The 243,793-nt window shown below is 37.4% G+C and overlaps 2 protein-coding genes across 4 annotated transcripts; one reads left to right on the plus strand and one right to left on the minus strand.

Annotated features, from left to right (window-relative positions):
• The first annotated feature begins 37,221 nt into the window (after positions 1-37,221).
• On the plus strand, positions 37,222-208,746 carry NECAB1 (N-terminal EF-hand calcium binding protein 1). 3 transcript variants are annotated; one of them, XM_014853407.3, is made up of 13 exons: positions 37,222-37,768; positions 45,018-45,042; positions 73,576-73,684; positions 109,679-109,704; positions 123,279-123,376; positions 174,165-174,301; positions 179,542-179,663; positions 182,409-182,485; positions 187,033-187,086; positions 195,352-195,464; positions 202,025-202,102; positions 203,455-203,546; positions 207,591-208,746. In XM_014853407.3, the coding sequence occupies exons 1-13, from the start codon at positions 37,355-37,357 to the stop codon at positions 207,617-207,619; spliced, it is 1,374 nt and encodes a 457-aa protein (XP_014708893.2). In that variant the 5' UTR covers positions 37,222-37,354; the 3' UTR covers positions 207,620-208,746. The 3 variants fall into 3 exon arrangements, with proteins under 3 accessions (XP_014708893.2, XP_044600032.2, XP_070337430.1); XM_044744097.2 differs by lacking the exon at positions 203,455-203,546; XM_070481329.1 differs by lacking the exons at positions 202,025-202,102; positions 203,455-203,546.
• A 537-nt stretch (positions 208,747-209,283) lies between these two features.
• On the minus strand, positions 209,284-243,231 carry C12H8orf88 (chromosome 12 C8orf88 homolog). The gene is made up of 6 exons (XM_014853408.3): positions 243,073-243,231; positions 236,759-236,857; positions 235,068-235,141; positions 227,803-227,878; positions 213,377-213,483; positions 209,284-211,265 (listed from the first exon to the last, which is right to left on the minus strand). The coding sequence occupies exons 2-6, from the start codon at positions 236,829-236,831 to the stop codon at positions 211,242-211,244; spliced, it is 354 nt and encodes a 117-aa protein (XP_014708894.1). The 5' UTR covers positions 236,832-236,857; positions 243,073-243,231; the 3' UTR covers positions 209,284-211,241.
• Between the last annotated feature and the right edge of the window lie 562 nt (positions 243,232-243,793).

Genomic DNA, 243,793 nt, shown 5'->3' on the forward strand with positions numbered 1-243,793 from the left:
TTTAACTGTACTGAGCATCTGTCTTTGGCAATGCCTTGCTGTTTCTACTCACTGATCATATGAAGTTTTAAAATATTAGTGTCATTCCCCACAATAGTTATTTCTTTTAAAAAATCCTATAATGATAATATTGTGGTTTTATCAAGAAAAATATGCTACATACCTAAAAGATTCAGAAAATTAGTACAGCTATCATCACTGTCATTTCAGTAGTTTAAAATGTTCACCTCATTCAGATCAATCAATATTGCTTTACCTCTTTATTCTTTGATGTCTTTTTTTTATTGAGGTCGTAATAGTTTATAACATTATAAAATTTCAGTTGTACATTATCATTTGTCAGTCACCCATATATATGTGCCCCTTTACCCCTTATGCCCAGCCCCCAAGCCCCTTCCCCTCTGGTAACCATTAATCAGTTCTCTTTGTCCATGTGTTTGATTATTTTCCACATATGAGTGAAATCAAACAGTGTTTGTCTTTCTCTGTCTGGCTTATTGCGCTTAACAAAATACCCTCAGAGTCCATCCAAGTTGTTGCAAATGGGACGATTTTTGTGTTTTATTTAACAGCTGAGCAGTATTCCATTGAATATATATACCACATATTTATCCATTCATCAGTTCTTGGGCACTCAGGTTGCTTCCATGTCTTGGCTATTGTGAATAATGCTGCAGTGAACATTGAGGTGCATAGGTCTCTTTGAATTGTTGATTTCAAGTTCTTTGGATAAATACCCAGTAGTGGGATAGCTGGGTCATATGATATTTCTATTTTTAAATTTTTGAGAAATCTCCATACTGTTTTCCATAGTGGCTGCACCAGTTTGCATTCTCATCAGCAGTGCATGAGGGTTCCCTCTTCTCCACATCCTCTCCAACATTTGTCTTTTTTTGTCTTGGTGATTATAGCCATTCTAACAGGTATAGGTGATATCTCATTGTAGTTTTGATTTACATTTCCCTAATGATTAGTCATGTTGAACACCTTTTCATGTGCCTGTTGGCCATCTGTATATCTTCTTTGGGAAAATGTTCATATCTTCTGCCAATTTTTTGATTGGGTTGTTTGTTTTTTTGCTGTTGAGTTGTATGAGTTCTTTGTATATTTTGGAGATTAACCCCTTGTCGGATATATGATTTGCAAATATTTTCTCCCAATTGTTGAGTTGTCTTTTAATTTGTTCCTGTTTCCTTTGCCTTGCAGAAGATTTTCAGTCTGATGTAGTCCCATTTGTTGATTTTTTCTTTTGTTTCCCTTGCCTGCGTAGATATGGTATTTGAAAAGATGCTGCTAAGACTGATGTCAAAGAGTGAGCTGCCTATATTTTCTCCTAGGAATTGTATGGCTTCATGTTTTACGTTTAATTCTTTAATCCATTTTGAGTTAATTTTTGTGGCTGGTGCAAGAGAATGGTCTACTTTCATTCTTTTTCATGTGGCTGTCCAGTTTTCCCAACACCATTTATTGAAGTGACTTTCCTTTCTCCATTGTATGTTCTTGGCTCCTTTGTCAAAGATTAGCTGTCCATAGATGCGTGGTTCTATTTCTGGGCTTTCAATTCTGTTCTGTTGATCTGCATGACTGTGTTTGTATCAGTACCATGCTGTTTTGATTACTATAGCTTTGTTCTATATTGTGAAGTCCAGGATTGTGATGCCTCCAGCTTTGTTCTTTTTTCTCAGGATTTCTGCACCTCTTCAGGGTCTTTTGTTGCCCCATATGAATTTTAGGATTCTTTATTCTATTTCCATGAAGAATGTCATTGGGATTCTGATTAGGATTGCATTGAATCTGTAGATTGCTCTAGGTAATATAGACATTTTAACTATGTTTATTCTTCCAATCCATGTGCATTAAATGTCTTTCCATTTCTTTATGTCATCATTGATTTCTTTCAATAATGTCTTATACTTTTCATTGCATAGATCTTTCAACTATTTACTTAAGTTTACTCCTTTTATTTTATTCTTTTTGTTATGATTGTAAATGGGATTGTATTCTTGAGTTCTCTTTCTGTTAGTTCTTTATTAAAGTATAGAAATTCAAATGATTTTTGTAAGCTGATTTTGCACCCTGCAACTTTTCTGTAGTTGTTGATTATTTCTAATAGTTTTCTGATGGATTCTTCAGAATTTTCTATGTATAAAATCATTTTGGCTGCAAACAGCAAGTTTCACTTCTTCCTTGCCAATTTGGTTACTGTTTATTTTCTTTCCTTGCCTAATTGCTGTGGCCAAAACCTCTAGTACTATGTTGAATAAAAGTGGTGACAGTGGTCACACTTTTCTTGTTCCCATTCTTAGAGAGATGGCATTCCATTTACCCTGTTAAGTATGATGTTGGCTGTGGATTTGTCATATATGGCCTTTATTATGTTGAGGTAGTTTCCTTCTATACCCATTTTATTGAGACTATTTATCATATATGGATGTTGGATCTTGTCGAATGCTTTCTCTGCATCTATTGAGATGATCATGTGATTCTTCTTCCTCATTTTGTTAATGTGGTGTATCACATTGATTGATTTGTGGATATTAACAAATCCCTGTGCCCCTGGTATAAATCCCACTCGATCATGGTGTATGATCCTTTTAATGTATTGCTGTATTTGGTTTGCCAATATTTTGCTGAGGACTTTTGTACCTATGTTTATCAGTGATATTGGCCTGTAGTTTTCCTTCTTTGTGTTGTCTTCATCTGGCTTTGGGATCAGGGTGATGTTACCCTTGTAGAATGAGTTAGGAAGTGTTCTGTCTTATTCAATTTTTTGGAATAGTTTGAGAAGGATTAGTATTAAATCTTCGTTGAATGTGTGGTAGAATTCTCCAGAGAAGCCATCTGGTCCTGGACTTCTACTTTTTGAGATGTTTTTGATTACCGTTTCAATCTCTTTACTTGTGATTGGTCTATTCAGATTCTCTATTTCTTCATGATTCAATTTGGGGAGGTTGTATGAGTCTAAGAATTTATCTCTTTCTTGTAGGTTGTCCAATTTGTTTGCATATAGTTTTTCATAGTATTCTTTTTATTTCTGTGGTACCCATTGTAATTTCTCCTCTTTCATTTCTAATTTTATTTATTTGAGACTTCTCTCTTTTTTTCTTAGTGAGTCTGGCTAAAGGTTTGTCAATTTTGTTTATCTTCACAAAGAACAGCTCTTGGTTTCATTGATCCTTTCTACTGTGTTTTTTGTTGTTGTTTCAATTTCATTTATTTCTGCTCTAATTTTTTCATTTATCTCCTTCTGCTGACTTTGGGTTTTGTTTGTTCTTCTTTTGCTGTTTCTGTTGGGTGTAGTTTAAGATTGCTTATTTGAGATTTTTCTTTTTTGTTAACATGGGCCTGTATTACTATAAATTTCTCTCTTAGGACTACTTTTGCTGCATCCCTTATGAGTTGGCATGGTGTATTTTCATTTTCATTTGTCTCCAGATATTTTTTGATGTCTCCTTTAATTTCTTCATTGATCCAATAGTTGTTCAGTAGTATGTTGTTTAGTCTCCACATATTTGTCACTTTGCCAGCTTTTTTCTTGTGGTTGATTTCTAGTTTCATAGCATTATGGTTGGAAAAGATGCTTGATATGATTTCAATATTCTTTGATTTATTGAGGTTTGCCTTGTTTCCAAAATATGGTCTATCTTTGAGAATCTTCCATGTGCACTTGAGAAGAATGTGTATTCTGCTGTTTTTGGATGGAATGTTCTATATATATCTACTAAGTCCATCTGGCCTAGTTTTTCATTTAATTTCACTGTTTCTTTTCTGACTTTCTGTTGGGGTGATCTATCCATTGATGTAAGTGGGTTGTTGATGTCCCCTACTTTTATTGTGTTACTGTTCATTTCTCCTTTAGGTCTGTTAATGGCTGCTTTATATACTCTGGTGCTCTTGTGTAAGGTGCATATATTTATAAGTGTTATGTCTTCTTGGTGGAATGTCCCATTTATCATTATGTGCTGCCCCTCTTTGTCTCTCATTGCTTTCTTCATCTTGAAGTCTACTTTGTCTGATATAAGTATGGCAGCACCTGCTTTATTGCCTTTAGCTTGGCGTATCATCTTCCAACCCTTCACTCTGAGCCTGTGTTTGTCTTTAGAGCTAAGATATTTTTCCTGGAGGCAGCATATTGTTGGGTCTTGTTTTTTAATCCATCCAGCCACTCTGTGTCTTTTGATTGGAGAATTCAATACATTTACATTTAGAGGGCTTACTGTCATTTTATCACTTGTTTTAGAGTTGTTCAGTATTTCCTTTGTTTCTCGTCCCGTGTATTTCTGACTGCCAATTCAGTTTGGGGGTCCTCTGTGATGGTTTTCTCAGTTTTTTCTTTATTTATCATTTATGTCTCTGTTCTGATTTTTTGCTAAGTGGTTACCATGAGGTTTGTATGAACGATCTTGTAGATGAGATAGTCTATTTGCTGATAGACTCTTATTTCCTTTGTCTAAGCAATTTCCATCCTTTTCCTCTTCCCTGTCTAAGTTATTGTTGTCACAACTTATTCCTTTTAGTGTTATGAGTTTGTGATTAAAATGAAGTGGTTATAGTTATTTTTGAGTTTTTCCTTCTCTTTATCTTTAATGTTAGAACTAAGTATTTGCTAACCTGTTGTGATAGAGAGCTGAAATTTTCTGATTTTGTCTCTCTTTGTCTCCCCACTCAAGGCTTTGTAAACCCTTTCTTTTTTTTTCCAGTATGAGGGCCTTCTTGATCATTTCTTGTAGGGGTGGTCTTGTGGTGATGAGCTCCCTCAGCTTTTGTTTATCTGGGAAAGTTTTTATTTTTCCATCATATCTGAAGGATATTTTTGCTGGATAGAGTACTCTTGGCTGAAAGTTTTTGTCTTTCAGAATTTCAAATATATCATTTCTGTCTCTCCTTGCCTATAACATTTATTCTGAGAAATCCACTGAAAGCCTGAGAGGAGTTCCTTCTTCTTTATTTTCTTCTGCCTTACTTCCCCTAATATTTTTTCTTTGTCCTTGACTTTTGCCAGTTTTACTAATATATGCATTGAAGAAGGTCTTTTTACATTGATGTAATTAGGAATTCTATTACTTCATTTACATGTAATTCCACACTCACCCCAGGTTTGGGAAGTTCTCAGCTGTTATTTCTTTGAACAAGCTCTGTGCTCCCTTTTTCCCCTCTTCTCCCTCTGAAATACCTATAATCTTTGTGTTGCATTTCCTAATTGAGTTGGGTATTTCTCAGATAATTTCTTCATTTCCTCTTAGTCTTAGTTCTCCTCCATCTGAAGCATTTCTATATTTCTGTCCTCTAAATGACTAATTCTGTCCTCTATGATATCAGCTCCATTATTTAAGGACTCCAGATCTTTCTTTATCTCATTCGTTGTATTTTTCATCTCCAACATTTCTGATTGAGATTTTTGTTTTTATAGTTTCAATCTCTTTTGTGGAGAATTTCCTCTGTTCATTAATTTTACTCCTTATTTCATTGAACTGTCATTCCGAGTTTTCTTATAACTCATTCAGTTGCTTTATGATAACTATTTTGAATTCTCTCATTTAGATTGTACATTTCTGTGATGTCAGGATTGATTTCTGGATACTTTTCATTTTCCTTCTAATCTGAAGTATGACTACATCACCTTATGCTATTAGGTGGGGTGAACTTGTGCCATCATATAGTGGTAGTATCTGGTCACTGATTCCGCCTGCCATCACTGGGGGCAAGGACATTAGCTGTGTATTCTGAGCCAGCCTCAATCCCTGACAGCTGTGCCTGTCTGTTGGAAGCTGTGCCAACAGTGCTCATCTGCATTTGCCTGCTGGCTGCCTCTGCCTTACACACATAGGCACACAGGCATTCTGGTGGAGGGTCCCTGCTCTGGCCAACCAGCTGAGTTTATGTGCAATGTGGGAGGGGGAGGGAGGCACTTTCTTTCACACATGCAATCCTAGGTGGTCTCACTCTACACTCACCATGTGCCCTCCTGGGCTGCTCGATTTGGTGAAGATGCCCCTGAGATTGCTTAGCCTCCTCAGCATGGAGTGTTCCCATGTGCTGGGAGGGAATTATGAGAGTGAAGATGTTCCTGCAGAGGGTTGACCTTTCCCCCTCTCCTCTCAGAGTTGCATTCTGGCCACCATGCAAAGTCCCATGCATGGCATCCATTTGAGAGGGAGAAGAGATCCCTTTACCTCCTTCCGCTGTCTACCAGGGGGGTCCAGTACCTCCACCTCCAGACATATGGCTGTGTGGCTCTCTCAGACATCTATTGTATTGTGTGAATGCCCTCTGTTGGTTTATGAGTGTCCCTGTTGTTGTATCTTAGGGGGGAGATACTATGGGAAGAGTTCACTGTGTCATGATGCTGATATCACTCTCCTCTTTGATATCTTTTTAATAGAAAGTAAACTGTTACATGAAAGGAATAAAAATTGAAAGTGGAGATCTTGGCCTTGCTATAAGAGACAAACAAATCAAAGAACTAGGTGAGTGTAAAACTCTTTAGCTTCATTTCTTCTTTATCTACTTTTCTCTATGGAGTCCTTCAAAACTTCTGCCAAAATGGGCTCTCTGTCTTCATGACTAGTACTGTCCTTGATGCTTGCCCTGGGATTTCTTATAGTACTGCAATGGTGCTCCAGTTCACTGAGCAGGTTGCTGGATTATTCAGCCAACCTGGCATTGGAGCCTGGAAAGTATTTGTGTGTATGTCTCCCACTTCTGTCTAACTTCTAGGTTTGTCTGTATACAATAAGATTGATATGGTAAGTACAGAAGGTCCACCCTCTTGCCTATCTTTGAGTTATATTGGAGTTTCATTGAATTGGAGTTGAAATCAAAGAACTAAATGGATTAGGAAAAGTTTAAAAATCAGCAGAAGGAAACTTAGATCATCATTCTGTATGACATCTTTGAGCTCAATCAGAGGAAGAGACTTTCAAGTTATCAACATAGCAAATACAAGTGGAAAAAAATAATTATAATCTGGTATAATAATGATATCATTCAAGTAGAAAAAATATTAAAAAGTTATTCATTGAATTATGAAACAGATTTATATTTGTCTTTGCAAATAGGAATTTTAAACTCTTAGTTCCTCAGGAACTAACACTATGTAGATTGAGTAATTTGGTGTCTCTAATATTTCTTTGGGTGCTATAATTTTAAACACATGGAAGGAATCTCAGCAGTGCATATAAATATCTAAAAAACAACAGGGGAAATGTTAGGGAAAGAGTTGGAGGTTTTCAGGGTTATGTTTTTAAGTACAATACAGAGTTAATTTTTTATATCCTCAGTCATCTAATGATGGAATCAGAATAAAATTTTCAATCAGAAGGGGAAGAAATATTTACACATTCATGTGAATATATGCAATAAATAATATATGCTATATACAATATATTCGTATTTCTGGATTTATGTACTGATGTTTATATATTATATATACATTTTATATTTTTGGAGCTAAGAAATAATGAATTTTTAAAATTACTGTCATTTATTTTTTGAAGATGTATTCACATAGTTCTGTATTCAACAATTAGAAAAATTGAAAAGATCTCCCTTCATCTGGTCCCTCAGACACCATGTCCTGTCCTCAGATGTTATCAGCTGCTTGTTTATGTTTACAGAGCTATTCTGTGTGTGTTCTAGTAGATATACAAACTTAAATATTTTCCTTTTTTACACAATGGTAGCATACTACATGCAATATTCTGTATCTTTGGTGGTTTTTAAACTTATTAATATGTTTATTTATATTCATTTCATTGGATAAAGAGCTTCCATATTATTATTATTATTATTACTGCTGAGGAAGATTAGCATTGAACTAACATCTGTTGCCAATCTTCCTCTTTTTTTTGCTTGAGAAAGTTTAGCCCTGAGCTAACATCTCTGCCAAAGTTCCTCTACTTTATATGTGGGTCACTGCCACAGCATGGCTGAGGAGTACTGTAGATCCACACCCAGGATCTGAACACATGAACCTGGGCCTCTGAAGTGGAGTGTGCTGAACTTAATCACTGGGCAATGGGGCTGGTCCCAAGAGCTTCCTTATTATTTTTTATGACTGCATGTGGGTGAACCTTAATTTAGCTACTCCCTCATTCAGCTTCTGCCAATGTGGCCATGAGGGAATGTGGACCTAAAGGAGTCAAATTTTCAATTCTCTAAGAGAAACCAATGGTTAAAATTTTTATCCTAAATCTTCCACATTTTAAATGCAGGAATTAATTTTAAAATTTTTTCTAAAAAACTATGGAAGCCATATAAGGTCCATCTGCAAGTTAAAACTGACCAATGGGCCACTGTCCACTTTTGAAAAAACTTTGGTGTCACTAAATTTGAACAGTCAATGGTTGAAGAAGCATATGTGTTACAGCCACTATATATGAATATGGTCACAATACCCTATTGTTCTTCTTTCATAAAAATACTTTAAAATTTGTGATTTTGTCACTGAACCTAAATATTTTATTTTAATATAAAAGAAGTTACAAAACTGGGCCAGCAAGGAGGAGAAAAATAGAGTGTTGACTCTTTCTCTAAGATGATGCCTTTGCAGCATATGTAATAAAAGCTTTTTCTTATTTTTCTAATTAATTTTAATTTTATATGTTAGCTTTATTTTTATGAAAGTTGTACACATACATATTTTAAAAGATAAAATATTTCCATGAGACTCAGAATTTGAAAAAGACTTTTCCTATCCCAGCCTTACAAATACTCAGTTCTTATTCCTAGGAGGAGGTAACGATTTTCAGTTCCATTAGCTACTTTTTTCCTATTTTCTTTCATTTCTTTATTTAAAAAAAGCTTATACCAATATTTCTTGATTTTTCTAAATTGTAGATACTACCTATTGACTCCCTATTTTGAAAGATTATAAGTTAGCTAGACATACACTTCTTTCTCCCCATTTTCCCAATTTCTCAATCATAATTTTGGGTGAGATCACCATTTGGTGATTACCATATCATCACTGAACTATGTAGTATACTATGGTTATGTATCCTTTCTTACAGCTTTTTGTTTTCTCAGGGATCATTATCATCCTTTTTTTAAGTTGCTTACTTTCTGTGTATCTGACACTACTTTGTCCCCCAACTCTCCACTTCTCAAAGCAGTCAAACCTACAGTCATCTATGAAGTTTCTTCTTCCTTCTTCTCTGCCTCTCTTTCTTGCTCTGTCTCTGTCTTAGACATCCTCTCTGGAGCCCTCACTTCTGCGCTTGATGAACTGTTCTCCCGAATGCTTGTTTTCCGGCTGGTTGTACAGTTGCTTCATCATGGGCACTTTCTTTCCCTTCAACGGGAGAATTCCCTTCCCTTCAGCTTGGGAGTCTCCTTATGTATTTGGCTTCTCTGGACCCTTTATGTCTTGGAAACAATGTCTTTCTCTTTCTTTGTTTACTATCATGTTGTGGTGCAGCACAGTATTCAGTGGCTTTCCAAGGAAGAGTGCATGGAAGATAAAGTTTTTGATACCTTATTATACTACTTAAGGTTCTCCAGAAAAACAGAACCAATAGGAAGTATGTAGAGAGAAAGAGATTTATTTTAAGGAATTGGCTCACTTGATTATAGAGGCTGGCAAGTCCAAGACCTATAGGATGGGCTAGCACTCCAAGATCTATAGGGTGGAGACCCAGAGAAGAGCTGATGCTGCAGTTCAAGTCCAAAGTCCATCAGACTAGAGACCCAGGAAGGAGCTGATTTGCAGTTCCAGTCTCAAGGCCTGCCGTGTGCTGCAGAATTCCCTCCTGCTTAAGGCAGCCTGGTCTTTTATTCTATTCAAAACTTCAGCTGGTTGGACGAGGCTCACCAACAAGGCAATTTGCTTTACTCAAAGTACACTGGTTTTTTTTTTTTTTTAAAGATTTTATTTTTTCCTTTTTCTCCCCAAAGCCCCCCGGCACATAGTTGTGTATTCTTCGTTGTGGGTTCCTCTAGTTGTGGCATGTGGGACGCTGCCTCAGCGTGGTCTGACGAGCAGTGCCATGTCGGCGCCCAGGATTCGAACCGACGAAACACTGGGGTGCCTGCAGCGGAGCGCGCAAACTTAACCACTCGGCCACGGGGCCAGCCCCCAAAGTACACTGTTTTAATGTTAATCTAATCCAAAAACACCCTCACAAAAATATACAGAATAATTTTGGCCATTATCTTGCTACAGTGACTCAGCCAAGGTGACATATAAAATTAACCATCACACATACTAAATTTGTTTTTTATTCTACCTGTACCCTCATTGGTAACTAAGCATGCAATTCCAGGTTGCAAATTATATTCCCTCAGAATTTTGGAGACACTGCCATATTGCCTTTTGGCTTCCAATGTTCTTCTCAAGAAGTCTGATGTTGTTTTGATTCCTAAATTTTCTTTTAATTTAACGTTTGTAAGCTTTTAAGGTCTTCTCTTTATCCTACTGTTCTCTTTATTCTCCTTATTTCACCATACCAGGCCTTGGTCTGGGCCTACCTTCACTAGCTGTGCTGGGCGTCAACCAGCTCATTCAAATCTTGAAATATAAGTTCCTCATTTCTGAGCAATTTTCTTGAAATTTTTTTTTTTTTAAAGATTGGCACCTGAGCTAACAACTGTTGCCAATCTTCTTTTTTTTCCTGATTTCTTTCTCCCCAAATCCCCGCTGTACATAGTTGTATATTTTAGTTGTGGGTCCTTCTGGTTGTAGCATGTGGGACGCTGTCTCAGTGTGGCCTGATGAGCGGTGCCATGTCTGCACCCAGTATCTGAATCAGCGAAACCTTGGGCTGCCCAAGCAGAGCGCGCAAACTTAACCACACAGCCACGGGGCTGCCCCTTGCAATTTTTTTCTTCCTTCAATTCTCTCCATTCTGTTTCTCTGGAATTCTTATTGTTTGGAAGTTGGATTTCTTGTACTAATCCTCTATTGTTCTTACTTTTTTCTTCTATAATCCATTTATTTTATTACTAGTTTCTGGAAAGTTTCTCATCCAATTTTCTATCAAACATTTTTTTCTGCATCATAGTTTTAATATCTAGGATTTCTAAATTGTTTCTAAAGTAATACTCCTTTTTTATTGCATACTGTTGCATGGATTCAATATTGTATCTCTCTAAAGATTTTAGTTATAGGGGTTTTTTAAAGTTTTTTTGTTTGTTTCCTAAATTATTACTGTTTTCTGAAAGTTTCTTTTTCCTTTTTTACCTTGTTTATTTTGACATTTCATGCCCAAGTCTTTCCTGAAGCATCTGCCGACCCTCAGCTACTATTCATATTTAGGAGTGAGGCACTATGAAGCTGATGGGATGTTTCTGGGGGTGGGGGTGCTTGTTGAGTAGTTGGCTTCTCTGAAGAGTGACTGGCTGGGCTATTTTGGGAGAACACTTCCTTTATCATCCACAGAACTTTCTCTTTGGCCTAGGGGAAGAATCCTCCAATCTCCTGTTCGGGAGATATAAACTGGAAAGATGGCATTCTAGGACTCAAATGGAGGAAAAGAGAGAAGAGTTTTACAATTCAGAATAGAGACTTTCATTTAATCTTCTAATTTATAATACGGTACCACCCATATCTATGTCTTGTCTTCGTGAGTCCAGAACCTCCTTGGTTCAACCCTTTCATAGAGAATAAAGCTATCAACTTCTACTAAGTTGGAGGAGGGTGATGTCTTTACCCCACAGTCACCCTGCTGCATAGGGTAGGAAAGGAGGTCTGGGAATCCAATTGTTTCTTAATTACACTTTCAACTATTTCTCTAGTCTCAGTTGTATCCACATTATCCCCTTTTCAGAGTTACCAGTGGCTTACTTTCTCAAGCCTTTCTGCAGTTATGTCCTTGAGTCAGCTTGCATCCTGGCTTCCCCCAACACGAGGTTGGGTTTCAACTTTCTTTGGACAGCTAAATCAGTTATCGCTCTCTATTTCCTTTCTCAAACTTTCTTTCTGCTGTTGTTTCCTCTGTGAGTAACCTTTTTGCTGATGGATGTATCTCTTCCTCCCCTTTGGAAATCCTTTCATCATAATTTGAGTGATGTTTTTGGAAGGCGGTATAGTAAACATCAGTGTTTAGCAAGCCATTTTTTGGGGAAGTTCAGTCACTTTTTGGATAGTCTTACCATCTCTTTAGGTTCTGTTAAGCAGTGAAAAAAAAACTCCACATTTGGGGAAGAACCTAAGAATGCCAAGGCCAGAGCTAGGATAGACTGGCTTGCTTATGCTTAAGAGGACTGGCACTTTTAGCCAAGCCTCTGGTTGAGGATGTACGAGTTAAAAGGCAGAATTTGAGCATAATCAGCAGAAAAGCAATTGAACTGCCATGGTTGGGAAAGAGGAGGAAAGACAGACTCAACCTTGCCCAGTACTCTTATCCAATAGCCAAGAAAACTGACTTAATCAGTGGGACATGGCAGGAGGGCCTGTGGGCTATGGCAGTGTTCATAGACATCAAAGTAAATATGTTTCAGAGAAATCCCTCAAGTTAGAACAGGATTTCAGCCAATGACTAGCTGAACTGTGGAACAGAATTCAGCTCTTGAGAGAAGGTTTGGCAATGGCTGGGAAGGTGTTCAAGATACACAAACATAGGTAAAGTGGCTGAGTAAGTCTTAGACTATAAATCTAAAGACAGAGGTTGCAGCGAGATCTCTAGCCATGCTTGAACTTGCTTAACCAGCCCTCTTCGAGTTCTGTGCTATGGGCGCTAAGAAGATTCTAGCCACATTTACTGTGTGATTTATGATTTTATCCCCATTTCTGGGTAATATGAAATGGTATAACCCTTAAGGATTTGTGAAAACAAGAAACAATGGTGAAAACTTTGTTTGTTTGTTTTCCCAAATGCAAAAGAACCTATTTCATCATAACGAACATTAAGTTTGGGGCCCTGTTGCTGCTGGCTGCTGACCCTGCTCTGGAAACTCCATTGCTCTGAGAGAGACGGAGGCAAAGCCTCTGTCCTTTGACCCAGCCACCCAGAACAGTGCTGCAGAATCTGGGGTGGGGTCCAGTCAAAAGAAATGTGAATCTTAGTTGGCTTAATTATTTACAGTCCAGTACAGTTAGTTTCAACTGAGTATGCTGCTCAGTCTAGCTTGTTCGATCCTAAACTGACATTCAAATATAGAAAAAAAGAGTGTGCTCATATAATACTTACTTTTTAAAGCATATACAAAAAACATACTAGAAGCAAATATACCAAGATATTATTGGGAATAATTCTAGTGGGTGGAATTATTATATTATTTTTTATAATTTTTATACTTATTAAATTTCAGGTAGAAAAAAATTCCTTGTTTTTTAAAAGAAAAATTCTCTGTTTAAACCATAAAAACAGAGGGAAATAAGACATTTGCAGTATCATAGCCACCAGGAAGACATAAGATGAACCAGACACAGAAACTCTTTCCTCTTGTCTTCTTTCTTTTTACCACCTTTTCCTTTATGCTTTGCATTTTTTAAATTTATTTTTCTTATTGTGGTAACATTGGTTTATAACAATATATAAATTTCAGGTGTACATTATTTTATATTTTGAATTCTGTGTAGATTACATCATGTTCACCACACAAAGACTAATCACAATCCATCACCATACACATGTGCCTAATCATCCCTTTCGCCCTCCTTCCTCCTACCTTCCCCTCTGGTAACCACTAATTCAATCTCTGTTGCTATGTGTTTGTTTGCCATTTTTATCTTCTACTTCTGAGACAGATCATATGGTATTTGACTTTCTCCCTGACTTATTTCATTTAGCATAATGCCCTCAAGGTCCATCTGTGTGGCCACAAATGGCTAGATTTCATCATTTCTTATGGCTGAGTAGTATTCCCTTGTGTATATATATCACATCTTTATCCATTCATCTCTTGATGGGCACTTAGGTTCCCTCCAAGTCTTGGCTATTGTGAATAATGCTGCAATGAACATAGGGGTGCACATATCTTTATGCATTTGTGTTTTAAAGTTCTTTGGATAAATACTCAGCAATGGAATAGCTGGATTGTATGGTAGTTCTATTCTTAATTTTCTGAGGAATCTCCATACTGTTTTACGTAGTGGTTGCACCAGTTTGCACTCCCACCAGCAGTGTACGAGGGTTCCCCTCTCTCCACATCCTCTCCAACACTTATTGTTGGGAAAACTAGACAGCTACATGCAAAAGAATGAAAGTAGACATTATCTGACACCGTACACAAAAATCAACTTAAAATGGATTAAAGACTTAGATATAAGATCTGAAACCATTAAACTTCTAGAAGAAAACATAAGCAGTACAGTCTTTGACATCGGTCTTAGCAGCATCTTTTCAAATACCATGTCTGACTGGGCAAGGGAAACAATAGAAAAAATAACCTAATGGGACTACATCAAACTAAAAAACTTCTGCACAACAAAGGAAAACCTCAAAAAAAATGAAAAGAGAACTTAACAATTGAGAAAAGATATTTGCAAACCATATATCAGATAAGGGGTTAACATCCAAAATATATAAAGAACTTATACACTGATGCTATTCATTCTCAAGTAGTTGAATTATATTTAGACCAGAAGATGGCAGAAGAGCTATAGCAATGGAAAGTTACACACAACAAACTGTGGACTTCCATAGAGGATTGCATTAGAAACCAGTATATATGTTATATAATTCTCTTTTTTTTCCTGATAAAAGGAAACATGCTTTTCTCTGTGAAAATTTCTCCTTCCTTTTAAATTACATAATGACTGCAGGAAAACATATAACACAAACACAGACACACAAAACTTAAAACCACTCAAATCTCACAATCCAGAGACAACAATCACCAGCACATTAAACAACTGAGGGGCCAGAGTGCACACTTAGAAGTCTAAGTTTTATGCCTGGGGGTCCAGGTTCTATGCTTAGGGCTAGGTCTCCTATGGAGACCAGATATTATGCTTAGAAATGCAGGATTCACATCTGGAAGACCTAAATCAATCCTAAAAGTATAGGTTTCATGCATTAACTGCTGGTTTCCTGCATGTATAGCCAGGTTCCTTGCTTGGAAATTGATATTCCACATGTGGAGTGACAGAGCCCATGGTTGTAGGGCCAGATTCCAGTCTCAAAGATTGAGATTCCATACATGGAGTGCCATTTTCCAGGTCTGGGAGACCAGGCTCCATGTTTTAGAGTGACAAAATGTAGGTTAGTTTAAGAGATTTGGGGCTGATCAAGGAAAAAGATGACCACAAGAGGCAGTAACACACAAGTTTATTGCGCAGTAGTTGGACAGGGTTGCATGAGATGGGAAGTCCATCACAGCATGAGTCCATCCAGAGGCTCATGGTAAGTGAACCACTATCCAGAAGATGAAGAGGGGCAAGGCAACTCCCAGGGGAGAGGGAGAGTGAAACGGGAACTTATGTGTCTAGGTAATGTCACTCAGCAGCATGGAGGGGTGTTTCTGGGTTAGAGAGCTCCAAAGGTCAGCAGCGGTTTAGGGTCTTATAACCACAAGACTCTATCTTATCAATGGCCAGCATACTGAGTGTAGTTTCACAAGGCATGCAACGCAGGCAGGCTCTAAATCACTAAAGTTCCTCTTGTTTGGGCTATTTTAAAACAATTGAATACTTAAAAATTCAATTGAGATGCCAGTGGGCTTTTGAACTGACAGTTCTTAGCCTTCAGGAAAAAAGTAAAAAACTTAGGGAGCAATACACAGAGGCCCTCTTTGGCTTATTTACATAATTCACCATCTATAAGTGAATTCCAGGTACTTATGTCTAGATTGTCAAGTATCACACTTGTAAGACCATGTTACATTTTTGAAGAAGATTCTGGACATAAAGTGCCAGTTTCCTTGGTGGTAATGCCAGGATCCATGTCTTGTAGAGCCTACTAAGACTGAAATGCTCAGTATCATATGTAGAATGCCAGGTTCCACTCTTGTAAGGACATGTTACATGCTTGGAGATTGAACTTCCACACATAGTGTGCCATGTTCCATGTGTGTGGAATCATGTAGCATGTATGGAATTTGAAACTTTGCACCAAAAGTGCCAAGTTCCATGCTTGTAGGGCTTCATACTTGGAGACTGAGATTCCACACATGGAGTGCCATGTTCCCCGCCTGAAGCCACAGTTCTATAAAGGGAGGGCTAAGTTCAATGCCTGGGGAGCTATCTTTCCATAATCATAAATCCAGGTATTACTAGTAGATGGTCAGTTCCAAACACGGAGATCAATTTTATGTCTAGAGTTAAAGATCAAGACTGAAAGACCTTGTTTCCTGCTAAGAAGTCCAGATTCAGTATTTCAGTCTCAGATGAGCATATTCCATAGTTCATGGACTGGATATCATCCTTTTAGATAGAGATTCCATACATGGAATGCCAGTTTTCATGTTTGTAGTGCCAAGTTTCGTGCTTGGAAATTGAGATTACGTATGTGTAGTGCAAAGTTCCATGACAAGGTGACAAGGTTTCTTATATTGGATAATCAACATCTATTCCATACCTAGACTTCCAGGTTCCATACCTACAGGACCAAATTCTATGCCTTGAGAAGCAGGATTCACATTTTAAACTGGTTTGTATGTAAGTATAGAAAGACAAATTCCATACTTAGAGGTATGAGTTCCATGATTGAAGGGCCACATTCTAGGCCTGGGGTAGTTAGAGGGCTAGTTTTATGCTTAGAGAGCTAGTTTCCACTCCTGGAGATCCAAGTCTATGCCTGCAAGTTTGGGTCTCATGTGAAAAACCAGATTTTTTGCCTGGAAAGACAGAATTCACACCAAAAAGTCTTAAATCAATGTCTGAAAGATTAGATTCCGTAATTGGTTGGTCAGATTCCATTCCTCTAGGCTCATATTCTACACAGAGAGTTCAAAGTTCCTTATTTGTTGAGTCAAATTCTATGTTTAGGGTCAGATTCCATGCCTTGAGTGTGAGGTTCTATACCTGATGGCCAGGGTTCACAACAGGATGACAATGCTTCATGCTGGGAAGGCTAGGTTATGTGCCTGGAAGTCCAGGCCTCATGCCTGATGTGGAAGTTCCATACATGTACCATAGTTCCATGGTGCAAAGATAGGTTACATGGCTTCAGTGGCTTCAGGGCCTCTTTCCATATCTGGAAGGCCAGATTTCGTACGTGGAGGGACAGAATTCATGTCTGGAGGGGCTGAGCCCACGTGAAGAGGGCATGAAACTTTCCACATGTAGAGAGTTCTTTTCCACATTGGAAGGTCACATTCAATGCTTGGGGCCAGGTTTCACACTTGGGGTGTGAAAGGGGGAAGACCTCATTCCATGCCTATAAAGCCAGACTCCATTCCTCAAGAACCAGGTTCCTATGAGTGGGAGACCTTTACCAGGCCTAAAGGACCAAGCCTGAATAACCTAGTTTCATAGCTGGAAGCCTGGAGTCCATGTGCCAAAAGCAGGTAGCCCAGCCCTCCTGTGCGCTACCTGGGAAAGATGATTTACCTTCAAATTTGTTATCCAGATGGCCATTCTAATTGCCAAATTGAGACTGGTTGTGACATAAGTGACCCAAGAATAAGCGGAAAAATTATGAGGCTTTGCCAGGAGTTTTTATGCAGTGGCACAGTAAAAAAAGAAAAGAAAATGCTTCTACTGAATAAATTTATTTGAAGAGAATGATGGGAGACACACATCAAGTATTTTAGTTACGCACTTAAACCTGACTGGTTAATGTAGTAGTTATGCCAACAATTACTGAGTACTAATTAAGTCTATACCTGCATTGCTAAGTTTACACCTGAATTGTATCGTTTAGTTCCATGGAATAGGTCCTATTATTTGACAGATAAATAAAACTGTGGCACAAAATTTTACTGATTTTCCCAAAGTCTCCTAGCTGGTTTATAGCAGAGGAAGAATTTAAACTCTGCTACATTTTATGTGTTTTAAATGATAATAGGCTATGTTTTCAGTCTTGAATGAGCCCCAAACAAGAAGTAGTTAGTGCTAATTCCCTGGCTGCACAACCAGACTCAGCTATCTCTGTATTATGATGCACAAAACCTACATTTTGAACTGCAAGATAATCCTACATACTGTAAGAATGAAATGGTGTATCAACTCCAATAACTCTTCGTTTTGGCAATAAAAAAACAAGTTCCATTCAATTTCAAAAGAATGAATTTATAGCATCCACACAGTGTGATATTCTTAATTAGTTCTTATACAGCATTTTCATCCCTGAAGTATGTTATGGAATTAACTAATTAATCTTCACCGTATCCTTTAGAGAGAGATAACCGTACTCTGTTTGCAAAGATCCTCTGTCATGAGACTAAATGTTTTATGAATATTATATGTAGTGATAAGGAGGCTCCAGGCACTTCAGATACACACAAGCTGACACTGAGGATATTAGGATTCATTCATTCACTAAGCAAAAGTTTATTTAGTGTTATTGTTAGAAATCTATAATGGTGGGGCTGACGTCCACAGGACATAGGACATTGTCTGCCTGGTTGAATACAGTGGAGATTATGAGGGTGGGATGTTCTCTTTAGAAAAAAGATAACAAATCCCTCTTGACCTCTTTGCCCCAGATATAGCATTGGTCTCAGAAGGGCAGTTCGCCCAAGTGCAGAGACTTCTTCCTTCTGTTTACATTTTCCAACCTGCAGAGTTTATTTCTGGCTTGGCTACAGAACATGGATTGCCTTGAACTTAATAGTGCAGCCCCCAGTGTTTGCATTCCATCGCTCATCATTGTTAGTGACACTTCCCACTGCCACATCAACCCTTTCATTTCAGCCTTGTTCTATTCTCTAGCACTACTCTCAATTACAGTCTTAAAATAATTAAGCATTCCTAGTCCAGAAATCTGAGGTTCAGTATTCAATCACCTGTTTGTCTAGCACTGAATGTTAGTCTAGCAACACTTTTGAAAACTAGGCTTGTGTCTTGTCTTAGGTAAGACTCCCTAGAAACAGAATCTGAAAGGGGACACTTGTGCAAATGATTTATAGAGGCAATGCTTTCAGGGGAAACTAGTCAAGGAGTGAGAAAATAAGGATATCACAAGAGTTGCAACTATGGTTTAAGGATAAGTCTGGTCTCAGTCTGATCTCCTGACCACAGGGGTGCGATTCTCATTCCACAGGTTGAGTGGGACTAGGCTAGTATCTGCCCACATAAATCAGTCATTGGATATGAGCCACCCTCAAAGGGGGACCAGGTCTATAACTGGGACATCTCTAGGAGTGGTTGCCCTCATCAGCTTTGCAAAAAACATTTGTCGTAGTCAACACGTACAGTACCTGGGGGATAGGTACATTGGTCTTGCAAAGGAGATCTTGGCAGAGCACTACCAACATCTATTAGAGCCCACCTCACACCACTCAGATCCACTTACTTCTTGCATTAAGTTTTCTTGATGTACTCACAACTTCTTCAGGCTTCTATTTAATCACAAATTCTGCATAAACCTACAAGAAGAGGCTTAGTGAGACAAACTTATAGACCTACTACTGCCGTTGGTCCAGAAGAAGCAACCAAAACTCATTGTCACCCTCTTTACTACTAATTTTTATTTCTCTCATCCTCAGCTCATACTTCTGATGGTCTAGGTGGCTTGCCTGGTGTCTGACCTAGACCCACATTCCCAAGGATTCTGAGCCCTTGATTACCATGGTCATAGTTGTTGTATTTTCCTCTTTCAGTTAAAATCAGGTGTGGGAGTATACCTAGAGATGCTCAGTGGAGAACACATGTGCCAAGCATATTTCTCCTTGCCTTTCATATAATACCAGTCCCATCTCCTCATGACAGTTAGTATGCTATCTCATTTCTTTGTCTGCTGGTCTACTGGAACATTGGTCCCAAAGTAAACAGGTGGTAGCCATAGCTTTTTGTTTAGTGAGACTTTTACTGTGTCCTTTGGTGGAAGTATTCCCTTCCCAGGAATGAGGATCTCTATTCCCACAAAGCCTCAAGTTATAGAGGTGGGAAACACAAATTCCCCACTTCTTGGGGAATGATAGTGACTGGGGTCATTTCCACTTCTGCACCTTACTTCCCAGACCCCTGTGTTCCATCTATTAGGGACACAATACCATGTAATGGATGTTGATATAGGGCATATACTGCATCCTGAAGAAGAGTGTCCCACAAATTGCAGTTATATTGTATTTGTAAGCTGGGATGTTGCAGGAGAAATGGATCACATCATCATGTGCCCACTGCTGCGTCCCCTTTGCTGTAAAGTGAGTCTTTTGGTCCAAAGTAATGTTATATAAGATCCCATAAAGAAAAACCCAATAGTTTGGTTATGGTACTAATTGAGACACTGTGGGAAGGAAAAGTAAACTTCTACTGCTACCTCAGGTAAATCGCTGTCCTTTTCAGAGTAGATGGTGTTCACGCAATCAATTTGTTACCAACTGTCTGGTTGGTCTCCTTAAAGGATGAAACCACATAGGATGATCAGTATTGTTCTTTCTTATTGGGAGGTCAGATATTCAGCAGTGGTATTAGCTTGATCAGCCCTGGTAAGAGGGTGCCTATACTTTTTAACCCATGTATAGCCTCCACTTTTGCAACCATGACTATTTCGTTGAGGAGCCCATTGCATAAGCACAGGAGTGGACAAGGGCAGAAACCAGCCAATAGGCAAGTAATCCTATCCACTTGGTTGTGCAGTGCTTCTGCACTGGATGCTTTCTAGTGGGCTTTAATGTAGAATATAAAGATATTTACGCTTTTTGCCCAGTCCCTTAGGTACATTCACATACCTCTTTCCTAAGCCTCCTTGTTCCCAGTCTTCTCATCTTGCTTCTTCCAGGCCTCTGACCAATCAGCCATGCCACTCATCACTGCCTGTGATTCTATGTACATTCTTTTTTTTTTTAAAGATTGGTACCTAAGCTCACATCTGTGCCAATCTTCTCCTTTTTTTTCTTTTTCTCCCCAAAGCCCCCAGTACATAGTTTTATATTCTAGTTGTGAGTCCCTCTGGTTGTGCTATGTGGAATGCCACCTCAGCATGGCTTGATGAGCAGTGCCATGTGGGTGCCCAGGATGTGAACTGGTGAAACCTTGGGCCCCCAAAGCAGAGCATACAAACTTGACCACTGGGCCACGGGGCCGGCCCCTCTATGTGCATTTTTAATTCAGGCCCTTTTTCTTTCCACACAAATAGAAGATGTGGTAGGTCTTTTGCATAAAAGCTCTGTCCTTTGGGAGGATCTCACCTCACCACTGTTTTTCAGAGTCATTCCCAAAATAGGATACAGGTCATCATCAGTCCATTCTCAACCTGCAGAACCTACTCAGCTAAACCATCTGTGAACCAAACCTGGGTTTTTTCTTCCTGCATCATCTGATCTTAGGGACCTCCATGAGGCCATAGTATGAGCTGAGAAAGAGGTGTTGGTATAATAGTATGGGGTGGATGAATGTGAATTACCTGTTCTTGTAGATTACTCTTGCCTTCTGGACATGATTAGGTGTAATCCCAGATATTCCACCTCCACCTGATGATGGATTTTTGCTGATTGTATGACATAGTGAGTCTGACAGAACTCAGGTCACGATAGTTAGTTCTGTCTGTATGGTCATTTAATGCCCCATAATCAGAAGCTTAATATCTACTAAGGCCCCTGAGGTATGCCAAGAGAACTTGATATATAGTTCTCTGCTGCAGATAACATGGCCTCCTCCAGAACACTTGGTGTCTGTGCTATTATTCTCCTTTTAGACCTTGCTAGAAACTCCACATGGATAGCTATAGTACCGTGGAATCTGCTGAGTCATATGGCGGAGTTGCTTGTACAACAGCCTAGACCTGCTACAAAATCCTTTCTTGCTCTGAACCCCACTCAAAACTGATAGCTTTCCATATAACCTGATGAATGAATTGAAGCAGCATTTTCTGAAAGCAATATATGCTGTTCCCAAAACCTAAAGAGGCCTATTTACTGTTGAGCTTCTTTCTTCGTGGTAGGAAGGACAAGGTAAGATAATTAGTCCTTTAACATGAAGGAGATGATTGACATACCCCATACCATTGACTTCTAAAAGTTTTTCCAATGTAACAGGCTTCTGAAATATTTTAGGATTTAGCTTTCACCCTTTAGAGCACATGTGTCTTACCAGGGCATCTAGAGTACTTTCCAATTCCGGTACATTAGGATCAAATAAAGTGATGTCAGCAATATAATGGACCATCATTATGTTCTGTGGGATATCCAAATGATCCAAGTTCCCTTGAACAATATGGTAACAGATATCAGAAGAGTTAACTAGCATGGAGCAAAACCATGTATATCTACATGTGCATTCCACTCACACCACATATGAGTGTGAACAGTTTTTGCTTCTTCTTGATAGCTGGAGAAGGATACATTTTCCAGAGCAATAGCCACATATCACATACTAGAAGCTATAATGATCTCTTCGATTAGTGACAGCATTTGGCGCAGATGGCTGTTTGGTTAAATTTTCAGTGTCCACTGTTATTCACCATAATCTATTCAGTTCTTGCAGTGGACAGCCTGATGAATTAAATGGGGATGTGATGGAGTCCACCACTCTTGTTTCCCTTAAGGGTTTGAAAGTGTTGCTAATCCCTGCCACACTCAAGGTGTGTTATTGGTTTTGATTTATTATTTTGACTTGAAAAGGGAAGCTTCAGGGCATTCTGCTTGGCCTTTCCTGCTCCAGTAGCTCTTCTTCCACAAGTCAAGGAACTACTGTGAAAATTCTGCCAACAACTGAAATGTTGTTTCTTATTTTACCTTTGGGAATTGGGAAAATGACCACTGGGTGAGTCTGTGGATCCAGTGGATCAACTGTGTAATATACAGAATATAGTCCTCTACTTATTGCCTGACTCCATTCATGGCTGCTGTAATATGGGGAAGGGCTCATGATGGCACTTAGAGTCTCCAAGTGTCAGTGTCAGTGTCAATCAGACTGTATCCAGCAACTTTCAAAAGTTACAGGCATCCCCACTGTGCAATTACCCAGTAAATATCTGTGGTCTCTTTGGGGAAGGACTGGGGAATTGCAACTTGCTGTGGTATAGCAGGGTTCTTTATTCAAGGAGACCCAGCAGCCTCTCTTTTAACTGATGGGTTCTGAGAATTGGCTCAAGTCTGAAAGCTGGGCAGGGGATCATGCTTTTCCATTGGACAGTTTATGTGTGTGTGTGTGTGTGTGTGTGTGTGTGTGTGTGTATTCTGTGGCTTATCCATACATCTTGCCTCTTAGAACACCATGTTTTTGTAAGCCATCTCCATAGATTCTTGAAGGCGCCCCAGCCACCATTCTGACCTTGCTCCCCACAACACTACTTACACCCGTCTTGTTTCTGATGGTTACATGCTATTGCCTGACTTCTGCTATTCTGAATCCATTTTCTCATTGCTACTTAGGAGGCTAGCTCTGTAACGGTATCTCCTACTATCAACTTACAGAGGACAGCCATCACTGAACATGTCAGTGATGATGGTGTCTCCCTCACCAGAGCATTCCTTATTGCCTTCATAAATATAGTATTCTTTGGGCTTTCCTAAGGAAGTCAGCTGATGGATCTTCCAGTCTTACATAATAAATCCACTTTAGCATGTCCACGTCTCTCAATCTTTTGATACTTGCTCCTACTGCATAAGTGCATTCTTAACTAGTCCTTCTTATCACCTCCTTAAAGAGCAGGACCTCAGATTACTCATTAGGTCTCAGTATGGCAGACCTCTGGAATATGGAAAGAGAGAGGGAGTATCCCAATTTCTCTGGACAGGTTACTGCATCTGGAACTCAGTGAGGAAATGCAGTTGCAGTACTAGATTCAGGATAAGCCCTCTGGCACATGCCCATGATGCACTACCCAGGTCCCCTTTACCAGGCTGGTATACCAATTCCCTAGCTGCTTCAAGTGTTGGCTGCTGACAACTCCAATCTGCCTCCTTTCCCAGAGGATTACCCCTGGCTGATGGGAAGCGCCTTACTACCACTCTCTACCCCTGGGCACACAGATCTAAGGACTGCCTGCTGAGGAAGATTTAATGTTCCAACCTCAGCAGGGCCTGACTGGGGAGGTCACACAAGTATCAGCTAGAACAATGGGAGTATACCTGAAGGTAATTCCAAGGGTCCTGGGCTGGGACCCTGTGAGCCAAAGCCTGGATAAGGGAGAATTTGACAACCTGACAGACTCTGCCAATAGTCAGAAATTTATGCCCTGGCAAAGGTCTCTAGAGCTGATTCTAACATGCTGTTACAATGATGTTTAGGAGCTTGGACAAAGCAATGGTCCACATTAAATCAAGCAGAGAGGGAAGAACCACTGTGTTCCAGAGTCAGCTCTCTGGACTCAAGCCTTCTGCGAGCTATAAGGACTGTGGGATGATGTAACTTTCTGAGGTTCAGTTTCCTTACGAACAAATTGGGGATAGTGATACTATCTACCTCATAGTGTGTGAATGCTAAATGAGCTATGAGATGTACATTTGCTTCGAATAGGGCCCAGCATAGTAACCTCTTTAGCAATATAAATTATTATTGTTTTCATCACCACTGAAAGAGTTCTTTGATGTATGTGGGGTGCTTGGGTGTCTGAATCCTGTCTCTTCCTAGATTCCCCACTGCTTTACTCAACTTGCATGTTGGAAACCAATGTTCTCCCACCTCAACCTTTCTTCTTACTGGTTCCCTCTGATACCGTGGCACTTGTCATATTTCCTGGTTACTTGTCATACTTCCTGGCTACTAGGATCTGCCTGCTGGCCTCCACTCCCAGTGGGCAGGTCTAGTTCTAGACTCCAGCCCTCTCGTCTGCCTCTCACTTCTACTCAGTCTGCATTGGTAGAAAGAGGACCTGCCTCTGGGGGGAATGCAATGGAGTTTACTATGCTCTCTGTGCTTTGGAACTAATGGCATTATGAAGCCAGAGACAGCCTGAGATTGTAAGAATCTTCAAAACCACTATGTCATTTCATTTATTCAACTTCAGTGCTTTAGAATATATTTTTTTGCATCACTGTCTCATTGTGCAACTGAATGTCATTTTCAAGCAGGATTTGTTCCTGTCACATGAAACAATACATTTGTACATTTGAAACTGCAAATCAAGTTACTTATGCTTTATGCAAACAAATTAATTTTTTCTTTGGGATATTAACAATATGTAATATTATGAATTCTATTGAGATGTTGAAGAATTTTAAGAACAACAATAAGTTTCAAAATGGGTTCCTCATCTGATCAGGTAACCAAGAAGAGGTAACACATGAGCTGGGACTTAAAGGATGACTTCAGATTTCACAGGAAGAGATATGAGATGGAGTAAAGCAGATAATGGATATGCTGGAGAAGGGATGGCTTGAGCCAATGTGTGGAAAGGGAAAGGACATGGTTAGTGGGAGGAATAGCTACCATCCAGTCTGAAACATAGTCAAAATAAACGGCTATAAAGATAGCATGGAGACACATCTGTAGAAGTCCTTGAATAGTGGCCTCAGAGTTAAACCTTCATTAAATGAATTCACATATGATAATTATATGATAGATGATGTTATGGATTATTGATATACCTACCAAACCTCTTGAGGTTAGAGTCACAGTGGACCTACCAGAATGAAAATTCTTCTGTTCTTATTTATAATGAATGCCACAGTGTAATTATTTAAACATCTCTCAATGTGAACTGCTTAAAAACTATAAATAACTGTACAATATTTCTAATTATAAAATAACATACAATCATTATACTTTTAAAATATAATAAAATACTAAGAAAAAAACTAAAAAGTCACTTGAAATATTATCATCCAGCTAAAATAGCCACTAATATTTTACATTTTAGTAATCTTTCCTCCCAATGTCTCTAGACTTACACACACACACACACACACATACACTTAGTCACATTCTCTTTACATAAATGCATACATTATATCACAGGTTAAATATTGCTTTTTGCCTGATTTGATGCAATTTTGAATACATCAAAACTTACTGAACCATTTATCTATTTATGAGCATTAGGGTTGTATAAAAATGTGGGGTCCATAAACCATGTCATGTTGAATATACAATGTACATCTATATTGATCCAATTTATATTCTTCCCCAAATGTTCCTGACCCCACCTGCCTGCCAGGCCCTCAGCTACTTTCTCAATGGAGCTCAATGGAGAACAGTGGCTACCTTTGCACCTACGCCATCTCCTAGCCTTGGTGGGCTGTCTCAGTCTCCCCCAAAGATGAGAGCCATGTGAAGAGAGCTTCAGCAGGGCAGTTGCAGCCCAAGCGAGATTCAAATGGACTTGTGGAGGTTCTGACTCTTACCACCACTTCCCAACTCAGAGGGAGCAAAGTGCTGGGGCGCTGTATGGGACGGAGTGGATCTGGCTTCCCTAGGCTGTCTGGATGAACCAACTAGCACAGCCTGGAAGCATAGGAGTACTTAATACTGGGTGGGGGGAAGGGACAATGAGGCAGACTGACCAAAGAAAGGCAGATGGAAAAGAGATGACAGACGAATTTTCCTTCCTCCTTTCTTCACCCCAGGGGAGTTCCCGGGTACAGTGGATCTACACAGCCAGACCAGAGAAATCTGGCATGGGCCAGCGACTAACTGTATTTTCTTGTGAAACTGTGGCCACCTCATTAAGCACGATGTTTTTGTTCTCCTTCCTTTCCTGCCTGACTTCCCTCTTCCATCACTTTTGCTGCCCTAGGATTTTACCTTCCAATAAAGCTAGACCATGTAAACTTTGCCTCAGGTTCTCTTTTCTAGGGCTTCTGGACATCTTCTTTGTGATGTTGTCTATGTATCTCCTTAGAGAGAAGTGCCTAGAAGTAAAACCACAGGGCCAAAGAGCATAAACATTTTAACTGTAATACAAGTTGCCAAACTATCTTCCACAGAGGTTGAATTAGTTTATCCCCCTCTCATAAACTGAACACTAATTTCTTTTTGAGGCAGAAAATGATGAACTGTAAAATGAATTATTTTTGTTCACCTTTAATCTTTTTTGTATTTTGCTAAAATTAATACTAAATTCCTACTAATTCTGAAAGCAAGTTTCAATAGCTCACTGCAATTCACCCTGAGGAAAAGTACCTAATGGTATATTGTAATGTTTTATTTGTTAACCAGTTATCCTCATGCATTGTTCCCATGAAAGAAACGAATATATAACTCATCCAATTTAAATATTCCTTTTTTTAAATGGAGTACCAAATTTGCTGAGTTTTAACTTTTAAGAGAACAAATTGAACATGGCAATTTATCACGTAACAGAGTTTTATTCAACAATGCTTGCAAAGGCACTACTATGAAGCAGGTGCTTAATACATAGTGGGAAAAAAAGTAAGGTACACCAGCCTCTGTCTTTTTTGAGTTTGCAGTCCACAGGCACAACAACAGACGGTTTTCATAGTTTGAGTGTTTTGATAGAACAAGTATGAAGTCATGAAAAGGCTGCCTAAGGTTTCCCAGGGGGAGTAAGCTTTAAACTGCAGCCAAAGAATGAATAGTTGGGGAGGCAAAACCATGGAGGTCAGCGACTGCAGGAAGCATGTGTGTGTGCATGCACACAAGTACTTATTCACGTGTGTGCACGTGTTACTGCCTACAAACATAGGTTCCATACCCGCTACACAAGGCCAAATAAAAATTGGAATGCCAGGCTTATGGCAAGGAAAGGGTTTTTATTTCGGATGATAGGAGCCAGGAGACGAGAGTAAGCCCTCAAATTTCTCTTGTTTCATCTCATCTCCCAGAAAGAGGGGAGGCGAGGGGTTTTAAAGGCTTGTGAGGAATGTGGCTGCTTGTAGATGGTGGGGGGAGTCAGTGACCTTGCTTCTTGGAGCTTTCCCACCAGTCTGCATTCGGCCTTGGGGCGCTGTTTGCAGGGAGGAGGAGGAGATGATAAGGAACCCAGGTGGGCAACCTTGGCCATTTGTGTCCATGGCAGATAGTGGATTCTGGAGCCAGGCAGTAAACAGGGGAAAGAGTGTTTTGGTTTTAACCCCATATATACTGGGTTTAATGTAGAGGAACTGATATCAGAGCCGGCATCACATGTAAATGTAAGTATATGTGCATGTGTGTGTGTGTTCACGTGCATATATGAGTGTGTGTCTGGAAGATGGGCTCATGCAGAGAAACGAAACTAGATTTTTCAGGGTATTGAGAGCAACACAAAGGACACAAAGATTCCTTTGGACTGAATCCCAAGGTTAATGGTATTTGTGAACAAGGACAAAAGTGGGATTACATGTTTTTAGGATCATTGCTCTGGCTGTGGCTTGGAGCATTAATAGGTGAAGGAAATACAAGAGGTGGGAGTTCCAGGAAGAGGCTCTAGCTTCAAGGGTGAGGTGCTCCAGTGGTGAGTTGGGGCAGAAATGCAGACAAATGGAGGACTATGGATTCCAGAACTATTTGTGTGTCAGAATTCACAAGACCTGATGAATGACTGGGTTTGTGGGGTGTGAAGGGAATCAAGGATGATTCCCACTCTTCTTAAAAAGATTCAAATTTTCCATTAAAGCTTCTCCTGTTCTTTTGCTCATATTCCCAAGGAGCTATGAAGAGATTTATGTAACTGCTTGTTACATAAATTAGTGACGATAAACTTTTATTGAGCAATTATTTTGAGCCAGGCATGGAATATTTCATTTAATCCTCGCAACCCTCCATGAGGTAAGTGCTATTGTCATTCCCACTTTCAGATGAAGAAACTGAGGCACAAATAAGTTAATGATTTGTCTAAGGTCACTCAGGTCAAAATGGAAGAGCCTGTGCATGCCCTGCCTTCCTCTGTCCCCCACCTCATTCATTCAATATCTCACATTATTATGATAACTGCTGTTAGAAAAAAGGAAGAGAACCCAGTAAAGTTAGGAAATTCTTTTAAGCCTAAAGCAATTTTGCCCATTGGAAGATGGGCAGTTCATTCAAAAGAATTTTAAAAGCCCAATTTCTTAGAAATTAGGTGTCAATTAAGGCCAGTAGGGTAGAACTTCACAACTACTTATCAGTTTGGGGGGGTTTTTCTCCTTTTTGAAATATGACTGACATTGCCAATTTTTAAGGTGTTATCCCTTTATACCAAAACCTCCCTCTTCCATTTTTTTCTAACAGACAAATTTGAAGCCGGGAAGAGAATTGGAAGGAGGAAGTCATTGCTGCTGTTAAGCTCTGATAATTTTCTCAAGTGTAATTCAGTCTGTAAATTGCTTTAGTAAGTTAGACTCTTTTGAAAACTTTCCCTAAGATGTAAATAAAATGTTGTATTTTATGTGGTACCTAATAGGATTGTATGTACTTACTTCAAGGATGTACTACAATCCAAAACGACTGGTCTTCTTCACAAAAAATATTCCAAGAAGTTTATGTTGGGGGTTCTGAAACATCTACTAGAAGAAGAGCTGTATGAATAGAACATGGTTTCCAAGTCTTCTGCGGAGAAAAGTAGCTTAATAAATCTAATTAAAAGTCACTTTCGAAAAATTGTTTGAAATAACCTTGGCTCACCCACAAACTAAGTAACATATTTCAGCTTTTTGGGGTTCTATTTTGGAGAAAGTGTTAAGTAGTCAGTCTGTTTTTACATATTTTTCTAATTAGAGGCTAATTTGCACTTTTTAAGGGAAATGCCAAATTCATTATAGAAGTCGCTTTTCATGTATAAAGGAGCAGCCAAGAGGAGGAAATGCTAAACCGGGTGAGACGGGGCACACTGCACCCTGCACATGGTTGCAGCCACATAGAGAAGGTATTACTAGGACAGCGCTTGCCAGGGTGAAGAGGGGGCACATTCACAGCGTTCACGTTATTTCTTTACACCTCTTTGAGGTTAGTAAAGTGCACAGTGTTGCACATAATGATAGCCCTACTGTGTGCTGGTTACTGACTTATTCAAACAGTATCATTGAGAGCTTCCTCTGCATCAAGAGCAGCCCTAAGTGCTGGGGACTCAGTGATGAACAAAACATTCCGAGTCTGCCGGCAAAGTGCTCACAGCCTGATTTATGTTCATTCTTATTAACCCCAAAAAATCTTACAAAGTAGCTGTTAAGATTCAGACAGGTTAAGTGACTTGCTCCTGATTCCACAGCTGGAAAGTGACAAAGCTGGGTTTGGCTCCCGAGTCCCACACCTACTGCACTCCCTCATGGGCTCTTCAGGGTTTAGCGACATGTCCGTAGCAGTTCATTGTGAGATCCCTAAACGTTCACACTTGTACGAAGAGGTCAAGTTAAAAAGGAATGAAGCCTGTTTCCAGGGCCTGGATAAGACCCTTGAGGTATCTACACAGAGGTGTCATGTCCCCTCTCCTACTTCCCTACAAGCCTGAATTTTTAAAAAATATAGGTGCTTATTAAAATTATAATAGCTATTTCCTATATTTCCTGATTGTGAAATGGTGGGTAAATTTATCGGCACTTAACCTTTCTCTTTTTGGGGTTGAGGGTGCCCCTGTATGTTTCCCTAAGCAACTCTTAGTCTGCCCCTGGTCATCCAGCACCAGCTCCCACGGCCCAGCACCAAGCCTCAGCAGCCTAGGCTTACAACTCTTCCTCCAGATCTTGAGGCTTCTCTGCTTTGTCTCTGCCTCTTTTTATGATCAATTCGTGTAATTGGATATTATGACAAGGAAGCAGCTAACATCCTTCATCTCTTACTCTGATTCTATATTAAGTATAAGATTTATTTAATCTTTCCTTCTTTTGTTCATTCATTTCACATTTATTGAGTGCCTACCATGTGTCAAGCAATTTACCAGACACAGATATGGATGAAAAACGCAGTTCTTACTCTCCAGCATCTCAGAATTTAGACAGACAGGCACGGATAAGAGACATGAAAGGAGTATGTAGAGAGTGCTATGGAAACCAGGAGGCTCTTCTGAGAGGAAAAGATGTCTGAGCTGGTTCGTAAAATCCACTAAGTCATGGGCAGAATGATTAAGGAAGACCACGTACTCTAGGCAGAGAATGTCAAGGGCAACAGCCCAGGTGCGTGGAAGAGCAACGTGTACCCAGGGATCTGCAAGTAATGATAAGGAGCCACATTTCTGTGCCATTATTTTTGTGCAAGCTACCATGCTAAATCTTTTTCATGCATTATTTAACTGAATCCTCATATAAACTCTGTGCAGTAGGTAGCATTTCTATTTCTATTTGAGAGTTGAGAAAGATAGGGGCTAAGTCACATGTATTATCCAAAAGTATTATCCAAAGATAATAAGAAGCTAGGCTGGGATTTGAGCCCAGGCCTTTTGGACATCAAAATTTGTCTGCTTAACCACTCCAGCAATTTTGTGTGGCCAGAATGTTGAGGCTGGGGAGGAGGCAGGGGGAGAATGGCAAGAGATGCCAGCAGCAAAGGTGATTTTTACCCTGAAGGCTCCAGTGAGCCTCTGAAGGATTTTAAGCAACTCTAGGCTATGCTTAGATGTGCATTTGAGAAGGCTCCCTCTGTGCAAAGTGTGAAGCATAGATTAGAGGGAGGACAGATTGGAGGCATGGAAACCAGGCAAGTGGCTGGAGCATTTCTCCAGGTGAGAGATGACAGTTTTCTGGTCTCGTATAGCGGCAATGAAGATGGAGGGGAGAGGGTGAATTCCAAAATAACCCTTCCAACTGATTGGATAGAGGTGAGGATAAGATAGAAGCAGGGTGAGGGGCAGTGAGGGAAGGAGTCTAAGGTTATTCCCAGCTTTCTCTTCTGGATGAATTGATGAAGGGTAATATTCTTCAACAAGATATGGAAGATAGGCTAATTAGGAGAAAATGGTAAATTCATTTTTAGACACAATCAATTCAAAATGCCTAAGAAAAATCCACAGGGAGATGTGCATCAGCCAGGTTGAAATATGAATCTATAGGCGAGGGGAGGGATGAAGTCTGCTGGTTACGTAGTCATCAGCCCATAGATTAGTGGAAACCACAGGATCGAACAATACCAACATGTGGAGGAGAGAAAGAGAGAGTGGGAAAGAGGGGAAAAGGTGAACCAGGGACATAATTTAGAAAACGTTAACATTTAGAAGGCTAGGAGAATTAGAAGATCCCTTGAAGAAAACTAAATAAAAGAAGTGGAACATGATCAGAAAGCTGGGATAAGAGTTTCAAGGAGGGAGGAATCAGTGGTGTCCAGGGCTATGGATACCAATCTCAGTAATAGTGACCACCACTGCTTACCAGACTCCTATGTGCCAGACACCATACCATGTGCTTTATGTGAATGTCTGGTCCTTACAACATGGTTGCAAAGCAGTGGTGCTGGTGGGGATAACAATGACTATCTTTGTTCAGCACAATCTCTCTGCCTAGTATTGCTAAGTCCTTTGTACACGATTCCTCATTCCTGCTTTTACAAATGAGAAATCTTGCCCATGAGAAAGATGACACAGGGCACACTGACTGTAGCAATGCATAGGGTTGATGGAGGATACTGGGTGCTTTGGGGGGAGGTTTGTTTGCTTTCTCAAGATGGAAGAGCTCTAAGTTGAATAAACCAGTAGACAGGAGTTTTATTTTACCCACACAGTGGCATAACAGAAAAATTTTATCCCCAAGGTAAAATAGCTCATACGACAATAGCCATTAATGGTTAATCATTTTGGCCCATAGCCCTTACTACTCCTGAGTCCTAGTTTTGCCATCTACAGTTACACAAATGGTCATGCAGAATAAGCACTAATGGGGAGCTGTGCCCACCTCTGTCTTCTCTCAGCACTCACTGCAAACCTCTGGTGTTACTCTTGTCTCACTGCATTAGAATTATCTATTAAAATAGTGTCTTCTTAAGTTGCGTATGTTCTGCAAGAGCAAGGACTTGCCTTTTTCATCATTTCCCAGCCATACCTGACAGTTGCCTGCCATGAAGCACTCAACAAATGTCTGAATAGAATCATTTTTTTTCTAACCAAATTTTTTCTCAATGACTTAACAAATGGCTCTCTTTGATAGGTCTAATTTAGATTGAATTCATCAGTCAGAGTTCAAGCATCAAAAACTAACCAGGACTAATTTTTCAGAGTTTCTTAACTAACTTTTCCATAGTATAGCCACAATGGAAAACAACATGGAAGTTCCTCAAAAAAATTAAAAATAGAACTACTATATGATCCAGCCACCCCACTTCCGGGTATGTATCCAAAAGAAATGAAAACAGGATCTCAAAGAGATATCTGCACTCCCATGTTCACTGCAGCTTCATTCACAACAGCCAAGATATGGAAACAACCTCAGTGTCCATCAACAGATGAGTGGATAAAGAAGATGTCATGTATATATACAGTGGAATATTATTCAGCCACGAGAAAGGAGGAAATCCTGTTATTTGCAACAACATGGATGGAACTTGAGGGCATCAGGCTAAGTGAAATAAGCCAGACAGAGAAAGATAAATACTGCATGGTATCACTTATTTGTGGAATCTAAAAAAAAAAAAAAAATCAAACTCAGAAACAGAGAGTAGAAAAGTGGTTGCCAGAGGCAGGGGCTGGGCAGGTAGCGAGGGAAATAGGGAGAGGTTGGTAAAAGGGTACAAACTTTCAGCTCTAAGATGAATAAGGTCTGAGCATCTAATGTAAAATATGGTGACTATCATTGATAAAACTGTGTTGTGTAATTGAAACTTGCTCAGAGAGTAGAACTTAAATGTTCTTACAAAAAAAAATTCAAAAACTAACTGATTAAGGTAAAACATAAAAGAAGTTTTAAAAGGATGCCAAGTCTCTCAGGAAGTCAATAGGAAGGCTAGAGATCAAATTTGGAGGACAAGGCTGCCAAAATCACAGCCATGGTTCCCTTGTCATCTTGGTTAAGTAGTCTCAGGGGCTCTGCTGGCATTGCTGCCACTTGACACTATGCTGCTTTTGCCCACTACTGTTAATAAACTTCCCTTAATGTCTCTTGATCCAGATTTAAAGTCCCAAATGAAGCACCCTGTTGCCTGAGCCTAGTCTCAGTCTCAGCTCTAGTAGCCAGGGGACAGGAAAAGGGACCACCTTCCCTCTTCAGAAGAGGTGGCTCCTGCCTGTGATCAGATCTACACTATAGGACAGCTCCCTAGATGAGGAGGAGGGTTTCATCTCAGGCTGCCACAGCAACGAATATGTCCACTAAACTCACTGAAAGGATTCTGAATCATTGCTACAAAGGATAGCCTTCCATAGAATTTTTAAAATATTAATAAGATAGCTTCCTTGCTGGCTGAAGTGGTTTAAATAACAGTTCTTCCATGAAGCAGAGATGGATTGAAATATAATATATCCCCTCTCAGCTATCTCCTGAAATGCTAGAAATACCTTCGTGTCAAAGTCTTGTCAGAAGAAGCCTGAGAGCTGGAATCTAGAATTACATTCCTTTTTCCCCCCTGGATTTGCTACAAAAAAGTTAGTAAGAAGATGCATTTCCTCTCTCTAGCTGTCTCCTGTTTTTGACTGATACTACATACAGCAGTGGAGCATCTGTGTTTCAGGAAATGGACGTGTGAAAACAGTTTTCAAAAATGTGCACTGTCTACATAAAAAGAAAACCAAAAATATGTTTGGTTATCACTTTGTAGAGCCTATTGAATTTGGCTGTGAATGGGAATCTAATTGCCATCCATTCCTACTGGATCCTTCTGCAAACATTACATTTCCATTAAGTAGAGAAGTCAGCTATAGCATCAGGGTGTTGATGCTGAAATTGTAAAAGAAGAAAATTGACTAGTTGGTTGTTTAATAATTTATATTTCTTCTTGACAGACCATTAGAGGAAACAAGCAAAGCTACAGGTACAGAAAATATCATTTGTGTCAGCAAAGGTATAAAGGGCATATTTACTGAAGTGTTACAAATGGCTCCCTGGTTTTGAATGATGACTACTGGATTATGCTCCTATTCTTCCTTTAGAATCAGAGAATGTCTCCTTCATCACCTGCTCTTGTTATCATGGGATTGGCATAAAAGTATTGCCACTTGTAGGGCTGAATTTAAGAACTAAGGGACCCACAGCTTGGGTCAGAGATGCCAGACTTAAACTGCGCTTGGTGCAGAAAAATCTGTTCAATCTTCCATCCAATGGTAGTAAGAAATAATATTGTATTTTTGTGAACTTGGTAACTTAATGGTTATGGTCAGTACCCATCCTCCTTCTCATTCTGATTTTTTTTCTTCAGTGATTGGATGACCAGTATCCATTTGATGAGTTGGCCAGTCTGTTTTTTAATAATTTTGTATTCTTTTTTGATGAGCAGTTGTCAAAGGGAAGGGGCTATTCCAGCAGTTCATATGATGAGATTTGCAATTGAGAATGTAAAAGCACACAGATGCCAGATTCATATTGCTCAAGCACAGCTCCATTCAGTATCTTCCCTGACTAAGTCTAATGTCTCTAACTCCCTGCCTGAGTCCAGAGTTCTACCCCTGGACTCTAAGTGTCTTTGCCATGTAGCTTCTGCCTACCTTCTGGCATTTTATTCTGCTATTTTCCCCTATGTACAGTATAGATCAGTTCAGTGGTTCTTGATCCTGGCTGTACATCATAATCACCTAGGAAGCTTTTTCTAAAAACACTGCTGCCTAGGGCTCACTATGTGCTAATTGAATATGAATCTGGAGGGGGAAGCACAGGCATCAGTTTGGTTTTTCTGTTTTTTTGGGGTTTTTTTAAAGCTTATTTTGGTTACCTATTATTATAAAACAAACCACACCAAGACTTATTTGTATAAAACTGTGACCATTTTATTATGTGTTATTGTGCTTAATTCTGTGGGTCAAGAATTCAAACAAGGCACAGCATTGATGGTGTGTCTCTGCTCTATGAAGTCTGAAATCTGGGCTGAGACAACACAAATGGCTGGGCTTGTCTCAAGCTAGGTGCTGGAATCATCTGGAGGTTTCTTTATTCACTTTTCTACCAGTTAGGCTGGGATGACTCAAAGGCTAAGTTCAGCTGGTATCGTCAGCCAGAGTGTCTACACGTGCTTCCCATATAGCTTGGGCTTCCTCAAAACATGGAGGCTCAAGGTAGTCAGATTTCCCACAGGAAGCCCAGGGCTCCAGAGGCAAATATTCCATTGGAAAAGGCAGAATTGTGGGGCTGTTTACACACGTAGCCTCAGAAGGTCCATAGCATCACTTCTGCTGCATTTTATTCATCAAAGCAATCACAATCTTTCAGATTCAAGAGGAGGAGACCCACCCCTCCATGGGAAGAGTGTCCATGAATTTGTGGCCACATTTTACGGTTGGCATACACACCTGGTAATTCCAATGTACAGCCAGAGTTGAGAACAACTGGATCCAGCAAGGCTGGGACTTGGGCGAGGTGAATGAGACACCTAGGGTGCAAAATTTAGGAAGGCAGTCACTCTCAGGATCATGCAAGTGCAGGGTAGTTGTGTGTAAGGCACCTCCCTGGCCTGGCTCTAGTCTAGGCCCTGGTACAGAGCAGCTATATATGAATCATGCATGGGAGAGGTACATAGATGCCCAAGTCGCATACTTTGATATTCTGATTCAGTAAGCCGGGGGTGGGGACTAGGAGCTGCCCCATCAATTCTCACAGGCAGAGTCTCGTTTGGACAAGATACTTTTCTTACTGACTCATCTTGCTCCCAGATAGTTCAACTTTGTAACCCCCACAGCAACAGGCATGTGCCTTGCATATTTTTAGAGACTCAGTAAACAGTGGGTATCTCTCCTGATGAAAGGTGAGATTACCATTTTTGCAGCCCTCGCAGAAGTTCTCAAATACTGAAGAGTTACCCTAGTTTAAATTTTTAAGCACAGATAGGGACTGCATCCTTTATTGTCACTTCAACTTTGGAAAACTTCTTGCTTGAATGTTATCTGACAATCTTTTCCCCATAGCTAAGCTTTTTTTGACGCTTACTCTGCAAAGTCCACAACACTACCTTTGTCGATGGTACTATCACATATATGCATCAAAAGTCTTTGAGGCAAGCATCCTCATTGTGGCCATTTTACTGACGAGGAAAACTAAGGCTTAAAGATTTAGTAACTTGCTAGATCACAAGATAAAGTGACCGAGGCAGGTTTCCAACTCCGGCCTCGAAGATTCCAAAATTCAGTGGTTTAACCCCTATCCTAATCCAACTCTTCGTTGATTAGCAGTATCTACTAATTAACCCACCTTTGGAGAGGCTGGAGAGTGTACACAGCTCCGCTTGGACAAAAGCAAAGTTGGCAAAACCTCTTTGAATCCTTCTAACTCACAGGGTGTCCACCCTGGGGTGCGCTCGGGGGCGTCCTTACTTCATGCTTTGCCTGTTCTGGACAGACGCCCTTCCATCTGTTCTCCTTTTCTGTCTGGGCTACCTCCTCCCTCGCGGCATGTGAAGCTGTTGTGAGGTGGGCAGAGGCCCCAGGGGTATATCTGGCCAAGGCCAACGGCAATGCTGGGGTCAGAGTCTGCTCCCCGGCAAGGGGGCCGGCGCACTGCTAAACGCAGGGGTGAGCCAGCTCCAGGAGCCGTGAGCCAGGGGAAGGGGGAGGCGCGACTTCCAGCGCGTGGCAGCGCGGAGGCCGGAGACCAGGAGGGGAGAGCGAGCCGCAGAGAGACGCAAGCGAGGCGCGCGGGGGAGCGCACACCCGCTCCGGAGCCCGAGCTTGGTGGCGGCGGGCGGCGAGGCAGCAGTGCGGCCACGCCCTTGCCCGAGCCTTGCGTCCTCCCAGTCCCGCTCCTCCCTCCGGCGTCAGGTCTCCCGAGGATGGAGGATTCGCGGGAGACGTCTCCGTCCTCCAACAACTCCTCGGAAGAGCTCAGCTCTGCCCTGCAGCTGTCCAAAGGCATGTCTATCTTCCTCGACGTAAGTACAGCGGGAAGGAGTTAGGTTGGTGGTCCCCAGTGTCTCTCCTCATCCCCGGGAGGAAGGGGGTCAGTCCAGGTGCTGATCAGCCTGAGTTCTGCCCCAGAACACCGGCGAGAACCACCTCCTACCTTGCTCCCTTCTCCCCCTGGAAAACTACCGAGGCAAAGGCCAGAGAAATGACCGCCGCTCAACTTATAAAAAGGGCTGTCACAGACCTGCGGCTTGGGAGCTTGGGGCTTAACAACCCTTAAAGAATTCCGAAAGTTAAATTTCCCATCAGTCTGGGTTTCGATAGGGACTAGATTTGTAAATACAGCAGGATCCATTCGAGTGAATATGGCGTTTTAAAGGGAGCTAAGGGAGTGGGGGAGCATTGCCCCAACTCATCCTTAATGTGTTCTGTTGGCGGCCCGCAGTCTCGCTGATGCTCGAAGGCGATCAGGGGAAGCAACAGAGATTTCCATGCCCCGCCATTCTCACCCAGCCCTCTCGGAAAACAATTGCTCCGAAAACACACTTGTTTTTCTTTTTACAGCCGTGGCCATGAAAGATGTCTTTCAAGATGATTCTTTTTTCACTGCCACCTCCCATTTTCCCGTTTTTCGTCCCTGTTACTCTCCCTCTCTATACCTCTCCAAATTGTGATTACCGTGATTATCTTCATCAATTCTAGCTTTTGACTGCTTTTCCTTTGGTCCTCCCCCTTGCTTGGGTATTGATTCCTTTCCTCCATTTCTCTGATATGATGATCATTCTTTCTCATTCTTTCTTTTCCTTTCTCTGGTATTTTTCTGCCCTCGTGCTGTGGTTTCTCTCTTTATAGCAGTTTTATTTATTATTTGTTTCTCAATTTTGCTTTACTCTCCCTTCCTGCTGTTTTTGTATTCTCTATATTTCTCACCCTGTTGCACATCTCTTTTTTTCTGCCTTTAGGATTTGTGATTTCCCTGTCCCTCAGTCGACTGCTGGGCACCTGGTTCTCTCAGCCCCTCGGTTGTCACATTCCTGCTGTCTCCCAAGGTAGTTTCCGGCTCAGTGGGAACAAGTCTGGCTGCTTCTTGTTTAGGCATGATAGAAAATGGGGCAAGGGCATGGAGGAGTGCTGTGTCCTCTTTCCTCTACCCTTCTCTGAGTTATCATTTCTTATTAAAATCCAAGTGAGGGGGCCAGAGGCCAAATACATTTATTTATGGAGAGATGAAAATATGAGGAAATCAAATTATTAGTATCATAATGGTGAGGCAGAGATAAGAAGATAAGGGAGAGGGGGCAAAGAGCCCTCCCAAGTTTATTTTGAATGGATTAACTGGAAGTTTTTGATTGGGAGAGAAAACTCTATGAATAATTAAACCTGGTCTAAGGCAAAAGATACAGACAAGGTTTAATTGCGTCTCCTGGCAGCCTTCTCTCCTCATCACCATGCAGTTCCAATTGGGTATCCAGGCATTCTGGATCTGCCATTTTATTCCCACCAAAACATCTGTGGGCTTCCCATTCCTTCACTTGATAAGATTATTAAGTATCTTATTCTTCATGAGCACTCATCTCTCCTCGGCTTGGGTCAATCAGATATGTTATTGGTGCTACTGGTTTAAGTGACTGATACTATTCCTTTTAAATCCTGCCATTCAGGGCCGATAAGCCCTTGAGGAACTGAGCTGAGAGAGGGAGGAGGCACCACAGCATGCCTGGGAAGGAAGTCCTCAGGGATAGAGAGAGTCAGGGTCCCTGAAAATCATGTCTGTTATGAAGTTGATGATTAAGCTGCCATGAAATTGATTCAAAGAGGGCAAGAGGGCCCTGCATTCATTCTGACCTGATCTTCACTCTATCTGCAAAGACATCAAGTGCTTCCCTGTGACTTTTTAAATGCAGTTAACAAATCCTGGTGATACTATGGAGATGAGTGGATTGAAGCTACATAAATGGAGCATCATCTTCCCTGACTCATATACCAACTTGGCGCACATATTCAAACTGCTATTTAAAAAGAAGAAAAAAAGGAAATTAAAATGTCATTTATTATTGTATATGCATGATTGTTCACAAGGTCTGTAAATAAACAGCATCAGGTCCTTGTCCTGAAGGAACTCGTAGTCTATGTATGGGACAGCCTGTCTTCTTATATCTATTTCTAGAATTTAAAAAGAAAAATATAAAACTGATGAGAGGTGTTGACATGCTTGTTTGCCAGTAAAATGTTAGAGTCTCCAAAAAAAACTGCCACTGAATTTTATCTCGAATGGAAAAGATTTTGTTTATACTTCTCTTCAAGATATTTTGTGAAAAATCTAGCACTCTGGAGAAATATGTGACATGAAAAAAGGATTTATTACTTAGGGATTTGAATTATGCATTTCTGGATAATATTGCTTTTAGCAAAAATAAAATATGAAATATAAATACATAATTTTATTAGTTTTAATATATGCTAGTAGTACTGCTAAGAAAGATTGCTTTTTGAATTCTATTCAGATTATAAGTAGATATTCTCTATTCCAAGGAGGAACAGAAATGAAACCAATTAGATGCTTCTGCATCACATAGACTAATTTCCAAATTTGAGGAAAACTTTGATTTATGTTCCAATGCCATAGGAATAATCAATACTGTAAGAAATGATTTAAACTACTTTTGAGGATACTGTTAATGACAGGACTAGACATGTCCAGCTGGTTAGAAACTGGCCATAGATCAGAAAACTAGAGATTTACCACAACTGTTGACTTTTGCTTCATTTTCCTTACCTCCAAATCAGCAATAATATGCTACTTAATTCTAAAGTTGTTGTTGTGAGTATGAAATAAGAGTTCATAGGGTGGAAAACTGAGGAACAAAGGAAAATGTGTGGTATAAATTTGAACTATTATTGTTATGTCAGTGTTCCATGTTGAATGCATAAATAACAGCAGCCAAACCCACAAACTAATACAAAGATTATTTCTTTATAAATCTAATATATATGCTTTTCTTTCTGAAAAAATGACAAGTAAGCATCAGTTCATCATGAATACTCTTGCATACTCAGTGGGGGACTTAGAAAACCCAGTGCTGTGATCAAGGCTTGCCTGCCCACTGAGGCTGGTGCAGTGTCTTTGCATGGGGCACCCCCACCAGCCACAGGAGAGGGGCTGAACTGGTTGCAGAGGGCAGCAACATGGAAGGACCAAGAGGATGATGATTATTTTCCTTTTTACACCAGTATACTGTCTTTTCCCTGGTTGCTGCATTCCAGATTATAGAGAATAGACTCTAATTTAGAATACTAGTCTATATAGCATGTAGGCCCTCTCTTGAGTAGTTACATTAATCAACTCTACTACTGTGTAAAGAGATAAAAGCAAACCTTAAATTCATCCTCAAAAACAAGATAAATCCCAAATGAAGTTAGTTGCAAATTTACCCACTCGATGCCACTGTCTTCTTCCAAACAGTTTTCCTTTGATTTTCAAATGGAAAGGAAGTGATGAGGCAGATTTGGGGCCCGGAAAGTCGCCAGGGGAGAGAGGTGACTTTACTGTTTGTCTTCCCTTCCTTCCCCCAACCAAGCATGTATGCCCATGGATACCCTGAACAAAAGGCACAGTGCATGGATGGTCAAGGGACTTTGTGGGAATGAGTAATAGTTTCTCCTTGCAAAGATACTTCATTCCGAAGCCCTGTACATACTCATCTGCATGAGAGGTGACATAGACAGGGGACTGACAGAGCAGAAACAGTTTCCCAGGTACAGTAGTTCTGTGACTGAACTCTGTTACAGCCACCTCCTATCTTGCCTGGTGCACAGTTGATTATTTGAATGAGATTAATCAACATGGACAGTTGATTATTTGAGATTGTCCAGTTGGGAGAATGACAGTTAGCCCCATTATTGTCTGCCCTAGTTGGCAAGGCAAATGCCACTCTACTAGTTTCAGGAAGCAACAGAAATAAGGAAAACTTAGTTTTACTGTTATCATACATTAAAAATTGTTTTCCTACACAAGGCCTACACGAGGCAAAATTTAGAAGATGAAAGTGTATGTGCTGATTACCTTTTTTCCATCCATCTTTCAGTGCCTGCTTCCCTGCGTCCTACCTTGTGATGATTTAGTAGCCTGGTAGCAAAACTACCTGCTAGATGTCCAGGCCCACACACTATGACTCACCTACAAGATCTTCTCTTATGTCTGGTACTCCATATTCTGGATGAACCCCAACTCCCTGCCCTATATCCCAGTTTCTCAGGAGTCCATTAAGTGACTGGCTAGCTCGTCTCATTACCTAATTTTAACTGGATACATTGGGAGGAGGCACTTAGAGAATATTAGTTCAGTCAATGGTGATTATGTCAATATTTTATACTTCCAAGGTAACATTTGCATTTTAACACCTGTCTTCAATAACTTAAAGTGAAAAGTGAAGAATTTCACTCAAGGCCATTAAAGAATATCTTTTGGAGTAAAGGAGGCTATTTGATAATCCTTAAATTGTTGCAAAAACATAGCGTCACCTGCACTTAAGCTTTAAATCTGACCATAATGTTTAAATCCATTTACTCTCTATCTTGTGACAGCAACCAGTAAGATTAGCTGATCCAGATTACTATGGTAGCATAACATAATGAACTCAGTTCTCATCTGCAGTACATTTTTTATTAGTCTGTGGTCTCAGAGGCAAAATTTGCAGCAGAGACTGTTCTGTTTGTATTTAATTACAAAGAACTGTCTTAATAACAAAACCAACTGTCTTAATTTCATCTCTAAGAGGCTGGATGCTATTTAAGATAGATATTTATGAAATGAATTGACAGAAGTCCTGGTGTGTGGTTATTCCTATTCTAGTCACTTTGAACTCATAAGGACATGGTAGAGCTTGAAATGGAATCTTAGAGAATATCAAAGGTAGGAAACAGGCTGTGTTTCATGTCTCCCTGACTCTCAGCTGGGGCTTCATAGTTTCAGAGGAGAAGAAGAAGCTGGTTATGATGGAGATGGGTCCCCAGAATTTCCACTAGAAATTACCTCTATGGAGTAGAAAGAATTTGTGCCATTCTGCTCTAAGCACAGAAGCTCTTACTATTGAAAGCAGTCCTCTTGCAATAATGAAAGAAATTCAGTCTTAAAAAGGGACCAACTTCTTATGCATTCAAGTCAGAGTGATACATAACTGTTGGAAATTTTTCAGGGGTAAGATTTTTGGTAGGAATATTAGTATTTTGTAATAAAACACATTGTAATAATGATTAGATTTATCCATACCTCATTTCCATAAAGTAAACAGAAGGAAAGGAGAAAGGAGGGTAATGTTTCTATGGTAGAAAGTAGTAAAACAGACAACTTTGCAAATTAATAACTATGCTCATGTTTCGAGCTGGCTACCAAGAAGTGACAACCTAAGTATAAGAGTAGCTCTGGTTGCTTAACCATAGCTACATATTGCTCAGGAAAAATGATCCTTAAGTGCCCTTTTTGCATGATTAAAGGTTGTCTTTGCAATATGATAAAGGGACATTTCTTTGGTACTGTATATAACATAGCTGTGTATTATATTATCCAGGTTTTTTTTCTACGAGTATACAGCATCAGGACTAATTTGATTCTTCCTAACAGAAAAAATAACCCAAACTATCTTAAGATTAAAAAAAAAATAACAATTTATTGGCTCAATGAAAAGCAGAGATCGTCCTGTCAGGGTGGCTTCATCAGGGGCTCAGAGAGTATCATCAGGATCCAGTTTCTCCAAGTCTCTGGACACTGCTTTCTTGAGTGTTGGTTATTTCTAGGTTAGTTCTTGTATTAGTTTTGTAGGTCTGCCACAGTAAAGTGCTACGCAAAAGGTGGTTTAAACAACAAAATTTATTCTCTCATTTCTGGAGGCTAGAAGTGTGAAATCAAGGTGTAGGTAGGACCGTTTGCTCCCTCTGAAGTTCTAGGGGAGAATCTGTTCCATGCCTTTCTCCCAGCTTCTGGTGGTGGCCATCAGCCTTTTGCATTCCTTGGCTTGCAGCTGCATCACTCGAATATGTGCTTCCATCAATCAGATGGCCTTCTTCTCTGTTTCCCTGCATCTCTGAATCTTTCTTTCTTTGTAAAGTCCTTGGATTTAGGGCCCACTACCATCCAGTAAGATCTTATCTTAATTTGATTCCAACAGCGAAGATCCTATTTCCTAACAAGGTTGCCTTCACAGTTATGGGGAGTTAGAACTTCAACATTTGGTTTGGGGTGACACAGTTCATCCCATGATGCATATGATAACAAAAAGGCTGACAGCAGCTCCTTAAATGTATCTTCCCAAGTTCAAACCCAGCCGAAGACAAAGTGTGTCTCTCTTGACAACTCAAGAAAAACCATGGCCTACCATTCACTGGCCTTACTGTGCTCATGCCTGAGTAGTCACTTTGGCCTTAGGGATGTGACATCCTGTTTGCCAGGCCTGAGTGCTCTACCCAACCCTGGAGCATATGGGCCGAGAGTAGAGGAAAGTCTGGCTTCTCAGAAGAAAATTGGAAATCATTACCAAAGATACTGGATGGCCAAGCAGTTCATATCCATCAAAGACAATTTAAAATGTGTCCAAGATAATATAATTAATGTATAGAAGTAAGATAATATAGACATGTAAGCTTCTATTTATCCACAATTTATTTTGTTTCTTTCTATTCCCAGTTTTCTTGAGATATGATTGACTTACACTAAATCGTACATATTTAAAGTGAAAATTGATGAGTTTTACGTATATATATGTATATACACCTATTGAGCCATTATCATAATCAAGATAATAAGTACATCTACCACCTCAGAGCAGTTTCCTCATGTCCTCTCATGATCCAGCCCTCCCTGGCCTGCTCATTCCTCTGCCACCCTTAATTTGCTTTCTGTCACTGTAGATTAGTTTGCATTTTCTAGAATTTTGTATAAATGGAAACATACAGTAGGTATTCTTTTGTGTCTAGGTTTTTTTACTCAGCATAACTGCTTTGTGATCCATCCCAGTTACTATAGGTGTCAAGAGCTCCTTCCTGTTTATTGCTCAGTAGTGTTCATTATGTAGATATACCATGGCTAGTTTGTCCATTCACTAGTTTATAGACATTTGGGTTATTTTCAGTTTTTGACTATTATAAAGAAAGACCTCAATTGTGGAAACATTTATTTAAAATTGGAATTTCTTTTATTTAATAATGAATTATGTGTGAATACAACATTCACTGCAATATTTAGAAAAAATGGTGATAAAATTTTTCCTTTTTCTTTTCCAGATACTGAGGAGAGCAGACAAAAATGGTAAGACCAAAAATCTATAGTTTCTATTTATTAATCTCTTACCTTTTAGATTATCTCATAAAGAATAATATGGAAGCAAGAGGAGAACCGAAGAAATTGACACTTAAAATGTCAGTTTGTTGTACTAGTTGGAGTTTTAGGCAATTTCATGCCTCTAGATATTCATGAGAAGTTGACAGAGATATTTACATTTGACAGGAAGATAGAATTTACTCCTTTGAAGTTATACTTGGGCTCTGGCTTTTCCCTTTTATGCTTTAAATTAATTTTAAAGCACTAACAGCTGCTATTTGTTGAGTTTCTACTGTATGCCAGGCATTTGGCCAAGCACTTTGCACTCATTTTGTCTTAGAGTGAAAAAGGTATAGATCTGAGACTTGAACCCAGGTCTATGTGACACCAAAGTCTAGACTTTCCACACTGAACTTCATAGTGGCCTTGGGGGCTCCTGCTGTACTCTTAAGATGGCTACCTGGAAGCATGGATTGCCAGACTTATCTCCACTCCTTGGCTCTTGACCATAGCTCTCCCATTTGAAGTGTATGCGCTGGAAGTGATAATCTATAGAGACAGAAAAGTGGGAGAAACTAGAAGGAAAAATTACTCCATCAAAGGAAATACTGTTTAAGTGATGCCTGCACAAAGTCCAATTATAAGCTGTGATAAGCAACATCTTTTTACTCCTTTTTTCCCCTACAAATTTTGTTCCATAGAATACCAAATCAGGGCTTACTGAGTTTATTTTTCTGCTATACTATAAGTACATAATAGAGCTATATTCTTGACAAGAGCTTCTTGACCAGTTTAGGATACAAAGAGTACTTTCTTATCTATGGGGGGAGATTACAGGCAGAGTCCAGATCTGACAGTTGTAGTCTAGTTAGCCACCAGGCAGCCAGGCCAAGAAAAGTTTGACTGGCACTGTACACCTTTCCACAAACAGAAAATATATTAACCCAGGGAGCAATAAAATAGTGTCGCAAATCTTGATAATATATAACTAAGCCTGTCCATCAAAATGTTTTCTAAAATTATGTTGTTATCAATTCAAAGGGCCTTTTTTTTCACTTGGACCACTTGATTAATTTTAAGACAGATGGAATGATGCTATTACCTTTTCTCCTCATACCACGCATTGCCCTTATGCCTGATATCCAGCTCCAGTGATGCCAAAAGCACAATTGAATCATCCGTCTATCTCCATGCTACCTGCCTCGAATTTCAGCAGCCGTTTACAGCTCAGGAAGGCATTATCTCCCTCTCTTCTCAAGTTCCTAGGCTCCACCTTCCTTTGCTTGGACTCCAAGGCTCCTGTTGAGGGTCGCTATTAGCTTTGTATCTGTCACTCTTCTTTCCAAAAAACTTGCTTCTTTGGTGGCTCACTATCATAATCCATAGTTATAATAAAAAGCACCTGAAAAAACAGTTCACATGATTTGATGGATTTTATGACAACTTCATACATTATGCTATTTAGAGTGGTCACTTACACTGGCAGCCCCATGTGGTCCTGTTCAGTCCCATATTTCCTCACCTGCCTCCGCGCCTTATATGATACCTCTCTCCTCCTTGCTCCCTGTCCTAACACCTGAGCCTTATGTGCTGTCAAAGTCACCTGCCCTTCTGCTCTTATTCCCACAGTCTTCACCAGGCCCTCTGCAGTGCTTGTGATTTCCCGTCTGCCGCATCTCTGTGCTATTGTCCCCGCTTTGATCTCCACCTGCTCTAACATTTCCATGCCTAGCCAGCTTGAGAACTCTCATGTATTACTTGCATGCCTGCTCGAAAGGCACCTCATCTAGGAAGCTTTCCCCAGGTCCCCCTGGCAGGGCCCCACCCTCCCTGTGCTCTCCATACTTTGGCATCTACTGATTATTGCCCTCATGGTGAGGATGGCAGTTGTTTGTGGGGATTCTACTTCTCCAAGCCAAACATGCCTCTCTAGGGCAAGGAACTTGTCTTAAGAGTAGCCCTGGGCCCAGCCAGGAGTAGGTGCTCAGGGGTGTTCATTTAATGAGTTAATAATGATTAAGAACATTCCACTCTGTTATTACTCTTCTCCCTCATTCCCAGTGTAATGTGAGGGGAGGGCAGATTCAGGCCACTTTGGGTTTAAATCACAGTGGTGCCACCTAGCTTGGTGGCTTTGGGTAGGTAACAAACTGCACTCTCAGCTTTCTCATCTATAAAATGGAGATAACAACATCTACCTATGTCATGGGGTTATTATGAATAATAAATGAGATAATATAAGTAAAGTCCCCAGGCAGTGCCTGGAACATAGTAAGAATTTGCACCTGCTCATTTTCTTCTATTATTATGATTAATATTATCACTATTACTACTGAAAGCTTGAACTGTTTTTGTGTTGTGGTGCCTTGACTATTGGAGACACTTGGTGACGTTCTAGTCATTTCTATTTCAGTGGAGTTCAGTGGGAAAAAAATGACTATTACAGGTGCAAAATGGAAAAAGGGAGAAAGGATAGTGGATAATATAATGTAAATGAGAACATACCAACATTAAAAAACATCTTTCTGTACCATGTGTTCATCACATTCTGTATTTGCAAGTAAACAGCTGCTACATGTATTTGATCTCTGGGTAGCAGACCCCGTATGCTAGAAACCCTTGAGGACTGCACAGTGGGTGATGGAATAACAAGGAATAAGAGGTGATAAGCAGTGTGATAGCTAGCCTGCCAGAGTGCACATTTGGCTTTTGGAATTTATCTGACGTGAAAGAAAAGCTACTGGAAAAATGGGAAAAAATACATGATTAATGATTAGTTATAATAATGGTGTCTTAGAGAGATTTTTTGTTTTGGTTGTTTTTAAATCATTGGCTGGGATTTTAGACATAAAGGTAGACCTCAGAATAGGATTGCTTAGGAGAGATGTGAGTGCTTTGATATAAAGAACCCAGAATTAAACCTAGAAATGCAAAACTCCTGAGAAAGCTTACATATATGTGGGTGAATGAAAATGGAAATGATACATTGGTATTTGTAAAATTTGCAAAAAGATATTTTTAACCTTAGAAAAAGTCACAATGAAAAGGGTCATAGTAGTGAATAACACCATCTGATTGCTGTTGTTGATATGCACTTGCTAAAGATCCATGGCCATTCTCCATCTGCCCTTCTCGGTCAGCAAATAGGTAGGCTGTGTGGGTGGCACTTTTGGTCCCGATTTAATGCCTGATCTCATTAAGAGATGGTTATGGTTCTCCTCAGTGGCTTTTAGTCCCCTCCAGCAGCCTGTACATTGTGAACCTGTGAGGGCTGAGACCGGGCCTGTGTCACAGAGCACCAGGCCCACAGCGGGGAGCAAAATGCCTGTCATAACATAGGTGCTCAATAAATATTTGTGAATCTCTTTGTAAGACGTGCATAACCAACAATTTGACCTTGAAAACTGAAGATGAAACACAGTTATATATATCAGTTCATCAAACCAACATTGCTATTATTTACCTGTTGTTTATTAATTAATAGTATTAGTAAAATTTATTGAGGACATATTGTGGGCGAGACCCTACTCTAGGTATATACATTGTCCTTAGTCATTTTGAAAAGTATACAAAATAGATGGTTTAGAGCCATGGGAAGAACACAGGCTTTAGTTTTATGATGTTGAGTAAGTTACTCAACTTCCCCTGCCTCAGTTTCCTCATCTGTGAAAGAAGAATAATACTTCTCCCATTAAGTTGTCTTAAGAATTAAATGAGATTACGCCTCAAAAACAATTAGTCTTGATCTCGCACATGGTAGTTGCTAAATGTTTTAGCTATTTTTATTATTTCCCCATTTTTTAGATGAAGCAAATGAAGCTCAGAGAGGTTAAATAATTTCTCTGGGTTACGTTGTATGCTAACAGCAGAACCAGGATTCTTGAACCCAGGTCTGTCTGAGTCCAGATTTGGTGATCTTTCACTATATTATGTATCACATGTATTTCAGTCTACACATGCATAAGTATAATTATAATCATAACCTGAATTTGCAAAGATCTTGAATATGATGTTCTGATTCCCCAATGCACAGTAGTTTTATTGATTTAATGCAGTAAATGCTTCCTTGGTGATCTAAAATAGTTAACACTCTTTCAATTACTAATTCAAGAAAATAATGTTGGCTCGAAAAACCCTAGTCTAAGAACAGTTGATGTTGTATTTGTGTATTTGGGATATTTTGAAGACTTCAGGGTATCATTGTATAGCCAATGTTAATAGATTAAGTGAGAATTGGTAAGAACCTTTCAATTTGTTTGCCCAAAGTTTGGTTTATTCAATCAGCATGTAAAAATGTGAGCTCAGGTAGAAGGGTGAAACAAAGGTTTGGTAAGTGGGAGTATTTTCCCTGAAGATGAGGAACTTCCAGAGTACCATCCAGAGGTCTGTGATTCTGTGTTTCTTTTTTTTGTGTGTGAGGAGGATTAGCCCTAAGCTAACATCTGCCGCCAATCCTCCTCTTTTTGCTAAGTAAGCCTGTCCATGAGCTAACATCTGTGCCCATCTTCCTCTACTTTATATGAGGGACGCCTGCCACAGCATGGCTTGTCAAGCAGTGTGTAGGTCTGCACCCAAGATCTGAACCAGCAAACCCCGGGCTGCCGAAGTGGAACCTGTGAACTTACCCACTGCACCACTGGGCTGGGCCCCCTCTATGTTCCTATGTCTTGGTAACAAGGCTGTCCTTTGATGTGAGCTGCTTAGTCAGGCATCACTGGCCCTCCACTGGGCTCCACAGCCCTCTGATGGTCTAATCAGGGGTCCTAGCCCCCCCAAAATATGTAAAGACTAAGGGTTGGCCCTTGAAATCAGGATTATAATTCTGATTTTTATTTCGTAATTCCTCACTACTTTCTCAAACTGAGGAAAATTAGCGAAGCTGAGAATCAGATAACTGATTACAGAGCAGTCGGGATCAGAGACCGCGTAAAACTCATGTTTGCTCTCAGGCATATGCATACTTGCGAAGGCTTCAACAACACACCTCCCAGTTTGAAAGTCAAAGCAAAGTGTAGTAAGAGTGATTCATTTTGGGGGCTGGCCGCGTGGATGAGTGGTTAAGTTCGTGTGCTTTGCTTCGGCGGCCCAGAGTTTCATTGGTTGGGATCCTGGGCGCGGACGTGGCACCGCTCATCAGGCCGTGCTGAGGAGGTGTCCCACATGCCACAACTAGAAAGACCCACAACTAAATAAAATATACAAGTATATACTGGGGGATTTGGGAGAAAAAGCAGAAAAAAGATAGTCAATGTCGTTAGCACAGGTGCCAGTCTTAAAAAAAAAAAAAAAAAAAAAAAGAGTGATTCATTTAAAAAAAGTCTCACGCCCTAACAACGACCCTATTAGAAGCAGTGGCTCATCAAGCAGTGCAAAATGTGGGAGTGCATGAGTGCGAGTTCTGACTGTAATGATTTTTTTTTAACAAAATAAGGGAAAATAAACTTTCTATTTCCATAGTACTTTTTCTCCCTTAAAATCTAGAGCAGTTTCAAGCTCATAAATGTGTTGTTTTTCTGTCAAAAGCAGAAAACTGTGAAAATTCTTATCTTTACAAAGCTGAGCTTATCTGCTGTAACAGAAACAGACAGAAAATTTAGCTTCAAATTACTAAGCTATGGGCAGCCAAAGGCTAGAAGTAAGACCTTGCTCTGATCCCAGGTCCTCAAGCGTACAAAGCAAAGTATCTACCCTAACACAGGGCTTCTACCGTAAGCGGTTTCTGTAATCCATATCTACGGGTTGGCAGCCCAGCATTCCTTTCCTTTTCTGTTCCTGCAATGTAATCATCTCCTCTACTCCATCTAGATCCAGAAGGTGTGTAGAATTGATGGTTAAGTGTATGACTTTGCAGTCAGATTATCTGAGTTTGAATCCCTGTTCCACTTAACTCTGTGATCTTGGCAAGTTACTTAACTTTCTCATCTATAAAATGAAGGTAAAGACAGAGCCTCTCTCACAGACTTGTTGAAAAATTAAATGAGATAATATATACAAATTTCTTGGAAAGGTGCCTGACCCTTAAGAAGTTCTTAATAGGTGTCATCTATTTTCATTTTCTGTCCTAATTCTTGTTCTTATCTGGTGTGACTGTCAATCACAGTGTCTGGCCCACCCTCCAACTGGTGCTCGTTATTCACTTGGCGGTGCCCAGAGGTCTGTCCAGGATGACCTTGCTAAGGCCTCTGAGCTGCCCTGGGGCTTGTCCTACCTTTGCCCTGGTCATTCAGTGTTTTCTATTGTTTGCAAACCAATTGTCCTAATATAATTTCTCGTGTGTGCTTGGTTGTAATATTGGGATCACTTTCAGTTATGAGAGCTTATGAATATCAGTTGATCTGTTAGTGAGTGATGTTTCTATCCTTTTCCTTAATATTCTAAATCACACCTAAATTGTTAAAAATATAATTGCCTGTACATTACCAAGACTTGTATGGCCATGAGAAAATTGATTCAGACTTCAAAAGAAAATAGTGCTACAATAATAACAGTAAACAGCCTTAGCAAAGGATTACTATATACCAGAAGCTATGCTAGGCATAATTTATTTATTCTCCATAATAATTTTACAAGGAAGTAAATATCATTGTCTCAATTTCATCAATGACTGATTTCAGATATAGGTAAACTTGTTCAAGGACACTGAGTGAGTAAATAGGTTTTATATCCAGATTCCCCTCTAACCCAAATGTCCTAGGGCTTAGCCCAGGATGCTTCTTGTACTGTGCCTCATCTCTGTAGTAGGCTTATGCTGTTGAAATCTAGAAATTTCAATTCTTTCACATGAATAATGCTAAGAAATTCAATGTAATTTAAAAACAAGTGACAAAAATAATGGCATTGTTTTGGCTATGATCCTGTTTGAGGGTAGAACGGTATAATGGAGATTTAGAACCAAAAAGGACAACTCTTAATCTTGTCTCTACCATTTGTTTGTTTGCTCATTCATTTATTCATTTCCTTAGTATTTTATTAGTGCCCTTTACATGCCAGACATTATGCTAGGTGGTAAGAATGCAAAGATAAAAAAATACATAAACTTTAGTATACCTTTACTAGGGTGTGATCTTGGACAAATTAATTAACCTCTCTGAATTTGTTTCCTCTTTTCTAAAGAATAACAAGACTAAATTAGCAGGGCTGTTGTGAGGAGTAAGCAAGGTAAACATATGTGAAGCCCGAGAATTTCATTTAGTATATTGTGAATATGCAACAATTATCAGTTCCCTTTTGCCTTCATTAATTTTGTATAGGTCCTACAAGATATGATTTCTTCACTTTGTGAATTAGTTATAGAAGGCTGACTGAAAACTGTGAGCCCTTAAATGGCTTTCTGTTACTAGAACAAATAATATATTTGTGTAATGAAAGTAACTCTCTTAGAGTTTTGCAAATAGATCCGGAGAACTTAGTCAACTCTTAGGGACCTGAGGTGGGGAATAAGTATTGGACAACATTGTCTTCTGAGAATTTAGCATCCTATTGGTAAATGAGTCATAAACACAGAGAAAATGGAATAATAATGTAATCAACAATGCCAGAGGTATCACTAAGCCAAATGAATGGCAAATAGACTGATGTGTAAGAGTTCAGAGGAGGAAGAGGTCTCTGGGCTCCAGGCAGCCTGGGTAAGCTTATGGATTAATTGTCCTGAACTGAATCTCTAAAGATGAGTGAAAATTGAGATAGCTGGGGAAAAAAATGATGGTTATCAGTCAAGACCAATTCAGTTTAAAGTGACAAAAATCCAATTCAGATTAGTTTAGGTAAAATTGGGAGTTTGTTGGCTCTTGTAATTGAAATACCCAAGAAATGCTATAGTTTCAGGCAGAGTTGTATCTAGGTGTTCAGGAATCACTTTCTCTTTGCCTGCTTCCCTCCCTCTCTCTCCATCTCAGTTTTGGTTTCCTCTGGTTGGTTTTACTTTCAGGTAGGCTGTCTCACCAGGAGTGACAAGATAGCTCCTGGAATGTGCATCCTACCAGTGCAACAAGTCAGAATAAAGAGAGAGCATCTCTTTCACAATAGTTTTAGCAAAAATTTCAAGATATTCTCTGATCAATCAACTAGAGTCACATGCCCATCTTTGAAGTAATAAGTGAGAGATGGAATGAACAGATTTTGCAGGTTTTCAGGTACATACACACCCCTAGAGTGGGGCTGGGGTACATAAAGCCCACGCAAAACGCTTGGAGTGAGAGAGAGGACCAGTGATCTCTCAAGGGAAAATCAACGTATTTTTACCAAAATAAGAGAAATTAGATGTTGACCAGGCAAAAATAACAGATATTCCTCTTTTGGAAGGTAAACTAGCTGGGAAAGCAGTGGTTATCCATTTGGAATGAAGGTATGAAGGAGGGGAAGGAAAGCATTTCAACTGTATATTGTATTCCTTTTTCTGTATCTAACACCAGTATTAAAAAATTTAATTTTTCATTTTGTGGTAAAATTTGCCTAGAAATGGAATATTCTTTATGTTGCTAATTTTGGATCCACATTCTCTACAAATGACTACATGTTCCTCCAACAAATGTTTCATCTGTCATTCTATGAAAGGCTAAGTAAATCGGGTATTTTTTGTTGCCTTTTTCTCAGTCTCACCTAAAATGTTATTGTTAATCTCTATAGAAGTGATGTTAAACAGATATTTCTTTTTCATTAAATTACAAGCACATCCTTACTAGCCATGAAAAACTAATACACACTCATTCCCTCAATATGAAGAAATTTTTTTCACCTTCCCAATACAATTCCAAGTAACAAAAATATTTTGATATAAGAAATAAGCTTTCCTGATAGAGTATCTAAATATTTGGGGTCAAGTCAGTGAGGAGCCAACCATCTGACTGAATTATTCAGTTTTCTACCTAATTTCTGGGCACTTGGTAAATTTTAAATGAATGGCAGTTTTAATGACCAGCTTCCAAAAATGTGTTCCAAGAGATGTGCTTTCAGGGACCACATCTGAATTATTTAACCTTGTTGTATTTCAGTTTTATTCTGCTCCTAGAAAGAAAAGTAAGAATACTATCTACTTCAAGAAATCATTGTGATGAGTATAGTCAATAAAATTTAGAGTAAAAATGTTTTGCAAGATAACAGGTCAACATATTTTTACTTGTATGAGCTCTGGTACATAAAACATATTTCATTCTCCCAAAGAGTCTATAGAAAACATGAGAGCCAGGATAGATTACCTGGGGTTAAGAAAATGAATCTATTGAGTTGATTATTGAGTTAAACATGGTAGATTCAAGATCTAATATGAATAAAGGTAACTGATTTTACCATGTTGATAACATGGTGAGTCAGTTTTTGATATATTAAAGTTTCTAATTTAATTCTATATAATTTTCATATTCAGTTATAAATATTTTAAATAAAGTTTTTATTTTAGGACAGTTTTATATTTACAAAAAAACTGTGAAACTAATATAGAGAATTCCTATATATCTGACATCCAATTTCCCTTATTATTAACATTTTACGTTAATGTGGTACATTTGTTATAATTAATGAGCCAGTATTGATACATTATTAACTAAAGCCCATGCTTTATTAGATTTCCTTAGTTTTTACCTAATATCCTTTCTCTGTTACAGGATCCCATCTGGGGTACTACATTACGCTTAGTAATCATATCTTCTTAGACTTTTCTTGGTTGAGACAGTTTCTCAGACTTTCCTTGTTTTCGATAATCTTGACAGTTTTAAGGAGTATTGATCTTGTATTTTATACAGTGTCCCTTGATTGGGATTTGTCTGATGGTTTTCTGATGATTAGACTGGGGTTATGTGTTTTGAGGAGGAAAATCAAGGGGTAAAATGCCATCGCGTTATATCAAATGTGTATGCTATCAACATGATTTATGACTATTGACGACCTTGATCACCTGCTGAGGTAGTGTTTGTCAGGTTTTTTCACTATAAAGTTTACTCTTTCCTCCCCTTTCCATAACTGGACTCTTTGGAAGGAAGTTACTGTGGGCAGCCCACACCTAAGAAGTGGGGAGTTATGCTCCACCTCCTTGAAGACTGAGTATCTGCATGGATTATTTAGAATTCTTCTGCGTGGGAGATTTGTCTATTCTCTGGTTTAAATATTTATTTATTCAACATTTATTTATAACACTGTGGACACATGGATATTTATTATATAGTTGGGATTATGATCCAATGCTACCCACTTTGGTCTTTGAGATCTCTCTCAGTTGACTCCTGTGTGACTTTGACATACCCTCATAACTATGAGAGTTTTTTAGCACTTCCTTACCTTCTAGCACTATCAGATGCTTCAGGCTCATCTTTGATAATTCCTGTCCTAGTCTTAGAATCAGCCACTTCTTCAAGAAGCTCTGATATTTTAAATTGGAGAACTGTATTAGAAACTAAGATCTGGTGCTAGATGTTCTCGTTGTTACTGGGATGTCACTGTTGTTTCTAAGATCTCTCAGCTGATGGAGCAAGTAAATATACATGTGTGTACTAACCCATGTGTACGCTCGTTTCTACATATACCCTTATATATCTATATTAAGCTAAACATGAGTTCATACTGATGTCTCAGATTCTAAACCATTACCACATGGATTATTCCTAGCCTCTTCCCTATGCTTATAAGTGACCTCTCACTACAACAGTGACAAACCTGGCCTTCCCAGTCAGCCATTCATTTACATAACTGCTCAATTCCAATATACATGTCTAGTACTCAGAATGTTTGATGAACCCCATGGGAAACTTCATCAACTATAGTATAGTACTTATGTACAGCTTATTTTACCTTTATCTTGTAGATTCCACTCATTTCCAAAGTTACTTAGGTCAGCGCTGTTTTCCCTCACTCCCTTCAGTGAGGTTGTTTAACGCATTTCTAACAGTTAAGTCATTTAGTCTCATTCTGCATTCCATCCTGGGATTTCCTGAACTCCTAAATGAGTTTTTAAGAATTTGCATATGATAAAGTTTGTTCTTTGTGCTGTAAAGTTCTATGGGTTTTGACAAATGCATATATCCATCACACTGTGTCGTACAAAGTAGTTTCCTCACCCTAAAAAATCCATTGTTCTTGTCCTTTTCACTTCTCCCTTCTTACCCTGAACTCCTGGTAACTACTGATCTTTTTCCTGTCTTTATAAGTTTGTCTTTTCCAAATGTCGTAAAATTGGAATCATACAATAGGTAGCCTTTTCAGACTGGCTTCTTTCAGTTAGCAATATACATTTAAGATTCATCCATGTCTTTCCATGGCTTGATAGCTCATTTTTTTGAACATTGAATAATATTCTGTTGTGTGGATGTACCAAAATTATCTTATCCATGTGCCTAATGAAAGATATTTTGGTTATTTCCAATTTTTGGTGATTATGAATAAAGCTGTTATAAACATTCACATGCAGTTCTTTGTATGGACATGAGTTCTCGACCAGTTGGGTAAATACCTAGGAGCATGACTGCTACATAAGATAATGCCAAAATGTCTTCCAAAGTGGCAGTACCATTTTACTTTCCCACTAGCAATGAATGAATGTTCTTTTTGCCCCACATCCTAGCCAGGAATTGGTATTGCCAGGTGTATTTTGGAGGGTGGTGGAGAGTTAGCCATTGTAATGGATGTGTAGTAGTATCTCATTACTATTTAAATTATTAATTCTCTATGACAAACAACATTGCAAGTATTTTCAAATGCTTATTTGCCATCTGTATATCTTCTTTAGTGTAGTATCTATTCAGATTTTTGCCCACTTTTTTCATTGGCTTTTTGCTTTCTTATTGTTGAGTTTTAAGAGTTCTTTGTATATTATGGACATAAGTCCTTATTCAGATGTATGTTTTGTGGATGTTTTTCCCAGTCTGTGGCTTATCTGTCATTCTCTTAATAGTATGTTTTTTTCATAGAGCAAAATTTTTTAATTTCAATAAAGCCCGGCTATCAATATTTTTCTTTCATGGATTGTACTTTTGGTGTTGTATATAAAATCTCATCACCCAACCCAAGGTAACCTAGATTTTCTCTTATTTTGCATTTTACATTTAGGTCTATGATCCATTATAAGTTAATTTTTATTATCTCAAAGGTGCAAGGTCTATGTCTAGTTTCCTTTTTTTGCATATGGACAGCCAATTGTTCCTGCACCAGTTTTTGAAAAGACTATCCTTTCTCTATTTAATTGCCTTTGCTTCTTTGTGAAAGATCAGTTGACTGTATTAGTGTGGGTATATTTCTGAGTTCTTTATTCCATTTCATTGGTTCCTGCATCTGTTCTTTTGCCAATACAACACTGGCTTGATTGCTGTAGCTTTAGAGTAAGTCTTGAAATTGGGCAGTATAAGTCCTCAAACTTTGTTTTTCCTCCTCAGTACTGTGTTTGTTATTCTAAGTCTTTTGTCTTTCTATATAAACTTTAGAATGTTTGTCAATACTACAGAAGAGCTTGCTGGCATTTTGATTGAGATTGCATTGATAAAATGACAAAGATGGGAAGAATTGACATTTTAGCAAAATTGAGTCTTCCAATCCATGACGTGGACTATCTTTTCATTTATTTATTTAGATCTTATTTAATTTCTTTCATTGGAGTTTTGTACTTTTCTATATTTAGATCCATTCTTTTTTGGTACTATTGTAAATGCTATTGTTTTAAATTTCAAATCCCAATTGATTGTTGTTGATATATAGTAAAGCAATTGACTTTTGTATATTAATCCTGTACCCTGTGACTTTGCTATATTTGCTTTTTAGTTCCAGAGGTTTTTGTTAGTTTGCTTGGGGTTTTTTTTTGGCTGATTATTTGATATTTTCCACAAAGACAATTATGCCATCTGTGAAAGAATTCAGTTTTGTTTCTACCTTCTCGGTCTGTGTACCTTTTATTCCTGTTACTTGTCATATTGCAATAGCTAAGACTTCTAGTATATTGTTAAATAGGAGTGATAAGAAAGGACATCTCCTAAGATCACTTCCTGATTCTCATAGGAAAGCATCTACTTTCCCATCATTTAATATGATTTTAACTGTAGATTTTTGGAGATGTTCCTTATCAAATTGAGGAAATTCCCTCCTATTCCTAGTTTGCTGGGAGTTTTTTATTATTAATGGGTGTTTGGTTTCATAAAATGCTTTTTCTTCATCAGTTGATATGATTATAGGATTTTTTTCATCTTTAGCATGTTGATGTTGTTGATTGATTTTTGAATAGTGGCCCAGCTTTGCATAAGTGAACCAAATCCTACTTGATCTTGGTGTATAATCTTTTTAAATATTGGTGGAGTCGATTTGCTAATATTCTGTTGGAAATTTTTGGATCTATGTTCCTGAGCAATATTGGCTTAGATTTTTCCTTTCCTGTAATATCTTGATCTAGTTGGGATATTAGGATAATGCTGGATTTATAAAATGAGTTAGTAATGTTATTTCTCCTTCTATTTTCTGGAAGATTGTGGAAAATTGGTGTCATTTATTACCTAAATGTTTGATAGAATTCACCAGTGAGTCTGTCTGAGTCTGGTGCTTTATTTTTCGTGAAGCTATTAATTATTAGTTCCATTGCTTTTGTAGATATAGACCTATTAAAATAAACTGTTTCTCTCTACGTGAGTTTTGGCAGTTTGTGTCTTTCAGTGAATTGTTCCATTTCAGATAAGTTATCAAATTTATGGGCATAGAGTTGTTCATAGTACTACTTTATTATCCTTTCGGTATCCATAGGAACAACAGTGTTATCTCCGCTTGCATTTCTGATATTGATAATGTATGTCTTGTCTCTCTCTCTCTCTCTTTTTTTGTTTTTAGCTTAGCCTGTTGAGAGCTTTGTTTCTTTTATTGATCTTTTCAAGGAATCAGCTTTTAGTTCTGCTGATTTTCTCTATTGTTTTTCTTGTTTCAATTTTGTTGATTTGTGAACTAATTTTTATTATTTATTTTCTCCTGCTTGCTTAAGGTTCAAATTACTCTTCTCACTCTACTTGCCTAAGGTACAAGCTTAGATATTGACTTTAGGTCTTTTTTCTTTTATAATATATGCATTTAATGGTATAAATTTCCCTCTATGCACTGTTCTCACTACGTTCTATAAATTTTGATATGTTGTATTGCCATATTCATTTAGTTCAAAATATTTTTTTCAATTTTTCTTGACACTTCTTTTTTGATACATGTGTTAGTTAGAAAGGTTATGCTTAATTTCCAAATATTTGGGGATTTTCCTGCTATCTTTCTGTTATTGATCTCTAGTTTATTTCCATTGTGGTCTGAGAACATGCTTTGTATAACTTTTATACTTTAAATGTGTTAAGGTATGTTTTATGGTGCACACCTTAAAGATAAGTGGCATATCTTGGTGAATGTTCCATGTGAACTTGAGGAGACACATTACGCTTTTGTTGGAAAGAGTATTCTATAAATTACTATAGAGGAAGTAATTGATAGTGGTGTTGATGTCAACTATATCCTTACTGATTTTCTACATGTTTAATCTATCAGTTACTAAAAGAGGAGAGTTGAAGTCTCCAACTATAATCGTGGATTTGTCTGTTTTTCTTTTTATTTCTATCAATATTTGCCTCGTGTATTTTGACGTTCTGTTGTTAGGTACATACATGCTTAGAATTGTTGTCCTCTGGGAGAATTGACCCCTTTGTAATTAGGTCATACCCCTCTGGGGTTTTTTTAAGATTTTTCTTAATTTTTCCTTTTTCTCCCCAAAGCCCCCCAGTACATAGTTGTGTATTTTTAGTTGTGGGCCCTTCTAGTTGTGGCATGTGGGATGCTGCCTCAGCATGGCCCAGTAGCACTGCCATGTCTGCACCCAGGATCCGAACCAGCGAAACCCTGGGCCCGCGAAGCAGAGCGCGCAAACTCAACCACTTGGCCAAGAGGCCGGCCCCAGGTCATACTCCTCTTTATCATTGATAATTTTCTTTGTTTTGAAGTCTACTTTGTCTGAAATTAAAATAGCTACTTCAGGTTTCTTTTGATTAGCATTACTATGGTATATCTTTCTCTATTCCTTTATCTTTAGCCTAAATGAGTCTTTGTATTTAATGTGGGTTTCCTGTAGACAGTATATACTTGGCTCTTCATTTTTTACCCTCTCTGACAAACTCTGTCTTTTAATTGGTGTATTTAGACTATTCATATTTAAAGTAATTATTGGTATTGTTGGATTAATATCTACTATGTTAGTAGTTACTTTCTATCAGTTGCTCTTGTTTTTTGTTTCATTTTCTGCCTTATTTTGTTTTAAACAGTATTTTATATAAATCTATTTTATCTCCTCTCTTAGCAAATCAATTATGTTTCTTTTTAAAAATTTTAGTGGTCGCTGCATACATTTTTCACTAATCTAAGTTTGTTGTTTTTTACTAATCTAAATCTATGTTCAAATAACACTATACCACTTTGTGGGTAATATAAGTACATTATAACAGAATATTTCCAATGCTTCCTTCCATTCCTTATGAAATTGAGATAATTTATTTCACTTATCCATATGTTATAACTACCAGTATGTTGTTAGTATTATTACTTCGTACAGTTATCTCTTAGATCAATTCAGCATAAGAAAAATAAAATATTTTATTTTACTTTTATTTATTCCTTCTCTGACACTCTATTTTCTTTATGTGGATCTGAGTTTCTGACCTATATCACTTTCCTTCTCCCTAAAGAACTTCTTTTAACATTTCTCACAGGGCAGTTCTGCTGGCAATGAATTCCTTCAATTTTGTTTAGCTGAGAAGGTCTTTGTTTCATGTTCACTTTTGAAGAATAATTTCAGTGGATATGAAATTCTACATTGTGGTACTTTTCTTTCAGCACTTTAAATATTTCACCCCACACTCTTCTTGCTTGCATGATTTCTGATGAGAAGGCCACTGTAATTGTAATTCTTATCCTTGGTGTTAGATAGGTTAGATTTTGTTTTCTCTACCTCTTTCTAAATTTCCTCTTTGTCTTTGATATTCTGCAGTTTGAATATGATATGCCTAGGTATAGGATTGCTTTGAGGGGAAGTGGAAGAGGGAATTTATTCTGTTTGGTGTTCTCTGAGCTTCTTGGATCTGTGGTTTGGTTTCTGTCATTAACTTTGGAAAGTTCTTGGCCATTATTATTTCAAATATTTCTTCCACTCTGTACTCGCTTTCCTCTTCTGGTATTCCAATTGTATGTATGTAGCATCTTTTGAAATTTCTCAGAGTTCTTAGATGTTCTGTTCTTTTCTTTTTTTTTTTTTTGCTATGCCTTTCAGTTTGTGAAGTTTCTATTCACCTACCTTTAGCTCACTGATTCTTTCCTCGGCTGTATAAAGTCCACTGATAGCCCATCAAAGGCATTCATTTCTTTCACAATGTTTTTGATTTCTAGCATTTTCTTTTGATTCTTTCTTAGAATTTCCATCTGTCAGCTTTCATTACCCATCTCTTCTTGCATATTGTCTACTTTTTCTATTAGAGCCCTTAATATATTAATCATAGTTATTTAAAATTTCTTGTTTGATAATTCCAATATCTGTGTCATATCAGAGTCTGGTTCTGATGCTTGCTCTGTCTCTTCAAACTGCTTTTTCTTGCATTTTAGGATGCCTTGTAATTTGTTTGTGAAAGCCAAATATGATGTATCAGGTAATAGGAACTGAGATACATAGGCCTGTAGTGTGAGGATTTATATTAGTCTGGCTAGGAGTTGGGCTGTGTTTAATGTTTGCTCTTGCAGTAGGTGCCAGAGGCTTCAAATTCCTCTTGTGTCTTTTTGTCTCCTGTGTTGACTTTGGGCTTCCCTAAGTACTCTTCCTCAGAGAGAGTCTGAGTCTTGCAATTCTTTCAGCTGTAATGCACTGTTATTATATGAGAGCTATGTTGGTGTGATGGTAAGGAAATGGAGGAGCAGATGTATTTTGTAATCTTATGATTAAATGTCAGTCTTTTAGTGGGCCTATGTCCCTGGGCTGGGACCTTCACAAGTGTGTTTTAAATCCTCCCACCCTCAGTTGAGACAGGAAGGCCAGAGGGGACTACAGTGGGAGAAATGCCCTTCCCCCTGGTAGGATAGGGCTCTGATAAAATCTTTGCCCCTGGAGAGTAGACCTTTGTCATGGAAAACGCTTGGGTACATCCCATGATTACTCTTCCTGCTCCCCTCCCAGTGTTACAAGGTGATCTTTCTTGTCTTCTCACTGTGAGAACCTGGTGGGGTTCCTAGGGGTAAAACCCATGAAAGAATCTAGGTTCCTTAAAAACTAAAGACTCCAAGAATTTTTTCCTCTCATAGTAGTCTGCTCTCAGCCTTTGGTTTAATCTATTAAATTTGACAAAATATTATTTTTTTGAATTTACAATTTAAGAACTTCATTTTAGAAACAAGTTTGCTTTTTTTTAATTTCTGCCTCTAAAATTTGCATACACATGCAAAGTATATGCTACCCTTTGTGTATTAAATTCAGTAATGCTTTCCAAGTGTTCATTTTCGAACTCAGAGAGTCTGAGGCTTCCAACTGTTTAAAAGCTTCTAGCAAGTAGCTTCTTAGAACCATCTTTATAATAATTATTTTAAACACATGAGTACAAGTGTCACACAATGTGTGTCACTGTTATTATTGAAGAGACCCGTGCTTTGGTGTTTTAATCTTGATAAATTACAATATTTAAAGTGTTCAAAAATGTTAAAGTAATACATGAAAGAAAAGCCAGTGTTTGGAAAGGATAATCCTTTTAAATGCTCACAAAAACTAGATTAAAATGGTGATAGGAGGAGGAGAAACACTGAGATCAGAGCTCCAGTTGTTCATATATTTGTGGAAATGAAACTTGAAGGAGAAATCGAATATTTAAAGAGTCTTTTTTTTTTTTAAAGAGGCACCAATTTTAGGATGTGCTAAACCTGATTACCCCAAAAATAAATTAAAATTTCTATTTTTAAACAAACATATTAAATACCTACTTTCTATATGTACTCAATAAGTACTTTTCAAGGAAGGGTAGAAAATGGGAATTAAAAACACATAAACGGTCACTTAGCAAGACTGAACTAGTAAATCCATCCCAAAATTGTACCTATTGTTGTTAAACTCTTACTATGTGCTAGGTACTGCGCTAAGCGTTTTCTATATAGCCTCTTACTTATTCCTTGCAAGAATCAAGCATTTATAAAATCTCAAACTTAAAGACTTTATTTGGCATTTCCAAAGTCTGTTCTGGGCCCTTTCCTTTCTCACTGTAAGCATTCTCCTTGGGAGAACCAACTCACTCACTCCTAGGACCAATTACTATGTGTTGATAACTCTTAAGCATACATCTCAACCTTCCTCTCTCTCTATCCATCTCTCTCTCTGTCTCTCCCTCTCCCTCTCCTTTCTTCTTATCTTCCCTCCTCCCCCACCCATCCTCTCCTTTTCTAGAACCATATAAGCCCTCTGCCCACTAGATGCTTCTACTTATTCCACAGGTACATCTAATTTCAGCATGTCCAAAAGAGTTCTTTACTTCACCCCATGCTTTTTGCCCTGTATTCTCTCTTACAATGAATGATGATATCATTCATCTGATTGAGCAATCCTGGAAAGTGGGTATGATCCTTGACTTATTGCTTCCTCTCACCTGTCACCTCGAACTGGTCACCAGTTCCTGTTGATTCTATTTCCTAAACAGATTACAAATTTGTCCACTTCTCTGTGTTTTTCCTGTCAACATCAAAATTTATGCCACCCTTAATTCTTGCCAGAATTATTGCAATATCTTCTTAATGGGTCTTCTCTTCTAGTGGCATACCTCGCCAATTCATTTTACTCACTGCAGCCACAGTAACCTTTCCAATATAATGGTGGCTTCTGAGTGCTCTTGGAGTAAATTCAAAATTCTTTACCATGATTTTTATGGTTTTTCATGAAATTGATTCTCTGTATCTAACTCTCTGGCATCTCCTACTTCCTTCCCAATATATATTCTTTCTTTTTTCCAGCTTTATTAAGATATAGTACAATTTAAAATTGTTTATATTTAAGGTATACAACTTGATGATTTGATGTACATAAACATTGTGAAATATTCACCACAATCAAGCTACTTAACATATCCATCGCCTCACAAGGTTACCATGTTTTTATTCTGGTGAGTGTGGTGAGAACACTTAAGATCTACCTTCTTAGCAAATTTCAAGTATGCAATATAGTCATGCATCACTTAACAATGGAGATATGTTCTAAGAAATGAGTTCTTAGGTGATTTCGTCGTCGGTCGTTGTGCAATCATTATAGAGTGTACTTATACAAACCTAGATGGTATAGCGTACTATACACCTAAGCTATATGGTACTAATCTTATAGGACCACCATCATGTTTACCATCTGTTGTTGACCAAAACATCATTATGTGGTGCATGACTGTACAATATTGTTAACAATAGTCACATCGTTATACATTAGATCTGCAGAACTTATTCATTTTGGCATAACTGAAACTTTGTACCTCTTGATCAACATCTCTTCATTCCCCCTTCTCCCCAGCCCCTAGTAACCACCATTCTACTCCAGCATATACTCTTTGACTGAGTGTGTTGATATTTTTTTCTTTTCCAACCCATATTCTTTCTTGCCTCTTAACTTTGTAGTTGGCATTCCCTCTGCCTGGAACACTCTTTGTCTTTACACATCTTCCCCCATTAATTTCTATTTTTCATTTGTGTCTCAACTGAAATATCACTTCTTCTAAGAAGCCTTCCATATGCCTTTACATCTGGAATAGTTTTCTTTTCTACGTGCTGCCACATCACCTTATGTCTCCCAGAATTGTCCTTATATTGTATTTGGCTGTTTATTTGCTATATCCGTCATCATAATTATAAGAGCCATAAGGGCTTGTCTACCTATATTCTTAGCACAAAACAGTGTTTCAGCTTATAGTAGGATCTTGATGAAAGGGTGGATGAAAGTGCAATACTAGTAAATGTCAAACCCGTGTTTAATACTCAGGATTTTCTTTATTCTAAGATTATGCTCTAAGCAACTGCACTCTGCTGCCTCCATCTCAAAAAAATTAATGGAATTTGGAGTTTAAGCCCAGAGTAATTAAAAAATAAAGCAGAAAGGGGCCAGCTATGCTCAGGACAAACTCAGGCAAAGCATGTAATTCTAATAGAAAAAGCTGAAAAACCCGTGCTCCTGGTGGTAAAAGTAAAGATTTATTATCATAAGACATTAGACCTCACAAGATTTGGCTATTATGTGAGCAAGTATAAATCAAGGTTTAACTGTGTTGTTCCATTTCAAAAGAAAAGATCAGCAGGAAGGTTGAAGTTGAAATAAAATATTTTAATAAAAATTTTATGATTGCTTCATTAATGTGGAACCACACTAGAAAGGGATATTTTTTCTCCCTTTTCTTTAAAAAAAAGTTACACTTTTGTTTAACATTAAGACACTAATCTAGAAATATTCAAAAGTAACTCTTTGCAATTGACTGTTTAAAAATGTAGCAGTCTAAATTGAAAATCTCCAGTTCTGCATCTGGTAAAAATAGGCTTTCAAAACACACTTTCCATGCCTCAAGTCAGAACTGTAATTCAATGCTTCCTTTTTCTTTTTGTGTTTTTTTCCAATAAGAATTCAAGAAAAGGCTTTAAGCCTTCATAGCCTCCATAGAATCACAAAGCACTTGTTATTCGATGGTTTTATTTGATAGTATGTATATTATTACTTGAACTCACTTATGGTAATTCTAAAGCAGATTTACAGAGGCCTACACTGTCCATAGGGTGCACAGGCAGCCTCAGTTCTTTAATAGCCTGCTTCAGCGTACCAAGGAAAATATATTCTTCCATTAATATGTACATATTACGTTTGTTGCAGATCACTGTGGTAGAGTTGAAAATAGTAGGTTGATTTCTGTTTTTGTTTTTAAGTGAATGAAAGTTCTTTTCCTTTATCTCTTTGCCCTATATCTAGATTTGGTTTGTGTCCAGTTCCCCAACCTGGCAATATATTTTTCATCAAAGTAAGGAGATGCACAGTAGAGATGCAATTCAAAGTCTAGTCTGGGATATACATCAGGTTACATGGGGCTAAAGTTTAAAGTAGTCATTTGAGACATGACTCTAAAATAACCCATCCAAAAACAGAAACACAAAAAATAGACAATTGATGAGCCTAATGGATTAAACTTCATTTTGTAATGGTTGTTATGATGTTTGAATGGCTGAACTAGGCTGAGCTAGTCTGGCCCAAGGGCCCCTGGGGGTGGGGAACTCATTCTGTGCTTGATCAAGGTAGGGATTTTTTTTTTAAATTGAAGTTATGATAGTTTACAATCTTGTGAAATTTCAGTTGTACATTATTATTTGTCAGTCATATTATAGGTGTACCACTTCACCCTTTGTGCCCACCCCACATCCCCCTTTCCCCTGGTAACCACTAATCTGTTCTCTTTGTCCATATGTTTGTTTATCTTCCAAATATGAGGGGAATCATGCAGAATTTCTCTTTCTTTGTGAATGGGATGGTTTTATCCTTTTTTGTGGCTAAATAGTATTCCATTGTATGTATATATATGTATATATGTGTATATATATATATATATATATATACAATATCTTATTTATCTAATCATCAGTCAGTGGGCACTTAGGTTGCTTCCACATCTTGGCTATTATGAATAATGCTGCAATGAACATAGGGGTACATGGGTCTCTTTGAATTGCTGATTTCATGTTCTTTGGATAGATACCCAGTAATGGGATGGCTGGGTCATTTGGTATTTCTATTTTTAATTTTTTGAGAAGTCTCCATAATATTTTCCATAGTGGCTGCACCAGTTTGCATTCCCACTAGCAGTGTGTGAAGGTTCATTTTTCTCCACAACCTTTCCAACATTTGTTATTTTTTGTTTTACTTATTTTAGCCATTCTAACAGATGTAAGGTGATATCTTAGTGTAATTTTGATTTGCATTTCCCTGATGATCAGTGATGATGAGCATCTTTTCCTGTGCCTGTTGGCTGTCCGTATATCTTCTTTGGAGAAATGTCTGTTCATCTCCCCTGCCCATTTTTTGATTGGGTTGCTTGATTTTTTGTTGTTGAGTTGTGTGAGTTCTCTCTATATTATGGAGATTAACCTTTTGTCGGATATATGCTTTGCAAATATTTTTTCCCAATTGGTGGGTTGTGTTTTTGTTTCAATCCTGTTTTCCCTTGCCTTGTAGAAGCTCTTTACTCTGATGAAGTCCCATTTGTTTATTCTTTCTGTTGTTTCCCTTGTCTGAGAAGACATGGTGTCTGAAAAGATCCTTTTAAGACTGATGTCAAAGAGTGTACTGCCTATATTTTCTTCTAGAAGTCTTATGGTTTCAGGTCTTATGTTTAAGTCTTTTATCCATTTAGAGTTTATTTTTGTGAGTGGTGTAAAAGAATGGTTGATTTTCATTCTTTTACATGTGTCTGTCCAGTTTTCCCAACACAATTTGTTAAAGAGAGTTTCTTTTCTGCATTATATGTTCTCAGCTCTTTTGCCAAAGATTAGCTGTCTGTAGATGTGTGGTTTTGTTTCTGGGCTTTCAATTCTGTTCCATTGATCTGTGTGCCTGTTTTTATACCAGTACCATTGCTGTTTTGATTACAATAACTTTGTAGTATGTTTTGAAGTCAGGGATTGTGATGCCTCCAGCTTTGTTCGTTTTGCTCAGGATTGCTTTAACGATTCAGGGTCTTTTGTTGACCCATATGAATTATAGGGATCTTTGTTCTATTTCTGTGAAGAATTTCATTGGAATTATGATTGGGATTGCCTTGAATCTGTAGTATGGCCATTTTAACTATGTTTATTCTTCCAATCCATGTGCATGGAATGTCTTTCCATCTCTTTATGTCATCATCAGTTTCTTTCAGGAAAGTCTTGTAGTTTTCATTGTATAGATCCTTCACTTCCTTGGTTAAATTTATTGCAAGATATTTTATTCTTTTTGTTGCGATTGTGAATGGGATTGTGTTCTCGAGTTCACTTTCTGTTAGTTCGTTATTAGAGTATAGAAATGCTACTGATTTACGTAAGTTGATTTTGTACCCTGAAACTTGGCTGTAATTGTTGATTACTTCTAGTATATTTCCAATGGATTTCTTAGGGTTTTCTATATATAAAATCATGTCATCTGCAAAGAGTGTGAGTTTCACTTCATCACCTATTTGGATTCTTTTTATTTTTTTTTCCTGCCTAATTGCTGTGGCTAAAACCTCCAGTACTATGTTGAATAAGAGTGGTGAAAAAAAAAAGTGGTGGGATTGGGTATCCTTGTCTTCTTGCTGTTCTCAGAGGGTTGGCTTTCACTCTTTCCCTACTGAGTATGATGTTGGCTGTGGGTTTGTCATATATTGCCTTTATTATGTTGAGGTGCTTTCCTTCTATACCCATTTTATTGAGTGTTTTTATCATAAATGGATGTTGGATCTTGTTGAATCCTTTCTCTGCATCTATTGAGATGATCATGTGGTTTTTGTTCCTCGTTTTGGTAATGTGGTGTATCACATGGATTGATTTGCGGATGTTGAACCATCCCTATGTCCCTGATATAAATCCCACTTGATCATGGTGTATGATCTTTTTAACATATTACTGTATTTTGTTTGCCAATATTTTGTTGAGGATTTTTGCATCTATGTTTATCAATGATATTGGCCTGTAGTTTTCCTTCTTTGTGTTGTCCTTGTCTGGTTTTGGGACCAGGGTGATGTTGGCCTCGTAGAATGTGAAGTACCCCATCTTCCTCAATTTTCTGGAATAGTTTGAGAAGGATAGGTATTAAATCTTCTTTGAATGTTTGGTAGAATTCTCTAGAGAAGCCGTCTGGTCCTGGACTTTTATTTTGGGGGAGGTTTTTGATTACTGTTTCAATCCCTTCACTTGTGATTGGTCTATTCAGAGTCTCTATTTCTTCTTGATTCAGTTTTGGGAGGTTGTAACAGTCTAAGAATTTATCCATTTCTTCTAGGTGGTCCAATTTGTTGACATATAGTTTTTCATAGTATTCTCTTGTAATCTTTTGTATTTCTGTGGTATCCATTGTGATTTCTCCTCGTTCATTTCTGATTTTATTTATTTGAGTCTTCTCTGTTTTTTCTTAGTGAGTTGGGCTAAGGGTTTGTCAATTTTATTTATTTTCTTGAAGAACCAGCTCTTTGTTTCATTGATCCTTTCTACTGTCTTTTTTATTTCAATTTCACTTATTTCTGCTCTGATTTTTATTATTTCCCTCCTTCTACTGATTTTGGGCTTTATTTGTTCATCTTTTTCTAATTCTGTTAGGTGTAATTTGAGATTGCTTATCTGAGACTTTTCTTGTTTATTGAGGTGAGCCTGTATTCTAATGAATTTCCCTCTTAGGACTGCTTTTGCTGCATACCAAATGAGTTGGTATGGTGTATTTTCATTTTCATTTGTCTCCAGATAATATTTGATTTCTCCTTTGATTTCTTCAATGATCCATTTGTCATTCAGTAGCATATTGTTTAATCTCCACATCTTTGCCCATTTCCCAGCTTTATTCTTGTAAGTGATTTCTAGTTTCATAGCATTATGGTCAGAAAAGATGCTTGATACTATTTCAATCCTCTTAAACTTATTGAGGCTTGCTTTGTTTCCCAACATATGGTCTATCCTTGAGAATGTTCCATGTGCACTTCAGAAGAATGCGTAACCTGCTGTTTTTAGATGGAGTGTTCTATATGTATTTATTAAGTCAATCTTGCCTAGTTTTTCATTTAATTCTACAATTTCCTTATTGACTTTCTGTCTGAATGATCTATCCACTGGTGCTAGTGGGGTGTTGAGGTCCCCTAATATTATTGTATTGTTGTTGATATCTCCTTTTAGTTTTGTCAATAGTTGCTTTATGTACTTTGATGCTCCTTTGTTGGGTGCATATATATTTATAAGTGTTGTGTGTTCTTGGTGGAGTGTCCCTTTTATCATTATATACTGCCCCTCTTTGTCTCTCTTTACCTGTTTTGCCTTGAAGTCTACATTGTCTGATATAAGTATGGTGACACCTGCTTTCTTATGTTTGCTATTAGCTTGGAGTATCATCTTCCATTAGTTCACCCTGAGTCTGTGTTTGTCTTTGGGGCTGAGATGTGTTTCCTGGAGGCAGCATATTGTTAAGTCTTGTTTTTTAATCCATCCTGCCACTCTGTGTCTTTTGATTGGAGAATTCAATCCATTTACAATTAGAATGAGTATTGAAATGCGGGGGCCTAATGCTGCCATTTTATCACTTGTTTTCTGGTTCTCCTGCATTCCTTTCTTTCTCATCCCATCTATTTCAGACTACCAATTCAGTTAGGTAGTTTTCTATGTTGGTTTTCTTAGTTTTCTCCTTATTTGTAATTTGTGTCTCTGTTCTAGATATTTGTTTAGTAGTTACCATGTGGTTTGTATAAAACATCTCATACATGAGATAGTCCATTTTCTGATAGCCTCTTATTTCCTTAGATTAAGCTGGATCCATCTCTTTCCTCTTCCCCTTCTAAGTTGTTATTGTAACATCTTTTTTTCTTCTTGTGTTGTGAGTTTGTGGTTAAAATGACAAGATTATATTTATTCTTGGTGTTTCCCTTCCCTTTATCTTTAATGTTATACTTACACATTTACTAACCTGTTCTGATGGAGACCTGCAACTTTCTGATTTTGTCTTTCTACTTATCTCCTTACTCAGGGGTTTTGTAACTTCCCCCCCTTTTTTTTTCATGTATGAGGATCTTCCTGAACGTTTCTTACATTGGGGGTCTTGTGGCGATGAACTCCCTTAACTTTTGTTTATCTGGGAAAGTTTTCATTTCTCCATCATATTTGAAGGATATTTTTGCTGGATAGAGTATTCTTGGCTGAAAGTTTTTGTCTTTCAGAATTCTGAATATATCATTCCACGCTCTCTGAGCCTGTGAGGTTTCTGCTGAGAAATCTGCTCATAGCCTGATAGGGCTTCCTTTGTAGGTTATTTTCTTCTGCCTTGCTGCCTTTAATATTTTATCTTTGTTATTGACTTTTGCCATCTTCACTACTGTATGCCTTGGGGTTGGTCTTTTTACATTGATAAAATTTGGAGATCTATTCACTTCTGTCACATGGATTTCCAGCTCCTTCCCAGGTTTTGGAAGTTCTCAGCTATTGTTTCTTTGGACAAGCTTTCTGCTCCATTCTCTTTCTCTTCTCCCTCTAGGATACCTATAATCCTTATGTTGCCTTTCCTAATTGAGTCAGATATTTCTCAGAGAGTTTCTTTATTTCTTTTTAGTCTTAGATCTCTCTCCTCCTCTATCTGAAGCATTTCTATATTCCTCTCCTCCAGACTGCTAATTCTGTCCTCCATATTATCAGCCCTGCTATTTAGGGAGTCCATATGTTTCTTAATCTCCTCCTCTGTGTTTTTCATCTCCAACATTTCTGATTGGTTGTTCTTTATAGTATTGAGCTCTTTTGTGACATAGCATTTGAACTCGTTAAGTTGTCTATCTGTATTTTCTTTTAACTCATTGAGTTTTTTAATGATAGCTATTTTGAATTCTTTGTCATTTAGGTTATAGATTTCTGTGTCTTTGGGATTGTTTTCTGGGTACTTTTCGTTTTCCTTCTGTTCTGGAGATTTAATATATTTTTTCATACTGCTTAATGATGTGTATTTGTGCATCTGCATAGAGACAGAGTTTGGTTACTGCTTCCACTTGCTGGCACTGGGCGGGAGGGGGCAGGAGCTGTGTAATCTATGCCCACGAGAATCCCTGTCAGCTGTTTCTGGCTGAGGCTAGGCCACTCCTTGGGATTGCAGTGGCCCTGTGTGGTCTCCTGTAGACTTTGGGAACACTCACACACAGGGATTTCAGGTTGCTGCTGCCTGCTCCCACAGACCCACCTAGATCCACTCCCTCCTTAGGGACTGCAGCAGTGTTATGGGCTTTTATAGCAGCCAGGAGCTGGTTCACCCAGACTTACAGCTCTACCACTGTTTGGTCCTGCTTTATTTCACTTGCCTCCTCTGGGCTGCAGCAGAGCCATGGGCCAGAGAGGTATTTTTAAGACCTCTAAGTCTATGTCTGGCCAGTTAACTGTTGGTGAGAATTAATTGGAAAGTTAGTTTTAATATACCTATTAAGTTAAAAAGCGAAATGAAACACAAATTTAAAACTCTCAGGGGTCTTTATATCTATATTTTGCAAACAAAGATTTTTGAAATGTTACGGCCTTTAAATCCCTATCTGAAAAATTAAGTAATTCAGTGACTAGGCCTATTTTGTGCTTTATAATAATACCTCTCAAGCATTAGTGTAAGGAGGAATCACACAGGTTGTTAAAAATCCTGATTTCTTGTCTACCGACCCCTCCATGCCACTGTGAGATTCTGATTCTCTGGCCCAAGAATCTGAATTTTAACAGTTCTCCAGGTGGTATATGGGCCATCTTTTGAGGGAAAAAATTGCTCTAAATGAACCTTGAAGATCCAGTCACATTAAATTACTTTCTACTCAAAGACAAATTTTACTTTGTTCAGTACAGTAGGACCACACTTAGGAGTTTTGTGACACTGGGCAACTTTCTCCTTAGACCTCAATTGCGTCTTTGTAAATGGAGAGAATAATTTCACCCCTTGCAGTCATTTGGCCTCTTACGTGAGGTAACTGACGAGGCAGCTCCTTGCAAGGAGAGAAGGTGCTTTCCTCTCACTTCATGTCTATTCCCTCCCTTAGATTCTCTGCTGCTGTGTCTTGTACAAATCTTTTACTTTCATCTATTATTAATGTGTTTCTTCCATCTCTACATATCTAGAATTTACCTGTTGTTCAAAGTCAGGTACAAAAGTCACTAAAACTCTTCATGTCCCCTAATGAAAGGATCTTTTATTACCCCAATTCTCATACATTCCATATTGTGTCTGTCATTGCACTTACTGTGTTTTACTGTGTAACATACTTATACGTATGTCTGCACATCTTATGTCTTTTATTAGACTCCCTCATTGTCTTTCACTTATGTATCTCACAATAAGTGAAATGTATTTGGCTTAGCAAGTGTTTATTTAATGAGTAAGTAGATGAACACAGCTTGTTGGACTGTAATAATTCTGATATTCACACATTAGCAACTATTCAATCAATATACACTTAGTAAACATACACTATTTATTCTGCAATATGCTGGATCCTGTATATGCAGGCAAAACATCTAAATAATTGTCTCTGTCTTGGTCTTTTATTTGGTATGGCCAGTTAAATTGCTTGTCAAATGTTTGCCATATGAATAAATGAACCAAAAAATACTCCAAACCACGTAGACATAGTTCATCAGGGTGTATACATCTACAGTATGTACTATAAACGTACATTAAATTATTTTTCTTTTTAAACCCTTGAATTATTCTTTATTTTTGAATACATGTGTGTGCATGCACAAATAAACCTGCACAAACGTTTGAGCAAGGTTTTAAAAATTAAAAGATAAAACAATGTACAAAGTTGAAATGATGTGCTTCTCTTCTGTTTGTTCTTACCATTTCAGATGACGGAAAATTATCCTTTGAAGAATTCAAAGCATATTTTGCAGATGGTGTTCTGAGCAGGGAAGAATTACATGAGCTCTTCCATACCATCGATACGCATAATACCAAGTGAGAAACTTTTTATCACTGGATTCTGTAAATGAGGTAGAGAGCATGAACAAGTACACACCAATACAGAGAGGGAGGAAAGCTACAGGGCTCATTTTGTAATGCTCATCTATGTTTAATTCTGAGATACCTCCTCTCTAATAATTGAAATGCTCTGAAAAATTGGATATTGAATTGGAAAATAATGCTCTTCTACAGAGACTTCTCCTGAAGTAATTTTAGAGTGTGCAAAATGTAAAACAAAAGCATAGTTTATAAATCTAATTTGTCGTTAAGAAGAAAGTAGAATTTTACCTTGTTTCTTAGGTTTCATCTCAGTTTGCTTCATTTAAAAATTGTCCTAAGGCCATTCTTATATTAGTTTAGTGAAATGGGAAATTACAGCAATTATCTGGACAATTCAGATGTGTTGAACTCCAAAATCACTGTGACCTCAGAGATGCAGGTAATGCAGGACGCAGAATTTTCTCTGAATAATCAATGTATACATTTATCTATCTACTTTATTTTACTTATATGGATCCCTCCTTTGCATTAGTATAGCATTTATAAAGTTTCTATTAATGTTCTCATTACATTTAAAAGTATAAAATAGTGAGGAATTTAGGATATAGAACAACAGAAATGTGCTGCTTGATTTGAGTAATTGAACCAAAACACATTATTTGTGATGGTTGTGATTACAAAATTCTAATGTCGAAATGCACCATTTCAACCATGCCTTGAGACCCATCAGCAAGTCTTCTGCTTGAACAGTCACTGTCTTCCTTTAGGCAAAGTGTTGAGATGGTTCCAGGCAGTAAGCTAGCATGCCAAGAAAATGCTCTGGTGCTATATCTGTGCACAGACATTTGCTTGCAGCAGACTGATACAAAAAATTAAAGATTAAATTCACTTTACTCAAGCAACTGAATATTTTTAAAACAACCAGTTTATAAATTTCTTGATTTCTGTTGGGGTTTCAAATTCCCTATGAAATGGCTTAACGTTTTTGTTGTCAGAAACAGTATCAGCAGATAACTGTATCAGCAATTCCATTCTGTCCAACAAATCTAAGAATATCAAGTTCCCAGTAGGCATTGGTGGTGGAACATGTAACCAGCCTGTAGTTTAGTGGAGCAATAGACTCATTAACTGGTCTTTCAAAATAATATCATAAATGCTGTGATTGAGGTTTTTTGGGGCATTTTAGGATGACAAAGGGGAAAATTTTAGCCCTATTAGGTAGGCTCAGGGAATATTCCTAAGATTAGGTAGCCAGGAACTGAGTCTTTATGGGAGAGTAGAAATTGGTTAGGTAAAGAAAGAGTAGGGGAATATTCCAATCAGAGGGGAAAGCATAAGAAAAGACCCAGAAGCATAAAGTGAATGGGAGCGACAGATATTTTCTTATTACCAAATGACAATTGTAAGGCTGAGTGTAGGAATAGAAGAATCTGGAGAGGAAAGAATGGGCCAGACAAGAAGGAATTTGCATTATGAGACTGCAAAAGTCTTCAACTTAACTTATAGGCCAGGGAAAGCCACGGAATAAGTTACGCCAGGTAGCAACATCTTTGTGGGTCATCGTGGCTGTACTCAAGGATAGGCTTAAGGGGGTAAAGGTGGAGGAAGACTACAGATGTTAGCTGAATCCTTAATTACTGCTAGGGAATAATGTTTATGCATGGAAGAAAGAAAGCCATGTTGTACCATTCTGAGAAATGATACTTGAGTGAAACAAAGAGCAGAGGCTCCCTTTGTGGCTCAGATGTTGGAAGTTGAGATGCTGATATTCCACCATGTATGTTGATTATTCTTTCCTCTTCACATTTGTTATTAAAGTTTTAACAATATCCAGGTTTGGAACGATTATTGATTGTCATAGTTCCAGAATTAGGTGTCATGGAGGTTTTTCAATACATATTTACTTATATTAATGAAAAGCAAAGTTTTCAGTAAACCTTATTGGCCTGATTTTGCTACTTTATTTATATATTTATTAGTTGGAATTACTTGGAAAAGCATTAAGATTACATTAAGTGCTAAAGAAGTATATATAATGGTTTATACAGTGAGTTTAAAGGAATAATTATTACTACTAGTTACTCTCATATATACATAAGTAACAGCAAGAGGTGTTTACTGATCATAATGGTATTCAACTTAATTTGGAGCTAAAGTACATTAGATATTGACTTCTGAATTATATCCATGAAATTCCTTTTAAAAAGACCCCGGATGCCAGTGTTGGGCTTTGATCTTTTAAGGAGATTAATTCAAACATTGGCGCCAAAATTTCAGAGCTGTACTTCAAGCAAGTGATAACTTTTATCTTTGCACTATCCAACTTTTAATTATTTTAGTGATTGTACTGTATGTGCTATATATCTTTCCCTTTCACATGCCTTCAAAGGAAATATGTTCTCATATGGTCAACATCCACAACCACTCTAATTTGATCAAGGGTACAGCATGGCCTGAAGGAGCCAGTTCATACATAGATTGGACCAAGTCAGTCAGACTCATTGTCTCAAGTTTATGGGGAACTGTGAGAGTCAGAAACCACGAATGTTTGCTGCTGAGGCCCCTAGGACTGCCTGGCTCCTGCTCTTCCTGGTATCTGGAGGTTTAGCTTTTATTTTGGAGTCCATTAAATCATGATCTACTTAATACACTACCTTTGCTTAAGCTTATTGAGCAGGATTCTCTTCAATGCAAAAGTGTGTTCTAAGACAGTATTACCTTACCTCATCCCTGCCATGTGTGGAAATCCGGGTATCTTTGCTATAAACATTATATTTTGCCATGTTTGAAAAGTGACATAAAAACTGAAAATATTTGGAAAGAAAGAAGGAAAATACTGCGAGCGTATCTTGCTAATTAAATTTTTCCCTTTTGTCTATTAAAGAATATTCTTAAAATATTTTGCTATCATGAGAAGTAAATATTATTTAGGAACATAATTATAGCTGTGCCTATATTATAACATAATTAAGGCATTTTAAATATCAAAATTAAGTAAACTATTCCTTGTAAAGTGACATCAAAAAAACCTTCAAGTAAACCTACAGATTTTCAGAAATCATGTTTTTATAGGTAGATTTTTAAATGAACAAACTATAAACATGGAACTGTGCATGCCTAAAAAAATGTTTTGACAAATAAAAAATATATATTGCCACTTCCACACGTATTTAGGTAGCAGTCTTAATTTCCAAATCCAACTCTTCTGTTTGTTTTTTCTATCATTTCATTTATTCATTTCTTTGCTCTTTCAATTAAAAAAATCAATATATTCATTTGAGAAATTATGTTAACAGCGTTTCACTGCACTGTTTAGTAAGCCCTGGAGCCACTTAGATCTTTTCGATCAAATTTTCTCTGATGGATGCAAGTAAACTATAACAAACAAACAGAAGAACAAACTCCAAACGCAAAAACAAACCCAAATACATGCAACCTCATAAGAACTCACACATTTGAGACTGTGCAAGGATTTCTGGATATGAATATTACCAAGGTTGGAAGTATTTAAGCTCTGAACCATGGAGAACATTTTTAGTGTATTTCAAAACTGAACATCAACCACATGTCTCTATATATTGTCTAGGGAGTTGTGGTCATCCTTCTGGCCTGGCTGGGTACATGCTTAAGCCCCAACCTCAGTATAACCTCATTCTAATGAGAAGTCCGTGAATCATCTTAATTGTTTGATTAGAATTTCAAGATAATGAATGCTTTGCTGGGAATTACATTCCTAATCTATATGGCCTGAAGATTTCATTCAGAACAGAGACTTTAGGAATGAAAAGAACACTGAACGAAATAGAAGAAATTTGGAGGCATCAGAAGTCCAACTTTCCATCACCTTTTTTTAAAAAAATATTTTTTAAATTGATAGTTCTTTTCCATTATCTTAGGATAATTGGAAAACTTTCATGAGTTTTCTTCTCATATAGAATAATTGATTGAGTGTGGAACAAAAGACGAGCTTGTTTCTGTGGATGATACCCGAGATATGTGGAAAAGAAGGTCAAAATGTACTTTTTCTTCATGTGGTCCTGCCAGCTCTTTGTATCTTTAGGGACTGCCATAAACTTACGCAGACTTAGTGAGTAATGTCTGATGTTTTTCCCTTAGTCTTTCTCCATAATCTCCCACCTAACTTAGATACTCTGGGCAGTTCTCCCATACTGCATTATCCTTATTTCTTGAGAATTTAAAAACTAGAAAAAACTATGTACATGCCTAAGAAAAACACTACCTGATTGTACCTTATACAGGTGTACTGTTTTGCCACATTTTTAGAGACTGAAAACAGAAGTCTTAAATCTTACTAGGACTCAATTCTAATCTATAACCAGGTCTCCAGTTATTGATTCCATTTGGCCTTTAGAACTAACCTGTGGCTATTGAATTTCCTTATTATTCATTCATTTTTTAGATGTGCCTTTCACTTCAATAATTTCTGAAACCCATTTACTTTCTTTGAGCATTTTTAGCTCATGAAGATATGGAGATTTCCTGAGAGTTACTTTTAAAATTCTTTTCTTTCCTGTGAAGGCATTTGATTAGCCCCACCACCATTTTCTCCTGAGTCATGCCACGCCGCAATTTGCTGTGTTGATTGGGGCTGAGGATTCCTCCCTGGAGGAAGAGCAGGGAATCAACAAAGTCTACTTTATAATTAAGAAGATTAGCGTAGTTTGGGGGACTCATAGATAATTTTAAGGAGAGTTTTTTAAGTGACATGGAAATGATTTCTCCTTAGTTTTAATTTCTGGGAAAAAAAATAGTTCAAATTTTCTCTAACAAAGGTGGTAGAAGAGCCAAATTTTGTGTCAAGGCAGTATATATATAATTTCTTAAAACATTTAATTTCTAAAAGAAATACTTAATTTTTAATTGAACAGGGAAATACATTTATTGAATGACTATGTGCCAGGCATGCACTTGCATCATTTTATTTAATTGTTATAAAAGCCAAATGAAAACGTATTATGCTTCACCGCCTACAGTTAAGGAATCTGATACAGAAAGTTAAGTAACTTGCCCAAGCTTACACAGCTAGTGTGAATAAGGGCTGGGATTATCTCAGGGCTACCTGAAAATAAAACTCGAACTCTTTCTATTGTCATTTCACCTCAGTAAATTTTCATATTTTTAGCTATTTCTTTTGTATATCAGCAATCAAAGTATTCCAAAGCTAGTTTTTAAAATCACTTTCTGGTGTTTTACTCTTCATGAAAAGGTGGCTAATTCTCTTTAGCAGTAGAATATATTTGGTTGTACAGTATAGAGGTAATTGCTTTACTTGCTGCCTTTCTCTCTTCTCTTTTGTATCTATTATGTAGAATTTTTACAGTGTGGGAGTTGCTACAAAATAGAAATGGTGTTCTTTTTCTCTGTGGACATTGTTTCCATTCTTTGCACATTTCCCTTCCCTCCATCCTATCTTTATATCTAGAATTCATCTTCTACTTTTGGACTTAGACTCCTTACCGCCCCCGGTTCCATCACTTTTCATTTGCCTTATTTTCTCCATTGTTCTTCAGATCACTCACAGAGTTTTACTGTTTCCTTTATTCATTTGTATTAAAGGCCTTTCTTTCAGACTTTCTCAGGTATTTTATGTTTTTAATCTAATCTAAAGAATTATTCTCTGGTTGTCATATCTTCTTCCCAATAAAGAACCTTTATTTCTCTTTTACTCTTTTTTTTTTTAAAGATTTTTTTTTCCTTTTTCTCCCCAAAGCCCCCCGGTACATAGTTGTATATCTTAGCTGTGGGTCCTTCTAGTTGTGGCATGGGGGGCGCCGCCTCAGCGTGGCCTGATGAGCGGTGCCATGTCGGCGCCCAGGTTTGGAACCCACGAAACACTGGGCAGCCGCAGTGGAGCGCACGAGCTTAACTACTTGGCCACAGGTCCAGCCCCTATTTCTCTTTTACTCTTAATTAAACTCTCTCTTCCCAGCAGTCATGAGACACTTGATAACGGTGAAGCAAAACTGATTACTACTTAAAGCAAAAATTGAGGAAGCTAGGTGAATTATTTATTCATTTAAATGCTATGTTCTTTATTACCTCACCAATATCCACCAAGTGGATGAAATCAAATCAGCAAAATGCTAACCCCAATCTTTTTAAAGTACATGATGCTCACTTCTTGGACAATTTCCTCTCTCTTATCTCCCTTGTCTAATGCACCAACAAATTCTGTCCTTTCTTCCCCCAATTTATTTATCCCATGACTCTATCTCATTCTCTTTTTCATTACCACCACTACCTAAGTACCAGCTTTCTGTCTTTTACAACTACATTATTTTCAGAAATGGTCAGCATGATGAAACAGTTACAATTATTTTTCTCTATGTCACCTCAAGATTTCGGAATTCTTGAAATAAATGTAGATTACAAATAACTTGAAAGTCATTGCGTACTTTTGAAATGACTGTTTTTCAAAAGCAATTTCTTTAGGGAAATATTTTCCCTCCACAATAAAAATGGTATAAATAACATATGCTTATTGTAAAAATAATTCAAACAATATAGGAATTACAAGAAAATGCATAAAAACACCTGAAGTTCCACCACCTTAGATAACTACTAGTCACATTTGGTTAACATACTTCTAATGTGTGCATTCTTTTTTAATCACAGAGAACTATTTTCTTTTGGTTTTCTTCTCCTCTCCCACCATCCACCTTTATTCCGTTTCCCATAACCAATCTTTACCAGCACCTAAAGTATAGTCTTCTGTATCTTTTTTCCATGCTTATATAATCATATACACTTCCATGTGTCTCATGAAATCCTTCTCTGAACTTCCTTATTAGGTTAAATTTCTCATTTTGTATTCTCATTGAAATATGTGTCTCTTCTCCACAGCACTTATATCAGCTACAATTTTTTACTTGTTTTGTGTTTATTTGATGAATGTTCACCTCTCCTGGTCTAAACTCTATGAAGGCCCACGTCATGACTGTTTGTTTTCCATTGATTCCCAGGACCCAGCACAGTGTATAGCACATACTGTGAGCTCAGTGAGAAGGGATAGATCCCTTCTTCCCCGTACCTCACACTATGCACTTGCCTGAATAGCCCTACCCCTCCTCTCAGCATAGTAAAGTTTTCCAGGCATCAAGGTCCACTTGACTCCATAAAAAGTAATGCTGCAATGTGGAAAGAACTCAGGAACTGGTCAAGGTTGTATTTCAATTCCTCCACTATCTAGCAATGAGCACTGTGGGTGGTCATTGTTCTTTATGGAACTTTTTTAATTTCATTGGCTATAAAATGGAGCCAACATAAAAACCCACTTTCCAAAGTTTAGCAATAATATATAAACACCTGCCACAAAATAATAATAATGATGATTATTATTAAGGTGTATTCACTAACCTGTCCTTTTTTCCTGATCTTCTTTCCCTAAATTTCTATAATTACAGTTTATGCTTTCATAAGGTACTACTTAATTATGTAGTATCATCTGTTATTTTTCCTAATTGTTTCATTAGCATGTTAATCTTGTCTCCAAATCTGATAAACTCCTTTGAAGCAAGGACATTGTTCTCCACTACTTCCAGCAATTGCTGGAATACATTCAATAGGTACTTGCTTAGTTGACTGATTGTTATAGGCATGGGACATATTGATTAAGTATAAGAATGGCATGCAAATGTACACTTTTAGAATTTGGACCCTGGCTGACTGACCATAGAAAAAGTAATGCCACTGATGGATCCTGTCAAATAAAAAAGGAAAACTGACTCTTTTTGTTGGGAACAGAGTAAATGATAAATCTGGCTTTGGACTCTTAATTAAACAAACTTTTTAAAGGTTATTTCTGTTCTAAAATAGTTATCTACTCGCGTGAATTAAGAGTCATGAAATGTAACGTTAAGATGTAAATAGGGATTATTTTTTAATTTTAACAGACTCAAAATATGTTCAAATTAGGAATTCCACTTTGTCCCAATATATTTCATGAATCTGCATTTATATGTAAAAAAAAAAGTTTCCAATGCTTAAAAAGAAGCTCCTACTGCATAGAATATTATATTCCGTTTTCTGATCGTAAAAGGTTTCTTAGTGGGGAAAAAAATAGACTAAATAGCAAGAAGTTTTAGCAGTTGATTCAAACCATAATAGGAAGAAAGCTGAGCATGGGGATTAGTTGAACATTATTGTTCTTGACTCATTCACTAATGGTTTCAACGGTTTAATTTTATTTTTAAGTTTTTCTGGGAATCTTTTTAATCAACTTTAGATTAAAAACAATGATTCAGAATAATTAGAAATCTACCTGTGAAGGGTAGGGTTTTGATCGTGGGCATAAATAATTTTCCCTCCATCTTTCCATTTTCACTGCCATTGAAACTAATAAATATAGACTTTAAATTAATAGATTTAGACTTGAGACTGACACGAGTTTCTTTCTTTCTTCTTTTTGAATTGTGAATAGTTTCCAAGTGAAAATTTAGGTTGTGAAACTTGACAACTGTTATTCCAGTTGAGATTGCAGCTTCCAAGAAATTAGTCATTTATTACCTCCTTATTCATTTATTTATTCATCAAGTGTTTATTAACTATCTACAATGGATACCATGTGCCATGTATTATGCATGAATGAATAAATATTACTTCATATTTCTGGGACATATTGCTGACATATTAATGGATAGAAATTGTTTTCCAAATATCTTATTGGAAGGCTGATTTTTTGCAAAAGTGGTGTCAATGGCTCCTACTTAAGATGATTGGGAAACATGATAAGGAAATCTTGTCTATTAATATTTCCATTTCTATGCCTGTCTTTAACCCAGGATCTTTAAAATAGTTAATTCTTGGTGACAAAAATTCAATTTAACGTGTTTATGTAAATGTTTGAACAACTTATCTTTTAACAAAAATTAGATTGTCTGAAAGTTATTAGTAGGAGACTAAATTTTTATAAATAGTTTCAAAAACCCAGAGACTCCTGGGTTATGTGTTAATGGAGATCACCTGTCTCACTTTGGCCAAAGTTCAGTTCTTTAAGGAAATAATGTAGACAAGGGAAATGAAATCCCATTACTTGAGAAATAATTGATTGGAACCCCTCGTGTGGACTCATCAAGAATTGAATAGAGAGAATTACCATTTGACCTTTATTTCAAAAGTGTAAGTGAAAATAATAGAATTGTGTGTACACTCTCTGGGCCCCTGTCTCTGGTTTTTTTGGTCTCTCTCAGTCTTTTCCTCTCACTCTCTTGCTCTGATCCATCTTCAGACTTGATGTTGAAAACTTGTGTCTGTACTAGACTGACTTAAATTAGAATGGATTGTTAGAAGTCTCCAGTCTTTGAATCTTTGTTTTGCTATTTATTCTAATTCTCTTTGCATTTCTACTGTATTTTGAAATCTCAATCCCAGATTTGGCCTTTATCTTTTACATTTCAAACTTTCTTTATTGTCCATGGAGCTAATTGTGCCTATGTCTTGGCTGGTTCATGAAAACCCAAAGGGATTTTGTCTTTAATATAGAGTATATTCAGAGTGACATATTCCAATGAAAAGATCATGGTATGTTTTCTATTTACTTTTGTTTAATGTATGAAAAAATTATTATCCTCACTGTATTTGATTAGAACTATTCTCTAGAGTGAAGAAAATAACCTAGATTTCAAATCCCATGACAGAAATCCCCCTTTCATGGTCATAGACTATACAGGAAATTTCTGTCTTTAATTTATTATTTAAAGTCTTTGGCACAAAGTTTCTTAACCTGGGTAACATGAATCCTTAGAGATTAACATATAATGTTACAGATATTGCATATTTTTATTTTGGGGAAAGGGAGGAAGGATGGTTGATATATCATATCAGATGTTCAATGTTCTGTACTAAAACAGCAGAGCCACTACATGAGACTCACCTTTTCTCTTAACTTCTAAATCAAGTAAGTCACCAGCCCTTTATGAATAATTTTATATCAACCACATATATGTATATGGCAAAAAAGAGTTTAAATATTGTCAGAGGCTACCACAAAAACCCATTGAAGTTTCTTGGGAATTTCAGGGAGAGTTTCCTGGAGATTAGGGAGAGAAGGAGGCTATTAAGGTTGAACTCTGAAGTCACCCTGTGCCCAAGATTCTGTCTTGCCCATACAAACTGAGTTTGCCATTCTTTCAACAAAAAGTTACTGAGTGTTTTCTATGTGCAAGATATTGTCCTAAGTACTGAGGATATTGTGGTGAATAAAGGATTTATAGTTTAGTAGAGAAAGCAGAAAAGTAATAACTTGATTAATTATACAGGGAAATACAACTTCTTTGGGGTTGGGGTGGGGACTAACCTGGTCTAAGGGTCAATCAAGACCTCTGAGAAGAAGAGACTTTCAAGCTGAGTCATGAGATATGATCAAGAAGAGGTGTGGATATGGGTAGAGACGGAGATGAGAGAAGTTTGCAGCCAAGGAAAATAGCATATGTGGAAGTCATTAGGTGAGAGAGAGTGTGGCATTATTGGAGGAACTAAAAGACATTCATCATGCCTGTAGCATCAAGTTCAAGAGGGTGATAGTGAAAGGGACTAGAGAGGCAAACAGGGGCCCAATTGTGAAAGGCCTCATGAACCAGTTGGGCTCTTGGATTTCTACCCTCAGGTCAGTGCAGAGAATTGAGGGTCTTAAACATGGAAGTGACTGGTTTAGGTTTATGTTTTAGAAAGATAGATCTCCCCAAAATGAAGAGAATTGATGGGAGGTGACAAGTCTTGAGACAGAAAGACCAGTCAAGAGGCTGCTGCAGCTCTCCTTGAAAAAATGTTCATCTGACCATTATTTTGAAAGTCTGTACCTTTAGTCTTTCTGAGTTGGCTTAAATCTTTCTGGTCTGGAAAGATTTTAGGTGACAATTACTCTGATGCTGCAGAGTAATAGTTCTGGTTAACGTTTATTGATCATTCACTATGTGCCAGATCCTGTTTTAAGCACTTTCATTCATTGACTTATTTAATCTTTGCAACAAACCTATGTTTGAGCCCATTTTGCACATGAGGAGACTGAAACACAGAGAGATGGAGTAATTTTCCCAAGTCATTCAGAGAATAAGGGATAAAGCTGGGAAGTCTGGCTCTTTATCACTACGCTGTACAGCTTCCTGTTAAATTGATTCTTGTACACTGCCTTGGAGCCTGGTAGAACAGTAATCTTTGTTTTGTTTCTGACAGCCCTGGCCAAGTAAACTTTTCATTGCTTTACTATCTTTAAATATTAAGTGAAGCTAATAATATTTTCTGACAGGAAATTGTGAAAATTCATGAAACAAATGTTAAGAAACAGTTTAGTCTACCAGCCAAGGAAGGTGGTACCTAAATATGTGAAAGTTTGTTTCACTTGGATTAGTAATAATTGTCGGTGTGGAACCACATGAAGCACAAATTCGTTATTTGTTGCTGCCTCCTGTGTTTGGAACAGGGGAAATATGATGGTGACCAAGAAGCTTTACCATTTGTTTATTCTCTGCACACTGTCCTAACTCTTCTTTGGGAGATATTGCTGGTATTTGTGGCTAGAGGCACTGCTATCCTCAATCAATAGAAATCTAATCTTTTTTTGAGGAAGATGAGCCCTGAGCTAACATCTGCTGCCAATCCTCCTCTTTTTGCTGAGGAAGACTGGCCCTGAGCTAACATCTGCACCCATCTTCCTCTACTTTATATGTGGGACACCTGCCACAGCATGGCTTGATAAGCGGTGCGTAGGTCCACATCCAGGATCTGACCCAGTGAACCCCAGGCTGCCGAAGAAGAGCACACAAACTTAACTGCTATGCCACTGGGCCAGTCCAGTAGAAATCTTATATTTCAAAAGGTGTTACCACAGAAGAAAAAAATGGTAGTAATGAGCCTGTCAGTTTAGTGACCCAAATAGTTGAATAAGTTTGATTGGAAAATGTGTGTAGAGATTACCTATCTTGGGCAGAGAGCCCTTTAAGATTAATATCTCTCTTTCTTTAGAGCCCTTGAAGTGTAAACTCCAGTTGACGGGAATTGTTTTTTTCCTAATCACGTCTTAAGGATGCAATAGTAGCTTGGCAAATGGGTTTTCTTCGAAAAAGAAATTAGCACAGTGTAGAGATAGATGGGGGTCAAAAGGACCTTGACTTTAGTAATGAAAGGAGAATACTGGAAGTACTTAAGCTTCTGAGTATCATCTAAGAAAGGGAGTTAAGATCTGTCATATATGCTGGGGACTCCGCCTCCCTCTCTCTCCTCTTAATGTTTAGTTTCTCAACAATGAAAATGGCCTGGGGACTTGTTTTCAAAGACAGCATGGGAAGGGGGGAACTGAGTAGATTGGGTTTCCTGTCTTGAGAGACAAGAACCTTCCTGATGGATATTGGGGTGATGGAAACTGTGAGAATTAAAGAAAAGTCTTCTGAATCCTGGGAGGAATTACCAGAGGAAAAGGGCCTACAGCGGTAGCTCAGGCCTGAGAAGTAGTTTGGGACACTGAATAATCAGGAGCTCATGCAGTTCTCTAAAAGGGAGAGACTGGGGTATTCCATAAGGTGGGCCACAAGGAGCCTCCTAAAAGGTCCACCCACTTCCGAACTAAAAGGTCAACTTTTGTCCTTAGGCTTGAAGTTACATCCAGTGCAAGTCTAGATGCCTATCAAATAAATGTGATGTTACTTCTTTGTGAGTTTTTTCATTGTTTCTCATCCCTTAAAGACAAGTGCTGGGTAGAAGGGAGGATTAGTTAAGCATTGTAGAAGCTGTCTGCAGAGGAAAATCGTCACTGGGCTCTCAAGGGCCTCGCTGTGTGGGTGGGCTTCTTGGTTGCTGTACCCTGTTTGTTTTATGTAGGCTGGAACAGCTTGTCTGCTAAAGCTCTTTGCTCATCAAATGAGTCCTGGGCTGTCTAGCCCTGCACGGTGCATGATTAGAGCTTTTTAACCATACTCGGAGGCCTTTGCAATGTAGGACCTTTTCTATAACGCCAGAGTGCTGAGACAGTTCTGCCATTTAAATGGCCAGAGGATTTTTCTTTTGTTGTCTTTCTTGATGGATCTGAGAAGATTAATACACATGTTTTTTATGGTGCGTGCTGTAAGAGTTTTACTAAAGTTGCTAAGGACTTTCAGGGCAGTGTAAATGGTATATGACTCTAAGTGCTAGAAAAGTTGCCTTAGAGATGAGGATAGATGGAAACATGTAAAGTTTACTCCACTGTTTTGTGCCTCTTCCAGAATCATTCCTTTGGTTGAATGGGTGGATAATTACTGGTCTTCTTTTTCCCTTCATATCCAAGAGGATTATAGGTAAACACGTCCCTTAGCAAAAGAAGTAGGGAAGAATCGTTTTATGTTTCCTCCCTCTGTTCTTTTTCTTTAATTTCTAAAGCAGCTATAATTTGAAGGTTCATGAATAGAAAATCTTTAATACTTTCTTATCGTGTAGCAGAGAAGTGAATTTGATGACTTTTCATTGGCTTCATTGTCTGTTGTTAGAGAAAACTGTTACATGCTTACCAACCAGAACAATGAGACATAACTAGGTGAGAAGACCCTATGGATAATTTTGACACTGAACTCTGGGATTCATTTCATTTTGCTTAAACATATTTATCAAGCACTAGCTATGGGCTAGAAACTATACAAAGGCAAAATCTAGCATAATTTTTGGACAGATGTATTTCCTTCTGAGCTGGATGTTTCTGTTCACATTTTTAGATCACTGACAAGGTATGCTAAGAAAAAGAAAAACGTTGCTTCTGCAGGGAACTTCTGGTCTAACGCCTTCATTTTACGTTTGAGGAAACTGAGTTCAAAGAAGATAATTATGACTGACTGAGCCTGGACTGGAACCCATGCTTCCTCAACCCATTTCTCCCTCTTTTTTCTATTCTGTACTGCCTCCTTGCTTATAGGTATAAGCAGACCATGAAACTCAGGTGGATGGGAAATCAGAAGTGTAACTTTTTCTTTCTATAACTTAATTTCTATTTTGAGTGTCCATTCTGCTGGGTGGTGGAAATTTAAATTTCAGTCAATTTAGAGTCATTATCCTCCATTCTTGGGGATTGTGCATAAGTCTAAGGCCTTACCTAGTGCAAAATCTTGAGAGAGGTAGGATATCTGTTCCTGTGTTCAGCTCTCCATGATGCATCTCCAGTAGTGTCTTCCTTTCCACCTGACCTTTGGTCATTAGTTCAGGCACGTCCCTTGCATTTTCCCTTTTTCTCAACACCCAACCCTTTTCAGGTCTGCCAGCTCCCTGTGCCATGTCTCTGCAGCTCTCAGGTCCTGAGGGTCCCCATAGTGTTCCCAAACCGGTCTCTATGTAGGTAATTCTGTGAAGCTGTCTCAGACATACTGTGCAGATGTATCTGCTGCTCTCATGCCAATCGAGGAGAACACAGTCTTTCTATCTGGAGATGGGTCACAAGACCTTCCTATTGTCAGATCTCAAACTTTTCTAGGGTTCTACCACCAAAAAGCCACCTCTACTACCATTTCCACCTTACAGTCTTGGCCTTGAGGGGAAGACGGGATAAACAACCTTCTAATTGGAAGATAACACCTGAATCTCAGCCCTCTTCACTTTCCTTTTCTCTCTTTTCCTATTTTGCTCTAAGGAATTTCTATCTAGGCTTAGCTCTTACTGAGCTATACTCTTCTAAATATTTTATCTTATCTGGGTCTAGACTTTTGAATTTTCGAAGTCAAGAATCTGACCCCTGGTGTTAGTCAAGGTTCTCCAGAGAAGCAGAACTATTAGGATATGTATATAGACGAAGAAATTTCTTTTGAGGACTTGGCTCATGCAGTTATGGAGGCCAGTTTAGTCCAAAATCTGCAGAGTGGGGCAGCAGGCTAGAGACCCAGGAAGAGCTGATGTTGCAGTTGAAATCCAAAGGCCATCTGCTAGAGAATTCTCTCTTGCTTGAGGGAGGTTCGTCTTTTTTCCATTCAGACCTTCAATTGATTGGATAAGGCCCAGCCACATTATGGAGGGCAATCTATTTTACTCATAGATCACTGATTCAAATGCTCCCCTCATCCAAAAACACTCACAGATAGATCCAGAATAATGTTTGACTACATATCTGGGTACCATGGCCCAGCCAAGTTGACACATAAAATTAACTATCATACCCCTCTCTTCTCTGTGGTCTGCCTTGTCATTGCTTCTCTAAGACCATAACCTAGTCAGTAGAAGGAAATAACGGCAGGTGCTGTGGGGGTAGAAGCAGATTGAGAGACTTTGGTCCATATTTTTAAAGTAACTACCATGCATATTATAGTACTTATAGATTTATTTCGGCTGTTATTAATTAGAACTTTTCAATATGCTACTTCATAAGTACATTTGCATCTTTGCAAGTGTTTATCTTTGGTCTTCCAGAAAAATAAAAGTTTCTTGAAAGCACGCATTGGTTCATCTGCCATTGATTACAAATACAAATATTTTTTACAAATAGTCAATTAATAAATCCCATTAATTGAAAAAAAATTTGTTTCTAACCTCAAATATGTGGTTTAACATATGGACTAACATATGGCACTATATGTTTAAGTGAGAACTATGTAATTTTCAAATAATGCTTGTCACTAAGAAAACATGATGTATAACTGCTTTCACTTAACTTGATGTATTTTTGTATTTTCTTGAGAGATGAATTTTATTATCTTTATGCAAAATCAAAGGACTCTAGTCTAGTAAAAATTCTAAGCAAAATTTTCCAAAATGAGCAATGGTTTTTGCTGCAAACAGCAGAGTGGTTTTTCTTCTTTGACTGTCATCCTTGTTCTTAATTTTTAAAGTAGATTTTCTCTGAGTGATTTTTGAAAGCCAGAAAAGTAATGCTTACATCTTCCTTTGAATTGCTGGGAGGCCACAGGGTTTTCTAGAATGAAGTACCACCTGGTACATCCTAAATTCTGTGAAGCAGAAATCAAGCTGGGCTAAGTGAACAAAAAGTGGCGTATCCTTAATTGCCACAAAATAATGCCTAATTACTTTCATGCCATCTTTAATGAAATACTGAACATAGAAGATGGTGTTTAATTTTAATGTGACTTACATAAAGTAACCTTTCAGAACTGGAATGACTCCACTCATTTTGCAACCTGCATTTTAATAGGTATCCTTTGGGTATGCATGCTATCAATATGGCTGACCACATTTTGGTCACTGATATCTAATGCTTTCCTAAGCTTGTTATTATAATAAAATAGCTTTTGGGTTAACATTAAAATTGCAGGAGGAATTATTTTACTCTGTGCTCTTGATACCTCAAAAAGAAAGAAAATAGACATTTTATTGTCATCAAAATGGAAACTGCAGTTATTACATCATAATAGATTTAATCTGTGAACTTGCTTGATCTCTAGATGCAACTATGATAGTTCTAGAAACTTCAAAAAAACTACCTCAATAAATGTTTTAGAGTGTTCTTATTGTAAGAGACTAGCTAGGACTGGTCTTTGGCGTTTTATAGCAAAAGATTTAGTTTTAAGTACCTTCAATAATGAGAATGGATTAATTAAAAAATCAGATATTTTTTCATTTTATGCTATTTTCTATTCATTTATTCTATGATTATTTATTGAGTGCTTACTATATGCCAAACTGTCTAGACTAGAATCGACCTATAGTTTAAAAGAACAGACTAATTTAGATTGCTATTTCTAGCATTTGTTATTTTTATGGCAGAAGATTAAAAGATTTTATTTAAAAATTTTCCAGTATTATTTATTTTTTAATAAAACTATTAACAAAATATCGTAGTTGATTATTGTATGTAGTTATAATTTCCATTTTTGTAATAAAATTATTTGCTTTTGTACTTGAACTCTCCAAAGCAGAAAGAGAATAATTCCATATAACCTGTCAAGCAGAGTAGTAGCCAATTAACTCCAAATCATTTAAATTTCCTCTTCTAGTTGTCAGAAAGGAATGGAGAGAGGAAGATCAGAAATGGAGATGTGCAAAGAGAAATTAGAGGCATAAAAGAAAAGTAAATAAAGTGGGGAAGGAAAAGAGAATTACATGTTTGATTTTAAGGTCCATTTTCTCGAATGCAAAAATAACTCAATGTGATTTATGAAGTTGCCCTGGAAGAGAAAAAATTATCTTCTCTGATAGGAATGCCCCTTGATATTCACTTCAATAACTCAAAAATGGCTGTTCGCACAAACCAGCACATTTCCCCAAAGCATGTTGTGTATAGAATCAGTGAAATTAATGGAAAATGGAAAGAAGATTTAGGCTTGAAGAGATCTGGAGCAATGTCAGAGAGGCCTGGGGAACCAGGGTTCTAGAACAGATAGTGCACCCTGGAGAGAAGGGAAAGATGAATTATGTAAAGATTATTTGTCGTCAGTACGGACAGCTGATAAATATGTAACACGTGATACAGAAACACTGTAAAAATTACAAAGTCTGCTTTATGGAACAGCACAGAGGAAAGATCACTAAACTAGGAAACAGGAGATCTAGAGTTTTGGTACTTTGTCTATATCTTATTACTGGAGTTCAAGTCTATTTCCATTGAAATTATTAAATTCCCATTTGGTTTTTAATTGTGTTTATTTCTTAACTTCCCAGTTCACAGGATCCAGTGTCACCTTCAGTAAAATGAGTTAAAATGAATTAGTATACTTTTGTTGTTGTTATTAGTTTTGTTGCAGGGGGAGGGAGGGCTTTTGCAGAAATGCATCAGTAAGTCTCTCTCTGATAGCCTACATGCTTACTCATTGTGGGGAAATACCTGATTTCACCTTATGTGCATGTCTGTCAGGAAGAGTGCAAGCTACTATCTGCCAAATTCCTACTTTGTGCAAAGCACTGTTCTAAACATTTTAAGCTGTTACCCCCTTTTAATTACCACTATCTATCAAGGTCCTAAAAAATCAGTAATTTACCCAAGCTCACATAGCTTGCAATGATAGATCAGGGAATCAAACCAGAACTTTGTGGCTTCACAGTTTGAATTTTCTCATCATAACATGTTTTCTTGCCCATCTCTAATTTGGCTGCACCCATTTTAAATAGAAGAAACTAAGGTTTGAGAATGATTGAGCAATGTACCTAAGCCATGCTCTTTTATTTATAGCAAGTCACTGGTATTTCTTAGAGTATTTGTTTTTTAGCTGTTTAGGGGAGGGGATACAAGATTAAAATTCATACTCAATTTTGTCTTTTCAATTTCATTTTTATTGAAAGACAGGAAACTAGTTTTATTCACCCAATTAAAACAACACTTACAATTTTTTCTAATGATAAGCATATATTTAATATATCATTTCATTGCCTGTCAAATTTGCAATAATTCTGAAATAAAGATAGTACTATTTGAAGCTGAGAAAAACATAGTTATACATGGGTTATTAACACACAAAAATGTTCCCAGAGAAATCATCTCCCCTGAAGCCAGACTCCCACAGCAAAATGCTTACACGAGGAACCTTAGAGAGTGCTATGAAGGCAGGACTCTGCATGTGCTCTATGATTGCACCTGGTAAAGTACATTTGGTGGTACCCTCAAGTCAAGGATGCTGACTCAGAGAGACCGTATCACTATGTATATTATACCTGTCCAAGCTTCTTTCACTTATTATTCCTGTTGGGGTTTTCTCTGCTGTTTCTACTGCCACACCCAGAAACAGCATCATCTGACCTATCCAAGCTGTAGCAGAATACATGGAGAAAACTCCTTAGCAATAATGGCTAACAGGAAGTCACTAATAATTACATGGAGGTCACCTGTGTCATTTCTAAGCCTTGGTTGTGATGTGTATAATTTATTATCTGTGCACATGTATGTTTGTTATTTAAAGTAACAGTAAGAGCTAATATTTATTGAGTGCTTACTCGTTGCCTGACACTGTCAAATGTTTCAAGATTTATCTCCTTTAATCCTCAGAACAACTGTAAGGCTAAATTTACCGTTATCTTCACTTTACAATTAAGGAAACTGAGCCTCAGAGCAGTTAAGGAACTTGGCTAAGATTGTGCAGCTAGAAAGTGTGAAAGTTTGCTTCAAATCCAATCAGTCTGAATCGGGAGGGTTCAGTTAGCCACCCGCCAGTGGTTCTCAACTTTGCCTGCATATTAGAATCACCTGGGAGTCTTCTAAAGAATCCCTAGGCCAAGACTGTACCTAAGACCAATTAAGGAAGACCTCGGGGGCAGGGGCTTGGCATCAGTATTTTTTGAGCTTTCTAGGTGATTCTAATGGACATCCAAGGTTGAGAATCCCTGCACAATGACCCACTACTATTCTTGGTGCATCCTTAACTCCTGGGAGGCACTACTATTTAAGAGGTATTCATAGAACACTGAAAATGATATCAGTAAGTTAAGAAATTGATTACCCATGTGCTCAAGAATTTACCAATCTAGGAGGGAGATGACACAAGTATTACATTTTTCAACTAAATAGCAATAATAGGCAGTGCCAAATTGGATGGAGAGAAGTAGAACCTAGTATTTTAAGGATAGGTTTAGGAGGGTCTCAAAATACCAAATTATTGTGTATATATTATATATATATGTTATATATAATATTACTATATATGATATATATTACAATTATATGGTAATGCTATAATATATATTAGTGTATATATATTATATATATATAAGTAGTTTCTGGGTGGATAAATGGATAGAGATGATTTGTAGTTTAATCAAATTCTCAATAGGATCAGTGATGCAGAAAAGGTTAAGAATCATAGCTGAGGGTTTAGAGGAGTGAAAGTTGAAGATGGGCTGGAGTGGTCCAAAACAGCATTGTGAAGAAGATGGAACACACAGGGCATTGAAGGGGCTCAATGTGACAATATGAGAGGAAAGAAGGAGGGAGTCTTTCCAGATCCAGGGAAGGGAAGGAGCAAAGTTATGGAGGTAGGAATATGTCTGCTCTGCAAGTGTAGTGTGAGATATATTTCACCTTAGGGATCTTTGTAAGAATTTTTTTTTAACACCAGGAATGATTTTTTTTTCTTCCTTTCAGGTCTCACATTAATTAATAGATTCCTTTTATAAGACTGTGAGTGAAAGGTTCAGAACTCTAAGAAGATGCCATCCAGATGTCAGTCCGAAGGGGCTCCTACAAATCCCTTTATTTTCTATTCAAGCTAACATTCAGTAAACATCAGATATTACCCCCATTTGGCTCCTCAGATTTCTGGGATGACAAAGTCTCTGTCGGAGCTATTTCCGTGTCCAAGGAGAATTGAAGACACTCCCCACAATGTCCCCTTCTCTGATCTTAGGTGGGCCAGTCAAGGGGAGGTTCATCCACGGGCAAGCTGTGTGAACAGGAACTTTTCTCCTTCGAGGTAACCCAATGTGACTGGCAGTCATGACATACAATTCTACCTTTCCCTTCCTCATTTGAGCTTCTGGCAAAGAAGCAAGCATGCAAAATTTTCCTGACGTAGGGTGAGATATAAAGACTAAAGAGCATCTCATGCGTTTATTCTCTTTCCTTTTTCATTCGTATAAGTCATCACTTAGAAAGAGAATGGGCTAGGCCTTGCTATATTATCCTTTCTAATAAAAGGTAATCAATTCCATATGTTTAAGGGTAAAGGAAATGCTCTCACATGGAGATGACTAGGAACACCCCCACGCTTTTGGTCTACTGAAGCATAATTATCTAAGTGTTCCTTGGAATGAGAGCTACCACTTTGGGGGATACTAATTATGTATCAGGCACTGGGGTACAGGCATTACATATATTAGGTTATTCAGTGTTCACAAACAATCCTTTGAGAAATGTGTATAGTCATGTATTGCTTAGCAATGGGAATATGTTCTGAGAAATGTGTCATTAGGCAATTTTGTCGTTGTGCAAATGTTATAGTGTACACTTACGCAAACCTAGGTGGTATAGCCTACTACACACCTAGCCTATATGGCGCTAATCTTATGGGATTACCATTGTTTATGCTGTCTGTCATTGACCAAAACATTGTTATGCGACACGTGATTGTAATTATTATTAGCCAAAATTTACGTATGAGGGAATTGTAGCTTAGAAATGTCAGTAATTTTCCCAAAGTTGCACATCTAGTAAGTGGTGGAGCTGGGCACACATTCAGGTCTTCTGATTCTCAGCCACTCTAGGATATCACCTCACAGAATGACCTCACAGAATGCTTCCAGATTGGAAGCATGAGACTAGTACATTGAGAAAGGGAGGCCATCTGATAGCAATGAATCGGAAAGGGAGTTGCCTGGGCTTAGGAGGAGTAGAAAGAAGCAAACACAATGATGTGGTACTTCTTTCCATATAAATTACCTCTCTTAGTTTGGAGGTAGCCTGTCTTAACAGTTATACTCATTGGGTAGGGACTCTATAAATAAATTATGGTACATTCATTAGGTAGAAAATTATATAGCTATAAGAAAGAATGAGACTATATATGTGAATAAAGAAAGATGTCTGAGATATGTTGTCAAGTAATTCAAGCAAGATATAGAATAGCCTGCACATTATGCTACTTTCGGATTAAAAAAGAAAAGTACGAACTTGCTAGTAAATATAAGAATATCCTTGGAAAGACACACTTGAAAATGGAAATAATAGATGTCCCTATTAGAAGTGAACTGTGTGGCTAGTGGTGGGATGGTGAGGTGGGAGCAAACAGACTTTTCACTGCAGGTGCTGTTTTACCTTTTGAATGTGATACCATATGCATACATTATTATCTGCTCACAACAAACAGGTATGTTGTCTTTATGATGATGGCAACAGTGGTGTTTGAAATAAGCTTGCAAAATTTAGTTTTAGAAATCTTAGTCATTTTAGGAGACATTTTATGAGGCAAACCAGTGAGGCGGCTCGTGTATTGGTCCTAAAGGGGGATATTCAGGCAATTGAAGGAATATATTACTCAGCACATGTATGCAGACTTTTGTATCTGTTTGTTTGAATGTATATGGTTTTCTTTTGAGACTAATTTTTTAAATATGGGATCACTATCCAGCCATATTTTTGAGTGGCTAAATTAATAAGTGGATTGGAAGGGAGTCTATTGGATATTGGAGGTATAAAATGTATGCAAAATCCAAAATGTTTTTACAAAGTATTTTCCTTACTTCTCCTCCCCCAACTCACATGCCAAATTCAGAACATCAGACACTTGCTAATCTTGCATGAGAAAGTTGGAATCGATACCATGTATCTTTATTCCTTGCAATAACCTCCCTCCTCTTTTACTTATAATCAACATTTTGTATTTTTTTAACTTAATATGTTAGTACTTAACCTATGCTCTTTTCAATAACATAAATGTATGTAAACCCAGGAGAATTGATTTTCTTTTCATGTCCATATCAAGCACTTGAATAGATTTTGGTGGAAACACAATACTGATTTTAAGGGGGGAGGAAAAAAACGAAACCTTCATTTTTTTTTTTTGTAGATTTTTTATTTTTTTCCTTTTTCTCCCCAAAGCCCCCCAGTACATAGTTGTATATTCTTCGTTGTAGGTCCTTCTAGTTGTGGCATGTGGGACGCTGCCTCAGCGTGGTTTTATGAGCAGTGCCATGTCCGCGCCCAGGATTCGAACCAACGAAACACTGGGCCGCCTGCAGCGGAGCGCGCGAAATTAACCATTCGGCCACGGGGCCAGCCCCGAAACATTCATTTTTTACTCCTAACGCCACCTTCCTCCACTTGTATTGAATAATTTTCTGGAATGTTTCTACTTGCCTTTCTCATACTGTCCCCCTGATGACAAAGATTGAATTCTCAAAGGCAGAGTGATGTTTGAAATAAGCCCACAAGATTGAATTTTAAAAATATTAGTAGAAAGAAAGATCAAGAATTTTCTGAGGCATCCTAGATTCAGAATTATGCATAACAATTTCCCATTGCATAAAAAGAAAGGTATAAACATGCTTCAAACCCATTTTTCCTACTTTTCAAAGTAACCTTTTAATTTCTCTGAGTTCTTTTCAGTTTTTGAAACAATTTAGACATTCCTAGTCATATCAGACTTTCTTAAATTGGGACAATTTTCTGATGCTTTTTGTATGTTTACAAAAATGTGTGTGTGTTTTCTGATGCTTAATTCTTATACATCCATTTTGTGGAAGCCCCTTATTAGTGAAACCATTTTATATGTTGCCAAGACAGACCACTTTATAAAGAAATTTCATTAAGTAGTATATAAGGAAATGGAGAGTATTAATATATTTAATACTTTCTTGACATTATTTGAAAAGTCTTTAAGACTTAGAATCATAGTTGAAATTTGGCTTTTCTAAAAATCCAGTTATTTTAAGAGATAAGACAATAGAGACTTAAGTTATTTGTGGCAGAATCAGAAGTAGAACCCAGTTTTCATTCCATATTGTTCTTATGTTGCTGATACAAAATATGTTTCTTAGAAATAAATTCTGAAAGTTCAAACAGAAGCATTAAAAACAGTCTACATCATAGCAGCTATGTGTGTTGGCACTCCTCAAAGTGTAGGCCACAGATTGATGCTGGCCCACAAACTGTTGCTTGTCCACACTGAGATAAGAAGAGAACTTGACAGTGTTTAGAAACTTTTATAGCAATTTGACATTGGTAGGCATCCAAGCACGTGATCTAGTAATTCATTTTTATGTTTTTTTAGAAAACTATCATTCTGGCAGAAACTGGAAATTTAGAAATCTCATCCTTCCCCACAGAGAGTTTGAGAAGCACTGCTCTGGAAAATGTTTATGAGGCTCCTGAAAGAGTTCCAAGTGGAGAAGGAGCTAGATAAGAAACCACTCTCAGGTGGAGAGAGGGAGGGAAGAGGAGGGAGGGGAGAGGAGTGCTTAAAACCACTCAGCAATAGACATAGCTGAGCAGAGTAGAGCGAAAGACCCAGATTTTATGTCCTGTGTGAAGGGAAGACTAATTTGTCCCTTGGTAGAAAAGAAGTGCTCTCAGTGGTTATGAACTCTCAGCATTTTTTCAGCCATGTGTGTGACAGAAACCCAACTCAAACTAGCTTTTAAGCAAAGAAAAAAACAAAGAGAGAGAATTTGCTGAGTCACCTAACTGGAGACTCTTGGTGTAAAGCTTGTCACAGGGATTCTAGGAACTGGGGCCATCATTCTTATTTATCCATTCATGCTGTCCCACTCCTCACTCTACCCCCCTCACCCTCTCTCCCGTGGTGTCTCTCTCTCGGGATTGTCCCACTCTTTTCTACCAAAGATGGGATTCTGCCATGTGGTGGGAGAGGGGGAGTGGCTGTAGACAGAGCAAGGCTTATATCATCTTATCTTAGCACTCCAGAGGTAAGAGAGAGCCCTTCTCTTAGAGACTATATAAAACCCCAAGGAAGCACTCTGAATAGCCCCACTGATGCAGTGTGCACAATTTGGGGCAATTCATCACAGCCAAGGGGAGGGGAGAGTACTTTCATGCACATGCCTGTGGCCCCATGGATTAGTTGAGGTAGGATGGAAATGGGGTACTGTGATCAACAGCCCTACCAGAAACCCACAGTTGTGGGCAAGTTCCCCCAAAGATAGAGGGATGATGCAGAACAAGCAAGAGATGTCCACTGCATTATAGAAACTAACCTTTTCATGTTGAAACTAAGAGGTATGAGAAGAAGCAGGAGGTGGAAGAGATAAGAATGAAAACAATCAGAAAAAACTAATAGAAGAGCCCCCCAGCAGATAGATACTTGAAGCTCTGATGGGGGGTGGGGGCAGGTATTGAGCAACAGTGAAAAGCGATGAGACAAAATGGAAAAGGGAAGTGGAGGGGTGGAGAGTCGTATATTTTATTGTCCTCTCAGGACATCAGCCGTGGGACAGCTTTTTAGTTCTGGAAGACAGTAGATGTCAGTCAGCCAATTAGAGCTCAAAATCCTCTAACAGTTAAGAGTATAATGTTAAGCCATAGCAACTGCTTGTCAGTTATTTTATGCTTCAGCAGTTCTCCAGTACAGTATGATGAAAACAGTGTCTGGCAATTTTTTATTGTTTTCCCAGCCCTCTCTCCAGTATTATTTTATTGATACAACTCTAAAGTCAGAGTGGTTTTTTTTCTAAATATGAAATACCATTATGGGGGCCGGCTCCGTGGCTGAGTGGTTAAGTTTGCAAGCTCCGCTGCGGCGGCCCAGGCTTCGGATCCTGGGCGCGGACATGGCATCGCTCGTCAGGCCACGTTGAGGCGGCGTCTCGCATCCCACAACTAGAAGGACCTGCAACTAAGATATACAACTATGTACCGAGGGGGCTTTGGGAAATAAAGCAGAAAAAGAAAAAAAGATTGGCAACAGTTGTTAGCCCAGGTGCCAGTCCTTAAAACAAAAAAAAGGAAGACTGGTAACAGTTGTTAGCCCAGGTGCCAATCTTTAAAAAAAAAAAAAAAAAGAAATACCATTACGAAAGAATCTCTGTAAAAGATAGATCCATTGTACTGGCCCAATGCACAATTTTTATATCTGACATAAGATTCAAGAGTGAGAAGACAGAACTAGAGCTAAAAGGAGTAAGTGTTAGTATCAATGACTGGTAATTGAAGCTCTACAGACAGTAAGCTCTGAGGGAAACAAGGCAGAGGGACCTTAACATGGCTCAGGTAGGTGTTGTTCGTGGCTTAAGAGAGCAAGATCACATATGCTATTTTCATTTGGAGACTGACCTTTTGTATAAGCAGTTTCTGTCCCCTACTGAATGAAACTTGGAGCTCTGAAGAGCCAAACAGGGAAGTAGGTAGCAGAGGATATTTTGTGTATAATTATTGAGCTTGTGCTATTAACGTGGAATATATAGAATTATAATAAATTTAAGCTACCACTTAGGGTGCAGCAGGCATTCTTTGCAGATTACGTTTCATTTCTGAGAAATATTTTATTGAGAGATGGTATTAGAGGTAGAGTGTTGAGAGATAGAGGCTGTTTCCTAAAATCACGTTGGCAACTTTTTAAAGATATTCCTGAGCCACATCTTAAATTTCTGAAGTATAATCTCTAAGGGTTGTACCTAGAAATCTGCATTTTTAAAAATTCCCCAGTTGGTTCAGATGCTCAGCCAGATTTAGAAACCACTAAACTAGAAAACAGACATGGGTGTGAACCAATTAGATTTCTGCATTTTTGTTTTTAATTTTAGGCTTGGACAAAGAAATATGCCTCCCCCTCTTCAAGACTACACCTGTACTTCGGATCCCTTCTTCCTGTCTCTGCTTGGTGTCTCTCCCTGTTACTTCCTATTTCCTCTAAGCCTCTTGGTTCCCACCCATAAATATAACTTTCTCCCTTCATTTGAGCTCATCTATGAGGTCCTTAGTCCTGTGTCTCCTTAGTCCTGCCTTATCTCTTGCTTTCATGCCATCTCTCTCCAAAGAGTCATGATTATGTTCTCCCTGCATTTCCTAGACTCTCAGTTTTAGGGAAGGACTGAAACTATTGTTTTAGAAGTTGCCAGAGCCGCTAAATAAATGTGAATTGCAGTGGTTCTTCTTCATTCCTCGTTGTGTCTTTTCTTCAGTACAGTGAACTCTTGGACCTCTCTTCTCCTTGACTTCTGAGACAGTGGGCTCACCTGGTTATCTTCTGCCCATCCTATTAATGCTCTTTCCCAGTCCTTCTTCCTTCACTGCAGTCTTTTTTTTTTTTTAATCACCATAGCTTATTTCTTTCCAATCTTATTGAGATATAATTGACATATAGCATTGTATTAGTCCAAGGGGTACAACATATATTGTGAAATGATCACCACAATAAGTTTAGTTAACATCGCTTACCTCACATAATTACCAACTTTTTTCCTTGTGATGAGAACTTTTAAGATATACTCTCTTAGCAACTTTCAGATACACAATACAGCATTGTTAACTCTGGTCACCATGCTGTACATTGCATTCCCAGAACTTGTCCTTTTTTTTTTGCTGAGGAAGATTTTCCCTGGGCTAACATCTGCTGCCAATCTTCCTCATTTTTTTCTTTTTGTCTGTGAGCTGCTACCACAGCATGGCCACTGACAGACGAGTTGTGTTGGTCCGTTCCTGAAAACCAAACCCAGGACACCAAACACTAGGCCATTGGGGCTGGCCCACCAGAACTTATTTATCTTTTAACTGAAAGTTTGTACCTTTTGACCAACTTCACCTATTTCCCACACTCCCTACCCCTATGTCTGACAACCAACACTCTGTTCTCTGTATCTATGAGTTCAACTTTTAGATCCCACATATGAGTGAGATCATACAGTATTTGTCTTTCTCTGTCTGACTTATTTCATCCAGCATATTGCCCTCAAGGTTTATTTATGTTGTCATAAATGGCAAGATTTCATTATTTTTTATGGCCAAATAATATTCCATTTTATATATACCACATTTTTTTTTCCATTCGTCCATCGATGGACACTTAGCTTGTTTCTGTATTTTGATAATTGTAAAGAATGGCAACAACTAACATGGTGTAAATATCTTTTTTTCATTTTTAAAAATTGGCACTTGAGCTAACATCTGTTGCCAATCTTCTTCTTTTAAATTTTTTTCTTCTTCTTCCCAAAGCCCCCCAGTATATAGTTGTATATTCTAGTTGTAGGTCCTTCTACTTCTGCTGTGTGGGACACCGCCTCAGCATGGCCTGATGAGCAGTGCTAGGTCTGCACCCCGGATCCAAACTGGCAAAACCCTAGGCCACCAAAGCAGACCACACGAACCTAACCAGTCGTCCATGGGGCCAGCCCTGCAAATATCTTTTTGAGTTAGTGTTTTTGTTTTCTTCAGACAAATACCCAGAAGTGAAATTACTGGGTCATATGGTAGTTCTAGTACTAGTTTTTTGAGGAACCACCATGCTGTTTTCCATAGTGACTGCACCAATTTACATTCCCATCAACAGTGCACAGGGTTCCCTTTTCTCCATATCCTTGCCAACACTTGGTATTTTTTATCTTTTTGATAGTAGCCATTCTAACAGATATGAGGCGATATCTCATTGTTGTTTTGATTTGCATTTCCCTAATGATTAGTGATATTGAGCACCTTTTCACACACCCTTGGTCTTCTTTTGAAAATATTTATTGAGGTCTTCTGCCTATTTTTCAACTGGATTGTTTGGTTTTGGGCTGTTGAGTTGTATGAGTCCTTCATATATTTTGGATACTAACCTCTTATCAGATAGATGGTTTGCAAATATTTTCTCCCATTCAGGAGGTTGCCTTTTCATTTTGTTGGTGGTTTCCTTTGCTATTCAGAAGCTTTTTAGTTTGTAGTCTAGTTTTTTATTTTTGCTTTTGTTGACTTTTTGGTGTCAAATCCAAAAAATCGTTGCCAAAACCAATGTCAAGGAGCTTACCCTCTATGTTTTATTCTAGGAGTTTTATGGTTTCGGGTCTTAAGTTTAAATCTTTAATCCACTTTGAGCTGATTTTTGTGTATGGTGTGAAATAGGGGCCCAGTTTTATTCTTTTACATGTGGCTGTCCAGTTTTCCCAGCACCATTTATTGAAGAGACTGTCCTTTCTCCACTGTATATTCTTGGCTACTTTGACGTAAATTAATTGACCGTATATTGTGAGTTTATTTCTAGGCTCTCTCTTGATCTACATGTCTGTATTTATGCCAGTACCATACTGTTTTGACTTTATAGCTTTGTAATACAATTTGAAATCGGGGGGTGTAATGCCTCCATGTTTGTTCTTCTTTCTCAGGAGTGTTTTGGCTATTCAGAGCCTTTTGTGGTTCCATAGAAATTTTAGGATTGTTTTTTCTATTTCTGAAAAATGCCATTGAAATTTTGATAGAGATTGCGTTAAACCTGTAGATTGCTTTGAGTAGTATGGACACTTTAACAACAATAATACTTCCAATCCATGAGACAGAATATCTTTCCATTTATTTGTATCTTTTTAAATTTCTTTCATCAGTGTCTTATAGATTTTAGTATAGAGATATTTCACCTCCTTGGATAATATATATTCCCAGGTATTTTGTTCTTTTTGATACATGGTAAATGGGATTTCTTTCTCACTGCGGTTGTAAATGATGGCAGTCTCTAAGATTCAATTCAAAAAGTGTCAGTCAGTTCCCTGCCTTATGTCAGTGACTCTCTTCAATGTTTGTTATACAGTAAGTGGAATAAAGTGCCTGCCCTTGTGTAACTTAGAGTTCAATGGAGGAAGAGAAAATTGGAGAAATCATTATCCTTACCTTTGGTAGGTGTGATGACATGGTTCTTTGGCTTAAGAGTCCAAATGAAGGTTCTTCCATGGCTTCTATGGTTCTTACTTTATATATTTTATACACTATGCAGTTGAACTATTCCTGTCATTTTTGGGTATCCCCGTGTGCTGGTGACTCCAAATATCTATTATCAAGTCCAAGATTCCTATTGTAGTGGTTAAGAGCAGTCTTAAGTCAGACATACCTGGGTTTGAATCCTGGCTCTGCTGCTCATTAAATGTGTGACCTCAGACAAGTTGCTTAACCTAGCCTAAGGCCTAGTCCCCTTCTTGTACAATGGGGGTCATGATATGTAAATCATAGGGTTGTAGGAAGTAAGTGAAATACAGTAGGTAAAGTTCTCAACACTGTACCTGGCGTATGCCAAGTACTCCTTGCATGTTGCTGCTATTTAACTATGAATACTTATTTTTTTAATTTTTAAAAATTTTCCCCATATTTGACTCTCTAGGGCACCATAAGCTTTCATTTTGGAATTCCCAAACTTCAGTTTATCTGGTGCAACTTACTAAGTCCCAAGTTTTGAACTAGCTGTTCATTCACTAAGTGATCAAGGGATACTGAAATGACACAGAAACAAAAAGCTGGTGTTATTTTGTGTGTATAACTGTTTTGAACCTCACTTAACATATAGTGACATGCACATATTAACTTCCTAGGGCTGCTGTGACAAAGTGTCACAAACTGGGTAGCTTAAAACAATAGGAATTTATTCTCCTAGTTCTGGAAGCTAGAAGTCCAACATCAAGGTCTTGGCAGGGCTGTGGTCCTTCTGAAGTCTCCAGGGGGGCATCCTTCCTTGCTTCTTCCAGCTTCTGGTGGTTACCAGCAATCCTTGGGGCTCCTTGGTTTATGGCAGCATAACTGTAGTCTCTGCCTGCATCTTCAATGGCCTTCTTCTCTCTGTGACTGTGTCTCTGAATCCAAGTCTCCCTTTCCTTATAAAGATGTCAGTAACTGGATTAGGGTCAATCCTAACCTAGTGTGACCTCTTCTTAACTTGATTACGTCTGCAAGGATCCTATTAAATAATACGATCATATTCACGGGTATTGCCTTTAGGACTGGAGCAAATCTTGGGGGACGCAAATCAACGATGCACATAGAAAATGTTTAATAGGTCTTTCATAAGTAAATGATTACCTTTTAGCTTGAGAAAAACAGGATGATGTGTTTTCCAATTCCATTTTGTCTCTCACGTGAGACGTTGTGTTTATATGTGAAAATAGTCTGACCTTAGTTGGCCCCGCTATTAGCGAGGTTCAGGCTCTTGCTTGTGGGACCTCCTGTAAGCTCCTCCTATAGAGGACACCAGCTGTAGCGTCTGTGATGATCACTATACACTCTATAGTCCACACTTCAAACCAAATGCTTGCCAAATGCTGCCTGATACAAGACTCTATAGCCCTCACCTCTATATACTTGGGACCATTTAGTCTGTGGTTACAGGCCCTAACCCACTCTGTGTTCTAGGAACAATTATGGCCTTCAGCAGAAAGGATTTACAGAGCTCTTATCAGTGTTCATTCAGTGTGCTGGGCCTCAACATCATGTCACACTATGTTGATAATCTGGCCTTACTCATTGTCTTGCTTCTGGCAACTGACTGTTTTGATTCTAAGAATGAATCTAAAAAGAAAAACTGGTAACTCTGTGAGGTGATAGATGTGTTAATTAACTTGATTGTAGTAATCATTTCACAATATATCCGTATTAAATCATCACGTTGTATGTCTTTTAAAAAATCACATTGTACAACTTAAATATATATAATTCTTATTTGTTGATCATACCTCAATATTGGAAAAAGTTTTTTTTAAATGTAAAGGAAAAAAGACCATCTCCATTTCTATTCTGGTTTTGATTTTCTTGGCTCATCGCACAGTCCAAGTCCCTATTCAATTACCCATGTAGTATTCCTGTTCTTCTACCAGCAGGGACCTGTATTCACGCTAGACCCTAGTGTTCAGCTGTCGGCTCAGGACTCTGGTGACTAAAATCACCTGCCCCTGCCTGCTGAGATAACTGGATACAATTTGTTCCTGAAATCCTTTTGGCCATTGTTATGTCACTACAGTCCTCTAGCTTGAATTCTCCCATCTCAGCTTGGTTTATATCAGCAGCATTTGATCTATCACAGGGCCACATCCAATTCTAGGTCACAGTCTTTCCCACAATCTGCCTTATCCCTCTGCAGTTTACCAGACCCTTGTATGACCAATTGCAAATACAGTTCATGGAGTTAAATACTGTTCCAACATATTTGCAGGATCAAGTACTTTATCATTCTTTTAATCTCCCAGTACTGCTTCTGTTGATTTTCTTTAGTGCTATTTTGTTTAGTGTGTCAGAACTAGCTTAACACGTTTGCACTGATGATAATGGAAAGATATTCTGCTCAGATTATCCTTAGTGAATTGGGAGATCATAATATTTCTTTGTAAAGCCAAGAATGCAATGATGGCTAAGCATATTTGTTACTTAGCCAGTCTGCTAGTCTGGCAGTAAGCCAACATGAGTATCACTACACTTCCATCAGAGAGTAAGCATGTTGCTCATTGAGTCACAGTCTCCTTGCCTCAAATACTGTCTAGAAGTAAATATCTTTGTAAGCCAAAATTAACTCCTTTGGGTTATTAAGGAGGTTAGCAGTGTTTAGTGAACTGTTTTGCCAACTGAAAAAGAAAATCATTTTGCACTGGTAATGTTTAGACTGGTCAGTGATGAACAGGAAGCTCAGTAACATGTGAGCTAGGACTCAGAATTTAAAGATTCCTGCTAAGATCCACGGTGTATGGAAACTTTAATTTTGAAGATGAGGAAGCTAAAAAGTCTTGAATAGAATCAAGAGAAGCAAAGGAAGAGTTTAGAATGGTGGTTTTTCAGTAATATAGTCACCATCCTTTGTTCTTATTTATAAGTTGAAAACAGTAAAGGTAGCTAAATCTGTAGAAAAATACTTTAAAGAGATAGCTAATATTCAGGTGAATATTATTTCACCTGAATTTAAAATTGTTTTGAGGTATAACCCGAGAACTGAGAGCTGGCATATAAAAAGGTGAATTAGAAAGATTCTGAATTTCCAAGTAGAAATCAGTCTGTGTCCCAAATATTTTCTCTTTTCCTGAACAGTAAACATACTTCTTAGGATAGTAGTTTAGTTCATCAGAACTTAGAGTGCCCAACACAGAAGAGTCAAAACAACTTTAACTGCCCCTAAGAGTTGTAAATGAATGGTGTTTAACTGTGTATGGTGTGTCATTGTTCTACTAGGAATGTCAGAATGGTGCTTTTTGCACAATTGAGTGGTGGGTCCAAACTGACATATCTAATGCAAATTGTACCGAGTAGACTCGTAATAAGTTAAATAATATGAACAGAATAACTATGAACCTTTTTATGCTTAACATCTCTTACTTTTCCTGATTTCTTCTGGTTTTAATCCCAGAATTTATTTTTCCCATTATGAATGAAACCTTCTAATGATGAAAGAAAACAAAGATTTGGAAAATTATATACCCACCCAAAGTCCTAGCATCCAGAAACAATGTGGCGCACTCTTGACATTGTTGCTCACTTTCTCTCAAGCCCTTAATGTACACATTTTTTATCATTCTATATATACTATTTAAAGCTGGTTTAATATTTTTACACAACTGTTAAACATAAGCATTTTCCAAGCTATTGATAACTCTTCAGATACATTTTAATGATTGTATAATGATACACAATTTACTTATTCATCTCATGAACATTTAGTTTGTTTCCATTTTTTTCCACATTTGTCAATCAGGTTGCAACGAACGTCCTTGTTCTTTACCTCTCCTTGGTGTCTAGCTGAGAACCCATTCTGGTTCTGTTTCAATGAGAAGATGTTCACGTTGTAACTAGTATTCATTCTTTCCATTTAGATTTTTAAAAAAATATATGGCATAGCTAAAAGATTATAGGGATTCTTGCTATAAACATGAAAAGAAACAGGAAAATATCACATGTTATCAGATATACTTGAGGTTTGTCTATGGCTTAATATTCCTTTAAAATCCCATGTTATCACAGGATGAAAATATATCTCAGTAAGAAATCAATTCCACTAGAATTCACCCACGTAAGCCTGCTGTGAAAAGAACTGGTGTTACTACCTACCACAAGCAACATAGCACAGAAGCAGCTCAATAAGGGAGCGTTGAGGTGACAACGCTGTAGCACTTTACAAAAGTGGTCTTTTATTAAGGAACAGGTAGAGCTAATGTCATGCACATTACTCTCAATACTATGTTTTCTGATATATTCCATGTAATTTAATTTTCAGTATTGGATTGGGGCTGTTTTTTCCTTTTAAATTAAAAATAAATCTCATTATGAACCTGCGAACCATTCTGAGGAAAAGAAATACAAAAATAAAGTGAACTTTAATGTTTTCAAGTCTGAAGTTCTGTGAAAACACAAAGGTTGGGAAATGACATGTCTTAATGACCAAACTGTTGGAAATGATACTACTAAATATTTCTACGCTATCTAATTCTGAATCCAAAAACTTTCCAAGTTTTGTGGTTTTACCTCAAAATCCTTCACATCTATCTATTCATCTTTTTCCCCTCTTCCCATCCCTGCCTATCATTCCTAGAACTCCTGATTCTTCTTGATCAAGCCCCCATTAACTAATGCTTTTTAGCTTGAAATCCTGATATAACTATAGATTTATTTATAAATAATTATATGTATGCACCATTGTATTAATATTTATACATTACAAAATTGCACAAAAAAGTGAAAAAAATGTAAGCTTAATAATAAATACAAATAAAATTTCAAGTATTTCTTCTTGCCCCCAGTGGATGGTCTTGCACATCCCTTGAGTTGTATGCCCCGTTCTGGGAACAACTGGCTCAGACTGTAGTAATAACTTCCAAACTGATCTCTTGGACTCCTTTTCACCCTCTTTCTGTCTAATCTTAACCCATCCGTCAGTGACCTTCTTAAAGTGTAAATCTGATCATGTCACTTGTCTTCTTTAAATTCTTCTGTGATTCCAAATTGACAGAAAGATAAAGTAGAAACTTCTTAAATTATCACATGAGGCTTTTCATTGTTTAATTCCTTTCTTGATTAATGACTTATGTTGCAGCCAAAGAACTACTCAGTTTTCTGAATTGTTTAGAAATTTCATGACTTACTCCTCACATTCTTAATTTTTATTGCGAGTAGTGTTTCTTCTAACTGGAATGTTCGTCCTTTGTCTGCCATTTCTACTCATATTTAACCTTTGAGATTTAGCCCCCTAAATTTTATCCTCTATGATGTAGTCCCTAATACCTTTTGCCAGTTAACCACTTCCCCCGTATCAGCTATTTTATTGCTTCTAGTTATTTATTTACTGTAGGAGTCTACCTCTAAACTGAGATACTAGACACAAGTGATCTGTGATAGTCATCTCAGTTTCTGTTGCAGCCTGATGTATCTATGGCAGTTAGAACAGTGCCTGGCACACAGCAATGATGTTTGTGGGATGAATGAATGAACAGAAATTCACACCAAAACTACTGCAGAAAACTTTACATATTGTGTCTGATGGCAAATACTACTTTACAAAAAGATTTACTTAAGTATGGAGATATTATTTATCCAAGATCAAATATTCAATGTCTTCAGATAAAATCCTGAGTTTAAAATTACATAACAAAACTAGTGATGGAGCTGGTAAAAAGACCCAATGTTTGGATGTTTACACCAGTGTCTCTCTTGTCCAACAACCCTGACTGATACTTAAAGGAGAACTGGATTGTGAAGTTTATTTACATTGAGCTTTGACATGTTACAGGTGTATAAAGTCAAAGAGTTTCAGTTAATTGATGTTTGAAGTTGATTTTTAGTAGTCTTCATCATCTTTAAGAGGTTTACTTCAATTCCAATTTCATTTAAACTTTTAAAAACCAGGAATGGCTGTTGAATTTTATTAAATTTCCATTTAGTTTTGTTACTATGATGGTTTTTCTCCTTGTAGTTATGATTAATAGATTATATTGATTTATTGCTTGATTTTGGACCATTTTTACATTCCTGTACCATATCTTCCTCGGTCAAGGCATTATTCTTATGGTAATGTATTACATCTGCTAACATTTCATCTGGAGGTTTTGCATTTATCTTCATAAGAGTAATGAGTGGCTATAGTATACATGTAAATATTGAGCCACATAACTCTTTGTTATGTGCTAGAAACCATTTGAAATAAGCATTGAATCAAACTTACCTCAAAGATTGATTTAGATTTGGAGGTTTTAGCAGTTCTACCATATCAGGAATCATGATAGCTAACATTTATTAAAGTGCTTACTTTTTGGTAGTTAGTCCTTTAGCTGCTTTATGTGTATTAACTCATTTAAATACTGTGGCATCCCTATGAAACAGAAATTATTATTATCCTCATCTTGGGGCTGAGAAATTGAGACACAGAGACATGAAGTACCCAGGGTACTTAGGGTCACATAGATGGTAAATGGTAGAGTCAGGATTTGAACTCAGACATTCTGCCTCTGGAGCCTACATTCTTCACCATCATGCAATATTCCCCCAGCATGATACTGGGGGACACACAAATCCCAGGGATTATTTGTTCAAAGACAGAATCTGACATAATCATTGTTAATAACTTAATGACTATTTAAACAATGTAGAATTTATAAGAGAAATACCATAACTACACATCATCTGTTAACATAATATAGATTGGTGGAATAACTGTATTTAACTATTTAAAAACTTAAATATTACCAAAGTAATACTTTTTCTTTTTATCTTTTCAGCAATCTTGACACAGAAGAACTCTGTGGTAAGTTTCTTTAAGACCAGTTAAATTCGTTACTTACTTTAGAATGAAAAAGAACACTGTCTTATATATTTCCACATACCCTGAATTAATGTCATAGATTAGGAGTTCTGAAATAAAATAAAAGATAATCAAGATCTCAAGGGATTACTTTATCAGTGAGTTTTACTCAAGTGTATATTTCACTGTGGAAAGAGTTGGGCCTCATTAATTTGTTAATGGAAAGAGAATTGTTATTGAAATGGGTACGCAGTTTCAGGAAAGCAAATTCTTCACCAGTTTAAATATATTTTTAAATTGATGTTTAATAAAACTTCATTATTCTCTTCAAATATATTGTGCAAATCCTTTTGTTACTGTTTTGCAAAGCTGACCACTTGACGTTTAGAAACAACTTTGTCCCATACCTGCCCTAAACTATTCTGGAATTTTAAATGTCACTTGCAAAACAAGTGATTCAATGGAGAGAGAGAAATCTTTATAAATTCCTAATTTAATGACCTCTTCATTTATTTTCTTTATCTTTGTGGTTGAAGACAAAAGTCACAGGCTAGAAAGGTAGAAAGGCAAATATTTTTGAGATTTATTCTTTGTAATGAAAAAGTTATAGAGCATTGTAAGACTATTCAATTTGAAACAGCCGTATTTCTCTGAAAACTGGAAAGTTTCAAGTTGTATCTTTTAAGATAAATGTATAAGGTAACACCTTTGTCCAAGTTTGATCTTATTGTCTAGGCTACTTAAAATAAATTTGATGGTTAGAGGTGAGTTTCTTTGAAACTCCTAATTGAAGCAACAAGCACTTCCTGAATATCTTATAAATCTTACAAATGTGAAGTTTACCAAAACCGTCAAAAGGGTGATTTTACAATAGTCAAGAGTGATCATCTTACGTTTCATCAAAATGGTAGTGCAACACCAAGAGATGTCATGCCAGGACAAAATATCAGAATACAGGATTTTAAGACAGTAACTCTAAACAAAACAAATATGATAATCACCAACCATAAACTTTCAAATTTTCCAGTGATCATAAAAAGCTGTTTCCTCTCCCCGCATAGTGTCTATCTCATATTCAGTGAGAAGAATCCAACTGAAAAGCAAGATACATTTATACAGAAATAAAGTTTTTTGGTACCAAATCAGGTCATGCTTTTGTTAGTTATGAAACGCTAGCAGCGAAAAACAGGAAACATCCTGACATGCTTTCATGTGCAATCAGACCATGACCCATCCACATGGGTATTAAACTGTGCCAAGTAGGCCAAAGGGCCCACGTGGACCAAAGGCCACCAGGCTTTAGGATGATTAGCAGTCACTATAAAGGTCAGGTTGTGGTCCATTCTCCTGTGCAGACAGTCCCTGCCAGAGGAGAGATGAAATAGAGAACTGGGAAGACTATATTGATAATTTCATGAGCATGGGAGCACATTTGCCTTAAATGTGTGGAGGTGTTGGGGCAAAGTAATCATTTCCTCACATCATTCAGATAATTTTTTTTGTTTTCTAGTTAACATTGCCTGGATAGACAAGGCTCATGAAAAAGCAAACTGTTATAAGAACTTTTAAGATAACGTTTAGTGGTTCTTCTTTATTTGCTGTGTTACTTACCTATTGACATTAAGGAGTATTACATGATCCTCTATCTTTGTACGATAGTATGTTATCTCCACAAAAAATGTTTTTAGTTTGTCTTCTATAATAGTAGAACTAGATTAGGAACCTACTCTGCATTTATTGAAAAAGCTTTGGCTATAATTTTTTCCCATAGTGTTAGTTGGGGAACTAGAATATGAGTTTTTTTGGGGGGGGGGTTTGATGGTTAGCATTTTTTAGAAATAAAGTTTTTTTAATTGAGGTATGTACATTTTTTTGAGGTAACAGTGGTTTATAACATTATATAAGTTTTCAGGTGTTTATCATTATATTTCGACTTCTGTATACACTACATCGTGTTCACCACCGAAAGTCTAGTTGCCATCCATCACCATACAATGTGCCCCTTTACCCCTTTTGCCCGCCCTAAACCCCTCTTCCCCTCTGGTAACCACCAATCTGTTCTTTACCTATTTGTTTGTCTGTTTGTTGTTGTTTTATCTTCCACTGTATGAGTGAAATCATACAGTATTTCTCTATCTCCGTATGATTTATTTTGCTTAGTGTAATACCATCAGGGTCCATCCATGTTGTTGCAAATGGCAAGACTTCATCTTTTTTATGGCTGGGTAGTATTCCATTGTATAGATGCACTACATCTTCTTTATCCATTTATCTGTCAATGGGCTCTTAGGTTGTTTCCGAATCTTGACTATTATAAATAATGCTACAAGGAACATAGGAGTGTATATAAATTTTAAAATTAGTGTTTTTGTGTTCTTTGGATAAATAGCCAGAAATGGAATAGCTGGGTCATATGATAGTTCTATCTTAAATTTTTTGAGTACCCTCCATACTGTTTTCCATAGTGGCTGCATCAATTTACTTTCCCACCAGCAATGTATGAGGGTTCCCTATTCTCAACATCCTCTCTAACTTGTTATTTCTTGTCTTTTTAAGAGGAGCCATTCTGACGGGTGACGATACCTCATTCTGACGTGAGGTGATATCTCATTGTGGTTTTCATTTGCATTTCCCTAAAAATGCATCTTTTCACATATCTGTTGGCCATCTGTGTATCTTCTCTGGAAACATGTCTGTTCAGCTCCTCCATTTTTTAATCGGGCTGTTTTTCTTGTTGAGTTGTATGAGTCCTTTATATATTTTGGATATTAACCCCTTATTGAATATATGAATTGTAAATGTCTTCTCACAGTCAGTAGGTTGTCTTTTCATTTTGTTGATGGTTTCTTTTCCCATGAAGGAGCTTTTTAGTTTGATATAGTCCCATTTGTTTATTTTTTTCTTTTGTTTCCCTTCTCTGAGGAGACATATTCAAAAAGATACTGCTAAGGCTGATGTCAAAGAGCATACTGCCAATGTTTTCCTCTAGGAGTTTTATGGTTTCACATCTTACATTTAAGTCTTTAATCTATTTTTAGTTAATTTTTGTGTATGGTATAAGGTAATAGTCTACCTTCTTTCTTTCACATGTGGCTCTTCAGTTTTCCTAACACCCTTTATTGAAGAGACTTTCCCCATTGTACGTTCTTGCCTCCATTGTCAAAAATTAGCTGTCATAAATGTGTTGATTTATTTCTGGGCTCTCAGTTCTGTTCCAGTGATCTCTGTGTGTTTTTTCTGCATGCACCAAACTGTTTTGATTACTATAGGTTTGTAGTATATTTTGAGATCAGGGTGTGTGATACTTCCAGCTTTGTTCTTTTTTCTCAGGATTCCTTTGTCTATTTGGGGTCTTTTCTTGTTCCATATAGATTTTAGGATTCTTTGTTCTCTTTCCATGAGAAGCGTTCTTGGGATTTTGATGGGGGTTGCATTGAATCTGTAGATTGCTTTAGTTAACATGGACATTTTAACTATGTTTATTCTTCCAGTCCATGGGCATGGAATATCTTTCCATTTCTTTGTGTCATCTTCAGTTTCTTTCAATAATGTCTTATAGTTTTCAGTGTACAAGTCTTTCACCTCCCTGGTTAAATTTATTCCTAGGCATTTCTTTTCTTTTTATTGTGATTGTAAATGGGATTGTATTGATTTCTCTTTCTGCTAGTTCATTGTTAGTGTATAGAAATGCAACTCGTTTTTGTAGGTTGATTTTGTACCCTGCAACTTTACTGTATTTGTTAATTATTTCTAATAGTTTTTTGGTGGTTTATTTAGAGTTTTCTATATATAAAATCATATCATCTGCAAATAGTGAAAGTTTTACTTCTTTTCCAATTTGGATACCTTTTATTTGTTTTTCTTGCATAATTGCTCTGACTAGGACTTCCAATACTATGTTGAATAAAAGTGGTGAAAATGGGCATCCTTGTCTTGTTCCTGTTCTTAGAGGAATAGCTTTGTTTTTCACCACTGAGTATGATGTTAGCTGTGGGTTTGTCGTATGTGTCCTTTATTATGTTGAGGCACTTTCCTTCTGTAACCATTTTATATAGAGTTTTTATCATAAATGGATGTTGAATCTTGTCAAATGCTTTCTTTGCATCTATTGAGAAGATCATGTGACTTTTAGTCCTCATTTTGTTAATGTGGTGTATCACATTGATTGATCTGCAGATGTTGAACATCCCTGCATCCCAGAAATAAATCACACTTCATCGTGGTGTATGAGCCTTTTAGTGTATTGTTGTATTTGATTTGCTAATATTTTGTTGAGGATTTTTGCATCTATGTTCATCAGTGATATTGGCCTGTAATTTTTCTTTTTATCTGTCACTGTATGATTTCAGGATCAGGGTAATGTTAACCTCATAAAATGAGCTAGGAAGCATCCCCATGTCTTCAGTTTTTTTGAAGAATTTGAGAAGGATAGGTATTAAATCTTTGAATGTTTGCTAAAATTCACAGAGAAGGTTTACAGTCCTGAACTTTTATTTTTTGGGAGGTTTTTGATTACTATTTCAATCTTTTTATTGTGATTGGTCTATTCAGATTCTCTATTTCCTATTGATTGAGTTTTGGGAGTTTATACAATTCTAAGAATTTATCAATTTCTTCTAGGTTCTCCGATTTGTTGGTATATACTTTTTCATAGTTTTCTCTTATAATCCTTTATTTCTGTGGTCTCCTTTGTAATTGCTCCTCTTTTCATTTCTGATTTTACTTATTTGAGCCTCCTCTTATTTTCTTAGTGAGTCCAGCTAAGGGTTTGTCAATTTTGTTTATCTTTTCAAAAAACCGGGTCTTAGTTTCATTGATCCTTTCTGTTGTCTTTTTAGTCTCTATTTCTAATTTGCACTCTGATTTTTATTTCCCTCCTCTGACTGATTTTTGGCTTCATTTGTTCTTTTCTAGTTATTTTAGGTGTGGTGTTAGATTGAGATTTTTCTTGTTTTTTGAGCTAGGCCTCAAAAAAATGTTTCCCTCTTAGTACCACTTTTGCTGCATCTCATAACTTTTGGTATGTTGTGTTTTCATTTTCATTTGTCTCCAGGTACTTTTTTAATTTCTCCTTTGATTTATTCATTGATCCAATAGTTGTTCAGTAGTATATTGTTTAGTCTCCACATATTTGTGACTTTTCCAGCTTTCTTCTTGTAGTTGATTTCTGGTTTCATACCGTTGTGGTCAGAAAAGATGCTTGATATGATTTAAATCTTCTTAAGTTGATTGAGACTTGTTTTCATTCCCAACATGTGGTCTATCTTTGAGAATGTTCCATGTGCATTTGAGAAGAATATGTATTTGGGTGGAATGTTCTATATATATCTATTAGGTCCATCTGGTATAATGTTTCATTTAAGGCCAATGTTTCTGTTGACCTTCTGTCTGGATCAATCTATCCGTTGATGTAAGTGGAGTATTAAAGTCCTCTACTATTATGGTGTTGCTGTCAATTTCTCCCTTTAGGTCAGTTAATAATTGCTTTATTTACTTTGTTGTTCCTATGTCAGGTACATATATATTAATAAATGTTATGCCTTTTTGGTGGAATGTCCCTTTTATCATTACATAATGACTATCTTTGTCTCTTGTTGTCTTTTTTGGCTTGAAGTCTATTTTGTCTGACATAAATATTGCTACACCTGTTTTCTTTTGTTTGCCATTTGCTTTGAGTATCGTCTTCCATCCCTTCACCTTGAGCCTATGTTTGTCTTTAGAGCTGAGATGTATTTCCTGGAGGCAGCATATTGCTGGGTCTTGTTTCTTAATCCATCTAGCCACTCGGTGTCTTTTGATGGATAAATTCAGTCCATTTGCGTTTATAGTGATTATTGATATATGAGAGCTTAATACTGCAATTTTATCTTATGTTTTCTGGTTGTTCTATATTTCCATTGTTTCTTTTTCCTTGTGTTTTCTATCTGCCATTTGCGTTTGGTTTACTGTGATGTGTTTCTCAGTTTCCTCTTTATGTTTTGTGTCTCTGCTGTGAATTTTTGTTTTGTGGTTACCATGAGGTTTGTATAAAAGGTCTCATAGATAAGATAGTCCTTTTTCTGCTGATAGCATCTTATCTTCATATTCCTTTGCAAATTCCATCCTTTTCCTCTTCCCTTTTCATGTTTTTGTTGTTACAAATTATCCATTTTTTTCTTGTGAGTTTGCGATCAAGTTAAAGTGGTTATAGTATTTTTAATGCTTCTTTTCCCTTTAACCTTTATGTTATAATAGAATGTTCGCTAACCTATTCGAATATAGCATTGCAATTTTCTGATTCTGTCTATTTATCATCTTGCTCAAAGCTTTATATACTTTTGCTTTTTTGTTTCAGGTAGGAGAGCTCCTGTCAACATTTCTTTAAGGCAGGTTCTAATGGCAATGAACTACGTCAGCTTTTTTTTGTCTGGGAAAGCCTTTATTTCTCCTTCATATCTGAAGGATAACTTTGCTAGATAGAGTATTCTTGCTTGACACTTTTTATCTTTCAATGTTTTGAATATATCCTTCCACTCTCTCCTGGCCTCTAGATTTTCTGCCGAGACATCTGCTCATAGCCTAATGGAGGTTTTCTTCTAGGTTATTGTGGGATTCTTTTCTCCTTGGCAGCCTTTAATATTTGTTCTTTGTCATTGACTTTGTACAGTTTTATTATCATGTATCTTGAAGAAGGCCTTTTTGCATTGAGGTAACTGGCTGTTTTATTAGCTTCATGGATTTGTATATCCATTCTTTCCACCAACTTGGGAAGGCCTCATCTATTATTTCTATAAATAAGCTCTCTGCCCCCTTCTCTCTTTCTCCTCCCTGCCCCTTTCTGGAATACCCATTATCAAAATGTTGCCCTTTCTAAAGTAGTCAGATAATTCTTGTAGAATTTCTGCATTTTTTTAAAAAAACAACAAACCTTAATTCTCTCTCCTCTTCTACCTGCATCATTTGTCAGTTTCTATCTTCAAGCTCACTAATTCTCTCTTCCATATAATCTGCTCTATTTCCAGTGCTTTCTAATGCATTATTCATCTCATTTATTGAGTTCTTTAGCTCCAGAAAGTTTGTTTGGTTCTTTAGAGTTTCAATCTCTTTGGTAATGTATTCCTTCTGTTCATTGATTTTATTCCTGAGCTCACTGAACTTTATTTCTGAGTTTTCTTGTGGCTCATTGAGTTTCCTTATGACAGCTGTTTTTGAATTCTTTATCAATTAAATCACATCTCCCATGACTTTATTTGGTTTCTGGAGAATTATTGTTTTCCTTTTTGTGATGCTGTGTTACCATGGCTTTTTGTGGTGCTTGGTGAGTTATTCCTTGTCTGGTGCATTTGTTGTAGCCAGCGCTTTTCTTATTTAGGTATAGCTTTGTTTTTATTCCAACTATTCAACCAATTGGAAGTTAGAGGCCCTCTTTGTTTTTCAGTAGGTAGTGCTATAGTGCTAATTTTTGGTTTCTCTTACCTGAGCTACCTCTGGCTATATTTGAAAATCTGCACATTCCACTCCCCATTGCCTCTGTTTGGGGTGTCACTGGTACTGTTGTCATCATTACCTGCACCTCTGGGGATCACTGATGCCTTGCTGTTGCTGGTATTGCTGTGGTCACTGGCTTTGCTGCTGAGGGTACAGCAATGGCTGATGCCTCTCCTGCATCCCAGATCACCTGGGTCAGAAGCTCTGCCTCTGTCAGTGGGACAGGGGGAGTGGGGAAACTTGGTTCACAGGGCACCACCTCTGCTGTTGTTTGATACTTTGTGGTTGCAGGTGCCTCTGCAATTGAGATTTTGGAGTTCTGTGTGCACCTTGGCTGCTGCTACCAGGTTTTGAGCCACAGCCAGGGGCCTGGAATCAGAGGCTTCCACCTATGCTGCTGCTTCACTCTCCGTGGCCACCGGTGCAGCCACAACTGGCTGACTGGCCAGAGTTGCATGTACACCTCTGCTACCACCTACTGGATTCTCTGCGGCTGGGGATGAGTGGCACAGGTGCCATGGCCAGGGGTCCAGGGTCCTGGGCCATTGCCTCTGCTGTTCCCCTCTTTTGCCTCCTCTCTATGCGCTAATCCACTCACCTCCATATGTACCAATATGTGGATCTCTTTGGCATCCTGTGTGTTGGACAAAGTAGCTTTTGTTGGGTTATGGTTTTTACTCACTGTAGATTGAAAGAGAGAGACAAAGGGATCCTCTCACACCACCATGGTGATGACATCCAGTATTTGGGGTTTTAATTCAACAAAATTACTCTATATTTTTAAACCAAGTGATTGTATTCCCAATCATGTGTTATAATCCTTCCCCTCTGTTCAAGAATATGCATTTTAGTTTCCAGAGTATAGTTTCATTTCTCATTATTTTGTGAACATAAAGTAAATATTTAAGTTGGATTCTAATCAAAACCAAATGCTTCAGTGCTAGTAAGTGAAATATGTCAACTCACACCCCACACAAATTTCCTCTTGTGCGTGGGAGGGGCAGCACTTGATTGGCATGGAAAACAGATTTCCATGCTCTTTTGCAGAGCTAATTAAAACGTCCAGGTATCTAAAACTTCCATTCTGCTGGTTTTACTTATTTTGTTAATTTACTAAATTATGGACCCTAGAACTCACAATCTATTAGAAATGAAGTATTTATTTTTTAAATGTATTTTTAATTTTAGTTAAATATTACTTTCTTGATTTTTTAAAATTTAACAATATTGAATTAGGTATATAAAACAAAATGTCAAAGTCTCTCACTCTTTTTTCTATGATGCTGATCTCCACTGCTAACTACTTGGAACGTATCCTTCCAGACAATTTTATGCATATATTGACATTGATATATACACATAAATATTTTTTCAACAGTGAGATCATACTATATGATCAATGCAACTGCATACTGTTCTACTTCATTTTATTTAAAAAGGCTCCACAGTGCCCCATTTATGTTAATTTTTTCTATCAAGTTCCTTTAATGGATTTTCAGGTTGTTTCCAACTTTCCTCTGGGACAATCATCATTGAAGTAAATGCTGTCATTTGTACTATCTTCACTCTCCTGTCCGAGTAGTTCTTTATAGCAGATTCCTAGAAGTGTAATTACTTAGTAAGAAGTTCTTCCAATGTGCACACCCACCAGTAGTGTATAGGCATGCCATGATTATTCACTCTTCACATAATTGTGAAGGCCTTTCTAAATAGCATCTTTAGGTCTTTATCTTTCCTATTAGTCAATACATAACTCAATTTTGTTTAGGTAATTATACTTGAACTTAACACTGAGTCTTTGATTTTCTGTTTGTGCCATCTTCTAGCTGTGATCTAAAATCTGCCAGGAGCAAAATTATTACTTTCCTGATCCTAACGAGTTTACAAATGTTTTTATAACCTCACTCATTTTTACTGAACTCTTTTACAAATGTTGAACTTAGTAGCTAAGTATTTTGAGATATGTATAGAGGAGTGAAGAATAATGGCAATGAAAGTTCACATAGCTAGAGTGCTTGATCTCAAAGCTTCACAAGCAAGGTTGGATATATTCAATAATCTAACTTCTCATCTAGTTAGTTGTTACCTACCAAATATTAAACTATTTTAAAAGTTAGATAAAGTCTATACATAAGATGTATAAAAACTGAGGGTTTAGGAAACTCCCATTAAAAAACCTATAAGCTTCATATTAAAGGTTCCTTTAAGTAGTTGTGCCCAGAGCACCCTTAGTCAGATTGCAGAGGAGCACCAGTTTGCATTGCCAGAGCCTGGGTACTGCTGAGGGTCCTGTGCCTGCCAAGTCTGGGTACTAGAAAGTCAGAAGTCTCTACTCCTCTTCCAGGCTGTTAGAGCCATGGCTACCTGGCACATTTATAAAATCAACAAAAAGGAGTTGTATACAGTTTGAGTGAAACTGGTTTGCAACCCTTCAAAGTAACCCATATTCTTTTCTCTCTCTCTTTTTGTTTTTTGGTGAGGAAGATTGGCTCTGAGCCAACATCTGTTCCAATCTTTCTCTATTTTTTGTGTGTGGGATGCCACAACAGCATGGCTTGATGAGTGATGTGTAGGTTCACGCTTGGGATCCAAACCCATGAACCCCAGGACACTGAAGTGGGCCACGTGACCTTAACCACTATAGCGCTGGGCTGGCCCCAAAGTAATCCATATTTTGAAATAACCAACTGACTTCCCTATTCAAAGCACAGGTTCTCTTTCTCTCTCTCTCTCTCTCCCCCCTCAGTTATTTTCTTTCCTATCTACTTTACTGCTTGAGAAGCTATAGCAAGGCGTATACTGTGGGATCCATCTAAACTCATGAGAATGCTTTGTGAAACCAGTTTCCAGTTTGGCCTTTGTGACAACTGTGAGTCCTCTGGTTCTGACTTGGAAATCTCAGGCCAGTCCTGAAAACTCAGCAACTTGGGGGAATGAGATGCAGAATAGAAAAAACTCTGTAATTTGGCCATGAAGCACCATCAATTAAATACAGTAGCAAAGGGAGAAACAAACTTTTATTAGTAAGCATTTTTTAAAAGATGTTGCATTGAAAATCCACAAGGAGATAATTTGCTTTCTGACAGATAACTTGTTTAATACATCTGTTTATACATCATGCTCTACTCTTTCATTATAAGCAGTGTTCAGACTCTTCTTACTTCTCAAAGATTCTACACTTAAACTGATCAGGATTGGTTCCCACACATTTCCATATGTGCAATACAGCTCTATTTCACTCTTGCCCATGGAACCCACATGCAGGATTCAATAAAAGCAGGTCTTTTCTCCAGGACCTTCTAGTTTACCAAAGAATGGGTTTTAGAGAACAAATATTTGTTCTGAATCTTTCTTTCTCTCTAATGCTATAACTTAGGGACAAACACATTTGCCCAGCTCACAGTGACACCCTGGTTCAAATAAGGAACATGAGCCACAATAACAGGAATAAAATATTAGTCTAAGCTCAGCCACTTCCAAAGCCATCACTGACCCTCCTTTCCTGCATTGGGGTATGAAGATAATATTGCTGGCGTTTCAGGCTCCTGCCAACTTCTACCTTATAACTTGGTATCACTGGTCCGTGGTCCTTGTTCTGTGACGAAATCACTCCTGGCAATTGATGCTATCCTTATCTCTCCTGATGATGTGCCACCAACATTCCCCAAACCTTCCACAGTGTATCCAGGATAATCTTCTTAATAGAAAAATTTGAGGATGTCACTCTCCTTTTCAGAATTGTTCCATGGCTTCCCATTGCCCATATTGGTTCTTGTGTTTAATCTGCATCATAATCTCCTAGCCAGCCTGTTTTAGAAAGTAAAATAAGATTATTCCTGGTCTTCAACCCAAAGATTCTGATTTAGTAGATGAGACCTTATTAATAATTTTCATTTCTAAAAGATATTCTAGAGCAGTGCTTCTCAAACTTAGTTGTGCCTACAAATTGTGCCCCTAATCACCTGGGGTCTTATTAAAATGCAGATTCTGACTCAGTAGTTCTGAGGTGGGCTTAAGATGTGGTATTCTGACAAGATCCCAGGTGATGCTGATACTGCTGGTCCACAGACCACAGTTTGAGCAGTGAGGATCCCGAGAATTCTCTTGAGAATCTGATGCAGACGGTCAAAAACATTGACCTAGACTTGAGGGTAAAATTTAGAGCACCTAGCAAGGAATATTTCCAACACATCTAACTTCCTCTTTCATCACTGATTTTTCAGCATCCTGCTTCCTTGCTGCCTTTTCTCCTTAAATATCTCCCACTTCTGTCCTTTATCTCTTAGCAATGCCGCACGACACAGACTCCTGCATACATGACAAGACATCACCTGCTTCCGTGCTTTGTTCACCCTCCCTCTGATTATCCAGCAGGTTCAATTAAAGATAACTTTTATTCTCTCCAGGGGCCTTCACTGATTAAACCAATATCTTTTCTATGAATGAAATATTTATTTTCAAAAGATAGTTTTCCTTTTTGTTTAATTTTTATAGCTCTGCTTTTGTAGCACCAAATTCTTTTGTTTTAACTTTATATATTTCTGCCTGCTTGCATTTAAATCCCCATTACAATCTTCCTTGAGTCTTTGTATATATTTAAAAAAATGTGCTAACAATTTCACCATTTGCATTTTTCTTTACACTTTTTGCTGTTTCAACTTAGTGTGGACTCTATTCTGATAATGGTTATGTTTCCAATTTAAGAATAGTCTATAGCCACATTACCTGCTTGCTGATTCACGAAGAGTTTTATCCACAGGGACTTCATTTATTACAAATGATTGCTTGGACTAGGTCAGACATCTTTGTCAACACTATCAGAAAGTCAACTTCCTAACCAGGAATTAAAATGCTACTTTGCAACATTTCTCCTTTCTTATCTTCTGAATAATCCCTTCCTAAAAGAACCTTTATATGCAATGATTTGCACCACACTGTTTTTTTTTTAAGGAATACATAATCAGTAATGCATTTTCTTTTTTGTCAAAAACATGTCATGCGTACACAGACTATATTTTGACAACCATAATTTAAAATTGATTTATCGCTTACCTGTGTTGTTTTCCTTCTTCTCAGAAGAAGTCTGCACATTTACTAATAAATTAGCCAATGATATTTTCGATTTGTTATTAATCTCAGTGTCAACAAATAATTTCATCTGCAGTATTAAGTTAATCAAGGAAGTTTCCCTCAAACATGCTGAAATTTATCCCAGTGATGTCAAATGGCTTATATGTGATTATATTTACCATTCAATTTAATTCCATAAATACTTAAGGCACATTAAAGAGAGTCAATAATAAACTACAGTTCATCCAAAGATGAGTTCACAGGAAAGGTGAGGACTATTGATTTTCTAGTAACCGAAAGTTCTTGGTCTCTTCAATATATGTCTTTCTATGAATTTTTGTTGAACTAGATCTGTCATTTCAGAAATATCTTGATTTCTGTAAGTAAAAATACGAGTTCTCATTTATCTCTCTCTTATATTTCATCTTACCACCTTGGGATCAGTTCATATTCCATACTCTTAAATTTAATTGTAACATCCAATGTATTACTTATTCCTGCCAACTGAAAAATGTGTTAAACTTGCCTTTTTCTCTGCCCAAATTGTTGAAAAACATTAAATCATGACAGGAATAGTTACATAGAAGGTGCCATAGAAGACCTCCCTTGTGTACTGTAGCGTTACTAATTCTTAACTTTGAAGAGAGCTTATCTTCCTGAAATGTCTCCCTGAAGAAACAATAAAATATAACTTGTCTTTTTCTAAAATTACTATCCTGGTAAGAGCTATAATGATATGCTATTGAGAACAATTTTTTATTGAAATAGTCTTGTCCATAGATGCAGATTCATTTTTTTCTTTTATTGTAGGAAAGAACATTTCCTTAAGAATAATGGTAAACATCCAGGTTTTATTTCTTTTTTTTAATGAAATGAATATATTGGCATCTTAGTCTCTTTGAAAACCTTCCATTTTTCATTGATAGCTTACACTTTGTTTTACTCATTTATGGAGTAAACCAGCAGTTGATTTTTTTTTTTGCTTTGTTTTATGATTACTTAAATGCAAACGAATTTATTTCAATATTTTCACTTTTCAGAATATTTTTCTCAGCACTTGGGTGAGTATGAGAATGTGCTCGCGGCACTTGAAGACCTAAATCTTTCCATCCTGAAGGCAATGGGCAAAACAAAAAAAGTAAGGAAATGTTGATGTTTATTTTCTGTAAAAATCTCTTTTTTGAAAAAATTTTTCTTGAAAGTCATACATCTTTCTAATGTATCATAAAAGTATCCATTTGTTTTTATCACTGATAATTTATTTTTCTTGATATTAAGTGAGCTATTCTATTCATTCACAACATAATTACAAAATGCTTACTAGGTGCCAGATACTGTGCTTCATGATGAGAATACAAAGAGCTGTTCAAGCAGCTCTTATTTTGGTGGGGAGATAATGGTGTAAACAAGCAATTGCAATGTAGCATGGCAGGGAGAAGCACAGGATCAAACAGCTAATTCATACTGGAGGAAATGGCACTTGAGCAATTAGAGATAAAGAAAATAGTTATAACCAGGCAAAAGACACCTAGGCACATGGAGCAGCATGTGCAAAAGCCCTGTGTCAGGAGGATGCAGGGCATTGATGGAAATAAAGGTGGTCAATAAGACTAAAGTCCAGAAAACCCAAGAGTGGCATGGTGTGAGATGAGACTGGTGTGATAGGGAGGGGCTATACCTTTCACAATGTTGTTGGCATACCTAAGAATCTAGGCCTATATCTTAAATGCAAATAAAACAGCCACTATTTTAAGCAGAGATGTGAAAGCACATGCAGTCTTTTGAAAAGACCCTACAAGAATTAGCTTAGGATTAGAGTGGGGAATGTGGGGCAATAGAATCAGGAAGGGGAATCAAATTGGAGGTTGGTGTCAAGATGGTGGTGGAACCAGACTCTGAACTCACCTCCTCCCATAGACACAACAAATTTACGACTACTCTTGGAACAATTACCCCTGAAAGAGAATTGAAAACTGGATAAAAAGAACCTCTGCAACAAGGGACAGTCCTGATTGAGGTGGAAGAGGCAGAAATTCCTTTCTAGAGAGAAAAAAAGCCACCTTCTAGCCACAGTGCTTCAAGGCTGGCTGGGAGCCATCTTAAGATATGCAGCCTTCCCTGGAGGAGTGGGGAACCTGAATGGGGATGTATTACCACTATAAGCATCTTTTGGACTCAGCACAAGCAAGATGAATGTCATAATATCTGGCTTTGATGGTTATTAGAAATGATGGGGAATACCCCCAGAAAAGCTATCAGACATGAGGGGAAAAAAGCCAACTCTTAAAGGGCCCACGCAGAAATTCACATGTTTCAGAAAGCAACCCAAAATCACCAGAAAGAAATGTACACATTCCTTTGGTGAAAAGAGACTCACCTGATATGTTCTGGGTGCATCTTGGTGAGAGATGAGACCTCTCTAGGGATTGAAACATTGGCAGCAGCCATTATTATGACCTAGTACAGGTATGCTGACACAGACACTGGCAGATGCCATTGCAGTTCTTCCCCTGGCCTGCAACAGGAATGTACCATTAGACCTTGCAGCCAACTGTGTTGGGGCTCGCCAAGCCCGATAAAGTGACTGAAGGGTCCAAGGCAGCCACAAGCAGCTGAGCACTACAACCAGCTAGTAAGGGGGACAGCCTAGCCTCCCTGGGCACCTGTAGCAAGAGCAACTCTGCCACAACAGAAGGACATACATAACCAAACAGGGGTCATTCCTGGAAGATTTGGAGCTGGTGATGAGAGGGAAGCACACTGCTGGGCCTTATAAGGCATCTGTTACATAAGGCCACCTCTCCAAGATCAGGAGACACAGCTGACTCACCTAATACATAGAAATAAGCACAGAGAAAGAAGCAAAATGAGGAGGCAAAAGAATACATTCCAAGTAAGGGAACAGGACAAAAACCCCAGAAAGAGAGCTAAATGAAACAGAAATAAACAATCTACCTGACAAAGAGTCATAAGGATGCTCACTGATGTTGGGAGAAGAATGGATGAACTCAGTGAGAACACCAACAAAGAACTGGAAAATATAAAAAAGAACCAATCGGAAATGAAGAATACAATACTGGAAATGAAAAATTCACTAGAGGGACTCAATAGCAGAGTAGGTGATACAGAAGAACGGATCAGCAAGCTGGAGGATAGATGAAAGACTAGAGGAAATCACCCAAGCTGAACAGATAAAAAAGAATTGAAAAGAATGAGAACAGTCTAAGGGACGTCTGGGACAACATCAAGTGCACTAACATTCCCATATGATAGGTGTCCTGGAAGGAGAGAGACAAAGGGACAGAGAATCTATTTGAAGAAATAATAGAAGAAAAGTTTCCTAACCTAAAGAAGGAAATAGAAATCCAGGGAAAGGAAGCATAAACAGCATCAAACAAGATAAACCCAAAGAGGTCCGCACCAAGACACATTGTAATTTAATTGTCAAGAATTAAAGATAAAGAGAGAATTCTAAAAGTCACAAGAGAAAGGCAAAAGTGACATACGAAGGAAACCCCATAAAGCTATCAGCTGACTTCTGAGCAGAAACCTTACAGGTTAGAAAGGCATGGCATGATGTATTTAAAGTACTGAAAAGAGAAAACCTTAGTCAAGAATACTCTACTCAGCAAGGTTATCATTCAGAATGGAGGAGGGATAAATAGTTTCCCAGAGAAGCAAAAATTAAAGATGTTTAACACCAAGAAACCAGTCTTAGAAGAAATGCTAAAGGGATTTATTTAAGTAAGAAAGAGAAGACCACAAATAGGAATAAGAAAATTCTAAAAAAAAAAAGGCAATAAAATCACTGGTAAAGGCAAAAATACAGTAAATGTGGCAAATCAAGCACCTATGAAAATAATATGAAGGTCAAATGACAAAACAGGCAAAATTACCTATTTCTATGACAAGAGGGTAACGTATACACACATACAGACACGCAAAGAGGTTAGATATGGTATCAGAGACATAAACTGTGGGAGGAGGGGAGTAAGAGAATAGAGCTTTTAGAAGAGGTTGAACTAAAGAGCCTATCAACTTAATATAGATTGCTATATATGTAGGTTATTATAAATGAACCGCATCATAATCACAAACCAGAAACCTGTAATCAATACACAAAAAATTAAGAGAAAGAAACACAAACATAATACTAAAGATAGCCACCAAACCACAAGGGAAGAGAGCAAGAGAAGAAGGGAACTAAGAATAAGTACTAAAACACCCAGAAAAAAAGTAACAAAATGGCAATAAGTACTTACTTATCAATAGCTACTTTAAATGTCAGTGAACTAAATGCTTCAATCAAAAGGCATAGGGTGGCCAATTGGATAAAAATAAAACAGACCCATATATAAGCTGCATACAAGAGACACACTTCAGATCTCAACACACTCGCAAACTGAAAGTGAAAGGATGGAAAAAGATAATTCATGTAAATGGAAAAAGAAAAGAAAGCTGGGTAGCAGTACTTATGTCAGACAAAATAGACTTTAAAACAAAAACAGTAGCAAGACACAAAGAAGGGCACTACATAATTTTAAACGGAACAATTCAACAAGAGGATATAACACTTGTAAATATCTATGCACCCAAAATAGAAGCACCTAAATATATAAAGCAATTATTAACAGACATAAAAGGGGAAATAGACAGTAACCCAATAATAGTGGAAGACTTTAACATTCCACTTAAGCCAATGGATAGATCCTCCATACAGAAGATCAATAAAGAAACATTGGCCTTAAATGACCCATTAGACCAATGCACTTAGTAGATATATAAAGACCGTTCCATCCAAAAACCATGGGATACACATTCTTTTCAAATGCACATGGGACATTCTCCAGGATTGTTCACATATTAGGCCATAAAAAAGTCTAAATAAATTTAAGAAGATCGAAATAATGCCAAGCATCTTTTCTGACTACAAAGGTCTGAAACTGGAAATCAACTACAGGAAGAAAATCAGAAAAGCCACAAATATGTGGAGATTAAACAAAATGCTACTGAACAACAATTGGGTCAATGAGAAATCAAAATAGAAATAAAAAAATACCTCGAGACAGGTAAAAATGAAAATACAACATACAAAAATCTATGGGATACAGCAAAAGAGATTCTAAGAGGAAAGTTTATAGCAATACAGGCTTACCTCAACAAACAAGAAAATGTCTAATAAACAACTAACTGTGCACTTAAAGGAAGTGGAAAGAGAAGAAAAAAGAAAGCCTAAAATCAGTAGAAGGAAGGAAATAATAAAAATCAGAGCAGAAATAAATGCAATAGAGACTAAAAAAAAATAGAAAAAAATCAATGAAACCAAGAGCCAGTTCTTTGAAAAGATAAACAAAATTGATGAACCGTTATCTAGACACACCAAGAAAAAAGGAAGGAAAGCTCAAATAAATAAAATCAGAAAAGAAAGAGGAGAAATTACAATGGTCACCTCAGAAGTACAAACAATTATAAGAGAATACTCTGAAAAGCTATACACCAACAAATTGGATCATCTCTCAGAGACAGATAAATTGTTAGTATTGTACAACTTTCCAAAACTGAATCAAGAAGAAATACAGAATTTGAATAGACCAATCACCAGTAAGGAGATCGAAACAGCAATCAAAAACCTCCCCAAAAATAAAAGTCCAGCACCAGATGGCTTCCCTGGTGAATTCCACCAAACATTCAAAGAAGACTTAATACCTATCCTTCTCAAACTTTTCCAAGAAATGGAAGAGGAGGGGAAACTTCCTAACTCATTCTACAAAGCCAACATTACACTGATACCAAAACCAAACAAGGACAACACAAAAAAAGAAAAATACAGGCCCAGATCCTTGATGACCATCCATGCAAAAATCCTCAACAAAGTGCTAGCAAATCGAATACAACAATACATTAAAAAGACTGTACACCATGATCAAGTGGAATTTATTCCAGGGATGCAGGGATGGTTCAACACCTGCAAATCAATCAATGTGATACACCATATTAACAAAATGAAGAATAAAAATCATATGATCATCTCAAAAGATGCAGAGAAAGCATTTGAGAAGATACAGCATCTATTTACGATAAAAACTCTAAATAAAATGGTTATGGAAGGAAAGTGCCTCAACGTAATAAAGGCTATAAATGACAAACCCACAGCTAATATCATTCTCAGTGGAGGAAAACTGAACAGGAACTAGACAGGGATGCCCACTGTCACCACTCTTATTTAACCTAGTATTGAAAGTCCTAGCCAGAGCAATCAGGCAAGATAAAGAAATAGAAGGGATCCAAATTGGAAAAGAAGAAGTGAAATTGTCACTATTTGCAGATGACATAATTTTATATATAGAAAACCCTAAACAATCCACCAAAAAACTTTTAGAAATAATAAATGAGTATGGTAAAGTTTCAGGTTACAAAATCAAAATACAAAAATCAGTTGTGTTTCTATACACTAACAACGAAGTAGCAGAAAGAGACATTAAGAATACAAACCCGTTTACAATTGCACAAAAAAGAATAAAATGCCTAGGAATAAACTTATCCAAAGAAGTGAAAGATCTGTACACTGAAAACTATAAAACATTGTTGAAAGAAATTGAAGCAGATGCAAAAGAATTGAAAGATTCCGTGCTCTTGGATTGGAAGAATTAACATAGTTAAAATGTCCATACTTCCTAAAGCAATCTGCAGATTCAATGCAATCCCTAACAAAGTTCCAACAACATTTTTCACAGAAATAGAACAAAGAATCCTAAAATTTATATTGAACAAGAAAAGACCTCAAATAGCCCAACCAGTCCTGAGGAGAAAGAAACAAAGCTGGAGGTATCACGCGCCCTGATTTCAAAATGTACTACAAAGTTATAGTAACATAATCAGCATGGTACTGGCACAAAAACAGATGCACAGATCAGTGGAACAGAATCGAAAGTGCATAAATAAACCCACACATCTCCAGACAAGTAATTTTTAATAAGGGAGCCAAGAACATACAATGGAGAAAGGAAAGTCTCTTCAGTAAATGGTGGTGGCAAAACTGGACAGCCACATACAAAAAAATGAGACTAGACCACTATCTCACGCCATACACAAAAATTAACTCAAAATGGATTAAAGACTTGAATGTAAGACCTGGAACCATTAAACTTCTAGAAGAAAACATAAGCAGTACTCACTTCGACATTGGTCTTAGCAACATATTTTGAAGTACCCTGTGTGACCAGGCAAGGAAAACAATAGAAAAAATAAACAAGTGGGACTAAATCAAACCAAAAAGCTTCTGCACAGCAAAGGGGACCATCAGCAAAACCAAAAGACAACCTAACAATTGGGAGAAGATATTTGCAAGCTATATATCCGATAAGGGGTTAATATCTAAAATATATAAAGAACTCTTACATCTCAACAAAAAAACCCTAACAACCCTATTAAAAATGGGTAAAACATCTGAACAGACATTTCTCTACAGAAAATATGCAGATGGCCAATGTGCACATGAAAAGATGTTTAACATCATTAACTATCAGGGAAATGCAAATCAAAAGTACAATGAGATATCACCTCACTCCCACCAGGAAGGCTATAATTAACAGGACAGGAAGCAACAAGTGTTGGAGAGGATGTAGAGACAAGGGAGTTCTCATACACTGCTCGTGGGAGTACAGACTGGTGCAGCCACTATGGAAAACAGTATGGAGATTCCTCAAAAAATTAAGAATAGAGCTATCATACGAGCCAGCTATTCCACTGCTGGGTATGTATCCAATGAACATGAAAACACGAATGCATAAAGATAGACACACCCCTGTATTCATTGAAGCATTATTCACAATAGCCTAGACTTGGAAGCAACCTAAATGCCCATCAAGGAATGAATAGATAAACAAGACATTGTATTTATACCCAATGGAATACTACTCAGCCATAAGAAATGAAGAAATCTGGCCATTTGTGACAGCATGGATGGAACTTGAGGGTATTATGCTAAGCAAAATAAGTCAGAGGGAGAAAGTCAAATACCGTATGATCTCAGTCATAAATAGAAGAAATAATAACAAACACATAGAGACAGAGATTGGATGGGTGGTTACTAGAGGGGAAGTGGAGAGGGAGGAGGGTGAAAGGGGTGATTAGACAAATGTGTGTGGTGATGGGTTGTAATTCGTCTTTGGGCAGTAAACATGATGTAATGTACACAGTAGTCAAAATATTATGATGTACACCTGAAATTTATATAATGTTATCAACCAATGTTACTGCAATATAAAAAACCTTAAAAATTAAAAAGAAGAAAGAAAGGATCAGTAAGATGAGTGAGGAGGCTAGTTCACTAATCCAGGTGAGAGATGTTGGTAGTTTGGAGGTATTGACAGAAGATACAGAGAAAAGTAAATGGATTGCACAAACATTTGAGATTGTATCACTAGAACTTGGAAAAAGATTGAATATGGGGGATGGGAGAAAAGATTGTCCAGGATGAACCCTAGTTTTTGGCTTGTTTACCTGGGTAGTGGCCCTACCTAGACAGAGAATGCTGAAAGAGGACCAGATTTGAGCAGGTAAGATCATAATTTCTTTTTTAGGCATATTGAATCTAAGCTGCCCTTATGACATCTAAAGAAAGTCAAATAAGCCATTGGGTGCATAGATCTCGATCTGAAGATCTGAAGATCTGAAGTCTAGACTGGAGATTAAAATTTGTGAATTGTCAGCACTTGGGCAAAGAATTTTAATGACATCATCTGGAGAGAGAATATAAAGTAATAAGCAGAGGAGACCTAGCACTGAGTAGAAACTTCAACTTTTGATGGTGAGTGAAAGAGAATGAACCAGCAAGAAAGTCTGAGGAGTGGACAGAACCATGGGAGAAAAGCCAGGAAGGTGTAGTGTCCAGAAGTTGAATAAGAGAGTATTTCATGATGCAAGTAGAAAATAATATGGACTGCTATAGAGAGGTCAAGAAAGATGATAATTAAATTTTCCATTGTCAATAAGTAAAAAAAAGACATTTTAGCATATGTCAACACAAATAATCCATTACCAAGCCATAAAGCAAAATTTGGGAGAGTTTATTATGAGCCAACCCTGAGGACCATATAGCCTGGGAGAATCCTTTCATAAAGCAAGGGAACTCTCCAAAGTGGGGTGTACAGAGTGGTTGTATACTGTCAAAAAGCATGAATCACATATGATAGGAATGTCCCTTTTACAATAGTCAGAAGATTGCTTCGCCAGCACAGCAATTCAGTAAACATAGCAGGTTGGTGGTCAGAAGGTGGGTGGCCATAAGGTGAGAGCAACAGGTCAGCAATTAATCCTTGGTTAGGGAGAGATGCTTATCCTTAAAAAATTGCTGATGTGGGGGAAGTTACATCCTTATCTTTAAGGGCATTGTTCTTGTCTTTGGCACATATTGAAATATTTAAAGCAGCTATACAATGCATGCTCAACAGGCCCCATCAGGCCCTTTTGGAAAAACAAGGTCAGGCCAGATTAGTTTTAACCCAAATAGCTTCCTCATCTACTCCAATATACCCTAGTGGTTGTCATTTCTTTAGCACATATAAGGTACATAACCAGAAATAAAAAATTTTTAAAGCATATATGGAATTTCTGGATAAAGACAGCAGATTTATACATACAAGGAATTCTGCTTGCTCCTGAAGCCCCATCCAAAAGACTGAAATAAGATTTTTTTAATGGGGAAGTTTATAGCAACAAAATTTGGAAACCCAAAAGCACAGGGACAACAATCAGGTAGCTGACAGCAGACCTCAGGTATTTGACTGCTTGGCCTGTAGAGGGAAAAGCAGAAAGCCACCAGCTTCATTTGTAGAAAGGCTCAGGAATTGGTGGCACTAGTTGCTACTGGAAGAGGAGGAGGATGGTAGGGCTAAAACAGGGTGCCCTGTTGGAAATCTGAGAAGGGAGCAGTTAGATCTCCAGATCTCCTGCCTTTCTCTACCCAGCGAAGCAATTGCCTCTTTATCAACCCAGGAAGAAAAAACAGACTTGTTCTCTGAAAAGGTAAAAGAGAGCATCTCTGCCCGGAGGTGGTATCATCCACAGTTGAGGGATTCAGTAAAGGTTTACATATTAAATGAAAAGACCTCCAACAAACTTCCCTAACTTAACTCTGAGTGTTGGCAACCAGGTTTACATTCTGCAGACAGAAAGAGGTCAGCCCTGAGAAATGGAACCAACACAAGAGAAAGACCTAAAGATTCTCTAACAGTAGAGCTCGCTCAGATGTCCCTCTCCTCCTCTGACATCCGAATCAGCTTGTTTGTGGCCCATCCCTAAATAAGCACAGTCAGCCAGATGTCACTGAACTTCATACAGGAAAGGCAGAGACCAAAACAGACAAACAAACAAAAAGAGGAGGAAGTGGGAGGGAGGGAGGGAGGATGGACAGATGGAAGGAACAAAAGAACTAATGTAGGGGACTAGATGGAAAGACGAAAACTTCAAAATAGTATCCTTAACCTCTTCAGAGAGATAAGAGAAGCTATTGCATCCATGAAGCAAGAATGTGATGACAAACAGAACAAGAAGGAGCTCTTGAAAATTTAAACAACAGAAATAAAGACTTAACAGAATTCTGGAAAATGAAGTTTAGAAAGTCTCCCCAAAAGTAAAGCAAAAAAGAAAGCATAATAAAATTGGAGAGTCAGCCTAGGATATCTTATATCCAAATAACAAATTCCAGAAAGAGATAACAGAAAAAAATGAAATCTGAATACATTTTCTCTTAACCTCTTCAGGAGTATTTGGAAACTGCATAAAATTTCATCCCGTGGGAGCTTCTCTCCAGAAATGGTAATTTTTAGAATGTCTGTTTGGTGTGGCTGACTTCTCTCCTCATTCCTTAGGTCTCCTTTTAAATAACGTATCCTCAGAAAGGTCTTCTCTGACCACCATATCTAAAAGAGGTTATCTCTATTAGGGTATCTCCTGTTCCTCGCTGGCAATTATCAGAAGGAGTAACTATGTATTTATTTGTTTTTGTTATCTGTAAGGAGGGAAAAGGGCAGTGTCTTTTTCAAATACCCAGAACCTAGCATAGGACCTGACAAAATGCATGCAATAAAAATGAATTGATTGATTAAATAAATTGATTAAATGGATATTCATACAGCTCCAAATGCTAAATACTTTTGCTTCTGAAAGAAAAATTGCTCCTAAGTCCCTTTAAGAAGCTTTCAGATTTCCTTTAATAGGAAGGAAAAAGAAGTGTATAATCTTCTTGTCTCACAAATTGCATTAAAATCATGTTGTTTTCCTTGACTTAATACAATAGGCTTTGTGGGATTGAAATCAAGGTGTCAACAAAAATAATCCATAACCAATCTATAAATGAAAATTTGGGAGAGTTTATTCTGAGCTAAAATGTTAGGACCATGGCCTGGGGCCTTTCTTCCTGAAGGAAGAAAGGGCACCAAAGAAGTTGTGTGTACAGAGTGGTTATATACCCCCAAAGAGGATGTTTCACATATGATTGAAATGTCCTTTTACAATAGTCGAGAGACTGCTTTGTCGGCACAGTGATTGATGGACACAGCAGGTAGGTCTGCTGTCTCAGTGGACACAGCAGGGTGGCAGGTCTGTTGTCTCGAGCTGGGTGGTCACAGGTGAGCTGGGTGGTCAAAGCGGAGCACAGCCATCAGTTCCTAGCCTGAGGAAAGATGCTTATCCCTAAGGAAATGCCAATGTGGCAGAAGTTGGATTTTTATCTTAAGGCCATTTGTTCTTGCCATAGTAAATGTTTAAAGCAGATATATAATGCGTGATCAACAGCCACGGTCAGGCCCTTTTGGAAAAAACAAAGTCAGGCTGAATTAGGTTTAGACCAAATGGCTTCCTCATATACTCCAATATATCCTATTGCTTGCCATTTCTATTTGTCAAAGGTCAATCAGTTATTTTGGTCTCTTAGGTACAAAATCTTTTTCTTGGCACTGACCCTTAAAAATACATTTGATCCATATAATCATACTGCTTAATCAAGGAGAAGATCTTTGGTTTAAGAAAAAGAAATGGTGAGAAATAGAAAAATTTCTTTGTGTGTTAGCTCAAAGGTGAGTGAAATGTAGAAGTTTCATTTTTCAAGCCACTGTTGAGCTGACATCTTCTCCAAACTGTCTGGCACAATGAACCCTTCTAAGTGAGAAATCCAGCATTTCTTTTTGAGAATCTCCCTATATTTTTACCCAGAGAGAAAGTCCTGTCTCAGTAGGAAGGGCTAACTGTTCTAGGCTTTTGTGAAAAACAAAATGCAAGCCATTTGTAGTCTGTCTTAACTGGCAGTACCTCTGCCTGCTGTTTCAGAGAATGGATAAAATGGGTTCTAACTGCTTAACTTACATGCCAGGAGGTGACTCAGAACAAATACAGTGTTTCATTATTTTCTGTTCTTCCTGTCTCAACCCCAGCCTTTTGAGAGATCCTCAAGGGTTACCTGGAGTTTTTCACTTTGCTTATTTTTCAGAACAAACACCATAGGTCAAATTCCAAATGATCATTTGAAAGCCCTGAAGGTAGTGAAAACCAGAATTCCCTGACTTTGGAATTTCACAAAAACATTGGGTTTGTCAATTTGTTTTCTTCTTTCCACAGTGGGGTGATAAGGTAACTGACATCATCAGTATATGATATGCTTGTTATCTCAAAACAAATGTGGAATTCCAATGCTCGAGCTAAAATTCATCTCATGTATGTTATATAAACACGAATGGGATTTCCTTAAGCCTTATTGGTAAGACTTAAAAGGAGACTGTTGTGAGCTAAAGTGAAGAATGGTGTTCTTAAAATACTTACTTAGTGTGATGGCCACCTTGCTGAGGGAAGCTGGGAAAATGTCCAAAATTAAAATGGGTATATATTTACAATTTTCTCTTGAAAGTTATTTTTCAAATAAGCACATCCTACAATACATCTTCAATGATTTTAAGAAAAAAATCGATGAGTCCTAGCACTACTGGGCCATTGTCTCTCCCTTGCTTCTTAAATCTGTCTTTGGGATCCATGTTGTTTGTCTCCCTGGCATCTGTAGACTCCTTCATTTCAACCTTCCCATCTCTCCTCTATCCCTATTTCTTTATATTTAGCATCTGGGCCTCACAGGGCTCCATATTCCTTTCACTAGTTAAAAATGACAATCATTTTATTTATAAGTCTTACTATAATGAAGAAGAGGAAATAGCAGTAGATCTCAGAATTCCTGTCTGGGGAAAACACTTATTAATTAATACAATTTTATGCTGGATTTATCATTAAAAATTTCCTTTGTTTCAGGCAAAGTATAGGAGCTGAACTAATACCACATGCAAAACAGTGAAACACCCTCTTAGGCTCATGGAACATAGGCACGCACATTCTTCATTATAGTTTCTTTACAATCTTTTTAAGTATTCATTAAAAATAAAATGAAAAAATTATTCTTGGACTTTAGAAAAACCATAAGAAAATGCTTTCCAAAAAGCTTATTTTGACATCGCATTTGTTTCTTGAAATGATCTGTCTTTTATGTGAGTGTGTTTAGGGAGGAGGAAGTATACATTATTTCATTTATTCTTCAGAACATCCTAGTGAGGAAGTTAGGCAAATGAGAACATACTCATTTTAAAAATGTGGAAACTGGGTCACAAAGCAGTTGATTTATCAATATCATAAAGTTAGTGAGGTTTATGTGCTTTCATATCGGACATATTACACATACGCAATTCTAAGTTGTATCATGACACACAATTTCTGGTGTTAGATACATTTGGTCTTTGAAACAAACAAACTCTTCAGAGTTCAGCTGTGGATCAGCAAAGGGCTGGAGACTTCCAGCTTCTCTGGTAAGGATGTTTTCAATTTTGTTTTAGGCAAATGAACAAATAGGTGTCCAGAGGTTAGTCTAATATGTGAAAAACATATGAAAGAAATTATAGATGGAAGCAAATGACCAAATGCTGAAAGAATAATTAAATACTGAAATCAAAAGGTGAATGGTGAACAAGCAAAGTTCTAGGCAAGGAAGTTCATATATTTTTAAATACATAGTCTACTGTCATCAGAGAAATAGGTGGAACTTTAATTAAAGAACAAGGGAAGTTACATGCCATTTCAAACAAGGGAGAGTTAGCTTTTTACTTACTAGGAGAGTGAAATATACCCCAAAGAAAAGCTAATATACTTGAGAGCAATAAGCAAAAATATTGGTGGCTTTCTGAGCTCTGGGTAGATTTATAAAGGATCTAAAAGATCCAAAAAGAAGTCCAACTGACTTTTTTTTTCAAATAGCTAATTAACCATTCCAAGTCTATTTCTTGAGCAATCCATTCTTTATTCACTCATAGCATTTATCACTTGAAATGCTACATTCACTGTTTCCTAAATACTTATACTCAGATTTGTGTCCCACCTCACTATCCTGTCCCACTGACACAACTCTACCTTCTAGTATCGTCGATAGACTGTTTTAATTTTTGAGTACTTGGGTACATTTGAAAATGTGAAAGTGCAAATCTACTCTGATTGTTCTTCTTTTCCAAAGAGTTTTTTTCTTCTGTTTTGCCATTTTTACATAAGTTTCATAACTGCTTTTTTACCAAGTTTAAGAAAAAATTCCCTTGGAATTTTTATTGGATTTGCATTAAATTTATAAGGTAATTTTGAGAGAATTATCATCTTGGTAATATTGTGTCTTTCCATACAGGTGCATACATATTTCTGCATTTATTCAAGCTTCCTTTTATATCTCATTAAATTTTTTATACTTCATATAGTTTCAAAACATTTCTGGTTAAATCAATTTGTAAATATTGTATATATTTGCTGCTTTTGTAGATGCTCTGCCTCCCATATTCCTGACTTAGTATTGCTGGTATGTTGGAAAATGATTTTTTTTGGGTGTATTTTGGTAAGTAGGTTAGCTATATCTTGAGTAGCTGCTCTGTCTGTGATGTGCCATTTATTTTCCTTTGCTGATATTACAGACTTGAACACTGAGATCCATTGGCACTTTCTAGAAGAACCAATCCATTTCATCTGTCTTCAGGAAAAATTAACCAGTCTCTACATAGTCTTTAGCTTTCTAACTCGCCTTCTCCCATTTTTCTGATCTGAACTTTGAAGCTATGCTTTATGCCTATTGTTACATAAGTTTTCAAATTCTACTTCAGTGCCACAAGGCCATAATAAATTGTGACTCTAAACTTCACAATCTTATATACTAGAGGATCAAGAGTTTTTCACAATACCAAATATAACTTTAAAAAGTTTGTCACAAAATACTGCAAATACAAACTTGTGAAACATTAACAAATTCTTTATATATTTTTATTAGAAGAGGAAAACACAGAAATAAGACAGTGAACAAATAATGTATTTAATTGCCAATACATTGATATAAGTTGTGGATAAACTTGATATTCAAAAAAGAATTAGATCAGTGTTAACTGAGTAGTCAGATAAGACTTCAGGGAGGAGATAAGACTTAAATGAGCCTCAAAGAATGGGCAGGATTTTAATAGAGAAAGAAGATAGAAGAGCCTGTAGGTAATGGCCCTTCTTTGACCTTGTAAGTAGGCAGTTTTGGGGGTTGGTTCTGCCAGAGCCCCTCATTCAATGTCCAGAAGAGGCTATGGTTTATTGATGGACAGGGTCAGGTCATGCTGACTATAGTTTGCCACATTTGACCTTATTTATTGTTTCTGGAATAAACAGCAAGCAGTGATCTTGCAAGTAGTTGTGCATGAGTTGAGAGGACTTAAAAAAAAAAAAATCCCAAACTCAAATTCCCAGAGTTGTGACAGTTAGAGACTCCAGGTAAACTTCTGGGGTACCTCAAAGCCACAGGGATCCCTACTAATGATCTCTTTATATTTTCAGACAGTCCTACCAGTCCGCCCAACCCTGTTCCCTCTTCCACCACCCCAACCAGAAATAAGATATGGAGAGATGTTATTTTATTGGGTCACGTACCTGTTGGTTTTGAAAAGCTGTTTATTTCCTTTGTGGGGATCCTTTTGAAATTTGTCTTCTGTAAATCTCTGACTGGAACATTTATGTTCTTAATAGAAATTAGGAGTTAATTTTCTGCCTAATGAAGTGACAAGTACAAAGTACATTACTGTATTTAAACAGAAAAGCTGATTTATTTTGCCCAAGGATATGGTTCTGAACTACGATTGCCTTGGTGAAGTTATAGCCCTATTTCTGAGGAACTGATCTTTGAAATGTTCGAAACTAGATAAGGGAAAGAGAAGTTAATGCAAACATTTCTAGGGGAATACACAGCAAAGCATGTGATTCCTTCTGTCATGAATCAAATTTGATATAACTCCTTTCTTTTGCCCGAAGTGGAAAAGTACTGAAGAGGGAGAGATTAAAACGTTGGCCTGTGTTGTATTTCTCAGATCTGACAGGCATCAATGATCATCATGTTGAAGTTGTTCCTTCTCTTTCTGGTTTGTCATTGCAAGCAAAAAATACTAAATATCACTTGAGGATTTTTTAGTTTTGACAAAGTCTTTATTTGAATAGTATATTCAAAAGCAGTGTGTGGTGCATTACACCTGTGCTTCCTGTGTGGCTACAGGACAAGAGAGCTCATGGCCAATGGTGTTGTGTGATGTCTGCTTTAGAAGGATTGATTCAGTGATCTGACAGTTGTATCCCAGCTTACGGTTTATAGCTCTAACAGCCCTACAGGGTTGTAGCATTGTCTGGGATCTCTGGTATGGTTCAAAGTGACACACACCTGAAGTTTCTTTGGACTTGGACAAAATTCAGTTTGAATTTCTGTTATGAATCATATTCACTTTTTGACTACCAGTTGCCCTGCAAGGGGCCTGACTTCTGACAGTATGAGAAGGAGATTGTTTTCATTAATTGTACACATGGGTGTTCAAGTACTGGCTATGTGTTGTTAATCTGTGAGATTGACTGTCTACCCAGGCAACCTGTTAGCTTTTCTTTTTGAGCCAAAATAATAATAATAATAATGTAATAATATAGCGGGCATTTATTAATTACCACACCAAAGACTGTGCTAAACACTTTTATTTTAGTATCTTATTTAATCCTAATATTTTATCAGATAGGTTATAGTTCTGCTTTGTTTCCGTAAGTGGATAAAGAAACTGAGGCAAAAAAAAAGTTAATTAACTTACTCAAGGTCACACAGCTAAGTTGTGGACAGCAGTCTCAACCTGATGCCCTGTGAATTTCTTTCTAGCCCTTCTTGGCTCGGTTTCTAGTCAATTTCTTGAAAAGATGACAAGAATCATGGTTGGTTGGAGAGAAAAGAAAGATATTTTAGGACTTATTAGTTGTAACAGTTATCTACTGCTGTGTAACAAAGCCCCCCCCCCCCAATTAGTTATTTCATGCAGTTTCTGAGGGTCAGGAATCCAGGAGTTGCCTAACTGGGTGATTCTGAATCAGAGATGAACGTGAGGTTACAGTCTAGTTTTGAGTTGGGTTTGCAGCCATCTGAAGGGGCTGGAGGAATTGCTAATAAGAGCTGTTGGCACATCCAGAAGGAATGGAGAGAGTCATTCATGTAGCTTCAGTTCCTCATCATGTGGGCCTCTCCATAAGGCTGTTCGTGTGACATGGCAGCTGGCTTTCTCCAGAGCAAGTCCTCATAAAGAGGGAGAGACAGAGACAGGCAAAGAGAGATAGAGAGGAACTAAGATGAGTGAGAGACTAAGATGATAATATAATCTTGGTAGTAACATCCTATCACTTCTACCACATTCTATTCATTAGAAGCAAGTCAGTAAGTCCAGCCCACACTCAAGGGAAGGAGAATTAAACTTCACTTCTTCAAGGGAAAAGTATCAAAGAATATGTGTACAATCTTTAAAACCATAATAATCAACTTTTAACTGTGTGTGTGTGTGTGTGTGTGTGTGTGTGTGTGTGTGTGTGTTAAGATGGAGTGGGAGAAGGAAATCTTCATCTGGTCTTTTCTCTATTAATATCTGCCTCCATGACAAGAAACCAAACTGATTTTTAGTGACATGCATGTCCATTCCTTGTCTTAGTTGAAGATTACTAATGCCGAAAGATAGTATCAGTTATATTTTTAGAACTGTGCCTCAAGCCACTATACAAATGTATGTTAATAAAATAGACATCAATAGAGCCAAAACATGTATAACAATATAAAAAATACATTTTTCTGTGTTTGAGTTAATATTAAAGATGACTATTCTAAAACAATATTTTAAAAACGTACTTCAAAAGTACCAGCTTTCAAAGAGGGGTCCAGAGTTTTAATGACTGAAAATCCATGTCTCTTAGGAATGACTCAATTCAGTCACTGATTCAGCAGAAACGTTGTGCTAGGAAATGGAAAGGAAACTAAGTTGCAACACAGTTTCTCAGAGGCTACTATAAAGGAGAATGGGTAATGCAGGACTATCTGCAACGCAAAAGCTTTGAATAGATTTGATAGGAATCATTAAAACTACACAGAAGAATAGAAACTAGGAAAGCATCTCTGTGTCCAATTTATCTGGAAGGTTATCAAGGAATAAATGAGATTTAAGCTGAGCTTCAAAGGATGAAAAGAAGGTCTTCAGGCAGAGATTACTGGGATATAGTGGGAATGGAAGTCACTTTCAGGAAAAGAACTAACATAAGCAAATGTGTGAGAAGCACAACGCATTTTCATGGAAATTCAGAGAATACAGTGTATTTGATGCATAACGCAAGTTTGGATGCTAGTAGGTGTTCAAGCTGAAAGGCAAATGGGCTGGGAAATTTGGAGTTTAAACATTAAGCAGCAGAGGGACATTGAAATTTAATAGGGAACAGAGTCGGTCACATGAGGGTCAATTAAGTGAGCTCTTACTTCTCTCATATACTTAATTTGGTTTCCTGACTGTCACCTCTAAAATGAGGATAATGTTTGCTCCAGTCATAATAGTAATCTTTATTCTTTGAAATAAAAGTTATTGTGTGTATTATGCCATTTTGTGCATACATATGTGTATGTGAATCTAGAATTCCAATTTTTATGAATTCTGGAAAGTTTTTCACTGTTTTCAACAAGGATTATTTATTCCACATAGAAAAAAATATAATGGAACTATGAATTTTTCTCATTTTTAAAAATGTCATTTTTGATCTGATTCTTTTTTGGTTGTTAACAGTCAAAATTAAGAGACACAAAGTCAAGGTTGGCAGCACTGTGTTTTCCTAGTCGAGTATATTTTTACATGATCCAAAAGTAGTGGATAAAGGCTGAGATTCCAATGACAAAACTGCAGTTATGCAAAATGTCCGGAAAATATTTGTGTAAGGATTTTTCTTTGTTTTCTCAGGAACATCAAAATTTGTAAGTTATCACACTTTCTTCCTCACATGGTCATGCAATTTTTCTATATTACTCCAAAAATCAGTATTTCAATGAAATGAAATTGGGGTAGGTGAGGGGTTATCTCTATTGTGGGAGAGAAATGCACCTTGAGTTACCTTATGATTCAGTCAAATATGAGCAAAAATAACTGATTATAGAAAACATTTGTTAGCATCATGATTTCTGTTTTAAAAAAACATTAGATCACTAAATATCACACCTACCAAATTTTCTTTGTAATATATACAATATTTACAACAATAAAGAAACATTTTAAATGAAAAAGAAATCACCCATATGACTATCACATTTGTGTCCCCTTCAGATCTTTATCGCCTTCCTGTCTTCCTTTTATCCCCTGTGGTCAAATCAATCACCTAGTCCTGTGATTTCATCTCTTTAGTATTGGCTCATGTCCATCCTCTTCTCTTTCAACCCACCGTCTGGGCCACGTGTGGCAGGATTGCCATGACTGTCTTTGAGATTCTTTGCCAGAGACACCAAATTCATTGTTTGGCTTCCAGTGTTGTCTGTAGATCATGCTGTACCCTACAGGATGAGAAATCTTTCCAAAGAATAGAACTTTCCCTCATCTGCATAAGACCCTGCAATGGCTCCCCATTGCCCTCAGGAAAAACTCCAGACTCTGCCCAGGGCACGCAAGACCCAGCAAAGCTGGGCCCTCCTTGCCCATCTGGTACCCCCACCTATCTCTCTAGTCCCACCTCTTGCCAGTCCTAGGTGATTTTTGCCCCAGCTGTACTCAGTTATTTACAATTCCCTGAATGCCCCATGGTTTCTATCCCATCTAGACCTTGCCATATAGTGGTCCTTCTGAGTGGATGAATTCTTTTGCCCGCCCCAGGTTCTTTCTCAGGGCTCCAGTTATCCACTTGCTTTTCATCTGGCTGGCCCTCTAGTATTCCTGGTGATGCTACAGGACTCAGCTTAAATATCACTTTCCCTGGAAAGCCTTCCTTGACACTCCAAGGGGAGTTGGATGCTCTCAAAGCACCTCACGCATATTACCATGATCACTATCACTTTTTACCTGTCTGTCACCCAGCTGTCTTGAGATGTCTTATGGTGCTAGGGCTAGTTAAGGCATTCAGTAAAATATTTTGAACATATATTAGCTCACACGAAAGGTGAGGACATGCTGCAGATTACTGCTGATCATGAATCAGCTGGAGGGAATAGGGGCTTGGTGACTGCAGTCCAATTCTGGACAGGTTGGAGAGCCAAAGTGACCTCCATTCCAAGGAACTAAGGGAAAAGCGAGGAGGGAGCAGATTCAGGGAGTTTCCACCAAAGCCTTTTTCTAAAATTTGGAATGATTACTTGGCCAGGGCAGCAGCATATTCTTTCTGAATTTATCAACTCACGGAGTGAGAACTGCCGGTCTCCAGCCTGCCTGGGTTCCACTGGTGCCAGAGACAGTCAGGGCCCCTAGTGAGGGGCCAGATGCATTTTGTGGCCAGCTAGGGAGGGCTGGAAAAAGTAAAATGGGATTAGCAGTTTTAATCACAGTGTTGATACAATTTTGTATTTTGTAAGGATGCTGTTTTTTTTTTTTTTTTTTAAAACTATACGTCAGCAATCAAGTTTTCTCACTGCTGGATTTCTTTCCTTAATTCATTATTGAACTTGCCTTTAAAATGGTTTTATCTATGACATATCTTCAGTTCATGATCTTCTGACATTTCAAGAGCTGTAACCAAGATTATAATGTGGCAGAACATGGTAGGCACAGATGTGTAATATTTTTAGAGTTTCTTAGAAACAGAAGCCTGATTTGCATATGATCTAAAGAGCGAGGGGGAAAAAGACATACAGCACGAATATCATATAAAGTGGATTTATAAATATTTAGTTATATGTTCTTAACAGTTCCAAACACTTTTTTCCCCACATAAATATTTTTTTTTTTTTAAGATTTTATTTTTTTCCTTTTTCTCCCCAAGGCCCCCTGGTACATAGTTGTATATTCTTTGTTGTGGGTCCTTTTATTTGTGGCATGTGGGACGCTGCCTCAGCGTGGTTTGATGAGCAGTGCCATGTCCGCGCCCAGGATTCTAACCAACGAAACACCGGGCCGCCTGCAGTGGAGCGCACGAACTTAACCACTCGGCCACGGGGCCAGCCCCTCCCCACATAAATATTTTTAACAACGATGATGATAGAGGCTGATTCTCTCTTAGTGTACAAAAAATACATGATACTAGAAAAGAGAGAAACCTACTTTTGTTCCCTTGTCAATTCTGCTTTTGAGTTCTGCATAGGTCACTCCTATGCAATAATAAATGGAAAACTATCCTCCCTCAAACTCTGCAAATCGTGATATATGCATAGACGTCTTTGGAAAGAATGATTTCAGAATCAAGTAAAACTTGATTTGAATCCCAGTTACGCTACGTGCTAGCATACACCCAAGTAAACCTTTGTGCCGTCATTTCTTCATTTGTCAGATGTGAATAACTATACTTCCTTCCCAGGGATGTTGGGAGGATGAAATGAGATAATGAATGTAGGGTGTCTAGCACTGTGTCTGGCTCATAATGGGGAATCAAGAGACACTAGTTACCTTTTACTTCCAGGGTCATTACCAAGTTTCATCCTTTGTTATTAGAAAAACATACTAAGCATGTGGTTTGGAGCTTTATGTAGATATAAAGGATTATTTCTTAGAAAAACAGCAAAAACATTTTGTTTCTACAAGGTAAGGAATTCAACAGAGCAGCTGACTAATTTAATAAATTTGGAATATGGATCCTCCAAAGAAATTTAACTTTAAATCAGAAGTTTAGCATCCTGATTTAAAAAAGAAAAAAGGATAATAAATGTGAGTGCTTCAAGAAACTTTCCTTCATTGTGAGCTTACACATTTCACCTGACCTATGAAAACCAAATCAAGAGTTGAAATGAATGGGCTTGTTTCTGGAAGCACTTCAGTCTGGTGAATGCATAGAGATGCATGCATATCCCTGAGGGACCCACCACACTGCTCCTCAAGGGCAGAGACACACATGACTGTGTGGAGGTACAATGACTGTCAATAAAAAAATGATCAAAACCCCACAGAGATTAATTCATAGCAACATAGGAGCCCAGCTGAAAAGGAAGCACAGCTCCTAGTCAGCCATTTCCTCATTAATATGATCAAAACAGATCATCGGCGACAGAGCATACACTCCTATGACCCTCCTTGGAAGCACAAAGGGGGAATGTGGAACTTGCCTACTCGGAGTTATAAATAGCTCCAGGAGCAGAATCCAATGCCTCTGAATCCTAGAGAGAAAACAGAAAACATAGTCTCAGTGCTGAGGCAACACAGACTTCTTTTGAAATCAATAAGCAAACAAGCAAAAGGTGTGGTGTGGAGAGGGTAAGGGTGCTTTCTCAATCCAATTTAATAAACACACAAGGAGCACCTACCATGTTCAAGGCGTTGCCAGGTGTTAAGCACTGAGAGGAATATAACAGAGAAGAAAAATTATCCCCTATCTACCAATGAAGTGAGAGCATAAAACATTTTTATTAATGACTGCTCTGCCATCTTGATCATTGTGGTGCAGGGTTTTTTCACCTGATAGAAAAAATGATTGACAATTTGATAAAGGGAAACAGAGGAGGAAATTATGTGAACCCCCTTTCGTATCCCACAATGTTTAATGCAAAATAGATCTTCAGCCTCTTTGCCAGGAAGGGCCTACTGTGAGGAATGGGCCTGTGGCCATAGGAAAAGGGCAGTAGATGGAAGGGGCTGATCTCTTCCTTTAATTCTTACTCTCCACTCCTTTTTATGTTTTCTCGTGAAATAAGAGATCCAAGTAAAGCTCAATAAGCTGATCATCAGAAAGAGAATAATTCCTCCAAGTTACTCATTTTAGACAAAGTGTTCTGTATTTTATGCAGCCTAAGAGACATTTTGTAAATGAGTCTTAAAGAATTAGCAGGTAGAAAGCAGCAATAAAAGTCCCCTATTCAATTTCAAGCTAAATTCTTGGCAACTCTTTCTCTTCTGTTCCCACAATAATCGTGGGGATTGTTTGACGAGGAGTTAGGATGCAAATTCACTATAGGTCCACCACTCCTTTCCAAAATCTGAAAAGTTCTGAAAACTGAACGCTTTGGTTTTGTTGTTGTTTGGCAATCTTAACACCAAAATCTATTTGGTAGCAAAGTCTTTTTTAATATTCAGGATTGTGCTGCAAAAATATCAATATGGTCATTACAAGGTGCTGCCCCAGACGCTGCTGGGGGTATGATATGATATATGGTATATGCTGGGTATTGCCTTTCTGGATTTTGAAAAATTCTGAATTTTGAAACACATCTGACACCAGTACTTTCAATAAAAGATTGGGTTAAGATGGCTATATACTTGTATTTGGTATGGTAATAGATCTTCTAATTATTCTTTTGTACATCAGATTGTATGCCTCAGCAATGCTGAAATGCAATGCTATATTATATTAAAACAACAACAACTACTACCAATTCTTTGTGAATCTCATTGCGTTTCAAAGAGCAGCAGAACACATCAGGCATAAACAAGTGAAAATTGACCCTAGCACTCTGGAGAAAGTATGGATAGACTTATTAACCTTTCAAAAATGACACTCATGAGACCGAACTAATTATGTTTGTGGCAAGTCTACTGGCATGTAATGAATTAGGAATGCTTTCACTTGTAGGCTTAATTTACTAAGAGGAATCACGAGCTGCCTTCTGAAAGTCAGTGCTGACACATGATTTACATGGCTTTGAGCATAATCAGTTGGTTTAAAGAATAATTCCTTTTTACATTTACTATTGCTACAGGATGGGTTTAATAGTTTCTTTTCAAACTCTTTATCCTCTCTAATGTTCTATAAGAGTTTTCCTAGTTATAACCTATATCTTTTTAGGAGGTAAAGAGTGTGACCTCAAAATTGTCTTACATCTGGAAATTCTCTTTAATTAAACTACAGTTAAGAAAAGCCCATAATCCCACACCTAACTATGGAGTTGCATTTTAAGCAGATGGAAAAGCAGTTAGCCACCCCTGGGAGTTCTCTGTCTGAATCAGTTGAATTAGGAAGGAAGTCAAGGTCTCACCCCAAGGCTCACCTCTCTCCCTTCTTCCACCCACTTGGGGCCCCAAATCCAAGTTAAAAATACAGTCTTGTCTTTAGACCCAGAGTATGACCATTTATGGATTGATACCAATATGCCCCCACTTGACTAAAGTCAGACATATTAACTGTTTATGTAAAACCTGTAAAACCACAGAGCCCTGAAAAATGACCAAATTCAATATTTGGGGCCGCCTAAGGCTGAACGTCCACGGAAGGTCTAAAACTTCAGCAGAAGCGGCAGTTCCTAGGGAGTTCTTCTCAGCCTTGTCAAAATGACTGAGCACAGATTACTGTTTGGACCATGCTCCCTTCAGACCCCTGACCTCTTTTCTTGCCTGGTTCTTTGCATCTTCCGTGACTCATGTCTCATACCCACCTGACCTTTTCACACACAATCCAATGGAACTCTTGTTAATAAGCATAGCTACTATTGATTGATCATTTAATATGTACCAGCTGCTGAGCATATATTATCTCAACTAATCTTTTAGCCCAACTGCACCAAGACTCTCTCACAGTAAAGCACCTGGCAAATGGTAGGTACTCAATCTAGTTTCTTCACCACTCCTAATAGTTCACTTGTCTTATCCCAACTGAGATTCCTTTATCTACAACAACAAATATTGTTGTTCATAGTAGTCTATTATGATCCTTTTTATTTCTGTGGCACTAGTTGTAGTGTCTCTTCGTTCATTTCTGGTTTTATTCATTTGAATCTTCTCTCCTTTTTTCTTAGTCTACCTAAGAGTTGGTCAGTTTCGTTTATTTTTCTCAAAAAAACAATTCTTAGTTTCATTGATTTTTTTCTATTTCTCTTATTTCTAATCTAGTTTTTATTTTCTTCCTTCTGCTAACATTAGGTGTAGTTTATTCTTTTTTTTCTCACTCCTTGAGTATAAAGTAAGGCTATTTACTTGATACCTTTCTTCTTTTTTAATGTAGGTGTTTATAGCAATAAAATTCCCTCTTGTACTGTTTTTGTTGCATCTCATATGTTTTGGTATGTTGTGTTTTCATTTTCATTATGATGTTTATTGATTTCTCTTTGGATTTCTTCTTTGATGCATTGGTTGTTCAGGAGTGTCTTAGGTTCCACATATTTGTGAATTTTCCAATTTTTCTCCTATTATTGATTTTTAGTTTCATACCATTGTGGTCAGAAAAGATACTTGATATGATTTCAGGATTCTTAAATTTGTTAAGACTTGTTTTGTGGCCTAACGTGATCTATCTTAGAGAGTGATCTGTGTGCACTTGAGAAGAATGTGTACTCTGCTGCTATGGGGTGGAATGTTCTGTATGTGTCTGTCAGGTACATTTGGTCTATATTGTTGATCAAGGCTTCTGTTTCCTTATTGATCTTCTGTATGGATGTTCTATCCATGTATTGTATTTCTATTTATTTCTCCCTTCAGTTCTGTCAATGTTTGATTCAAATATTTAGGTGCTTTGATGTTGCATGTATATGTATTTATAACTGTTATTTCTTCCTGATGAATTGACCCTTTTATCAATTTATAATACCCTTCATTGTCTCTTGTGACAGTTTTTGACTTAAAGCCTATTTGGTCTGATATAAGTCTAGCTACCCCAGCTTTCTTTGGTTACCATTTGCTTGGAACACCTTTTTTTCATCTTTTCACTTTCAGCCTATGTGTGTCCTTAAAGCTGAAGTGAATTTCTTATAGACAGGATATACATAGGTCTTTTTTTTTTTTCCATTCAGCCACTCTGTCTTTTGATTGGGGAGTTTAATCCTTTTACATTTAAGGTAATTATTGATAGGGAAAGATTTACTGTTGCTGTTTTATGAGTTATTTCCTGTTAGTCTTGTAGTTCCTTTGTCTGTCTTTCCTCTCTAGCTGTCTTCCTTTATATTTTGTTGATTTTTTGTGTTAATATGCTTTGATTTCTTTCTCTTTTCCTTTTGCATAACTTGTATAGGTACTATTTGTGGTTACCTTAGGGATCATATAAAATGTCTTATAACAGTCAATTTTAAATTGGCAACTTAAGTTCAATCACATACAAAAAGTCTACACTTTAACTTCTCCCCTTCCCCATACATTGTTATTGTTGTCACAGTTTACATTGTAGATCTTTTAACTTAATTTTTATAGTTCTTCTGTATTACTTTGTCTTGTAATTTTTATACTACAATTAAAAAATGATTTATCCACTACCATTACGGCAATACAGTGCTCTGTATCTGTTTACATATTTACCTTTAGCAATGAGTTTTATACTTTCTTAGGCTGTCATGTTGCTGTTTAGTGTCCTTTCATTTCAATTTGGAGAGCTCCTTTTAGCACTTCTTCTAAGGCAGGTCTAGTGATGAACTCCTTCAACTTTTGTTTGTCTGGAAGTCTTTATCCCTCCTTTAGAAACAAAGGAGAGTTTTGCTGAGTGTAGTGTTCTTGGTTTTCAGGGTTTTTCTTTCAGCACTTCGGATATATCATCCTACTTTTTTCTGGCCTGCAAGGTTTCTGCTGAAAAATCTGCTCAGAGTCTTATGGGGATTCCCTTGTATGTGACAAGTTGCTTTTCTCTTACTGTGTTCAAAACTTTCTCCTTGTATTAGACTTTTGACAGTTTAATTATAATGCATTTTGGTATGGATTTCATTGGGTTTATATTATTTAATGTCTTTTGGGTTTCTGGGATCTGGAGGTCCATTTCCTTTCCCAGATTTGGGAAATTTTTGGCCATTATTTCTTTAAATAAGCTTTCTGGTCCTTTCTCTCTTTCTTCTCCTACTAGGACTCCCATAAGGTGTATATTTGTCCACTTTCATTTTTCCATTTGTCCCATAAGCTTTGTTTATTCTTTTTCATTCTTTTTTACTTTTTGCTCCTCTGACTGAATTATTTCCAATGACTTATCTTATATTTCACTGATCCTTTCTTCTGATTCATAGAGTCTAATGTTGAACTTCTCTAGTGAAATTTTCACTTTACTTATGGTATTTTTCAGCTTCTTGATTTTCATTTGGTACTTTTTAATATTTTCTGTCTCTTTGTTGAAATTCTCCCTTTTTAATCCATTGTTCTGTTGACTTCAGAGAACATCTTTATGACAATGATTTAGAATTCCATGTTATGTAAATCATATAACTCCATTTCTTTTATTTTATTGAGGTATAATTGACACATAACATTATATGGTACAGGTGTATAACATAATGATTCAATACTTGTATAGCAAAATGATCACCACAATAAGTCTAGTTAACATCCATCATCAGACATAGTTACAGATTTTTTTCTTGTAATGAGAATTTTTTTTCAGTCCTCACTCTCAGTAGTGAGGTGGCCTTGGAGAGCATTTTCTTTTCTTTTCTTTTTTTTTGTTAATTTTATTTATTTATTTATTTATTTATTTTCTGCTTTATCTTCCCAAACCCCCCTGTACATAGTTGTATATCTTAGTTGCAGGTCCTTCTAGTTGTGGGATGCGGGACGCTGCGTCAACGTAGCCTGAGGAGTGGTGCCATGTCCACGCCCAGTATCTGAACCCTGGGCCGCCACAGCGGAGCATGCAAACTTAACCACTCGGCCACGGAGCTGGCCCCTATTTATTTATTTTTTTAATTGCAGTAACATTGGATTATAACATTATATAGCTTTTGGATGTACATCATAATATATTTTGAATTCTGTGTAGATTACATCATGTTCACCACCCAAAAACTAATTATACTCCATCCCTTCACATGTGAGCCTAATCACCCCTTTTTCCCTTCCCCTCTTCACCCATGGTAACCACCAATCCATTCTCCATTGCTATGTGTTTGTTTATCATTGTTTTTATCTTCTACTTATGTGTAAGATCATACAGTATTTGACTTTCTCCCTCTGACTTATTTCACTCATCATAATATCCTCAAGGTACATCCATGTTGTCACAAATGGCCGGATTTCATCATTTCTTAGGTCTGAGTAGTATTCCATTGTGTACAAATACCACATCTTCCTTATCCATTTGTCCCTTGTTGGGCACCTAGGTTGCTTCCAAGTCTTGGCTATTGTGTATAATGCTGCAATGAACATAGGGGTGCAAGTATCTTTATGCCTTTGTGTTATCAGCTTCTTTGGATGAATACCCAGCAGTAGGATAGCTGGATCATATGGTAGATCTATTCTTAATATTCTGAGGATACTCCATACTGCTTTCCATAGTGGTTGCACCAGTTTGCACTCCCACCAGCAGTGTACAAGGGTTTCCATCTCTCTACACCCTCTCCAACATTTTCTGCTGCTTGTCTTGTTAATTATAGCCATTCTGACCAGAGTGAGGTGATACCTCCTTGTAGCTTTGATTTGCATTTCCCTGATAGCTAATGCTGTTGAGCATCTTTTCATGTACCTGTTGGCCATCTGTATATCTTCTTTGGAGAAATCTCTATTCAGATCTTTTGCCCATTTTTTAATTGGGTTGTTGGTTTATTTATTGTTGAGCTGTATGAGTTCTTTGTATATTTTGGATATCCCCTTATCTGATGTATGGTGGGCAAATATCTTCTCCCAATTTTTAGACTGTCTCTTCGTTTTGTTGACGGTTTCCTTTGTTGTGCAGAACCTTTTTAGTTTGATGTAGTCCCATTTGTTTATTTTTTCTTTTGTTTCCCTTGCCCAGTCAGACATGGTACTTGAAAATATGCTGCTAAGACCAATGTCAAAGAGCGTACTGCCTATGTTTCCTTCTAGAAGTTTCATGGTTTCGGGTCTTGCATTCAAGTCTTTAATCAATTTTGAGTTGATTTTTGTGCATGGTGTAAGGGAATGGTCTACTTTCATTCTTTTGCATGTGGCTGTCCAGTTTTCCCAACACCCTATATTGAAGAGACTCTCTTTTCTCCATTGTATGCTCTTGGCTCCCTTGTCAAATATTAGCTGTCCATTAAATGTGTGGGTTTATTTCTGGGCTCTCGATTCTGTTCCATTGATCTGTGTGTCTGTTTTTGTGCCAGTACCATGCTGTTTTCGTTACTGTGGCTTTGTAGTATATTTTGAAATCAGGGCGTGTGATACCTCCAGCTTTGTTCTTTTTTCTCAGGAATCCATTGGCTATTTGGGGTCTTTTGTAATTTTAGGATTCTTTGTTCTATTTCTGTGAAAAAATGTCGTTGGAACTTTGATAGGGATTGCGTTGAATCTATAGATTGCTTTAGGAAGTATGGACATTTTAACAATGTTGATTCTTCCAATCCAAGAACACGGAATATCTTTCCATTTCTTTGTGTCTTCTTCAATTTCTTTCAACAATGTTTTATAATTTTCTGTGTACAGATCTTTCACCTCTTTGGTTAAGTTTATTCCTAGGCATTTTATTCTTTTTGTTGCAATTTTAAATGGGATTGTATTCTTAATTTCTCTTTCTGCTACTTCATTGTTAGTGTATAGAAATGCAACTGATTTTTGTATGTTGATTTTGTATCTCGTGACTTGACTGTATTCCTTTATTATTTCTAAAAGTGTTTTAGTGGACTCTTTAGGGTTTTCTACATATAAAATCATGTCATCTGCAAAGAATGACAGTTTCACTTCTTCTTTTCCAATGTGGATCCATTTTATTTCTCTTTCTTGCCTGATTGCTCTGGCTAGGACTTCCAATACTATGTTAAATAAGAGTGGTGACAGTGGGCATCCTTGTCTGGTTCCTGATCTTAGAGGGATAGCTTTCAGTTTTTCTCCATTGAGAATGGTATTTGCTGTGGGTTTTCATATATGGCCTTTATTATGTTAAGGTATTTTCCTTCTATACCCATTTTATTTAGAGTTTTTATCATAAATGGATGCTGTAGCTTGTCAAATGCTTTCTCTGCATCTATTGAAATGATCATGTGATTTTTATTCTTCACTTTGTTAATGTGGTGTATCACATTGATAGATTTGCGGATGTTGAACCATCCCTGCATCCCAGGAATGAAACCCACTTGATCATGATGTATGATCTTTTTAATGTATTGTATTCTATTTGCTAGTATTTTGTTGATGATATTTGCATCGATGTTCATCAGTGAAATTGGCCTGTAATTTTTTGTGTGTGTGTTGTCCTTGTCTGGTTTTGGTATCAGGATAATGTTGGCTTCATGGAATGAGTTAGGAAGCCTCCTCTTCCTCTTCAATTTTTTGGGAGAGTTTAAGAAGGATAGGTATTAAGTCTTCTTTGAATGTTCGGTAGAATTCACCAGGGAATCCATCTGGTCCTGGACTTTTATTTTTGGGGAGGTTTTTGATTGCTGTTTCAAGCTCCTTACTGGTGATCTGTCTATTCAAGTTTTCTACTTCTTTGCAGTCCAGTTTTGGAAGGTTGTGTGATTCTAAGAATTTATCCCTTTCTTCTAGATTATCCGATTTGTTGGTATATAGCTTTTTGTAGTATTCTCTTATTATCTTTTGTATTTCTGAGGTGTCTGTTGTAATCTCTCCTCTTTCATTTCTGATTTTATTTATTTGAGCCTTCTCTTTGTTTCTTGGTGATGCTAGCTAACAATTTGTCAATTTTGTTTCTCTTTTCAGAGAACCAGTTCTTGGTTTCATTAATGTGTTCTATTTTTTTTAGTCTCTATTTCATTTATTTCTGCTCTGATTTTTATTCTGTTGATTTGGGGCTTTGTTTGTTGTTATTTTTCCAGTAGCTTTAGATGCGCTTTTAGATTCTCTACTGTGGATTTTTCTTCTTTGTTGTGGTAGGCCTGAATTGCTATAAACTTCCCTCTTAGAACCACTTTTGCTATATCCCATGATTTTGGCATGTCATATTTTCATCCTCGTTTGTCTCCATGAAGTTTTTGATTTCTCCTTTGATTTCTCCATTGACCCAGTAGCATTGTGTTTAATCTTCACATTTTTGTGGCTTTTCTGATTTTCTTCCTGGAGTTGATTTCTAGTTTCACACCTTTGTGGTCAGAAAAGATGCATGGTATTATTACAATCTTCTTAAATTTATTGAGACTTGTTTTGTGGCCTAATATGTGATCAGCCCTGGAGAATGTTCCATGTGCATTTGTAAAGAATGTGTATTCTGTGGTTTTTGGATCGAATGTTCTGTATATATCTACTAAGTCCATCTGTTCTAATGCATCTTTTACGGCCAGTGTTTCCTTATTGATCTTCTGTTTGGATGATCTATCCATTGGCGTAAGTGGAGTGTTAAAGTCCCCTACTATTATTGTGTTACTGTCTATTTTTCCTTTTATGTCTGTTAATAATTGCTTTATATATTTAGGGCTCCTATGTTGGGTGCATAGATATTTACAAGTGTTATATATTCTTGTTGGATTGTTCCCTTTATCATTATATACTGCCCTTCTTTGTCTCTTGTTACAGTTTTTGTTTTAAAGTCTATTTTGTCTGATATAAGTATTGCTACCCCCACTTTCTTTTCTTTGCCATTTGCATGGAATATCTTTTTCCATCCTTTCACTTTCAGTTTGTGCGTTTCTTTAGGTCTGAAGTGTGTCTCTTGTATGCAGCATATACATGGGTCTTGTTTTTTTAACCAATTGGCCACCGTATGGCATTTCCTTGGAGCATGTAGTCCATTGACATTGAAAGTAGCTATTGATAAATATGTATTTATTGCCATTTTGTTACTTTTTTTTCCTGGGTGTTTTAGTAGTTCTTCTCTGTTCCTTTCCTTTTGTCTTGCTCTCTTCCCTTGTGGTTTGATGGCTATCTTTAGTAATATGTTTGATTTCTTTTGTCTTACTTTTTCGCTTGTTTATTATAGGTTTCTGATTTGTGATTACCATGAGGATCCTATTTAATATTCTATGTATATAACAGTCTATATCGAGTTGATGGACTCTTTAGCTTGACCTCTTTCTAAAAGCTGTACTTTTTCACTCCTCTCCTCCCACATTTTATGTTTTTCAGATCATATATAGTCTCGTTTAGTGTGTGTCCATCCATTACCCTATTATCATTGAAATAGGTGATTTGATTGCATTTGTCTTTTAACCTTCCTATTATCTTCTCAGGTAGTTAATCTGCTAGCTTTACTATATTTTTACTTTTACAAGTGATTTTATTGCCTGTTTTTTGTTGTTGTTTTGTTGTTTTGATAGTAATTTTTTTTTTCAGTCTGTATTTGTGGTCTTTGCTTTCCCACTTAAATAAGTCCCTTCAGCATTTCTTGTAGAACTGGTTTCTTGGTGATAAACTCCTTTAATTTTTGCTTGTGTGGGAAGCTCTTTATCTCTACTTCCAATCTGAATGACAACCTTGATGAATAGAGTATTCTTGGCTGTAGGTTTTTTCCTTTTAGCACTTTAAATACATCGTGCCATCCTCTTCTCGCCTGTAGGGTCTTAGCTGAGAAGTCTGCTGATAGCCTGATGGGCTTCCCTTTATATGTCACTTGTGGCCTTTCCCTTACTGCTTTTAGGATTCTCTCTTTATCTTTAATTTTGGACATTTTAATTATAATGTGTCTTGGTGTGGACCTCTTTGGGCTTATCTTGTTTGGAGCTCTCTGTGCCTCCTGAACTTGGATATCTGTCTCCTTCCTCAGATTAGGAAAATTTTCATCTATTATTTCTACAAATAAATTTTCTGCCCCTTTGTCTCTCTCTTCTCCTTCTGGGACACCTATAATCTGAATGTTAGCACACTTGATATTGTCCCAGAGTTCCCTTAGACTGTTCTCCTTCTGTCTAATTTGATTTCCTCTAGTCTTTGGTCTAGCTTACTGATCTGTTCTTCTGCTTCCTCTACTCTGCTATTGAGTCTCTCTAGTGAATTTCTCATTTCCAGTATTGTATTCTTCATTTCTGATTGTTTTTTTTTATATCTTCCAGTTCTTTGCTGCTGTGCTCACTTTGTTCATCCAGTCTTCTCCCAATATCTGTGAGCATCCTCATGATATTTTGTTTGCATTCTTTGTTGAGTAGGTCGCTTGTTTCTGTTTCATTTAGTCCTTTTTCTGGGGGTTTGTCCTGTTCCCTTGCTTGGAAAGTATTCCTTGGTCTCATTATGCCTCTTTCTCTGTGCTTATTTCTATGTATTAGGTGAGTTGGCTATGTCTCCTGATCTCGGAGAAGTGGCCTTATATATGTGATGCCTTATGAGGCCCAGCAGTGTGCTTCGCTCTTGTCAACAGTCCAAAAGATGCGAGAATGACCCCTTTGTGGGCTACTTGTGTCTTTCTGCTGTGACAGGGTTGCTCCCACTGCAAGTATCCAGGGAGTCTAGTCTTTCCTTCCCTAGCCAGCTGTTTATAAATCTTGGTTGGGGAGCCTCAGCACCATTGGCTACAAAGTCTATCAGCACACTGCTGTTGCAGTTTTCCTCTTACTTGGGTTGGTATCCAGTGTAGCTGGTTGCTAGGCTCAGGGGCTTACAGTTGCTATAGGCCTCAGGCCTACAAGGCTGTTGTCAGTTCTCTTAGGAGTACAGCTGAGTGGGGCTGGCCCTAGGCAAAGGGAGCACTAAATTGTTTCAAGCTTTGGAAGGTGGGGCTGATCCTTTTTATGGCTGTTTGTGAAGCAATGGTCTTCTGCTGCTGATAAGCCTCACCCCCCCCACAGGACCACACACACCATCAACATAGTCCTGGTCCATGCACACTTCTCAACCCCATGGAGTGTACCCCGATGCCGCACTGCAGAGGCCCCCACCTCTCCACCCATGACCCCCAGAGTTCACCTTGTCCTCATTCAAGCCCTGCCCCACAGAGGGAGACACCCTTGCCTGCCTGTAGAGGATCAAGTCACCCAGTCAATGCAGGCTGAAAAGCAGCCTGAGGGCTTGCAGTTAGGTGGGGCCTTGCCCTAGGGTGGCTTGCCTGCCCTGGCTGAACTGGATTAAATCTGTACTCTAGTGCACATGGCAGGCCCCTGGGCTAGCAAGCCAAGGGATGAACCTCAATGGCACCCACCAAGGTCTGAGTCAGCACGCCTGGATCAGTTCAGAACAATAACTCACACCAATGTCTCAGTCTCCAGAGAGGTCCCTCCTCTCACCAAGAGGCCCCCAGAACCCACCTGGTGAGTCTCCTTTCACCAAAGGACTATTAGCTTTCTCTCTTGTGATTTTAGGTTGCTGCAATGAATGTTTGTGTGTGGGCCCTTTAAGACCCAGGTCTTTTCAGCTTTTGGCTGATAGCTTTTCCGGGGGTATCCTCGCTGCAGTTAATAGCCAGCAAAGCCAGACAGTAAGACCCCCGTCTCACTTGGGCTGAATCTGAAGGATGCTTATAGCAGTATTGGCCCCTGCTCCAGACCTCACTACTCCAGGGAGGGCTGCACACCTTAGGGTGGCTCCTGCCTGGTGGGCTGAGAAGCTCTGCTGCTCCCAAAGGTGGCGTTTTTCCTCTCCAGCAGGAATTTCTGCCTCTTCCACCTTAGTCAGGAGTGTCCCTTGTTGTGGGGGTTCTTTTTATCCAGTTTTCAGTTTTCTTTCCAGGGTAATTTTTCCAAAAATAGTTGTAACCTGGTTGTGTTCATGGGAGGAGATGAGTTCAGAGTCTGCCTACACTGCCATCTTGACGAGATCTGTAATGAGATCTTTTAAGATTTACTCTCTAAGCAACTCTCTAAGCAACTTTATATATAAAGAAAGTGTATATATACTGTATATAATACGGTATTATTAACTATAGTTACCATGCTGTACATTCCATCCCTAGAACTAATTTTATAACTGGAAGTTTGTACTTTTTGACCCCCTTCACCATTTTGCCCACCCCTTCAACCTGTGGCAACCACCAATCTGTTATCTGTATCTGTGAGTTCAGTTTGTTTTGGTTTTTTTTTTTTTAGTTTCCATATATAAGTGAGGTCATACAGTATTTGCCTCTGTCTGACTTATTTCACTTAGCATAATTCCCTCAAGGTCCATACATGTCACAAATGACAGGATTTCCTTATTTTTTATGACTGTGCTGGGGTCAGGGACTCTGGTGAGAAGGTGTCTTGACCTCCCTGATGGCTTTGGTGAGTCTGGTTTTGCAATCGCCTTGGGTGCAGGAGCCTCTCAACCTGCTTCTGGATTTCTTGCAAAGGGAATTTGTCCATGAATTGTTGATGAATCAGTGTGTTTGTCTAGGGAAGCCCTAGACTCTCCTTCCCCCTACAAACTCCACCATCTACTCCACCATCTTTTGTGTGTGTGTGTGTGTGTGTGTGAGGAAGATTGGCCCTGAGCTAATATCCATTGCCAATCTTTCTCTTTTTGCTTGAGGAAGATTGTCATGAGCTAACATCTTCCTCTAGTTTATGTGGGATGCCACCATAGTGTGGCTTGACAAGTGGTGCTAGGTCTGTGCCTGGGATCTGAACCTGCAAAGCGTGCTGCTGAAGTGGACCATGCAAACTTAATCACTACACCACTGGGCCAGCCCCCTACTCCACCATCTTGCTGATGTTACTCTCCTATTTATTTTCCCAAGAACAAGAAACTGGAGTCTCTGATTTCAAAGCCCATCCTCTTTCTAGGAAACCACAGTGCCTATTTATTGAAATTTCCCAGCTTCTTCTGCTATACAACATATGACAAGTGAGACATATGTAGAAAATAAATGAATCATGTTGTGCTTACAAATGTAAAGGGGCTCTCTCTGAATGTGTTTATAATACACACAACACACAAAAACACATTATATATGTATAATATATATATATAAAACTATATACAATGTTTATATACATGCATACATTATAGTCTCTATTCTAGGAATGGTTAAGCTTATACATAGTCAAACATAAATTGACAGCCAAATATACTTTTATCAGTAAAAAAAGTTTCAAATAATGCTCATTATTCAAAAACACAGGGCAATGAAGACTCTCAAATATGTTCATTGGATTTTAAATTAAAGTACAACCTGTTGGCAGGCAAGTTTAGTGAAATGTATCTAACACTTTCAACTGTATATACCGCTCCACCTACCTAGTAATTCCACTTCTAGAAATTTGCCTAAGAAAATAATTTAGAATGTACACAAGTAATGTTCATCATATAGCTATGCAATAATAAGCAAAATTAGAAATCCTCTAAATGTCCAACAATATGGGATTGGATGAATAAATTATGAACACATTATAATATACCATTCAGCTATTAAAAATTATATTTCAAATGAATACTTATAGAAATAGAAAGATGCATGTATTTTTAACTGCAAATAGCTGCTTAAAAAATAAACAGAATTGTGGAAAATAATACATTATGGGTATTTTAATAACTTTATTGAGGTATAATTTAATACCATAAAATGAATCAATTGTAAGTGTGCAATTAAATAATTTTTAGTAAATGCGTAGAGTTGTACAACCACCACAATCTAGTTTTAGAATAATCATATTTTTAAATATTTTATGTTGTTCATCTGTATTTTCTAATCTGTAATGAACAAATTGTTACTTTAAAAGTAAAAGTAATTTATCTTTTTAATTTAAAATATTAATATAGCTGTGTCTACAGGAAACATGTCTATCTTTTCAGCCACTTTTGTCTGTAATTGTATGTTTTTTATGACAAGAGTAAGCAAGTTTGTTTTGTTTTGTTTTGTTTTTTTAAAGATTTTATTTTTCCTTTTTCTCCCAAAACCCCCCAGTACATAGTTGTGTATTTTTAGTTGTGAGTCCTTCTAGTTGTGGCATGTGGGGTGCTACCTCAGCATGGCTTGATGAGTGGTGTCATGTCCACACCCAGGATTCAAACTGGTGAAACCCTGGACCACCAAACAGAGCACGTGACCTTAACCACTCAGCCACAGGGCCAGCCCCAAGAGTCAGCAAGTTTTTTAAGTAGTGTCTAAAAACAGAGATGGTTTTGTTTAATTTTTTCCTATAGATCAATTATTTCTTAAGAACAAAAAAGTCAAAATTTTCCCATTAGCTGTATGACCTTAGGCGGGTTACTTAATCTCTTACATGAAGTTTGTCAGATTCAAATAAAGTATCTATAGAATATAATTAGCAATTTCTGTTTATGGTAGTTTTGGGAGAATAAATTCTTCTTGCTGAAACAAACTAAAAATGATGGACACAATATATTTTTTAAATTTCTGAAAGTATTAATTACCTGGCAAGAAATTAAAGACTCCTCATAAGCTAAAATCTAAGTGAAAGAGGGAACTCAAAGAAATAAGCAGTGCAAGGAAGCTGACTTAAATCCAATGACCTTAAATTTTAGTTTTCAAGCCTTTCAGAACACCAAGGGAAAGAAAGAAAAATTAGCCACTTGCACCATGTCTTCAAGGTAAGGATTCCAATAAGGGATCTACTGCATAAACTTGAAACCCAAAGGGCTTCACTCTTCACAGCAAGGAAAGTTACCCCTAATGATCCTGAGCACCAAATAAACAAAAGATAAAAAAGAATCTTTCTTGAGAATTGTAACTACAATTTGATCCTCATGTAAATTTGCAAGCCAAATTTAAACTTTCTAGGTGGTGGGGATAGCCTCAAGCCAAGAATTTATTCCAAGATGGTGGTGCCCTCAGAAACTGGACAAAAGCAAAATCAAATCTTTGCTTAATTTAGATGTTAAATAACTTCCACAGATTGATCTTGCAAGTAATATGAACTGATAGTAAAAAAAAAAAAAAACTCAAAATGCACAAAGACTTCATACACTGAAATTATCAGAGAATAAATGTTAATATATTTTTATAAATATCTAGTGGAATTAAAAATATGAGAAGTGAGCAGGAGTATATGTAAGAAGACCAACAAACTTGAGAAAGAACTAAAAATAATTGCTAAGAATGAAAAAAAATTGAATTAAAATTTCAGGAGACTAATTCAACAGTAGATTAGATACTACAGAAAAGAGAATAACTGAACTGAAAGACAGAACTGAAGATATTACACAGAATGTGGCTGAGAGAGACAGACCTAGAAAATAGAGAAGAGATTAAGAGACATTAGGGACAGAGTTAGAAGTCACAACATACCTCTAGTCAGAGTTCTAGGAGAAATTAATAAGAGAGTTTAGCATGAAAAGCAATAAATATAAAAATAAGTTATGTATCTATAAACCAACAATAGTCAGAAAGTGTATAGAAACCTAACTTGTGATAGATCTAGCAAAAATGTATAGAAGAAAAGTGAAGACTTAAGGGTTTTATTATGTAAGAAAATAGTTTAATAACTTTGGAGTGGAGAAGGATTTTTTAAATACCATATGAAATATCTCTTTATAATATGGTATGACTGAGAATATTCACTTCATTATGTTTAGGAATATCTATACATCAAAAGACAGCACTTAGAATTTGAAGATAGAAACCCCAAGCCAGGAGAACATATTTTCCAAACTCAACTATCAAAGGATTGATATCAAGAGCATTTAAAAAAAATCCTATAAATCAATAAGGAGAAATCAGAATACATAATAGAAAAAATGGCAAAATATAGGACCAGGAACTTTAAAAGGGAGCAGGGGAATGTCAAAGATAACCTGTGAAAAATTACTGTTTGCTGAGAGTTGTGAGGTGTAGTATCAGACAATTGTGATTTCTACTCATCTTTATCCAAGTTAGTGGAGGACTTCAAGGAACCCATGCAGAATATTTGTTACTTGTACCCTGGAGTTTAAGAGACATTGGGAATGATTCTCCACTTGTTTGTGGTGAACTCTAAAGGCGAGAGACTATGATCAGAACTGTCCCTGCCTGATAGCAGATACAAGAGCACAGCTGTGTGGTTAACAGCCACATGCCAGATGGAATTAGAACAAGGATTTATTCATGTTTCAGCTGTGCCTTCCTCAAGAATGGTGAGAAACAATAAAATATGTAGATTAGTAGTTATATTATTTAAGAAGTTTTACTATATTACATCTGGGTACTGATTGATTTTTTAATTTATGCTGCTTGACAACTGCTGATTCCTGAATCTGAGGTGTCATGCTTTTGTTCACTGTTGCAACATTCTCAGCTATTGCCTCTCCTTCTGTTCTTTCTTCGCCTCTTGGGACTCTGTTTATATAAGTTAGACCCTCTCAATTTCTCCCCTGTCTCTTAACTTCTATTTCATATTGTTTATCTCTGTGCTTCAATTTGGATAGTTACTTCATATTTATATTCTAGTTCCCTAATTCTCTCTTCATCTGTATCTAATCTGCTATTTAACCTATCCATCGAGTGTTTAATTCATTTTTTAAAGAATTTTTGCTTCTTTTGAAATATGCTTGTTTTTTGTTATAGTCTTTCATTTCTTATGTTTCAATTACCTTTTTTATTTCTTTGAACATTGAAGCATGTTTCTGCTGACTCTTTTTCATGATTCTTTTTTTCTTTCTTTGTGCAATATGGATACATGGATAGATAGAATTTTTTTTACTGTGAATTCACACTTAGATGATTAAATCTCAGGGTATTCTGAGAAATCTGGTTTGATGATGTCGATGAAAATAATTCATAACCAATCTATAAATGAAAATTTGGGAGAGTTTATTCTGAGCTAAAATGTGAGGACCATGGCCCGGGGCCTTTCTTCCCAAAGGAAGAAAGGGCACCAAAGAAGTGAGGTATACAGAGTGGTTATATACCCCCAAAGAGGATGCTTTACATATGATTGAAATGTCCCTCCCACAATAGTCACAAGATTGCCCTGTTGGCACAGTGCTTGATGGACACAGCAGGTAGTGGGTCTGCTATCTCGGTGGGCACAACAGGAAGCAAGTCTATTGTCTCGAGCTGGGTGGTCACAGGTGAGCGCAGCAATCAGTTCCTAGCCTAAGGAAAGATGCTTAATCTTTAAGGAAATGCCAGCGTTGGGTGGGGGAGGGAAGTTGCACCTTTATCTCAAGGGCCTTTGTTCTTGCCATAGGGAATGTCTAAAACAGATATACAATGCATGCTCAACGGCCACAGTCAGGCCCTTTTGGAAAGACAAGGTGAGGCCGAATTAGGTTTACACCAAATGGCTTCCTCATATACTCCAATATATCCTATTGCTTGCCATTTCTATTTGTCAATGATGTACTCTATAAACAGAGAATATGTTTTTGTTTGTGACAGGTGCCCCAGGATACTACTAATACAGAACTACTTTGAGTTAATCTCTCATTTTAAGACTCCCCTGGATCATGCAGGTAGAGGAATTGAACTTCAGACTCTAATGTGAACTAAGCTTTGGTTATAAATTTTCAGCAGTTTTTTGTACCCATAGCTAAGACAAAGACAATTTATTTGTTATATTCCTTTGTTCATGGGTAGTAGTCCTCAGTATGTTCCAACTCCAACTCCCCACCTTGACTCCTCTGTCCCCAAAAGTTGTTAAAATATGAACCTCAAAGTTTCTAGCTAAAGAAAATTCCTCCAGGACAGCAAGAATTTCAATGCTAGATTACTAGTCTGTTTCCTGTTCATTTTGTACACTCTTGGTTTTCTCTTACTTTCTTAGAAGCTCTGCTGTGCCTTTATAATAATATTTGCTGTACTTTATCTACCATTTTTGTATGTTTTGTAGAAGGCAGAATTTTTAAGGATATTTACCCGATCTTATTGCCCAAAGTGGAGCTCCCAGGAAATTTGTTTAATGTAAATATTACCTTCCAATTTATAACTTTGAAGATATTTAGAACTTATTTTAAGTAGACTGTACAATCATCTAGAAGACTTTTTTAAAAAGGAGAATACAGGTAGCGAATACAGGTAGCTTTTTATAAGCCACTTTTAACACATGTATATATTTCCTCATATATTTTTAAACAACAGGAAAGGTGGGGGGATTACTTCTTGTAATCTACCCTGCGGTGGATGGGTGGATGTGAGCAAGCAAGCTATGTTATTTTATCAATGCTAATACCATAGAATCCCTTCCACCTGGAGCACTTGACTTATTCCTCAGGATGCTCATGAAGATTTAAGCTAGCTTCTAAGCCTATCTTTGTTAGTGCCACTGAGTCAATTCTGACTCCTAGTGATCCTGTATACAGCAAAGCAGAGCCCTGCTTGGTCTTTTTTGCACCAAAGTCTCACCTTCCAATGTTGTATCAGATGCTGCTGCTATTTCTAAGGTTTTCATGGCCATTTTTTTCAGAAGTGGGTGGCCACCCTGCTGGTATTTGATATCCTGATGGCATAACTTTCAGCATCACGGCAACTTGCAGCTGCCACAGTATGACAACTGACAGATAAGGGGTGAGGTTCCCTGAGCAGTAAATGAACCTTGGCTGATGCAATGTGTGCACCAAATCTTAACCACTAGACCACCAGGGCTGCTCATCTAGATATCCCTAAAACAAAGTCAGGTAGTTTCCCCCATAAACATCTTTGCTGCAAGCATTTTTGCTGCAAACATTTTTGAGGCATAATTAACTGGCCATAAGGCAGTTTTCCCATAAAAGATAACTGGTTATCATTTTGGTTTCATTTCTTTTCCATTGTCAAAGTTCTCACAGTACTCCCATTTTTATATTATTTAAACCTTAGCCCTCATGATGATCTATACAGTGATGAGTAGTCATAGTTGTCTTAAAATAGTGGATGATAACAACTACATATATCAACCTGGTAGAAAATATGGTGATAAAACTTACTGGAAGTGTGAAATAAGAGAGTGGAAAGCCAGATTGCATACAGCACTGGAAAATGATAACATACCAGTTTGCAAATCCTTCCGTGAGCACAGTCATCTTTTCCACCTGTCAAAACCAAAAGTTTAACCAAGTGATGGCAAATATATTAAAAAGGCAGCTACTAAAGTCATCTTAATGTTGTCACTAATTTTAGTGTCCCTCTTTCATTTTTTGTTATTTTTCCTTTACTGCTAAATTGCCTTACCGCCAATTAGTTATATGGCAAAAATGCTTATGGCAAATGTGCTGTGGCAAAGATGTTTACAACTAAATTTCCTAGAACTCCCTAAAACAATCCAGGAGACCTTGACAGAAATCCAATTTTAAGACAGACAAGCCAAGGCTGTGATTTCAGGTGATAGCCAGTATCTTCTTACGTTGACCACTTATTTTCTTGAGCATGTGGGAAAAATGGTGAGTGCTGGCTCTCAGTATAATGTTCTGGACTTTCAAATGGGGGAGACATAACGGTCTGAAATTACAGGTGCAAAGAAATCATTTATACCCCTTGTTATCAGCCATTGCCATATTGAAATGTGACAATGCACCACATTTCATCAATTTCTAAGATGCATGTTTGTTCACTTTTTAAAATCTATGAAATTGGGATGAATCTTGCACTTGATGGTGTATAAAATTGAGTTGAAAGTATTTTTATTTCCTAGTGGTGTACAAAATACCAAAATAATGATGCCTCATATTTAATTTGAAATATAATATTTTTGTTTTTTAAAGTCCCACTGGAAAAAAAATTGCCTATTTATTATTCTGAAAAAGTTATTTATTCCCAGGGATTTGTTCCTGAATAAAAAGTTATGGAATAATTTGGTATTCCATTCATAAATGGGCCACAAAGGCAAATCCAAAAATGTGTCAGTTCTTACATATTACCTACTATTTCCATACATTATGCTGTTTGGAAATGCTCAAAATACTTTAATACCCAATTACTCCTTCAGTTATAGAGTTTGTTTAGATCAAAGACAAGGATAATTTGTCTTTGAAAGCAGAAAGATCATATATGACACTTGGAAGATATATTTGTCTCTGACAAATTCGGTAACTTAGGCATGCTAACTCAACATATTATAAGAGTGTGGTTAAAATAGAACTATCCATCTGACACATATACTATTTAGGAGGAGTCACATTACATGTGAATATTATCCTTGAGGTATTACATGTGCTAAAAAATGGATATTCAAGAAAAAGTACATGAGCAATAAAGTAGAAAGCAGTGTATTTATGGGGAAGAAATTTTGGTGATATTTATTATCAGCACCAACAAATACAAATTGAGTCCAATTTCTGTATAAATATAGCTCCTCTCTCTTCACACTGAAAAACTTAACATTTGGTTCTGTGTTACTCTCCAGAAAAATGCAGGCTAGCAATTGAGATAGTATATGAAAGGTGATAAAAATTACTAATTTGGAAGTGTTTGCAGATTTTCTTGTCCTACTGCCTGCCAAAGTGTACTGTATTTACAGCCCATATCTTTCTACTCCCATGACCTCTCAAACATATGAAGATAGTATATCTCTACCAGGCTGATACCTATCATATCTTAACCTTTGCATGGTAAAATAACATGAAAGGAAGGAAAGCCACACAAATCAAATGTGGAATGATTATGGGCAAACACTCTTTAAACCACTACCCAGATCAAGAAACTAAACCTGCCAGCCACCCCAGACCTTCCCTGTGCCTGTCCCAATATCATCTCCTCTCTCCCTTGAAAACAATGACCAAACTGACCCCTCTAGTAATCACTTCTTTGCATTTTATTAAGTTTTCATCACACAAACGTACATCCCTAGAAACTGTAGTTTAGTTGTGCCCATTTTTATGTCTGTTACATTACTTTTAATTTACAAGTTACCCTGCAATCTTTTAGAGAGGAGCTCATGCACTAGACTTTGCTGATTGCCTTCTCATGATACAGTTCAGCATGGTCTTCTTACCTCGGTTTTTACTGCAAATTTTCGGCTGAATCCAGGGTCTCATTTGGCAAGACTATACCTGGTAGTGTGTTATCTCATCAGGAAGCACATACTATCTGGTTTTCTCTCTTTTTTGATCTTGGCAGACTTTGATACTCAATGCCTAAATCAGGGATCAGAAAACTCCAGGCATGGGCCAAATTCTGCCAACTATATGTTTTTTTATGGTCTATGAACACAGCCAGACTCCTTCATTTAAGAATTATCTATGGCTGCTTTCATGCTGCAGTGGCAGGACATGTGGCCTCTTGGTTCACAAAGTCTAAAATATTTACTATGGAGGCCTCTACAAAAAAGTCTGCCAGTATCTGGCCTATATCATCAGTCTTTATATTAAACACTCTGTAGTCATTTTGGCTGCCTGAAGCTCATTCTCTGCTAGATTCCTCAGGAAGAGTTCATGGGAACAATGTAACCTGAGTTTTTGCATGTTGACAGTTTTTCTGTGCCCTTTATACTTAGATATCAATTTTTCCTGATACAAAATCCTTTGCTCTATTTTCTTATTTTAAATATTTTAAATATATTCCTCTACTTTCTTCTGGTATAAAAGTGTTGGTTTTAGAAAGTCTCATGATAATCTAGTTTTTTTAACCTTGTAAGTCATTTGCTTTTTATATCTAAGTGCACAAAGAATTTTTGCTTTATCTTTTGAAGTCTACTAATTTTATTAAAATATGTCTTGATGCATTTTTTCTGAGCTGATATTCTTAGATATGTGGTATACTTTCAATATCTAATTTCAAATCTTTTTCTTTCAGAAGAGCATACTTGAATAATAGATTCCAGTATTTGTTCTGTTCCTTTGTTGATTTCTACACTTATTCCTTAAGAAATATGTTATAAGTATGTTGGATCATCTTTCCGATCTACAATACTTGTCACTTCCTCTTAAATCCTTTTTGTTTCTTTTCCTTATTTTCTTTTGATTTTTAAAGATTACCTCCTTCTCATTTCCATATATTAAAGTATTGCCTGCTATGTTTATTTGTTCTTGTGTTCCTTTTAATTTATACTTCATTTCTGAGTTAATATTTTTCTTCTTTTTCCAATTCATTTCTGGATTCTATCCCCTTGTTTCTGAGTTAAACTAACTCTGATTCATGTTTTATTTCTTCAGTTTTTTTCTTAATGTCTTTCAACTCAGTTTTAAATACTTGGTTATACTTTTGATATGTTTTGTGGGCTTGTCCTCATGTTGTGCTTTCACTGTCTACAGGACTGTCCTTCTTCTTATTTTCATTTTTCTTATAACAACATTATATAGAATTTGACCTTAATAATTTTCTATTGCTCACTTTAAAAAATACTGATTTTCTTGAATTTTTCAACAAAAGCTGCGTTCAAGATAGTTTTTCTAACTTCAAAGAGCTTCCTCTTAGGTAGTTGTCTTGTAGTATTGGAAAATCTAGTGCCTTTCCTTCTTAGATTCCCTGACTTTGTTCCGCTCCCCTACTTTTATCTGAATCTTATTTTCTTTATCTCTGTGACTCTGTCCTGCCCAGTTTTGATTTGACTCCAAGCAGTTTGTCTTCAGTGTGGGGCCCTCCTAGCATACTACCTTGGCTAATTGATTTCAAGAAGTCACAGTGGCTACATAGTTCCAGCCCCTTTAGGCTTTACTAGGATTTTTATGCTTACCCTCTTTTGGATAAAACTCCTCTCAGTTTTAAATGATGTTCTCAAGTTATCCAATTGTGCTTTCTAGTGGATATTTGTTGGCTATTTTGGAGTCTTCTTATCCTAGTTCTGTCGCGTATCTCATTGCTTCCATTTGTTTCTTCCTGTACATCCAGTGATACCATGCAGTGCAGATCTTGTGGCTTTTGGTGATTTTGTCTTTACCTGCTTGTAATTTGAGATTCATAATAATGCCTTGAAATTTAGTTTTGTTGTATTTGTTGTCTATGGAGTTTGTTGTTTGTTTTAATCTATTTACTCTATCTGTCTTTATGTGAGGAGTCCAGGAATTTCAAAAACTATGCCACCGATATGGCCATTTTTCTGAAATTCTCCTTTTATTATTTTTCTAGTTTCTACATTTCTGTGATACAGAGTAACAGAAGAGTCTAGATGAGTAGAATCAGACTCAGGGAGGCGTGAGAAGAAGAGAAGAAATCTTAGCCAATATACCTATAAAGATCTGAGAGAGAAAAGAGGAAAGGAGAATAAATTCAGATTTGAGACTGAGAAAGAATTTCGAAGAGATTCTAGAAAATGAAATGCTCTGGAAGAGGATATGGCTGACAGAATTCAGAGGAGATAAAGGGGAATGCAAAAAGTGTTTAGATCTATAAATTGGATCCCATGTGCTATCCTTGATGAGAAGTCAGGAATAGAAATACTTTATTTTGGGATTGAACTCTACATTTTTAACTTGACACTCCTCAAAAACTGAATTCCATGGGTCACCACTTCAATATGGTAACAAATATGTGTGTAAAAGTTATACATTTTTGAACAAGCAAGGTAGCAGATGTGCTATAGAAAATATATGTAGAAAGAAGTCTGAAAAATTAATATTTGTGGAGAGCCTGCCACATACCAAGCACCAACCATATATTTATTCTAGCAATAATTCTGATTGGGCTATTATCATAACATTCAAATCTAGGTCTTGTGAATTTTGAACCAATGATCTGTCTATTACACTTTGCAATATCCTTCCTTCAATGGATTGATAGCAATGATGAACATTTATCAAAAACTATAAGCTAGACACCATACTGTGTGCTTTACATGCTGTTTCATTTAGTCTTCATGATAAGCTTATGAGATTAATACTATTTTTGTCCATAATTAAGAAAATAGGAACTTAGGCTGAATACTTTCCCAAGTTCACACTGTTATTGAGTGGGATAGTCACTACTTAGAACTTAAGTGTAACCACTTTCAAACACAGATTCTTAACCACCACTCTGTTTTAGATGTAGATAAGTGTAATCCGAGTCTTCATCCCTTAGCTATTATTCTCCAAATTTGGGCTGACTCCATATATGTACCCATCTTCATACTCATATGTATTTTCCTGAAATTTTACTTGTTTAACGAGGATTACTTCCCAGTAGAATAGGATTATTCTTTGGATAAAGACATTCAAGAATCTTTACTTAAGATTTAAATCTCTAAGATTGATTTATTTAAGATTTAAGGGCCCAGCCCCGTGGCCGGGTGGTTAAGTTTGCACGCTCTGCTTCGGCGGCCCAGGGTTTCACTGGTTCCAGTCCTGGGCACGGACATGGCACCGCTCATCAGGCCATGTTAAGGTGGCGTCCCACATGCCACAACTAGAAGGACCTACAACTAAGAAAAAAAAAATCCACAACTATGTACCGGGGGGCTTCGGGGAGAAAAAGGACAAGTAAAATGTTAAAAAAATTTAAAATGTTTTAAAAAAGATTTAAATCTTTAAATGCATTTTAAACTCCAGGATGACCCTTTACAGTGGAGTTTGTCAGTGTAAAGGTCTTAAATAATATAACTCATCTCTAAAATAATTTCTCATTTCAAGCTACCAAATATTTAGTTAAGATAGGGCATAGAAATTATTTAAATTTATTGGTTTTTAATAACATTTTATTCTAAAATTAGAACCTTGTTTCCTCTTTAACTAACCTGAAAATCTACAAGTCCCTTAATCTTTGGGAATCTGCACTTTGAAAATATTTTAACCTCTTGTTTTGCTGTCTAAGATTGCCGAAGACCTATCTGGAATTAACCTCAGTCCATTTTTAAGATTCTTAATTAAGGATCAGTTCTTTATTTTTTTTAAGGCTTAAACTTGATATACTGTTCTCCCAGTTTAAAAAAAAAAGTGTCATTTAAAATGAAAGCCTAAGAACATTTAATAAAATAGGACATAGATAATATAGTGTAAGCCAGTTAGTACAAAAACATAACAGTTTTAGAGAGAGTAGAAAAAGAGAAAAAGACAATTGTACCTTTGTAAAAGTGCATACTTTCCTCTTACAGAAGCCGCACAGATGTCTCACACAGGAACAGAGAGCTGCAGGGGCTTAGATCAAAAGGCAGGCAGAACAGTACCCCCTGCTAAGTGTGATTGTATCTGATCTCATCAACAAGAAGACAATGAGACTGGATGTCACTGACTTGATTAATTTTCAAATAGGGCAAATACAAACAGGGAAGACTGATGCGCTAATTTTCCTAATCAACTCAGGTGATCCATAGTGGGTTAATAGCTAAGATCTCTACTCTTCCATCACCCAGATGGGCAAGGGCTCACTTTCGGAGAAAGGATCTGACAATTAAGATGCACAGGCAGTTCCCTAAGAAACCTGATTTTCAAAGCACTATGATTCTAATGGTAGAGTTTTTACTTGAATGAATCCTAGCTGTATTCAAGCTCCACACAAAGGAAATATGTGGATTGAAATGTTTACATTCTGGCCTTCCAAAGGCATAAATGGAAATATTAATGCTACTTGGTTAACAATTTCCAGTTAATGATTAATTTAACTGCCAATTATCAGTGACTTGAATGAACATTTTTGGGATCTGAGAAACATACTATTAGCCTTCATTTGCCCATATTCTTTCTAATAGACAAGAAGGACTAAATATGTTGGGAAAAAGAGGCAGAATCTGGATATCAGGTACATTTTTTTTTAAACTGCTTTATTAGACCAATAGAAGTTCTTTCTGCCACTCTGTCAAATTCTGGGTTTTGCTCAAAGGAACATGTGCCTTAAACCAACATAGTACCAATCTTCTGGGAGTTGAGTATGCAAAGATCCATTTTTATACCTTCACAACCAACACATTTGTTGAGAATAAAAAGGGTTAGGCTTTGACATTTTCCAGCTTGTTATCTATTTAATTTTCCATCTGCTTTTTTTGCCACTGCCTTCCAAAGGAACATCTGCTGCATATCTGAGAGAAGGAAAGAGAGATTGGATCTATGCCGCCTGGGTCTACAGTCCTAAACTTTGGGATCCAGGATAAGGGAAGGGAAGAAGACTAACAAATGTTCTAGAAAATGAAATAACAAACCATCGGTTAAGAACAAAGCTGTATTTCCCTTTATTGCAGAGCCCACATGACCGGGCAAGCTGGACAGCTGTCTACTACCAGCAAGGGCTAGATGCAAGGAGAGGCAGCTAGGGACTGGCAAAAGGCAAGAACAGTTCCCAGAGCTCAGACACGCCCTCTGGTGCCTGAATCTCCAGGTGGTTCTCTGTTGCTCATGTACTCTTTAAGCATTTATGATGCAGCTGCTATGAGCCAGGCTTTGTTCTGGGCATTCTAGAGGCAGAGATGATTAAGACATAGTCTCTACCTTTGAAGAGCTGGCCTAGGATGGGGGAGATAAACAAGTAAACAACAGATTACAATATAAAATGATAAATTCTATCTCCTAGGTGGGGAAAAGGTGTTACAGGAACACGTGAAAGGGAAAGGAAGCATGCCTAATCCTGTGAAGAGAAGTGGTAGTTCAAGGAGAGGAAAGGCTGCACGTAGATGATGCCATGAGCTGAGAAGGGTAAATAGGAATGTGAGAAAACAAGCTCTTTCCTTTCCTTTCATCAAAGGGCAGCACATAACAGCAAATCTTCATAACTGACTCAAGAAACTTAATCCCCTAGAGCCTTAAACGTACCCACCACCCCTGTCAATCTCAAGGCATCAACATTTCTGTCAAAAGTACCAGCTGAGTTGTGCCATCTCTTCATGTTACCTAGAGAGTTACTACTGAGGGTAAGACGCTCTCATCAGAGTAAGAAGTGAGTATCAGCATAATAATAATTTCTTAATTTGCTATGATAGTACAATGATGGAGTAGCCAGTTGTCTGATTTTAACTAAAGTATCTAACGTCACCAAAATCTTTATGTGTAAGACCACAATAGCAAATTCAATAAATTCTTAGTTAGGAGTTTATCTGCAAATAACTGAAGATTTCATGAGTATCTAATCTGGGCACCATGAGGCATACAGAAGTACAAGGCATGACCTTTGTGTCTAAGAAGCTAAAACCTAATCGCAGTGACCAGTGTTTACACTAGAGAACGCAAAAAAAAAAAAAACCCTTTTCTATAGTTCTGACATGACAAATGTTTAGCATTTAAATGGGAGAAGAATAAGGCCAATGTGATGCTGCATTGCTCAGTAAATGTATGCTTCCTTTACTTTTCCATGCTGTCTACAAATAGGTGTAAACTGTTATAATTTCCTTTAGATCAGTTGCAGTGTATACTGAGATGCATGATCTCTGACTACAATTACATCTTCTCATCATTTTAATAAATTTTATTTTAAAAATATGCTTTAGCAAAATGGAATAACTATGGGGAACAGACCAAACACACCTCTTTTTCTATCATTACATTTTCTTTTCATCTTGAAAGCTTTACTCAGTTTTAGAAAACATACTGAGAAACAATTTTTGAAGCTTTTATAGCCACTAATTAGCAAGCAATTTGATCAAATTAAATATTTTTGTATATATTTTAGACTTTCAGTTAATTCACCAAAAATCCTTATCATCATTATGAGCATGTAATGTTTTGTTTTATGGTTAGTTTGTTAGGTGGATTTTAAGGACATTAAAATTTTTAATTTTTGAATGAGATGATGAGAAAATTTCCTGTGTTGTTCACCTGCAAAGAATGGTCTTAAAAAGAATCAGATGATTGAAACCTTTTATTATTTCAAATTAGGAAAGAAATGAGGTTTCTATGACATTAGGTTGTCCTACTAAAAGGAGAAAAACTTCGAAGTAATTTATATTAGGAGTCCACAAGTCCAGTATTTCCTAATTCAGAGTTGATAGAAGCACAGAACATTTTTGAGTTGGAATGTATGCAAGAGTTGCTTAGTCTGATTTCTAAGCGACAAAGCAGAGACCCAGAAAGGTTAAATAATGAAATCTTGTTTGTTCCCCAGCACATCGTGTCTCTGGTATTATCTTGTCACCATCACTCCTTCAGTTTTGTATTTTCAACCATGAAAAAATCATTTTGTTTAGGGATGGAGCCAAATAAATCATTTCTTTGGCTGAACTTGTATCTACTGAGCTCACACAAGACTCTAGAAAATCAGGTTTAGTTGGCTGGTTCCATGACCTGAAAGAGTGGTTCTGGCAATATCTCATTCCATGCCAACCTGGTTTTCTTTTTTCTTGGTTCTCCTTGAGACTTTAGAGGACAAGAGCAGCAGAGAACACCATCCACAACCCACCTGTCTACCTATAAAAAGCTTGGCAAGTGTAGCTGTTAACTTTGTGATGATCTCCATGTAGGCCTAGGGCTGTGTGAATGAATGATGCTTTTCTAGCTGAGGTGTGGTACTAAAAGTTAGATGCAAATGAGCATCAGGTAGAGTTCCTGAGGAAGGGACATAAGCAGATTTAGTAAACTGTTTAAATATTCCAAGCCTAACATTTTCTAAATTTTGACATAACATCATGTAATTTCTTTTGGCTTCAGCATAACACAGATTAGGCATAATAAAGACATCAAGAGGGAATTAAGCCAGTTACTGAAACATGACTGCCTTTAGCTGGTAATGGAGAAAATACATGATGGTGTGGTCATCCTTTAAATGAAACACAGAACAAACCCTGAGTTAGTCACATTCCTTTTTTCCAGATATTTTTTCCCTTTCTCTACAGATGTCTATTCCATAATTTTACTTTTTGTCCTTTTTTCTAATCTTGAGGCAGATGTAATGGGAGATGAGATATTCCAGGTGTTTCTGTAGCTCTTTTATTCAACTTCTGTTGGGTGGATAGAGCTCTGCCCCAGTCTCAAGGGCCCAACATGTCTTCTCTCCTCTTTGTCTCTCCTTCTTGAGGATTAATCTGAGATTGATGGGTACATGGGGAAAAATCTATTCCTGGCTATTTTTCCCTAACATATTTCTAATTGCATTTGTTTTGTCATCCTCAGGACTACCAAGAGGCCTCCAATTTGGAACAATTTGTAACTCGATTTTTATTGAAGGAGACTTTGAATCAGCTACAATCTCTCCAGAATTCTCTGGAATGTGCTATGGAAACTACTGAGGAGCAAACCCGTCAAGAAAGGCAAGTTAAATGTTTTCATATGATATGTCTTTAATGACTCTCTGTTTATGGAAGACCATTTGAGAAGCATCATACTTAAACTAAAGGAAACTAAAAATGAGAATGAATAGATTTAAACAGAATGGCAGGGACCTTCACTGTGTACTTGCCTTATATTTGCCTCTAAAAAAGACCATTCTACTTTTTCTTTTACTGTCCATTGCTTATTCAATAAACTTCAGTTGATAATTTCGTAGATGGAGAAGACTTTAAAAGACGCTGTGATAATGTAAGATGTACTTTATATAGACCCAATCCTTGAGGAGGCTAAAGTGTATTACATAAATAAGACATGAACACTAAAACTATAGTGCAAGGTACAAAGTGACAAATATCATAGAGCAGGGGAAATAAATTGCCAAGGGATTTCAGAAGAGTAAAAGATTAAATATGGATAGACAGATGAAAGACAATTTCATGGAATGTCCTGATAACATTCGAGTTCATCTTGCTAACGAGTATAATTTGAAAATGTGGAAATGAAGGGAAAGAAACTTACAGGCTAAGTGAACCTGCATAGAGTAGGGGACTTGAGAATTCAATAAGCCTAATTATTTAAGGAAACAGAGAAAAGTGAATGATGGGAAAAAATTTCAAAATTCAGTACCACCAATTGATATCACTGAGAAGATAAGCAATATTAAAATAAAGGCACTTATGCTAAAGAGAAACCTGAATTAGAAATATGTGAAGCAGACATCAAAATAATCCCAAACGACAGTTGGTACTTTCTTGAGTTGTCATTGTTTATACCTTGCAAGCTAGAGAAGAGCTTGGCAAAACTCTTGCTTAATCCAACATATTTTTGCATGTGCTAACTTTGAATCTATAGATATGACTTTTGCATTTTAAATTAGGGAGAACCACACAGTAACTTTTTGAACATGCTGATTATAGACTACTCTGTAGGGCCAATTTTTCTAAACAAATTAATGGATACATAATTATTAGGACATCTCAGAAAGACAGTGGAATTTTCAAGTATGTGTTTACAATGTCAAAATGAAATGAGTGCTACCAAATTCTAACAAAAAAGCCTATAATCTCAGATCTAATGAACTTGTGCAGCCAATGGGTGTACACCCTTCAATGGGTACGTGGGGCATTTTCACATTATAAACTTCCTATTTTCACTGTATTGGGTGATTCCATATCAGATGGGAAGGTGTAACAATTAGCTTTAGAAAAGCAACAACCCAGCTCCTCAGATTTAAGCAGAGGATAACAGAATGTCTTGAAGCACAGTGAAATTGATTGCATGTTCCTAATGAGAAAACAAGGCCTATTCTGTTGTTTCTTTTGTTTAGATTTTCTTAACATAAAATGGATTCTCCCTTTTTTGATTCAATCTTTTACCACCTGAGAAGAGGCTTGAAAAGGTGCTCTGCTTCCTTTCTTCATCTACACTTTGGGTTTTGTCTATAGTCACCTCCTGGAAACTTGCATTCTACATTCACCACCATATAATGAATATATAATGAACCACCATCATTTGTGGCAGACCACAGGCTAGCCTTGAACTCTTATGACTGCTGCCGACAGCTGCACAGCGCTGTGCTTAATAAGAAGGAGCGTGATAATACAGAGTTTAAGGAAATTAGAAGACACTATAGGACAAATGAATCTTTTATTTCTAGGTTTCTAGCTCAAAAATAGCTTGGAAGAGCAGGAACTATTACAGTCTGATGTCAGTTTGGGGAGTGCTATCATATAGTATTTGACTAAGGCACCCAGGGATGCCCAGATCCCACCGCAAATCCATGATACTCCTCCTGGGGATGGTTCTAGAAAAAATACACAAAAAAGCAAATAGAAAACAAGGTTCCACTATAGGTTTGTGCCCATAATATCCAATGTGCAGTCTCTGGTGATTCTGACTGAAGCATGTGAATTAGGCCCGAGCCTACAGGGACTGGGTTTCCTCTCCCAAGGCTCTGTCTTCCTGTCAGTGGACCAGCAGAAGACAAAGTGAGGAGAGCCCTGGGGCATCACCAGTGGAGAAAAGAGAGTGAGAGGGAAAATGGCTGTCCCTTTCCCATGATATCAAACATGAGACCAGTAAAGAAGCCTCATGAGAAGACAAAACTTGAACTTGAACTTCAGGGGGGATTTAATGACAGAATATAATGAAAGTTATATTCTCCCTGAAAGGATGGGTCTCCTCACCCACCCCATATTAGCCATATTTTCTCATCTGGCTAACTCCTCCTAGTTTGTTTGGTCAGTGTTTGGAAGCTTTTTCTCTGGGAAGCCTTCACTGCTCTCAAAACAGGATTTTATACCTCCCACTCCATTACTGTGTACTCCCTTGGGACCCTCTACTTATATCTACTTACAGTCTCAGCTCCTTTCTTGTTTATTTCCCCCATTAGACTTTGATTTTCTAGATGGCAGGGACTTTGCCTTGTTCCCCTCTTCCTGGCACAATCAACTGTTAAATATATTAAACTGATAAATGAAAGGGAAGTCCGGGTAAAGGGAACCCTATAAAGGAGCAGTGAATGAGGGCCTGGGACAGTGAGAAGACCAACCTATGGGGCATCTGGGGTTAAGAAAGGTCTTAAAGGGGCTGGCCCCGTGGCCGAGTGGTTAAGTTCACGCTCTCCGCTGCAGGCGGCCCAGTGTTTCGTTGGTTAGAATCCTGGGCGCGGACATGGCACTGCTCATCAGACCACGCTGAGGCAGCGTCCCACATGCCACAACTAGAAGGACCCAGAACGAAGAATACACAACTATGTACCGGGAGGCTTTGGGGAGAAAAAGGAAAAAAATAAAATGTTTAAAAAAAACCCTTTAAAAAAAAAAAAAGAAAGGTCTTAAAATCTAGGTAGCTGCATTTATACTTAGTACTATCAGAGATTGTCATTGATGGTTGTAAATAGACGAGAAATATAATGAAAATGATGTTTAAAGGAAATTACTCTCACAATGGTGTGTAGAAAAGATTTGGAGAAGAGAACAAGCTCAGAGAGGAGAGGTCAAATCAGTGTATCAAAAAATTCATCAGTTTATTATATCATAAAGATTTCAAGATGCCCTGCACAGTTAAGAGTTGCAGCCCGCAGATATCTTTAAAAATCCCAGGGTTGTAATAATCTTCCTCTTCAGTATCAATATTACTTTGGGGGTTAATATTTTTAAAGCCTAAGGATACAAAGACTCCTTGTAATATAGCAAATTTTGAGAAGCCATCTGTTCTAGCTTTTTCCCCAAGAAGGAATCACAAAGTATCATTCATCCTGCAGTAATGAGTTAGACGTGCCGTGTTGGGCAAAATGTCTGTGTCTACTCATGTGAAAATGGAAATTTCAGAGAGAAGGGATGCTTACAGCTGGAATGCCACAGAGGTGAGATTTTCAGATGGCATTCTAGAATACTCTTTGTATCTGTCCTGGCAAACTGGTGAAAGGGGAGCTACGTTAATTCCATGTCTTTCGAAAGTACCTAATAGCCAATGACAAGAATAATCATTACATTATACAGAAGTTTCCTTTTAGAGGACCCCTGTCCTCTTACATAAACCTCTCTTCTTCAAAAAATAGATTTCTGGGAACATGTTTAATTACATGTGAATTTCTTGTTTTTATAACGGAATCTTCAAGTTTGCTCTATTTTCCAAAGTTCTTTGTCCAGAGAGATGACCGAGTCCTTCTGGGACTTGGAAGTTATTTTTCTCCTTTTGCTGGTTGTTATAGAAGTAAGGAAAGACTTTAATTTCACCTACAGGTGACTATAAAAGTTCAGGCAGTTTTCATTCTCTTAGCTTGAACGTAGAGAAGGACTACTCTAATCACCTACTCCTAGGACCACCAAAGGTGCCATAAAATTGATATTTCTTTTTATGCCATAGGAAGGTCTGTAGGGAGATGTAGTTAAAGATTAGAGAGTAAACATATATGATTTCTTTTGCTCCCTCTCTAAACGCTTCAAAAAATGGCATTAAAAATGCCTAGACAAAAAGGAGTCATAAACCCACAAAGATAAAAAAAAGGATAGAAGAAGAGACGGAGGGGCAGAAACTTAGAATATGGAGAGAAGGTGAATCTAGTGGTAACTGATCTGGAAGATCTGAGAAAGCTGAAATGTGAGCAGGCAGTGTAAGAAGCCAAGATGCAATGCAATTGGTATCACAAAAACCTTAGAAAGCCTCAAGAATTGGCATCACCATGTGCAACTGATAGTGGGGTGATGGTAGCACTGACATATTATTGAAAGCTCCACCCAGTGCTATATAGTGACTGCCCCTCCCCAATCCTTGAAGAAGCCTAGAGGTGTGCTCTCTGGAGAAAGTGACAAGATATACACTGGCACAACTGGGGGTCAGGGGCATGACACTAAAAAATGAGGCATTAAGTGAAAGTCTCCACTCTGAATAGTGAGATTTGAAACCCCCTCAGCATGCCCTGCTCCCAGAGCACTGACAGCCAGGCTCCTACCCTCCAGTTGGGGGATGTTTTTCTGAGGGATCTCATTAGTCCAAGAGTACCAAGAGTCTGTGTCCCCCAGTGAATAGGCCTAGCCAGGCCACTCTACAATGGAGGCTGCCAGCGTGGGGGCAATCCCCATCAAATACACACAGATTCCAGTCATCTTTGTAGTTCCTTCTTCTGAAATAGGCAGGGGCAACCAAGAGAACAAATCAAACACAAGAAAAGAACCTTAAAAGAAACAGAAATAATCCAGAGACCAGAAGAAAACTTCCAAAAGAAATAATCAATATCCGCAGAAAACTAAGAGAAGGTGAATTAAGGACAGAATGGGTTTTTTTAAGAAAAAGAATATTCAAAGCACAAAAGAGCTTTTGGAAATTATGATTGCGGAAATGAAAGCTTCCAGGGAAGATTTGGAGATAAAAATGTGACTACATTTCCACAAAGATATGAAAAACAAGAAATAAAAATAAGAAAACTAAAGGGTAAGGCCAGGAGGTCCAGTGTTTGAAAAGTAGAAATTCCAGAAAGAGAGTAAAGTAGAGAATTTACCAGAGAAATCAATTCTCAGTTCAGGTTGATAGAAGAGACCAAGAGCCCACTGGAATAAATAATAAAAGTCTGACCCAAGGCATGTTGGCAAGCAGTACCTCTCATAAGTTTTCATTTCATGACTAGAAAATCTTTATGATCAATGTTTGAAGATCTGTTCTATGAGGCAAGAGACTGAAGCCTTGACACTGAGATTAAAAGCTGTCTCTGTTGTTCAAGGCAAGGGCTAGCCAAGCCAGAAGTCCTGTCGATTCAGTGGCCTGGAAAACGGTCAAGTCGCCGAGTCCAGAGACACAACAGCTTCTCCCCTAACAGCCCTCAGTTTACTGTCAGCGCTCCAGGTAAGGCAGCTTTGTCATTTTTCTTTTTCAAAGTCAGCTCAGTTTGTATTTTCACATTGACTTATTAAAAAAAAAAACACACACACACAAAAGGCAGCTAAAAGAACAATAGTAATGGAATACTTTTCTTATACCAAATGAGTTTGTCTGAAACCAAAGTGGCAAAGAGTCTAAAGTATTAAGAACTGGAGTGATGATCCTCACCATCAGTTCTATCAGAATCCTAGCAGTTGTGCCTGGGCAGTACACAGAGAGGTGGTGGGTAGGGAAGAAGGTGGCTCAGTCACTTAATACATGAAAGACCTGAGACCTACAGAAATCCCCATCACCTTCAAGCAGAGATCCCCTTTAGTCTGTACCCTAATATGCATTAGATCCTAAGCCTGTGTAAGCATACTCTAAATTCATTTTAGGAAGAGGATCCTTGTCTCCTTTCATGATAGGATTAAAGTCACAGCTGGTGTTTTTGAAGTGCATAATGTAATATAAGATTTGTTGAACTAAAATCTTAATAATTGTTAGGTTATTACATTTTAACCATGTCATTTATAATAATTACTTTAAAGTCAATTTGAAATATGCAAACTCACATTGTTAAATATCAGAGTAATTTTTATAAAGCATGCATATATATGCATATGTATAGGTGTATATGGACACATGTATGTATATACACACATAACACTTCAACATGTCATTTTAACACAAATGAATCTTTAAATATCTAACATTTCAGAAAAATCAAAGTACTAACTATAGCCTATATTTACACAGACTGTACTTGAACCATTTCAAAATGCTTTCTTGAACATTGTCTTATTTTATCCTAACATCTTATAATGTAGATATTGGTATCTCCATTTCTCCAGAAAGTGAAGCAATTTGTCCAAGGTCATATGAACTACTGGTCCCTTTTTACTGTGGAATGAACAACCCCAATCTCAGTGATTATGAGTGCAAATATTTGGGTTTTTCTCTCTCATGGGTCTATTCCTTGATTTTGATTTGGGTGCTTTCAGCTGGACATGGTTCCAGGCAGTAGGTTGGGTTCAGCTCTGTTCCTCTCGCACCTTCCTGGGATCACTGACTAGTTGGAGCAATTTCTTCTCCTGGTGAGTGTCAGAAGTACAAGCAGCCAGGACAAGTCACACAGCTCATTTAAAACCACTGTGTGCATCGTATCTACTAACTCCCCATTGGCCAAGTGAGTCACGTGCCAAACCCAGTAAGAATGGGGAGGACATGTACTCCACCCATTGTGATAGTAGATACTGCAAAGTCATGGGCAAGGCTGTGTATGTATAATTCTATAATAGGAAGAAAGTAAAGAATTGGGAACAGTAATACAATCTACCATATGTGACTAGAAAATGACAATACTAGGATCCTGAGCCAAAGCACAGATTGTTCTTTTCACTTTAGCAATTTAGAAAACAGTGTTAAGCCCAAAATGTCCTTCTAAGGGACTGTGCTGTGACAGCCATCTTAAATTTGTCTAGGAACAACCCAGGATGCAAATGTTTTAAATAATTTGTGAATTAAAAAATAAACATAAACTTTGTTTATGCATTTATAGTATTTTCTATTATAAAGCACCCTTATTCTGATTTTCTTTAGCCACTTCTTTGTGACAATGCTACTGCTTATTTTTGCATCATTATTTATTTGGGTGGGCTTTGAGAGGTGATCCACCCAAGAAGGCTAATAAATCGTAAATTCTAATATAAAGTACTACCCTTTTAAAACTTAGGTCTTATCTTCCTAATGTTCAAAGCTAAAACAGACTTTATAGTTTTAAATTCAATCACATCTTCCTATCAAGAAATATTAAATAATATTGCTTCAGCAAATGCCCGTGAAAACATTTTGAGCATGCACTGAGGATATAGGATGCCAGGATGTTCGTGCAGAGGCTCAGACCACAACTCTTACTTTTGCACCTTTGCATAATAATATTAACAACAGCAACTATAATAGCAGCAGAACTTGTATAATGTTTAATCTGTGCTAGATACAGATATATATGTGCCTATGTGTGTATACACCTGCATACATATACTACATACATATACGCATACACAATGTATGTATATTTACATACATGTATATTCTAACTTAATCCTCACAATGACTATGAGGCTGGTGATATTATTATTCCCATCTTAAAAATAAGAAAACTGAGGCCAGAGGAGTCAAGTAATTTGACCAAGATCAGCAGGCTCCAGAGTCTGCACTCGTAACCACTATGCCATGACCATAATGTCCACATATACACAGGTTAGTCTCTATGAAAGGGGACACCAGCTACCTTGTCCTTATACTTCTTTTTGATTGTAACAATTTATCCCTTGTTTTGGTCAGGACTATGATTTCCCTGGCTCCTGCCACTGCCCCAAAAGTGAGTTTAGAATTATTGATTGATGCTTTCCTTTTTTCAAAAGAAAAATCAACCACCTCATGGGGTGGTAAAAATGGCTCAGCAGGATGTGTTCTTTTGAATGTCAAAGGCCAGTAAAGGCAACAACATATAAAAAAAAGACTGTGAAAATGAACCCACTGAGGTGCGTAGATCTATGAAAATCAACAACTTAGAAAGCACTCGGGTGAATATATTTTTTAAAAAGTGTGTTGACTAGTCAATGACATGGCCTTCTTCCTTCAGGGTAAAAGGAAAGCTCTGAGATACCAAAGCATTCTTGCTCTGTCTAGGGTTTAACATATTGTTCTCATGATTTTCCCCTCAAGGCTTATTAGAAGAAGATAATCAGTGGATGACCCAGATAAACAGACTCCAGAAACTAATTGATCGACTGGAAAAGAAGGTGACTGCTTTATTTTCTTGCTTCTCCCTCTCACTTTTCAGTAGATTCTCACCCATTATTTTTCATTGCCACAATATCCATGGCTGCAACATGAATACAATAACAGCCAGGATCCCAGCGATGCTATGAATGGCTGCTTGGTAGTTATTTGAGTTTTTTGTTAAATATAGAAGCTCATGTTAATTCTCATTCTTCCCACCCCTACCCCTAGTTATATTTAAAATAGGATGTAGGGTTGAAAGTTCAATAAATCTACTGTATTGCCTCTTAGCTTATCAGTGATGTAGGTAGCAGTCCACTTGAATGATGCAAGTGGCAGCTATTAGGGATGACCCAGTTGATATCTGGGAATGTTTTAAAATGATTCAGGGAAATGGCTGTGTGATATACTAAACGATGAGATTACATAGTCAACCTCTGGAAATTAGCATATTAACTGATGATTTTGGGCATTAAAACTACCCAGTTAGCAAGCAAGTTAGGATGTGATATAGGGTTCTTCAGAACAGTATTTTATGTCTCCGATTATTATATTTTTATAGTCTAATTCAATTAGTACCAAATAGTCCTGATACTCCCTTTAAACGGCTTTGATGGAAGATGCAGCCTTTGTTAATGATTAAGAATATGAGTTTTCTGTGCATGCCAAGCACCAAAGAAGGAAGGTTTATGTTTGAGGCAGAGTTTGAAGAACCCAAAGTCCCCTTATAAAAATAAGCTATATTCCAAAAACAATGAATTAACAGATTTTTTTTAAGTATGTAGGAGCACAGAACCAGGTTCCTAGTTAATGTCAGTAAATACTTGCTGACTGACTGAGACATGCCACAGAGTGGAGCAGATGCTAAAATCTACAGATGTTCACCTGAGGGAATGATTACTGTCAGCTTGGGTGCTTGGGAAGATACCTTGTGTGGCAAGAAGGGCTTAAATTGGCCCTTAAAATTGATGACAATTATGAATTTTGATTGCAAGTGACAGAAATCATCTCTTTAACCAAAAAGAGAATTTTCTGGAAGGATATGGGAGTGTTCTCATAATCAACAGAGAGTCTAGAGACCTAGATTTAGGAAAAGTCAGAAGACAAAATAACTCGAGAGATCTAGGTAAGCAAGAAACACTCAACAGTCTCTCAGGTTACCTCCACTGGAATAAATGAGTTCCAACCATTTCCAGTTAGATGATATTCTGCTCAAGATTCCACTTCCCAGGAGAGAGAATCTGGTTGGTCTTGTTAGGGTCACATGCTGACCTCTTGGATAAGGGAGGTGATAACACCTTGATTAACAGTCCCCAGAGCACCGTATTGAAAGGAGAAGAGATAATTCACTGAAAGGAAAATGTATTGTCATTAAAATTGGAATAAATTCTGGTCAGCTAACAAACTAACAAACAAATATTTCCTATGGAGAAGTAAAATTTTAGTAAACAGCAACTAGAGAGGGCATTCAGGGAAGATGATGGCATGAGAAAAAGTTAAATAGGCCAGCCAGGTTAGAGTCTTTCATTTAGGGAAGTGGTGACAAGTAAGACTGTATGGGTGAATAGGGAGTTGTATTATGGATGGCCTTAAATAACAGACTTGGTAAAAATAATGGTAATAGAGATTTGGACTTGGTCTTGGAGACAACAGGATGCATTTATTATTTTTCAGCAGGTAAGTGACATAACCAAAAGATCCTTTAGATAGACAAGTAGACAGAAAAAATACAAGAGGGATTCAAACAAGAAAATTCAGAGTCACAACCGCCAGAGCCAGCTCAAACAATGGCATTAAAGAGCAGGTTGTAGACCTGAGCCCACTGGGATCGGGTATGGCAAAAGATGGGCCTGGACTAAGTGACTGAAAAGAAAATGGCAGATTTGAAGGCCTTGAAGTGAAATGAACAGGACCATTGAGTGGGCATGGTGAGTAAAGGACAGGGGAATCTGAAATAGGAGTCTGAGGATTTGAGCCTGAGTGTCTGGGAGACAATTATACTATTAACAGAAAAGGGAGGGACAAAGGAGAGAGAATTGGTGACATGAGAAGGTGGACTGTCTTATTAGGTGTGTTAATTTCAAGGATACAATAGAACATCTAGGCAGAAATACCCAGTCAGATGTCAGTAGGCGAGAAGTCAGGCCAACAGATTAAGGTTTTAACAGCCGTCTCTACGAAGGTAAACCTCAAGTTTTGAGGAGGGGTAAGGTCTCTGAAAAAGAAGATTCTATACAAGGAACTAGCCTTGGAGAGTTCCAGTCCCTCTGCTACCACATCATCATTTGTTAAATTTACATTGACCATTTACTGGGGCAAATAACCTAAACAAAGAGCTTGCTGCAAACCAACTTTCCTCCTTTCTAATTTTATTAATTAATATGTGAGCTGAGACTAAAAGAATTCATAGGAAAAATACTGCTCTGAAAATTAATTTTTCAATGTTGTAAGGTCTGGAAATCTAGGACCCTATTTGAAAACAAAACCTTGTTAAAACATAAGGATTCAGTTGTTAAACAAATTTCAATTCATTAAAAGAACATAAGTACCTATTTTTAAAAATGGTTTTGAAGTTCTTGGAAAACCTGTCTTTATTTAGTGTCTTAGATTTACATAGTTATTTTTAAAGGAATAGCTCAAACTTAGGTTATACCTTTTTTCCAACTTTAAATCAAAGTATTGGCACGCCCTTCTTTCCTAGACTTTTTTCTCCTTTTGTTCCTATGAAAGGGTTTCATTTTGAGGATGGTTTCTGAGAGGTTCAGTGCGCTGATCTTCAGCATGGGGCTCCAGCTGTGTGGGGCTCAGCATGATCTGTCTTAATGAATGGAGAAGCAGTGCAAGTTTAGTTCTCTTCTATGATTTATTCTGTATGGTGCTGAATTAGATTTTTAGAGAAAAACTACCCAATCACCCAACGGTAGCTAAGTGCGTGTCTTTTCACTGCTGACCATCTTGTCTCCCGCAGTTGTTAGCACCACTTTTGATCTCCCCATTAAAAGGAAGTATACCTGTGGTGGAACACATATTATTTTTTCTCTCCACTAAGTACTTATGATAAATCTTTCCTGCATTGTAAACCAAGCCCAGTAGCATTCATGTAGGGGAAAAAATAACATTTGAGATTTCTACAAGTTTCTTTGGGCATTCCTTCTTTCTATTTCAGCCTCCGTGAGTATTTATGGGGATCAATTGAGGTTATGTCTCATGTGTTGCTTGAACTCCACAGGAAACACTTTTATTGTGTAACAAAACCACCACCACAAAACCTCTTCAGTCTTCATCAAGTCCTGAGAGTATCATCAGATCACAGGACATCCTCATTTGAAGGGGTGTAATTAAGGATGTTGCACTCATCCAACTTGTTTTTCATTTTTCTAAGTTAGATCAAAGAAGGTAGAACTGACAAGCATACTTGAGTTGGTGTTAGGGAAAGGGCAGTCAAGGAGATCACTGCTGTTATGGTTTCTGTCTATAGGATACTTTTTAAGATTCAGTTCACATCTATGTACATCATATTAAGTTTACCTTCACAGAAGAGCTCTGATTTAGATGGGGCATCCATTCATTCAGCTATTCAGTTATTAAACTAACATTCACGGGGTGGTGGGGGTGGGTGTGGAAGGGAGGATACTTAGGCAATCTGGGAGGGTTGCTCTAAGAAGGTGATATTTGAGTTGAAATGTGAAAGACAAGAAGGAGCCAGCTAGACAAAGACCTAGGGATAGAGAATTTAAGGCAGAGGAAACAGTAAAAGTGAACCCCAGAGAAGTTAAATAACTTACTAAAAGTTCACCGCAAGAGAAGAGCATAGCTAGAGCTACATACCTCTGTTATTAACAGGCTTATGTTATTTCAGCCAATCTGGATTTCTACAACTTTCAATTTACTTCTACAAATTTCAATTACTGTGCATAATCCTTACTTAGCAGGTATGCTAGGATATACTCTGCATGAAGTCCTCAGATCACGTGTGTGGTTTCACTGGGACATTAGCATTATCCGTTGATCATTGCAGACAATTCTAGGGTCATTTTAGTAGTCCTTCATTTTTAGTGAATATCAATAGTGTTTTCATTTGCGTTTTAATTCACTTTTTAATAAAGCAATATTAGCACTAGAGTGTAAATGTATTATAGCAGTAGCACTAATGAATATCATGATCTCCCAAGAAATACGGCAATACTCACAGCAAAAGAAATCAGCCTGGTCATCCTAACTTTTTCTTTCCACTGCCCTATCCTTTCCTTCTCTGCTTTAATGAATCTTCTCTACACTTTCTTCTCTTTTAATAGCATCAGTGAAGTAAACTTAAAGTAATAACAAATTGGAACATATCTGAAATGGCTCCTTACAATTGATACAATGGGTAAACGTCTTTAGCGGAATAGCTCAATTGAAAAAATCAGACTTATTTCATCTCCTTTCAGATAATGAGGTTCTTTTGGTTCACTATTAGCCATAATATTGAACTTAATATTGAATAAAGTGCTACCATTTAAATATATGGTGTTTCTTTTAATTAACTAATTTCTGGTTTTCTCCTCATTTTTTCCTCTAATTGAAGGATCTCAAACTTGAACCTCTGGAAGAAGAAGTTGTTGAAGGAAATACTAAATCTGTAAGTATTTTTTCTAGATCAAAATGTTAAGAAACAGGTACTTTGAAACATGATTTAATTTCTTCAAAATTAGTTACTATCTTACTGAAAATTTCAAAAAGTAATAGTGGGCATATTTCATTTTGTATGCCAAGTAGTATCTTCTAAATTGTGATTTGTGGAAACCTAATGCCTACTTCACAGAGCTTTTGTGAAAACATTTGGCATGTAATATGTGCAAAATGAAAATTTTATAAATCAAAGCGTTCTGGAATAACTGAATGAATATGAATGGCAGAGAAGGGCAACATCCAAATTTGTATCATAGACACATTTTATAAACCCTGCTAGGCTGAGTGCTACACCTGAGCTGAAACTTGGTCCTATTCATTATTATATTTTCAGCATTTAGCCCAGGGCCAAGCACATTGTAGATGCTCAGAAATCATTTAAAGAAAAAATTGATATTTAGAGTAAAGGGAACATTTATGCATATAGGGAAAAGTGTCCATCCAGAGTGATGGCAATTTACGGACATTGAAAGAAAATGGACAAAGTGATCCTAATAGGTACATTAAATACAACAAAAAGAAGTTACTGAATAAATTAACTAATTGAAAAGCAACACATACAATGCTTTGTTATTTTACTTTATTTTGAGGCAGATATAGCACATTCTGTTTTGGGAAATTGGATGTTTGCATTTACATTTAGTGGAAATTTGGATTTTAAAATCTTTGGTAACCACAGAAGATCACTTAATACCTTAAATGTATTATATAGTGTATAGCTCTTGTAGAATCAGTCACATTTACACAAAACAAAGATAGGAAATACCTTTCATCTCTGGACTGTGCACTTACTCCACCAGCACTGCCTACATGATAGAAGGTGAGACTCACCTGTGTGTCAGCTCCTGTCCATCTGCCCAAATGCATAGCACAAAGGCAGTCTTCAGAGAGGAGGCTTTGGGGGTTTCTCAGAAAAGTTTAATAATGGCTGTTATGATTATAATCCTATTGATATGGACACGTTCCCCAGATATAAACTGTATTTTCACTACGTGTTCAGTGCTTTTAATCCTCCAAAGACAGGGATGAGGTCTGTTAATTCATCAGGCACCCAGAATTTTAAAGTAGTAAATTGTGGTGGGAAACCGAAAGGAGAGAGGGTTGTTGAGCACACATGCCAGAAATAGCAGGTTTGTGCAGTCCCATAGGCATGAGATTTTGACCTTGAGATCTTGCATCTGTATTGTCTCTCAGGTTTGCATTTAGGGAAAACTAGACTGCAGTCAAGAAAAATGAACGTAACTTTTCTAATGTTGGGAGAGACAACTGTCTATTCAAAATAATCTTCTAATGTGAAACTATTCTCTCTCTCTAGCTATGAGAGGAAAAATTGTCTAAGGATTGTTTATGAAAGATGACAGGCTGTTCCATTCTCTGGTTCCTGAGAGAAGAGAGAGGCCAATGTCATTTTTAAAAGAGCCTATCAAGCCACATAGCATTGCTAATCCAATAGTGCATAGAAGTACTTAAAAAAAAAAAAGGACTAGGCAAGATGGTTCAGTAGCTAGTATTATCTAAAAGCAGGAAAAGGATATTCCTTAAGTATTTTCAACCATGTGTAAAGGTAAATAATTATGCTCTTTGGGAATACACATATCATGATAGTCTAAACTGGGTAGTTTTTTCAGAAATACCAGTAAGATACTTGTTATTAAAAGTTGTATTCTTTCATTAGTGGTAGTACATGCATTACTGTCAATTCCTGTAAAACCTCTATATTCAGAATGACCAAAACAATTGTTTACTGTTATTTCACAGCTAGCACTCATAATTGTATCTTACTGTGTGTTCAGTGATTTATCCCAGTGACCAAAACCAGTTTTAGAATTCATTGACTAGAGAGGTATTTTTCCTTTTCCATTAGTGAATGCGTGAGAACTTTGAAAAATAAATTCCACATCAGAAAGCAAAGAATAAATTTTTATCATGTACTTTGCTTTTTAAAAGTTGATCTTTACTGAGCCTTTGCTGTGTGCCCAGTGTTGTGCCAAACACACACATACATAATTCATTTACACTCACATTAGCCTCAGGAAGTGGTGCTTTTATTAGCCCCATCTTACAGATAAAGAAATGAAGGTGTAGAAAGGTTGAAACACCACCACTAAACACACACTTCTCCCCACACTGTCACACTCCAGCTCTGGTATTTGCTGCACTTCTGAGTACTAAAGTAGAGTTGCTCTCGGCTAGCGAGGTTGTGAGCTAACAGAGGACGCCATCTCATGAGATTTCCTACCATGAGAGCAGAGCAGATTATCAGGTAGGCTTATTTAAGTACGCAGCAAAAGTCCTGAACCCTAGCAGCAGCCATATCTAGTTTTTTTTGGGATAGGAGCCATTACATAACAATGAGTTTAGGATATGATTTCTTTTTTTAAGTCCATTTTTTTCTTCTGCCCAGAGTAAGAGAAGTAATGTTTATTGAGTATCTATCATGGGCAAGATCTGTACATACACTGTTCCACTTAATCCTCCCACTATTCCAATTTTATGTATCAGAAGACTTAAGATGATAAAGATTATGTAACTTGCTCAAGACTACATGGCTAGTAAAAGTGAAGCCAATTCTTTTAAATCAACACTTCTTGCTCTTAAAGGAGAAAGAAGAAAGGAAAGAGGACAAGATGATGGAGATAGATAAAAGAGTAACAATTTTGCAGTGCTCTAGAGTTTTCAGGACCACCTCACATCCTTTTCTGGAATGGACAGTGTATAAATAAAATTTATTAAAGGAATTTTAAGAATAGTCAGTGGTTAAAAGCAAAAGCATCTTGTTTGTTCCACAAATAACTTGATCACCAACTATGTGCCAGGCCTTGAGGGAGATAAGGTTGTGACTATCATAGGCTAGAAGATGGACCAGAAGGAAATATAGACAATTAAATAAGGATCAACAATAAAATGTGATGAGGATTACTATAGGAAAGTATAAATTTTCACAGCAAGGGAATACAACCTAATTTAGGAGGCCAGAAAATGCTTCCAGAACAATACAATATTTAAAATGAAATCAAAAAGAATAAGTAGGAGTTTTAAAAAATATTTATGTGTCTTTTACAATATTGAGTTCTAACATTGCACTAAAAGAACACTAAGGTGCTATACAGGAATATTAAAATGTTCCAAATGATTTATAACAAGCATGCCATAAAGACAGCAACCTCAGGAATTCACAGTTTTATTCTTGCTATAATGAAATAGGAAAGAAATGTACATTAGGGATAAACCTAGATCTAAAGTCCAAGACTATGACTTTATGACTCATTGAAAATTTGTGGATAATTTATTATCTTCTAGCTGTCAAGTACTAAGCATTGAGTATGAATCATTGAAAAGTTAATATGATTTTTGAAAGGAATCACTCCAACCAGACCACACCTCCTGGATCTGTCCAAGTGTATTGATCCACCCGAATCCTTTCTGCCTGGTGTCATTGTTTGCCTCGTGTGGCGCTTCTTCTCAAATGACTGTTGGAAAAAGATGATGATTTTCCAGATATTTTCTACATTCAAAAGGAGCTTTTAAAAAGTCAATATAATTTTAAACAAACTTTGTTCACATTCTGGTGCTTCTCAAAAACTAACTTTTCTGGAGCACATTATTGTATACACTGGAAAAGTTATCATACAGTAGTTTACAAATATAATATCTTTTTCTGCCTTTCTACTCATATCAAACCTGTGAATAATGTTTTGTGAAGTAAATCAACTCTTGCCATACAATCTTATATGTTTTACAGGCTATTGTCAACAAAAACGTCAGGGACTATCAAAACACAGTCTTGCTTTGCAATAGCTGTTAAGAGATTCAATGAGAGCACACAAGAAAGGCTGTGATATTAATGAAGACATGCTTGGGACACAACTGTAAATGGAGCAAATAGAGCCAGACAACATGAAACAAATTAGTTTTTAAATTAGCATTTAAAACATTTCTGTCTCCAGTGATTAAAACTGAAAGTTTTTGAAGTAAAAAAGATCCAAAGAATCAAAGGCAGATGTTGCTATAACCTAATGTCACTGGCAAATACTCTTCTGTAAACTTGGATTAACCCTTCATACTTAGCACTTATCAGCCCAAGAAATCCCAAATATTCTGCTATAAATGATAAAGGCTATACTACCCCTTTCACAGCAAAGAAACAAAAGTGTACACTATTATATTCCACCATGAAAGAATGCTCTGGGTTGGCTATTCCCACCATGGAATCTCAGATTTCAGTAAGAATCACAGGCTATATATTTGACACAAGAGACATATAAAAATATCATGAAGATATTAGGACTCTTTGCCCACCTCTCCCATACCCCACATCCCACAACTTGACCTCACCAGCATAGAAAATTTAAGAATTTTCTTTGGATCTCAGAGAGTTGACCTTAAATTAACCAAGATTTTTAAAGCTCCACTTGTTACAATAGTCAAAAATGTGGGCAAGTTATCTGGGCCTCGTAAATTGATTTCTTTGTGTAAATATCTGAGGAAAGGAGAAAAGAGACATGTCTTATTTGGGTTGCAAAGTAAATTTAATTTTTCCAGATCCTATTGACATCCATTTGTATAAGTGAATGAATCAATTAGCTATTGCTATATAACAAACTACCCAAAATCGAGTGGTTTCAACCACAATTCTGCAGGTAGGCAATTTAGGGTGGGATCAACTGGGCGGTTCTTACAGTCCCAACTGGCTTCTGTTAGGCATCTGTGGTCAGCTGCATGCCAGCTTTGCTGATCTTGGCTCGTATGAATCCATTGACTCAGCTCTGTTCTATGCGGTCTTTAATCCTCCAGCACAGGGGTTGGCAAACTATAGCCTACTGCCTGTTTTTATATATAAAGTTTTATTAGAACACAGCCACACCCATTTACTAATTGTCTATGGCTGCTCTCACATTAAAACAGATTTGAGTAGTTGTGACAGGAACTATATGGCTTGCAAAGCCTAAAATATTTACCATATTTTTATTTACATAAAAAGTTTGCTGACCTCTGTTTTCACAGGGCTTGTTCACATGACAATCTCAGGGATCCAAGAGAAAGAGTGGAAACTCACAGGCCTCTTGGGACTTAAACTTGCATCAGGCACACTGTCACTTCTGCCACATTCTGTTGGCCAAAGCAAGTTAGAAGGCCAGCCCAGATCCAAGGGAATGGAAATAAAATCCATGTCTTGATGGAAGAAACTGAAAAGTCACATTTCAAAGGGTATAGTGAAGGGTTGTGATCATATTTGCAGTCTACCCCACAGGATCACATAAGCATTGCCTTCAGACTAAAAGAATTATGGTGGAATAAGTGGATATATTTACATATCACCTGAGTCATTGTTAATCACAGATACCTGATCAAGAAGTCCCTGCAGATTTCTGTCAAAAAGACATGTCTAGAATTATTTTAACTTTATAGTAATAATAATTACTTTACATAATAATAATAATTTTAACTTTAATAATAATAACTCTAACTCTTAGTTATTGACATTAAAACCAGTTCCTGGGAGAGTCATACAGGAGGGTGGTGTTTTCATTACACGACCTTAGCAGATAATTACAGACTTGTATCTACTGATTCTTGATCCCTGATACTGAAGGGAAATAAAGCTCAATTAAAATTACTGAACTCATTAAGGTTACGGGAAGAAATAGACCCAAAATGTAGAATGGGCTATGGGAAGAAATAGACCCAAAATGTAGAATGATTTCAACATAATAAAAATGTGTTCCTTGCCCAGCAAACCATCTACACAACGATTCAGGAACACGGGCTTCTCTCACCTGTGGCTCTGCCATTCCTAAGGCAGTTCTTCATCCTACTGACAGAAAATGGAAAGAGAATGTGGAGGAGGTTCACATCCCTCTTGAAAGTCTTTTTCAAAAGCAGTACACAGCACTTCTACTCATGTTCTGTTGGTGAGAACTCATTAGTTGGCTACATCTAACTGCAAGGGACGATGGAATATGCAGTTTAGCTGTGTACCTAGAAAGAAGAAAGAAATAGATTTTCCTGAACAGCTTGGAATCTCTGCCACAGTCTACCTTCTGGTCATCAAATATTTATTTGCATCCTTCTCTTCATATATATAGAATGCACTCACAGACCCCTTCACAAGGGAGACCACCCAAAGTCTCCTCCAGTTACTCCTTCTAGCTCTAAATCCAGGATCCCTGAATGATATGCAGTCTTCTCTGTAAGGCCAGAATGTAGTCCCTTGAGGTCTGACACACTTATGAATAAAAAGGAGGTAAGTTATCTCTATCCTCCCCCCCACCTACACAGATAAAATATTACAATGATAAAACTGGGCCAGGATAAATGCCATAAAAACTACCATTCAGAAAAGGGATGAATAGGAAACACAGCATTCGCTGGTTCATTGCAACGATGAATTCATGCTGGGAAGCTATTTGTCAATGAAGGAAGTTTCGTGATTAGCCATGGGATCTCCATTTTGGGAGGAATTCTGTTGTCCATTGTTCTTTTGAGAGTTTCTTCTGGGTGCGTTATCCTCCATGACCACATCTGAAACAGCCTGTTGGAGAATATTACCCTCTTGCGTGTTATGCAGTATTCACAGCCTGCTTCCTGCTTGTGTGAGTTTGGGGTCCCAAACATTATTTTAAGATTTAAATAGTCAAAGGATTTTAAGACTGAAATCAAGATTTATTTGGCAATATAGTCCTGTCAAAAATGTAGTAGAATTCTGATCAATTTACATATAGTCGGTTTCATGTGCTAATAGTCATACCTAAAATTACTCCTTAGACATAGTTTTCAGGCCTTGTTTATTTCTTTAAAACTCTGTGAAGATAAGAATTCTATCTTGATCCATTACTGTATACCCAGAATCCAGCACTTAGTATTTACTTGTAGGAACACAAAGTAGGGACATTTGTTGAACATATAAAATTCCTAACATAATACCTATAATATAATTGACATTCAACAATTGGTAGCTATTAACATGAAGTGAGAAACTCATTGGAATAGGAGACAGCAAACCAGAGACTTAATTGTAGTTCTACCACTACATAGCTGGGTAATGTTGCACAAGTCATTTTCCTCATTTTCCAAATCGTCCTCACGTTGTTGTTTTGCACTTTTATAATTCACGCCTCAATCCTTACTTGTTTTGCACTTTTATGCTTCACTGCCAACCCTTGATGAGGAAAGAACGAATCTTGAGATCAAAATACCATGAGAAGCCCATAGGCAGATGTTTAGGAAAGTCTTCAGACCATGGGTGCTGTAACAGTAGTAGGATTTGTTACAAGAAGCAGTTGGCATTCAACCCAGTGTGGTTCATTAAACACAGGTTCCATCTAATGCTGTGAGATTTTGAGTGGGGCCTATTGTGGGTAGTTATTACATTTGAGAACCCTGTGATGGTTAATGTACCTTTGGAAATGCATCAATGGACACATTTTTTTTGAAATTTGTTTGTTTTTAATGATATTCACAATATGTCTGTCACAGAATATCCAAGGAGAAGCTGGAGCTGTGTACTGTGCACAATAGGACTTCTCTTTAAAATTTGGTGACTCTAGGCCAGTGATCCCAAACCTGGCTGCACATTAGAGTCACTTGGGAAATTTTTTATAAATAAAGTGCCTGGACCCCACTCCCAGAGATTCTGATATAAATGCAATCTTAAAACCTCCCCAGGAGCCAGCCCCATGGCCTAGTGGTTAAGTTCGTGCGCTCCGCTTCAGCGGCCCAGGGTTTCACCTGTTTGGATCCTGGGTGCAGACTTGGCACTGCTCCTCAGGCCACGCTGAGGCGGCATCCCACATGCCACAACTAGAAGGACCCACAACTAAAATATACAACTATGTACTGGGGGACTTGAGGAGAAAAAGCAGAAAAAAAATTGGCAACAGTTGTTAGCTCAGGTGCCAATCTCTTAAAAAAAAAAAAGAACGTTAAAAAATAAAATCAAATGAAAAATAAATAAAACCTTCCCAGTGATTCTAATGGAGAACCACTGCTTTTAAAAGGGAAATGTCATCGTGAAGGACGCTTTCTTCTGTGTTACTAGAGGCAAGAAAAATATCCTGCCTCTACTACTGCTTTTGTACAATGTTATTACTTAGACTAGTCATGGCTTTCCTGGTCATATTTTTAGAGGAGAATTGTTTGCTTTGTGAGGAAGGACGGGATGGACAGCAGGGGGTTGGCAGTAACACTCCTCCCTTCCTCATCCTTGCCTCCACAGCACATCATGCTTGTGCAGCGTCAGATGTCTGTGATAGAAGAGGACTTGGAAGAATTCCAGCTTTCTCTGAAACACTATGTAGAGAGTGCTTCCTCCCAAAGTGGATGCTTGCGGTAAGTACTCCTGCACATGCACCTTAGAGAAAGGTAGATCGGGAAGACAGCCATTTTAGACTCCTCACATAAAGTTTTGCTGACCATTCCCATCTGGGAGATGCATTTTGTAGAGATTAATGGGATGTTTTCTCTCTCTCTTTTATTTTGTGAGGAAGATTCACCCTGAGCTAACATCTATTGTCAATCCTCCTCTTTTTTAGCTTGAGGAAGATTAGCCCTGAGCTAACATCTGTGCCGGTCTTCCTCCACTTTATATGTGGGATGCCTCCACAGCATGGCTGATGAGTGGAGTAAGTCCACACCCCAGATCCCAACCCACAAACCTGGGCTGCAGAAGCAGAATGTGTGGAACTTTAACCACTCAACCACAGGTGGCCCCAGGGTGTTTTCTCTTTTATTCTTGGGTTCTGTGCAGATTTGATCATTAGGGGCACCAAGGGAAATTAATTGGAGAGAACAATTTGAATGAGAAGAGGAATTTCAAATAGACTGAAATTCCCCCTTTTCCATCCAGGCAGACCCACACTCAGATTTAAAATCATCTCTGGTAGATGAGGCCCCAACTCCAGTGCATCTAGTTCTGATTGCTCCCTTGGCAGCATGCCCTACGGCCGAATAATCATTTCAACCATTATAAAATTGTGCCATCTCTGAAGTCTTGATTGCAGACCTTGGTCATTTAAAAAAAAATTCTTTCATGACTTCAGCTCAGACTTCTATTGTATCTCTTATACTAAAATATACTAACTATTCATTTTCAGTTTCTCCACTCTAAGTGGTCCAATAAACAGCTACAAGAATAATTTTCCAGAAACAACTATCATAGAATTTCCTTAATCAGAAGCCTGTAGTAACTTTGTGATGAGCATCTTATCAAATGCTAGATGTTTATCCTGACCCTACGATTATCCTACCAACAGACCCCAGGGATCCACAGCACTGCTGCCACTTGTTCCACCTCACTGAGTACCATGCCTCAGCAGTGCCCAGCTGACTTTTTCTTTCCAGCATAATCTGTGCCTTAGACCTGGCCACTCTCCTTCCCAGGAATGTGCACCCAGCTGCAGGTCTCTGCCAGTCCATGCTCTACCTCAAGTCCAAAGCCGAGCCTCAAACTCGTATGCTTCGGGAAAACTGCCACAACCAAATCTACCCCTACCTTGGGAGTTATTTAAACTGCATTTCATAATGCTCTTCAAATGTTGCTTTGGGAAAGCTTTGGACATGTGTGTGTGCACGCACGCGCACGTAGCACACATAGAAACACATACTTCATGTCTCTGAGTGCTTTGGTATTCCAGTAATTAGTTAGTTACATTTTATTCATATTTCAGCAGAATACTTCCCCAGCTAAAAAGTCTGGCTCTGGAATGAAACATGGGATTGTTATACTAGCTTTGTTTGGGGGAAAGACCCTAATGGCTCTAAGCCTCAGTTTCCTCATCAAGAACCTCATGAAATGGTTGTGAGAATTAACTGAGTGCTCAGCACACTGCCTCCCACTCACTGAGGCCCAGTAAACATGAGCTGGGGTTACTGGTGCATTTACTATTGCTTCCTGGTTGTCTGGCGGCTGATGTTGTCTCTAGAGTATGACAGGACTTGCTCAGTGCCATTGATGTCAAACAGCTCCCGGTCTTCCCTAAGTGTAGTGCCTTTGTAACAGGGACACAGGGGATTTTGTGCTTCCTTTCTTGTTGTTGTTGTTCTACTTCACAACAGGCTCAAAAGGGCAAAAATCAAAATCCCATTTTAGTCCTTTTAAATCAATGCCTTAAGAGAAATTTGTTGAAGTGAGAGTAAATGTAGTTTTAAAAAGCCTATTCATTTAAAAATAAAACTGAATATTTAGAAAACACAAAAAGAATTTCTCTCTCTATATCATCTACAGTGTAAACTACAGAAAGCAGAGCTCAGTAAACTTTTTTTAATTGCAGAATAATAGACATACAATATCCTATCAGTTTCAGATGTACATCAGAGAATCTCCAAACATGGATGGAAAATATGTGGAACACACATTATGCCTGTGTGCCTGTATAAATCCAGTTGTACCAGTGAATCGAATTCAACTTTCTATCTGTATCACTTGATGAACAATCCAGATAGGTCACTCATGCCATCAGTCATGCTCCAGTGCACCCGGCACGATTGCCTAGTGCTGAGCTGATGAAATAAAGCTGTGTGAATTATCCGAGTTTTGCAGTTTCTTCTTCTCCCATAATGTTTGGCTCAGCCTCACCTTGGTTAGATAGGAAATGCTGCCATGACATAAAGTAGAAATTAAGGATTTCCTAAATTAGGCATTTGTATCCATTTTTTTATTTAATCTTCAGTGCAATCTTCAGTGGTGTGTATTACATCCAGTTTAGGAGGAAATACACTTGGATGGGTTAAACAACTTGCTTAAGTTTGTCTGACTCCAAAACCCATGTTTAATCTTTCTTACCAAAATTTTGTCATCCTTGAATTAGAGTTTCCTGGGCTTTTCTGTGGTTAACCAGGAGTAGAATGGACCAGATCCCTCCTGTTTCAATTACAAGGTCTTATTTTCCTAAATTTAGGCCACTGAGTTAGAGAGGCCTTTGCTCTCTAGGTATTTGCATAGGGACTCGGAGGTTTGGGGGCTGACAGAGGCTTTGTCAGAGTAGTCAATCAATTGAGTTTTAAAATGAGTTAGTGAAAAACTCAAGCAGATCAATTCTGTGACACATATATAACACACATGCACACATGCACACACACACGTGCATGCCCGCACACATATTGTTTGATGCTCTTTTTGCTATTTTGTAATTATGAAGCCTCATTAATCCCTGTGTTTGGCGTGGAAAGGTACCAAGTGAATATATGTGGTGTACACAGTGTGTTCTCAAAACCATGCTAATACCAGAGAAGGTGAGAATAGTTTCTGCTTTGAAGGATCTTAGAATCCAGTTGGGAAAATTCATGAGCAATTAAAGCCATATTCATAGCCTAAAATTTCACAGCCGCTAAGGAGAATAAAATGATTTCTAAGTTACTCTCAGCTATGAAATTTTAGAATTTGTGTGTGTTCTGAACTCAATGTCATGGGCCTAGGGAACATGAATGTGGCACTGGATTATAAGAATCGACCTGAGACTTGTACCATGGCCAAAGGAACATCCTTAAGAACTAATGATACCTATGGCACATTGAACCATGAATCATTTAGCAGCATTTTTATATAGATGAAATAAATTAGTGGCTGGAGCTTGGTGTGGAGAAATGTGGAGACTGTCTCTCCTGGTGTGCCTTTTCTCCAGTGGTTAGGCTCTATGACAAGGTAGGGCATGTGGGGAAAGGAGGAAGCCAAGAGGAAAGGAGACTTTTGTCCATGATGAACCAGTTGCCTTAGGTAAGATCTTTAACCCCAACTGTTCTTCAGCCACATCCTTTTCCCCTAGAAGCCATTTGACATTTTCTAATTGCTGGAAATATTCAAGGTCTCTGGGAGCTCAAGGCTGAAGTTTTTAGTGACTGCATGCAGCGACAGCTTAGCCAAAGAACTCTTGCTTCAGCCAGTGAGTGTTAAGTGTTATGGGAAGTGTGAACACATTGAGGAAGAAGACTGAAGGTATTTAGGTTAGTAGAGTCACATAGGAACAGCTCAGAGGTGTGCCACATGATTCTGTTTGTAAATAATTGAAAGCTAATCATTCAAGCCCTAAGCCTTTTTAACTGAAATATTGCTGACAGAAATATGTCTAGAAATTACTTCATAATTAACTTTTCTACAGTATCATCATTGCATATTTATCATTATCTGTATTGTACAGTCTCAAATAGAAATGTCCTTAAATGTCATTGCTATGTATTGTTTGGTTTTGCCCTTAACTGAAAGCATCCACTCTGTAGAACAATTCTGGTTAGCATTTTCACCCATGTCCTTTGAGACAAAATCTGCACTGGTCTCTTTCAGTTCTGCCATCTGGCTTTTTACCAGCTAACCTACAGTCAGGAAGACTATACCAACAAGCCGTCCTCTCATGTCTGAGCCTAAGGATGCAAACATTACCCAGAAGCCCTTGCTTCCAAGCATATTTCCCTTGGCATCTCATTGGCCCAACTCAAGTCTCATGGTTATTCCTGACTTCAGGGGAGGTTAGGAAACAAGTATCTAGCAGAAAGAAGTGAGGTTGTGAGCACTGACTGGTACATTGAATATACTGCAAACTAAGTGCTGGCAGGGTTCTGTTAGAAAGAGGGGAGTAACAGTTGGGGAGGCAACAGACAGAGTCTGCCACATGACGCGCAGAGTGACTGTGCAGGTAAGATGACTTAATCCATGGGAGATGCATAGGTCAGGCCCTGGAACAGAGCAACACAGTTAACAATCATCACCATTGTTATTAATGCATATAGTAATATAACTATGATTATCATCATTATTGGCTTGCTGATTCTCATTGTTTTCAGATATGTCTGTTTTTCCCTCACTTTCTTTTCCCTCCTGTGCCTTTTACTTCTGTCATGCTTCTCAGTTTTTGACACCATAAGGCTTAGCTTTCATAACTACTCACCCAGTGAAAATGCTTTCTTTTTAGCTATTGAGCTAATTAAACACACACACACAATATGCCAAGTACTGGGCTAAGCATTCTATGTGCAACACCTTATTTAATCCTCATAGTACTGTTGTCACCATTTTACAGATAAGGAAAATGAGGTTAAGTACTGGGCCCAAGGTGACAAATCTAGTAAGTGGTAGATGAAGGTAAGCCTGTTAGGCCATACTTCAAAGCACTATCTTATCACACTGTGATATCTTCTTCAATCCTTCAAAAGCTTAAGAATTATGCTAAAATTTTGTGATTTTCTTATGGTCTTATGGGTAGTCTGGAAAATGGAAGGTTCAGGTAGCAGGATAAGTGGGTATTTAATGTGATAAGTAGTACAAATGAATTAGTTTGTAGAAGGCAGTTCATGAAGAACCTAAAATGCTAGCCTGAGTATTTTAAACTTTATCCTAAAAAAAAGAGTCAGGGATTGAAATTTGTCCATTACATTATCAGGTTATGTTTGAAGATTACAGACCCTTTGAGACTATGATGGAAGCTATGGATTCTCTTCCTAGAAAAAAATAAATACACACTTTAATTTGCAGCTCATTTCTGGATTTCAAGGAAGCCCCCGCAAAAGCCTATCCATGAACTCCTGGGATCAGAAAATCTCCAATTTCACTTTCTATTCAATTCCCTTTGATTCTATTATAAACTTTTTCCCCAGAAAATCTGAAATTGAGCTAACAGTGTTTGCTGCATCATACTTAATGAAACAAGCTAGATAAACAACTTTATGAAAAATACTAAACTATTTACAGGCAAAGAGCTAAAGGAAAAAACTATTAAAATTTCTGTGTGTAGTTACTACCACCTGCTGGTCATGCTTAGGTAAATCATAAATCCACATTTGGCTTGGCTATTATACTGGTACATGTTATTCTCTATTAAATCAATATCTTTTGTTTTTCTAACCTCTTATTTTGATTTCTAATCTCAATATATTGTGAAACAGGCTGAATAAGCTGGACTTGTGGAATTAACTTTTTAAAGGCATCTTTATATTTGTGTTCCATTCTCCTAACTTAAGTTTATGAATCTGTCCCCTACTCCTTTCTTTCTACCTTAATTTGGATCTTCATCACTCATCTAAGTGATTTCGCCACCTTTCTAGCTTTTATTCTTGCATTGTACTGTTCTCCATAGGATACTTCACACCACCATCAGAAAGATCTTTCAAAACCATGACACTGTTCCTGCTTTAAATCTTTCAGTGGTTCTTCATTGTTCTTCATTGCTACAGGATTAAATCCAGCCTTCACCTCAACTTGTCTTTTCAACCACCACCCATTTCAACCCTCCAAAACATACCATATAGGCTTTAGCCATTCTCAGGCTAATCAAAGGGCCTGAAGAAACAAATTTGTGTTCCCTAAATTGGAAAAGCTATTAAAAAAATTATGGCCAGAATGCAGACTCTCAAACTTGATCTGGACAGAAAGTTGAGAGGGGTGTGTGTGTGTGTAAAAGAGAAAGGAGAGGACCACTGGGAAAACTAGGAGTCAGCTGTATAGCAGGAGTGAGGTCCAGGTGACTAAGATGGCTTACAGCAGGACCCCAAATAAAAGCTGTCAATCCAGGGAATAGGGATAAGGCCAAGAGTTTGGGAAGAGCTATGGAGGTTGACAGGATCAATCCAAAGAGCTACACTTGAGGGCAAGGACGGTGGCACACAAATTTTTCTGAACCATAGCACAGCAGATACTCAATAAATCTTTCTGAATGAATAAATGAAATATTACAAAAGTTATATTTGTGATGTCTATAATATCCTGAGACAGTCTTCATGATGCAAAACAGAAACCTAAAAAATTGTGTCAGACAGACATATTGAAGTAATCAATTCTTGACAAAACTTTCAATTTTCATGCAGGCATAAGACTGTTTCATACCATCTATAGAGATTATTAGAAAAATTAGTTTGCTTCTTGTCTTTAATTTCCTGTAGCTAATTATGCATTTTATACATTTCAGTATTTCTATACAGAAGCTTACAAATGAATCTCGCTACATGATTTATGAGTTCTGGGAGAACAGTAGTGTGTGGAATAGGTAAGTTATCAGCAGGCCTTTTTTTTTTTTTTGGTTATTTTGCCAGGGAGGTGGCAATATTACATGAAGTAATTTTAGGACTTGGAGGAAAAGCCCCATTCCCTTTACCTCACCTTAAAACCTGTCCCATTTGCTCATTTTCCTAAATCCCACAATTTTAGGAATTTATTTCATGGATTAGAAACCACTTTTCTCTTGAAGCACAAATACTTTTGGTAATGATCCCACCGTAAATATTACCATTTTACTGATACTTTTTGGTAAGAAGATTTAGACATGGGTCATGAGTGTCTAAGGTGGGGCGGTGGGAGGAACAAAGGACATAGAAAAGCAGGGATGAGAAAAAAATTTACTTCCTAATTTTTCATAAGCTCTGCAGTTATTACTTTATTTTACAATAAAACTATATATAATGGTTAAGATCAGCACAGTTCAACAACTTTTCTAAATGTCTTTAAACAGTGCAAATAAAAGGGAAATTCAAGACACTGGAAAAAATTAAAAACAAGTCAACTTCTCTTGGTAATCATTTTATAATGTATATCAAATCATGATGTTGTACACTTTGAATATATATAACTATATTTGTCAATTTTCCTCGATAGAGTTAAAAAACTAACTTCTTTGAAGTTTAATAAGTAACAAATATATAATTAGAAAAATAGGATGAATGAAATTTTTGCTAATCTGTGATTATATAAATAGTTGTAGTTGGTTTCAAATGGCACAGAGAATATAGCTCTCCAATAAGCCCATATTTAGGGTGTTAAATATGGTAATGGAAGTAACAGAATACCTGGAAATATAGTTGATATGTACTTCACCTAAAAGTTTTATTTTTGTGGCTATTTTAAGGTACTTTGTGCTATAATGCATAATGACACCAATAGAATTTCAGGCACGATGGAGCTTTAAAGGCAACTTATTCAACTCTGTGCTTCCAGGCCTACACTTGAAGACAGATGACTTTTTCTTCCTTGTTACTCTGTAGGGATGGAAATTCTATAGTCTCTCTTCTTAGCTATCCTGTTTCTTAAACATACCAACAGCCAAGATAGTCTCCCTTCTGTTTAAACTTCTTGCCACAATTAAAGCTTATCTCCTTTTGTTTTATCTTCTAAAGAGAATTAATGTTCTCCTGTTTCTAAAAATATTTTTTTAATATTTCTGATAATTGTTAAATTCCTCGAGTCTTTTTAAGACTAAATAACCATAAAAAGAAGTCTGTATTCAGGCACTTAATCCAAATCATCCAAACCCTTGCCATCTTGACTGAATTTGAACTCTGCTGTACTCTACTTAGCAAGATTGTAATAAAAATGCACAGCTTTAACTTATAATTATTTATACAGCCACCTTCAGACGAGTTATAGCAAGACATTTCAAAGAAGTAACGTGGATTTCTTGGAAACTCCAGAACTCACATCCACTATGCTAGTTCCTGGTAATTATCCTGGGTTCACAATGCTTCTATGTGCTTTTGTATTGTCTTTCACTTTTTAAAAGTTAGTATGTACTTCCCCCCCACACTTTATCAATGGTGCTCTATTATTTCTTTATAGATCTTAAAATTTGAGAGTGGGTGGAGGAAATAAGATCTATATATTCTATCATCTTTAGTCTTTAGTTGACCCGTATTCCTGGTTATATTAAACCTAATGTTAGTCATTTGCTGGTCACCTTCAAAATTGTAACAAATTCGAAGTACAAGTCAAATCATGATATTTCAAAAAATTATTCAAATACTTTACCACATTATAATTCAGTGTATTGAATAAAATTTGAGATGTGACCCATAGACTGGAGATTAGATTTATGTTAGAAATAATTTTATTATAATAGCTGCTAAATTATTATTTGTAATTGGGGGAAAGGAGAATGGAAAGAGAAATTTGAAATGAAATTGTCTAAGAAGTCTGGCCTAGCCAAAGCTTATTTAAGATAATTGAGAATGAAAATTCATTTGTTCATCTACCCACCAATTACCAATTAAACATGTGTTTATGAGTGTTAATATGTGCTAGGCACTGTGGTTACTGGGGTGCTTAGCCTGTCTACTAGCACTGATTGAGCTCCAATTTTGAACAAGCATTGTGTTGGGAGCTAGAAACGGTACAAAGTAAAAATGCAGTTCCTACCCATAAAATGCTCTCTGTCCAGTAGGAAAGACAGATGTTTGCAGGAAAAAAAGCAAGCTCAGGGGATAACATAGTAGTTATTAGAATCATAATGTGCTATCTGGATTTAGAGAAGCGATTGCTTCTTTGTTTTTAATGAGGAGATGATCCTTGAGCTGGACCTTAAGAGACGAGATTTGGACAATAAAGATGGAGAAGGGTACTTCCGTAGAAGTACATCGTTGACACAAACAAATGCAAGAAATGCTAAATGCACTTGACCAATTGGTGCAAAGGGTCTGACTAAAGCATAAGGCTTGTATATAGTACATGTGGAGAGAGGAGAGAGTATGAAATGAGGTTGAAAATGTCATAATGAAGAGTTTGAACTTTCTTGCAGTAATATGGAATCATTAAAGATTTTTGAAAGGGATAGTGAATGCTCTAAATAGTAGTATCTGTGTTGGGAGGGAGAAAGGTGGATGTCAGGGAGAGGAGAGAGATTGGTCAGGCAGGGCAATAATCTAGGCTAGGAAAAAAAAAGTCATCTGAACCAGGAGCTGCCCAGAGAGTTCCCTGCAAAAGCAGTTTTCAGGAGTTAACCACAGCAAAATGAGGGCTGAAGCCTAGGATTGTTGAGAAAGTGTATAGGTAAGAACAAAATATCTAACAGAAGCCTGGGAAAACGCCTTTATTTAAAAGCTTCAGAGAGAAAAGCCTCTTTGTTAAAGAGACTGAGGAGAAGCAATCAGAGGTAGGAGAATCATAGTAGTAGAGTATCAAGGAAACCAAGAGGAGTAAAAATGCAAGGAACTGTACTCCTCTGGGACCTATGTAGTAGAGCATGACTAAAGAGAATGGGACTGAAAATTGGATTTGACAAGAAGGTCAGTGTCCAAGGGAACAGTTTTAATAAAGTGCCAGGAATTTAAAATTGGGGTAGATTTTGATGGATTGGGGAAAAATGTAAAGTGAAAAAGTAAATTCTGAAATTGAACCTAGGTGACAAGATGGGAGAGATCAGGTGTGACTGCTTTCAATTGGCTGACTCTTAAGAGTTTCAGCCTGAGCTCTAGTTATGTATTTACTTAGATCTTAAGGACAGGTTTGTCTGGCCTAAAAATGGTAGACTTGTAAAATTTCTCTCACTCTATATCTCAGACTTAAATCCTTAAATAAGAAAGCCATGAATATGGTTGAAATTTCTTGTGATTCACAGTTTGACTCATGCAGTTTAAATTAGGATGCACTATAGCTTCAGGAAAATTGCAGGTAAGTGTGGTAGCACAGGTTGTTAAGGAAGAGACTTCAATGACTGCCTTGAATTTACCCAAAAAAGTTTTAGCTCAACTATTATACCAGACTTGAACAGTCTGTTATAAATGGGAAGAAAAGAACTAGAACATAACTTCTGTAAATATGACGGCTGCAGGCTTCGGGCATAGAATACAGGAAAGGGAGATCCACATCTTATTTATCTTCACATCCCCTACACTAATGCAGTATTAGTATAGTGTATGGCACAAGGAAACAAATATTTCCTAAATGAAGGAATGAATAAGGACTTTGATGTCATCATAAACACCAGTGGTATTCAGTCATGACAATTTCCCAAGAAGTCCTGACACTTGTAGATTTTGTGTCCGCCATCATAGTGATTTTCAACTGTCCTTATCTTGAAACTGATTCAACAATGTAGAAGCAAAGGAGGAAGCTTGTTCTTTTACTGGTGTTTTGAATTTTTCCAGGACAGAAAACACTTAACAAGAATACAATAGAAAGAGTACAGAAAGGGAGGCTAATGAGTTAATAGGAAAAATTACCATAGCAAGACTAGGTCATTTATAGTAACTTGATTGATTTTTCTGGCCCAACTTTACTTCATCTTGGATTAACTTTCTATGCAATATTAGTGTCACTGTTACATGCATTATATTATTCTTTCAGAGAATTTCATAATTTAGAGAGAAAAACTGAGCATAAATAAAACTGGATCAATTCTTGTTCTCCGAGCTCTAATTCAATACAATTTCATACCTTTTAATTGCTACCTTATTTTACATTAATCTTCATATCACATCTAATTTCAACAATAACTACTGGAATTTGACAGAACACAAAGGAAAGTTAGGCTTGATTTCTAACACAATTTTTTAAACCTACCTCAAATAAGATTTTAACATCTATTGGGGCATCCTACTCTATTTTAAAGTTAAAGTTTCATAATTGCAACAGCAGACACACCTCCCTAAACAAGAAGCTGAATTAGCTTATAAATATTACTTACAGTTTTAATGGTCATATGACTTCTAATATTTTTAATAACTAGTTTTGTGCATTTTGTGTGTTATACAATTATAAAGGCTAAAAATAACAAAAACGTTTTAGCTGCACATATTTAGACCTAAAATTAAAATCTGAAAGGAAAAAGCTATTATATTTAGAAACAGGATGAGTAGGTTTGTATTTCTAATTTAGCTCACAAATTATGATTTCTAATGAGATTGCCTTTTTGAAGATTCCTAAGTGGTTCACCTAAGACACATCTTAAGAAATAAAGCAATTAAGCCAGTCTGCACCCAGATATGAAACTACAAACCAAAATACATTCCTGTGAAATCTCAAATGTAAAAATCATTCAGATGAGGCATACTGGAATATGGCAGCCTAAGCCCATTACCCATCATAAACCACCCAGACAAAAAGAGTATGAGAATTCAGTCTGTGGAGCAGAATATCCCTTGGCGAAGGGGAAAGGCCGATCTATGGTTATGGGAAAAGAAGATACACAAGAAAGTAAGATCCTATTGATAGTGTATTATTTAAACAGCTTTGAAAACAAATTTTAATCCTTTCCATTTGTCTGTGTGTCACAGCATTCCACCAATGTTACTTCTTTGCCATAGTTTCTCTTTGAGTTATTTATATTCACTGGGGAAAATAATTTCCAATTTTATAGTATGTACTAAAAAAAATATTATTGAAAACAGATCCACTTGCTTATACCCAATCTTTCTGAAATCAGTATGTAATGTTATGTTTCCAAACTACTGCCAGTACGGAGGTAGATTAAAACACTACATGATTTATCTTCAGGGCATTTATAATCGTATTGCCAAAACAAGGTTTATTCATGTATAACAAAATTCCTACTTAGACTATGACCAGGTACCAGAAGAGATGGTACAAATAACAACGGCATAGGAAGCGTTCAATATTGGCTCAAATAGTCAGGAGATAGTGACTAGAAAGATAAGTAATTCTGCAGATTAAAGATGGGGGAACAGTCTCTTTAAGAATGATTCGCAACTTGAACTTAACTAGCCTGAAAGTTACTTTTGTTATTTAAAAGATTGTTTCTCTCTTTTCAGCTTCATGGTGGATCCTGAACAACAACTAGATGTTCCTAGACATTTTTCTTGGGTTCCAAGTGCAAAACAAGTATTATCTAAAATGTGAATTAAAAAGTTCTCTATAGTTATTCATCTGCTCTATACTTTTAATATATTTACTCTAAGATGTGTATTCTTCTAAAATGTCTTCTGTAACTTTACCTTTCATGTGAATTTTAGCTCAATTTTCAAAGTTCACTATTATTCTCAATATTTGCTGTTTTGCTACATTGTAACCTAAAACCCTTTAGTCATAAAATCCTAATATGTGAAAACAGTGTACACGTAAAGAAGCAAAATTGTGAAAAAGAAATTGTTATGATAAGGAAAAATTTAACGTGGGAACTTTTAGATTATTCATAGGACAGCTTTTGTAGATGTGTCATAAACTATAAAGGTTAAAGCAATGTTTTTCTGATTTTTACCTAACTGATTTTCTATGAGTTTATTCTTCAATAATGCCTACTCCATTTCCAACTTGTGATCCTATGACTATTTACTTTACATTACTTAAAAAGTTAATACATGATCCAATATGACTGGTGTCCTTATATGCAGAGAGAGAAACAGCAGGGATACACATACACGAAGAAAAAGCCACGTGAGGACACAGTAAGAAAGTGGTCAAGTGTAAGCCAAGGAGAGAGGTCTCAGGAAAAATCAACCCTGATAGCACCTTGACCTTGGACTTCTAGTCTCTAGAGCTGTGAGAAAATAAATTCCTATTGTTTAAGCTAAAAAACAATACATGAACCTAAAACAACCTTGGATGTAACCTATAGAATCTCTATCCGTCAGGTTATAAACTGGTTTTTCACAGTGAACAATTCTGTGATAGGTAGGGTACGATTTAGTAAGGTAGCACCATTATATCATTTATTAGCATTATAATTCCCTGTATGTAAGTTAAACAAATCAGGGAGAGAGAGAGTTTTACTTTGAGAAAATTTGGTTCAAATTTTATGGCATATCATCCAGAGAGGATAGAGGTGATCCAGAGGGTTAACTTTTCTTATGAAAAAGACACTTGCATTTAAATAACAATTTCAAAATACTTTGAAAACAAAATTTTAACCTGAGTGAACAAAGAATAAATATATAACAAGCATAAAACTTTAGGGAAGTAATAAAATAGTAGGGAAGTACTGGACAGAAAACATCCATCTTCCAGTTTCACCACTAGAATGACTACAATCCTAGTTTCGCCAGAACTAAAACTATGTACCTTATATACTCTGCTGTACACGCTCATAAATCTTTTTAATAAAATCTACTCTGATGATAAACACTGTTAATGAAAATACAATGCATATACAATTTGTTACCATATTATTCTCTAGTCCAAATTCCTTTGAAACCACGTTTTCCAGGAAAAATGTGAAGTAAATTTCTCCTGTCTTTTTACTGTTTGAAAACTCAGAAGAAAGGAAAGCTTGAACTAAAATTTTATTTTTTAAATATAAAATCTGACCTAAAATATTTTCTAGAACTAATTTATGGAATATTAACTTTTATCAATACTTTCATATAAGCTCCAGCCCCATTCAAACTAAATAAAATTATTTTTTTCATAGCTTCTACTAGACATAGATAGTAAATTTTGACACATATATACACACACACATCTGTGTCTCTGGTGATTTCTAAAGATGACAAACACTATGAAACAACACCTGGCTCAACTCTTTTAATTTGTATATAAAGCAAAGAACAACATTAATGGAGATATACAATGATTATTCAAACAAGCTATACATATGTACAAAGGCAAATAGATAATAAAATAGTCTTTGTCGTCTCATTCTGATTATATACTGTAAGAAAGGATCAAAAGACTTTGAAACCTAGGGGACTTTTGACATACAAACTCTTCTTGAAAATGGTTATAAATAATTTTGAAAGTAAAAATTATAGCCAATCAAAACTGTTCTGGCCAGTCCATTTCAAGTATCAGATTCAGAAATTACATCAAGTCTTTCAGGTACTGGGCAATTTCCAAAGCAGCATGGTGGTATGACTTTGAAAGGTTCTGCCCTCAGTAAGAGTGCTAAGTGGAAGGGCTCTTTAGGTTCCCAATTGGAATAGGTTCTATCATTTTTTTAAACCAGAATCAAAAGACCTTGAGGATAGGAATTATATGGCAATTCTGACCCCAGCTTTAAAACGTTTTTTTTATTGAGATGACCCTAGATCTAAAATTATACATATATTTTTGTGTATGTGTGTGGGAATGTGTATATTCACAAACATACATAGACTGCAACTTATAATGTAAAGGGAAAATAGGGCAAAAAATAAATGAAAAAATTGGGCCCTAAGTATAAATATCTCATTTGAAAGTAACCATTAAATTTATGGTTAATGAAGTTTTCTTTTCTGTTTAAAAAACAATCTATTTTTCCTGAGAACAAAGTAATGAAGAGTAGAGTACTAAAAGACCAAGCTGGGAAACCTACCATAGACTAAAGCTTCAATCTGGGTAATAAGCCCAAAGACCAGTGAGGGAAAATGTGCTAGCTTTAGGAGTTCAGAATTTAGCTTAAGATAAACTTCCTCTCAAATGATGGTCTTGAATGCCTTGCCAACAGACCCAGAGATCTGAGAGAATCTGAGAGAACAGAAGTAGAGAGAGTTTACGCTTACCTTTTATATCAGCAATTTTTTTTGACACTGTGCTGGAAGAATTTTTTTTTTTTATAACAGTAACATCCAGAGCGACAAAGTGCAGGAGATTTATTGTATAAAATTTCTAGGAGCTAAAAGTTTAAACCCAAAAATTCTTCATCCATCCATGTTCTTGTTATAAGAAATTATAGAATTGAAACTTAATGCACCTCAATTATTTGCAAATGCCTAAATTCTTCCTCTTTTGGAAATAAAAATACCAGTTTTACTTTGCAGTTGTTCAACTTCTACAGTTCACGTGGTCTGATTAGTAACACACGTAGCAGCTATTTTTCACCTTCAGTTTCATTCACTACTATTGTTTCCAAATTGTCAATCTCTGCTAGTAATAATGAATCTTAGACAATGTTATTATCAAAAAACTAGAGATCAATCATGTATTTGAAAAGAAATGCCTATTAAAATATTCTCCCTTCTGTCATTGAGAACTATGCATTGAACATCCTGAATTGTTCTAAGCCTCTGAAAAGATTATAAAGATCCTTTCAAGTGCTAATGAAATCAGTGGGAAACAGAACAAAAGCAACTTTAGAAGCAACAAGAAATTATGTACCATATATACATCGTAGCAAATACTTTATATTTGAAAATCTTTACAGCTTACATTTCCATTCCATTATTACAAGTGATGAAAAACAAAAAATTGCAAGTAGCATGCAAATTTTAAATACACAGTCTTCCCACTTCACTAACCAAATTCTTACTTTCCAGTGTTACTTCCCAATTTATGCAGGAAACTGCCTGCAAAGTTGAAACTGATTATAAAATTCTTTGTAGTTTAAAATATCTCTCATTTTAGGAGAAACCAAATACCCATCAAAATTAAAAATAAATTGAATTGTCACAGTTCGTTACAGTTATTGTTACTAGATCCACTTCATTTGTAGGTGTCCAAAATATAAAACGAATAATTCTTTATCTTCAAATTCATCTGTTCTTAAAATGCTACTTAAAATTTTGGTTGTTTTCCTGTAATACAGAAAAAAGTTAATATATCAATTAGATTGAATAAATAGTTTTTACTAATTAGTTTATCAAACTGAATATTGTGACACTAAGTGTTTACAAATCTAAATGCATGTTACTATAGAAACTATTAAAGTAACTGAAATGTGTCAAATAAAAGTTTTTCCATGTTTAATAAAACATAGGTAATTCATTTTTAAATATATTAGATAATATTCCAAGCCTGTTCTGTTTTGTGGTACCTAGTTTTTAAAAAATGTTAATGCATAAATCAAAAGTAAACTGAATTCTAATTTATAAAGTTTGTTCAAAATAATGTGTATGTTGAACTTTTATTTACAAAATAAAATGTTATTAGAAATGGAAAGTCTGCAAATGAAAAAATGACTATATTTATATAGCATTGAAGTTTAGATTATTCTTACAGACCAAGGATCATATGCCCCTAAGCTCCCTGAACTAGTGGAAAAATTCAAACATCAAGGACGTTTTTCTTCATTAAATATTCCTGTGTGCAAGGTATTATGAAAAAAACTTAAATTCCTGCTTTCATTTTAAAAAGAATAATTGGCTGAATGACTGCAACTTGCTCTTAGTGCCATCAACTCCTAGCAACCCAGTGCACAGCAGCAGAACCCTGCCCAGTCTTTTTGCGCCTTCCTCTCACCTTGTAGCACTATATCAGACAATGCTCTGCTGCTATTTGTGGGGTTTTCATGGCCAATTTTTTCTGAAATGAGTGGCCAGGTCCTTCTACCTAGTCTATCTTAGTCTGGAAGTGCCACTGAAACATGTCCACCATGGGTGACCCTGTTGGTATTTGAAATACCAGTGGCACAGCTTTCAGCATCACATAGCTGCCACAATATGACAACCAAGAGACAGACAAGTGGTGTGGTTCCCTGACGGGAAATGAATCCATGCCATGGTGGTGAAATCACCAAATCTTAACCACTAGACCACCTGGGCTGGCTATCTCTAAGTTAGGTAGTTTAAATTGAGAAACACTGATATAAACTATAAAGAAAAAAAAAAAAGGCTATGAATTACAAAAGGTTAGAAATCCCAAAAATGAAGAACACAGGTGGTAGTCTATATCTCATATTTGAGCCATTCTCAGCATACTTATATTCTGAGCTCATCTCAATAGAATCCTAGTTGCTTTTACCTATATAAAATAGTGTTTATGAAAACTCTAAATAAAAGAAAGTCAAATTCCAGTCAGAATGGAAGTAAAGACCATATAAGATGGAAATCGATATTTACTGAGTGAATAAAGAGAAGTATGTACCAAACTAAGCATTTTCATACATTATTTCATTTAATCCTAGCAACTGGAGATTATCATCCTTATCTGCCGTGGCAAAACTGAGGCTCAAGAAGGTTAAGTGACTTGTGTAAGTTTGATTGGTATACCAGTACACAGAGTAGAGCTGCAACTTGAACCTAAGCCTGATGCCAAAACTCTGTCCTTTCTAATCAATGACCTAAAAGATACATGTATGTTTTAATTTACTGTATTTATTTTGGTGGAGTTTGATGAGGTGACACAGAAATATAAAGGGCTAAGGACAGCAAAGAAAAGCTGAAGAAGAATAAGGGGGATGACTTGCTTTACTGTAAAAAGACTAACTGAACAAAAGAGAGCCCAGAAACAGACCACATATATATTGCCACAAAAGAGGCAGAAGACTATCCTTTCAATATATATTGCTAGGATGACTGGATATCCATGTGGGAAAAAATAAAACTTGATCCCTACCCTCACATCATACAGTAAAATCAATTCCAAGTGGATTATAAAACTTAATTAAAAAACAAACAGAACTTTTAAAAGATAATATGGAATGCTCTTTCATGACCTTTCAATAGAAAAATATTTCTCAAATAAAATACAATATTCCATTCTGTTTCTTGACCAGAGTGGTAAAACAGTAACTGGTAATATTATACATTTAGATTTATGTACTTCTCTGAATTATATTTCACAATGAGAAAGATGAAAAATCTAGAAAGATAATCAACTGAAAATATTAAAGACATTTTAGAATCAAATGAAAATATTAAAGGCATATTTTGGAATTAAAATAATACAAAATTAGAAAACTACTTACTGGTTTTTGAAGTACAATGGGATGATCAGGCAGAAAGTCTGGTTTTTTTCTGCAGATGGAAACACTTGAGAGCTTCAAAAGGAAATCTCTGCTGTATTTAATTCTCTCTGTAGATATTAAACATCAAATGTAATGTTATAAACCATAGAACTCTCCCAGATCACTTTTTGGCTCATTTCTTTCTGCATGTCCCTTAACTGTCCATTATTTTATAAAATGATGAGTAGTTTCTATGCAAAAGAAAAGGGAGAAAAAAGCTTTGAAAAACATCTACTGCCTCCAATCTCCTTTTTACATAGAAAGGAAGCCAAGTAACTAAGGAAAAATGGAAGAAGAGAACCATTTCAGAAAAGTGGTGACACTTGCCTTCTTACGTCTGTTTATTCATGTCTAGTAAAGTGATCTTGGATTATAAATTATACCAGCAGTGACACCTATTGGGCAATTCAGATCCTGCCAAAATAGAACCCTAATAAGCCTATCTAATCTTTATATTAACTTACTAAAAATGTAATACAATCAAATAAATTCAATTCCAGAAACATTTATTGTACCTGTACTATGTATCAGGGACTGTGCTAGGTCATGATGAACAAGATCCAAGATAGGGTCCCTATCTTCAAGAGGAACAATAATTCAAATATCTGCAGATTTCTCATCAGAAACTATCACCAAGATAGATCATCTGCTAGGCCAAAAACAGTGGAATAATGTTTTTAAAGTGCTAACAGAAAATAACTGGCCACCTAAAATTACATATTGTGAAATAATAGAAAAAATATATACTGGTCTCTGTCCCTAGTTCCTGGCATAGAGCTCCTAAAACTCTTGTAATTTCCTAAGTGATAAGAGCACTAGGAGCATCTTCTGTTCTAATATTTGGTCTTTGATCCTGGTTCCTGACACAGAGCTCCTAAATCCCTTGGAATTTCCTGGGTGATAAAAATATCTTTTTTTCTAATGAGGTGACTCTTGGTGGGCTCCCGGATGGGGGCTAGTAACCAGAAAGACAAAGTAATAATTAGAAGCTTGGAACTTTCTGCCCCACTCCCACATCCTCCAGGAAGGGGAGAAGGGCTGCAGATCAAGTTAATGATCAATCATGCCTATGTGATAAAGCCCCCATAAAAATCCCAAAAGTACAGGGTTTGGAGAGCTTCTGAGTTGGTGAATACATCCAGGTACCAGGAAGGTAATGAACCCCAACTCCACAGCGAATGAAGCTCCTGCACTTGGGACCCCTCCAGATGGTCCCCTATATATCTCTTCATTTGGTTGTACATCTGTATCCTTTATCATATCCTTTATTTTATAATAAACTGGTAAACATAAGTAAGTCTTTCCTTAAGTTCTCTGAGCTATTCTAACAAATGATCAAATCCAAAGAGGGGGTGGTGGGAACCTCTGATTTGTAGCGAAGTTGGACAGAAGTTGTGGGTAATCTGGGGACCTACTACTTGCGACTGTCATCTGAAGTGGAATGTAGTCTTGTGGGACTGAGCCCTTAACCTTCAGCATCTGTACTAACTCCAGTTAGTGTCAGAATTGGATTGAATTATAGGACACCTAGCTGGTGTTGCAAAGAATTGCTTGATATGTGGAAACATCACACATCTAGTGTAAGAAGTGAATGTTGTGAATACAGTAGGTATTGAGAGTAGAGGAAAAACACAGGAGGAGTCTAGTTTTCTCCCTAACACATACCCAGTGAAAAAATCCTTCAGGAATGCATGTGAAGTAAAAATTTTCAGAAGAAAGAAAACTAAAAGAATTTGTCACCAGCAGAAGTGATCTACAAGAAATGCTAAAGGAAGTTCCTCAGGTTGAAGGGAAATGATACTAGACAGAAACTTTAATCTTCCGAAATAAAGGAAGAATAAAAGAAATGGTAAACAATTGGATAAATATAACAGACTCCTTGTTTCCCATCTAAGTTTTACAAAAATGTGTATGACTGTTGAAAGCAAAACTTCTGATACTGTCCGGTGGCATTTTCAAGGTATGGAGATATAATGCATATAACTACAGCAAGAAGTGCAGTGCAGTGGGGTAAAGGGAAGGGACCTACATATGGCTGCAAGGTTTACCATCACCATTTTGCATAAAGTAGCACAATATTAAAACACTGAGAAAGTTAGATATTAGAGTATATTATAATCCCTAGACCAACCACTTAAAAATACAAAGAAATATACCTAAAAATTCAATAGATAAAACGAAATACCAAGAAAAACTTTAAAAATCCAAAAAGTGGCAGAGAAGGGGAAAAAAAAAAAACAAACACCTAAACAAAAAACAGGACAAACAGAAAACAAGTAATAAAATAATAGGCCTAAATCCAACCATATCTCATTAAATATGAATGGTCTAAACCAGGGGTCAGCAAACTTTTTTCCTAAAGGACCAGATAGTAATTACAGTCACTCGTTGCTTTGATAGGGATATGTTCTAAGAAATGGGTCGTTAGGAGATTTTGTCGTTGTATGAACATCATAAAGTATACTTACACAAACCTAGACACTACAACCTACTACATACCTAGGCTATATGGTACTAATCTTATGAGAGACCACTATCATATATGTGGCCTGTCACTGACTAAACGTTGTTATGTGGCACATGACTATATTTGAGGAGTCTTGCGACATACGGTCTCTGTCACAACTAATCAACTCTGTCTTGTAGAGCAACAGGAGCCACGGATAATAAAATAAATAAAGCATGTGGCTGTGTTCCAATAAAATTTTATTTCCAAAACGGGCATTTGGCCTGAGGACCATAGTTTGCTAACTCCTAGGTTAATACTGCAATTAAAGGCCAGATATTGATACAATGGATAAAAAAAGAAGACTATGATATGCTGCCCTGCAAGAAATACATATTAAACATGAAGAAATATATAGGTTGAAAGTAAACGGATATAAAATGATATACCATGCGAAGACTAGAAATAAGGCTGGAGAGGCTATCTCAATATCAGATAAGAGAGAATTATCAATGTGTTTTGCCTAACAACAGAGGTTCAAAATATATGAAGCAAAAATTGACAGAAATAAAGAGGGAAATAGACAATTCCACAAAAACATCAGGTAATATAACAAGTCCCTCCCTCAGCGATTGATAGAACTAGACAAGAAAAAAAATCAGAAAAGACATAGATCTAAACAATGCTATCAACCACCTTGATTTAACTGACAATTATAGAAACTACATCAACAACCAAAAAATACAAATTATTTTCAAGTAGATATGGTACAGTCACCAAAATAGACCATAAAACAAGTCTCAATAAATTTAAGAGGCTTGAAATCATTCTCTAACAACAAAATTAAATTAAAAAATCTATAACAACAAGATACCCAGGAAAACCCCAACTGCCACTAACTGCTCAGAGGAAAAAATAGGGAAAAAAAAAAAAGACTACACAAAGGCGCATAAGGAAATTTTAGAAAACCAAACATAAACACATGATCCAAAATACTTCCAGAGCAACAACAGCAGCAAAAAACCAAAACAAATAACAAGGCCATTTATAAAGAATTGAGAATCAGAATGGTACTGGACTTCACCGAATTAAAGCCCAATTAATACAAACTGTTAGAAAATAAAGGAAAATGCCTTAAAAATTCAGAGTGAAAAGAATTTTTAAACTGAAATTTTTTAAAAAAATCAAATTCTATATTTAATCAATACAACAGAAACCCAGCTAGTTATGTATGAATGTGCGTTTCCAAAGCACATGCTCCTAAAGTTGAAGATTCACTCCCTGCATCAGGAAGCTCTGACAACAGTATCAAGCAGAGTTCTACTAATTCTTCTTTTCTTCCTCTTCTTCCTCCTCCACAGCTTTATTGAGGTATAATTTACATACCATAAAATTCACTTATTTTGAGTAAACAATTGAATGATTTTGGTGTATTTACAGAGTTGTGCAACCATCACCACAATCTATTTACAGAATATTTACATTAACTACCATCAGATACCTCATTCCCATTTGTAGTCATTCTCCATTCTCAATCCCATATAAGCAATCTTTATTTGTATAGATCTGCCTTTTCTAGACATTTTATATAAATGGAATCATACAATATCAGATCTTTTGTGTCTGGCTTCTTCACCTAGCTTAATGTTTTTGAGGTTCATGCTCAACCTGGAATTTTCTATCTAATCAAACTATCAATCAAGTGTGTAAGAAGTACATCTTCAAATAAACAAATTCAAGAATTTACTAACCCAATACCCTCTTTTAGGAAGCTCCTGGAGAATGCACTTGAGCAAAATGTGGAAGTAAATCAAGAAAGAAGAAAACATAGGAATCAAGAAACAAGTGATATCAGTGAAAATGACCAAGTAGGGAACTCTGAAAGTTCATCATCCCTCCACAAAAAGGGACAAAAAAATTGGCAAAAACATCTAGAATCAACTTTTTATGAATCCTGGAATCTAATCAAAAGCTTACAAAATCAGTCAACTGCTTGGTGAAGGAAAAAACAGCTAAATTTAGTAAGGAGTTTTGTGGCATTTTAACTTGCCTGGGAGATTCCCCCACATCTAGCTCAGCTACGGCCTCAAAAACAACAGCCCTCATTCCCGGTACAAGTTCCTAATATAGGAGAAAGCAGTACAGACCATTTTCTCAAAAAATTGCAGTTGCTTGTTTTGACCTGTCTGCTGTCTCCCTCAAGAATCATCTCAAAGGACTTGCCTGTATTTCACCTAACTACGAACTCTCCCAGGGCTGAGGCTGATGTCAGAATCCATTTGTCAAAACATTTATAGGGAAATGTATTAGCCACTTCCACCTGGGACAAGGGATAACAATTGAAGTAAACAATAGGCAAACCAAAAAGCTTGGGAAGAAAGGCTAGGGAGGGGGACGGCCCCACGGCCAAGTAGTTAAGTTCCCGCACTCTGCTTCGGCAGCCCAGGGCTTCGCTGGCTCGGATCCTGGGCACGGAGGTAGCACTACTCACCAAACCATGCTGAGGCGGCATCCCATATACCACAACTACAAGGACCCACAACTAGAATATACAACTATGTACTCGGGGGCTTTGGGGAGAAGAAGAAAAAAAGAAGATTGGCGACACATGTTAGCGCAGGTACCAATCTTTAAGAAAAACAAAACAAAACACTCTTCCAGTCTTTGCATATGGCCTGTGTGTGTGTGTGTGTGTGTGTGTGTGTGGGTGCCATGTCTGCACCCAGGATCTGAACTGGCAAAATCCTGGGCCGCTGAAGTGGAGTGTGCAAACTTAACTACCTGGCCACAGGGCTGGCCCCCGGAAGTGTGTTTGTTTTCTTTCTGTATTTTTAGGTTTAGGGCATTGAAGGAAATCTCTGCCAAATCATTAGCTGATCACAAAGATATCACAATAGAGATTTGAGTGGCTACATATGACAAATACAGACGCTACAATATTAGTTCAGAAAAGCCACCAAACAAACAACAATTACAAACAAGCAGCAACAAAAGACCCTAACAAAGGGAGAAAAATCTGATTTCCAGAGTTGGCACATTATAATTCTCAAACTATCCAGTTTTCAACAACAAAATAATACAAGTGAAATAAGTCAGAGAAAGACAAGTATCGTATGATGTCACTTATGTGGAATCTAAAACACAAAACAAAACAAAACTCATAGATACAGAGAACAGACTGATGGTTGCCAGAGGGAGGGGGTTTGGGGCGAGGGCGAAATGGGTGAAGGGGGTCAAGAGGTACAAACTTCCAATTATAAAATAAATAAGTCATGGAGATGTAATGTATAGCATGGTGACTATAGTTAATAATATTGTACTGCATATTTGAAAGTTACTGAAGAGTAAATCTTAAAGGTTCTCATCACAAGAAAAAACATTTGGTTAACTTTCTATGAACTAGATTTATTGTAGTGATCATTTTGCAGTGTACACAAATATTGAATCATTATGTTGTGCACCTGAAACTAATATAATGTATGTCAATTATACCTCAATAAAAACTATATATAAATTTTTAAAAAATAATAAAAATTTTCATTTTGGAAAAAAAGGCAGAATAGCTTAACTCAATACCTAACATTAAACATTAAGGAAGTAAAAAAAGAAGAGCAAACTAAATTAAAAGCTAGCAGAATGAAGGAAATAGTAAGGATTAGACTGGAGATAAATGAAATGGAGATTAAAACAATAAAGAAAATCAACAAAACCAAAAGTTGGTTATTTGAAAGATCAAAATTGACAATGACTAAGAAAAAATGAAGACTCAAATTACTAAAATAATGAATGACAGTGATTGTATATCATGCAACTTTGCTGAATTCACTTATTAGCTCTAATAGTTTTTTATGTGGATTCTTCAAGATTTTCTATAGGTATATGATTGTGTCATCTCTGAATAGAGATAACTTTACTTTCTCCTTTCCAATTTGAATGTCTTTTACTTCTTTTCCTTGACTAATTGCTCAGGCTGGAACTTGCAGTATAATGCTAAATAAAAGTGGTGAAAGCGGGCATCTTTGACTTATTCTCAATCTTGCGGGGAAAGCCTTCAGTCTCTCACCATTGAATATGATGTTAGCTGTGGGCTTTTCATATATACCATTTATCATATTGAGGAAATTCTCTTCTGTTCCTTGCTTTTTGCAAGTTTTTATCATAAAAGGGTGTTTGAATTTGTCAAATGCTTTTTCTGCATCAACTGAGATGGTGATCTTTTTTGTCCCTGCATTCTGTTAGTGTGGTGTATTACATTGATTGATTTTCGTATGCTGAACCATGCTTGCATTCTTAGGATTAATCTTACTTGGCCATGGTTATATAAACTTTTTACTGTGCTGCTGGATTTGTTTTGCTAGTGTTTTATTGAGGATTTTTCTGTCTATATTCTAAAAGAGACTGATCTGTAGTTTTCTTTTCTTGTGATGTCTTTGTCTGGCTTTGGTATTAGCATACTATTGGCCTCACAGGATAGTTGGGAAACGTTCCCTCCTCTTCAAGTATTTGGAAGAGTTTGAGAAGGACTGTTCTTTAAATGTTTGGTAGAATTCACCAGTGAAGCCATCAAGTCCTGGATCTTTCTTTGTTGGGAGATTTTTTTATTACAAATTTAATCTCCTTACTTGCTATAGATCTATTCAGATTTTCTATTTCTTCTTGAGTAAGCTTTGGTAATTTCTGTGATTCTAGTAATTTTTCTCTTGCATCTAGGTTATCTAATTTGTTGGTATACAATTAACTGTTGATAATATTCTCTTAAAATCCTATTTATTTCTGTAAGACCACAGCAATGTCCCTATATGAAATCAATTATATTTTATACACTATCAATGAACAATCCAAAAAGGAAATTAAGAAAACAATTCCCTTAGCATAAAAAAGAATAGCTAGGAATACATTTAACCAAAGAGGTACAAGACTTGTACACTGAAAACTGTAAAACACTGCTGAAAGAAATTAAAAATGACCTAAATAAATGCAAATATATCCCATATTCATGGATTGGAAGATTTAATACTATTAAGATGGCAATAATCCTTCAAAGTGATCTACAAATTCAACATTATCCCTATCAAAATTCCAACAGCTTTTTTTGCAGAAATGAAAAAGCTGATCCTAAAAATCATATGAAAGTGCAAGGGACCCCAAGTAACCAAAACAATCTTGAAAAAGAACAAAGTTGGAAGACTCATACTTCCCAATTTCAAAACTTATTATAAAGCTATAGTAATCAAAACAGTTTGATATTAGTATAAGGATAGACATACAGATCAAGGAAACAGAATTGAGAGTCCAGGAATAAACACACACATCTATGGTGAAATAATTTTCAACATAGGTGCCAAGATCATTCAATGGAGAAAAATCAGTCTCTTTAACAAATGGTGATGAGACAACTTGATGTTCAGTGCAAAAAAATGAAGTTGCATGTGTCCTTCAGGTGTCCTGTTGTGCTATGCGGGCTTCCTCCATTGGTCAATATATAAAAATTAACTCAAAATGCATCAAAGACCGAAATGTAAGAGCTAAACTATAAAACTGATGGGAGTAAATCTTCATGACCTGAGATTTGGCAATGATTTCTCAGATATGACACCAACAGCAGGAGCAATCAACAACAAAAAATAGATAAATTAGACTTCATCAAATTTTTTAAAAAATTTGTACATGTAAGTACACTATCAAGGGAATGAAAGGACAAGCTCCACTATAGGAGAAAATACTTGCAAATTATATATCTGATAAGAATTTAATACCTAGTATAATACATCTGAAAAGGGGCTAACATATATCATATATAAATATGTAATATCTAATACATATACACACCTGTGTGTATATACATGTGTACATATACACATATGTGTATATATGGAGAGAGAGAGAAGGGAAGGGAGGAAAGGGAGAGGGGAAGTGGAAAAGAGAGAGAACAGATAAGGGTCTACTATTCAGAACTCTTACAACTCAACAACAAAAAGAAAACAAACCAATTAAAACACAAAGAATTTGAATAGACCTTTCTCCAAAGAAGAAATACAAATGGCCAACAAGCACATAAAAAGATACTCAAAATCATTAGTCATTAGAGAAATGCAAATAAAAATCACAATGAGATACCACTGCACACTCACTAGGACAGCTATAACAAGAAAAGATCCTAACAAAGATGTCAAGAAATTGGAACCCTCACACGTTGCTACTGGGAATGTAAAATGGTATAGCCATTGTGGAAAACAGTTTGACAGTTCTTCAGAAAGTTAAACATAGAATTATCATATGACATGGAAAGTCTACTCACAGGTATATAGCCAAGAAAAATGAAAATAGGTGTCTACACAGAAGCTTCTACACAAATATTCATAGCAACATTATTCATAATAGCCGAAAAGTAAAAACTACCTAAATGGCCATCAATTGAGAAATAAACAAAATGTGGCACAGCCATACAATGGAATATTATTCAGCCATAAAAAGAAATGAGGTGCTGATACATGCTACACACAGATAAAACTTGAAAATTTTACAATAAATGAAAGAAGTCAGACACAAAAGGTCAGACATTGTATAATTCCATTAAATGAGATGTCCAGAATAAGTAAATACATAAAGACAAAAAGTAGATTAGTGCTTGCCAGTAGCTGGGCAGAGGGGAGAATAAAGACTAACTGCTTAATGGGTGGGAGGCTTCTCTTGGGGTGATAAAAATGTTCTGGAATTAGAGAGTGGTTGCTGCACAATATTGTACTAAAAGCCACTGAATTGTACACTTTAAATGGTTTAAATGGTGAATTTTACTTCAATTAAAAAAAGAAAAAGAGGTGACATCAGCGACCTGGCAGAGTGAAGTGTTCCCTTTCTCTCTCCCTACTTTGAACTACAACTAAATAGACATTCACTGACCAATGGAGGAAGCCCGCACAGCACAACAGGACACCTGAAGGACACATGCAGCTATACACCTGAGGGTGGATGGACTGGCCCCCTGGGAAGTGGCAGAGATAGGTGAGCATGCCCTGCTCTCCCTTGGCAGCCCTGTACATGCACATGAATACTTTCCAGCCTGTACAAGTGCCTGGAAAGCAGGAACACACACCAGGGCGACCGTAGGCGGAGGCAGTGGTGACCCTTAGTCCACACTCGTGATCGTTCTCCCAGTAGGGAAGGGGAGCCCACCATGCCCCAGTGCTGCCAAGGAGCGGCCCTAGCTAGGTCCAGTGAGGGAGCCTCACCCACCAAGCACAGCGGCACATGGACTGTAAACAGAGATCACAGCTGATCTAATCACTGGGGCAAGCACACCCCAGGCCAGAGAGAGCACTAACAGTGCTGCTGAGCCCCGAAAGAGGGAACGCGTCCTGGGCAGCTGTGGGAAAAGGCAGTGGCAGCTTTAAGCCAGCTCAGGTTCACTTTCCTGGTGGGGATGGGGAGCCCACCATTCCCCTGTGCCATCAAAAAGCAGCCCTAGCTTGGGTTCCAGGGAGGAAGCCCCGCCCGCCAAGCAGAGCAGTCCTCGGACCTCAAGCAGAGACTGCAGCAGATCTATGGCTGGGGCAAACAACCCAGGCCTGTGCGAGCTCAGAGTACTGCTGAGCCCCCAAAGAGGGAACGTGTCCTGGAGGCTGTGGGAAGAGGCAGTGGCAGCTTTTAGCCCACTGGTGATCACTTCCCTGGTGACGAGGGAGAGCCCACTGTGCTGTGAGGCGTCAAAGAGTGGCCCTAGCTCCGTCCAGAAAGGAAGGTGCATCCACCAAGGACAGTCCACACAAGCACGTGAATGAACCCGGGCTGGGGCAAGCAGTCATAATACCCCCACAGTTTCTAGCAGACAGGGTGGGGCCAGAAACTCTCCTCCTGCTTCCCCCTAGCCATAACAGGTGGAATCTGCAAACTAAGAAAACCACAAATGCCCTGACAAAAGATTAGTTTGTCAAACACCATGAGAAACTGCAGCAACAATTCAGACCAGAAGGAAAATGACAATTTCCCAGAAACCAATGCTGAAGACACAGAAATTTACAACCTAAATGACAGAGAATTCAAAATAACCATCATAAGGAAACTCAATAACTTACAAGAAAACACAGAAAGACAATTCAAGGAGCTCAGCAATAAAATGAATCTCTTCGTCAAAGAGATTAAAACTATTTTAAAAACATCAAGCAGAAATTCTGGATATGAAAAACACAATTAATGAAATAAAAAATAATCTAGAATCATTAAGAAACAGAACTGATCTTATGGAGGAAAGACAGTCTTCTAGAGGATAAAAATGTAGAAATTCCACAAATGGAGGAGGAGACAGAACTAAGATTTTAAAAAAATGAAGGAATTCTTTGAGAAATATCTGACTCAATTAGGAAAAGGAACATAAAGATTATAGGTATTCCAGAGGAAAAGAGGGAGAAAGGAGCAGAAACCTGTTCAAAGAAATAATTGCTGAGAACTTCCCAAACCTGAGGATGGCCTCAGATTTAGAGATAAATGAAGCCAGTAGAACGCCCAACTTCATCAACACTAAAAGACCATCTCCAAGGCATATAATAGTAAAAATAGCAAAAGTTAATGATAAAGAAAAAATATTAGGAGCCGCAAGACAGAAGAAAATAACCTACAAAGGAAACTCTATCAGGCTTTCTGCAGATTTCTCGGCAGAAACTCTACAGGTTAGGAGAAAATGGAATGATATATTCAAAATACTGGACAGCTACATGCAAAAGAATCAAAGTAGACCATTATCTTACACCATACACAAAAATTAACTCAAATGGATTAAAGATTTGAATGTAAGACCTGAAACCATAAAACTCCTAGAAGAAAACATAGGCAGTACACTCTTTGACATTGGTCTTAGCCACATCTTTTCAAATACCATGTCTACTCGGGTAAGGGAAACAAAAGAAAAAGTTAGCAAATGAGACTACATCAGACTAAAAAGCTTCTGCAAAGCAAAGGAAACTATGAACAAAATGGAAAGACAACCACCAACTGGGAGAAAATATTTGCAAATCATTTATCAGACAAGGAGTTGATCTCCAAAATATATAAATAACTCATACAACTCAACAAAAAAAACCACAAACAACTTGATCCAAAAATGGGCAGAGGAGGAGCTGGCCCCATGGCTGAGGGGTTAAGTTCGTGCACTCCATTTTAGTAGCCCAGGGTTTCGCTGGTTCTGATGCTGGGCACAGACACGGCGCCACTCATCAGGCCATGCTGAGGCAGCATCCCACATAGCACAACCAGAGGCACTCACAACTAGAGTACACAACTGTGTACTGGGGGACTTTGTGGGGGAGAAGAAAGAGGAAAAAAAGAAGATTGGCAATACTTGTTAGCTCAGGTGCTAATCATCTTTTTCTTTTGAGGAAGATTAGCCCTGAGCTAACATCTGCTGCCAATTGTTCTCTTTTTTTTTGCTGAGGAAGACTGGCCCTGAGCTAACATTCATGCCCATCTTCCTCTACTTTATATGTGGGATGCCTGCCACAGCGTGGCTTGACAAGTGGTGTGTAAGTCCGCACCTGGGATCTGAACTGGTGAACCCTGGGCTACTGAAGCAGAACATGCAAACTTAACTGCTGCACCACTGAGCCTGTCCCTCAGATGCCAATCTTTAAAAAAAACATGGGCAAAGGATATGAACATACATTTTTCCAACGAAGATATACAGATGGCCAACAGACAGATGAAAAGATGTTCAATGTAACTAATTATTAGAGAAAGGCAAATCAAAACTACAATGAGATATCACCTTACACCAGTCAGAATGGCTACAATTATCAATCAAAAAACAACAAATGCTGGAGTGGATATGGAGAAAAGGGAACACTCATACACTGCTGTTGTGAATGCCAACTCGTGCAGCCAGTGTGGAAAACAGTGCAGAGATTTCTCAAAAAGTTAAAAATAGAAATATCATACAATCCAGCTATCCCACTACTGGGTATTTATCCAAAGAACTTGAAATCAATGATCCAAAGAGATTTGTGCATCCCTATGTTAATTGCAGCATTATTCACAATAGCCAAGATGTGGAAACAACCCAAGTGCCCAACTATAGATGAATGGATAAAGAAGATGTGGTATATATATACAATGGAATACTACTCAGCCATAAAAAAGACAAAATCATCCCAATTGCAACAACATATATGGACCTTGAGGGTATGATGTTAAGCGAAATAAGCCAGACAAAGAGAAAGAGAAATACTGCATGATTTCACTCACATGTGGAAGATTAAAAAATACATGGATAAAGAGAACAGATTAGTGGTTACCAGAGGGGAAAGGGGTTGAGGGGGTAGGCAAAGGGGATAAAGGGGCACATATGTATGGTGACGGATAAAAATTAGACTAGTAGGGGTGAGCACGATGTAGTATATTTGGGAATTGCTAAACAATAATGTACACCCAAAATTATACAATGTTATAAACCATTATAATTCCAATAAAATTAATTGGAAAAAAAGAAAAAAGAAACCAAAGAAATGAAAAGGGGCCTCCCAAGCTAATAGGAAAGGTTCATTCCAGGACAACAGCTATACTGCAGTACTGAAGAGCAACTAGTCCATACTGGAATAGAATAATGGAGGAGTCTTCTCTAGGGGGAAAAAAATACCAACTGATATATTTGAACATAAGAAAAATATTACAGATAAGCATGACAGAGTTGTTGGACCATTTGAGGGCAAAAGTTAACAATAGTTACACAGAAAAACAAGGTAAATGTTAGCTCCAGGAAAAGTGATGGATTTCATGAAAAAGAGATATGCACCCCTTGGCTAAGCAACTGTATTTACATAGTCATATAATATGAAGAGTGATACTGCTTCAACTGAAACTTGTGAAGTAACTAGGGGTTGGAGAGGGGAGATAGAAGGGTGAAGAAGTGAGGCGACTGATGTGGAAAATAGAAGTTCTCATTTTCCATCAAGTGGCCACTAATATATCAAAACATGAGAAATTAGGAAACAATTTAAACATTCTATTTAGCAATATGCAGTTAAATAGTGGAAGAAAAAGCTAACAGAGTATTTTTATAACTTTTAAACTATATATATAGATTGAGAACAATCTGGAAACTAAATTAATAAATAATTTTTATTTTATTAAAGAATAGCTGGTGTGGGAGAGACTATTGGTTCTCCTCAAGAGCAGTTCTTCCCTTCTGCTTCAGTAATAGAATTAGACAGCTGCATAGCTAAAGTTTACATTTTCCAGTCTGCTTTGTACAGCGTGTCTAAATTCCAGCCAATGAGATATTAAATGGAAGTGATATATGTAACTTCTCTGCCATACTTTTAAGGAGAATTTCCTTCCCCCTTACTTCCTTCTTTATGGCTCTAGTTAGTGGACATGATGGCTGGAGCAGAGGCATTCATCTTGGGCAATGAGATAGGAGCCATATATTAAATATGGCAAAGCAATAAGACAGTATAATACTGACACAGTAGCAACTTCACAGAGAGGAATGAGTACATTAGCTCAAAACTTTACATGATATAGAATATATAGAAATCAACTTCCATCTTGTTTAAGCCAGTGTTATTATGGTCTCTCCTTTAGAGCAGTCAAACCTACAGCCTGACTAAAAGTTTACAGCTAAGCAAATATTAACTTTACATGAATGCTAAGACTCTCCTATGAAATTTGAGAATTACGGCAAAAATTTACCATGTTTTTGTTTTTTGGGTTTTTTTTGCTGAGGAAGATTCACCCTGAGCTAACATCTATTGCCAATCTTCCTCTTTCTACTTGAGACAGATTTTCCCTAGGCTAACATCTATGTCAGTCTTCTACTATTTTGTATGTGGGTCACCACCACAGCATGGCCGCCAACTAGTGGTGTAGGTCTGCACCCAGGAACTGAACTCAGGTTGCCAGAGTGGAGCACACTGAACTTAACCACTATGCCACAGGGCCAGCACCCCAAATTTACCTTTTTTAACTGGAGACTGATGTTGCTGTTGTTCATTAAGACCTTGAGAAAAGGCTTGCATTCCATTCGTCTTACACTGTTACGAGAAGAAGAAAATACGACTTTTAATTAGAGTTTAAAAATTTTATATAAGCTTTTTTTTACCAACCAAAATTATTTTCCAAAACAATCAAAGTATTAGCCAAGGCATATTTTTGGCCTAAAGGATAAGCAACCTTATAAGTATGCTTATTAAAAGCAAGAAAAACATCTTTTGAAAAACATTCACATATACCTATAACTATTTTTATCATGTTATAATTATTTTTGGAAGGGAACATAAGGGGCTGGCCCCACGGCCAAGTGGGTAAGTTTGTGCACTCCACTTCAGCAGCCCAGGGTTCGCTGGTTCAGATCCTGAGTGCAGACCTACATACTGCTCATCAAGCCATGCTGTGGAGGCATCCCACATAGAAGAACTAGAATGACCTACAACTAGGAAATACATCTATGTCCTGGGGCTTTGGGGAGAAAAAAAAGAGCAATGTTGGCAACTGATGTTAGCTCAGGGCCAATCTTTCTCACCAATTAAAAAACAAAAGAGTGCAAACATAAATCCAAAGATGAATTATATGATCCTAAAGATAAATAATTCCAAAGTAATTAAAAATAGATTTTAATTTATGAAAATAACAGATATTTATTCAAAAAATCTGCAATAATACTACTACAGTTTTTACTTCTTTTGATCTCATGTAAAGTAGATCCTGATGTCTGCTTATAAGCATATGGACTGTTTCACCCAACACCTTGGAAATAGAAGAAATAAGAAAGAATTGCTTCATCCAATGAGGCAAAGAGAGAGCAGAAACACTGACAGAGCTCAAAGTCCTGAGGAGAGTGAGGCCTTAGCTCAGTTTTCCAGTACTACTTACAGGACCATCTTTAGTATGAGATTGGCTAAACTAATCTGATGATGTTTCTAAAAACCACTTTTTAACTAACTTCTCTTCATCTGATTCCATGCTCACCAAGAAATATTCTGAATTACAGTTTAGCTTACCATAAATCTCCCTAGAGCAGAAAATATACTAGTGGAACCAATAAGAAAATACTAGAGCCCATGACAGAATTTCTCCTCATAAAATAACAGGTTTTCTGATTCTACAAATCAGTTTCACAAACTTGGTCAGCACGATCTACCCCTAAGAAATGATCTTCTCTTATGCCGAAAAAAGTCAGTTTGCAAAAAGTAGTCCAGACCTTGGACTATGGTAATTCACTAAGGTAACTGTCTTTGGAGGGATCTATCCTGAAGAAGGAACATCTCTGCTGCATCAGTCACTGTTATTAGCAAGCTGTAGCCCATTCCTTAAATATCTGCAAACTCTGCCAAGGTAACTCTACCTAAGTCAGAGGATTAATTATCTAACCTTATGACACAGTGAAGAGTAATGAGGTAATTCTACACTACTGAGATGTCAGAATTAAGTTATCAGAAAAAAGGGAAATTTTAGCAGAATTGTTAAATTTTTAAGTAGAGGAGAAAAAAAAAATAGCAAAGTGCCAAACATTTTAGTTCTCTAAAGTTCTTCTTGACTGTTAAATTTAACAAACTATAATATGAATTATATGGACCTTTTTGAAAATTAATTTCTTAAGTTTGAAAATTTCAGCAGAAGCACACTTCACTATCTTTGTAACACCTACTTAAATACAAGACCTAAAATTAAACTCAAAAGTAAACTGTAATCCCCAAAAAATCAAGAAAAAACTCCCTTTTTAACATGTATCAGCAAGAATAAAATACTTAGAAATAAATTAGAGCAAGGAAGTGAAATATCTGCACATGGAAAATTGTAAGACACTGATTAAAGAATGTGAAGACATATATAAATGGAAAGATATCCCATCTTGTGTTCATAGATTGGAAGAATATTGTCAAAATGTTCATACTGGGGCTGGCCCGATGGCGCAGCAGTTAAGTTCAAATGGTCCGCTTTGGTGGCCAGGGGTTCACTGGTTCGGATCCCGGGTACAGACATGGCACCACATGTCAGGCCACGCTGTCGCAGGCATCCCACATATAAAGTAGAGGAGGATGGGCATGGATGTTAGCTCAGGGCCAGTCTTCCTCAGCAAAAAGAGGAGGATTGGCAGCAGATGTTAGCCCAGGGCTTATCTTCCTCAAAAAAAAAAGTGTCCATACTACCCAAAGCAATCTATGGATTTCATGCAATCCCCATCAAAATTCTAATAGCATTTTTCACAGGGGCTGGCCTGGTGGTGCAGTGGTTAAGTTCACATGTTCTGCTTCTCGGCAGCCCAATGTTCGCCAGTTTGGATTGCAGGTGCAGACATGATACTGCTTGGCACGCCATGCTGTGGCAGGCATCCCACATATAAAGTAGAGGAAGATGGGTACAGATGTTAGCTGAGGGCCAGTCTTCCTCAGCAAAAAGAGGAGGATTGGCAGCAGTTAGCTCAGGGCTAACCTTCCTCAAAAGAAAAAAAAGCACAACAAAACAAAATTCTAATAGAATTTTTCAGAGAAATACAAAAAACAATCCTAAAATTTGTATGGAAACACAAAAGACCCCAAGTAGCCAAAGTAATCTTGAGTAAGAAGAACAAAGCTAAAGGCATCACATTTCCTGATTTCAAACTATATGACAAAGCTATAATAAAACAGTACGGTACTGGCATAAAAACAGACACACAGACCAATGAAACAGAACAGACAACCTAGAAATAAACCCACCCATATATATTCAACTAATCTTTAACAAGGGAGCCAAGAATACACAATGGAGAAGGGATAGTCTCTTCAAAAACTACTGTTGAGAAAACTGGATATCCACATGCAAAAGAATGAAACTGGACCTTTATCTTACACTATACCCAAAACTGAACTCAAAATGGATTAAAAACTAATACAAGACCTGAAACCATGATACTCCTAGAAGAAAACAAGAAAAAATCTCCTTGACATTGGTCGTGGCAATGACTTTTTAGATATGACACCAAAAGGACAAGCATCAAAAGCAAAATTATTAAGTGGGGACAACATCAAACTAAAAAGTTTTTGCAAAGCAAAAGAAAACAAGCAACAAAATGAAAAGAAAACCTACAGAATGATAGAAAATATCTGCAAACTATCTATCTGATAAGGGGTTAATATCTCAAATACAAGGAACTTACACAACTCAATAGCAAAAAACAAATAATCTGATTTAATAATGGGCAGAGGACCTGAATAAACATTTTTCCAGAGAAGACATACAAATGGCCAAGAGGTAGGTACATGGAAAGATGTTCAACATTACTAATCATCAGGGTAATACAAATAAAAACTACAATGAGATATCACCTCACATCTGTTAGGATGGCTATCATCAAAAAGACAAGAAAGGGGCCGGCCTGGTGGTACAGTGGTTAAGTTTCCACATTCCGCTTCAGCAGCCTGGGGTTGGCCAGTGCGGATCCTGGGTGTGGACATGGCACTGCTTGGCAAGCCATGCTGTGGCAGGCATCCCACATATATAGTAAAGGAAGATGGGCATGGATGTTAGCTCAGGGCGAGTCTTCCTCAGGAAAAAAGAGGAGGATTGGCAGCAGATGTTAGCTCAGGGCTAATCTTCCTCAAAAAAAAAAAAAAAGACAAGACATAACAAATGCTCCCTCCAGCCCAAAGGAGAAGCTGAACTCTAAGCCAACTGCCAGCCACGAGTGCTCCATTTGGCCATCCAGTCAAGCCTTAAAATTACTCCAGTTCTAGATGCTATCTGACTGCAATCACATTACTAAACTGAAGTGAGAAATGGCCACCTGAGCCCAGTCAGCCCACAGAGCCATGAAAGATAATAATAAGCTATTATTTTAAGTCAAACTTTTAAAACTACTTTATTATGTGGTAATAATGAAAAACAGAGGGTAAAAGAAATTGTTCAGACACAAGAAAGATAACACAAGACAGAACATGGATTAACACAAAGAAATTAAGAGTGCTGGAAATGGAGTAAATGAAGGTAAGATAAATTTCATTCTTTTTAAAAAAAATTATTTTAAAACATAACACATGAAAGCAAAAATAGTAGCAATGTATTGTGTATTTATAGTACAAACTAAAGTAGGAGTGACATCAGCATCATGGCGGAGTGAACTTGCCTGGGACTCTCTCCCCTCCAACACACAACAAAGAGGAGCAAACATATTCCAATGGAAAATACCCTAACAGCATGAAAATCCTTGGAGAGTCACGCTGGCCCCACAACAAAGGGCCGAGAGGCTGGAGCCCCCCTCGGAGGAACTGGAACAGGGGTAAGGGAGAACTTTGCTCCCTCCCATGAAGGCTGCAGTTGCTGCCCTGGGAGGCTCCCTGAGAGAAGGAGAGGGGAAGGGGTCACTTCCACAGGATCACCCAGGACTCCCTGGGCCACTTACAGCCTCAAGAGAGGCCCTCTAACAGGTGAAAGCTTTTATGTGGGGTGACCTCATCAAACCAAGACCCCAGGAGACCAGATAGCAACAGCTGATCAGGAAACCCAGGACTGCACTCAGGAGAAAGCGCCCCTCCCCCAAGCTGTGCTGCGCCATTTACACCAAAGGCAGAGGGCTTAGAATACGTGGCTCTCGCCCCCCCAGCCAGTGGCGACAGGCTGTAACTGCAACTGAATAATATCAGAATAAGGAAGAGTCAACCTTCCAACAACAGGCACTACATCAAATCTCCAGACCAGAGAGAAAACGACAAGCACCCAGAACTCAGCCCTGAGGACACAGAGATAAGTAAACTAAACGACAATGAATTCAAAATAGCTATTATCAAAAAACTCAATGAGGTAAAAGACAATATAGAGAAACAATTCAACAAATTCAGGAGCTACTTCACAAAAGAGATTGAAACTATAAAAAAGAATCAATCAGAAATATTAGAGATGAAAGACAAAATGAAAGACATAAAACAAAATACGAGTTCCCTGAATGTTCATGTGGACACGAGAGAGGAGCGAATCAGCATAATCAAAGATAGACATGTTGAAATGCTCCAGACAGAGGAGGAGAGGGAACTAAGACTAAGAAGAAATGAAGAAAATCTCCAAGAAATATCCAACGCAATGAGGAAGTGCAACATAAGAATTATGGGTATTCCAGAAGGTGAAGAGAAGGAAAATGGAGCAGAAAGCATGTTCAGAGAAATAATAGCAGAGAACTTCCCAAATCTAGGGAAAGAGAGGGAAATATGTGTGGAAAAAGCTTCCAGATCTCCTAGATTTGTCAATGTAAAAAGACCTACTACAAGGCATACAGTAGTAAAACCAGCAAAAATGAATGACAAAGAAAGAATACTCAGGGCAGCAAGGCAGAAGAAAATAACCTACAAAGGAACCCCTATCAGATTTTCAGCAGATTTCTCTGCAGAAACCTTACAAGCTAGGAGAGAATGGAATGACATATTCAAAACCTTAAAAGATAAAAATCTTCAGCCAAAAATACTCTATCGAGGAAAACTATCCTTCAGATATGAAGGAGAAATTAAAACTTTCCCAGACAAACAAAAGCTAAGGGACTTCAAGCCATGAGATCCCCCCTACAAGAAATCCTCAAGAAGCCCCTCATACCTGAAAAAAGGAAAAAAGGGAGAAAGGGATCACAAAACACAGTGTAAGGAGACAAACAGAGAGACACAATCAGAATAGGATAGCAAATATTCAACCATAGCATTAGGCTAAAGGGAAGGAAAACACCAAAAACAAAGACAGTCTTATCACTTTAACCACAAACTCACAACACAAGTTGGAATAAGATATGAGAACAATAACTTAGGAGGGGAAGAGGAAAGGGACTGAATCAGTTTACACTAAGGAAATAAGAGGCCATCAGAAAATGGACTATGCTATACATGAGATTCTGAATACAAACTTCAGGATAGCCACTAAACTACAGTACAAGCTAAAGTAAAATTATTACCATAATAGAGGAAGAATGGGAGAGAAGACTCTACAAAATAGCTACAAGATCTAATAAGTGAGTTTAACAAGGTCAATATACAAAAATCAACAGTACTTCTGTATCCTAGCAACCAACATGTGGAACTTGAAATTTACAAAAAATATAACATATCAAAAAGTATGAAATGCTTATAAATTTGACAAAAGATATTCAATACTCCTATGCTGGAAAATACAAAGCACGGAGAGAGATGTCATGGTCATGGATCAGAAGACTCAATATTGTTAAGATGTGAATTCTTCTCAAACTTATCTTCAGACTCATTGAAAATTCCATTAAGCTTTTTGTAGAAATTGACAAGCTTACTTAAAACTTACATGGAAATGAAAAGGACCAAGAATAACCTAGACAAATTTGAAAAAGAATAAAGTTAGTGAACTTTCACTAACTGATTTCAAGACTTATCATGAAGCTACAGTAGTCTGTAAAGTGTAATGCTGAAAAAAAGATAGACACACAGGGAATCTAATGTACAGCATGGTGACTACAGTTAACAATACTATAACCTATACTTGAAAGTTGCTAAGAGAGTAAATCTCAAAAGTTCTCAACATAACAACAACAACAACAACAAAATGATAATTATGTAAAATGAAGGATGTGTTAACTAAACTCATTGTGGTAAACATTTCACAACATATGTATGCATCAAAGCATCACATTCTACACCTTAAACTTACACGATGTTATATGTCAATTATATCTCAATAAAGCTGGAAAATAGACATATAAATCAATAGAACATAATAGAGTCTAGAAATAATTCACACATGTCTGATACACTGATTTTCAACAAACTCTTACAATTCAATGATAAAAAGACAACCCAAATTCTAAAAACACACAAAAGATTTGAACACTATGAAAAACAAATATACAGACGGCAAATAAGTCCATGATAAGATGCTCAATCTCATTAATCATTAGGAAAATGCAAATTGAAAATATAAGATCCCACTACTCACACTAAAATGGTTAAAAATAAAAAGATTAAGCATACCAAGAGTTGGCGAGGCTATGAAGTAACTGCAACTATCACACACTACTGGCGGGAAGGCAAGATGGTACAACAGCTTTGGAAAACATTTTGGCAGTTTCTTATAAAGCTACACAAATGTATATGACCCATAAATTCCACTCCTGGATATTGTGTGTACATCCACACAAAGACTTGAACACACACACTGAGCATAGTACCTGGCATACAATAGCCATCTAACAAATGTACTTTCTATTCTGTAATACTTCATTTTATTATAATTTCTAAGACTTACTCTGCTAACTCCACTTTGTAAGCACTGAGTGTTACATGGATATTCATTTTGAAAGTTGAAAGGGAATACTGCTCCTGTTAGGAGAGAAAAAACGAAAACTATTTTAAATATCCATGACTTCAATAAATGATATAACATCACCTAAAAACCCTAAGTATCCAGGATGTTCTAGGCACTGTTCAGAAATGTTTTCTGATAGTTCATTTATGCAAACCTATGAAATGTCAGCCACTGTTTTAGCAGACAGGTAAATAAGCATGAAAAGAGTTCAGAAATAAAGGAGTTCATAGTCTATTTTAAAAGACAAGCTCATAAATAATGACTATAATAAAAATAAATAAGTTGTACGAGAGCTATAGAGAAGATACTAGAGGACAGCAGAGTGAGCTTTGGTGTATCAAGGCAGGCTTCACCAAAGGAAGTAATTCAATCTGGGTCATCAATAAAAAGTAGATTTCTTTGGGGACATAAGTTGGCCAGGGAGTATGAAAGTATGTTGAGAAAGGCCAAAATTAATTTCTGATTTACTAAACTTTTCTGCCTAATAAACCCCTACTCCTGTCAGGATCTTAAGATCATATAATTAAATGAGAGACCAAGACTACCTGTCCACCTCCATGTACCTTTGTAATAGCACTGGAAGGAAAGGATCAGTGAAAAACTGAATCTGTACAGATGAGGGAGGGAGGGGTGCTGTCAAAGGCTGCTGACAGGAAGTAGCTGCTGAGGATGGCTTTATATCCTTTCCTTTAGGATAAAATCTGAAAGTTGACCTTACACAACTGCTTCTTCAATGTAGAAGGATACTGCAACAGCAATGCTAAGCTAAGGTCCAGAAGACCCATTAAATTCATTTGTCTGTCCTAAGTCACAGCCGTCTTCAGAGGAAACATGACCAAAGTGGAGACAATCTTCCTTGTAGGAAGCAAGAATGGGAGAACAAATGGAGGATGAAGAATTGGCACCATTTCCACCTTTCTGCTTCATCTTTGCACTCAAAAAAAGGGCTTTTTCCTTTTTTCTAAGTAGCCAGTTATCAGTTCAACACATGGACTAAAGAAAATTTAAATAGAAATTTAAATATCACCTAAGTTAGAATATAGAAGCAATTCTGGCAACAAGTATTGAAAAGAATAAAAAGGCCAATATTCCAATTTCAGAATTAAATACCAAGTATTTCAAGAATTTGTCCAAAAGATTAGTTTTAGGGGCAAAAGAAAATTTTTTAATTTAGAAGTTTTTTTGTTTAGATTTCTTGAAATTCGATTATATGTTCCAGCTTAAGCAGAGCCCTAATCTGCTTTATTTTGATCTTTTTTTTTTTTAAAGGCTAATTCTCTCTCAAGCATGATTGCTCTGGAATGATCATAATAAAAAGGCACAATTTGCACTCACAGTATCATTCTGAGTAGAGGCCAGTTAACCATGAAAATGAGACATGAAAAAAATACACAGTTGCTCTCAGGCAAGAGCTAGTCTTCCTACCTTTGCTGGTCTGGTAGACTATGGACTGGTAAACTATTAAGAATCCTTTTCTTGGTAATACTTTTAAATTCTTCAAACAGAGATGATTAGTTTTCATTACTTCTTTAAATATCTACCTTAATTAACTTATGTATTATTTAGCTTTTCAAATACTAACTAGCCATTAAATAATTAATATTTAAAGACATGTACCCTAGATTACTCACCAGGGGGAGAGGTCAGATGACGAACAGGTCTTGCTGGTTGAAGCGGTTTACCAATCAATTTTTTGGTTTCCATTATCACAAAGACCTTGAGGTTCCATACTTTAGGAGGGAGGGAAAAATACATTTTTAACTTTTGGACAAGATAATCATATACACAAATAACCAAAACATTCATTTGAAGATATTTATCTTATAGGTTAAGGTGGAAAATATAAACAGAAGCATTTAAAATAATATACCACAAGCTCAGACCCCTTTATAGCATCTGTCAAAACTGAACATCCTCTCTTTAAGACACTCTCCTCCCTTATCTCCCCTCTTTTCTTTTGGTTTCCTATTTCTTTAAGGGCCTCTTCTAACTTCCTTAGCTAACTCCTCTTCTTTTCTCCAATTAAATTTACAAATTCTTCCAAATTGGCTTTGGTCCTCTTAGCTAACGTCATCTATTTTCATGATTGCAACTACCTATCTACATGATGAATATGCCCCACATCATAATCAGTCTCTAATTCCTGTCCAATCTACTTCCAAAATATCTCTCAAATCTATATTGTTCACTTACACCACTAGTCTTTTAGTTCCATAGTAGTTCATAATTCATCTCCCTGATCACCCCCTAATCTGATTTAAATATTCCCTCTCCCTATGTTCCCGGGACACAGTAAATATGCCCACATCATGGCATTTAGAGAACACTGTACTAGACTACAATGGCCGATTTATTTGTTTTCCATACTAGGCAAAAGTGAGGAACAATATTTTCATTCACCCTGTGTCCCCTGCAACAAACACAGTACCTGGAGGGAATCCAAAGCAGGTTCAAAACAAGTATTTGCTAAACAAATGAGTGAATACAGGCTCTTTTCTCTCCAAACCATGATCCCTTTACACACCACACCTGCTTAAAAAACTTTAGTTCCGCAACATCTCCTGGATTATTAATAATAGAAACAGGAGCCAACATCAATGTGTCATGCATACGAAACCATTTACTTAGCTTATTTAATATTCAGAAGAACTGTATAAATTAGGCACTATTAATAGCTAGAGCTCAGGTCTCAGGTCAGCCTACCCGGCTTCATGTCATGGCTCCACTACCTAGTTATATAAGTATGGAAAACAACAGCCTCTACCTCCTAGGTTTGATGTGAAGACTAAACAACACAATCTGTATAAAGCATTAGCACAATGCCTAATACAGACAAACAGTTGAATAAATGTTAGCTTTATTATTTTTTAATCCTAATTTTATAGATAAGGCTTAGAGAAATTATGTAACTTGCTCAAGGTCATGAGTCTAGCAAGTGATGGATGGCTATGCTCATGCTCATGCCCATGCTTTGGTAGACACTCTACAATCAAGCTAGCCCCGACCTCCTTTTCCATCCCACACCCAGGCAGAACTATCCAAGTTCTGGTTAAGTACCCTTACATGCTCACAAAGCACCCCTGTGTCCTCTTCCAATGTGGTACTTATGGCACTAGTTACAATTACCTATTATCTGACCATTAAATTACAGCTCTATCACTCAGGTATATCTCCAGTGTCTAGCACAGAGTGTGGAACACAGTGGATGTTCAATTAATTATTGAACCTATAAGTGTTATTTTGTATCATCATATATCTGGACATTAAAGCGCTCTGTTTGGAGTTCCCTCACTCTCCCTGCTGCTCTTCTCCCAAATTGTTATTCATCCTTCAAGATTAAGGTCAGGTTCTTGTTACTTCCCTGGAAAATACCCTCGTGTCTCAACAGTAACATTAAATAATTTATGTGAAATTCTCTAGTTCCTTTCAAATAGTTGGTAGTAAAATAATAATAATGATAACAATAATAATAATTTCTCTTTGCTCCTCAACTGGTCCCTACCATATTTAGTCTACTAATTTTTCTGAAATGTATCACAGTAAATCTATTACATGCTTATTTGATTAGACTGAGTTAGCTGAGGCCAAAAACACGAGATCTTATTTATCTTTGTATCCCCAGTACCTGCAACATAATTAGTTTTACTAAATAAATCTATAACTTTAAATACCCCCTAAATATAACTAAAATATTTGAAGGCATGAATGGGACACAGCTTTCCAAGTTTTCACGCCTATCATAATAAAGCCAAAAGTAAAACTCCACCTGACTTTGCACCTGCTCATCTAGAAACAATTGTAACCACGTGATCTTAAGCAGATCTTTACTCTGACTGTTTTTTACCTAAGTATACTAAGTATACTTTTTATACCTAAGTATAAAACAGGGTTACTAACTCCCTTCTAGCTCCAAAGAAAAGATTTCACCTATTTTTAAAAATGCTTTTGGACATACTTCAAATGTTAAAATCACAAATTTATAAATAACCTCTCAAAGTTAGTAATGATAACCAAGCACAAAATAGTTTCTTTTTCCTGAAGTTTGGAGATAAGAAAGCCAGTACTGCACGTTAATACCCATCTAACTTTGTAATGTATCTGTTAACTGGTTTTTCAACATGGCTGTTAACCTTATAAACAAACCTAAGGCTGTCTGTACTTGTTGGCAACACAACTAGGATATAATACAAAGCAAAAAAAAGCTATAAGCGTAGATAGCAAAAAAAAAACCACTTCAAACAAATATTTATTGGATATTTTCTATGTGGAAGGAAATATTTTATATAAGGACCAAAAAGCAATCTAACATTGCATTCTTTAATGTTTATCCTAGCCTTTTTAATTAGGACCCTAATAGTAGTATGTAGTAACTTTCCATCCTGTTCCCCATATGAAACTAGTGAAGCAGAACACAATAGACTACTTTGGTACACACTTTGTTTTTCATTGCTCAGCTGAAATTGAGTTGGTAGGCTGTAAAGTCTTTTCCAGTTGCTGGGCAATGCAAATCCACAGTATTCAAATTAGGGATTTTCAGGAGTTGAGGAGTTACAGAACTATTGTATGATTTTGTAACACAAGTAAATAAAGAAAAAATAGGAAATTTTTTAGTACCACTTATCCTTCCAATTTGTAGTAGGAAAACCACAACAAGGACTCCAGATATATAAATCCACATCAGTTAAGGAAATTAGAAAAGATGGTAGCACTACTTTTTTTTTTTAAATTATGCCTGCATAGAGACACTGACATTATAAGGAATAAGTTTGGGATGCATACTATATAACAGCATCACGTCTTAAACAGCATTACGTCTTATTAATGGAAAAGGCATTTACAACAAGTAATTATTATTGTAAAACTGATCCACAGGACCGTAATCTATGAAGGACAGAACTCCACAAACCAAAGGCTAATTCTCAGTTTAGCTTAAAAATCATAAAGACTCAACAGAACCACAAAGTTGGTATGTAAAACAACTTCAATCTTAAACTCTAATGTCTGCTTCACTCACTGAACATAGAGCTCCGCAAGTGTCCTTTGAAGCTACTAGTACTACCCAGGGCGAGCATTTATGATACCAACTGTCACAAAGGACAACACTTGCAAAGAAACAGAATCCTACCTACAACACTGGGTAATAAATAGTGGGCTTATCATAAAGTTGTCTTTTAAAATGTGAATATACAGTTTTGTCGTATAAATACTTTTTAAAGGACATTTTGATCCAATATCTCAAAAAATTAATTTTATTAATACATGCTGAGAAATGGTTACTGAATAAAAATTTTTTTTTCAAGTTTACACCTATTTAACAAATCATCTTAAAAGGCCAAGTGGTATGAATAGAATATTGCTCTGCAAGTCAGGAAACTTAAGGGTAGCTGCTATTCTACATGTAGTAATACTAACTCTATCTTAGGTTTTCTTTTCTGTTTAAAAAAAAAATTGAACTAAATATGAATCCTAAAAACCCACCAATTCTGAAATTATAAATTAACCTAGAATTTTCTAAAATATAGTAGAATGAGATAATAAGCATATACACTGACCAATTGGGTCACAATCTTATTACCCAACATATACTATATTTTTTAAATTAAAATTCCATTTTTCTTTAGGGGGCCAGCCCCGTGGCTGAGTGGTTAAGTTGGCGCACTCCGTTTCGGTGACCCAGGGTTTCGCTGGTTCAGATTCTGGACACGGACATGGCACCACTTGTCAGGCCACACTGAGGCGGTGTCCCACATTTCACAACTAAAAGGACCCACCAGTAAAATATACAACTGTGTGCTGGGGGGACTTTGGGAGAAAAAGCAGAAAAAAAAAAAAATTGGCAACAGTTGTTAGCTCAGGTGCTAATCTTTAAAAAAACAAACAAAAAAACTCCATTTTTTCAGGTCCTACTACATGCTAAATGCTTTACATATATTATTTCATTTAATTCTGAACCATATATTAACTGTTATAGAAAATCATTACTAGCTACTTTAAAGATGAGAAACCTGACACACAAAAATAAGAGACATGCTCAAGTTCACATAGTTAATAATTGGTAGAAATGAGGATTTGACCATAAGTTTATGCCCTTGTGTCTAAACTTGCATGTTTGGTAAGTAAAACTATTCCATGTGGACATTGATAGCATGGGTAAAAAAAAAAAAAAATGAGAAGGGACATGTATATATAAAGCCTTGCTGAATAAATTGGTATGTATTAATAATTTCCATTTCCTCAATTTATAATTTTTCTTAGAATACTAAATAAATTATGGTATTACTATGTTTTCTTCATTCTGTTGACAAGGTACACTGTTATATTAATCATAGGTCACAACATAAGAAACATATTATGTACTATTCACAAGCTGGGTACTATACTTAAAACTTGCAACTTAAATTTTTTATTTCTTTAGAAAGTGCTGATGGTTCTGCTGCAATTAAGAAATGAGATCATATAAAATTAAGGAAATAAGCTAAGAGAAGAAATAAAAAACCATGATTTTATCCACCTCATGTATATTTCCCATATAATAACTACATAGGATTTAATCTCAATTTTCGACTTCAAAATATTACTTTTACAAAGTTCGGATTCCTTGACACCAAATGCTGCTTGTTACTAACAGCACATACTGATAAACTGATAGATGAAAAGTAACACAGAGGAAATACAAGGGAGTAAGAGATAAACCAATTATGACTTACACAATGAATGACATTTTATATTCCTCAAATTACATTGCTGTATTCAGGAAAAATTAAAACTAAAATATCATAGTTATAAGGTGAGAGTGTTCCATCATATTTTCCATTTCATGCCTTCTCTTTACAACTGACCAAAAAAAAAATTTTTCTCTGTGAAGCATCTTTCAATACAAACAAAATTTAACATTTAGGTGGGATGAAACTGTCCAAGTAACAGGTGTTTATGGTTATAGTAACGATGTAACTGTCCTTTTTTGTAGCTTTGCCTAAAATACCAGCAATTAAAGACTTTTGAGGGCCAGCTCTATGGCCGAGTGGTTAAGTTCGCGTGCTCTGCTGCTGCGGCCCAGGGTTCGGATCCTGGGCGTGGACATGGCATCGCTCGTCAGGCCACGCTGAGGCGGCGTCCCACATCCCACAACTAGAAGGACCTTCAACTAAGATATACAACTATGTACGGGGGGGGGTTGGGGAGATAAAGCAGGGAAAAAAAAGAAAAAGATTGGCAACAGTTGTTAGCCCAGGTGCCAATCTTTAAAAAAATAAATAAATAAAAGACTTTTGATAAAAAAAGTTATGTTATACACCTGAAACTAATGTTATGTCAATTACATCTCAATTGTTTTAAAACGGCATATCCTTACATATAAGTGGAACATCTTCGAATATGTTCATTAACCATTTGACTTTTTTCTGTGAGTTAACCATACATGTTTTCTGGTTCTTTTTTTTCCCACTGGCTTTTCTTTTCTTGTTGAATATCATCTCATGTAATTATTAATTATTTATTGTATTAACAAAAACTACAATAACGAAGGGAAAAACCTGTCAACCGAAATTAGCAGGGATGATGCCAGGGCACGGGGGACAAAAAATCTGCAAACCATCCCACCACCCAGAACCAGGTCCTGGCACAGAGGGCTAGGTCCTTCCTTTTTTTGGCGTTTTGCTGGGTTTTGTTTTACCATCCCCTCAGCAGTGTAACTGCCCCTCGGCCGCTTGCTCCTCGCCGGGTTTTCCCACACCAGCCGCCACCCCTTCCCTCCGACGTGCCCGCTCCTTTAGCGCTCGACGACCCACGGTGGGGACCCTGACTGATTTGTCCCGACCAGCTCCAGTGCTTCTCTCCCTCACCTCAACTTTCCCGACGTCTGGCCTCGGAGACGCTGCCCACCCGCCACCTCACACACCGGAGCCCGACTTCTGCCCCAGTGTGGCCCGTCCTCCCAGCCACCTACCGCCTCAAGATCTGGGAGGATTTCGGGCAGCAGCGTAGCCGCGCTCAGCCCAGACGCGGCGGCCGAGCGCCCCGCTGCCCGTCGGGGAACGGCTCCAGCCGCGCGTCAGCTCGCGGCCTGTGGCGGGGGCGGCCGGGGCGGCGGCGGCGGGGGCGGGGCCTGCGGCGGCTCCGAGGGGCGTGAGGCGGGAGCGGGGCGGGGCCTCGGGCGCCGGGCCCCGCGCGCGGTCCCAACCCGCCAGGCCAGAACCGTTAAACTGGCGGCGCGCGCTTCCCGAGGATGCTGGGCGCGTGGGGCGGGCGGAGCCGCGCGTCGTCGGAGGGGGCCACAAGCGGCCTCTCCGAGAAGCTGGCTGGCTCGCCCTGGACGGGGCGCGCCTGCATGAACAGCCTTCGGCTGCCCTGCTTGCCCGAGGACGGGGAGGCGCGAGGCGAGCGGCCTGTGCGGGGCGGCGGCGGGCTCCAGGCAGCGTCTGTGAGCTAGGCCACCCGCGCGCTGACGCCGGAGGCCCTCACGCGTCAGAGCGGCCAGTGGCCCGGCGGCGCGGGCCTCTGCCCCGCGGGGGAGTCCGGGCCGTGCTAGCGTCCGCACTGTCGGGGCGAGGGGTGTGAGAAACGGTTACCAGCAAGCAGTAATACGTTGTCCCACACAGATTGCCGTCCTGAAGGGAAGAAAATCAGTTGAGGCAACTCCATCCGAATCTGAATCCTTTATTTTCGAT

This window comes from Equus asinus, chromosome 12 (assembly GCF_041296235.1).
Source record: "Equus asinus isolate D_3611 breed Donkey chromosome 12, EquAss-T2T_v2, whole genome shotgun sequence".
NCBI classification, from domain to species: domain Eukaryota; kingdom Metazoa; phylum Chordata; class Mammalia; order Perissodactyla; family Equidae; genus Equus; species Equus asinus.

Coding starts and splice junctions, on each gene's coding strand:
- NECAB1 (XM_014853407.3), top strand. CDS start 37,355: ATGCTGGGGTCAGAGTCTGCTCCCCGGCAAGGGGGCCGGCGCACTGCT. Junction 123,377..174,164: donor CAATGGGCAAAACAAAAAAA/GTAAGGAAATGT, acceptor TGTCATCCTCAG/GACTACCAAGAGGCCTCCAA. Junction 195,465..202,024: donor TCCCAAAGTGGATGCTTGCG/GTAAGTACTCCT, acceptor TATACATTTCAG/TATTTCTATACAGAAGCTTA.
- C12H8orf88 (XM_014853408.3), bottom strand. CDS start 236,831: ATGGAAACCAAAAAATTGATTGGTAAACCGCTTCAACCAGCAAGACCT. Junction 213,484..227,802: donor TCAGTCTCCAGTTAAAAAAG/GTAAATTTGGGG, acceptor TAATATCTACAG/AGAGAATTAAATACAGCAGA. Junction 211,266..213,376: donor CCATTGTACTTCAAAAACCA/GTAAGTAGTTTT, acceptor TCTGTATTACAG/GAAAACAACCAAAATTTTAA.